The sequence below is a fragment of the Lithobates pipiens genome, unplaced genomic scaffold (assembly GCF_037356315.1).
Source record: "Lithobates pipiens isolate NorthernLeopardFrog02 unplaced genomic scaffold, aLitPip1_a1.2 Scaffold_30, whole genome shotgun sequence".
Classification (NCBI taxonomy): domain Eukaryota; kingdom Metazoa; phylum Chordata; class Amphibia; order Anura; family Ranidae; genus Lithobates; species Lithobates pipiens.
Window position 1 is genome coordinate 87062681 of NW_027507791.1, and position 288358 is coordinate 87351038.

Genomic DNA, 288358 nt, shown 5'->3' on the forward strand with positions numbered 1-288358 from the left:
TGAGCAGTGCCTGGTTTCCAAACATGACGCTTTCCATTCCCAAAGAGTTCAATCTTTAGTTCATCAGACCAGAGAATTTTCCTTCAGATGCCTTTTGCCATGCAGGCTGTCTTTGTGCCTTTTACCGAAGAGTGGCTTCTGTCTGGCCACAAAACCATACAGGCCTGATTTGGTGGAGTGCTGCAGAGATGGCTGTTCTTCTGGAAGGTTCTCCTCTCTCCACAGAGAAATGCTGGAGCTCTGTCATAGTGACCATCAGGTTCTTGGTCATCTCCCTGGCTAAGACCCTTCTCTCCCGATCATTCAGTTTGGCCAGGCATCTTGCTCCAGGAAGAGTTCTGGTGGATACAAACTTCTTCCATTTATGGATGATGGAGGCCACTGCGTTCATTGGGATCTTCAATGCTGCAGACATTTTTCTGTACCCTTCCCCAGATCTGTGCCTCGATACAATCCTGTCTCTGAGGTCTACAGACAATTCCTTGGCCTTCGGGCTTGGTTTGTGCTCTGACATGCACTGTTAACTGTGGGACCTTTATATAGACAGGTGTGTGCCTTTCCAAATCATGTCCAATCAACTGAATTTACCACAGGTGGACTCCAATCAAGTTGTAAAAACGTCTCAAGGATGATCAGTGAAAACAGGATTCACCTGAGCTCAATTTTGAGTGTCACGGCAAAGGCTGTGAATATTTGTGTATATGGGATTTTTTTATGTTAAATAAAATTGCAAAGATTTCAAACAAACTTCTTTCACGTTGTCATTATGGGGTATTGTTTGTAGAATTTTGAGAAAAATAATGAATTCAATCTATTTTGGAGTAAGGCTGTAACATAACAAAATGTGGAAAAAAATAAGTGCTATGAATACTTTCCAGATGCATTGTACCTGTCCAGGGATCCTGTGGTGTCCTCACCCAAGCTGATTCTTGGACTGGCTCTCGGGTGCCAGTGCTGCCATCTTGGGTAAGTGAAACCGGCAGTGAAGCCTTGCGGCTTGACAGCTGGTTCCCTGCTGCGCATGCATGAATCGTGCTGCACTTTCTCAATGGGCCGGCTATGGCGAGGGCTGAACTTCCAACTGAGTTCACAGCGGAAAACTCAGCAGGAAGTGGGAGCAGATACCTGCCAAAACCAGGTCCCTGCTCCCCCCACAAGGTGCCAAATGTGGCACCGGAAAGGGGGGGGGGGAGTAGGTAGACAAGCAAAGCTTTCCCTTTTGGGTGGAGCGCTGCTTTAAGGATTACATATTATTTATCTTGTTTCTGGTAGTTATTTTATTTGAATTTAACCACTTCAGCCAGGAAGGATTTGCCCCCTACCTGACCAAACCCTTTTTTGCGATACGGCACTGTGTCGCTTTAACTGACAATTGCACAGTCCTGCGATGTTGTACCCAAACAGCTTTCTTTTGGTGGTATTTGATCACCTCTGCGGTTTTTATTTTTTGCGCTATAAACACAAAAAAAAGGGTGAAAAAAAAAAAAATAAGCAATATTTTTTACTTTTTGCTATAATAAATATCCCCAAAAAATATATATAAAAAACACATTTCTTCCACAGTTTAGGCCAATACGTATTCTTCTACATATTTTTGGCAAAAAAAAATACAAAATTGCAATAAGCATATATTGATTGGCTTGCGCAATCAACCATCAATATAGGGGATAGATTTATGGAATTTTTATTAATTTTTTTTATTAGTAAAGGCGGCGATCTGCAATTTTTATCGCTACTGCAAAATTGGGGTGGACAGATCGGGCACTTTTGACACTATTTTGGGACCGTTGGCGTTTATACAGCGATCAGTTCTATAAAAATTCACTGATTACTGTGTAAATGTCACTGACAGGGAAAGGGTTAACCTTGTTCCTTCAGCATGTTCTAACTTTAGGGGGATGGGCTCACTAGAACATGACAGAGATCACTGCTCCTGATCACTGAGAGCAGTAATGTCATGTTGCTAGGCAGAACAGGGAAATGCCTTGTGTACATAGGCATCTCCCCGTTCTCCCTCTCTGTGCCACAATCGCGTGCCAATCGCTGACATCGAGGCTGCGGGCATGCTCCCGTGCCGCGGATGACGCAGTAACGTACGGGTACGTTGTTTTGCACACCTGTGCCACTTTGCTGACGTATATTGGCGTGAGCCGATGGCAAGTGGTTAAGCAGTGCAGCACTATTTTTTCACTATCCTGTTGAAGGTCTGCTGTCTCTGACACTGAATATTCACTGAATTTTATGTGTGGGCCCTTTGGTAATGTTGGGGGCTGAACTTGAGGCAACTCCTATAAAGAAAGTTGACCATCACTGTTTTAAGGGCTCATTCACATGTGTTACTAGGGGACAGTTTCAGCCACAGTTTTACTGCCCACTTCAACAAGGGATACTGTTATGGCGAAGATAAAGCAGCACATCACATTTGGCAGGCATTATTACTTCCTAGTGTGACTCATGAAAGTCTATAGGGGACCGTGCTAAAACTGTACATGATTGTGCATACCTCCCAACTTTTTAAGATAAGAATGAAGGAGACCTATCAGCAAAACTATGCAGGCATAGGACACACCCCTGGCCACGCCCCCTTAAAAGGAGAATTGTTAAAAAAAACAAGATTGATTTAACCCACACGTGCTTTTTTTTTTTACCACTACTATTCAGGGCCGTCTTTAGTATAGATTGGACCCTGGGCAAAAATTTTCTTGGGGCCCCCCCATGCAATTTCCCTCTCCACCTACTCTGAGACATACAATAAATAGCAGCTAGACTTAAAATCAGTTTTCTGTATCAGATCAGGCAGCAATTGAGATTGGTTGCCAGCAGTTACAGCATATCATTATTGCTTACTGACTAGTTGCTAGAGGTTACAGCACACATTACGGCTCACTGATTAGTTGCTAGAGGTTACAGCACATCACCTCCTCACAGCGGGGGAGCATGATATACATAGAAATGCCGCTGGCCGCAGCTATTTACTTAGTATTGTCGCCGCTATTTACATACGAATGCCAGTTATTTACATGTAAACATAGGATCTTCAGGTGAGTCATCTGCACACAATAGGGCAGAGCTGGGCAGTATTAGTAGCAGCACTTCACACTGAGATTTTGGGACACAGCACAGGAATAAAACTTCAAGGGACAAGGGAATTTAAACCTGGATAGTTGGTAAGTATGAGGCAGCTGTTTTGGGCCCCACAACAATGACAGGGCCCAGGGCAGCTGCCCCTTTTGCCCTGCCTTAAAGACGGCCCTGCTACTATTCCTTTATATTGGCTTTTGCAATTTACAAATGCAGCAATTTAGAAATCAGTTAAAAATGTTTAGTGCTGAAAAACACTTTTTGATAGTTAAAAAGGGCATTTTATATACCACTATATAGATCAGACATAAATGAGGGACAAATAAGGAGGAATGAGGGACAGAGGAACATTGCTCGAAGTCAGGGACAGTTGGGAGATATGATTGTGCCCCAGTGATGTAGCATTCACAGGGTTAAACTGGGCCTTCCCACAACCTGTCAAACACCCTCTGAAAAGGGAGCTGCTATGGTTGGTCGCATGTGTGAATGCTCTGTAACACAGGTAGGTGTGTGTGTGAGACCTAAGGCCTCCTTTCACACGGGTGTGTCTGTGAAGTGGAATCCGCTTGCTCAGCAAGGGATCTCTCCGCTGATCCCTGATGAGCAGGCGGATGACAGGTCCAGGTCCATGTCCGCTCCGCAGACATGGACACAGTCCCACTCTCCTCTATGGGGCAGTGGGATGTAAATGGACTGTCTGTCCGTTTCCATCTGATCCGATAGACTCCAATCTGAATAGGTCCACCATTCGTCTGTTTTTGGTGGACAGGATCGGATAGCGTCGAGTGTCAGTGGACATGTGTCTGCTAATATCTGCAGCTCCATAGAAGAGACTGAATAGTCTGATCAGGTCCTCCTGAAAAACTGATAGGCAGACCTGATTGGGATCGCCTGTGTGAAAGGGGCCTTAGACCCCATACACACTATTAGATTTTCTGCAGATTTTTGTCTTCAGATTTACCAAAACCCTGAAGTGCAAGGGCCTGCCTGATTGCATACAAATTGAAACTCCTAAGGTATGACCTCATGTTATATGGTTTATATGGCTGCATTCACAAAGCTGTTTAGCCATGTTGCAAATCCCAGTGGCTGGGACTGACAGTTGTGTATGGATAGGTGTGAGCCAGTGCCAGGCCCCTACCCTACAATGGCAGGCACTGGGTGGCTGCAGCTAATGTGACTGTTGGCATTGCCTGCAGTGATTGTATGTGCCTGGGTGAATACAGCCATACTATCAGGATCATCAGATGTATAGGTATAACGATAGGTGTACACAGCCTATTGCATTAAAGGTGTGCACCCCAAAGATCAAACACAAAATGTATGCATGTGTTCATGTGTATAAATACTGACAGTGTCATAAATTGGCATCAGTAAGTTATGTAGCACTGACCCCCGAAGGAGCTGCTGGTTTTTGTTGGACTTTCCATTACCTCACCTGTTCACTGTGTCCGTCTTAAAAAAAAAAATGAGAATATTAGCTCCGACACTTAGTCCTTTTTCTGGATGTTTAATAAAAACACACACTTTTGCAATAGAGGGGTAGAGGACAAGGGGAATTCAGGTACCTTTGTAGTTTTGCGGTTTAAAGTTTTTTTTTTTTTTCGTGATCCAGAGGACAAACCATTTCCACAAGCTGGATCTAGCAATCACCGGATAGGCCTCTCTCACTGACCTAGCAGCTGGTGAGATACTCGAACAAAGTCTCTGCCACAGACTTTAGTTTAGCGATCTTGTTATGCAATCCTCTGCCACAGGAAGGCACAATAAGCTTTTGGTTGCAAAATTAAAGCGTTTCCCCGCAGTACCTGATTCTTTCAGCCAACCCGGCGATACTGTGTGGTAGACAACCCAGTATGCATCCTCCAAATGAGTCTCCAGGCTTTTCCATGAGGCACCAGCCTTGTTGCTCGGTCCTCCTCAGAACAGTCCTCCCCTGGATCCTCCAGTTGCGTGGCTTCTCCCCGCAGGCAAGACAGCACAGGACCATATCTGGATCAGTAGGCCCCAGGACTTCTGGGCCCACTCTTCAGTGGCGAAGCCTCAGGCCAGCCAGCCCCGAGGCATTGATCAAAGCAGCACACACCTCAGACCAGGAGGGCCACGATGTCAGGAAAAACTAACCCCAGAAAATGGCGTTAGTACCCGTACCCAGAATGCACAGCGGGTAGACCACTCCCACCGGGCTGTTTCTGAGTAAAGGGGCACCCAATACATTCAGCCTGTTGTATTTCCAACACTTACCGGTGGTGAAAGCGACACCCATGGCCAAGTGGAAACTAACACAACCCAGATAAACTGGCACAGAAACCAGCACTTTAGCATAATTAGTCTGAGCCAAACTGCAGCTTCAGACAAACTTAAAGCGGGAGTCCGCCGGGAGTTCCGCCGTTTTTTTTTTTAAAAGCCAGCAGCTACAAATACTGCAGCTGCTGACTTTTAAAATAAGGACACTTACCCGCCCAGCGCGCCCGTGATGTCGGCACCCGAAGCCTCTCGGGTGCTGCCGCCGCCATCTTGGGTATGGGAATCAGGAAGTGGAGCCTTTCGGCTTCATTTCCCGGTTCCCTACTGTGCATGCGCGAGTCGCGCTGCGCAATAAGGATGGACCCGCTGCCTCTGGGATCTGTGTGTTTCCCAGCAGGCAGCGGGGGACTTTCGGAAAGGGGCGTAATCTACGCCCCTTTCCGCAGAGAGCTATCCCGGAAGTGGGTGCAGATACCTGTACTGTACAGGTACCTGCACCCCCCTCCCCCCTGAAAGGTGCCAATTGTGGCGCCGAAGGGGAGGGGGGATTCCAATGAGCGGAAGGTCCACTTTAAGGTGGACCTCCGCTTTAAATTTACAAAAATAATAGCACAGCTATTGAAAACACCAGTGTACAGTTATTTCTTCCAATTATTTTTTTTTATCAGAATAAAGGAGAATTTTATTTTATTAGGTGAACTATCAGAGGTCTACACAGGTGGAATGTGTGGCACATGAGGTGTGCCCAGGCCTTGGTGTAATACTAAGAGATCTATGCTCCTGCTGGTGTTGGTTTTCTTTTGTATGGATGCTTATAGTATTATCTCATACATGTCGTGTGTCATCCTGCCCATAGTCCCATAAGTGACAGTGGAATGAGTCCATTGTGGGGACCCAGCAGGCTCCTAGCACTGGGATGCTCTGCTGACGTCTGGGAAGGCACGTGACCGTCCTCCAGGCAGGGAGATCGGGAGCGCGCGCGCGGAGGATGAGTACACAAGCGCAAAGTGTAGAGATGTGTGCGGGGGCGCGCACAAGGAAACGTGCACGCTGGTCCCTGCTCGTATGCCTTCTGACAAGCCAGTCTGTAAATCACGCACGCGCAATGGCCTTGTGCCGCTTCTCCCAGGTAACCGCATTCGCCGTGAAGCGTTGGGCATTCGCTAGGAGTGCCGGGGCGGGGCATGGAGAAGGCGTGTCTGAACACCGCCCCCTTTTTTGTGTGGGTAACACAGGATGCTTTTGCCGACTCTAGTGTTTAGCCAATCCGAACATTAGTCTGGTACCGGTGGGAGGGGCCGGTCCTTGTGTATGGGCATGGCCATGTCTAGCATGCTAGGCTGTGGCTTGTGTTGGTAAGGTAGCCCGTGACGTCGCTGGTGCTGCAGTGATGGAGAGCGGGGGGAGCAGCCAGTGACCGGGGGAGGGAAGGAGGCAACCGGCGGCGGGGGAAGGTTCGTTTTGTTACCGGAATGGGTGCGCGTTATTGGACGGTGACTGGGGGATAGAGGTGACCTCCGCACAACCGTCCTGCGGTACGGCTTCTACCCTCCTGGCCGGTGGAGAATACACGGAATGTCACCCCGGGGAGCCTTCTAGTATTGGAGGTAAGGCTGCCCTAACGTGCCCTCTACACCCACTACAAGTCCCAGCATGCCTGGACACCCTGCAATACATAGCTGGAGAGCTACATCCTACCAGAGATCCCTTCCCAATGGCCAATCCCATACACTGCCCAATGCCTGCCCATCAACCACTCAATCCTATAGGCTTCCCTTAGAATGCCCAATCCTATAGGCTGCCCATAGACAGTGTGATTCCAAGGGCTGCCTGTTTGATACCAAAGGTTTCCTATCAACTGGCCTATTCCAAAGGGTTGCCTATAGGATAGCTGTTCATTGGCTACCGAATTCCAAAGGCCTCCCCTAGACTGGCCGATCCCAAGGGCTGCCCATAAACAGTCTGATCCAATGGGCTGCCTATCAAAACCCAAAGACTTCCCCCTAAAGTGATCCATCCCAAAGGCTGCCCGCTGGCTGGCTGGCCGATCCCAAAAGGTGCCCATCAAATCCCAAAGGCTTCTTCTAAATTGGTCCATTCCAAAGGCTGGCTGTTGGCTGGCCATTCCTATAGGCTGCCCATAGACATTGTGATCCCAAGGGCTGCCTGTTTGATATCAAAGGTTTCCCCTAAACTGATCTATCCCATAGGCTGCCTATCAACTGGCCTATTCCAAAGGGTTGTCTATAGGATAGCTGTTCATTGGCTGCCGGATTCTAGAGGCCTCCCCTAGACTGGCCGATCCCAATGGCTGCCCATAAATAATCTGTTCCCATGGGCTGCCTATCAAAACCCAAAGACGTCCCCTAAAATTTCTCCATCCCAAAGGCTGCCCGTTGGCTGGCTGATCCACCCCAAAGGCTGCCCGTTGGCTGGCTGATCCACCCCAAAGGCTGCCCATCAAATCCCAAAGGCTTCTTCTAAATTGGTCCATTCCAGAGGCTGGCTGTTGGCTGCCCAATCCCAAAGGCTTCCCTTAGACTAAACAATCCCAATGTCTGCCCATAAACCGGCCGATCCCAAAGGCTGCCTACAGGATGGTTGATTGATCTCTCATTGATAGCAATGCAAGGTGAAATGTTATTTTAGTTTATCCTTTTTTGTTTTCTTTTGGAGCAAATGATAATCACACATCACAAGAATTTTCCAATTTTGTGAAAAATCTCTACGTGTGCTAACCAGTACTTCTGATGCTTGACATATCTGATTCTTACCCAAATCTGCCACATCACTTGCATTTAAATATTGGCTGATTTGTGGTGTCTGTGGTCTATAGATACCTCAACATCTTCCTGTCCATATATCATAATTAATTTGGGTGTCTAAAATGTGCATCCGTGTGTGTGAGTGTGTGTATAGATAGATAGATGGCTCAGACATCCACAGATGTGCAAGATATATTCATAGTTCATTTTGTGATGAATTGAATGTATGTGATTTAGCTCCAGCAGAATGTGCAGTGAATGTGTACATAACATACACACACGTAGTAAGGAGGGGCCGTACAGTCTGCTATTTCTTTATTGTACTGAAGGTTTCCCCTCCTCCCCTGTCATTACTGAACATCACATCATGAAAAGACCCCCCCTATGGAACTGAGAATCCCCCATGGAAAAGCAGGTTTTGCTGTCATTCAGGAATAAAGCCCTGCTTCCTTAATTGCCTCGTCTGCACATAAATTTGGGAAAGTGAAGGCTCCTAGCAATCAATCGATTGTGTCGTTGTGTGAGCCTCTGCATTTTGTGATGTGATCACAGCCATGCTGTGTGATCGTATAATAGATCTTCTACATTCTGCTAGTGACAATGGCCTTTCTTATTCATAACTCTTCTCCAATATAGAACTAAAATAAATATATAACGCATTCATCTTTGCCAAGCAACCCCATGGACGACACTGGTAGAGAGTGTCTGTCGGATGAGCGGCAGCACTGACATTTCTTTTTCTAGATGATTACTGATCAATTAATGTAATTCATGTTGTAGCAGAACAATGGTGGATGACTAGTATGATGGCCGTACTAGCTCAGTGTGTGTACATCTATAAGATAGTTGTAGCATTGTATCTGACGTCTTTTGAGTGTGGGGTTTTTTTTTTTTTTTTTCAGCATGCGTCTTCCTTTTAGCATTGACGCTCCTGAAAACTAACAGATGTTGCGCAAATCCAGTTTTGATGCCATGTGCGTAAGAGATATTAAGAATGATTCATATTTCGTCCGATATGTGCGGATCTATTACAGGGTCTGCCATTGTATGATTGCGGCCTTTCCGAAGCTTTCCTTGTCACCAGTGCTGCAGAATTTCTAACACATTGCTAAGCAATCCCCTCCTCATTGCAGAGTGTAATTAACCCCTCGGTTTCTCTGTGTGCCTGATCAACATTAAATAATCACTTTGACCAGTGCTGTGATGATACAAGTGGCTTGATCTATACAAGATGAGCTAGGTTCTGTCATTGGCCAGGCTCTGCAGAGAGCAACAGTGGTTATTATTAAGCAGCTGATCACCTGGGTGTGTGCAAGAGATATAATGGACACTTTTACTACACAAGGATAGCGGAGCATCCCCTGTACACAAAGCTGTCACCTTCCTGGCACATGGATGGAAATCTTTCTTTGTACTTTACCATTCATTCAATCTGACCTTCAACTTGCTTCGCAAAACGTTCTCATGGTAAAGTAACTTGCGGTTGCTTGGAAAAAGTACATTAGGCATGCTATGTGTAACGTGTGTTCTGCCATCTGCAGGAAAGTGGTTTTTGACCTTCAGATGAAGCCTGGTACACACAATGAGAATATTGGATTAATGATCATCGTTTTTATTTTTATTTTTTTATTTTTTTGCATGCTAGTCTCAAATGGAAAACCAATAGGTTACTAAAAATACCAAAATTCTCATGCGACAGAATACAACTTCAGAAGTAATGTATTCTTTCATTTCTGAGCATGCGTGGTCTTGGCCACACAATTTATTTATTTTTTTCGCACTAACACCATACTAATTACAATTAAAAATCATTTTATTCTATAAGGCCTCTTTCACACTGACAGACCAATCGGGCCCGTCTGTCAGTTTTTCAGGTGCACCTGATCGGACCATCCATTGCTCTCTATGAAGTGGAGGATGTCAACAGACATGTCCGCTGACATCTGTCAACATCCGATACGTCTGCTAAAAACAGATGGATGGGGATCCATTCCCTATCCGTCTGATGGATCAGATGGCAATGAAATGGAAACAGACAGGGGGTCCATGTACATCCAAAAGCCCATAGAGAACAGTGGGCTGTGTCTGTGTCCTCTCTGCATCAGCGAAGCGGACATGGACCTGTAATCCACCTGCTCAGAGGAGAGATCCCCTGCTGAGTAGGTGGATATGCTGGCAGACTCTTCTAGTGTGAAAGGGGCCTTATTAGTGTATGAGAGAATTTTTCATGCTTGTTCCTTCAGATATTTTCATATGAACTGTCGTGATTGGTTCTCGAAAGCTGTGTACTAGCAAACAGATTATTGGATGGTCACTCCAAAAGTGGTATTTTTCATCCGATTTATTTTTCCTCATCGTTTGTATTAGGCATTACTGTGACAAAATAATTCTCCCCTCCTTCTTCTTTATTTTTTTATTTTTTTTGGCAAGTAATCAATAGAAATACTTTTTAACAACCAGGATTGCTTTTTATTCAACATATACAGCGCATCCAGGAAATTATTTACAGCGCTTTACTTTTTTTGCGTTTTTTGTTTTGTTACAGCCTTATTCCAAAATGAATTCATATCATTATTTCCCCAAAATTCTACAAACTATACCCCATAATGACAAAGTGAAAGACGTTTGTTTGAAATCTTTGCAAATTTATTAAAAATGGGGAAGAAAAAATCACGTGTATAGAAGTATTCACAGCCTTTGCCATGACACTCAAAATTGAGCTGAGGTGTATGCTGTTTCCACTGATCATCCTTCAGATGTTTCTATAACTTGTTTGGAGCCCACCTGTGGTAAATTCAGTTGATTAGACATGATTTGGAAAGGTACATACCTGTCTTATGTAAAGGTCCCACAGTTAACAGTGCATGTCAGAGCACAAACCAAGCTCTGAAGTCCAAAGAATTGTCTGTAGACCTCCACAACAGAATTCTATTGTGGCACAGATCTGGGGAAGGGTACAGAAACCTTTCTGCAGCATTGAAGGTCCCAATGAGCACAGTGGCCTCCATTATCCCTAAATGACCTGAAGTGACCACGCTCGCGAGCGGTGGGGGAGGTGGTCATGGCACCACTTTCTGGACTCAAGCTGCCTGAATCGTGGCGCCTCCCTCCCACTTACCATGCATACGTGCCGTTGGTGGGCTGTCCTGCAGTGCTGCTTATATGGGCGTCCTTCCGGGGGGATCCGACACTTGGGTCACTCCACCGACCGGATCTCATGCATTCTCTTGGAAATTGTCCTCTCCATTTAGCACTAGGTAACTCTGCACTTTATAAATAACATCCATTCCTTTAATTTATCACTTCATTTTGGACTTGAATTTGGCTGGAACTTTTTCACCTCTTTCTCATGGGGTTTTTTTTTTTTTTTCCCGCCATCACTTCCATTGATTAGTTTATAATTTTGGTTCCTTCACCTCTGCACAAATTCACTTCTTACCCCATACAGCCACTATCCACCATTTTCAATTTCATTCATCACTTTTTTTTCTCCCAGCAAACCTCATTTTGGTGGCTTACCCATCACCCACCTCTCCAGAGTGCTCTACAGTCTCGGGTCCACCCCGGATGATGCCTGTGTTGGCTGTCGTCGCTGGGCTGCCCACCTCAGCTCCCAGTCACAATGTCCCCGGATGGCTCACTGCTCTCGGCTCCATCATCGGCATACGGATTCCAGTGAGTACACGTGTATTTCAGGGTGCCTCATCCGTTTTTCATGTTGATATACGATAGACTAGCTTTATATTTTCACAATTACAATTGCACCGCACACCTACTCCTGATGAGTGTCACGAGCCATGAAACGCATCGAGCTACCAGACGCTGTGTTTTCATTTTAATTTTGCACCATCTATATATGGTTTATGTTAATCGCACAGGAGTACCGAGGCCATAGGTCATGCAGGCACTACCTTGCAACAACTGTATATCTCTATATGCTATTGGTGGGTTTTGTAACCTTATCATGTTACCAGTGTTATTACTACGTTCAACTGCTTTTTAAACTGACGTCAGCAATATGTATGTTACCTTTTGTGTATGATGTATTAATTTTATCTATCCACCAATCCATCAAATTGCAAACCAGGTGCTTCACTTAAAGTCCCACCCCTTTGTTGCTTGCTTCGTTGCGTGCTTGTCTTTTTTTTTTTTTTTTTCCTGTTATCATCCCTAAATGGAATACGTTTGGAACCACCAGGACTCTTTCTAGAGCGGGCTGCCTGGCCAAACTGAGCGATTAGGGAAGAATGGCCTTAGTCAGGGAGGTGATCAAGAACCGATGGTCACTCTGGCAGAGCTCCAATGTTTCTTTGTGGAGTGAGGAGAACCCTCCAGAAGAACAACCATTTCTGCAGCACTCCACCAGTCAGGCCTGTATGGTAGAGTGGCCAGACGGAAGCCACTCCCCAGTAAAAAGCACATGACAGCCCGCTTGGAGTTTGCCAAAAGACACCAGAAGGACTCTAACCATGAGAAACAAAATTCTCTGGTCTGCTGAAACAAAGTTTAAACTCTTTGGCCTGAATGACTAGCGTCATGTCTGGAGGAAACCAGGCACCGCTCTTCACCTGGCCAATACAATCCCTACATTGAAGCATGATGGTGGCAGCATCATGCTTTCGGGATGTTTTTCAGTGACAGGAACAGGGAGACTAGTCAGGATCGAGGTAAAGATGACTGCAGCAATGTACAGAGACATCCTTGATGAAAACCTGCTCCAGAGGACTCTGGACGTCAGACTGGGGCAAAGGTTCATCTTCCAGCAGGACAACGACACTAAGAACACATCCAAGATAACAAAGGAGTGGCAACAAGATATCTCTGTGAATGTCCTTGAGTGGCCCACGAGAGCCCAGATTTAAACCCGATGTAACATCTCTGGACGGAGAGACGGAAAATGCCTGTGCACCGACGCTCCCCATCCAACATGATGAAGCTTGAGAGGTCCTGCAAAGAAGATTGGGAGAGACTGCCCAAAAATAGGTCTACCAAGCTTGTAGACTTGATACACAAAAGACTTGAGACTGTAATTGGTGGCAAAGGTGCTTCAACAAAGTATTAAAGAGGAATAATAAAGTATAATGCATAAAGCATAATGGACTACTATGCGTCGCATAGTAGACCATTATGTGACGCTTACCTGCATGCCCGCGATGTCCCCGTCTTCCTCGCTAGCAGCGAGCGTCCATTCTTCACCCCTCTTCCTTCCGGGGCCGTGAACTGCAGCTCTGTGACTGGCCGGAGTCGCGTAATGTCACTCTCACGCATGCATGTGTGTAGGCAGGGCCGGTGCTACCACTAGGCGGATTAGGCAACCGCCTAGGGCGCACTGCCGCCTAGGGCGCCCGGCCGCTGGCTATTTTACTCCCGCACTGTCTGTCCTCCATAGAGCCATGTTAAGCAGCACCACCAACCCCCGCCCCCCCCTCCTCCCAGGTCTCCGCTCTACAGTACAGGGTTACGACACACTAATCCCTCCTCTCTGCTCTTCTATCATATGAGTAACGAGCGAATGTGTCACATGTCTGTCCAGCAACACCCAGGGCGCTCTCTGCTGTGTATCACAGTGTCACTGTCAGGCAGCAGCCCCCCTTCTCCTCTCCCTCTCCGCTCTCCCTCTGACACTATCAGGCAGTCTGTGACATGTCATGTGACTGTCCCACCGTGGAGCACACAGCAACACTGTCCATTTCCTGTGTGTGTCCAGGCCAGTAGCACAGCCCCCCTTGGCTCCCCCCCCCCCACACTCTCCTGGCCATCACTACTGGAGCGGAGTACATGATGGGAATTGGATATAGCATAGTGTGGCAGTGGCTCTCTGGGCTTGGGGACAGATGTAGCCTGGGCTGGCTGGAACTGGAAGAGGCATCAGGCACTGCACTGCACCGACACAGAACAGCAGCAGGCAGGTACACAGGCAGTACAGCAGAGTTGGTGCAACTGCAAGCGAGGAACAGGTGTTACTGGTGTGCTAAGTAAAAACTGTTGAGTTAATGAGATTGTATATGTGATGACAATGAAATGTAGTTTTAAAATGTGTGTGTATATGTATTATATTGACTGATCTGCCCCCCCCCCCCCCCCCCGGCTGCACTTGATGGTCGCTGGCGAGGCTGTATTTGATGGTCGCTGGCAAGGCTGCATTTGATGGTCGATGGCGAGGCTGTATTTGATGGTCACTGGCAAAGCTGCATTTTGGTCACTGGCAAAGTTGCATTTGATGGTCACTGGCGAGGCTGCATTTGATAGTCGCTGGCGAAGCTGCATTTGATGGTTGCTGGCGAGGCTGTATTTGATGGTCGCTGGCGAAGCTGCATTTGTGGGTCGCTGACGAAGCTGCATTTGATGGTCGCTGGCGAAGCTGCATTTGATGGTCGCTGGCGAGGCTGCATTCGATAGTCGCTGGCGAAGCTGTATTTGATGGTCACTGGCGAGGCTGCATTTGATGGTCGCTGGCGAGGCTGCATTTGATGGTCACTGGCGGAGCTGCATTTGATGGTCGCTGGCGAGGCTGTATTTGATGGTCGCTGGTGAGGCTGTATTTAATGGGTGCTGGCGAGGTTGCATTTGATGGGCGCTGGTGAGGCTGTATCTAATGGGCACTAGCGAGGCTGTATTTGATGGTCGCTGGTGAGGCTGTATCTAATGGGCACTGGCGAGGCTGTATTTGATGGTCGCTGGTGAGGCTGTATCTAATGGGCACTGGCGAGGCTGTATTTGATGGTCGCTGGTGAGGCTGTATCTAATGGGCACTGGCGAGGCTGTATTTGATGGTCACTGGCGAAGCTGTATTCAATGGTCGCTGGCGAGGCTGTATTTAATGGTCACTGGCAAGGCTGTATTTAATGGTCGCTGGCGAGGATGCATTTAATGGGCGTTGGCGAGGATGCATTTGATGGTCGCTGGCGAGGATGCATTTGATGGTCGCTGGCGAGGCTGCATTTGATGGTCGCTGGTGAGGCTGTGAGGGGGGCGGCAAAATTAGGTTTCGCCTAGGGTGTCAAAAATCCTTGCACCAGCCCTGTGTGTAGGTCTATGAGATATTTCAAGCACCTACAGGTAAGCCTTAATCTAGGCTTACCTGTAGGAGTGGTCCTGTGTTTGTTTTTTGTTTTTTTTTATAAATTTGCAAGGATTTCAAACGTCTTTCACTTTGTCATTATGGGGTATTGTTTGCAGAATTTTGAGAAATGTATTTAATCCATTTTGAAATAAAGCTTTAACAACAAAATTTGAAAAAAGTGAAGCGCTGTGAATACTTTCCGGATGCACTGTAAATTGTACAAAGACAATAGATATCCAGACAGGGATGCATAGCAAATGGGTAAGGCATACTAGAAATACTTTAGTGATATTTGAATATTATATGAAAATGTAGTCCTAGGTTAGCCAGGACACGTGTTCCTAGCCTATCGCATCTCTCTGTCCTTTTCTGACCTGCAGTAAGGAAATGAAGAAATGGGATGGCTTGCTCCTTTTCTATGCTCTGTTTTCACTAATCGGCCTCATTAGAACTGGCCGTGCATGGATATAATTGGCTTGGCATGGGCTTATCACTTCTAATTGACCAGTTGGTTTAGTCTATAGTTTGCTAGTTCTTAAATATATAAATGAACACTTTAAAGCCATGGCCGTTCTTGGTGAGAAGTCTACCATTCCGCGGCCACCCTTTGAGTTTGCACAGTTGCCAAGTAATTTGATGTCTCTATTACGTCGAAAACTAAGCGTCTGTTTTGTCAGGGAATCGATGATCTTTGTAGTTTGAGCTGTTATTGATCTGTATCTTCAGACATGCATTTGTTGGAAAATGCTTATCATAAAATTTACTGAGATTTGTTAAAATAAGGAATGGCTGACTTATTGAAATTTAATAGACTTAAAAGTGGTTGTTAACCCACTACAGTATAACCATTCAACCCCCTCTGTAAAATAACATTGTATCTGTGTTATATAAGAGATTCAGATTTCTACCTTGTATCAGAGTAACTCCTCAGCTGACAGCTATAGCCGAAGTGGTCGAGAAGTCCCGCTGATGTCAGCCGGAGAGGAGAGAGAGCCGAGCAGTCACACAAGTGCCAATAGACTCTCTGATATAAAGTAGAAATCGGCTTCTCTTTTATATAACACACTGGGACACACTTAGGAGAGGGCTGGAGAGTGGACAGAGCTGACAGATAGGGGGGGGGGGGGGGAGGACAGAGGAGAGCCGATGATGGAGGCGCATAAACTGACCGCAGTGTCAGGGCTCAGCAGCCATGATAAACTAGTCAGTCAGTTTTTTTTTTTTTTTTTTTTTTTACAAATGTTTTATTGAAAGTCAAACATAACATATCAGTACAGTCATGTGACAGAGACATCAGACAGAAAAAAGAGGGAAAAAAAAAGGGGTGTCTCAGTGGGGGGAGGGTACATAGGTGTTATAATATTCCACAAGGCAATAAAGGTAGCAAAAAGAAAAACAAAACAAAACAAAACAAAAGCAAAGGCCTAGTATAAACAAATAATCACAATGTAGATTCGATTGCGTCTCAAAATAGGCCATATGGAATGCAGCCTAGCTCAGGTATCATCAGGGATGTTGATGTAAAGACGCATACATGCCGGGCTTTGCTGCTAAGCAGACATACAGAAGAAGCAAAGAAGAAAGATAAAAATAAAAAGAAGATGAAATTTTCCTCCCTGAGATGTGTCACCACGACTTCGAAATATCTCATGTCGGTATAACCGTCAACCACATGTCGACTCCTCAAAATGGGAGCCACCAGAAAAGACAGATATAAAAAAGGAATAGATAGAGTACAGACCGTGGGTAAGAGTGCCCACAGAGAGGGAGTAGAGAAAAAGATAAAAAGCAAGAGGGGGGGGAAAGAAGAAGGGAAAGAAAAGGGAAGGGGTCCTCAGGGGCCGCGCCCACATGCTCTTAAATTGAAAGAAGTTGGTCATTAAACCTAGAGGGCCGAATGTAAGTTATCCATGGTTGCCACACTCTGAGAAATTTGGCATGGGTGTCAGAAGTAAATGACGTCAGCTTTTCATTAACCATTATGTCGTTCATGCGGTTTTTAACAGCTTCAAAGCTAAGTATTGGAGTTTTCCACGCTCTTGCAATAGTAATCTTAGTGGCGCTAAAGAGATGCTGGGCTAGCTGCCTCTCCCGGCGAAAAAGTTCTGGGATGGGTTTACATAAGAGGGCTTCGAAGGGGTCCCTTCTAAAATTAGAGTGGAGCATATTACGCAGTAGGGTATAAACCCTAATCCATAATCTGCAGACCTTAGGGCATGTCCACCAAATATGGGCCATTGTGCCTGCACTTGCACAGCCCCGAAAGCAATTGGGTGAGTAGGAGGGGATAAAGCGAGCTATCCTGGATGGCGTATAATACCACCGGTAAAAAACTTTGTATGCATTCTCGAGGATGGACACATTTCTGGAGCTTTTCATAAGGGACAATGTCATGGTCTGCCAGTCCTCTACATCCAACCTCTTACCCAGGTCCGTTTCCCATTGAAGATGGTATTTCCTAACGGGGGGTTTCTTAAAAGTGGTAATAAAGGAGTAAATCAAGGATATTGGTCCAGAGGAATGAGGTTGGGTCCTGCAAACACGTTCAAAGGGGGTCAATGCGTACGGAGTAGGAAGAGCTTTAAGAAGCTGTTGAATGAAATGCTTGAGTTGAAGGTAACTATAATGCTCTCTAAGGGGGATATCATGGGAAGATCTCAGGGACTCGAATGTAAGCATTCTCATTGGGGTGAGCAGAGAGTGGACATCCATAAAGCCATTATCCGCCCACCAGGAGAATTGCCAACTAGTCAGTCAGTTTATGGGGGGGGGGGGGGGGCAGAACTAGGTAGGATCAGCCAGGTTTTTCAGGTTATACATGGGGCCAAATTGCACAGTACAAGCACACTGCTGCTATTCATGTTTTAAGGAAACGGGATCTATTTTTTATTTATTTTTTTATGATTTGGGGGGTAGGGGGGTAAAAAAAATGCTTTAAAACAAAAATTACTTTAGATTTCTTTGTTCTTTACAATGCCATCCCTTTTAATATTCCAAGGAAGGAGAGACCTAAAGCTGTCAGGTTATCATTTAAGAATAACGTAAATTGCATTGACAATGCTTGGAAAAGAGGAACAAATAAACATTATAGCTCCTGAAATTCCTTTAAATGGGATCTACTGCAGTCAACATTTGTTAGTGGCATAACAAACAATGGTTGCTGGCAGGTAGCGGATGTTAGGAGATGTGAGTCAGATTTCTGCAGACATTGGAGCACGTTGTGTTTCTGACAGCAAGAGCATGTTACAAACACATCCAAGAAATTTCTACCCACATCAAAATTCTGTAGTATCGTATGGTTGTTGGCGGTAGGGCTGGCTGTATTAGCTGGAGTTTATTTTATTTTTTACAAACGGCAGAAAGAAGAGACCTAGTGTCGTGCCTTTGTTTTATCTGCAGTCTTTTTCTACCATTCTTTCTTGTTAGATGATTTGGTAGCAATTGCCCTTACATCCCTGAATTTTGACAATTTCTTTTATTGAAATGTCTAAGGGTCACTGCACACTGGCTAAAAAACATAAATAAAAAAATGCTGCTCCTAGAGGAGCTTAGAGTTTTGCCCGTAGAAGCAACTATCCTATGTGTTCATGCACATTAGTTCGTTTAGAGGCAGAAAAAAAAACCCTTCTGTTTTTTTGTGAATGCTAAATGCTCCTAAACACTTAAAATTAGCATCTTTCTGCCAAGAGCACTATAGCCGAATGACGGCTACAGTGCTAACAGCCAGTTCTAGGAGGCTGCGCTAATCTGGCTAAAATGTGAATCACAATTTTTTTTGCTTTGAAGATAGATCACGATTCTCGCAGCGTAACATCATCTTTCACATTAAAACAAAAAAAAATTGTACTAACTTTACTGTTTCATTTTTTATTATTTTTTATTTTTATTGAAGTGTATTTTTTCCCCAAAAAATGTATTTGAAATACCGCTGGGCAAATACAGTGTGACATAAAATATTGCAGCAATTGCCATTTTATTCCCTAGGGTCTCTGCTAAAATATAAATATATATTTTTTATAAGTGGTGAATATTTATATGTGTGTTAACATGTCACAATGATTCTTCTTGTATAATACTAGTAAGCAAATAACTGAGGTGAAATCAATTGCAACATTTTTGTAACGTGCGCCCTACCGTTGTACAGTGTCAACTGTTTTGGTTGCTTGTTAGAAAAAAAAAGGAAATTAGAATATGAAAATACTCTATATGTATGTGTGTGTGTGTGTGTGTGTGTGTGTGTGTGTGTGTGTGTGTTGACGGTGCCGCGCTCAGTGCGCCTGCACGCCGCTTTCTTTGGCGCATGCACCATAGACAGCGGTGCCTGTCTTTTGGAAAATATCTCCTAAACCATATAGGTTTAAGAGACATTTCTTGGACCTACAGGTAAGCCTTAATCTAGGCTTACCTGTAGGTCAAAGTGTGTTGTAAGGGTTTATAACCACTTTAAGTGGTTAAACTTCCTGCATTTACAAAGCTTGACAGACTGCCCAGATTATTTGTTTACACAAGAAGTTCTATCCTTTTGATCTAAGAAGTAAGCTTAGTTACAATGTTTCAAGTTCTAAACTTGGCAGACTGCCCAGAATGCTTTCTTTTGACAGTGAGTGAGCAGATAATCTCTCCACTTGTTTATATGAAAGAATCGCCTACTCTCAGCAGAATAGATGTCAGAGGGGGTGAATCGAGATTGCGATTTTGTAAGAATTAATCGTGCAGCTCTAGTGGATACCCAGAGGAATTTGCTGAGGCATGTTGAGCCCATTGATTTTTTTTTTTGTCACATGTGATTGAAAATTTACAACTTTTGTTGTCACTAAACTATATATTGCTCAAACATGCCATGGGTATATGTGGAGTTACACCCAAAAATACATTCTGCTGCTTCTCCTAGGTATGGGGATACCACATGTGTGGGACCTTTTTGGGAGCCTCGCCATGTACAGGATCCCTAAAAACCAATCGCCGCCTTCAGGGTTTCTAAGGGAGTAAATTTTTGATTTCACTACCTATCACAGTTTTGGAGGCCATGAAATGCCAAGATGGCACAAAACCCCAAGCTATTTGCTGAGAGGCATGTTGAGTCCATGGAATTGTCAGGGCTGGGCTCAGCCCTTCCTTCTCTGAGCTGGCCGCTCAGCTGTCGGCTAATTGCCAGCTCATGCATCTCCACAGTGAATCGCCTTTTGATGATGTCCTGCCTACTTAAGCCACTTAGCCCAGATTAACTCTACCTTCGCCTTGGTCACATCTCTTCGCCCCAGATTCCCACTCATCTGGTGGAGGAGCCGCCGCATTGCTGGGAGGAATTGTCTGCAGGACTGGTGAGATTTGAGGAATTGGTAAACCCAAGGTGTGTGCGATGGTGGAGGGGGGTATCTGGGGTGTGTGTTAGAGGAGAGGTATAGGGGGGGGGGTGTGATCAGAGTGGAGAGATATGGGTGTGTGATAAGACTGGGGTTATCTGGTGGTGTAATCAAGGTGGGGTGATCGGGGGGGGGGGTGTGTGTGTTGGGGAGAGGTATGTTTGTGGGGGGGGGGGTGTGATCAGAGTGGAGAGATATGGGTGTGTGATAAGACTGGGGTTATCTGGTGGTGTAATCAAGGTGGGGTAATCGGGGGGGGGGGGGGTGTGTGTGTTGGGGAGAGGTATGTTTGTGGGGGGGGGGGGTGATCTAAGTGGAGCAATATGGGGAGTGGAATCTGGGGGGAAGTTAGGGGAGAGGTGTGTGTATGTATGGGAGGGGTGCGATCAGAGTGGAGAGATATGGGGGGGGGGAGGTGATCAGAGTGGAGAGATATATGGGGGGGTCCGAGTGGAGAGATATTGGGGGAGGTGATCAGAGTGGAGAGATATATGGGGGGGTCTGAGTGGAGAGGGATGGGTGGGGAGGTGATCAGAGTGGAGAGGGATGGGGGGGGGTGAATCTGGGAGTTTGCTTATGGGGGAACCCAGCCATTGGAAGCTTTTGTTGGCCTCTCCTGCCAGCTGCGTGTGGCCAGTGAGGGGAATGGGGAATGCATAACCCCACCCCCTCATTACACACTGCCATTTAGTGTAAGTTCAGCTCAGCTCAATTTTCAATGGTGTGTGACGTCTGATAAGGGACACAGATGTGTAGGAGACTCTTATGGGGACACAGATGTGCGTAAATGCTCTGATGGGGACACAGATGTGATTATTTAAATTGTATTCATTAATTTTATAAATAACATATTTTTTCTGCCCGCGAATGTTTGTAAAATCTACAATGTGGCCCTCGGGCTAAAACGTTTGAAGACCCCTGATCATGTGTGATGCTAAGCATAACAGGAAAAGGCAAATTGCCAATCCTGAGTACTTGCATGAGATGGAATAACATGATGGATAGGGGGCCAGGGTCAAAGGGTTGTCTCTCCCGGGAGCTGGGGTAGTTTTGAGCTGCGTGATAGTAGGGCGCACACGCACAACATTCACAGGTTGCCAATCTTCATAATGCATCAGGGTGATGAGCATGAGTAGTGACTACCAAAGGATCTGTATAAATTTAATATATATGAAGGGGTTGATATTCAGGGGGCCAAAAACACCTCACTGCCTCACCCCTTCTATATGCACCACTATGAGGGCGTGGAAGGTGGGAGAGGCGTTGAGAGCATCTCTGCCGAGCACGAGGTCTCCTCACACCCCCCTGTAGCTGAATCCCAATCGATCACAGTTTATCACTATCCCGGATCCACAGGCCTGGGCCAGACATAAAATACTGACTCTGGAACACGTTATCACCAGTGGGGAGCTTGCTCCCTTTCATGTATTGTGTACAAAGTTTTTAATGTGCCTGTACAGGCTCATTTTAGGAATCTCCAGATCGCCCATGCTTTTAGATGTCAGTTCTTAGGTCAACCAGTCATGTTGGAATACTCAGAGCTTGACTCCACCCTTCGGGTGAGGGACTTGGAGAAACCCACTTCTCAGATTTACAGGTCCCTGTTGGTTGCTGCCGTCCCCGGAGTGTCCTCCCTCCGCAGGAAATGGATGGGGGACATAACGGAGTTAGATGACGATGACTGGAGGGAGATTTGGGTTTTCCCGTTCTCTCCTCTGGTCTCAGCCAGGGACAAACTAGTTCAGTATAAAATTATACATAGAGCTCACTACACACCTCACAGACTGCACCAGATGTCGCCGACACATTCTCCGGCGTGCTGGAGATGCTCGTATCAGCAAGGGGACTTCTTTCACATTTTCTGGGCTTGTCCAGCAATTGGACACTACTGGAAGGAAGTTCTCCAGGTGATAGCTAATATCACTAAGACTAGTATTCCTTATGATCCTAAATATTGTCTGCTGGGGCTGGTGGAACAGATGTTAATCCACAGAGCTAAGAAAATACTAATATCCTTATTACTATACTATGCACGTAAGGCCATCACGATGAACTGGAAACAATCATCTCCCCCCCCCTCTGTCAAGTTCTGGAAGGGTCTAGTGAATGCCAGTTTGCCCCTTTTATAGAGCCACCTACGAGGGCAGGGGTTGCCCACATAAATTTGAGAAGGTGTGGACCTGCTGGTTGGACAATAGCACTACCGCGACTGATGCAGTAACTAACCTTTAGACCATCATTACGGTTGAATTATGGTAATAGACTGACCCAGGTACTACATGTATTTCTATGATATACTATCCTGCACTTATGTCGTTGAGCACAGATCCTCCTGCTTTTATCCTCTCCCCACATTGGGGTTTAGATAAGTTAGTTTTGGTTGTTTTCGGTCTGCCTTGGTGAGGCCTGTTGGTGCTTCAGAGGAAGACCGAATATGTTGTGTTACCTGATGTGTTTTGCTGCGGTCGGTAGCCGCATCAGAGCGTTTACCCCTGTGTGGGTACTGTTGGCCCATGTGTGCGTGATTTTCTGTACTATTAAAAAACTCAATAAAACCGATTTTGCAAAAATAAATAAATAAATAAATTAATTAATATATATATGATATGGGCAGCACAGGGGTGTAGTGGTTAACACTTTCACCTAGCAGCAAAAAAATCCTGACCACGACCCCATCGCCCTGGAGTTTGCATGCTCTCCCTGTGCATGCGTGGGTTTCCTCTGGGTTCTCTGGTTTCCTCCCACACTCTAAAGACATGCTAGTAGGTTAATTGGATCCTGTCTAAAAAAACTTGCCCTAGTACAGTATATCTATGAATGTGTGTTAGGGACCTTAGGCTGTAAGCTCCTTGAGGGTAGGGACTGATGCGAATGTACAGTGTATATGTAAAGCGCTGCGTAAATTGACAACGCTATACAAGTACCTATAATAAATGAAATAAAATATCTGTGAGTTAGTGTTATTAGGGTGATGGGTTAAGGATGTGTACCCAATTGAAGAGATAAGGAAATGTGAAATAGTGAACCAGTACAGATAGAATTGGGATAGTTTACCAAAAACCATCTGTACTAGTTCACACTCTTCCACATTTCCTTATCTCTTCACTTGGGTACACATCCTTAACCCATCACCCTAATAACACTATCTAATTTGCAGATATATATATTCATTCATATGGACCCTTTGGTCACTACTCATGTTCATCGCCCTGATGCATTATGAAGATTGGCAACCTGTGGTTGTGTGTGAGCGCCCTGCTATCCCAGGAGCTGACTACCTCAGCTCCTGGGAGAGACCACCCTTTGGCCCTGGCCCCAATCCATCATACATCATGTTATTCTATCTCATGTAAGTACTCATGATTGGCAATTTTTCTTTTTCCTGTTCTGTTTAGTATCACACTAGATTAATTATACTCTCTTCCTTTCAGATAACTTTTAGCATCCGCCCCTGAGGAATTGTTTTTTTTTTTTTTTTTTCATGGAATGCGTCAGCATTCAGGATGTATCTACGTGCCTATCAATAGGAAGATACCCTGTAATATAGTTACAAAATGTTCAAAGATTTTTACATCTGTCGTCATATTGACGTGTACATATATGTATTTATATATTACAATATTTACCAATATTTATTCGTTATGATCATGTGCTTTAAAGCCGTTATGTACATATCTATTTATCCATCATGTTCATGCCATGTGCATGTGTATATGTATCTACATGATACTACTTTTCTACTTGTTTCATACCAATTTCATGAATAAATTATGTTTACAAACCATTTTACCTCCAATTCAATGGCCTCGTTTAAAGTCTCACAATTCCTTTTTTGTCTACTTGAACCAGAGATGGAGGCACTTAACTGTACTTCGTTCAAAGTCCCAAAATCCCAGTAGCAAATTGACCAGTGTATAAATTGCTTTGGTCCACAAGAGATCTGTGCAGATCTCTGAAAAAACGCTGGTAAAAGCTGAATTCCGGGTTGGCCAGTGAAGGTGGAAGGTACGGGTGCTGCAGAAGTGGTGGGCTAGCAATCTGCAAACACATCAGAAAGGGCATTATGGGCTCTATGGCCTGTGTTTGTACTCTTGGTGGCTGTGGGACACTACTTGTGCTAGCCACCACACCAGCTTGAACTGCACTTATGAGACTTTGCACATCACCAAGTGATACTGCAGTGCTGGTTTGCCTACGACCAGGATGTACTAGGCCATGGTGGTTGCCAGTTTACCAGAAGGTTGAGCGGCAATAGTACTGGTTCTCTGCTGCGTAGGAGAACCATGCGGTTGTTGGACATCAGCAACAGAAAAACAGGATTGGGTATGCCTGACCTTAGGAGGGACCACTACTCCATCAGAGCTATCTGTCAGGGTGCCGCTGCTCTCTACAGGTTTGTATAGTGAGCCTGAATGAGATTGTGATTCTGACAGTGAGGCTTCCCCTGCGCTCTCATCTGTCATGCTCAGCAACCTGTAGGCCTGTTCACTAGTGTACCTTTCCTTTTGACATTTTGGCCACTAAATTTACAGATGGTCTAGTGTGACTCACAGGTAAAAAAAAAAAAAAAACACCTGGTTGTCAGAGACTGCTTGAATCGCTACAAAAAAATTAACTGTTCGTGCTAGATAGGATCAGGCCTGACTCTGATAACGCTGCAGTTTTGCATGTTATGTTTTGTAACGTGATGGTGATCTATTCATACTGCACTTGGTGGGCTGGACAAAGGGGCTAAACGCTGGTGCTGGCAGGTGTCTGGGCTGATCTTGTTAACTCCGCATTTATTGGGAACCCTATACTACTAGGGACACCAGTATAGATCAGATCAAAGATATTGATCAGTGCAAACACTATGCTAGTAAGGGAGGTGTATGGTGTGTGCATGTCTGGGATTGGCGCTGACACTAACTGATGTCACCTGTAGTGATCAGAAAAGAGATCTGTACAATATTCTAACATCACAGTGAAAGGGATTAACTGGGGGGCGATCAGGGGGTTAAACCTTTATTGGGAAATATATGGCAGGTACCCTGACGTCATACAAGTCTAACGCTGCCACTAAAAGGACTACCATCACCCGTGACACTAAATACAGCGACGAGAAAATAGATTTGTACACTATGCTAGTGAAACTGTGACGGGTGAAAGGGTTTACTGGGGGGCAATCAAGGGGTTAAATTCTTAATGGGAAATATATGGGGGGGCACCCTAAAGCTACCTATGCCTGCCACTAACTGCCCTAACGCTGTTTAGTGTCACAAGTGACACCAAATGCAGTGATCAGTGAAAAATCTGAAAACTGCACTTGGTGACACTATGACAGGAGTGAAAAATGGTTAACGGTGGGGTGATCAAGGGGTTAAGTGTGCCTACGTGTCCTGGTGTTATTGTAGTGCTTGGTGTACTCACTATGGATATCTGCTCTCCGCTCGCTGGAACCGAAAGGGGCTCCATGAGGGGAGATGACATCACTTCAGAACTGATCAGCAGGTCCAGTACAGAAATCACTGGCCTTCACCTGTGGATCGATCGATTCTGTAGCGAATCCTATCGCTGCGGGGTGGCAGCTTGTGCAGCTGAGCCGCCTTGCCGCAGTATATCTGCAGAAGGAGGTTGGCAAGTGGTTAAGGCATTGATCCCAAGTAAATGGTGACAAAGTGAAGTCAGAAAGATTTGTAAGATATTAAAGCAATTTGTTTACCTCTTAGGCCGCGTACACACGGGCGGATTGTCTGCCCAACTAAGTTCGTCAGACAATCCGACAGACAGTCCGTTCAACTTTTGAATGAACGGACTTGACCACACACGATGAACAGACAGTCCGCCGAAAACTTGCGCGATGACGTGCACAGCACGTACGACGGGACTAGAAATACGACGTCCAATACACTGCAATGCAACCTTCGGCCGTGTAAATCCTTTCTGAGCATCCGCCATACTTAGTCCGTCCAACTTGCCTACACACGAGCGGACTGTGCGCTGAAACCAAGTTTGGACGGACAAAATTACGGAAATTCCGAAAGACTTAGTCCGTCAGACTGTCCGCTGAAAAAGTCCGCTGAAGCCCACACACGAGCGGATTGTCCGCTGAAACACGGTTCAGCGGACTAAGTTGGGCAGACAATCCGCCCGTGTGTACGCGGCCTTACAATAACAAACTTTTATTTATCACTTCCCACCTGTGGGCCATCCATGTGCGGCCTCAATGGGTAATAAACATTTTCCAGCCAATGATGTTTTTGTTGGAGCTCATTCACATGGGCAGACTCAACTTTGCTCAGCTAGGATTGATCCGCTGAGCAGGCGGGTGACGGGTCCATCTTCGCTCACTGTGCTGAGACAGATCTGTCAGAGCCCCGCTCTCCTTTATGGAAAGACTGGATGAAAACGGGCCACTTGAAAAACTGATGGGTAGACCTGAACTAAAAGCCTGTGTGAAAGGGGCCTAAAAGTGACCCTAGTGGCTAAATAGCCTAGTCTAATAAACCTCAGATGTCTCAGTAAAGAGAACTTGTCACTGCCCATGCTATCAAAAGGGACGCTGTTCATTCCTTTTAATAGCAATTAAAGTGATAACAATAAATAAATCAGAGACCGTGTATAAACAAAAAAAAAAACGTAACATGCTTCACCCTCCTGTGCTTATGCAAACTCATACGCAGGTCCCGCATACATATGTAAATGATGTTTGCACTACATGTGAAGTATTGCCATGAACATTATAACAAGAACAATTGTGTTTGGAAAAATCGTTGCGTAAATACTGTAACATAAAAAATGCAATAGCAACCATTTTATTCTCAAAAATAAAATATATAAATAAATAAATAAATATATATATATATATATATATATATATATATATATATATATATATATATATATATATATATATATATATATATATATATATATATATATATATATAATATTATAAAATGTTTGGGGGTTTTAAGTAATTTTCTAACAAAATGTGTATTTTAATTTCTTTTTTTCCCCCCCTACATGTACGAGAGAAATGTCAGAATTGGCCCAGTAGTCATTCAAACGTGTGTTGACATGGGCCCTCCACACAGTCATTCACAGGGAAGGCCAGTGTACTGCTGTTTCTCCTCCTCCAGCTCTCTGAGCTTGTTATCCAGCTGAGAACAGAGGGAATGTGATCACTGTTACAAGAAAGGGGGAAAACATGTATTTATCTTTGTTTTTTAATATATACATTAAGGCTTTACTTTTCATTTCCATTTTAAACTGAATGGGTTGTTTTTCAAGGTTCCCATATACTTTTAAGATTAAAAAAAAACAAAAAACCCCAAAGCCTTTACGAACTCTTTAAAGCGGAACTTAACTGTAGCTGAGCACCACAAACTGCAAACACTTTAATTCATTTTTAATATTTAGACCCCATTCACACTGAGGCAGTTTTAGGTGTTTTAGCGCTAGAAATAGCACCTGTAAGGCACCTGAAAACTGGCTCCTATTCATTACAATCGGTGCTTTCACACCTGGGCGATGTGCTTGCGGGATTTTCGGAAAAGTCCTGCCAACATCATCTTTGGGGCAGTTTGGGAGCGCTGTATACAAAGCTCCCAAAATGCCCCTGCTCATTGCAATGAATGGGGTTAAAAGTGACCCGCTAGCGCCCGAAATGCGCCACTAAAGAGGCCGCGGCCCCAGTGTGAAAGGAGTCTTAAAGCAAATGCATCCATTCATCCATATATTTTTTTTTTGTCTTAGAAATTACTTTGAAAAACACCCCTAGCATTTCTAGCTGTGGCCATCTTGAGTAAGGTCAGATGATTGATGTACCACTTACTGCACATGTGACAAATGTGTCCCCCAGGCCATTTCATGTGGCCCTCACACCTCTCCTGCAGCTGTGACACACTCCTCTTCTCCACCCCAACCTCGTCTCAGCAGCAGGGGGGGTATGACAGAACTCATCCTCCAGATCCTGCACGTCTTTGTTGAGCTGTGGTGAGGCATGTCTCTGTACCCTCTGTCTCAGCAATTGGCAGCAGAGAGGAAGACAGAACTCCTACAGATCCTGTACCTTTTATATCCAGCTGCAGCACCCCTTCATCTCTGCCCCCCGGGTCTTGGTATTCAACAGACTCCAGCCTTCCTCTGGTCCTCCTCCAAACCCTGCACTTTCTGCTTCACAGCTCCGCCCCTAGCTTCTTCCTGGCAACAGCACAAGGTGAGGGGGTGCATTGTGATGTGTGGGGTGCTCCGGACATAAAGTCTTAAAATTACAACCAGGCAACCATAATTTTGTTGTGGCATGCAATGAAATAGCGTTTGACACCCCTAGCTCAGGCACAAGGGTGAGCTAAGCTGCGAGAACCCCTCCTCAACCCAAATTAACCACTTGCCTACAGAGCACTTTCACCCCCTTCCTGCCCAGACCAATATTCAGCTTTCAGCGCTATCACATTTTGAATGACAATTAGTCATGCAACAGTGTACCCAAATGAAATTTGCATCCTTTTTTCACACAAATTAGAACTTTCTTTTGGTGGCATTTAATCACGAGTGGGTTTTATTTTTTGTGCTATAAATAAAAAATAAAAAAAGCCCTTTTTCTTTGTTTCTGCCATAAAATTTGGCAAATTTAGTAATATTTTTTTCATAATTTTGCCCAAAATTTATACAGCTGCATATCTTCGGTATAAATAACCCTAATTAGTGTATATTATTTGGTCTTTGTAAAAGTTAATCTGCAAGCTATGGTGCCAATCATTGAAAATTGATCACACCTGATGTACTGAAGACCTATCTCATTTCTTGAGACACTAACACGCCAGGAAAGTAAGCAAATGCCCACAAAATTACCCCATTTTGGAAAGCAGACACCCCAACGAATAATCTGAGGTATAATGAGTCTTTTAAACGGTTCATTTTTTTTTTTTTTTTTTCAGATGTTTTTGGAAAATGTGTGGGGGGAAAAAAATGAAAACGTCACTCCAAAATACATTCTGCTACTCCTCCTGAGTATGGCGATACCACATGTGTGAGACTTCTACACAGCCTGACCACCATCTTTGATGGTAGATGAGGGACGTGACAACTTCTTTGATGAATTTTAGTAAGTGGGCAGGGGTTTCTATGGATTTGGTGTGAATTATCTAGGCATTATAAATGGCCAAATTAATTAGATTGCTACTTTCTTGTACCAGAGACAGGACCTCCTTATTGATAAATAGAGCTGAAGCCTTTGGTCGTTGAAATCCACCCGCCCCCATGTACAGATTATAATCTTGTACACATGTTGGCTTTACAATGGGACCTCATCTTCTCTAAACTCCAACTGTCATCATGGATTGTGGACATCATTTACACATTCCTGGTATGCTTCACACTACAAGGCCAGCACTTCCTTGCATCTCAAAGTTGCTCTTTCTCCCCTTCTCAATTTCTTATTGACTATGGTTTGTGGGAAGCACTTCCTAGTCTTTCTGGGGGTTCCACAGGTCAGGGTTTCTGCAAGGTATAGGTTTTTGAAAAGACGCAGGCTGGTGTAGAAGTTATCCAGATATATATGGTAACCTTTCTGCAGCAGTGGGTATGCCAGATCCCATACAATTTTACCAGTTGTGCCCATGTAGGCCGGGCACTCAAGGGGCTGGATCTGGGAATCTCTTCCTTCGTGTATGCGGAATGCATACAGATATCTCGTGACTCTCACACAGTTTATAAAATTTCACTCAGTATTTGGCCCCTTTGCTAGGAATGTATTGCTTTATTCTTAGCCATCCTGAAAAGGGTACCAGGGACTCATCAACACATACATGCTGATCGGGGACATAGAGTTCTGCAAATCATTGGGAAAAGAAATTGAGTGGGAAAATTTTATATCATATATAGTAATTTGGATGATTGTGGGGAGGGCACTGGGTGTTGTCACTGAAATTAAGAAAGTGCATTATCATCTCGTATCAGGACCTGGACATTATGGAAGAATAAATGGGCATGTGGCGGATGGGGTTGGTGGACTAATAGGCATGTCCTTCATTATTTTATTTTTATTTTTTTGTAAGCCCCATGTTTATGGTGAGGCCCATAAACACTTTGAACTCATCCAGAGTCAAATCCTTCCACTCAAACGGACAGGCGTATGATCATTGGGGGTTGTTGGCAATATGCTGCTTGGCATATAAATTGGTGTGGTCCATGATGAATTGCAGCAAAATGTTGGGCAAAAATAATCAATCTTCAGTAAAATTTGGGGTATTGGCCTGCACACCTGGCTGTGTGGTGAAAGGGGGAATTCTTGCTGATCCTGAGTCGGAAGGCATCCATGTTGGATTGGCAAGACCAGCTGGAAGATGTGTGGCGGCCCTGGCTCATGGGGGACGTGGCATTCCAATGCTGGTAGTTGGGGGATTTGAAGTTCCTGTGCTGGCATTTGGGTGTGATGCTGCGGAAGTGCTGGTACTGGGCCTGGGCATTTCTTGGGGTCTATCGCTGGGGGCAGTGCTGGTGCTGGGCCTGGGAATGTGATCCTGGGGTATATTGCTGGTGGCTGTCTGGTTTCCAGAGTGCCATGCCTTTTTTTAGGAGGGATCCATTCTTCCTCTGATTTGCCGATCCACTACTATCTTAAAAAAAAAAGGAGAAGTAGAACTGCGCAATCCTTAATATTTAAATTAAGGTGTGAATAAACAATGAAGTGCATGTGTGCTCAATGTTGTGCAGAATATTAACATAAACCCCAACCTTGAAAATGCATTAGCAACATATACCCATACAGTGCAAGTAAAACTACATATAAAATAACATCAATTGCTATAAATGAGCACTAATAAGATCAGTACTGAAATCTCAATAATACTAGTGCTCCAAAGAAATATATGCGAAAAAAATATTAAATAAAATTAAAAATGAAAATTAGAAAACAAAAATAAAAATAAAAATAAAAAACTCGTTAGAAAGTCCAGGTGAGTGAGTTCAAAACAAACAAATGTCCACAGTGACTTGTCCAAACTCCAAAACAGGTGTAGTCGTGAGGCAAAGATTAAAGTGCACCACCACCGTGTAGATAACAAATGGCTCCTTACCAGATGCCCCAGTAAGGAGTGCGTATCTTAAAGGTCAAGACAAGGTATGCATCAGACTCAGATCTTCAAAGGATAAGAGACCACTGGTGCCGGACTCAAACGAATTTCAACCAAGAGGCAGATGTTCACCATAAGGAGGAAACAAACAGTCCAAATAGTGTAACACCGTTTATTAAAAAATGAACATAAGAAGGAGTGCACTTACAGAAGTAAATGGACATAGAGCATATCGTCAATGGAAAAGCGTCGGCCGATCGCAAACTCCAAACGATATCCTTATTCGGTTGCAACTTCCAATGAGGCAAAAAGCGTGTCACGCCACCCAACGCGTTTCGTGAAAAGATCACGTCGTCCTGGGGTATGGGTGACACGCCAAGATGCCCCAAATATATATACACACATATTGGCCCAAATCACCTCCTCCATCGGACCACTCAGCCGCACTTCCGGGTGTGGACCGGAAGTGACGTGTGCGGGTCAATTGTAAATGCTAAAAAGGGGGCCTAGATAGATCACAAAATAGACAATGGAAGTAATAACGGAGATACGACGTACGTCCTCCTCGTGGGGCCAGTATCCTGACAGCAAGTATGCTGTGGAGCGGTACAAACGAGCCTCGTTGTTCCCGAGGTCCAGCCAAGCCTCCATATCGCCGCCAATGGGATGCAAGGTCAGGGGTCGGAGCGGCGGAAGTGACGCGCAACAGCGTCATCACCCATCTCTCTATACTAAGCCGACAACCTGGTACCGCCCCTCCCATAGCGTGATTGGATAGAAGCACCACATCCCCGCCCCCCGCGGACATGTGAGCGCTTCAACATAGCCCGGCCTCGTTCCCATTGACCAGAAAAGGCAACTGTGCACGCATGCGCAATGCCTTGACAGAGCCTCGTCTCGCTATTTGGACAGAGCGGCAGCGGAACGACCGCATACAAACTCGCCCCGCCAGAACTAAGCCTCAATCTCCACTATGTATACACAACAGAGATGGGCATATAAAACTCCTCCCTCCACCGACAAAAGGCAAAGGGGAGTAAAGGGAAAGGGGAGCTGCCAACCACTACTATCGATCGGTTCAAATGCTGAATTTGATTTACAATCGCAATTGGCATTTGAATCTGATGAGAACTCCTGGCTGATCTCATCAGTCATGGAGAGGATCTGGAATGCCTCCTCACTTGTATAGAATCTTTTGGACATTTTTCTGTTGGGTTGTGCAAGGGGCACTGATGGGTGACAGTCACTGATGGCAGTCTCTGATGGTGACTGGTGCACTTTATGGGACTGATGGGTGACAGATGAGGGTAGACACAGGTGCACTTTGTGGGCACTGATGGGTGACGGGTACACTTCTATAAAAGCACTGATGTGGTGACTGTTGGTTGAAAGCTGTAATGGGGGGGCGCGATGTGACAGGCTCTCTGTGGTGTTGGTGATCATGTGGTAAACAGCTGCCAGCCATTGGCTGTTTACCCTTGTCGGTGACGAGCTGTGTTCCTGGGAACACATCGCCGCTGACATGACCACACTGCGTGCTCCCGTTTGTGCGCATGCCTGGTCTTAAGCGGGGAACACCCATTTGTGGTAGGCCGCGACGTAATCGCGGCCGATCACATGGTGAAGAGCCATGCCCAATGGCCGTTCACCCCTGTAGGTGACGCGCTGTGTCTCTGGGACACGCCGCAACACACAGTGAAGGGCTGTGAGATCGCGCACATTCACTGTGTGAATGGGTCGCCGTCATATGCTGGTGGGTGGGCGGTAACAGGTTAAGGGGGGGGGGGGATGCTCATCAAGACTCCTGAAATGTGACATTTTTGGCCAGGCCAGAAACCAGGAAGCAACTGAAGAAATGTTTTAAATAAAAATAAAACTAATAAATATAATATCCCTCCCTATCTGTTTACCAATGGTAGCAGCATAAGGATTGTTGATTGAGAGAGTGAAGTTCTGCATTAAGCCATTGTAAAGAAGTAAACATTGAACTTTTTTCCTTTTTTGCTTGCATTACTCAAGAGCATTTCTGCAAAATGCAGTAGTACTGTCTGTTCAGATTCCTTGTCTGAAGGCTGATAAAATCATATGTAGACATTTTAAAATGCTGTAGAAGTTGCAAAAAAATAAAAGCAGCCAATTTTATTAGCATGTTCAAAACTCCCATGTCCTGCAAGCTTGAGTAAAGAGCAAACACAAATTTGAAGTGGACATTCTTCCTAAGACTCCTACCAGGCCACAGTATATCTTTTTAATTTGTGTATTTCTTTCTGTTTACCTGTGCAGCTATTGGCCATAGCTGTGTTCTTTTGAAGAGCTGAACCCAGGCTTTGATTTTTGGTATTTAGTTATGTTCTCCTTTTTGGGAGCAGAAGGGCCTAGCTGTGTTACTTTCCAATTTCGTGCCGGAAATCTGTGATCAGACACTCAAAGGCTGCTGTGGTGCTGTCACTTTTCATGGGGCCTTTGACAGGTGGTGAGGAGGGGAGGGTGGCCCCATCTTCTTGAATGTGACAGTAGGTATAATTCCTGCCAAAAAGTAAAGCATTGCAGCTGGGGTGTGTACACAACCCTGTCTGGCTACCTTTTGCAGCTTAAAGGGGTTGTAAAGGTAAATGTTTTTTCACCTTAATGCATTCTATACATTAAGGTGAAAAAACACTTACCTCACCCCTCGAAAGTCCCGCGCTCGTCCCCCGAAGTCCTTTCCACCGTTCAGCCTGGCCGCTGATTGGCTGGAGTGGATGGATGGAAAGTAGCGCAGCCATTGGCTCGGGCTGCTGTCAATCACATCCACTGATGCGGAGCGCGGGGGGGGCGGGGCCGTGTGATACAGCGAGCGGCTATAACCGCCGGCTGTATCACGGGAGCGCGCCCGCAGATGCTTCTCACCATGCGAGGGAGCTCGTATGAATGTGAGAAGCACCTGCAGGAGGAAGCCGAGACAGCCACCGAGGGACCCCAGAAGAGCAGGTTCGGGGCCACTCTGTGCAAAACGATCTGCACAGTGGAGGTAAGTATAACATGTTTGTTATTTTATAAAAAAAAAAAAAATTCACTTTACAATCCCTTTTAAAAAAGAACTATAGTGTCATTCTGTCCAGTGCCACAATGTCCTAAGCTTCCCGCTGGTCGCTGATCTCGTGTTTACGTTATGTTTTTCCTTTTTAAAATGTTACTAAACCCACAATAGTAAAACCAGCCTGTATATGCAGTAAAGCATGCTTGTTGTACTCACTGTGGAACCTAAGGGGTTAATCCGCTGCATTGTGTAAAAAGGCTGTTTGAATCGGTCTTCTCTGAGCCTCTCCTCCTTCCACTGTCCCCCTGATGATAATTTCCTGATAAGTCTGTGGAGTCAGGCTGCACATGCTCAGTTTGTGTATTGCTAGAGAGGTTTTTTATTCTATTTATTTTTTATTTTGGATGAGTGCATGTGATCATAACAGGGCCAGACAGAGAATCAGAAGTCTTAGGCCGCGTACACACGGGCGGACTGTCTGGCCAACTAAGTCCGTCAGACAATCCGACAGACAGTCCGTCCTACTTTTGAATGAACGGACTTGACCACACACGATGAACAGACAGTCCGCTAAAAGCTTGCGCGATGACGTGTACAACACGTACGACGGGACTAGAAATACGACATCCAATACACTGCAATGCAACCTTCGGCCGTGTAAATCCTTTCTGAGCATGCGCCATACTTAGTCCGTCCAACTTGCCTACTCACGAGCGGACTGTCCGCTGAAACCAACGTTGGACGGACAATATTACGGAAATTCCGAAAGACTTAGTCCGCCAGACTGTCCGCTGAAAAAGTCCGCTGAAGCCCACACACGAGCGGACTGTCCGCTGAAACACGTTTCAGCGGACCAAGTCCGTCAGACAGTCCGCCCGTGTGTACGCGGCCTTACAGTCTCATAGGACAGTGAGAAAACTTCTCCTACAAGCTTTAACCAGTGCTTTGGCTGAACATTGATAGAAGTCACAAGACTGCTCTAACTGCTTATGAGAAAAGGTATTTAGCAGTTTAAATTTACTAAAATAATTGCATTTCCATGTTCTGCATACCGTGGGAGACCAGATATAGTAAATGCAAGGCCCTGGGCTTAGTAGCACTTTAAGTGATTCTTTAGCTAAAAAAAAAAAAGTTTATACTTCTGGTACTGCACAGAGCATCCCTGCAGCTTCTCTATTGTTCTGCCCTGTGAGACCAGGAAGAGAGCGCAGTTCTGCTGCAGACGGGCACAGGGCTGGATCGATAAAGGCCCCATTCGCACCTGAGCGATTTTTCAGCTTGTAAAATACTCTGCTCTGAAGCTCCAAAATGCACAACAAGAAAAATTCTATTCATTTCAATGGCCTCTGTTTATGAGCGTTCTGTCGCCTGAAGCAAAACGCCGAAAGCTCAAAGTACATGAGCTACTTTTTGCCAGTTTACAAGCATTTTTTGGTCCCATAGACTTCAATTGAAACTCCTGACTTGAGCAGTAAAACGCTCAAATATAAAAATTGAATCGTGAAAGGACCTCTGCGCTACTATAGGTAACGAGTGCTTGTATGAACAGAGATGCTGCAAAATCAAATGGTGATCACTAATCACATAAAATAGAAATAAAAATTGTGCAAACAATGCAGATAATGCACATAACCTCTTAGTGAATAAATATAGTCAAGCAAATGACATATAAAGTCTATAAAAATATATATAATAAAATAATATAAAGTGTTCGATGCAATTGAGTGGGGTCAACATTTGGAGTTGTGTTTATGGATCCAAGAGCCCGTACAGACGGCTAAGGCATCCATTCAAGGAATTTTTTAAATGCCCATGAAGTAAGAGCACTGTGAGCGCACCAGTGGAATTGCAATCAACGTCTGGCAGGGGGGAATCTCGTCGTCAAGAGCACACTCACTCACCTGGATGTTAATACACTTCTAAAACGCTTTAAAAAAAGCTTGTGAAAAGCTGCATAAAAGCTTAACTACGCCAGTAAAAAAAAAAAACTATCTCCATCATCTCTATCTAAAACTTGTTTTTAGCCATGTGCATCCTGCATTTTTGGCTTTATTCAGTGCACATCTAATATTGCTAAAATTATAAAGAATAACATCAACTTTTTTTTTTTTTTTCCCAATGTTTTAAGGCAGAATAAGAAAACAAGTGCAAAGATACAGTAAACAGCCAAAATAGAGGTATATTTATTGCATCCGAAATGATACATTTACTTAAATCCCCTAAATACATTCAATCAAAAGATGTGCAAAGTCTTATGTTTTTTTCTTTGCTGCAGCATGCTGGCAGGGGACAGTCCTTTCTACTCATGCTGTGGCCACTTGATAAACAAAATACAGTTTAAGAATTTGCACACTTCTTTTAGGATACACCTTGAACCTGTTTAGCTGATTTAAAACTGAATGTTCAGGTTGGCTTTAAACCAAGAATAAAAATCTGTGTTAAGTCCTTTCTGCCCAAGAACTCCTTCCCCTTTATTGTAGCAATTTTTTTTGTGTACGCATTATGTGGAAGTTGACAAGAATGGTGTCGGCTGCCTGGGATAATGTAATTGCAACACACATGCGTCATTAGCAGTCATCCAGTGGCTGAAGAGAGCAGACGCCTAAAGCGAGCGAGATGTCAGCGGCAATAGAGTGCATGGAGGAGAGCAAACTAGGAGGTAACTTTACCATAATGTACAATTGATTGTGCCTGTACCTTTTATGGCCAAAGCTTCCACTTCCCAGCAACTATTATTTATATTTTTTAAAGTTTGCATATTTCTATTTTTATGGGTAAGGTAACATTAAGCATATACAGGGCATCTGGAAAGTATGCACAGCGCTTCACTTTTTCCACATTTTGTTATGTTACAGCCTTATTCCAAAATGGATTACATGCATTCTTTTCCTCAAAATTCTACAAACAGTACCCCATAATGTCAACGTGAAAAGTTTTGTTTGAAATCTTTTCTACATTTATTAAAAATAAAATACAAACAAAAAACGCATGTACAAAAGTATTCACATCCTTTGCCATGGCACTCAAAATTGAGCTCAGTTGTATCCTGTTTCCACTGATCATCCTTTCGATGTTTCTGCAACATAGTTGGAGTCCACTTGTGGTAATTTTGGACATGACTTGGAAAGGAATACACCTATCTATATAAGGTCCCACCGTTACAAGTGCATGTCAGAGCACAAACCCAGCTATAAATTCAAAGGAATTGTCTGTAGACCTCTGAGACAGGATTGTATAAAGACAGATCTAGGGAAGGATACAAAAACATTTCTGCAGCATTGAAGGTCCCAATGAGCACAGTGGCCTTCATCGTCTGTAAATGGAATAAGTTTGGAACTACCATGACTCTTCCTAGAAAGGGCTGCCCGACCAGTGATCAGGGGAGATGGGCATTAATTGGGGAGGTGACTGAGAAACCCGATGGTCACTCTGACAGAGATCCAGCATTTGTGGAGAGAGGAAAACCTCCAGAAGAACAATCATTTCTGCAGCACTCCACCAATCATGCCTATATGGTAAAGTGGCCAGGTAGAAGGCACATGACGGCCCATCTGGAGTTTTGCCAAAGGGCACCTGAAGGACTCTTGGACCATGAGAAACTAAATTCTCTGGTCAGATGAAACAAAGATTGAGCTCTTTTGGCCTGAATTGTAAGTGTCATATATTGAGGAAAGCAGGCACTGCTCATTACCTGGCCAATTCCAATACTACAGTGAAAAGTGGTGGGGGGCAGCACCACGCTGTCGACTTTGTATCAGTTGCAGGAACTAGGAGACTAGTTTGATCAAGGGGGAAAAATGAATGCAGCAGACTGGGGCGATGGTTCATCTTCCAACAGGAAAATGACCCTAAGCACACAGCCAAGATAACAAAGGAGTGGCTACGGAACAACTCTGAATGTACTTGAGTGGCCCAGACTTGACCCAGATTGGACATCTCTGGAGAGAGATCTGAAAATGGCTGTGCAAGGATGCTCCCCATCCAACCTGATGGAGCTTGAGAGGTCCTGCAAAGAAGAATGGGAGAAACTGCCCAAAAGTAGGTGTGCCAAGATTGTAGCATCATACTCAGACTTGAGGCTGTAATTGGTGGCAAAGGTGCTTCAACAAAGTATTGCGCAAAGGCTGTTAATACTTATGTACATGTGATTTTAAAAAAAAATAAAAAATTTGCAAAGATCTCAAACGTCTTTCAGGTTGTCCTTTATGGGGTATTGTTTGTAAAATTTTGATGAAAAAATGAATTTAATCCATTTTGGAATAAGGCTGTAACATAACAAAATGTGTACGGTGAAGCTCTGTGAATACGTTCCAAATGCAATGTAAACAACATCCTAATGGATAAAGGGCTCGGTTTCTAGCATAATTTAATACGGTTATCAGGTGTGTATGCAGGAGAACGTCTGTGTGTACTGAATAACAGAACCCTTCAAGTCTCTATGAGAATTGAAGATTAGTCCTACTCCTAATGATTAACAGCAGCCTTGAAAAGAGAATGTTCTTGAGTTACAATTTTACTAAGATGAAATTCCTATTTTAAAGCGTTTGTTAACCCCAAAAAAAATAAAATATATTCCCTTAAAGCATGTTATACAACACAGTGCTTGTGCTGTGTCATTTGGCCCTCTGTATACCATAAAAAAACCTGGCTGATCCTGCCTAGCCTTACCCTCCCTGCAGCCTGCTCTCTGCAGCTCTCCCGTGTCTGTGTCTCCTCTGTCGTTGGCCAAAATGTATTCAGCCACATGTCTTATGTGGTAGCGACGGAAATGGTCACCAATACAGAGGCCAGGTTGGTCAGGATAGGAGGGACAATAATAGCGTCCGCATTTTCTACAGACACAACATCTTCTTTGGGATGATCTTTAGGCAGGGGTACCAGGGAGGACATCCGGAAAATGCCTCCCATGCAGCCGGCTCACTGCATTTAAATTGGGAAGTTGGACCACGGCACCTTCTGGAAACAGGCTGTGGTGATCTCTTCCTTGAATTTTAGGAAGGATCCAGTTCGTCCAGACACTTTTTTTGTATAACACATAAGCGTTGAACACGGCCAATTGGAATTGGTATACACTTTTTTTTTTTTTTTTTTTTTTTTTTGTACCAGCATCTGGCCTTATGGGCAATTGGGTACGGTGCCATCATCTGGCCATTGAAGTTAACCCCTCCCATTTTAAGGTTGTATTCGTGGACACAGAGGGGCTTCTTAACAACACCAGTCGCTTTAGGGATTTGGACTGTGGTGTCTGCGTGAATAGAAGACAGGTTGAAAATGTTCCGTTTGTCCTTCCATCTCACCGCAATTAGTTGGACCTCAAGCAGGCTCTCTCCCCCAGACTAAGTCAGGCATCTACAAGCTGTTGGGGGGGGGGAAAGAAAGCCCTGGTGATTAGATTGCATGGTGCCACATACGTCAATTCCTAATTGAAAGAGGTGACACGCTTTTTTAAATGGTACCCCTTTCAGAAGAAGGGTCATGCAATGCTGTACACAAATTAAAATTTGCTCCTTATGTAGTCTGGGCAGTCACGGGGCTCCACGCTTCTTTTTCCCTTTTGCACCAATTACATGATCAAACAAGTGACTAAAGTGGCACGCTCATGTAATAATTGTCCACGTAGAAGTGGTACCCCTTTCCGAATAAGGGTGACACCAAGTCCCACCCAATCTTACCAGCGCTTCCTATGTAGTTTGGGCAGTTCTTGGGCTCCACGTGACTTCCCTCATAAACTATATGTATAGCCTGTTATCCTGTCACAGAGTTTATACATTGTTACCCCATATCTGGCACGCTTGCTGGGGACAAACTGTTTGAACACAAGGCGGTCAGAAAACATAATCAGGGACTGGCGGCCATTTTCCGGAAGCCTGAACACGTTTTTCAGTGTTCTCTAGCAGCAGCTTGCATGTGTTCACAGCCATTTTCCCTCTGTTTCCTGTCTGTTTACTGGACGCTGGGCAGCCATTTTATTGAAGCCTGAGCACGTTTTTCAGATCTTGAAGCGGTCATTCTGACTGCTGCCACTGACACAGATTTTGTTTCCTCTGCACTTGGGAGCACTCGGGGACTACAGGCACTGCTTGTGAACAGCGCAGAACTCCTCAGGGTGGTGAGTCAGGCGGGTTAGAGCCCCTCAGTCAGCTGCAGCAAGGAGGGTGGGGCTGTCACTGTTCCAAGTCCCCTTTGGGTGGCAGACAGGGTAGGGTCAGCATGGCTTCAGAAACTGGTGTTTCTTACCCCTAAATCCAGGCAATTGCAACCGGGTCACCTGCGAACTGCGCAGTGCCCATGGACAGCCTGACGGTGGTCCTCAATTAGTTTGTTGCCAAGATGGAGGCGGTGCGTGGGAAGAAAGGCGCTAAGAAGTGGCCCCTGCCTCCCCCCCTGTCCTCTGGGAAGAGCAATGATGCAGACTCTGGTCCTGCTGAGGCTGGTGACCCCTGATCTGTCTTGTCAGATGATGCTTGTTGGAGCACTTATCACAGCTGTGCGTGATACCCTGAAGATTCAGGATCCAGCGGATCCCTCTGCTGATGTACCGGTCCCTTTTGGGTCCCGCAAGCCAGCACGTTCACCTAAGGTGTTCCCGTATCTGACTTATTTTGATAAGTTCATTTACAAGGAATGGGGTCGTCCGCAACGGACCTTTTGGTCCCCAAATACATGGAAGTGCGTTACCCTTTTGAGGAGAGCCTTCTCAAAAAGTGGTCGGCTCCTCCGGTCCTGGACCCCCCCAGTATCCAGGTTAAACAAAGTAACCACGATCCCGGTTGAGGGGACTCCTGCATTCAAGGATCCCATGGACAGGACGGCCGAGGCAGTGGCTCGTTCCTTGTTTTACAGTGGTGGGGTCATCCGTGCGACCAGTACTGGCATCCGCACTTGTCGCAGAGACTGACTGAGTGGGCAAAACGTTTTCACTTCGAATTGGGAGAGCAACAGGCCTCCCCTGTCTGCGTGGAACTAGCAGACCAAGTAGTGCAAGGCCTTAAGTATGTCTATGACGCGGCCCTGGATACTCTCCCTCTGCTATCCAGGGCCTCGGTGTCCGCTGTGGTGCTGAGGTGCCTAATTTGGCTGAAATGCTGGTCTGCTGAACAGGCATCCAAAAAAGCCCTGACTGATCTTCCCTTCCTTGGCGACCGGCTCTTTGGAGCCTCATTAGATGACATTATTAAAAATGCCACAGGTGGTAAGAGTACCTTACTCCCCCAGGCCAGGAAGGCTAAGGAGCCACGCCGTAGGCAAGGGCCTACTTTTTCCACTCATAAACGGCTTTTTCATCCGCCCGAAGCTTCGACAAAACGTCCTCAGCCTGACGGGATGCCCACGGCCGGTCAAAACGCCCCTGGAACCGCAAGCCTAACAAGCCTGCGAATAAAAATGCTACCGCATGAAGGTTTGCCCCTACCCATGTCTCGGGTGGGGGGCGCCTTCGGGAGTTTGCAGCCCAGTGGTCCTCCCAGTTATCCGACTAATGGGTCTGTGATCTGATTTCCACAGGCTACAAGATAGTTTCTCTCTTGGCCGCAAAACAGATTCTTTCCCTCCAGCATATCCGTATCCCCGGCTTGCGGGGTGATTTTACCGGTTCTGGAATCGGAACGCTTTCAGGGATTTTACTCAAATCTGTTTGTGGTTCCCAAGAAGGAAGGGTTACGTCCAATATTGGACCTAAAAGCCCGCAATCACTTTGTAAAAGTGCAGAGGTTCAGAATGGAATCGGTTCGATCAGTAGTCGCTGGACTCCATCAAGGGGACTCCCTGGCATCCTTGGACATCCAGGATGCGTACCTGCACATACCCATATGCCTCCGGCATTAAAAGTTCCTGCAGTTTGCAGTTGGGGAAGCCCACTACAAGTTTGTGGCTCTTCCTTTTGGTCTGGCTTCAGCCCCCCGAGTCTTTACCAAGGTATTGGCTCCAGTTTTGGCTTTGTTACGGCAACGTGGGATCAGATCGTGGGATACCTAGACGATCTCCTCCTGAGGGGTGTCTTCCGCCTCAGAATTAGAGGAGAATGTGGTGATCGCCATGCAGACCCTGCAAGAATTTGGATGGATTTTGAAACTAAAAAAGTCGGTGATCGTACCGACTCAGCATCTGGAGTACCTAGGTTTGCTTCTAAACTCCAGGGAAGTGAGTGTTTCTTCCTTCAGACAAATTGCAGACTCTCAGATCTGCGGTAAAACTGCTGATGAACCGCATGTGGTCGTCGCTCCGCTTTTGCATGCGAGTTCTAGGACTCATGGTAGCCTCCTTCGAGGCAGTACCTTATGCCCAGTTCCACACCAGAGCCCTGCAGCAGGAGATTTTGACAAAATGGGACAAATCTTAGTTGTCCCTGGATCGACAGATCCAGGTGAGCCAGTCAGTCAGACTCTCTCTGATCTGGTGGTTGAGGTCCCCGGTGATTCAGTCCGGAAAATCGTTCCTTCCTCTGAAATGGACGGTGATCACTACGGACGCCAGTCTATCCGGCTGGGGTGGAGTGATGGGGGTTCAGTCGGCCCAGGGCCTCTGGTCGACGGAAGAATCCAAGTTGCCGATCAATCTGCTCAAATTGAGAGCGATCAGGCTGTGCTTCTCCACATGGTCGATGAGACTGCAAGGGCGTCCGATCAGGATCCAGTCAGACAACGCCACGGCCGTGGCATATGTCAATCACCAAGGGGGAACAAGAAGCTCAGCCGCTGCGCGGGAGGTCGCTCACATACTTTGGTGGGCAGAGCGGCACCTACCGGCCATTTACATCCCGAGAGTGGAGAACTGGCAGGCGGACTATTTGAGTCGACAGATGCTGGACCCAGGAGAATGGGCATTGCATCCGGAGACATTCAGGTTACTGTGCCTGAGGTGGGGCAAACCAGACGTGAATCTGCTGGCCTCCCGTATCAATCGGAAGGTGCCAAGATTTGTGTCCAGGACAAGAGATCCATGGGCCGACGTGTCAGACGCGCTGGTGGCTCCGTGGGATCAGTACCAGCTGATCTACGCCTTTCCTCAACTGAAACTGTTACCACGTCTGCTTCGCAAAGTGGAAGCCGAGGGGATCCCAGTAATACTGGTTGCCCCAGATTGGCCTCCGTGTCCTTGGTACGCAGACCTGGTGTGTCTGGTGGCAGACTCTCCCTGGCGACTGCCGTTGCGAGAGGACCTTCTGTCTCAAGGTCCGATTCTCCATCCTGCTTTACCATCGCTGGCTTTAACGGCATGGCTATTGAGAGTCAGGTGTTGAGGAACCAGGGTCTGTCGGACTCGGTGATTCCAACTATGTTGAGCACGGAAATATTATTCTTGGAAGATATACCATGGTACCTGGAAGGTCTACATCTCCATGTGTGAGGAGAAAGGATGGCATCTGCGCTCCTTTTCCATATCCAGGATCCTGGATATTTCTTTTTCCAGTGACCCCTGGCATCGCACTCCTTAGTGAATACCTTCGTTCAGGGGGTACGACATGTAGTCCCTCCGGTGCGTCCACCGTTACCCTATGGGATTTGAACCTGGTGTTGTCAGCGCTTCAAAAACCGCCGTTTGAAAATATCAGGGAGATTCCCCTGTTGACCCTTTCCCATAAAGTGGTCTTCCTAGTGGCCATCACATCGGCCAGGAGGGTTTTGGAACTGGCGACCTTGTCCTGCAAGTCGCCCCATCTGGTCATCCACAAGGATAAGGTGGTGTTGCGTCCGCAACCGTCTTTTCTACCGAAAGTGGTCTCGGCTTTTTATATCCATGAGGACATTGTATTACCATCTCTGTGTCCTAAGCTGAAGCACCCTAAGGAGGTGGCCCTTCACGCTCTGGATGTGGTTCGGGCTCTGAAGGTGTATTTGTCTGCCACGGCTCCCTTTCGGAAGTCAGACTAGCTGTTTGTTTCGGTGGCTGGTCCAAAGAAAGGCATGGCGGTCTCGTCGGCCACCATTTCCAGGTGGATCAGGCAGATTGTAGTACAAGCCTACGCTTTTGAAGTGGCAGGTGCCCCCCTTTCCGGTCACGGCCCACTCTACAAGGGCAATCGAAACATCTTAGGCCTTCCGACACCAAGCGTCGGTTGCTCAGGTGTGTAAATCAGCGACCTGGTCGTCTGTCCACACGTTTACCAAGTTCTACAAGGTAGACGTCAGTGCATCTGCTGATGCCTGTTTTGGCCGCAAAGTTTTGCAGGCGGCCGTGTAGTTGCAATTGAATATGCAATATATATTTTTCCTGGGTTTTCAATTAAAAACACAGTACTGTTATGTTAATGCTCTGTTGCATTACTTCCGCAATTTGGTGCGGTCTTGGGTGCTCACTCCTGATGAGGATACCCTGTTTTTTTGTGGTGGTTTTCCACGCACTGTTGTGTGTTTGTTTTTTTTTTGTTTTTTTTGGTGGGTAAAGTTTCTCTAATTCCCACTTGCCAAGGTGGATGAAGTCTTGTGCTGTTTTCCCACCCCTCGTTTGGCACTGCTTGGGGATGTCCCATTTGTTACAGAGAGGAGCTGTCTCGGTCGGTGCATATAAGAGAAAATAGGATTTTTTGTACTCACCGTAAAATCCTTTTCTCTGTAATTCACTGACCGACACAACACCCGCCCCTCCTTTTTATCTTTTACGTTATACTGCTTGTTGACGTACTGATGACTGCATGGCAGGGTGGAGGGCTGTAGCCCAAGGGACCACCCTCCTGGGTGGAACTAAGAGTTGTGAGTGTTGTGTTACAACTATGCCTAGTATTCTCCTAGTGATAAGGCTAACAACCCATTTGCTACAGAGAGGAGCTGTGTCGGTCGGTGAATTACAGAGAAAAGGATTTTACGGCGAGTACAAAAAATCCTATTTTTGGAACCCAAATGCATTACCTTACATATCCCTATTGTGGGGTCACCAGTATGGTATTTGTATATTGAAATTATATCACCTCTCAAGCGTCTCTTCTCCAGCGACAATAAGTTCAGTGCTAGCAACCTTTCCTCATAACTAATTTCCGCCAGACCCTTTTATTAGCTTTGTTGCACTTCTTTGTACTCGCTCCATTTCCATTACATCCTTTCTGAGGACTGGTGCCTAGAACTGGACAGCATGCTCTAGGTGCAGCCGGACTAGAGTCTTGCAGAGCGGGAGAATTATCAATTTATCACTGGAGTTGATCCCCCCTTTTTAATGCATGCCGATATTCTGTTTGTTTTGTTAGCAGCAGCTTGGCATTGCATGCCATTGCTGGGCTTATCATCTACTAGGACCCACAGGTCCTTTTCCATCCTAGATTCCCCCAGAGGTTCTCCCCCCCCCCCCCCCCCCCAGTGTATAAATTGCATTCATGTTTTTGCCACTCAAATGCATTATTTAAAATTTTTCTACATTGAACCTCATTTGCTATGTAGTTACCCACCCCATTAATTAAGATATTTTTGCAATCGTTTATAGTTTCCACATCCTGCGGAGAAGTTCTTGCCCTGCTTAGCTTAGTATTGTCTGCAAATACAGAAATTGAGCTTTTTATTCCATCCTCCAGGTCATTTAGGAATAAATTTAAATAGGATTTTTCCCACTTTTTCCACCCCGGACCATTCCAAGTACTCCTCATTTATCACTACCCTCTGAACTTGCCCCTGTAGCCTGTTTTCAATGCATGTACTCTTTGGTCCATGCTGACAGAACTTAGTTTGTACAGTAAACTTTTTTTTTGCAAATATAAGTTTATTCAAGGTTTTCACATACATGGGGTAGATCCCCCAGGGAAAAAAAAGAATAAAAAGTGACAATAAAGACAATGAAGGTCACAGCCTCCATAATGTGCAGCATAGTAACAGGAAATGCGACTATCAACTACATAATACACCGTAAATATGGAATCGACCTCATCAGGAGTCCCCCCTCTGCCAAAGCCGGCAAGGGGGTCCACAAATATACCAAGTACAGTGAATAACTCAAGGTCTAGATCCAGAGGCCGAACTCGTGGCCACTGTAGATAGTCAGTAGGTCGCATACATAAGGAAACGGTTTGCAACGGTGCATAAACATAAGAAAAAGAAAAGAGGGGGGGAAGATGAGAAAAGCAGAAAAAGATGGGGGGGGATGATGTAGAGGAAAGAGATAATGAAAAGAGGGGGTGGAGAATTTAAGGAAAGGGAGGATGAGGGAAGGAGGGGCAAGGAAAAGATTAGGAAAGGGAAACGGAGGAAACTCGGAGTCCCCCGCCCGAATGCCTGTCAGTCCCCCCGACTCCCCTTAGTGCCCTAAAAGGGCTCTACCTTCTGTCGAGTACACAAACACATTCCAGAGTGACCACGTTTTCCGGTAAACTTCCTGCCTATCCTGAGCAGTCAGTATTAAATCTTCCATTTTGTTAATTTCTTCCACCCTCCTCAACCACATGGCCACGGAAGGGGGAGTTTGTTGTTTCCAGAGCAGAGGAATACAAGATTTGGCCGCGTTGGTGAGATGGCGCAAGATTGACCGCGCATATCTCCTAGGGGGCAAGTCCGATAAATGTAAGAGGAAAAAGGCTGGGTCATTTGGGATTTGCCATTCCGTGAACTTCTGGACAATATTGCGGACTGCAGTCCAAAAGTCCAAGAGCCTGGGACAGGACCAAAAAATATGTAGGAGCGTACCCCGGTCTTCCCCGCAACGCCAGCAATATGCCGGCGTGTCCGGGAAAACAAGGTGGAGGCGGCTAGGGGTCAGGTACCATCTTGTGAGGATTTTATAATTCAACTCCTGTGTTTTGGTGCATATTGAGGACTTCAGGGTAAACCGTAAAACCTGCGTAATCTGTGCGGGCGTGAAGGTGCAGCCCAGGTCCCTCTCCCATTTCGCAAGACTGGAGATCCGGTGCGTTGGCGGCGGCGTATTCAGGAGCCCATACATTTGAGAAAGAAGTCGGGGGATAGGTTCTGTGCCAGAGAAGTACTCTTCAAATACCATCAGCGATCTAGAGTGAGCCAAGGGGCTCGGGATGGACTGGAGGAAGTGATGCAGATGCGCGGCATCCCAAAAATCTAAACCGTAGGGACCCCTGCGGTCCATAAGGGCACCAATAGAAACCCAGCCGTCGCGTGTTACAAACTGAGACGCCTTAGTAAGGTCGGAGTCACGTAACCGACGAAACTGCGTCGACGGTAGGCCCGGCGGGAATCTAGGATTACCTAGAATCGGTGTCTGGGGGGACGACGTGGTCGTTAGGGAGCGTTGAAGCGCCGCCCTCTCACTCTGATACAAAGTGTTGCCTATAAGCGGATGGGTCTTCACTTCCCTCGGCAGAGCCGCCCTGCACCATAGGGCAGACCTCAGCGGGACCAGACACTGATGTTGTTCTATCTGGGCCCACAATTTAGTGGGAAGGTTGCGGGCCCAGTCAAGCACTCTACTCAGATGGGAGGCACTATAATACTGTCGAACGTCTGGTAACGCCACACCTCCGTGTCGCTTTGGAAGAGATAATTGGGAACGCGGTATGCGAGGCCGCTTCTGTGCCCAGACAAAGCGGGTAAATAGCGCCTGTACCTGTTTAAAATAAACAGGGGGGATCTTGATCGGCAGAGTCTGAAATAAATACAGAAATTTTGGCAAGATGCACATTTTAAGTAGATTACATCTGCCGAACCAAGAATGGGTCCCCTTCTGCCATGAGTCCAGAAGCAGCCGCGTCTTAGTCAGCAAAGGGGGAAAATTACATGCGTAAAGGTCTGCAAGGTCCGGAGGAATAGTAGTGCCTAGGTAGGTCAGGGCGGTCTGAGTCCACTTGAATGGAAAGCTGGATTGCAGGGCAGTGAGCAACCGTGGCGGAAGCAACATCCCCATGGCTTCCGATTTGTTAAAGTTAATTTTCAAGTTGGATAACTTCCCATATATCTCAAATTCTTTGAGTAGATTGGGTAAGGAAATACCTGGGTTAGTTAGCGTGAATAGCATATCGTCGGCGTAAGCCGATATTTTGTGTTGCACACCCCCCACGGCTACTCCCTGTATATCCGGGTTCAGTCGGACCGTGGCCAAAAAAGGCTCTAGAGTCAGTGCGAACAGGAGAGGAGACAGTGGGCAACCCTGTCGTGTCCCGTTATTGATTGATAAAGGATTCGACAGTGCCCCATTAACCTTCACTTGGGCCGTCGGCGTGGAATACACCCCAGAGATACGCGCAATCATCCTGTCGCCCAGCCCCACATGCCGGAGTACCGCAAACATAAATGGCCAGTTTACACGGTCAAAAGCCTTTTCAGCATCCGTGTTTAAAAGTACGCACGGCAATCCCGCCCTCCGCACCACATGAATCAGATTTAGCACCTTCGTGGTCCCGTCTCTGGCCTCACGGGACGGAATAAATCCAACCTGATCCAGATGAATCACTTGCTGGAGCTGGCCTGCCAACCTTGTAGCCAAAATCTTGGTGTAGATTTTGAGGTCTAAATTTAGGAGAGAAATCGGCCGATAACTGCCGCAGCATGCCGGGTCCTTTCCCTCCTTGTGAATCACCGAGATGTGAGCGGCTAACGAGTCCCTAGTAAACTCCCCGCCTTCCCCTATTGCGTTGAACAGAGCAAGCATGGGCTGCCCCAGCAGGTCTAACAGGCGTTTGTAGTATTGCAATGTATAGCCGTCAGGACCCGGGGCCTTCCCTGGCTTCATGGTCCCTATAGCTTTATGAATTTCCGCTAAAGTGATGGGGGACTCCAGATCCTCCCTCGCCGTCGGGGACAGGGAGGGCATTTGAGATTTTCCCAAGTAGTCAGCTAGGACGGTCGGGGGCATGGGGCACGTACGTAGGTTGTAAAGGTCTGAGTAAAAATTCCTAAATTCATCAGTGATTTGCATGGGTAGATGGGCTCTCCGACCTCCCGGCGCCCCGACATGAGGAACATACGTCAGAAGCCTACGTTCCCTGACCAGTCTTGCCAAAAGCTTCCCGCATTTGTCGCCGGATTCATAGGTCATCCTACGGCAAGATTGGATGGCAGCTTTAGCCCTAAAACGTAGTAGGTCTGTAATCTGCTTTCTGAGCATCAGGAGGTCAGTTTCAGAAGGTTGGGAGGGAGCGTGTTTGTGTCTGGCCTCTACGACGCGTAGCTGTCCCAGAAGCTGGTTCAGCTTTTCAGCGTGTTCCCGTTTGATCCGTGCCGTATCAGAACCCCCCGCACCACCGTTTTGTGGGCCTCCCACAGAACACCCGGGGGACAGTCTGGAAGGTCATTTTCCTGGAAATAACAGCGCAGCGTTTTGGCGACATCATCTAGGACTTCCGGGGTCTGTAGGAGACTTTCGTTAAGCCGCCAGAATCTATTCGTCAGGGAAGGAGCGTCAGTCAGCCTGTATGTAAGGAAAATCGGCGCATGATCCGACCAAGTCCTGTCTCCAATGGAAGAACATTCAACCGCGTGTAATTGGGAGTGGGGAATTAGAAAGTAGTCGATTTGGGTATAAAGCTTATGCATGGGAGAGTAAAACGTGTAGTCTCTCTCCCCCGAATGTTGTAGCCTCCAGATATCTATAAGTTGTGAGTCATGCAGTGTCCTCGCAATACGTTTAAGCTGAGCAATCGGCAAGGACGTCCGGCCGGACGACGTGTCTGCAGAGGGGATCAACGGGACGTTAAAATCTCCTCCGAGTATCAATTGCCCAACCTTAAATTCCTGCAGTTTTTCCATGGTCCTCTCCAGAAAAGTGGCTTGGAGTTCGTTAGGAGCGTATACAGCCGCTAGAGTCACCTGCACTTGACCGATAAGCCCCTTGAGGAACACAAATCTGCCCGAGGGATCCAACAAGGATCCCTGGCAGCGCCACGGAAGTCCACTAGAGAGGAGTATGGAAACCCCCTTGGATTTAGCGAGCGGGTTAGTGGAGTGGTATGTCCATTGGAAGTGTCTATTACGTAGGTATGGCAGTGCAGTTGGTTTAAAATGGGTCTCTTGTATAAAGGCAATATCAGCATGCAATCTTTTTAAATCAGCTAAAAGCATGCAGCGTTTTTCAGGCGTATTGAGGCCCTTCGCGTTGAGCGACAGGACCTTCACGCGGGGCATTGCCATATAGCAATCGGGGGGACCACCGAGTCAGAGAGAAGGGGGAGGGATAGGGCAGAGAAAGAGGGGGGGGTACACCGGGAAGGGTAGGCGGGGATGACAAAAGAGGGGGGAGGGAGGGTGTAGAAAGGGTCAGAGCGGGGGGAAAGAGGGGAGGGGGGGGGACAGGGTGGGGAAGAGGGGGAGGGGGAGAGGATCAGGGACACGGAATGCAGCGAGCAAGAACAGAAACAAAGAGAGGAGAGATAGGACCCAAGAGGTCAGAGACAGCAATAAATTAGAAGAGAGAGGGAATAGAAGAAGGAGGCGACAGAGCAGGGAAGAAATAAACAAAGATACAAAAAACAGTACCTCGGGAGTGGGCCTAGTGCCCTCTTCTCCCTAGAAAACAAGTAGAAGCATATAATGGCCCCGGGGGGGACTAACCGCGACCCCCAGAGCAATATGCCGGCCTATGGGTGGGGACGAGACTGACAGGAAACCAGAGATCCAGCTCCGCAGGCTCGTCCCCCGCCTCACAGAAGTCATAAATGCACTATGTGCAGCCGCACAAAACATTCAACATAGGTTTAAACAGTAGAGAATTAAAGAACTAAACCATAGGTTAACAGTTTAAGTAAACAGACCAAGCACGTACCAAGACAGCTGAACAACCAGCAGCCCCGATAGGGCTGGCAGCAGGTCGCAGCACACCCGGGCAGGGCAACCCGAAGCCCCCCCGGCCGCGTACAACCACCGCCCCCCCCCCCCCCAGGGCTCCTCGCCCACCCCCCCCAAACAACCAGCGCCGGCCCACGGGGCACTCGCACAGGAACGGTCCCCCCCACACCGCGGGAATATAGCGCAGGTCCCCCAGGAAACAGTGCAAATGATGTGTGTCAGGCAAACCTCATGTAATACGGGGAGTCAGAAATGGATTTGCGGACAGTTTACAGTATAAGATCACCGAAAACTGATATAATTAAGTGTCAAGATCCATTTACAATACAGTCCACATATTTAAACAAAGTTGCCCACATCTTCCACTACTATGCACATTAAACCAATGAGAATTTGTTTTTTGACTTTGCATCAGTTATGGGCAGTACCCAATAGACACTGAACTGGGGGATGGGTCCATGGATAGCCGGTTAAAAATGCAAGTAATTTACAGGCACTGAAGAACTTCAAACCTACCTCCGCAGCAAGCCATAAACACATCCTCACCAGCACATGATTTATACATTTAACCCTGTGCTTTAATAGGCTTTTTTTTTTTGCAATAAAACATGTTGTTATATCAGCTTACTGATCGTCTATTACACAGTAAGCCTGGCTTGGAGTGACTGGATGCAAAAGTTAGACACCAATGGACCTATGATCCCAATATGCACTTTAAAGAGTCAGATTATTTAAATGCAGTTATTTGCGGTATGCATGGGATACTAGTAAAACTTTCAACCCATCATGCTTTAGCAAATTCCATGGAAACAAAAATAATAAAAGCTGCAGCCCTTGTAGTACAGAAACCTAAAAGCCTCAGGAGAAAAGCCTGTGAGCGGCATGATACAACAGTTAGTAAGGTTGTCCCAGCCAGGATAGTAACGTAGTTGGAGCGTCAGTAAACATGAAAGGGGAATGTTGTGGGAACATTAACGGTGTAAGACCCGCAACACTGGCTGTATTCTGAGACTAATATTTACAACGCAATTAGACAGTGAAGCCTATGTAACCTCAGTGCAAATACAGTCAAATCTGAATATGACAGGTAAGTCTTTGGCTTTGAGTAAACTGTGCCATGTTGAGTCCAACTCAAGGTGCAGGATCTGAACAAAGGAAAATGGAAAGCCTGGGGTCAAGCAGGTAAAACACCAACCCTCCTCCCGCCCCATAAAAAACTCCGCAGCTAGGTCCCAGAAATAGTTAGTACAGCTCGTGAAACATGCAGCATAAATCCAGAGTCTACTAATGGCAGTGCTCCTCTGCTAGGAACCTGCAAGCTGCTGGGCATCACACCATGGGCGGCTTCAGAGGCATCGGGCATCCATGGAACCTGCTCTCCGATCCTAGAGAGGAGCCGGCATAAGGTGCACCATCCCCATGGGGTGTATGTATTGGGGAGGCTCCCCAAACGTCACCGGAATGTGGGGAGATCGACTCGCTGTCAGCACGGGGGCAACCGGGGGGGGGGCGGCAGCAGGCAAAGAAACACAAAATAAGAGATACCTCAGAGCTCACGGGGTCCCTCCCCGGAGTGCTCCCTGGGTCTGCGACGCTGTCGCTGTTGTCTGGGCGGCCGATCACCGCTGCTGCCACGATGTGAGTCCGGTCCTGGTCCCTGCGAGCGGGGCAGAGCTGCCAGCCAGTTCGGGACTGCAATAGGCTCCGCATCCAGGAACCGAAATGGGGCAGGTAGAGAGTCCATAGCTCGCAAAGTGAAGGCACGTTGGTCTTTGCGGAAGGTAACGGACAGCGGGTAGCCCCAACGATACGTTGCCCCACAGCGCCGCGCAAGATCCAGCAGGGGCTTCATGATGGCACGTCTCTGGAGGGTGGCACGGGAAATGTCCGGCAAAATCCGCACTTCCGCACCATCAAACTCCAAAGCATGGGCCTCCCAGGATTTCCGCAATACCTCCTCTTTGAGACCATAATGGTGCAGGCGGCATACTACATCTCGCGGCCTGGTGAGATCCGCAGACCTGGGCCCCAGCGCACGATGTATCCTGTCAAACTCCAGGCGGGAAGGGAGGTCCACTCCAGGGATGCTGCGAAAGATCGCAGCAACAGTGTCCGCAAGATCCTCAGATTCCGTCGCTTCAGGCAGCCCCCGCAGCCGCAGGTTGTTCCTGCGGCTGCGGTCCTCCATTTCCTCCAGGCGTAACTGCTGGGTGAGTAGCATGTCCATGGTCGCCGCCTGAGAGGCCTCCAGAGCTTCCACCCGATGATCCAAGGCCGAGAGGGAATGTTCCCCCCCCCCGCAACTCTAGCGGACAGGTCCCTCACCTCACCCCTGACAAGCGCTATTTCCTTGCGGTGAGTTTCTTCCACTCTGTCAATCAGGGCGGTGATGTCAGCTCTCGTAGGGAGAGCCTGTAAGAGTAGACGGAGGTCCGCATCCATCTGTGGAGCTGGTCGGGGGGTCTCCACAGCGTCCAGGGTATTCCGAGGCGCTTTAGGTGTCTCCATTTGTGGGGCGAGGAAGGAAGCCTGAGAAGCCTCTGAGTCTAAGTCCGGAGAGGAACAGGTCGCCCTATCAGTCTCCACGTGGGCGCACTCCGGCGCCATATTGGAATCGGAGGAGCGGTGTTGAGACAGGTGGAAAAGCCGCTCTATATCACTCGAATGCGCCGCCGGAGTCGGCGGTCGAGTAGGCCTGTTGGTTTTGTGTAAGTTCTTCTTCTTGGAAGCGGGCATAGTGCGGGTCAGCAGGAGGAATAGTCCGTAGAGGCGAGAGACGGCCGGGAGCTCAGGCAGTGCACGTCTCTATCCTTCCATGTTCAGGCCACGCCCCCCTACAGTAAACTTTCATGGGGGACTCAGGACTGTATCAAATTTCTTTGCAAAATGCAGATACACCACCTCTACGGGCCTTCCTTTATCTAGATGGCTGCTCACCTCCCCATAGAAGGTTAATAGATTGGTTTGGCAAGAACAATTCTTCATAAATCCATGCTGATTACTGCTAATGACACTATTTTTTAATGACTAAAATCTTGTATATAATCCTTTATCATCCCCGCCAAGAGCTTGCAACCATTGACATTGGGCTAACTGGACTGTAGTTCCCAGGGATATATCTTGGTCCTTTTTTAAATATTGATGCTACATTGGCTTTTCTCCAATCAGCTGGTACCATGTCAGCAGACTGTTCGTAAAAAATTAGCAACAATGGTCTGGCAATTACTTGACTGAGTTCCTTAACCACTTTCAGACCGGACCATTTTGCTGGTAAATGACCAGAGGTCTTTTTACAATTTGGCACTGCGCTGCTTTAACTGGTAATTGCGCGGTCATGCAATGTTGTACCCAAACAAAATTTGCGTCCTTTTCTTCCCACAAATAGAGCTTTCTTTTGATGGTATTTGATTGCCTATGCGATTTTTATTTTTTGCGATATAAATGGAAAAAGACCGCAAATTTTGAAAAAAAAAATGATATTTTCTACTTTTTGTTATTAGAAAAATCCAATAAATTCAATTTTAGTCATACATTTAGGCCAAAATGTATTCAGCCACATGTCTTTGGTAAAAAAAAAGTCAATAACTGTATATTTATTGGTTTGCGCAAAAGTTGTCACATCTACAAACTAAGGTACGTTTTCTGGAATTTACGCAGCTTTTAGTTTACGACTGCCTATCTCAGTTCTTGAGGTGCTAAAATGGCAGGGCAGTACAAAACCCCCCCAAATGACCCCATTTTGGAAAGTAGACCCCCTAAGGAAATTGATAAGTGGCATGTTGAGCCCATCGAATATTTTATTTTTTTGCCTCAAGCGATTGAATAATGACAAAAAAATAATTTTTTTTTTTTTTTTACACAAAGCTGTCACTAAATGATATATTGCTCACACATGCTATGGGCATATGTGAAATGACACCCCAAAATAAATTCTGCTGCTTCTCCTGAGTACGGGGATACCACACGTGTGGGATTTTTTGGGAGCCTAGCCGCGTACGGGGCCCCGAAAGCCAAGAACCGCCTTCAGGTTTTCTAAGGGCGTAAATATTTGACTTCACTCCTCACTACCTATTACAGTTTTGAAGGCCATAAAATGCCAAGATGGCACAAAACCCCCACAAATGACCCCATTTTAGAAAGTAGACACCCCAAGCTATTTGCTGAGAGGCATGTTGAGTCCATGGAATATTTTATATTTTGCCACAAGTTGCGGGAAAATTACAAACTTTTTTTTTTTTTTTTTTTCACAAAATTGTCACTAAATGATATATTGCTCATGCATGCCATGGGCATATGTGAAATAACACCCCAAAATAAATTCTGCTGCTTCTCCTGAGTACGGGGATACCACATATGTGGAACTTTTTGGGAGCCTAGCCGCGTACGGGGCCCCGAAAACCAAGCACCGCCTTCAGGCTTTCTAAGGGCGTTACAGTTTTGAAGGCCATAAAATGCCAAGATGGCACAAACCCCCCCCCAAATGACCCCATTTTGGAAAGTAGACACCCCTAAATTTAGGGGTACACTAGTGAGACTAGGTAATAAATGGCGGGTGCCCTGAAACTATAAAAAAATAACTAACCAACCAGCGTCACCTGTAACAGTTATATGGTGATCACTGGTGAAAGGGTTAACTAGGGGGCAATCAGGGGGCTTTATGCGGTAGTATATGGGGGTCCCAGGCGCTATAAAAAGTTGCGGCGAACCTAAATACCTACCTGCCTAACTAGCGTCACCTGTGACACTAATATAGCGATCAGAAAAATGATCGCTTATTAGGCTGGGTTCACACTGGAGCGATGCGGGAACGCCACGAATCCGCGGCGGGTTCCCGCATCGCATGCCTCCCGGCGGCAGTTCACACTGCCCTATGCGAACTGCTGGGAGTGTCAGTGAAATGTTAATGACACCCCCAGATCAGTTCGCATATCGCAGTGCGATCTGCAAACTCGGATCGCATGGTGTGAACACCCATGCGATCCGATTCTGCTGCGGACCAAAAAAAGGGTCCCGTGCGAGTTTGCGGCGGGTGCGACACGAATTCAGCCATACTATCTGTATGGCTGAACTCGAATCGCACAGAGATCGGATGTGATTTGCACTGCAGTGCGGGGCGAATCACATCCGTTCTCAAACCGCTGCAATGTGAACCCAGCCTTAGTGACACTGGCGACGGGGGGTGATCACGGGGTTAAACCTTTATTGGGGGGGTTAGGGGGGTACCTTGGAACTAAAGGGGGCTAACCCTAACTGCCCTAACAGTTATTACAGTCACAAATGACACCAATGCAAAAAAAAAAAAAAGCAATTGGTGTCACTGTGACTGGGGGGGCAGGGGTAATTGGGGGGGGGGGTGATCGGGGGGTAAAGGGGGGGTGTGAGTGTGCCTGGCATGTTCTACTGTATGTGTGGTGTGTTGGTGCAACTCACTGAACCTCTCTCCTCGGTGCCGGAACGAAAAATACCGACACGGAGGAGAGAATACATCACTTCCTCTCCTGTGTTTACATTACAGGAGAGGAAGTGATGTCACGAAGGATTTCCATTCGTCGAGAGCGATCGCGAGGGGGTGGCCATGAATGAATCCCCTCATCCCGGATCGCTCTCGAAGGAATTCCGACCGCCGCAGGCACCGGGGGGGGGGGGGGCCCGATCGGGCCCCCCACCCGCGGGCAGGCAGGGACTTATATATACGCCCATATGCCTGCCCGTGCCATTCTGCCGACGTATATCGTCGTGCGGCAGTCGGCAAGTGGTTAAGGACACTCGGGTGCAAGCCATCTGGTCCTGGTGACTTATTAATGTTTAAGTTTTTAATGTCTATTCCTAATTCTATCCTCTGTTAGCCGTGAGGGTGCTTCCTGTGACATGTCATGAGAATAAACCTTGCAGTCTTGTTTTCTGAACCACCCCCCGCCCCCCCCCCCCCCATTTCCCTCATGAAGACTGAGGAGAAGAATAAATTCTAAACCTTTGCCATCTTTCCAGCCTTTTTACCAAGATTCCCTTCATCATTCTTTATGGGGCCAATATGATCTGATCTCCCTCTTATGCCCCATACACACTATCAGATTTTCTGATGATGATTTTTTTTATTTATTTTTTTCCCTTCAAGTTTACCAAAACCATGTAGTGCAAGGGCCTATCTGATTGCATACCAATTGAAACTCCTAAGGTTTGACCTCATATTATATGGTTTTGGTAAATCTGAAGGAAAAACTCAGCAGAAAAACCGATTTGTGTGTGTATGGGGCTTTACTCTTTTTATATACTTTGGGGATTTTTTTTTTTTTTTTTTTTTTACTCTCCTCTATGTGCCTTTTGTGTTCTATCTTAGCCGCCCTGATTGCACCCTTACATTTCTTATTGGATACTTTGTAAAGTTGGAATGCTGATGATGGCACCTCAGCCTTGTACTTTTTGTAGGCCTTCTCCTTTGCTTTTATATGCATTTTTACATTGGCGTTAAGCCACCCAGGACTTTTTATTAGCTCTTTTAAATTTTTTTCCCATTGGGATGCACTGGCTAATACCCTTTAAAGGGATTGTAAAGTGAATTATAATTTTTTTTTTTTTTTTAATAACATGTTATACTTGCCTCCACTGTGCAATTCGTTTTGCACAGAGTGGCCCCAAACCTGCTCTTCTGGGGTCCCTCAGCGGCTGTCTCGGCTTCCTCCCACAGGTGCTTATCACGTTCATGCAAGCTCCCTCGCACGGTGAGAAGCATCTGCGGGTGTGCTCCCTTGATACAGATGGCGGCTATAGCCGCTCGCTGTATCACACGGCCCCGCCCCCCGGCGCTCCGCTTCAGTGGATGGGATTGACAGCAGCGCGAGGCAATGGCTGCGCTGATTTCCATCCAGCCAATCAGCGGCCAGGCTGAACGGTGGAAAGGACGTCGGGGGACGAGCGCAGGACTTTCGAGGGGTGAGGTAAGTAAAACGGGGGGGGGGGGGGGGCTGGGGGCGGGCTGGGGGCGCAGGCACTGTCAGATGTTTTTAATATGCCCTTTAAAACACACACCCAATTTATCCCATTTAATATCTTCTAGCAAGTAGCATTGGCTCTTTTGAAATTCAGTGTCTTTGTATTCACCTTATTTTTCCTATTAGTGTTATACTGAAACAAATTACCTGTGATCGCAGTTTCCTACCCCGTATTTCCACATCTGTGCTCAGGTCTGTATTGTATTCTTGTTGGTGCATTTACCACCTGACCCATGAAATTGTCCTGCAAGACATTTAGGAAATGGCAAGCTTTAGACGAATGTGCGGTTCCTTCCGCCCAGTCTGTCTTGATAATTAATTAAAATGCCCCATTATGATACTTCCCATCCTTGCAGCCATTCCAAACTGTGATAGGTCTGCCTCCCCCCTCCTTCCTCTGGTTAGGGGACCTATAGCATACTCCCAATATTACTTTCCCCCTGGTTTTCCTCCCTTTTTGTATCTCTCTACCCATAAGGATTTCACCTCCTCCCTTGCTTCTTTCGTTTTGTTGTCCCTCACATTCACCTGTGCATCATTTTTGATATACAGGCATAGCCCCCACCCCCCCCCCCCTCCCGCTTTTTTTTTTTTTTACCCTCCCTATCTCTGCAATGTAGGGAATACCCTTCAATAGTTACCAGCCAATCATGAGAGCTGTTGAACCAAGTCTCTGAAATTCCCACAAAAACAAAATCCTCCTAAATCTTGTTCGGCAGACTTCTGGCATTTGTGAACAAGCCATATAGTTTAGTCCGGATGCATACTATTGGGTGTTCTGAGGTTGCAAATAGGGCTTGTTAATGTACTTGCCTCAGGTTTAGGGGCTTTAGTCAACCTACCACTAATGCCCCCAATATTACCCTCCTGGAATTTTTTCCCACGCTGGCTATCTCTACCTCTGCCCCCCCCCCCCCCCGTCAAGTTTAAAAGCCCCTCTAACTTTTTGGCCATCTTCTCTCCCAGACAAGCTGCACCCTCCCCATTTAGGTGCTGGTAACTGACTGTGAAGTCAGCCCTGTTCTCCAGGAACCTGAACCCCCTCCTTTCTTCACCAGCTCCTCAGCTACTTGTTTACTTCCCTAATCTCCCGCTCGCTGCCTTTCTGGTGTGGCTCGAGGTACGGTAGTATTTCTGTGAAAACTACCTTGGAGGTCCTATTCCTCAATTTTAGGACACTCGATCTTCCTCTGACTTTGTCATTGGTGCCAACATCATGACAGCCGGGTCTTCCCCAGTCCCTCCCAGTAATCTGTCCACCAGAACGCCCAGTAGACAACTTACAGTTTGGTCCTTCAGGTCTTTGTGACAGATTATCCTCTCTGTTCTTTTGAGAATTGAGTCCCCCTACCACCAGAATCTCTTTCCTTTGCCTTCGTTTTACTCCCACCCTCACTGGAGGACTTATTCCCCTGGCAGCTAGGGGCGTCACTCTGTTCCAGCAATGCTGGTCCCTGACTGGTTTGACCAATGTCACACAATGGGGCATACTTATTGGGATGTTCCAACCCAGGATCAGCCTCCCTGACTCTCTCCCCTCTACCCTTCCTGACTGTCACCCATCTACTCTGCTCTGGTGCCTGCGCCTCTTTGTCTCCCCCCGCCTCTGTTCTGTGCCTACTGGGTATGATTCCAACTCTCCTTTTAGTATGGAGAGTCTTCTCAGTGGCTTCCCTAGATTCAGAATATGTATAATTTTGAAGTCAAATTTCAATATTTCAATTTGGCTTTAGTCTTAGCCTTTTGACTAAAATTCCATTTTAGTTTTAGTCGTATCTTAGTCTACTAAAATGTTTGTCTTTTTTAGTCGATGAAATTAACACTGCTCGGTACACTGTCTCTCTGGAGATTAGTAGGTGCAATGGCCACCTGACAGCTATTTATGGATATTTAATGGTAATCATTTTTCGGCCCGGCTCATGCCTATTATATGTCGGCACTTTGAAGAAGGATATCGTTATGGCAGCAGCTAGCTACCATAACTCCTGTATCCTCTTTAGTGAGTGGTCCGGTTCCAGATAAGTGTCCCTTTTTAGTGGATTCGCTGCATGATCACTTTTATCGGCGGCGGGAGAGGACCCTCTGCCACTCTCCGGTGCCCTCCGATGCTCACTGGAGCTGTTGGAGGCGATCGGGTCCTCTCCCTGGCTTGGTATGGAGACAAGTGAGGGGAAGATGGGCCCCCACCCGTCTCCATTTCATTGCAGGGCAGAAGTGATGTCAAAACGTCACTTCCACCCATAGCTCTTAAAGCAACATTTTTTTAAAAAAAATTTTATTTATTTGTTTTCATTTTAGTGTAAAATATGAGATCTGAGGTATTTTTGACCCCAGATCTCATATTTAAGAGGTCCTGCCATGTGTTTGTGTTTTTTTTTTTTTTTTTTTTTTGGGGTTTGTTTTTTTCCCTATTACAAGGGATGTTTACTATCCTTGTAATAGGACTAAGAGTGACCCACTTTTTTTGTTTTTTTTAAAGAACAGTGTCAAAATAAAAGGTAAAATAATAAAAAATGTAAAATAATTTTTAAATGCACCCCCATCCCGCCGAGCACGCGTGTAGAAGCAACCACATATGTTAGAAGTGCTCGCACATGAAAACGGTGTTCAAACCACACATGAGGTATCGCCGCGATTGGTATAGTGAGAGCAATAATTATAGCTCTAGAACTCCTCTGTAACTCAAAGTGCAACCTGTAGAGTTTTTTAAATGTCGCCTATGGAGATTTTTAAGGGTAAAGGTTTGTTGCTATTCCACGAGCGGGCACAATTTTGAAACGTGACATGTTGGGTATCAATTTACTCGGAGTAACATTTATCTTTCACAATATAAAAAAAAAAAAAATGGGATAACTTTACTGTTGTCTTATTTTTTTTAATTAAAAAAAGTGTATTTTTTCCAGAAAAAAGTGCACTTGTAAGACTGCTGTGCAAATATAATGTGACAAAGTATTCCAACACCCGGTATTTTATTCTCTAGGGTGTTAGAAAAAAAATATATAATGTTTTGGGGTTCTAAATTTTCTAGCACAAAAAAAATGTTAACTTGTAAACACCAAATCTCAGAGTCTCGGTCCTTAAATGGTTAATTTATACATAACCATCCACAACCTGCCATCTAAAGCCCTATTATAGTAGAAAAGCAGAGGGTCAGTCTACCAACAACTGGTATTTAGTGTTCGGTACCCTGTTTCCCCCGAAAATAAGACATAGCGTGATTGTCGGTGATGGCTGCAATATAAGCCTTACCCCCCCAAATAAGCCCTAGTTAAAGTCCTTGTAGGTCTTCTTTTCGGGGAAACGGGGTAGGGCTTATTTGGGGGTAGGGCTTATATTGCAGCCATCACCGACAATCACGCTAGGTCTTATTTTCAGGGAAACAGGGTAGTTGCTGGAAAGTTAAACCAACTGTCAGGTTCTGACATCTCTCAGTGATGTTACAGGTGATATCTCTGCGATTGGGCTCATAGGTACGAACACCTGCTCAAACCATTATGTTCCCACTCACCTTGCTGTATTGTTTATTTTATATTATGTTATATGAAACCGGACAGGTATACCCAATACTTCCAGGTGGACAGGAATAGGTTTGTGAATTATTGTAGAACTCACTGTTAGGGGTATCCTATAATGTGTAAGGCTGGTGGGCTTAGTCCACTAGTTACCATCTATAAGTAAAATATCAATTTTGGGTGGACTGGCCCTTTTTAATGGTGAGAAGAGAATTTTTTTTTGCTTTTTAATTGGATAAGTGGAACCAGTGTGTGACTCATATGTACCGTAGCTGCCAAATAACCTCTAATGACGTACCAGGAGTGCTAGTCAACTGTGACAACGCTATGAATAAACTTGAGCTAGCGGTAAAGGCTTGTATGTGACATTGATGTAGATGCAAGCGACCTTGGAAGGATGCTCTTTCTGTATGTAAGCAGTGTGGATGCCTCTGCAGCTTTGCTGATCTCAACCAGAGAAACTTCAGTCTTTGCAGCAAGATCATATTACTTTCCATCTGATATGATTTCTGCTACATAAATGCAAAGACTGGACATTTCACTAATGTACCATTTGGCTTGAGGTGGAAAATGTACACTCTCAATTGCTTTTCATAATTAGTCTGCCTACCTATTCCCTTGCACTGTCCATTTTTCTTCCAAAACGAGTGCCGACAGATGTGATGGGTTCCTTTTACGGGAATAGTTATCTAAATATATAAAGTTATACAATTTTAGAAATGTATAAATTTAGAAACCAGTACATTGATTATAATGTCAGCTGCAAAACATTGCATCTTGTGTGTGTATATATATGTCTGTTGTTTGCTCTTTAGTACAAAGTATACTGCTACATACATAGCCTTATATTTTATATATAAAATTTCTCTCTCTCCCTCTCTCCCTCTCTCCCTCTCTCCCTCTCTCCCTCTCTCCCTCTCTCCCTCTCTCCCTCTCTCCCTCTCTCCCTCTCTCCCTCTCTCCCTCTCTTTCCCTTGGTTATCACTTTTGCCTCATGGCAAGGTGATCCATCGGGCTGGAAAAGGCATTGTTCGTCACCAAACTGTTCTTGGATGGTTGGGAGATGTTGCCCTCAGAGAATGTTTTAGTACTATTCTTCATTTATGGCTGCGTTCTTAGGCAAAATTGTGAGTGTGCCCACACATGAATGGTCTTAGGATGCTTTACTGTTTGCATGACACAGGACTGATGGTAGAGAAAACCTTTTCTTCTCCAGACAATGTTTTTTCTGGATGCCCCAAACCATCGGAAATGGGATTTATGAGAGAAAACTACTTTACCCCATTCCTCACTAGTTCAATCACTGTGCCTTTTGCAGAATATCACTGTCTCTCATGTTTTTTTTCTTGGCGAGAAGTTGCTTCTTTGCTCCTCCTTCTTGACACCAGGCCATCCTCCAAAAGTCTTCACCTCAATGTGCATGCTCATGCGCTCACACCTGCCTGCCTCCATTCCTGAGCAAGCTCTGCACTGGTGATAACCTGATTCCACAGCTGAATGAACTGTAGGACACGGTACTGGTGCTTGCTGGACTTTCTTGGGCGCCCTGAAGCCTTCTGCACAAATGTAGTGGAAACTGTTGCCATTTTACTAGGTAAATGCATGTCTAGTGCTATTGACATGATATTTTCACCACATGTTGGTAACAAACCATGCGATCCATACATACAAAGAAACCAAAACAAAGAAGTTTGGAAATTAAGTTTGTGTCATAAAATGGAATAAAACAGGTTAAAAGTATTGAACACCTGAAGAAAGGGAGATGCACAAAGGCATGGAAAGCCAGGACACCAGCTGAAATCTATCAGTAATTGGAAAGCAATCCTGCCCTATGTCAGTGCAAATTAATAGCAGCTGGTTTAGTCTCAACTGATGGTCTATAAAAAGATGTCTCATCACCAAGGTGTCACACAAGAAATATTGTGATAGGTGAAAGCAAAGAACTCTCTCAAGATCTTCGAAACCCTATTGTTGCAAAACATACTGATGGCATTGGTTACAGAAGGATTTCCAAACTTCTGAATGTTTCAGTGAGCAGAGTTGTGGCCATAATCCGAAAGTGAAAAGAACATCTTTTCACCATAAACAGGCACGACTAGGTGCTCTTCGCAATTTTTCTGACAGAGGAGTGAAAAAAATTATCAGAAGAGTTGTCCAAGAGCCAAGGACCACTTGTGGAGAGCTTCAGAAATACCTGGAATTAGCAGGTACAACTATTTAAAAAAAACAATAAGTAATGCACTCAACTGCCATGGCCTGTATGCACACTCACCATGCAAGACTCCATTGCTGAAGAAAAAGCATGTTAAAGCTTGTTTAACTTTTGTTGAACTACATTTAGATGAGTCTCTGAAATATTGGGAGAATATAATCTGGTCAGATGAAACCAAAATTGAACTGTTTGGATGCCATAATACACACCATGTTTGGAGGTCAAATGGAAATGCACATCATACCAACAGTGATGTTTGAAGGTGGGAACATCGTGTGGGGCTGTTTTTCAGCATATGGTACTGGCAAACTTCATATTATTGAAGGAAGGATGAATGGAAAAATGAACCAAGATATTCTTGATAAAAATCGTCTGCCATCTACCAGGATAATGAAGATGAAATAAGGGTGGCCAGTTCTGCAATTCAATGATCCCAAATACAATGCCAAAGAAACTCTCAATTAATTTCAAAGAGAAAAAAAGCTGCTAGAATGGCCCAGCCAATCTCCTGACTTGACTCCAATAGAAAATCTATGGAAAGAACTAAAGATCATAGTTCATAGAAGAGGCCCATGGAATATTTTAAAGATTTAAAAATCGTGTGGAAGAATGGGACAACATGGCACCTGAGCTAGTTTCTCCATGCAGGAGGCGTCTTGAAGCGGTCATTCCCAACAAAGGATTTTGTACAAAGTATTAAATACATTTGCAGTTAGCGTGTTCAATACTTTTTCCCTGTGTCATTCCATTTTATTACACATAACTTAATTTCTGAACATATTTTGGTTTCTTTGTATGTATTGATTGCATGGGTTGTTACCCATGTGGTGAAAATTACATGTCAATTGCACATTTAGAAATCTATTTCCCTACCTTCTCCCAAAGCCAGGAGCCTGGCGGACAAGATGGGTGAACTAGAGATACTGTTGTACAAGGAGGATTTGCATTTTGTGCGACCTGGTTCAACAGCTCTCATGATTTACTGACCGGCAACCATTCAAGGGTATACCCTTTATCACAGGGATAGAGAGGTTAGAAAAAGAGGAAGGTGTGTGTGTGTGTGTGTGTGTGTGTGTGTGTGTGTGTGTGTGTGTGTGTATATATGTGTGTGTGTGTGTGTGTGTGTATGTATGTATGTATGTATGTATGTATATGTATGTGTGTGTGTGTGTGTATATATATATATATATATATAATTATTATTATATTCAAGGAATAATGTGAGAAATTACATCACTCAGGGAGCTAGGGAGGAGGTGGAATCCTTATGGGTAGCGCTCCAAAGGGATAAAGCTAAGGTGAAAATAATACTGGGAGTATGCTATAGACCCCCTAACCTGAGAGAGGAGTAGGAGACGGATTTCCTATCACAGGTTGGGTTGGCAGCAGGGATGGGGTATTTTAATTATCCAGATATGGACTGGTCGGAGGGAACCACACGTTCGTCTAAGGCTCGCCAGTTCCTAAATGTCTTACAGGACAATTTCATGGTTCAGATGGTAGACTCACCAACTAGAAACAAAGCGTTACTGGATCTACTGATTACTAACAATACAGACTTGCTCAAGGATGTGGAAATACGGGGCAATTTAGGAAACGGCGTTCACAGGTCAATTGACTTCAGTATAAATCGCACAAACAGGAAACATAAGGGGAATACAAAGACACTGAATTTCAAAAGGGCCAACTTCCCTAAACTACAAACCTTGTTAGAAGGCATGAATTGGGATAAAATCTTAGGAACAAAGAACATGGAGGAGAGATGGGTTTTCTTTAAGAGCATAATAAATGCATTAGCCAATGCATCTCTTTGGGTAATGAATTTAAAAGCGCGAACAAAAGTCCTGGATGGCTTAACTCCAATGTAAAAATGCATATAAAAGCAAAGGAGCAGGCCTTCAAAAAAAATACAAGGTTGAGGGATCATCATCAGCATTCAGACTTTATAAAGAATGCAACAAGAAATGTAAAGGTGCAATTAAGGCGGCTAAGAACATGAAAGACACATAGAGGAGGATAGCAAAAACAATCCAAAGTATGTAAACAGTAAAAAAAGGACAGACCATACTGGCCCCATAAAGAATGAGGAAGGACATTGGTTACAAAGAATGGGGAAATCGCAAAGGTATTGAATTTATTCTCCTCAGTCTTCACGAGGGAATCTGTGGGCTTCAGTAACCAAAACTTCTGACACATCAAAGGAAGCACCTCCATGGTTAACAGAGGACAGAATTAAAATTAGACTTGGGGAAACGTAGCATTAATAAATTACCGGGACCAGATGGCTTGCAGCCGAGTGTATTTAGGGAACTCAGTCAAGTAATTGCCAGACTATTGTTCCTAATTTTTACTGACAGTCTACTGACTGAAATGATACCAGCTCATTTAGAGAAAAGCCAGTGTAGCATCAATATTTAAAAAGGGCCCAAAATACATCCCTGAGAATTACAGACCAGTTAGCCTAACATCAATAGTATGTAGACTCTTGGAGGGGATGATGGGGGATGTATACAAGATTTTGGTAACGGTATCATTAGCAGTAATCAGTATGGATTTATGAAGAATCCTTCTTGCCAAACCAATCTATTAACTTTCTATGAGTAGGTGAGTTGCCATCTAGATAAAGGGAGGCCCGTAGATGTGGTGTATCTGGATTTTGCAAAAGCATTTGACGCAGTTCCCCATAAACATTTTCTGTGTAAAATGAGGTCTGTTGGCATGGACCATAGGCTGAGTACATGGATATAAAATTGGCTACAAGGGTAAGTTCAGAGGGTGGTGATAAATGGGGAGTACTCGGAATGGTCAAAGGTAGGTAGTGGGGTCCCCCAGGGTTTTGTGCTGGGACCAATCCTAATTACTGTGTTCATAAATGACCTAGAGAATGGGGTAAACAGTTCAATCTCTGTATTTGTGGACGATACTAAGCTAAGCAGGGCAATAACTTCTCCGCAGGATGTGGAAACCTTGCAAAAAGATCTGAACAAATTAATGGGGTGGGCAACTACATGACAAATGAGGTTTAATGTAAAATGATGCATTTGGGTGGCAAAAATATGAATGTAATCTGTACACTGGTGGGAGAACCTCTGGGGGAATCTAGGATGGAAAAGGACCTAGTAGATGGGCTCAGCAATGGCATGCAATGCCAAGCTGCTGCTAACAAAGCAAACAGAATATTGGTAAGCATTTAAAAAGGGATCAACTCTAGAGATAAAACGATAATTCTCCCGCTCTACAAGGCTCTGATCCGGCCGCACCTGGAGTATGCTGTCCAGTTCTGGGCACCAGTCTTCAGGAAGGATGTACTGGAAATGGAGCGAGTACAAAGAAGGGCAACAAAGCCTATAAAGGGTCTGGAGGATATTGGTTATGAAGAATTTGCGAGCACTGAACTTATTCTATCTAGAGAAGAGACGCTTGAGAGGAGATATGATTTCAATTTATAAATGCCATACTGGTGACCCCACAATAGGGATAAAACTTTTTTGTGGAAGGGACTTTAACAAGACACGTGGCCACTCATTCAAATTAGAAGAAATGGGTTCAACCTTAAATTACTTAGAGAATTCTTTACGGTAAGAGCCGCAAGGATGTGGAATTACCTTCCACAGTCGGTGGTCTCAGCGGGGGTCATCTGTTTCAAAAAATTATTAGATAAGTACCCTATTAGATCAGCACCCGAACGACCGCAACATACAGGGATATACAATGTAATACTAACATATAATCACACCCATAGGTTGGACTTGTCTTTTTTCAACCTCACTTATATGCAATATATAGAGAGAGAGAACACAATCTCACAAAAGTGAGTACACCCCTCACATTTTTGTAAACTTTTTATTCTAACTCTTCATGTGACAACACTGAAGAAATTACACTTCACTACAATGTATAGTAGTGAGTGTACAGCTTGTATAACTGTGTACATTTGCTTTCCCCTCAAAATAACTCCACAAACAGCCATTAATAGCAAAGTGTCATATCTTCAGTGTTGTCACTGTCGTGCGTGTGTTTGTGTGTGCGTACGCACGTGTGTATGTGTATTTTTTCATGTATAAGGCGCTACTTTTTCCTAAAATCATTAGACTGAACATCGAGGGGTGTCTTGTACACGGTCAGTCAGCCTGGGAGAGCCGCACAGATGCTTGGCTGCCCATAGCTTGTCAAACAGGCTTCCTTCAATCACAAGCCGTATGTTGCTTATGTCAGCTGGAAGTGGAGAGTGCGCAAATGCAACAGGAACCAGAGCATTCTGAGCCCAAGATGTCTGAAAATAAAAAAATTATTACAGGTAAGCGATTGTCTTACTCTGCAAAATTCAAACTGAATGTAGTCCGCTATGGAAAAGAGAATGAAAGTAGAGCTGCAGAGAGACAGATGATAGTATGATAGTGTATGATCTAGTGTATGATATGAGAAAACAGGAAAAACTCCATCTGTCTGGAACCAATAGAGATGAAGAGAACAGTGATGCAACAGAGGCTGAATAAAGTGATATGCTGCAAAATATACTGATATGTAAATGTTACCTGCGATAGTTACGAAATATAAATGTGCTGTTTCAAGTTTAAAACATTGATTTCTTAATTTTGGGTTAGAAAAGTGTGTGCGTTCGTGCGTGCGTGCGTGCGCCGTCTAATACCTGGGGGCGTCTTATAGACTGAAAAATACTGTAGCTGTATGGAAGATTCATGCGGAAGTTGCTTTGTATACTGCCATCAATCATTCTTTTGTAATGTGCTTGGTGCAGACCTTGTAGATATTTGCGGTATTCTTAGTATTAGTGGAGTAGTGACTGTGAGCATCATATCGGTTGTCGGTCCAAATGTTTCACCTGTAGTTATTGTGCCTCTGCATACTCCGTGTTTTTGCTTGGTGTGTGTGTGTTTGTTTTTGTTTTTTTGTTTTTTTTTCTCTTTTTGGTAAAATATACAAGATGGGGTTGCGTAGTAAATTGGGTAGCAAACAACATATCAAGCCATAAAATTGTGCATCCCTGTGAAATCGCAAGACTATGGTACCCAAAATTCTCCATAGACCTCTCATGCCATCAGATTACAGTTCACACTGGAGGCATTTTTTTTCAGGCGCTAAAGGGCTAACCATAGCACCTGAAAAATGCCTCCCCTGCAACGCCAGTGTGAAATAACGAGTGCTTTCACACTGGAGCGGTGCGCTTGCAGAACATTGGAGAAAGTCCTGCAAGCAGCATCTTTGGAGCTCCTCCGCCACCCCTGCTCATTGAAATGCAGGGGAACCGCTGCCTAAGCGCCTGCAAAGCGATTCGGTAGCAGTGCTTTTCAGCGCATTTAACCCTTTCTTTGGCCGCTATCAGGGGTTAAAAGCGACCCGCTAGTGGCTGAAAAACTATGTTAAAGCGCTGCTAAAGCTAGAAATCTCAATTCAAGGATCTGTAGTGTAGATTGTACTTGTTTTTGTTTTATTTTTTTATTTTTTTTCACGTATTGTTGCTTCAGCTTTCTGTTGTATAGCAACAAGGCACATTCCAATGGAGCAAAGTCCAGAATTGACAGATTGTAGTATGTGTCCAGTCTCTGTGAAATGGATTAGGACAATACCAGCCTGTCCATAGGTCACTGTATGCAAATCTGTTTACATGGTAATCGCTTTGTAGGTTTAATAACTGAAAATAGTAAAGTAAATTCTTTTGCAGAAGAGAGCTGTGAAAGATCAACAGGTATTTTCTGTACTTTGAAGAAAGTAAGCTACAATATATTCAATTATGGGGTTTAGATACGCTTTCACTTTATACATGCACTCCTCCTCCTCCCTTTTTTTTTTTCGTGAATACAATCCATAAGCTTTAAGGTTAACTCTACTTTCGTAGATGGGGGGGGGGGGGGAAGCAAATAAAATTAATATAGCCTATACAATTGCGACTCAACTCATATTTTTATTTGAATTTTATTAAAAATTACCTTTCCTTTTCAATCTGCAGCAAAATACAATATGGCTACCTGGAGGTGTTCTGTACCCAGACTGTGTACAGAACACTCCCCAGATATGTTATTTCCCATTTGTGTGATTGGCTCACTGATTTTCCCAGAAGTCTACAGTACAATACAAGTCAGATTTCAGACATCCCCTGCAACAAAACCCTTTTTGGTGAGATTCTCCCAATAGGAAATCACATCTAAAAGGGATGCAGTCCCTGCAATTTTCCTCATTAGTTTTGCAGGTGTAGCAGCTGGTTGATTAAGAAACCACTTCCATAAGGCTGGGTTCACACTGAAGCGATGCGGGAACGCCGCAAATCCGCGGCGTTTTCCTGCATCGCATGCCTCCCGCCGGCAGTTCACACTGCCCTATGCGGACTGCTGGGAGTGTCAGTGAAATGTTAATGACACCCCCAGATCAGTCCACATATCGCAGTGCAATCTGCAAACTCGGACAGGAATTGGATCGCATGGTGTGAACACCCATGCGATCCGATTCTGCTGCGGACCAAAAAAAGGGTCCCGTGCGAGTTTGCGGCGGGTGCGATGTGAATTCAGCCATACTATCTGTATGGCTGAACTCGCATCGCACAGAGATCGGATGTGATTTGCACTGCAGTGCGGTGCGAATCACATCCCTTTCTCGCTTCCGCAGCAGTGTGAACCCAGCCTTAGACTCACTTTTGCACATGGGCACAGACAAACACAGGAATTTCTTCAGAATAACAAAAGGTAGGAATCTGCAACAAAGTCTTCTGACCAAGGTTGTACCCCCCTCCAATAGACCATAAGATTTGTAAGTTATGTAACATGAGTCCTATCTGAACCAATAAAATCTAGCTTTTCTGATGTCTCCCATATTTGCTCCCAAGCTGTTTATACTTCAGGTAAATGAAGAAGCCTCAAAAGTGGACTCGAGATGGTGTTCTTTCACAAATGTTTTTGTGTTCATTTCAAATAGTGTTCTCTGTACTGAAAATGGAATTATATTGTCTGAGGCAAAATGGCATGCATCATGCTGGCAAATTGGAGAAAATGGGAGCCTGGTGAGACATTATCCATCTAAAGAACTATCAGTATTTCTTGATGTTGAACATGGTCTGCTATACAATTCAGCACAGGCATCAGCTGAATCCCATACGTATGTACAGTGCAGGCATACATCTACACGGCCTCCTGAGCTGGTAGACTTTTAAAGACTGTTTGGCTAGTGTACAGTACTTGGTAACCCTGTTGACAAACCCTTAATTTTGATTCTGTCACACCCCCTTCTCCAGACAAAGTCACTGAACGTGGAGTAATGGTAACTGAACGCTGTTAATAATATCCACAAATTGGACTTGTATCAGGGGAGGAACAGAGAAGCTGGAAATCAAAGTAATCGTTTTTTTTTTTAAATGCTGGTTGTCAGGGGCGTGCTGGGCCGGGGGGCAGGCCGCCTAAATTTTATTCAAAACGGCTACTGTCTGCTGACAACTCTTTTTGTGTGGAGGAAGTCGGCCGTGGCATCCGCCAATTGGCTGTTACCGGCTGCGCTGCCTTCTGGGAGTTGTAGTCCAGAGGCGGGGCACGCAGGGCATCAGGGGTGAATGACATACGGATGCTCTATCTTCTCTCTGTGGCCAGGAGGGGCGGGATGGAGTGGGGAGTGCTCTGCTGGTAGACACTGAGGTGACAGTGAAGGACACTGATAGGCTGAACAGGGGGCACTGATGGACTGCACAGATGGGCTGCATGGGTGGACACTGAGGTGGCACTGAAAGACACTGATAGGCTGAGCTGGTGTGCACTGATAGGCTGCACAAGTGAACACTGAGGCGGCACTGGCGGGCCCTGATGAGGTGGCACTGATGGGCTGCACTGGCGGGCCCTGATGAGGTGGCACTGATGGGCTGCACTGGCGGGCTCTGATGAGGTGGCACTGATGGGCTGCACTGGCGGGCCCTGATGAGGTGGCACTGGCGGGCCCTGATGAGGTGGCACTGATGGGCTGCACTGGCGGGCCCTGATGAGGTGGCACTGGTGGGACCTGATGAGGTGCCACTGATGGGCTGCACTGATGGACACTGATAGGCTGCATTTAATTGGCACTGGTAAGGATGCATTTCATTTTCAACTTCAACTCCTGAAGTGTTTGGACTGGAGGTAGGGCATGCCAGCCTGCCAGGGGAGGCATGTGACTGGCTTAGGCTGGGCGCTGGCTGCAACTTGAATTTTTAAGAGCGGAAAATGTGGGACTTTATATGAATCATGCAGCCAATGAGATAATATGGCAGAATATGTCTGGTGGATGATACATAAATCCAATATGTAGATATAGATAATACATAAATTTATAGAGTAAATAGGATTTATTCCATACAGATTAATAACATAGCATGGTAACATATAAGTTCATACTGTAGGCAAAGGTAAAAACCAAACTGATTGACATGTATCTACATGGTAAAAGTTATTTAAAATATTAATTGAATTGGTTAGCATAAGTAGAAATGATGAATCGGTACACTCCAATAAGCCTCGCATATGTGATATTAATAAGATGGTAAACTTGAATTTTAATAGGAAAACATCTAATAGCTCAAAGAGTTTTGCGGCTGAACGCCATTCATCGGGAGCGGAAGAAGGGCAGGAGTCTATAACAGTATTTGGAATTAAAAATTACAGTAATATAGGGGTAGATATAATAAATCCATCTAAGCAAGGAAGATGGAAGAGATGGAGATATATGTATATATCCAATCATACCTAGAGACCAGCAGTGGATCTAGGTGCAAGCATGGGAGGCCGGAAGGGTCACCAGCCATGGCAGCTGAGGTAGCATATCCCAAGGCAACTAGATGGAATTGGGCAGCTGAGACCAGCATTCCCCAGTAATGAGCTCCAGTGTGTAAAATATATCGGCAAAGCCATCTATAACAAATGTAAATAATGTAATATACAAATGTATACAATAGGATACTAATAAACATGTTGGAGTGGATATGTGGGTGCTGTGGCCAAGACAAATTGGATAGGTAGAAAGACTGTGCCAAAGAGTGAGAAAAGGATAGTATATTATTGTAATATAATATATACCATAAAGAGGGATAAACGTGGGTACAACCAAAACTTAAACCCAGGGTACAATGATGCAAAAAGAGAAAACAAGGTAGAAAAGAGAACGGGGAAGACCACAATAATACCTATATGGACAAAGTCCATATGAGGCACCGTGTCCATGGGAGGATAAAACAAGGGAAATGTCTGGTTAAGCTGAAAGGAGTATATAAACTCCAAACTGGCTGGAGGTATACCACCATCACACTGGCGTCCAATGGGGGAAAGCACCAAAAACCGAGCAGCAAACCACCATTCGACATCCGATGCCAACCCCCCTCGTGGAGGACACTGAGAAGGAATCACAGCGCCGACATATTCACACCACCAATAGGTGACGCAGCACGTATGACGCCAGAGGCGTGCCATCCACCCACACCCCCGCGTGTACCAGAGGGGAGGAGGGAAGGGGAGGACTCGCGGAGCGCATCACAGTTCCCGTGACTGCAAACAAGAGCAGCCAAACCTTGAATTTGTCATCGCTCCCCCAGTAGGCTGTGCAAGGACCTGCTGTTCTGCCATCTGCATTGCTGAGGCGAGAGACCCGGCCTGTAGGTCCTGCTGGGAGCTGGCCATGGCCTGTGGATCCTGCTGGCCTGTAGATCCTGCTAGGACTTGCCCTTGGCTGTGGGTCTTGCTGGCCTGTAGGTCCTGTGAGTCCTGCTGGCCATAGCATGTAGGTCCTGCTGGGAGCTGGCCGCAGATCTGTGGGTCCTGCTGGGCAGTGGGTCGATTAAATGGCCACTTGTCTGGACTTGCCCCCAGGCCTAAGGCTGCCAGCCCTCCCCTGCTGGTTGTTTTATTCCCTACCTGTGTGGAATGAACAGTTGGCAAAGCACTGTGCACTATCCCCATGCTCCAGTCCATTCTCCATTGCCACTGGCTGACAGTCCTCTTCCTGGTTGTATGACACCAAGGGGGAATTTACTAAAACTGGAGCAGTTGTGCATTGTTACCAATCGGCTTCCACCCTCAGTTTTTTTTTTTTTTTAGTTAATGAATGAAAAGTAGAAGCTACATAGTTGCCAATGCACAACTGCTTCAGACTTGGTATGTTCACCTCCTAGTGTCCCAAGTTATTGCGCTATCCATTCCATCATAACAATTTGTATGTACCGTGTAGTATAGACCAGGCACCACATGCAGGAATCCTATAGTTTATAAGGACTCATTTGCACTTGCATAATCCAATGCAGTGCGATAATGAAAGGTATGTTCTAAAATGCACACCTTGGTATTTTGTAACTTGATGCTCCAAAATGTGCATCATCCAAAATCCCATGGTTTTTAGTTGTCTATTCGAACAGGCTTGAAGCTTGTCGCTCAAATAATAAAAAAAAAGCTTCTTTTTAAGCTACAAGCTTCAATTGTTTGTTTTTGACCCCAATAGTCTTTAACCACTTGCCACCCAGGCCAATTCTGACACTTCTTTCCTACATGTAAACATAATTTTTTGCTAGAAAATTACTCAGAACCCCCAAACCTTATGTTTTTTTAAGCAAAGACCCCATGGAATAAAATGGTGGTCGTTGCAACTTTTTATCTCGCATGCTATTTACGCAGCAATTTTTCAAACTTGTTTTTTTTTTTTGGGAGAAAAGACAAGTTTCATGCATTAAAAAACAAAAAAAACAAAGTTAGCCCAATTTTTTTTTTTTTTTTGCATAATGTGAAAGATGTAAAACGATACCGAACATGTCATTTAAAAATGCGCACACTCGTGGAATGTTTCCAAAAGTCGATACTTAACAACCCCCACACAACGCTTAAAATTTTTTTTTTGTTCCCTGTTTAGAGTTAGAGGAGGTCTAGTGCTAGAATTATTGCTCTCTTGAATGTTTGCAGCAATGTGTGGTTTGAACACTGTTTTACATATGTGGGTGCGACCTACGTATGTGTTCGCTTTTATAAGTGAGCACGTGGGGATGGGTTGTGCTTTTTATAATTTTACATATATATTGACACTTTTTTTTTTATTTATTTTTTTTTTTTTTATGTAAACATCCCTTATAATAGGAATAAGGCAGGACGGGTCCTCCTTACAGCAAGATCTGGGGTCTATAAGTCCCCACATCTTGCCTCTAGGCTGGGAAGCATGAAATCCCCCCCCAAAAAAAATCTAGCCGAGGCAACGAAATGTTTTCAAATGCAGAGGCTGGGCATGACGTCGTAATGTTCCACCTAGGCCTCCGAAGGTCATAGAGACTGCCAGGGGCCATCTGGCCTACGGTAATCTCTATGGTGAACTGCTGGCGTATTCCTCCTCTGGCACGCTTATTGCACAAGCAAGCCGGCAGCAGCACCAGAGGGTGACGGGAGGGGTGCCCCCTTCCGCCGCCTGTAAAATAAGATATCAGAATGATGCCTGTAACTGCAGGAATCATTCAGATATCACCACTCAAAGTCTGCAATGTCCTATTACCGCTTGCAGGTATGAAGTGCTTTATGAAGGATTATAGCCAAAGCTCTTTTTGCTTACTGTATTTGCTGGCGTATAAGACTACCTTTTACACTTAAAAAAAATGCCCAAAAATCGGGGGTCGTCTTATACGCCGGGTATACAGGTATACAATGCTGCCCGATAGATGTCAGCCCCCAAATGTCTGCTAATACTGTATGTGGCTTCAGCTACAAACAGTATACGCCGTTGAGCCAATCCCTGCGAGTGATGTATTCTATTAATGAATACAGAGCCTGCTTGGATTGGAGTAACAACCTCTGCCAATCCGAGCAGGCTACATAGAGTAGCCTGCTCGGATTGGCTTTGAGAGAGAGAGGCAAGGGCTGATGATGCTACAGCCTCTGCCAATACAAGCAGGCGTTGTATTCATTAAAATAATACACCGCTCACCATACTTCCCTGGGTAAATCCATTCACTGATCTACTACTATACATCCTGCTATTTGCCTTTGAGGTCCCAGGCACCCAAGAGGGACAGGTAAATCTGGGACATATGATGGGGGGTTATTAAATGCATTTTGGTGGACAATTCCCATAGAATGTAACCCAAAAGTGGTATAGGTTTGGTTAGTGAAAAATTCTACTTTCCAGAGTTGTGGCATTCAATAGATCTCGGTTTGTGTTGTTATTGTTTGATTTACTTTATGACATAACACAGCATGGCTGATGAGTAGTTGGCATTCTTGCTTTGTATTTTTTAATCGTTCTAATGTTTTTTTTAAATGGTGTTGCCTCAGAAGGGGGGTAGTCTTATACCGCGAGTATTGCCCAAAACCTATGTTTTCACTTGAAAAATAGGGGGTCGTCTTATACGCCCAGTCGTCTTATACGCCGGCAAATACGGTAACTTCTCTTGTGGGTCACAGGAATGCATTTGACAGTTACTGAAAAAGCGTTAAAGGCTAGATTTTCTGATGTCTCCCACTGCACGCCAGTGATCCAGATTTAGTTGACAGTGGGCTTTCATCACAGAGCCAGAGATCCTGACATTAATGATGGGATCTGCCCAGATGCCAGACTGACAGCTGGATCAGCCTCCCCATGTGCTGCTGGGAGACTGAGCCAGCCGCTCCTCTACAGGCCATCGCTTTAGTGTGCGCTGGCGGGGCAGAGCAGAGAGCTGTGATGGACAATCGCTGCTCTGTGCTCAGAGCGGACCTGAGAACTGAGTGATCAGCGGCCTCTGTTCATTGAGTTCTTGGTGCGGAGCTGGCAGGGGGACAGCTGCAGCATCGAACTGGTGTTGGACCCACCTAGGTAAGTATGACCGTTTTTATTATTATGTTAGTTATTTATTTTAAATCCTGCACTTATATTATAATCATAGAGCCTGCAAAATGTGTTACCTTGCTCAAACTCACCTTTTGCGCCCCCCAACTAGCTTAACATTGACAAAAACCGCTTGCCGACCAGCTGCTATAATTTTACTGATTATATTCTGTTCTGAGAGGAGTGATTCCTATTGGCTAGGAACCACGGTCCGTCACTTCCTCTAGTCGGTCTCCTCCCCCTTCAATTAGAAACGCACACTAGAAGACACAATTAACCCCTTGATTACCCCCTAGTGTTAACCCCTGCACTGCCAGTGACATTTTTACAGTAATCCGTGCTTTTTTATAGCACTGATCGCTGTATAAATGTCAATGGTCCCAAAAATGTCCAACGTGTCAGCCATAATGTCGCAGTCCCGATTAAAAGATTGTGTTTGTTTTGTTTTTTTTCTTTCTTCAAAATTGTCGCTTTTTTGTTTTATAGTGCAAAAAATAACCGCAGAGGCGATCAAATACCACCAAAAGAAAGTTCTATTTGTGGGGAAAAAAAGGACATAAATTTTTGTTTGGGTGCAGCGTCACACAACCGTGCAATTGTCAGTTAAATCGACGCAGTGCCGAATCGCAAAAAAAGGCCCAGTCATTCAGAAGCCAAATCTTCCGGGGCTGAAGTGTATAAACAAGCCTTACATGCCCTCAAAAATGGCTGTACAAAAAAAAAAAACAGCAAAGCAACCAAAGGCGCTCACCTATAGATGCAGCCTTAATGATTGTGTTGTGTTTTTTCTTTTTTCTCCTCCCACCCCCCTTTGGTAAACTGTTAAATCTGTGTTTTTTCCTTCTCACTATGGCTGCTTTAGCAACCAACACACCTAAGATAATGCTGTGCGGTGCCCTCCAGTATGTACTGCACTGTCATGACCACAGTACACAAATGGTAATACTGGAGGCAGTACAATCCGGTATGCATTATATTTGTCAAGTGTCCTTTCTAACTTAATTCTCTGAGCCAGAGAAAATCTTGTTTTTATTACCACAAGCAATCATCATTCATATTTTTTATTTTATTTTTGCAAAAATAACTGTCTCTCTGTTTACAGCCACAGGGCTGCAAATCCAAATCACAGGTTGTTGACTATAAAAGACCTGTTACTAACATTCAAAAGTGTATTTATATACTTTTCCAGTTCTTGAGTTCAATTGCTGTAATATTCTGATCCTTAGGCAAAATATTCTGAAGCTGACTTTGTGTCAGTAATCACGTTAAATGTTGTGGTCGGCTTCTTCTCAGCTTAGAAGCGGACTTAAAATGTATCTAAACCAAAAACAAAAATGTAATATATTGCAGCTTGGCAATACTTAGATGTTGTGGCTACTTTGGTTTTCTTAAAGCTTTTTTTTTCCTTTTTATGTTCTCCTGGTGATCCAGCCAGTAAGTTTCTCAACTTCCTTTAACCAATTACAGACCACCCAGCATACATTTACTGCTGCAGGGAGGCTGCTCTGTGCAAGATCACGTACCTAGTATGTGATCTGACACTTCCAGGTGTGGGGTGCATGCGTGTGCCCCCCCGCCCCCCCCCCCCCAGCGCCATGCTCCCTTTAGTAATTCTACGTAGTGGGAGCTGATTGGCGAGTACGGCAGACTCTGCCGGCACCCGCCGATGCTTTGGTACACAAGAATAACAGCAGTCTGCTTATGTATACAAGGCAGATTGCCGTTCTGTGATTACAGAAGGCATGAATCCTGTGTTCCTGTAAAGCAAGAACACCGATTTCATGTCTTCCACAAGTAAAAGTACCTCCCTCACCCTTTGATCGCCCCTGATGTTAACCCCTTCCCAGCCAGTGCCATTAGTACATTGACAGTGCATATTTTTTAGCAGTGACTGTATTGGCATCACTGGTCCCCAAAAAAGTGTCAGTGTCTGATTTGTCCACTGCAGTATCGCAGTTGCTGATTGCCACCATTACTGCATGTAAAAAAAAAAAAAAAAAAATTCCATATTTTGTAAACATCATAACTTTTTTTGTGCAAACCAATTAATATACACTTGGGGGTCACATTCAGCTCAACAGGCAGACCGTTGTCGGTACAAAACAGGAGATTGCTGATTGTCTAGATAAGAAACAGTAGTCTAAGCCAGTGGTTCTCAACCCTGTCCTCAAGTACCCCCAACTAGCCATGGTTGGGAATTTTTCTCTAAAATATATAAATAAATAAATTGGCTGTCCAAAATACCAAGTCATTGACTCGGATTTAAAGCACATGTGCAAGATAAAGGAAAACCTGCAAACATGGCCTGTTGGGGGTACTTGAGGACAGGGTTGAGAACCACTGGTCCAAGCTAGACAATCTGCAAGATGCATATTATAAGGCCTGGTTCACACCTATTAATTTTTAGTGCATTTTCAGTTTTGCAGAAACACACTACAGTCCATTTAACATGGTTTTCTATGGATCATGTTCACATCTGTGCATTTTATGGAACGGACCAGGGACTTTTTTTCTAGTTTTTAGTTCCATAGACTTCAATGCACAAGTGTGAATCGGGCCTCAAGGTCTCTGACATACTAATCATTCCCCTCTACTATTGTTGTAGTGACAACCATGGTTTTTGGTTTTCCCCTCACTTTCTGGACTAGTGACAATGGTAACCTATTCTCCAAAACTAAGAAATAAAAGAATTGCAGCTAAGAGACGTTATGAATACTGCAAAAATCAGACTATTAGGCCCCTTTCACACTGACGTCCCGTTCAGGCCCGCCTGTCAGTTTTTCAGGCGGACCTGAACGGGTGCTCCATAGAGCTCTATGGAGCGTCGGATGTCAGCGGTGACATGTCCGCTGACATCCGACCCGCTCCGATCCGAAAAAGTGTAACGGAGGAAAAAGCTATTTTTCCATCCGTCATCGGATCGGGTGACGACGGGCACTGCGGTCCGTCGTCACCCGATCTCCCATAGGGGAGAGCGGCGCTGTGACAGGTCCGTCCCTGCGCAGTGTGCAGAGACAGACCTGTCATCTCCCTGCTCAGCGGATATCCACGGGGCGGATCAGAACTGATCCGCCCCGTGTGAAAGGACCCTTACTGTGTTTGTTTTTTATTTCTTTGCAAAGCTTTTCATATCCTTTACAGTTCTTTTTATATCATCCTTTAGTATCTTCTGTGTGTTGTCTGCTCTAATAATCATTAAGGCTTTGTGTACACTGCTGCTGGTAAACAGACGTTTAGGAGCAGTTGTGCGTTTTTTTTTTTGTTTTTGTTTTTCAGCTGCCCCTGAACTCTCCTCTGTGTTGTCTTATCAGTACATGTGCACAGGGTAATTTAGTCTTAGGCAGTTGAACTTAGAAGATTTTTTTGGAAAGCAAAAAAATGCGTTTGGGACGGATGTTAAGAGGCATTTCAAACTCCTGTAACAGTGTGTAAACGTGGTAACTTGCGCTTAACCGTGTTTCGTTTACAGCCATTTTTTAATTTTTGGCTATTTAAAAAAGCTTCTAAATGCAAACGTGGCATAAAACTCGTCAAAACTGACGTTTTTAAATGTCGGTTACTATCTGTCAAGTTAAATTGTTCAGGAGAGGTTGTAAAATGTTCTGTGTACATTAAGCCTAAGTTTTGTGCTTGGAATCGTAATGGTCTGTACATCACTGCAGCTGGTGCATCACTAATGTAATGTGCCCTTGTCTTCACAGCCTCTGGGTAAATGGAAGTCACCTCTGGGAGCCAGATGATCACTGGTGACGAGAGTTCTGCCTAGCAGCTCCAGCACCAAGTGCAATGAGCGGGGGAGTGGAGCAGCCGGATATCCTCAGCGTAGGAGTCCTGGTTAAGGAAAGATGGAAAGTGGTAAGTTGTGTGTTTGTTTGTTTGTTTTTTTTTGTTTTTTTTTTTATTATTTTTTTTTCTTAGTTATTGTGTTACCTTACATTTAATTTTTATTTTGCTTTTCCTTGTTTTCTCATATAAACCTGCTGTCATTGCAGATTAAAAAAAAATTACAAGGCTAATGCAAAAGCAGCTTGAAACAGCATCTTAAAGCAGAACTCTAGCAATTTATACTCTTTATACTTGCCCCTGCATGCTGTGTACTTTCTTTCTTTAACATTTTATCTAGAATTTTCTACCTTCAAAATAGAAAATGTGGTTTACAAACAGCAATTGACATTTAGCAGACCTCATGCTTGTCAAAATGGTATACACACAGCTTTACCTAAGTGTGAACTGTATAATAACGTAACTAGATGTTGTCTGTTACCTATGTTTGAAGTCCAGATCATACTGCTCAGACACTGGTTGGTCTTCCATACCTTTAGGCCTCATGCACACTGGACATTTTGAGTCCCCAATCAGCACAAACTTCCTAATACATTAATTTCAGAAACCAAACCCATGTTGTATAGTGATTGACCTTATCCTAATAAATTGTTTACTCCTCTCAAGCGTTTTGCCCAAGAATATCCCAATGATGGGGGAGGGGGGGAGTCCTCAAAGTGGTCTGTCCTGTAGGGGATCCAGCTATTTCCTTATGCCGCGTACACACGAGCGGATTGTATGGCGTACTTAGTCCGTCATACAATCCGACGGACAGTCCGTCGTACTTTCCACTGAACGGACTTGACCACACACGGATACACAAACAGTCCGTCGAAAGCTTGCGCGATGACGTGTACAGCACGTACGACGGGACTAGAAATAGGAAGTCCAAGACACAGCAAAGCACCCTTCCGCCGTGTAAATCCTTTCTGGGCATGCGCCATTCTTAGTCTGTCGAACTAGCATACTGACGACCGTATTGTCCGCTGAAACCAAAGTACGACGGACAGAATTTCGAAAAAACCGAAATACTTAGTACTCCGGACTGCACGCTGAAAAAGTCCGCTGAAGCCCACACACGAGCGGATTTTCCGCTGAAATGTGTTTCGACGGACTAATTACGCCATACAATCCGCCCGTGTGTACGCGGCATTAACAAGACTTAGACTGTCCTGTGGAGGTTATTCTGGTGTTCAAAGTCCCTGTGCATGAACAACTAGAGACACTTTGCAAGGACTTATTCTCCATCATGGGCCCTACAACTGGCAATGTTTGTTTGCCGGAACTTGTGCCTAGCTCAAGCATGTGTCTAGGGATCCTGGTTCATTTCTTCATGGATCCCTCAGCCTGCGGCCATGCTGTACTCTGTAGATGGCCTAGTGGATATTGTGCACCTCATGTCCAGAATAGGTCTCCTGTTTACATGCGGTGAACCCTTTGTCTCAAATGTTAGTCTGTGGAGCATCCGTGTAAAATTGCTTACTGTGCTTGGCTTTTGATGGGGAAACCTCACTTTTGGAGTGTCCCTAGATACTTACATCAATGACCTCACTGGAGAGAAGAGTACCCTTTTGCCCTGCAAGGCTAGGCTTCATCTTGGGATGCACTCTATTTCGGCAACTAAGGAAAGCTCTATTCGTTTCTCTTTAACTACAAAGCCAAGCCCAGCTCTGAGACTGTTTGACTTCAAACCTTGGTCTTAAATCCTTAAAACCTGTGTAAGTCCCTTTCCAATGAGAGGATGCCCCCATATTTCAGAGTGGGGGAAATGTTTGTTGGTGTTTGTGACCACCTGGTCCTAAGACATTTCTGACACTTGGGTCTAGAACAGGATTTCCTGGAGGAATCTAATGAGACTGCCCATATTAAAGATCCAACTCTTGAAAACTGTAATGGGCAGTGGCAGTCTCCGCTTAAACTTCATATAGAAAAAAGAGCCCAGGATCGACTTTATTTTTTATTTTTTTATAAATACCTTGCTTGGGCAGAAGGGAAAAAGTCAGGCAAACTTCTGGCTGCTATTGCCCTTGACAAATCCTTTGCAAGTGCTATAAAATCTATGACTGGATTGCTCATAACTACCCCTGAGGATGTATTGGTGGTTTTTAAGTACTTCTATGAGGAGCTCTATGGCTCCTGGGTAACCTTTACCAGCAAAGATTTATTTCAATTCTTGGATGGAATTAACCAGGGATAATGCAAATGTATTTTATTGGGATTTTATATGAAAGACCAACACAAAGTGGCACATAATTGTGAAGTTTAAGGAAAATGATAAATGGTTTTCAAATATTTTTTACAAATAAATATCTGAAAACTGTGGGCTGCATTTGTATCCATCTAGTGCAGTGGTTCTGAACCTGGGGGTCAAATGACAATTTTCCAGGGGTCACCAAATCCTGGACTGTTCCTGAAGCCCACTTCGCTCTCTCAGCCTTTTTGTGGCTGCCCTACAGGGCTGTTCCCGCAGCTGCCCGTTCAGTTCACAGCATGAGTGGGGGGCAGAGACTAGAGGTCAGCTGACTGGTGAGGAATGTGAAGTGGGAGGGGCTGGAGGAGACCCTATCTCCTGATTTCGGCATAGGTGTCACTGTTGCGAGACACCACAGAGCTGTAGACACAGTGAGTAACGCTACCTAAGATTAGAGTTGTCATTAAAAGTCTCCACTACCATTCTCAGATCAGCAGATGACCTTGATCAAGAGCACCTAAGTTGGCTGATCGGACTACCCCCCCCAGCACTGCCACTGATCCCCCCCCCCCCCCATATCATCAGCACTGCCACTCATACCATTCCCCCCCACCAAGGAGTAAGAGAAGGAATAAAAATAGAGAATACCTGGAAGGGAGAGGAAAAGAAAAAGGGAGAGAAAGAATAAGGGAAAGTACCAGAAAGATGGCTAGAGAGAGGGATGGGAAAAAAAAAGAAATTAGGATAGAAAGAGTTAAAAGGGAAAGAAATGAGAACAAAGAGCGTGGTAAATCCTAAAATGTACCATAAGGGGGTTTTAATACTGTACGAGTGGAAGGGACTCGGGGAGTGCTAAATGTCCATGGGTTAGGGGTGCAAATTACTCGTCTTGCCTTGGGTGCTGACAAGACACGCTATGAAAATAATTTTACTGTTGGGGGGGTCCCCACAGCTTGGGAAATTTTATCAAGGGGTTAGGGCCCCAGAAAGTTTAAGAACCACTGATCTAGTGTAACCAGTTGCCTTCAAAAGTCACCTAATTAGTATATAGAGTCCGTCTGTGTGTAATTTAATCTCCGTATAAATACAGCTGTTCTGTGAAGCCCTCAGTGGTTTGTTAGAGATCCTTAGTGAACAAACAGCATCATGAAGGCCAAGGAACACACCAGAAAGGTCAGGGATAAAGTTGTAGAGAAGTTTAATGACCTGAGCACTTGTACCCCCTTCCTAACCAGACCAAGTTTCAGCTTTCAGTGTTTTTACATTTTGAATGACAATTACTTGTCCTTTTTTCGCACAAATAGAGCTTTCTTTTGGTGGTATTTAATCACCACTGGGTTTAAATATGATTTTTTTACAACATCTGAGCGACTGGGGGGATCTGTTGACGCCAAGGCCCTGGGTATACTTTTTGGTGTCCCAACATCTAGCAGGATCCGAATATGGTGGCCTACATACATTTTCCTATAATAGGGCTGCTTCTATATTTTACTACAGCAACTCCTGCTAGTCTTGGATTCTACTATTCCCCCCCCCCCCCCTTTTAATCGATTTACTTATCCCACACTATGCTTGATATACAAGGTCTGGAAGTCTACTAAAACAATACTGGACATCTCGGGGTATACTAGATTCACGCTGTTGTGGTCAAAGAAAGCATTTTTTTAAATTTCCGAACTGGAAGGATTTTCCAGGTGGGGACGGGTAGGGACGGGTAGGGATTGCCACACCTGATGCAATTATACTCTGATGGTAGCAGAGTTTACTTTTAAAGGTGTTTTTTTCTTAATCTTCAACTAGGACATGCTGTGAAGATCCAAGTCCTGACACAAACTGTTTGTTTTTCTCTTGTTCCTATTGTGTATGGTATAGTCCAAGCAAATACCACTAAGGTCTTATTTCTTGGGCATATATGTGATTGCTTTCTGAATTTCTTTCTAAATTCCCTATTCCATGTAGGCAAAGATGAGATCAGATGTCAATGTGGATTTGGGAGACATATGAGACCAGATATTGCAGAGTGTACAGCTGGTTTCATTATCTCCGACGCATAGGGTGACTCGGATCTTTCATCCTGTATAGGGTTTACTGTACTCCGGAGCTGCTACGTAGGGTAGGCAGGAGAGAACATTCTGTGTTGGATATGCCCAATCTCCTGGCTCTTTTGGGCATCTGTTCTGGAGATGTCCAAAGATTCACCAGTACTGGCAGAGAGTGCTTTTGTTGAATTCTGTATATGACACTGTGCTAACTACAGATCCTGTCCTATGCCTACTAGGGTATGTAAATTCTAACAACTTGGATCATGACCAGGTAGTGGCTTTTCTTCTGGTTTCTTTTCTTTCCTTTTCTTTCTTTCTTTCCTTTTCTTTCTTTTCTTTTCTTTTCTTTTGCTTTCTTTCTTTCTTTGTATTTTGTAATAGGTAATTATGTGGCGCCCCTTCTCAAAGTGACATAATAATCAAACATAAATTGTGCATACATAACCTATGTTGGGAGAAGTTGGGTGACACTCGAGTCACTGAGTGCTGGATTGCGGCTGTACTTAATGTTTTAAAGGCAAATTTACCCTGCTTTTATGCAAGTGCATCTCTTTTAATAAATTGGGGATTTCAAGATATACTACACTATGGCTACCTACCTTGTGTTTATTTGAGTGTCTGAGAGCAAAGAAATAGACAGTGGGGCTCTTAAAGGTGTATCAGCCTGACAACATCACAGAGGAAGGTGCCGGTATTTGGTAAAGAGTTCTCAACCTATCCATGTCCTAAGGTGAGCACATTGGAGTGTAGGTGACAGGCACACACTTGCATAACAATGGAGATATTGTTAATGCTTTTGCACGTGAGGAAGGAGTTGTAGTGGATATCTCACGTTGGGACTCATTTTATGTAGATTCTTGTTACAGTTCTTTTTGTTTTGGATTTATGTCCCATCGTTGAATATTTAGTTTATAATATGTGTATATAGAGGGTCACACACACACACACACACTATATATTTATATATATGTATGTATTTGTGTGTGTATGTATTAGGGCTGCAACTAACAATTATTTTCATAAGACCCCTTTCACACTGGGGCATTTTTCAGGCGCTTTAGCATTAAAAAAAGCACCTGTAAAGCGCTTGAAAGAAGCTGCAACTGCAATCCCAATGTAAAAGCCCGAGTGCTTTCACACTGTAACGTTTTTCAGGCGCTTTAGCGTTAAAAAAAAAAAAGCTCCTGAAAGAAGCCGCAACTGCAGTCCCAATGTAAAAGCCCGAGTGCTTTGACACAGAGGCGCTGCGCTGGCAGGGCGAAAAAAAAAAAGTCCTGCAAGCAGCTTCTTTGCAGCGCTTTTGGAGCAGTGAATACACCGCTCCTAAAGCGCCCCTTCCCATTGAAATCAATGGGAAGCGCCTGAAAAGCGCTATTGGCAGCAGCATTTTGTGGGCGCTTTTAACCCTTTATTTGGCCACTAGCAGGGGTTAAAAGCGCCCAATAACGCTCGAAAAAGGCTGGTAAAGCGCTGCTAGTTTAAGCGGCGCTTTACGAGCGTTTTTCGGGCGCTGTTATTGTGAAAGGGCTCTTAATGCACTTGGGCTTTCACTTTGGGACTGCAGATAAGGCTTCTTTCAAGCGCTTTACAGGTGCTTTTTTAAACGCTAAAGCGCCTGAAAAACGCCCCAGTGTGAAAGGGGTCTAATCGATTAGTTGGCCGATTGTTTCGATTTAATCGGTTAATAACCTTTAAAAAAAAATGTGGTGTATAATTTAGTTAATATGTAACGTTTTAAAAAAAGGCAATTTATTCTTAAATATCTCCTATATATGGTAAAAATAAATAACCAACTATATGGTTAGGGAGCAAAATATCTAATCCACTCGGAGAATAACAGACAGAAGAGATATACTGTATATATTAGAGGGGATATATACTGTATATACTATTAGAGGAGACATACTGTATATACTATTGAAGATATACTGTATATACTATTAGAGGCTATATACACTATTAGATGAGAGATATACTGTATATACTATTACAGGGGATATATACTGCATATACTATTAGAGGAGATATACTGTATATACCATTAGAGGAGAGATGTAGTGTATATACTATTAGAGGATATATAGTGTATATACTATTAGAGGAAAGATATACTGTATATACTATTAGAGAATATATACTGCATATACCGTATATACTCGAGTATAAGCCGAGATTTTCAGCCTCTTTTTTGAGGCTGAAAGTGCCCCCCTCGGCTTATACTCGAGTCATCGCCGTCTGCCTGCCCGATCAGCGTGTCGAGCAGACAGACGGCGGACATTCTACTATTCAAAAGCCGCGCCTCCGTCTGTGATAGGCGGAACACTCAATTTCCCAGCAGTCAGTGGTCTGCCTATCACGGACATCCGCTCATCCTCATACTACGGACGAGGATGAGAGGATGTCCGTGATAGGCGGAACACAGACTGCTGGGAAATTGAGTGTTCCGCCTATCACAGACGGAGGCGCGGCTTTTGAACAGAGGAATGGCCGCCGAGGCGCCGACGAAGAGCGGTGATCCTGGCATGGCAGAAGGACGGAGGCACGGGACGACGGAGGCACGGGACGACGGAGGCACGGGACGACGGAGGCACGGGACGACGGAGGCACGGGACGACGGAGGCACGGGACGACGGAGGCACGGGACGACGGAGGCACGGGACACAGGTAGGCTGGACACACAGGGATGGATGGACACACACACAGGGATGGATGGATGGACACACACACAGGGATGGATGGATGGACACACACACAGGGATGGATGGACGGACACACACACAGGGATGGATGGACGGACACACACACAGGGATGGATGGACGGACACACACACAGGGATGGATGGACGGACACACACACAGGGATGGATGGACGGACACACACACAGGGATGGATGGACGGACACACACACAGGGATGGATGGACGGACACACACACAGGGATGGATGGACGGACACACACACAGGGATGGATGGACGGACACACACACAGGGATGGATGGACGGACACACACACAGGGATGGATGGACGGACACACACACAGGGATGGATGGATGGACGGACACACACACAGGGATGGATGGACGGACACACACACAGGGATGGATGGACGGACACACACACAGGGATGGATGGACGGACACACACACAGGGATGGATGGATGGACACACACACAGGGATGGATGGACACACACACAGGGATGGATGGACACACACACAGGGATGGATGGACACACACACAGGGATGGATGGACACACACACAGGGATGGACGGACACACACACAGGGATGGATGGACGGACACACAGGGATGGATGGACGGACACACACACAGGGATGGACGGACACACACACAGGGATGGACGGACACACACACACAGGGATGGACGGACACACACACACACAGGGATGGACGGACACACACACACACAGGGATGGACGGACACACACACACACAGGGATGGACGGACACACACACACAGGGATGGACGGACACACACACACAGGGATGGACGGACACACACACACAGGGATGGACGGACACACACACACAGGGATGGACGGACACACACACACAGGGATGGACGGACACACACACACAGGGATGGACGGACACACACACACAGGGATGGACGGACACACACACACAGGGATGGACGGACACACACACACTGGGATGGACGGACACACACACAGGGATGGATGGACACACAGGGATGGACAGGCATGTCTCACCCTCCGCTTATACACGAGTCAATAAGTTTCCCAGTTTTTTCGGGGTAAATTGGGGGCCTCGGCCTATACTCGAGTATATACGGTACTATTAGATGAGACATATACTATTAAATGGTCAATCTGGTAAATATCATCAGACTCATTAACTTTAACCCCATTTTGTTACTGGCCGATTAATCGATTACTATTTTCATAATCGATTAATTTCATAATCGATTAGTTGTCGATTAATCAATTAGTTTCAGCCCTAGTACGTATGTATTATGCACACTGCACGATTCTGGCTAAAATGAGAATCACAATTTTTATATTTTTTTGCTTAGAATAAAGATCATGATTCTCTACGCATAACATTATATTTTACATTATACAAAGAAATTGGGCTAACTTTACTGGTTTTTAATGATTTTTTTCTTCTTTTTATTTTTTATTCTTTGAAGTGTATTTTCCCAAAAAATATGCTTTTGAAAGACCACTGCGCAAATAGTGTGACATAAAATATATTGCAACAATCGCCATTTTATTTCCTAGGGTCTCTGTTAAAAAAAAATATATATATATAAGGTTTGGGGGTTCAGCGATGTGAAAGAGTGTCTAAACCGTCTACATTCTCCTTCCTGATTGGCTGAGACACAGCAGGGGCTCCATTGGCTCCCACTGCTGTCAAAGTCATCGTTGGGGGAGAGAGGGCGCGGGGGACAGGTTAGGGCTCCACATCTGAATGGACACAGGAAGCTGTGACTCGGCTTGGGTGCCCCCATAGCAAGCAGCTTGCTGTGGGGGCACTGAACAGGAGGGAGGACCCAAGAGCGCAGAAGGAGGACCCGAGAAGTGGAGAATCCGGGCTGCTCTGTGCAAATCCACTGCAACAGAGCAGGGAAGTATAACATGTTTGATATTTCTATAGGAGGAAAAACAAGCCTTTACAATCACTTTAAGGCTTGCACCTTGTACAGTATAGGATTTCATGTCATCTGTGCCCAGTCTTGCCATGAAAAGTTAATACAGCTCTGAGCAGTCCTCTTATCTGTTTTCAGTGAGATAAAAAATGGTCAGACAGAGAAATAGATGTCTGTTTCTCCCCCTTGCTGTGAGTGACAGTTGATTCCCTCTCTCACACTCGTGCATGAGATAGGTAATTCTGTGTACTTCAGATCCCCTCCTCCTTTCTTCTCCAGCTCTCACAGGATTGGCTGCTCCACACCAATCAAATCATGTGGTGACTTTCCTGGGTTTTGACTAGAGGTTGACCGATATATCGGCCGATATTTGCCGTTTTTTAATTAATCGGCATTGGCCAATTGAGCTGATAAAAAGGCCAATTTAGAACTACAGCCCGACTTGGAAATGACTTCTGTAATAGAAGTCAGTGTAAGTTGCCTGAGTCTTCATAGAAGCACTTGTCTCCTCTGGGCAGTCTGCCAAGAGAATAGAATCAATTAAGGTAAAAAAACATTTACCTTTACAACCCCTTTAACTGTGTGTAGAGTTCTCAGTTTAAGCATTTAAAGACTAAATCTTTTCTGACACTTGTTGCTTACAAGTAAAAGTCCTGTATTTTCTGCCAGAAAATCACTTAGACCCCCAAAAAATTATATATATTTTTTTAGCAGAGACCCTAGGGAATAAAATAGTGGTTGTTGCAATATTTTATGTCACACGGCATTTGTGCAGAGGTCTTTCAAATGCAATTTTTTGGCGGAAAAAAATACACTAAATGATTTAAAAAACAAAACAAAAAAAAACCTAAAACAGTAAAGTTAGCCAATTAATTTTTTTTGTCCAAAAGTTTGGACTACCTGTTTTTATTTTATAGGCTGCTTTCAGACTGGAGCGGGCAGGCGTTGATGGTAAAATGCTACTAGTTTTAGCAGTGCTTTACCATCATTTTAGCGGTGCTATTCGGCTGCTAGTGGGGCACATATAATACAGCTAGCGGCCGAAGAAGAGGTTAAATGCGCCCGCGAAGCACCGCTGCCAAATTGCATTGCATGCGCTGTGGCAGTGGTGTCCATTAATATCAATGGGCAGGAGTGGTGGAGGAGTGGTATAACACCACTCCAAACGTGCTGCTTGCAGGACTTTTTTTTTAACATCCTGCCAGCGCATCGCTCCAAAAAAAATGCCCCAGTGGGAAAGGTGTCGTTGGGTTTTATGAGATGAAAGGGGATAAAAAAAATAAAATAAAAAAAATCGGCCTAACATATCGGCCCCAAAAAATCGGCATCATATATCGGCCATCGGCCGCCATGATTTCTAAATATCGGCATCGGCCAGAGAAAAACCCATATCGGTCGTCCTCTAGTTTTGACTGGATGTTGGTGATCATGGGCATAATCCACAAGACCAACAGAAGTTCAGTGTAAGAAATATCGATGCCTGGCCAAGGGGAGTGTAGAGGGGGGTGGGGTGTCTAATGACAAAACAGCTCCACCCACCCAGCTCCAGACAACAGACCCACCCACAGAATCTGCAGTTTTTTGGGTCTCGTAACAGACAGAGGGGAGACATTTGACAGGTAAGGATTACATGCAGGAGGCACGTATATCCTTATAGATAACCCCTATGGCAGTAGTTTAGAAAGGATGAGAGTGGGTTTACATCCTTCATTTACACACCGAAGTTCATCCCTTTTGATCCAAGAAGGAAAAGCTACAATGTAATAGTTCTCTACTAGCGCTGACAATGTTGTGAAAAACGTTTTTATTTTTAAACGATTAATCGTGCAGCTCTAATATTTTTTTAGATTTTCACACTATAAGCAGAGGTAGCATGGAAGTACAGTATTATTACACTGTTTATTTGAATTTTATTTTATGTCTTCCTGTATTTTTTATTTATTTATTTTTTTTTGTTAACATTTTCAGAAATAAAATCTGAATTCAGATTTCCTGGGGCAACAAGCTTAAATTTCTTTCTATACCTTTGCCCGGTTTCATGTTGTCAAACCACCCTCCTTACAAACACTAGCGGACTTCCACGCCAGTCTTTTTCAGCCAGGGTGCCTTGAGGTTTCTTCAGGGGTGCCATGGCAAAATGCCTACAAATTAAACCAAAATTGTATACAAGCATGTGGGTGGATGAAACCTGACTTTTAGTTACACAAAGCTGCAGGTTTTCATTGTACCTCATTACAACCTTCTAGCTGCTAACCTCCCAATGACCAAGGACATCAGTTGATAAGGAGGGTGTCAGTTGCCTGCATATCATCCTTGTTTGACCCTCCCTTGCACCTCTCCAACAGCTTTGGGGTCTCAATAGCTAAGTGATGAAGAAAAGCTGAGGGAAAAGAGAAACTTTGGAGTACTAGTCGGTAGAGATGGTTTCTGGTGGGTTCAGGATCGTAGTCCCAACCCACCTGCCTGATCCCACCAGGAAGTTGACACTGCACACCACTAAATGTAGGCAGTGAGACATTTCCCGGTCTGCAGCTGCACAGATCAGGAAATGTCTCACTGCCTGTGATTGGGTGTTCTGATAGTATTGCATAATGCATCAATACACATAGAATAGTTTTTACATTATAGAATGGGGTGCCTCAAGACTGTCCATAATTGTGGAGGGTGCTTCGAGATTGTCCATAATGTTAAAGGGTGTCTTGACTGAAAAAAGGTTAGTAAACACTGTTCCACGCTGCCCTAATGCACCTCCTTTTCTCAAGGGTTCCTAACCTTGGCCCTGGTAGTAGAAAACATTCAGGATTTTTACGCAAACCTGCTCACCTTTTCAGAGGCAAACGGGCATTTGTCCAATACAAGATTGGCTCTCAATACTAGGGGTGCACCAAATGGAAATTTTGGTGCCAAAACTGATACCGAAAATTAAAGATGCATTAGGCCGAAAACCGATACCGAAAATGACCGTTTTAAAAAAAAATATTTATATTATTTTTATATATAATTGTGTTCAACTCTTTAATTAATATCAATTTAAATTAATATGAATTTGTTTGCCATTATTGGCACCTTTTTAATGCAAGAAAGGTCAAGAAAAATGCAGTCTCTAACAATCTCTTGTATCATGTTTTCAGTCTCTAATCATCTCTTGTATCATGTCTGCAATCTCTTACGTAAACATATTGCTAATAGTATTAGTAAAATTTCCATCCGATGCACCTCTAGCAGATATAATACAGAAGATTGTCAGAGACTACAGACCTGATACAAGAGATCAATGCAGCCTCACCAGTGTCCATCAAATGCAACCTGCCTGTGCCCAGCAGCCTCACCAGTGCCTGTCATACGCAGCCTTTCTGTGCTCAGTAGCCTTACCAGTGCCCGTCATATGCAGCCTGTCATATGTAGTCTGCCTGTGCCCAATAGCCTCACCAGTGTCCATCATATGCAGTATACCTGTGCCCAGCAGCCTCACCAGTGTCCATAATATGCAGCATGCCTGTGCCCATATCAAAGTGGCAATCTCCTTGTGTTACGGAGAAGGGTTTGAATTGCCCAGGCCGCAATAACAATGTCTCCCCTCCTGTGATCTGGTCACGCAGATTCAATGTCCCACCCTTGGATCAGTGTTCCGTCTATCACAGGAGGCAGAACATTGTTACTACGGCCTCCCAGACAGTTCATCGCCGTGACATGCTGAGATTGCAGCGAGGAGGGGGAGGAGGGAAGGGGCGGCACCTGGGGCTGACCCCACCCCCTTTCTATATCAGTTGTTTTTTTGCTATCTGCCTAATAGAAAAAACACAGTTTTCGGCTGATAATTTTCGGCGGGCGAAATTCAGTGTACCTCTACTCAATAGTTTTCTTTTAGTTGCAAAAATTTTACATGAAATCTACAAAGTCAACAGTTGTCTCCCAATCAACATTCTGGAACTGTTAGTAATTTTGCTATGTCTTCAATGCTAGAATTGCTGACTGCAAGGTCAAGCGATTCGTTTTTTGTGACACCTTGGGATCAGTTTAGCTTGATTGCCATTTCTACTGTGCAACTCCTTCTGCTCCATTAGATCGAGATTAAGTGCATTGCAACAAACCACCCAGGCGGACATGGTACTTGGGCTATGTTTGACTCCTGGCATACCATCTGTGAGCTGTTCCAGGTTATCCAGATCTTCTGTCTCAGACCCTGCTTCTTGGTTGCTGACTTTAATGCCAATGTAATTGTTGAAGCGCAGGTTCTAAAGGATATCGGTTGGTGTCTTTATGGTTCTCAAAGCTAGGAAATCTCTCTTCAGGTCTACCATCATAATTGGAAAGCAATTCAAGGTGCAAGGCATTAAAACTTGACTACAGGACGTATTCCGTGGGACAATTCTTCTTTTCTCCAGCCTGGTCTAGATCTGGCATCAATGGCCAGGTTATAGGTCAAATTTTGGCTCAGGTGATAACCTTTCAAGGGCCAATTGCTTCTAGTGCCTTAGTCTTTCAGGGCCCAGGGTCTCTATGGGATCTCAAACAGATGTGGTTCAAAGGGGGCTTTCTATCATGGATTTTCCTTTTTTTTTTTTTTTTTTTTGTCTTCCCTTGCTTTCATGGTGGGTTTCCGCATTGCCATTTTTTCTGAGCTGCCAACTTTCCTTGTGCTTAACAATGTTAAAGTTGTGTTGAGGCCAAAAGCCTCAGAACATTATTTTTGCATCTCTGTCCTGCTCCTGAACATCCCAAGGGTTATTAACTTTGGCTGTGGTATGCGCTCTTCACGTTTAACTGTCAGCTGCAGCTTTCTTGATCCTGCCAGAAATCTAGTGAGGTGATAACTTTGCCTCATGAAGATTTGGAGCCCACACACTAGGTCTAGAAGTTTTGAATCGTACATCATAAGTAGTAATTATAAGTCTGACTGTAATATTCCTTTGCATAAACTTTTGAGTTCTTGATGCTTGTGAAACAAATTTCTTCCAAGGAGGTGTTATGTAAGATCATTAGAGTGTGGTAAAAAAGAGCTCTTTACATGCTGTGTAGTAAGATCTATTCCTTCCAACTAGATGAGTGATGCAGCTGTTGTGGTTTGTAGCAGCTGTTACTGGGATCATATGCTTGTATAAATGCAAAGCTGTCACAAATCTGAGCAATTCAAACTAAGCGTGGGCTGAAAAGGTGTATTACCAGTTTATTGTCAAAAAATACACATTTTAACTGATATGTAGTGTATGTATATATATATATATATATATATATATATATATATATATATATATATATATATATATATATATATATATATATATATATATATATATATATATATATATATAATTTTTTTTTTATACCGCAGTGCACCACAACCATGCAGTATTGTTCAGTTGTGTTGAGCCATCTAGGAGTGTTGGGGTGCCATCTGAAATGCATGGAAATACAGTGGAAGTGCTGGGACTGTGTATTTGGTATAAAAGGTTAAAATAGTAGCTTTGTCAGGATCTGGATTGGGGGCAGGCTACATCTCCATGCCAGGGGACCTCCACTGCCCCTCTAGTTTTTAAATGAAGGAAATCAAGACTAAAGTACCACCCCAGAAATTTACTGAGCCAGATGCAGCTTTATTCCAAAATCAGATAAAAGAAATGATCAGAAAGCCAATGCATTTCAGGTGCTAAAACAATGTCCAGTTCAACATAGCTTATATTGGGTAAACTTTGGGATATTGGAATCTGCACTTGTTGATGTAAGGTACGTTCTGACCAGATTATTTTAGGCTGCTTATACCATCTGCAATAATATTCTGATCAAAAGGTGTCTTACATCCAAAACAAGTGCAGGTATCTGAAATGCATGGCACTGCAAGGTTTCACATTCTGTTCAAATATATTGTGGTACTGTAGTGGTACTGTAGTGGTACTGTAGTATTATGAATGGGCCCTGCCTGAAAACATGATTGGTAGATACAAATACATTGGCAACTGATCTGTAAATATGCATTTTCTTCTGAAAGCCGAGCTTGGCCTTCTGCCTGCCTTCCAAACTCCATAACAATTAAAAAAAAAATTTTTTATGAAAATGAGGCTTGATGATTTCATAGCTCAGTGCTGATTGGAGAACTCTTGATGGAGCCATGCCAGTACTGACTTACTCCTAATTTTACATAGCCCAAACCTGATAACTAGTTGCAGAGACACCGGGTATATAATCATGTGATGCAGATGGGGAATATCCACAGGTGGATGTAGTGTGAACTCTTCAGATGGTACTACATTGTAAATGGCAGGTTCACCCATGGGTATGTGCAGCTTCTGCTTGTTGCCTGCCTGGGTACTGCCTAGAGCTATGCTGCTATCTTAATGGTATGGACCGGTTTACTTCAAGGTGATCAAATGGCATAATGCAATTACAGGTGGTTCTGACATATGTTTACGGTGAATGAAGAACAGGAAGGCAATGTGATAATAATGGGCTTTGTTGTACTGTGTATTTGGGTAGGCTGTCTACATGCTAAATCCAAGCTCAGGGCCAAACATAATTCCTATTCATTACTCTGCTTGGCCTTTTTGCATGAACATTCTTATTACTTACCTGTGTTAAAAACTACCTCAATTTTAGTTTGCTTTTAACATTTTTGGAATGAAAAATCCACATTCACTATTTTAACCACTTCAACCCCGGAAGGATTTACACCCTTCCTGACCAGAGTACTTTTTACAATTTTGACACCACGCTGCTTTAACTAGTAATTGCGCGGTCATGCAACGCTGTACCTAAATGAAATTTGCTTCTTTTTTTCCCCCCCACAAATAGAAGTGTTTTTTTGTGGTATTTGATCACCTCTGCAGTTTTAATTATATTAATATATATATAAAATATTTGACTTTTTGCTCTAAAAAAATTCAATAAACTCAATTTTACTCACACATTTAGGCCAAAAAGCATTCAGCCACATGTCTCTGGTAAAAAAACAAAAACAAAAAAAAATCGGTAAGCGTATATTTATTGGTTTGTGCAAAAGTTTTTTTATAGCTGCTACAAACTAGGGTACATTTTCTGTAATTTACACAGCTTCTCATTTCTTGAGGTGCTAAAACGACAGGGCAGTACAAACCCCCTCCCCCCCCCCCAAATGACCCGATTTTGGAAAGACACCCCATAGAATTTGCTGAGAGGCTTCTTGAGCACATTGAATATTTAAAATTTTTTTGTCATAAGTGATTGTGTAATTTTTTTTTTTTTTTTTTCAAGGTTGTCACTGAAATTTATATATTGCTCAAACATGCCATGGGTATGTGTGAAATTACATCCCAAAATACATTCTGCTGCTTCTACTGAGTACAGGGATACCATGTGTGGAACTTTTTGGCAGTTTAGCCAGAGTACAAGACCCCGTAAACCAAGCACCGCCTTCAGGCTTTCTAATGGCGTAAATTCTTGATTGCACCACTCCTATCACAGTTTCAGAGGCCATGAAATGCCCAGATAGCACAGATGACCCCATTTTGGAAATTGGACACCCCAAGCTATTTGCTATTTTGCAAATCTTGTTTTTTGTCACAAAGTTTTGAAAAAAGAAAAACAAAATACATTTTCGTTTTCTTCATTTTACAAAAACAAATGAGAGCTGCAAAATACTCACCGTGCCTCTTAGCAAATAGCTTGTAACCACTACTAGAAAATTACTCTGAACCCCCAAACATTTAACCTATAGGGCCTTTGCTTTAAAAAAATAAATAATTATATATATATATATATATATATATATATATATATATATATATATATATATATATATATATATATATATATATATAATGTCATTAAATTGTATTGGCAAGGGCAGACCTCGCATATAAGCTGGGGGTCACATGCTTCGGGGGAGGAATGGGAAGAGTTTGGAGCAGAGAAGCAGCAGAAGTGTAACCAGCATGGAGCAGGCTTGAAGGCCTGAGGGTTCAGAGACCTCGGTGCTGGATAGTTCAACAACCACAGCAACAATGTAACTCCGGGAGAGTGGACTGGGCATCCCAGCCTGGGATTTATCCGGCCATGCAGAGCGAGAAGTAGCTGCAAACGGGATGCATTAGACTGGGATCGACCCTGTGGCAATCATGGACCGTCGATGGGAGAGAGCAAAGGGAGTGCAACCCAGCGGTGTTTATTTGTCTAGGACTTTCCTGAACTGATGCGGGAGGACTGCAGGAGTCAAAATAGGCAGGTGAGGCCTTGGGCTTCCAGCATGCATTTACCATGATGCTTTTCAGAGGGGCATTGGTCAGTTCACTATAGGAAAGGACTTTAAAGGAGTTGTAAAGGTTTGTTTTTTATTTTCTAAATAGGTTCCTTTAAGCTAGTGCATTGTTGGTTCACTTATCTTTTCCTTCGATTTCCCTTCTAAATGTTTTTTTTCTTTGTTTTCTTTGTCTGAATTTCTCACTTCCTGTTCCTCAGTAAGCTGTTCAGTAAGCTGTTCTGGCTGACTAAACACCCCTCGGATGATGGTGTGAAGTTTACTGAGGAGAAACAGGAAGTGAGATATTCAGACAAAGAAAAAAAACATTTAGAAGGGAAATCGAAGGAAAAGGTAAGTGAACCAACAATGCACTAGCTTAAAGGAACCTATGTAGAAAATAAAAAATGAACCTTTACAACCCCTTTAACTACTCTCAGGAACCAGAAAGAGAGGCAGCTCGTATTTCCCTAAGCAATCTCATAACATACTGCAACTAAGAAAATAAAGTTATTTTAAGAGTTCATGGACTGTCTGCTGTGAAATTTGTGCAGGGGTGGAAGAACGGATGCAGTTAACAGAAAGGTATGAACACACCCAGCAGCCCCCAAGGGAGTAGTGCGAAAAAAATAAATTAAATATATATATATATATATATATATATATATATATATATATATATATATATATATATAAATATATAATCTCTATCCCGGGCTCCTCTCGTACACATTCAGAAATCTCTGATCCATGATCCAGTTCGGGTCTTGGTCCTCTTCCCCAGGCTAATTTAAGCTCACTTGAGCAGACAGCCTTTCTCTGACTGGCATACAGACAAAGGTGGTCTGTGAAGAGAGAAAAGTTGGTAAAAGCTGTTTATGTAGAGACTGACAAGCGGTAGGCTTGTTCAGCCTGGTAGTGAGGGCCTGCAGACAGTATAGTTAGAGCCGAGACATGGCTAGGATTTGTGTTTTGCTATTTTGTCCTTTATTTTGTTTTCTGGAACACTGTACAGCACCTGCATTTGGACTTGTATGTAATACAAATAAACACAGCACTGTTTGTCACTTCATCACTGGATTTCGTATCTGTGCCTGAGAAACTGCTCATCCCAGGGAGCTTTGTACCTGCTACCTTTCCCCCAGGTTACATATGGTGGAGGTTGCGACCAGCTATAATAAGTTACTACTTAAAAGGCCAGTACCTAGAGTGACTAAAACATGGAGGAAATCCTAAAACAATTGATGATATCCAATGCTGCACAACAGCAAACAAACGCTGAACTACGGCAAGCCAATGCTGCACAGCAGAAAGCTAATGCTATCGCACAGGAGCAATCGCAGAGGCAGTTTGAACAGCTAGCCATTGATGCAAAAGCGGATAGGAAAACCGTGGATGAGGTTGTAGAGATGCTAGCACAGTGGTCACCTGCTAAAGTTGATGATGTTGGAGATGAGCCCTCAGTCATCCATGTGGGTCGCTTTCTTTCTAAGATGACTGCAGATGATCCAGAGGCCTTTCTGCTAACGTTTGAACGGACCGCTGAGAGGGAAGGTTGGCCTAAAACCCAGTGGGCAGAACTGGTTGCTCCCTTGCTTTCTGGAGAATTGCAGAAGGCCTACTATGATTTGGAATCGGCAGAAGCGGGGGACTATGAAAAGGTCAAACGGGAAATCCTGGCAGAACTTGGTGTCACTTTGGCAGTTTGAGCACAGCGGGTTCACAGCTGGTTCTTTCAAGGTGAGAAGCCCCCAAGATCGCAGCTGTTCAACCTAAATCAACTGCTCATCCCAGGGAGCTTTGTACCTGCTACCTGTCCCCCAGGTTACTATATATATATATATATATATATATATATATATATATATATATATATATATATATATATATATATATATATATATAATATAATATTTTATATATAGTGTATGTTGCATATCTGTGCAGATCCCCCCCCCCTTACATCAGGGTCCCAACAGCCATCCTCATTACAACAGGGTCCCCAGAGAGCCCCCCCTTTACATCAGGATCTCCAGAGGGTCCCCCCTTAAATCAGGGGGGCTGCAGTTCCTGGCATATGACACAAGACCGACGCTTGCGCTCGCCTTTATTTTTTATACTTATTTTGCTTTTTTATTCGATTTTTACACTGTTCCTTTCATTATTTTTATTATTATTTTTAATGTTATCGCAGGGAATGTAAATATCCCTTATGATAGCGATGGGTAGTAACAGGTAAAAAACAAAAAAAACATCGGTGTGATGAGATGCTTACCCAATTTCCCAATGGCGCTGTTTTAAATCCGGCAAAACTAAAGTCGTGAATAGCTCGTGGCTTCCGGTTTCTTAGGCCATAGAGATGATTGGAGCCATTCTGATCATTCTGCAGCTGACAGAGCCACCGGCTGCATTATCAGGTTCCTCAGTGGGGCAGGAGAGCCTGAGAAAAACAAGGGGGGGGGGGATGTTCCCTCCCACTGCTTATAATTAGCCGCTAGGATTGCTTTTACATGAAAGCTGACCGCTGGCTGACGAGAACGATACCAAGATGATATCTAAACTTGCAGGCATCATTCTGGTATAACCACATACTAGTATGCTGCTGGTCCTTGTTGGGCATATATATACATGCACCAGTTTTTGTTTAAATGTGGTGGTGAAATCTGCTCCTACAGTGCTGGAATCGCTGATTTACATATCGTGGGAGCAAACGCTGTTGCTGTTAAAATAAATAAATCGGTGCTGCAGCTGAATGGCGTACCTGAAAAGCAAACAATGGTTAACAATAAAACACAGTAAACGGTAAAGTATAAAATAATGAGAGAGAGAGAGAGAGAGAGAGAGAGAGAGAGAGAGAGAGAGAGAGAGAGAGAGAAATATAAGGCTATGTATGTAGAGAGATGAAAAGACAACTATATTTGCCTTTTTTTTTAATTATTATATCTACTTTTATTTCTAACTGTAATGGTTACAGGTTCAGGTCTCAAAATGCAATAGCATCTTAGGAGACCCTGTAAAAGTGTACCCTACACTAATACTCCACTAGTGTGGTGTTCAAAACATTCACTAATGCAAAGGCCAGGCTGGTCAGGACAAGAGGGACAATAATAGCTGGTGTCACACCTATATCTGCGCTTGCTACAGATACGACATTTTCTTTGGGATGATCTTTGGGTAGCGGTACCAGGGAGGACATATGGAAAATGCCTCTTATGCAGCCCGCTCACTGCATTTGCGTTGGGAAGGTGGGGCACAGCACCGTCTGGAATTTAAGAAAGGAGCCAGTTAACCCGATGCTTTGTATAGCACATAAGCGTTCAGCAGAGCCAATTGGAATAAGTATACAGACACTTTTTTGTACCAGCGTCTGGTCTTACGGACAAATAAGTATGGCACCATCAACTGGTCGTTTAGGTCCACCACTCCCATATTAAAGTTGTATTCGTGGACACAGAGGGGTTTCTCCACAACACCAGTCGCCATAGGAATTTGGACCGTCGTGTCTGTGTGAAGGGGGGACAGAACGAAAACATTCCGTGAATCCCTCCACTCCACAAATTATTACTTCTCAAGCAGGCTCTCTCCTCCAGCCTAAGACTGTTTTTTACAACCTGATGGGGTAAGCCCCGGCAATTAGATTGTACGGTGCCACATTTGCCAATTACATGATCAAACAAGTGACTAAAAAGTGGCACGCTCGTGTAATAATTGTCCACGTACAAGTGGTACCCCTTTCTGAATAAGGGTGACACCAAGTCCCATACAATCTTACCAGCGCTTCCTATGTAGTTTGGGCAGTTCCACGTGACTATCTTTTCCTTCATAAATCATGAAATTATATGTATAGCCTGTTACCGTGTCACAGAGCTTATAAATCTTGAACCCATATCTGGCATGCTTGCTGGGAAGATACTGTTTGAATGACAAGTGGCCAGAAAACTTCATCAGGGACTCATCAACGCAGACAACTTGATTGGGAGTAAACATGGCTGCAAAGTGTTGGTTTACAAGAGGGCCAAATTTTGTGGAGCCGATGGTATTCAGTGTCACCCCAAGGATGACAGAGTTCATTGTCGTTTGAAGTGCATAAATTGCAAGATCTGCTCGTATCTAGCCCTAATCATGGAGGCAGAGAACATATGGTGAATTGGTGTCAGTGGACCAACTCACTTTTCTTTAGCTATGCACATGAGAAGGGATAGGCCCAGGAAGGTCTTAAATTCAGAAACCGTAATTGGGGGGGATTAGCGGTGATGAATTGACCAGCATACAAATTGCTTTGGTCCACAATAGATCTATAAAGATCTTCATAGAAGATCAGCGAATAAAAATCAAGTGACGTAAAATCAATTGTTTCCGCCTGAATTCCGGGTTGGCCAGTGAATGGGGAAAGTACGGGTGCTGCAGAAGTAGTAGGCTCCCAATTCGGATTGGCAAATGCAGCAGTAAGGGCATTATGGGCTTGATGGGCTTGTGTTTGTCTTCTTGGTGGTTGTGGGACACTACTTGTGCTAGCCACCACACCAGCTTGAAGTGCACTTATGGGGTTCCCCACATCACCACGTGATACTGCAATGCTGGATGTACAACCAGGGTGTACTAGGCCGCTGGTGCTTGCCAGTTCACCAGAAGAATGAGCGGCCCTAGTACTTGGCTGTCTGCTCCATACGAGATTTCTGCAGTTCTTGAAACTCAACAGAAGAACGGAGTTGGGTATGCCTGACCTTGGCTCTGACGACGGAGTAGTGGTCCTGCTATCTGTCAGGGTGCCGCTGCTATCTACTGGCTCGTAATCTGATTTTGGCTGATGGGTGACTTCCTCTTCTGTCTGTCATGCTTAGAAACATGTAGGCCTCTTCACTAGTGTACCTTCAGTTGGACGTTGTGACCTCTAAAATTACTGGTACAACTAGTGAAACTCACAGGAAAAATTAGCACCTGATTGTCAGCGACTGCTTCAATCGCTACCAAAAAACTTTTAGCGTTAGGGCTCAGGTCTGCCTCTGCGAACGCTGCAGTTATTTATGGTAAGTATTTTGTAAGTGACAGTTATTGATACTGCACTTGGCTGGGCTCCGTCCTCTGTCCTGCTGACTGACACCATCCAAGTTTATATTTTTACAGTTACATTTGTTTTATTATATTTTTCTATGTTTTCCTAACTATTTAGTTAGGCCTTGTTGAGTGATTTCTTAAAAAAAAAAAAAAAAAAAAAAAAAAATGCGCTGAACCCTGGTGATCTTTTTCATGTTGTTCAGGTAGATCGTCATCTCGCAAAGGTTGCCTTTCCCTGTTTCAGGGTTTTTAAAATATTTTGAAAATCGGTCTACATTTTAACATACTGTACCTCCCCAATTTGAACTACCCTCTTAACGAAAGACAATAAATCTTTAGCCACTTGGGGTATATTTGCACACGGTAGAGGTGTTGGTGGGGCCCCAGGTCAACTTTTGCATCAGGGCCCACAAGCTTAAAACTACGCCTCTGAAGCAGTATATGGTATAACAAAGGGCATCCTAATAATAGTTATAAGACTGCTGTACAATGATTTATTACATGCAGAACACAATATGGTCAGCATGTGTCGGTGTATAGTTTCATGTCATTCACTTTGGGTGACTGCACCACTTTGACTAGTATAAATAATTTATATACACAGATGGCCGTTTTTATCTGTGTGTGTCTCCATATTCATTCACTTTCCAACATCCTCAAACCTTATGTATCTAATTATTTGTATATTCTGTAATGTATTTATAAAATTCATCTGAAAGCACCCATTAGGCTTGGTTCACATCTATGCATGTGCAATTCATCCATTTCTGTGTTGTTGTTGTTTTTTTGATGTGTTTTTAACATGGTGTTTTTTTACGTTGTTTTTGCAAAAGGCAAACTGTGTTTATGTTGCTATGAGGAAGTGTCTGTTGTCATACAGGAAAATGTGTCGGAGATCCTTAAGTGTGTGTGTGTGTATGTGTGTGTGTGTGTATATATATATATATATATATATATATGTATGTATATGTGTGTGTGTGTGTGTGTGTGTGTATATATATATATATATATATATATATAATATTGTGTGTGTTTTTGAAGCAATTACATTGAAGTTTGTGAAGTTGACAACAAACCATGCTGCGTGTAAAAAGGAAGAAAAAAAGGCCCTGCACCTTTCCAATAATCACACTACAGGACACTGCCTAGATGTGTACAAGACCTATAGGAAATTCTATTAAATGGATTGTAGTGCATTTCTGCAGATCTGCAAATGCTCTTAAAAAGCATAGATGTGAACCTAACCTTAGGCTAGATTCACACTTTTACAGGTGGTTGCAATTGTGGGTCAGCGTGTAAATCCCACCTGTTCCTGAACTCGCAGCCAAACCGCGCTACTCCTTTGCAAACGTATGGGGCTGCCATTCAATCTCAATGACACTCCCACGCATCTAAAAAACAAAAACAAAAAAAAAAAAAATTTTGGTTGCGGGAGAGTGCATGGTGCCAAAGCCCACAACCGCAACCACCAGTGTGGAGGTTTCCCTCTGGCTGCATTTAAAAAAAGGCACAGGAACCTTTTTTTCCTGCATGAAATGCAGGCACAGCAGCCCATTCAAATGAATGGACTGCTGTGCCTTAACAAACGACACTCGCAGAGCCACTTAGGTGTGAACCTAGCCAAATATATGATCTGCTATTTTGTTTTATTCTTGATTGTTCTCGGTCATAGAAAACTGTCTTTCTTGAAGACTGCAGCTGCAAAAAACAAGTCTGCAATGGAAGCTACATATTTCTATCTGGACAATTTCCCTTTGAAGCAACCTAGTTTACTTGGACCTTTATAAACTAGCATTTTGGAAATAAGTCATAGTGTAAAAGAATTCCTCCTTTGAGTAATAAGGGTGTATGGAACTTTTAATTGAAAATGGAATCAAATTACATGTCATACATTTGATTTTCAAACTGTGTAATCAAGGGCATTAAAGTGGACCTGAACTCAAAAAGTGAAGATTTGCTATGCTTTGCTCTAATATAGGGAATATGTAATAATGTTAATTGTCTAAACAATACCCCGAGTTTCTTGAGTTTCCAATTAAAAGTAGCAGTGCACTTTCTGGTATATGACCGTGCCTATTCACTCCTGTGTCTACAGCCTCATAGATGTATATCTGCAGTGTGAGACCTTGGGCACCACTTCCTCTGCTAGTCTTAGGAAATTTGGGCACAACGTACAGACCAAGACATAAGTTGGTAATGGGTGGTTACGGTAGGGGAGTTCAGCTACAGGATGACTGAAGGCAAAACTGGTAACTATTCCAGAGCACAGGCCATGAAAGGGAAAATATAATGGGTTACGTTGCATGATTGTTTAGTATTCCTGAATAAATGAACTAAGCCAATGTGCTTTAATAGTGCAGTTATCCTTTTTGGATAATGGTGTCTATTTGATATATATCTAAATCTTTCTGTTCTAAGTTACTGCTTGCTTTAAAATTTTTGTAGGACAAGTTTGATAAATTTTCCTTAATTACCCTCTTGCCAGCCCCCCAAGCAATACTGCTACTGAGCTTCACATCTGCTCCTTGCATCCATAGACCTGTAGAAAGCATATACTGTAACCACCCAAGTAAGCCACCCGGTACTAGTGAGACTTTAAAGGCGGACAGTGCTAAGTCAGATAAAATATATAGAAGCCAGCTCTCGAGAATCCACATCTCAATATTACAGGTAGTAAACCCAGGCCAAGTGATACAGCTTACATAATATCATTTTAGGGGTACCTGTCTTTTCACTGTAAAATGTCTTAAACAACTGCATTTTAAAGAATGGAATGCAAGTGTAACAGAAAAAAGTTAAAAAAATCCTTCTCGCGGCTTTGTATATCCTTGTTTGTGAAGTATGATTAGTGCTACCTATTAGAAGAATACATTAGAAGGTAATTTCTTCAAGGAAAATGCATGTTCTAATTATTATTATTATTATATATCATCCATGTCATCAATCTAGAAGTGCTTAGAAGAGATTTATCTGAAAGAAGAGCAAAGTAAGGCCCCTTTCACACTGAGGCGGGGGCGGCATCGGCGGTACAACGCCGCCAATTTCACAACGTTTTTTGGTTGCTAGCGGGGCACTTTTACCCCCCCCCCCACTATCGGTCGAGACAGGGTTAAACCCACCGCAAAGCGCTGCTGCAGCATATTATAGCAACGTTCTAGCCGTGCTGCCCCATTGATTTCAATGGGCAGGAGGGGGGGTATACACACCGTTCCAAAGATGCTGCTGGCAGGACTTTTTTTTTTTACCGTCCTGCCAGTGCAATGCTCCAGTGTGAAAGACCTCAGGGCTTTCACACTGGAAACACACCAGCAGCTCTTTCAGGGCGCTTTGCAGGTGCCATTTTTGCGCTGTAGCAACTGAAAAGCGCTCCAGTGTGAAAAGCGGTCTAATACCACCTCTTCTTGCTAAAACTAAACTAAAACTAAAATATTTTCTATGACAAAATTACCACTGGTACTGGAGTTTAGTCAACTAATATATGACAACTCTGATGACTAAAGTACAACTAAAACTAAAATGGCATTTTAGTCAAGACTATAACTAGAACTAAATCAAAAGTTTGTGTAAAAATTGATACTGCCCTGCTGGCCTTTTCTAAATTGGTAACACAATTCCATCCCCAGCCTATAATAATAGCACATTTAAAGTTTAAACATGTATTTCACTACCACATAAGTAGGGCCATCTACTAAGCTGCTAGAAGAAAAATAAATTAAGAAAAAGGCTTTTATGAAAGCGGAGGTCCACCCTAAAGTGGACCTTCCGCTCATCGGAACCCCCCCCCCCCCCCTCCGGCGCCACAATTGGCACCTTTCAGTGGGGAGGGGGGTGCAGATACCTGTACAGTACAGGTATCTGCACCCACTTCTGGGATAGCTCTCTGCGGAAAGGGGCGTATATTACGCCCCTTTCCGCAAGTGCCCGCCCCTTTCCGCAAGTGCCCCTCTGCCTGCTGGGAAAACACCCAGATCCCAGAGGCAGCGGGGACCGTCCTTATTGCGCAGCGCGGCTTGCGCATGCGCAGTAGGGAATCGGGAAATGAAGCCGAAAGGCTCCATTTCCTGATTCCCATACCCAAGATGGCAGCGGCAGCACCCGAGAGATGATCTACAGATCGGCTTCGGGTGCCGACATCGCGGGCGCGCTGGAAAGGCAAGTGTCACTATTTTAAAAGTCAGCAGCTGCAGTATTTGTAGCTGCTGGCTTTAATAAAAAAAAAAACGCGGAGTCCTGGCGGACTCCCGCTTGAATATTTATTGTTGATAATATATTCAGGTGATATGTGCAATGGCATTACAGGCAGTAGAGTTTCCCCCTTTTTTTTTTTTTTTTTTTTTGTAATTCTATTTTAAAATTGCACTTCTGTTTGTCTAAAAGCAATATAATATTGTTTTATGAAACTTGATTTTATTTATCAAGATGTTGTGTATCACAATGGCTAAATCTTTGTCTGCAGTGCATGTTCAAAACTTAATGCCATAAATAATGTTATGTTTTTATTCCAGGAGTATATAGTGTGTTTGAAAATTCTAGGGAAATGCTTAACCACTTCAGCCCCGGAAGGATTTACCCCCTTTCTGTCAGGGCTATTTTTTGTGATACGGCACTGCGTCGCTTTAACTGACAATTGCCGTGCTATGCCCAAACAAAATTGACAACCTTTTTTCCCCACAAATGGATCTTTCTTTTGGTGGTATTTAAACCCTCTGGTGTGTGTGTGTGTGTGTGTGTGTGTGTGTGTGTGTGTGTGTGTGTGTGTGTGTGTGTGTGTGTGTGTGTGTGTGTGTGTGTGTGTGTGTGTGTTTTGCACTATAATCAAAAAAAGTGACAATTTTGAAAAAAAAAACACTTTTTTTAATTTTTACTATAATAAATATCCCAAAATAATAAAAAATTCTTCCTCCGTTTAGACAGATATATATTCTTCTACATATTTTTGGTAAAAATGTTTTTATTTTTTTAAACATACAGTCACCATTCGGTGTCCCTGATCACCGCCACATATATGCACACACAGTATCTCACAAAAGTGAATACACCCCTCACATTTTTTGTAAATATTTTATTATATCTTTTTATTTGACTACACTGAAGAAATGACACTTTGCTACAATGTAAAGTAGTGAGTGTACAGCTTGTATAAGGCTTCATTCCCACGAGGCGGATCTCTCCGTTGATCTCCGCTGAGCCGGCGGATGACAGGTCCCTCTCTGCTCAATGAGCGGGGAGGGGCTTGTCTATCGCCGCTGGTTGCTATGGAGAGATGGGACATGTCACCGCTGACATCAGTCGATCCATAGACTTGCATGGAGCGCCCGTTCAGGTCCGCCGACAAAACTGACAAACGGACCAGAACAGTCTAACAGGGTGAAAGGGGTCTAACAGTGTAAATTTTCTGTCTCCTCAAAATAACTCAACACACAGCCGTTAATGTCTAAACCACTGGCAACAAAAAGTGAAAATGTCCAAATTGGGCCCAAAGTGTCAGTATTTTGTGTGGCCACCATTATTTTCCAACACTGCCTTAACCTTCTTGGGCATGGAGTTTACCAGAGCTTCACAGGTTGCTATTGGAGTCTTCTTCCACTCCTCCATGAGGACATCACGGGGCTGGTGGATGTTGGAGACCTTGCGTCCCTCCACCTCTCATTTGAGGATGCCCCACAGATGCTCAGTAGGGTTTAGGTCTGGAGAAATGCTTGGCCAGTCCATTACCTTTACCCTCAGCTTCTTTAGCAAGACAGTGGTCATCTTGGAGGTGTGTTTGGGTTTTTTATCATGTTGGAATACTACCCTGTGGCCCAGTCTCCAAAGGGAGGGGCTCATGCTCTGCTTCAGTATGTCACAGTACATTCTGGCATTCATGGTTCCCTCAAACTGTAGCTTCCCGGTGCCGGCAGCACTCATGACATGCCCACCACCATGCTTGACTGTAGGCAAGACACACTTGTCTTTGTACTCCTCACCTGGTTGCCGCTCCACATGCTTGACACCATCTGAACCAAATACATTTATTTTGTTTCCATCAGTCCACAAGGCATGGTTCCAGAAATCCATGTCCTTAGTCTGCTTATCTTCAGCAAACTGTCAGCTTTCTTGTGCATCATCTTTAGAAGAGGCTTTCTTCTAGGATGACCGCCATGCAGACAAATTTGATGCAGTGTGCGGCGTATGGTCTGAGCACTGACAGGCTGACCCAATTCTTTTTTTCAGATAGTTCTTTGCCATGAGGTGCCATGTTGAACTCCCAGTGACCATTATGAGAAAGTGAGACCAAATATAATACACATGCTCCTCATTCACACCTGAGCCCTTGTAACACCTAACGAGTCATATGACAACGGGGAGGGAAAATGACTAATTGGGCCCAATTTGGACATTTTCACTTAGGGGTGTACTCACTTTTGTTGCCAGTGGTTTAGACATTAATGGCTGTGTGTTGATTGATTTATTTTGAGGGGACAGCCAATTTACACTGTTATACAAGCTGTACACTCACTACTTTATATGGTAACAAAGTGTCATTTCTTCAGTGTTGTCACATGAAAGGTATAATAAAATATTAGAGAGAGAAAATTTTCTTTAAAAAAATAAAAATAAAAAGAAGTCCGCTCTCTGCTGATGTCACAAAAATCAGTCCAGGCACCACGTCGTCCTGACAATGGGAGTCTAAATCCGCCAGGTGCCTGGATTGACACCCGTCTCAGCTAGCTGCTGAGAGCCTGAGACAGCCGTCCTGCCCCCTCTACAGCCAAGCGCTTTAATGAGCAATGGAGGGAGAAGGGCAGAGAGAGCTGTGACTGACAGTCTGCAGCTCTCTGTCCTCTGCTCACTGAGCTCTGAAAACTTAGTGATCGGTGGTGTTCGATTGCTCGATTCTCAGTGTAGAGGCGCCAGGGAACAGATGCAGCATCAGACCGATCCATCTCTCCACCTAGGTAAGTAAAAATGAGGGACCATGTCTGGGTTAGGATTCTTCAGGCTCTTCCCCCCTTTTATCTCTTTCACCCTCATTTAGATTAACACAATTCTATATACTGCACAGGGTGTAGAATTTGTTTAAAATGGGTTTAACAACTGACTCGGCTTGCTCCAGATGTAGCAATCCGGGGTCACCCATACATGTATTATGGCGATGCCTGATACTCCAGAAATGTTGGGCAGAGGTTGTGGGTACACTTAATGGGATTTTAGATCTGAATCTCTCACTGGATCCTCTGTGCCCTCTGGGCTATCTTGATATCTCAGTCCTTAAACCACCAACATGGTTTACTGTGGTAAGAGTGCTCTTTTGTGGCACAAAATCAAATTGCCATTAGGTGGACCTCCCCTCACCCGCCGACTATATCTGATAGAAAATGGACTATTCATATCAAATATCCAATAAGAGACATGTTTTTTAGGAGGAATTTATCTGGAAACCGTGGCTTGACCACATGGATACTGGATTGAGTTAGGAGGTATGATTCTCAAAATGTGGACGTATGGGAGGAAGGGGAAGGAAAGGAAATGTTTTTTTTTTTGTTTTGAGTTTTGTCATGTTATATTTATGAGTTGATTTCACTCGTAATCTTTTCACTTTATGTTGGAAAAAAAATCTGATTAAAAATAAAAAAACATTATATATATATATATATATATATATAATTTCACTTTCACCTTTTGAGTATATATCTTTAAATTTTAAAATGTAATAGCAATCTGTTTTTTTTTAACTTACATTTTCTGGTCACAAAAGAACATGCAGTATTCATTTAGTAATTTGGTGGGTACAGGGTCATACAAATTTAAGTGATCTACATTTAGCTAAATGACCTGCTTCGATCTTAGGGAAGACACTAAATCATCAGCATTTCTCTGCACCTATTGATGTGTACAGTAAATGGGAAAGCATTTTTCAGCCTCTTGAGAATTAAACGCCAGATGGGATCACTGGTAGTAAAAGCTCGTTTTACAGTGTAAGTGTCACAAAAATATTATGGCTGGCTCCATTCTACATATAACGGAACAGGGTGTTCCTTGAATGCTAGAATCTTGAAGAGTAAAGTCGATTGAAATACCAAGATTTATTCAGATTGATTGCAGTTGCCTAGAATCCTTTTTAATTCAATTTTGCTCATCAGTCGAACAGGTACGGGGAAAATTGGTCTTTGGGTGCCGGAGGTGAAAATATATATATATATATATTTTTTGTTTTATTTATATATATATAATATATATATAATATATATATATATATATATATATATATATATATATATTATAAATTTTCTCATGAAAGTGAGTGTATTTTTGTAAATATTTTATTATATCTTTTCATATGAAAACACAGAAGAAATGACACTTTGCTACAATGTAAAGTAGTGAGTGTACAGCTTGTATAACAGTGTACATTTGCTGCCCCCTCAAAATAACTCAACACACAGCCATTAATGTCTAAACCGCTGGCAACAAAAGTACATCCCTGTTAAAATGTCCAGATTGGGCCCAAAGTGTCAATATTTTGTGTGGCCGCCATTATTTTCCAGTACTGCCTTTAACCCTCTTGGGCATGGAGCTCACCAAAGTGTCACAGGTTGCCACTGGAGTCCTCTTCCACTCCTCCCATGATGACATCACGGAGCTGGTGGATGTTAGATACCTTGTAGCCGTTCCTTCCATTTGAGCATGCCCCACAAATGCTCAATAGAGTTTAGGTATGGAGACATGCTTGGCTAGTTCATCACCTTTACCCTCAGTTTCTTTAGCAAGGCAGTGGTCCTCTTGGAGGGGAGTTTGGGGTCGTTATGTCGGAATAGTGCCCTGTGGCCCAGTCTTTGAAGGGAGGGGGTTCATGCTCGGCTTCAGTATGTCACAGTACATGTTGGCATTCACGGTTCCCTTAATGAACTGTAGCTCCCCAGTGTCAGAAGCACTCATGCAGCCCCAGACCATGACACTCCCACCACCATGCTTGACTGTATGCAAGACACGCTTGTCTTTGTACGCCTCACCTGGTTGCCGCCACACACACTTGGCACCATCTGAACCAAATACATTTATCTTGGTCTCATCAGATCACAGGACATTCCAGTAATCCATGTCCTTAGTCTGCTTGTCTTTAGCAAACTGTCTTTCTTGTGCACCATCTTTAGAAGAGACTTCCTTCTAGGATGACAGCCATGCAGACCAATTTGATTCAGCGTGCAGCATAATGTCTGTGCACTGACAGGCTAACCCCCCACCCCTTCAACCTCTGCAGCAATGCTGGCTGCGCTCATACGTCTTTTTCCCAAAGACAACTTCTGGATATGACGCTGAGCATGTGCACTCACTTCTTTGGTCAACCATGGCAAGACCTGTTCTAAGTGGATTGAACCTGTCCTGTTAAACCACTGTATGGTCTTGGCCACTGTGCTGCAGCTCAGTTTCAGGGTCTTAGCAATCTTCTTTATAGCCTAGGCCATCTTTATGTAGAGCAACAATTTTTTTTTTTTTTTTTTCAGATCCTCAGAGTTCTTTGCCATGAGGTGCCATGTTGAACTTCCAATGACCAGTATGAGAGAGTTAGAATGTTGACACCAAATTTAACACATCTGCTCCCCATTCACACCTGAGACCTTGTAACATTAATGGATCACATGACACCGGGGAGGGAAAATGGTTAATACTTAGGGGTGTACTCCTTTTTGTTGCCAGTGGTTTAGACATTAATGGCTGTGTTGAGTTATTTTAAGGGGACAGCAAATTTACACTGTTATACAAGCTATACACTCACTACTTTACATTGTAGCAAAGTGTCATATATTCAATGTCGTCACATGAAAAAATATAATAAAATATTTAGAAAAATGTGATGGTTATACTCACTTCTGTGAGATAGTGTGTGTGTATGTATGTATGTGTGTGTATGTATGTATGTATGTATGTATGTATATATATATATATATATATAAGTTTTTTTCAGTGAATAGGAATAACACAAAAACGTTTTTCACTCATGGTTGATGATGGTTTCACTCATGGTTTAAATTTATTATCAATCTACTGTGTTTTACACTTTTTTTTAAAATCACAATGGCAAAAGAAACTACCCAAATGACCCTTATCAAAAGTTTACAGTTCTTATCACCATGTATTGCCCCCTTTAACATCAATGACAGCTAGAAGTCTTTGCGGTATTTGTGGATGAGGCTCTTTATCTTCTCAGGTGGTAAAGGTGCCCATTCCTCTTTTCAAAAAGTCTCAATTCCTGTAAACTCTTGGGCTGTCTTGCATGAACTGCACGTTTTGAGCTCTCTCCAGAGTGGCTCAATGATATTGAGGTCAGGAGATGTCCACTTCAGAACCTTCATTTTATTCTGCTGTAGCCAATGATGGGTCGACTTGGCCTTGTGTTTTGGATCATTGTCCTGTTGGAATCTCCAAGTATGTCCCATAAGCAGCTTCCTGGCTGATGAATGCAAATGTTCCTCCAGTATTTTTTTGATGACCTACTGCATTCATCTTGCCAACAATTTTGACCAAATTTCATGTGCCCTTTGTAGCTCACACATCCCCAAAACCTCAGCGATCCACCTCCGTACCTTTCATCATATGCCTTGTTGACTCCTCTCCAAATGTAGCGTTTTTTATGGTTGTGGCCAAAATGCTACATTTTGGGCTCATCGCTCCAAATGACCTTGTGCCAGAAGGTTTGAGGCGTGTCTCTGTGCTGTTTGGCACATTGTAAGCGGGATACTTTGTGGTATTTGCGTAGTAATAGCTTTCTTCTGGCGACTGACCATGCAGCCCATCTTTCTTCAAGTGCCTCCTTATTGTGCATCTTGAAACGGTCACACCACATATTTTCAGAGTCCTGTATTTCATCTGACGTTTTTTGTGTTTTTTTTTTTTTTTTTTGCATCCCGAACAATTTGCAGTTTTGGCTAAAATTTTAGCTGGTCTACCTGACCGTGGTGCCATCCATACGCTGCACATAGAGGACTGCTTTGCTGTTTGTAACTTGTGGTTGGACTACAGCTTCCAGTTTTCCTTTTGGGCTTATTTCCTGGGAATGGGACAAGGCAACCCTGGGTGCAAGTCATATACATGCTAATTCAGCCTGACACACACATGAAGGTGGACTTGAAACATCCAGATAGCCATTGTTTGTTCCAATTAATGTCTCACATAGAAAAAAAAAAAACCCTTGCCATAGAATCCGTCTAACTGATCTGGAAGTAATTTGCAGGACATCCTGTACTTGGTTGACATCTCGATAGTATTTGAAGTACTCTTCAGACATACTTATATTTTTCTAAATGGCAGGCATTTTGATCCTCGAACTTACACCTCACTAGATTGCTATGTCATCAAGTTTGTTCAACCCTGATGAAGGTTCTGAATTATCAGCAACTGGAAACGCGTCGGGTGTGGGTGATATGGGACAAGCATTATTTTAATCATATTTTGTTCTGTATATATGTTTGTTTATTTATTAATATACCAGGAGGACATTGTTTAGCCCATTTGCACGTCCTGGTAATATTATGTACATTGTGTAATTTATGAATAAAAATTGTATATTATTGTGTCCATTTGTGTCCGGAGTTGATGGTCATTTAAAATCCCACCCACTCAGGGGGAAGCCTTTTTTTTTTGATAAGTATATAGGGATTGGCCCACTTCACCGTTATTTGACCCATTTTCAGTTCTTTTCTTGTTTACCTGACCGTGGTTTTGTTTCAATAGCACCCCTAATTTTTCACTTCTTCTTGATTAGAGTTTGAACACTGCTGATTGGCATTCTCAATTCCTTGGATATCTTTTTATATCCCTTTCCTGTTTTATACAGTTTGACTACCTTTTCCCACTGATCCTGTAAACCTAGGGGTGTGTGTGCCCCTCCAATGAACTATTTTACCATATATGTTCTGACTAGCACTTGTAAGCACACTGGAAAAGTTTATCTCATGTACATGACAGGCCCCAATGTAGACGTAACTTTAACTGACTGCCACAGCTTGCCCTCCACTTTTCACCCCACTATCATGTGTACACAGTTGTATCTACTATAGAGATTCATTGGGTGTCAGGGCCTGGACTTGAAACTTGGACCTCTGCTGTGTCTGGCAATGACTCTGCTTGCTGAGCCACTTTGAATGCTGGACAGTTCCCTGGATGATTCCTTGAATGATCCTACCTTGAATCTTGTTTGCCTTGAACATTAAACTCTCTGCATCTCCCATGAATCTCCTAGTTTAAGCCATGTCTCTGAACTTCCTGCTTGCCAGATTATTGTGCTCCCTCCCTCCCAATATTTATATTTTTTCTCTCTTGCTGCCATCCGATTCTTCACTACCATTCGTTACTGACCTTTTGGTTTGTTCATTAACTACGCTCCTGCTTTATCCCAACCTGCAACTGCTTGTTACTGATTTTTTTGGCTTGTTTTCTGAATACGTTTCTGCTTGATCCATACCTGATATATCTGCTACTGGACCTCTAGCCTGCTCCCCTCCTGGTCGGGGTGATCTGGTCTCACCTGGTACAAACCCACAACAAAACCCATCTCCATCAGGAGCTCTGCTTAGTACTTGCACCCCGCACCTCAGATGAGCCTATTTCATCAGCCAGGGTGACCTGCTTGTATACCTGTCCTGCTAGTTGGTGGGTGCTGCTCCACTGCTATAGCTACTGGCCTCTGAGCCTGACTCCAGACCGTGACATTTGGCTGTCTTCTGAGACTTAAGGATGGTCTCAGTCATCTCCAGTGTGGGTGTTGACTCATGCTCACAGTAATAAGGGATAGATAGGGACAAAGAAATCGTGAAGAAGTAAACAAAACTGCAATTCTGGGCAAGGACTGGGACTGTATTTTAAGTCCCTGTAGACAGCTTGATTAATTGCGAATGTCTGTGGCAGATACATGTTCATGCACAGGACCATGTTAAAAGTAGGAGTGCACCGAATTAAAATTTTGGTGCCAAAACCCAAAATGGAGGATGCTCTTTGCCGGAAACCGAAAATTACAGTTTTTAAAAGCTATATTTAATTTTATTTATAACTTGTATAGTATTCAACTTTTTAAATATCATCATGTTAAAGTTATATGAATTTATTGTTGGCCATTATTGGCACCTTTTGCTGCAAGAAAGGTCTGCAGTCTCTAACCATGTCATGTCAGTAATCTCTTAAACTTAAGCACACACTGCTATTAGCATTAGCAGAATTCTCACTCAGTACATCTCTAGCAGACATGATACAGGAGATAGTCAGAGACTGCAGACATGATACAAAAGATCAATGCAGCCTCGCCAGTGCCTGTCTGATGTGCTCTTGCCAGTGCCTGTCATGCAGCCTTGCCTGTACCAGGATCAGAGTGGTGATCTCCGTGTGTCACGGAGTTCGATTTGAATTGCCTGGGCTGCAGTAACAATGTCCCGCCTGAGTATTTTTCTCGTTTTTTATTGAGATTTTTTTGTAATTACACAGACTAGGTTTCTGACAAATACAGAAGTACCGCAACCATAACCCATAAATCATTACGTTTTAAGAAAACCTTGATCACACCTGGACCAGGTCATCTGCAGGAATGAACAATAACCAACGTCCTGGCCCAGGGGAAAGTTATTTCTTCTCTTCCATATACGTAGAACGTCAAGGACATGGCAAGACCAGACTATATTGTAAATTGACCTTGAGTCTAAATCACTGTTGGTAGAAAGTTGTCTATCGAGCATTAAAAAAAAAAAAAAAAAAAAAGACTCCCAAGGAGTTTGTTTCTGGGCCTTTGCATACCAGGCTGTGTATCTGGACAGATCAAACTATTGTAGAAACAACTGTTTTAGGTCGGTCTTCACATCTTGCAGGATTAAAATGCAACTAAACTCTGTCAGCAATAACTATTTTTAAAATTTTAGCTGCTACCTTTAATAAATGAATAGGAAGGTATTTTTTACTTTATTTACTTTTTTTTATTTGATTGCTTCTTGGTTTCTGGCCTAGGCCAAAATTATGTCCTTCATCCTAGGATTCTTCATGGGCAGGTTTTCTTTCATCGGGAGGAGGGGTTTTCTCGGCTAAGCACATCCTGCTGCCTGCATGCATGAGCTAAGGGCAGATAGATTCCAGGAAATGCTACATGAATTGTCTGTCCTTGGTCAAGATGGCTGAAGCTAGAAATACTTGTGGGGTGTTTCTCAGAGTGACTTTTTAACAAAACAAAGCATGGAGAAATGGATGGGCGCCATGGCGTCACCTGGTACGGTGAAACACGGATGGGATCGGAGTGGTGGATGGAGTCAGGATTGTATGGGGGGAATGGATGGAGATGGGATGCGGCGGAAAAGATAAAGCAGTGATGGGATCAGGGGTGTGTGGCTGCGATGGGATCTTTGATTTGGGGGGGATTAAAGGATATGTGCTTTGGGGGGGGGGGCGCGAACTTCAAATCTGCCCCCTCCTTCTAGCACAAGTCCTCTCCAACCCAAAACAAGCACCCCATAGCACATATCCTTTAACCCCCCCCCTTCCCCTCCCTCCCATAAAATCACTACTGGCAGCACAAAGGTTTCCTGCCCAGGCCCTCCAGAACCTGCCCCTTCCTAATTACCATGTAAGACTCCTGTTACAGACCACGTAGGGCAGGTTTCCCTCCTCTGCCTCCTCCCCCGCTCTTCTTTCTGGCTTGTCTACATGAATATCAAAGCAGAGGAGGAGGTGGCTATAGTGCAGCCTTCAGCCGGAGAGGGATGCGATTGTAGGAGGGACGATCCGGCCCAGGCACCCTGTCAGTGTATCTGCCTCACACCCCCCCCCCCCTCCCCCCACATCACGTGGAGCTAAGGGGATAGTTGAGAACCCCGGAAGGGAAAGAGGGAGCTGCAGCATTCAGTGTCAGTCCATGCCTGGTGTCACCCTCTGGCGGGTGTCGCCCAGTGTCGGTCGCATCCAACGCCCACCCCCCTCTCCATAGCAACGTCACTGGATGGGCGAGTTCAGTGCTTTATTGCAAACCTGTCATAATAATTGAAGTGTATGTAAATTCTAACCAAAGGGAATGCAGAGGATGTAAGGTGGGTAGCTTTGTAAGTGGTAGCAAAATGTGGACCTGTCGAGATGAAGTGATATGCAACACTGGCCATAGACAGAAATGTAATTGGTACAACAGGAACCGGATGAATTTCGATCCATCTGAGTAGGCTGGTTGTAGTGACGTCGATCCATCAACCAACTTCAGTACAACCAGCCTGTTTTTTTTTTTCCCCATGTGATATCTGCTGGCAGCGATCATTGGAGTCTGACAGCTAGGAAACCTCTCAGAATATAAAAGCACAGTGTAGAGATTCCCACATCAACACTGACTGTTGAAGGAAAGAAAACTGTATTGTAATTGTAATTTAAAAAGAGCCAGCTTCCCTAAACCACAAACCTTGCTAGAAGATATTAGGATAAAATCTTAGGATCAAAGAACATGGAGGAGAGATGGGTTTGCTTTAAGAGCATATTTAAATAAGGGCATTAGCCAATGCATCCCATTTGGGAAATAAATTTAACAGAGCGAACAAAGGCTGATTTTCAGCGGGTCCTCGGGGCCCTGCAACAAGCCGAACTGGGTCATAAGCGTACGGTGGTTTCAGAGGAGCTCCAACCCTTGACAGAATTACGCACGCTCTTTTCTAAACTCTTTGATCACCAAATTAGATGGCGGTTGCGATATGTGACACACAAGTACTACTAGTATGGTAACAAATGTGGGAGGCTGTTGGCTCGGGTTCTTAGGAAAAATCGAATGTCGTCACATGTTCATAATCTACACTCCTCCTCCAGTGAACCAGTCCAGCACACCTCAATAATTGCATCAATGTTTCATAACTATTATGCTGCCCTATATGATCTAGACTCACATGCCTCCCCAACAGACACCACACAGAAGCAAGCACGCATCGAGGCCTATCTTTCCTCCTCAGGCTTCCCTAACTTGTCCTCTGAGCAGCAGACAGATTTGGAGCTTCCTAGAACTCCCACAGATATGCTGACTATGGTGCGCTCTCTCCCTAACGGAAAGAGCCATGATGGCTACACAAAGGCCTACTACTTTGTATTTTACACAGCTGCAGGCCCCCATGTGTACGTTTTTTAACTCTCTTGTTACTACTGAGCACTTCCCGGTGGGGGCTCGCTAGCTTACATCTCAGTCCTACCGAAGGAGGGGAAGGATCATAGCCTCCCACAGAATTAACGTCCGTTTTCCTTATTGGACACGGACCTGAAGCTATTTGCGAAGATCCTAGCCAATCGTCTTAAACACCTCCTTCCTGGGATAGTCTACCCTCACGCTTCTTTAAGGAGCGTTGTAGCCTTTTCATTCGATTCGTATGGAGAGGTAAGAGACCACGACTAGCCATGGCGATGCTGCAGTGGTCTAAGCGAAACGGGGGTCTGGGCCTTCCTAACATCTCCCAATACTATCGGGTACTTGCGCTACAATGTATTCTCAACAGGAGGTTTCACACAAGCTCTAAACTGTGGGTGCAGATGGAAAAGGTCATTGTGGGTCGAAACTTGGCATACGCTCCCTGGGTTCCAAAGGAGGCCAGTGGCCTTTCGGAGTGGGTATCCCGGCTGACTGCCCACACCCTGAAGGCTTGGGATAGAATGAACAAGGCCTTTGCCCTTGCCCCCCCCCCCCCATTTTCGCCATTGGCCCTTGGTGGGGGCTTCCACTGGTTCCCCCAACCATCACCCCCAGGAGAGCAACTGTTCTCTCTTGGTACATGGGAAAAAGGTGGCAGCTACAGCTTAATGTGCTTTGTGCAGGGACACACTTTGGTTCCGCTTACTACGTTTATGGAGTGTTATGGCAGATTCCCTTTTTTAATTTTTGTAGACCCCTCCAGCTTGCTAACTTTGTCACGTTGCAGCATCATGAGTCACAGATTAGAACCACCCTTCATTTTTGAAAGCCTTTGGGCCAATGAAGAACCTCTGCTACACCTGATCTCTGCCCTTTACAAATTATTAGAAGCGGGCCAGACCTAGCCCTAAACCAGTTTACATTAGAGAGTGGGAAAGGGACCTCCGGTGTGAGTTTACTAATGAACAATTGGACCATCTGTATCACCTAACAAACTCAAGCTGAGTGGAGTCAAAGACTCAAGAGAATAATTATAAAATACTTTCATGGTGGTATCTTGTACTGCTGACCCTGGCCAGGATCTATCCATCGACCTCCGATTTGTGCTGGAGGGGTTGCGGACAGAGAGGAAGGCTTCTCCACATATGGTGGGATTGTCCCATACTGAAACCCTTTTGGGCTATGGTCAGTAAGCATATTTCTGATGGTATTGGGGTAGATATCCCTGACTTATCGAGACACTTCCTCCTTCACATCCCCCCCCCCCCCCCCCCCATACCTCTATCACGATATAAACATAGTGCTCTCCTCCACCTCTTCAATGCGGCTACACGCCCAATCTTCATTTATTGGAAATGTCCAAGCATACTGAGGGAGGTGGAATGGGTTGGGGATGTGGGGGAGAATTTGGAAGCGGAGGGGTGGCTGTCCACCTGCAGGGGTACCCAGAAAAGATCGGATTCCACTTGGGCACTTTGAAAGGACCACATTTCCGGGATGTTCCCAGTCTCACCCAGCTTAGACACGGCCTTGCTAGCATTGGCTGACCCCAAAGCTCCTTATTTCGGGTCATCTGCATCACAAGTTTAACAAATATGTAGTGGGTTCTGTTTTTTGATGGGGATACTGTTTGATACTAACAGGCCCTCCTGCCACTTCCCTTTTGAGGGAGAGGGAATGTCCACAGGGATCGATTATCCAGGACTAAGGAGAACCCTTATTGGTTTACTAGTCTAATGCCGCGTACACATGATCGAATTGTCCGCCGGACCGGATTACGCCAGACACTTCGATCGTGTGTGGGCTCCAGCGGACTTTTTCATCGTAAAGTCCGGCGTACTTAGAAAGTAGTTTTGACTCAAAATTTGTCCGCCGGACTTGGCTTTCAGCGGACAATCCGCTCGTCAGTGTGCTAGTCCGGCAGACTAAGACTAAGAATGACGCATGCTCTGAAGCAAGTACGAAGGAAGCTATTGGCTACTGACTATTGAACTTCCTTTTTCTAGTCCCGTCGTATGTGCTGTACGTCATCGCGTTAGAAATCGCCAGACTTTTGGATTGTCCATGTGTGGCCAAGTCCGTTCGTTAGAAAGTCCGGCGGATTGTTTACCGGATTGTTTGCCGGACAATTCGATCGTGTGTACGCGGCGTAAGATAGGATAGATACTGCTCACTGATTAACGATATTGTCTTTTCTAAAATGCGAAAGAGGATGACTAATTTCGATATTTCTCTGTTCTATTTACTACTTCTTTGCTTATTTTTGACCCCTTTTCTGTATAACACCTTAAATAAATATTATATATTTTAAAAAATTTAAGTGCTGGATGGCTTAACTCCTATGTAAAAATGCATATAAAAGCAAAGGAGAAGGCATTAAAAAAAATACAAGGCTGAGGTGTCGTCGGCATTCAGACTTTACAAAGAATGCAACAAGAAATATAAGGGTGCAATTAGGGCGGTTAAGATAGAACACAAAAGACACATGGTGAAGGAGAGCAAAAAATCCCAAGAAATTCTTTATGTATATAAACAGTAAAAATAAAAAGTACTGACCATATTGGCCCCATAAAAAATTAGGAAGGAAGCCTGGTTACAAAGGATAACGAGGACAGGGGTAAGAGCGTGAGGGTAGCTGCTGAGGCTAGCCACAGGAATGCTGGAGCCCCCAAAATTAATAGTGGACTAACTCGGTACTGATAAATAAGTACAATTCTAAATTCTAAGGTAAAAAAGTTTATTGCTTTTAAAAGGAAAGCAAGGGACATAAAAAGGTCACATTAAAAATAGTTGCATAAACAATTTACAAATACTCAGATATCCCCTAGAAGTATCTGTGAAGTATCTGCGGGGGGGGGGGGGGGGCAGGGGGATTGTGCAGAATTAGTCTACTTTGTGCATAATTCTGCACCAACCCCCTTGGTCTGCCACGGGGGGGGGGGGGGGGGGGTTGGTTTGGCTTTTTTTTTTTTTGAGCGGCCGAGTTTTGTATCTGGCAATCAACTTGTTGGGTAAGCAATTTTCCATTGTTTTTGCTGAATTGTATGTATTAATCTGATGTCATATATTTTATTATATGTTCCTGTGTTTCTTCATCTCTGTGTAAACACTTCACCAACAGTCCACTATTAATTTTGGGGGCTTGAGAATTCGTGTGGCTAGCCTCAGCAGCTATCCTCACACTCTTACCCCTGTCCTTGTTTTTCTATATCATTTTGGATGATGGTACTTTTCCTATGCCTAGTTGTAGGTGACCCCATTTGAGGCTATGCTCAATAAATTTATGGTTACAAAGGATGGGGAGATGGTGAAGGTATTGAATTTATTCTTTTCCGCAGTCTTCACAAGGGAATTGGGGGCGGTGGCTTCAGTAACCAAAACTGCAGTGTTTTATCCTCATGGCACATCACAGGAAGCACCCTCATGGCTAACAGAGGACAGAATTCGAAATGGACTTGGAAAGCTTAACATTAATAAGTAATAGGGGCCAGATGGCTTCCACCAGAGGGTCCTTAGGGAACTCAGTCAAGTAATTGCTAGACCATTGTTCCTAATTTTTGCTGACAGTCTACTGACTGGAATGGTACCAGCTGATTGGAGAAAAGCCAATGTAGCACCAATATTTAAAGGGCCAAAATACAGCATTGGGACTTACAGACCAGTTAGCCTAACATCAATAGTATGCAAGCTCTTGGAGGGGATAAGGGATTATAAATAAAATTTTAGTAATGAAACATTTTCATTGGCAGTAATCAGCATGGATTCATTCAGAATTGTTCTTGCCAAACCAATCTATTAACCTTGTATGAGGAGGTGAGCAGCCATCTAGTAGGGATGAGCCGAACACCCCACGGTTCAGTTTGCGGCAGAACATGCGAACAGACCGAAAGTTTGTGTGAACATTCAAACACCGTTTAAAGTCTATGGGACCCGAATGTGAAAAATCAAAAGTGCAAATTTTAATGGGTATTATGCATGTTATTGTCCTAAAGTGTTTGGAGGCCCGGGTCCTGCCCTAGGGGACATGTATCCATGCAAAAAAAAGTTTTGGCAGTTTTTTTTTTTTTTTTTTTTTTTTTTTGGGAGCAGTGATTTTAATAATTCATAAAGTGAAAAAATAAAAGTTAAATATTTCTTTAAATATCATACCTGGGGGGTGACTATAGTATGCCTGTAAAGTGGCACATGTTTCCCGTGTTTAGAACAGTCCCTGCACAAAATGAAATGTAATGCAATATGGATGAAAATTGAGAAAAACGGCACTGGTGCCCCTCCCCCCAGCCCATTACCAGGCCCCTTGGGTCTGAAGGGGAACCCCGCACCCAAATAAAAAAAAAAAGGCATGGGGCCCACAGCGGTCACTAGCTGTCATTTGTAGGTCGGATGAAATTATATATATATATATATATATATATATATATATATATATATATATATAATTACACTGCAGCTAACTGAATTGCCTGCCTGTTCAATCTAAATGAAATTACACTCTCTCTCGGTCAACACACTACACAGGGCTGACGTGCGGGTGGCCTTATATAGTGTGGGTGTTGGACTTAACCCCCTGAGCCATAATTGGCCAAAAGCACCACGACGGTGGTGATGGGTAGTACTCCGAATGGTCAGGGGTAGAAAGTGGGGTCCCCCTGGGTTCTGTGCTGGGACCAATTCTATCAATCTCTGTATTTGCGGACAATACTAAGCTAAGCAGGGCAATAACTTCTCCGCAGGATGTGGAAACCTGGCTAGAAGATCTGAACAAATTAATCGGGTGGAAAACTACATGGCAAATGAGATTTAATGTGGAAAAAATGTAAAATGCATTTGGGTGTCAAAAATATGAATGCAATCTACTCTCACCTGGGGGGAGAACCTCTGGGGGGAATCGAGGATGGAAAAGGACCTGGGGTCCCAGTAGATAGGCTCAGCGATGGCATGCAATTCTAAGCTGCTGCTGCTAACAATGCAAACAAAATATTGGCATGCTTTAAAAAGGGGATTAACTCCAGAGATAAAGCGATAATTCTCCCATGCTACAAGACTCTGGTCCGGCCTCACCTAGAGTATGCTGTTTAATGCTGTGCACCAGTCCTCAGGAAGGATGTACTGGAAATGGAGCGAGTACAGAGGAGGATAACAAGGCTAATAAAGGGACTGAAGGATATTAGTTATGAAGAATGGTTGTGAGCACTGAACCTATTCTCTCTGGAGAAGAGACGCTTGAAAAGGGATATGATTTCAATTTAGAATTGGTGGCACCACAATAGGGATAAAATTGTTCACGGAAGGCGTGGCCACTCATTAAAATTAGAAGGAAAGGGGTTTACCCTTAAACTGCGTAGAGGGTTCTTTACTGTAAGCCCTTGTACACACGATCGGAGATTCCGACAACCAAATCCGTCGGATTTTGTCCGAAACTGTTGCATACACACGCTCGGACGAAGTTGTCAGAAAATCCGATCGTTCAGAAAGTGATGACGTTATTTCGTTACGACGGGACTACGTTCAGGCTAGTAGCCAATAGCTTTGATGTAGGAATTTGATCTGAGCATGCGTAGCACTTTGTCCGATCGGAATTCTCTACACATGATTGGAGTATGTCCGATCGGAGCATTTTGTCGGAAAATATTTCCGGCAAGTTGGAAAATTTGGTCCGATGCAGACCACACACAGTCGGAATATCCGACAAAACGCTCAGAACGGGCACATTCCGTCGGAATCTCCGATCGTGTGTACAAGGGCTAAGAGTGGCAAGGATGTAGAATTACCTTTCACAGGTGGTTTCAGCAGTTAATAGTTTTGAAAAACTAGTAGATAAGCACCTGAACGACATACAGGGATATACAATGTAATACTGACATATAATCACACACATAGGTTGGACTTGATGGACTTGTGTCTTTTCTCTTTCGTTCATTGACGGACACAGCACCTTTTAATCTTGAACTTAGTGTTATATCGCCACCTTTTTAGGAGAGGACTAGGCAGAACACATAAAAACGGCAAAGCTGTACAGTATCGCAGAGGGGACGTTCCTATTGGCTATAACCCCTCGCTCTGCTACCAGCAGCTCAGTTTTTTTCTGCCTAGTCTAGAAGGACAAAGCTCCCTGTGGTGACCAATGGTCCTTGGAATTTTTTCTTTTTCTGCGGTTTTTTGATTCCTGCGATCTACAATCAACACCCAGGTTGGGTGACAGGCTGGATAATATAGATCCTGGTAGTCTCCCCAGCCTGGCCATCGAGCATGTGCAGACCTTAGCTGTGCGCTGGGTCAGCCACAACATCCCCTGTCTGGTCCAGGGGCGGCCGGTGAGCTATATGCTCCAGGGAACACACATGACCAGACTACTGCTGTCCGTGTCAGTGTTCCGTGGCCGACAGCCCCCCTGTACTGCTTGGGTGATGGGTCTGTCCTTGGAATGCGTCCAGTAGTCCCGACTGGAGGGGAAAGTATGGTTCCACCTGTTTCAGCAGGATGGAGCAGCTGGGCATTCCCTGGGAGTTTGACTAGAGGGTCTCTCCCTCTCCCTTTCTTCTCTCCCTATCCCTTTCCCTCCTAAGGGGCCGCTATGTGACTGGGCATAGGGGGTGCGGATAACGTACCTGGCCGGGGGTCCTCTGGGTGGTCTCAGGGTCCTGGCAGGGGGCTGCGCTGGGCGGTTGTTGGTTCGCTCACCTTTTCCCTATTTTAGTGCCTTTTTGGGGTGTCTGTATGTTGCATGTGGGGACTGGCCGCCGTGGGAACCGCGGCCATTTTCTTGTAGCCGCAGCCATTTTCTTGGAAACCGGCGGCCATTTTCTGAACGGTTTTGGCCACTTTTGCTGAGGAGGCCGGCGACCATTTTTAGTAGCCTCGGACCTGTTATACTCTAGCGCTAGGCACTGGTTAAACCTGGAACAGCGCCGGACACCTCGTGGCAGGCAGAGAGGAGAGCGGACGGCAGCAGCACAGTGCAGTACCTGGCTCAGTGTGGCGAGTCCTGCGGGGGGCCCCTCAGTCTGTGGCAGCTAGGAGGCTGGGCACTTTTTTTTTGTTGCTTGCCTTAGGTCCCTAAGGATGACAGGCGATAGTGGGCCAGCATGGCGTCAGAAGCTGGCGCTTCTTCCCCAGACATCCCTGTTAAAGCAATTGGTGCACCTGCGGTGCCTTTGGACGCTCTGTCGGTGGTCCTGGAGTCATTTGTTGCCACGGTGGAAGCGGTGTGTGGGCGCAAGGGGGGTAAAAAATGCCCCATCCCTCCCACCATCTTCTGGGGAAAGCTCTGATTCAGACTCTGGTCCCGCTGTGTGAGGTGGCTCCTGTTCTGACAATTCAGAGGATGTGGACCAGGTCCATTGAGGATGACTGTCAGCACAGGAAAAAGCGCTAGTAGGAGCACTTATCACAGCGGTGCGGGATACCCTAAAGATAGAGGATACGGCGGGGACATCTGCAGAGGTGTCGGCCCCTTTTGGGTACCACAAGCCGGCCTGCACTGCTAAGGTGTTTCCATATTCAACTTATTTTGATAAGTTTATTTACAAGGAGTGGGGAAGCCCTCAGCGGGCCTTTGCAGTGTGTTACCCCTTTGAGAAGAGTTTTTTGAAAAAATTGACCTCTCCGGTCGTTGAAACCCCCCCCCCCCCCCCGGTATCCAGGTTAAATAAGGTATTCACGATTCTGGTGTAAGCGTCCCCCTCTTTCAAGGACCCTGCCAACAGAAGGGCAGAGGCGTTTCCCCGGTCCATGTTTACGGTGGTGGGATCAGCATTGCAGCCATTGTTAGCCACAGCCTTGGTGTTACAAACGCTTACTGAATGAGCCAAGTTCTTGCACCGCGTTTTGAAGAAGGAACAGGTTTTTCCGGTCTGCGTGGAACTGGCAGACCAGTCAGTGCATGGCCTGAAGTATGTCTGTGATGCGGCCCTGGATACAGCCCCTTTGCGTTCTAGAGCCTCAGTATCAGCAGTAGTGCTGCGTTGCTTGATTTGGCTTAAATGCTGGTCTGCGGACCAGGTATCTAAGAAAGCGCTGGCGGATTTGCCTTTCCAAAGTGAGGGGCTATTTAGAGCATCGCTGGATGACATAAGAATGTTACTGGGGGAAAGAGTACTTGCTCCCACAGCCCAGAAAGGGTAAGGAGCCACACCATAGGCAGGGGCCCTCCTTTTTCCACTCGGAAGCGGATTTTTTTAATTCGCCCGGGACGGCAGGTAAGCGTTTCCAGTCCGACAAGGTGCTCGCTGAGGGACTAAAGCCTCCCTGGTTTCACAAGCTGAACAAGCCTAGACTCGACTCTCGGGTGGGGGGTCGCCTTTGAGAGTTTGCAGTACAGTGGACCTCCCTCCTTTCCAACTAGTGGGTCTGCGAACTGGTTTCGTCAGGCTACAAGATAGTTAGTTAGTTTCTTTCTTGTCCGCCAAACAGATTTTTTTCCCCCTCCAACCTGCATCTTCATCCGGCTTGTCGGGAGTCCCTGTTTGGGGCAGTACAGAACCTGCTGCGCAGGGTGATGGTACCTGTACCGACGTCGGAAAGGTTTCAGGGATTCTACTCCAATCTGTCTGTAGTCCCAAAGAAGGAAGGGGTCCTTCTGGTCCTAGATCTCAACGCCCTCAACTGCTTTGTGAAGGTACAAAGGTTCAGGATGGTTCGTTCCGTGGTTGCTGCACTCCACCAGGGGGATTTCTTGGCATGTTTGAACATCAAGGATGCATACTTGTATGTTCCCATATGCGTCGGGCATCAGAGGTTTCTATGATTTGGTGTGGGGATGAGCACTACCAATTTGTAGCTCTCCCCTTTGGCCTAGCGATGGCGCCAAGGGTTTCCACCAAGGTGCTAGCCCCAATTCTGGCTTTGCTAAGACAACGAGGGATCGCAATTGTGGGTTACCTGGACGATCTCCTCCTCCTGAGAGCAGCTACAGCCTCAGAATTAAGGGAGGATGTGAAGATCACTATACAGACTCTCTGGGAGTTCGGTTGGATGTTGAACCTCCAGAAGTCGGTGTTGGTGCCGACTCAGTGCCTGGAGTACCTGGGGTTGATTCTGGACTCCTCAGAGGCAAGAGTCTTTCTCTCTTCAGACAAGCTGAAGACTCTTCAATCGGCGGTGCAGTTGTTGGTGTCCCGCTGGTGGTCGTCGCTGCATTTCTGCATGCAAGTTCTGGGTCTCATGGTAGCCACTTTTGAGGCGGTACAAATGCTCAATTCCACACTCAAGTTTTGCAGAAAGAGAGATCCTGTCCAAATGGGACAAATCTCCGACATCCCTGGATTGTCAAATTTGGGTGAGCCAGCTAGTCGGCGATTCCCTTCTCTGGTGGCTAAGGTCTCCGGCCCTTCGGTCCGGGAAGTCGTTCCTTCCTCTTCATTGGACGGTGATCACAACGGGAGCCAGCCTGACTGGCTGGGGAGGGAATTTGGGGCGTACAGTCAGCCCAGGGTCACTGGATGCAGGAGGAATCCCGCCTGCCAATCAATGTGCTGGAGCTTCGGGCAATCAGGTGGTGCCTCTCTACATGGTCGCAGAGGCTACAGGGGCGTCCGTTCAGGATCCAGTCGGACAACGCCACAGCGGTGGCCTATGTCAACCATCAAGGAGGGACAAGGAGCTCGGCTGCAGCACTGGCGGTTGCTCACATCCTACAGTGGGCAGAGCGGCGCGTGACGGCTCTATCAGCTGTATACATTCCGAGCATAGAAAACAGGCAGACGGGACTACCTCAGTCGTCAGCTGCTGGACCAAGGGTAATGGTCGCTGCATCTAGAAGTATTTTGGCTCATTTGCCTGAGGTGGGGCACGCTAGATGTGGATTTCATGGCTCAATCATAAGGTACAGAGGTTTGTGGCCAGGAGACCTCCCAGGGGTCAAGAGATCCCTGGGCAGACGCGTTGGTGACTCTGTGAGGGCATTATCAGCTTTATTTATTCCTTCCCTCCCGCCCCCGCTCAGACTCCTAACTCATCTGCTATGCATAGTGGAGGCCGAGGGGATTCTGTTGAAACTGATTGCCCCAGATTGGCCTTGATGTCTTTGGTACACTGACAGCCAGAATGGTGGCGGATGTTCCTTGGCGGCTGCTGATGTGGGAGGACCTTCTGTTGCAAGGTCGGAAACTTCATCCTGCTTTACTGTTGCTGGTTTTAATAGCATGGCTGTTGAATGCCTGGTGCTAAGGGACCGAGTACTGTCAGCTTCGGTAATTTCCACTATGCTGAGGGCACGGAAGTTCTCCTCCTCAGAAGGTTTATGATCGTAAGTGGAAGGCCTACATCTCCATGTGTGAGTAGATGGGGTGGCGTCCACGTACATATTCAGTTTCCAGGATCCTGCTGTTTTTGCAGCGAGGAGTGGATCAGAAACTTTCATTAAGCACCATTAAGGGTCAGATATCGGCTTTGGCTGTCTCTTTTCAGCGACCTTTGGCGACTCATTCATTGGTGAGTACGTTAGTTCAGGGGGTTTGACATGTGGCCCCTCCGGTATGACTACCGCTGCCTCCATGGGATTTGAATTTGGTGCTCTCGTGCTTCAGAAACCGCCATTTGAAAACATTAGGGACATTCCCTTATTGACACTCTCTCGGAACATAGTCTTTCTAGTGGCTATTACATTCGCAAGATGGGTTTCTGAGTTGGCGGCCTTGTCATGCAAGTCTCCCTACTTGATCCTCCACAAGGTTAAGGTGCATCTGTAGGACCGCCCCCCCGGGCATTACTGTACAGCTTTTGCTGTTTTTATGTATTCTGCCTGGTCCTCTCCTAAAGGTGGAGATCTAACCCTGAGGTCAAGATTAAAGGCGCTGTGTCCATCAATGAACTTCAGATAAAAGGATTTTACGGTGAGTACAAAAATCCTATTTTTGTCAACCTTGCCTACTATGTAGGTATGCATCTAAGGGTGATAAGAATGGTAAATATAAACTTTACTTGATTTTTTTTTTTATTTATTTTTTTTAAATCAGTGGTGGAAAACCACTATTTTGTCAGGTTTTGCAAACAACCTACAACAGGGAACAGGCAGTGCAACAAATAATTTGGTAATATAGTCGCTTGCACTGAGACTCCAGGGGGAGGGGATTCTTTGGAATAAGGAGCAATGCATTTGCATGCCTTCATTGGAGTTGGTCTTTCATCATATGGTCTAGGAGGCAGAGTGGGCCGTGAAAGTGGTCTTGTGTCTTTAGGTATTGCCAATCGGAACTTGGATTGCTTTCCTTTTTATAAAATGTAACGAAAATGTAACGCAGCTTGCAGCTGTGCGTGGGAATAAAGTACAAAGGTGCGGTTTGCCTTTGCAGATATGTTAGTCTCACTTATATGTAGCCCCAATGGACTGAAGTCTTTCCAGCAGGGGTTTTAGTAGACATGGCAGTAGAGTGGTTGGCTGTAGAAGTAGAATAGTATTTTGAATGGATGTCCCGCTGAGTGGAGCCTCTGTCCGGGTAGAGGAACTGCAGTTGCGCTGGTGGATTCCAGAGCCACTGGGCTCATTTGCTCTTGGTGAGGATGCCCTCTTGCTGCCACATCACCCGAACTGTCATCCGAGTGTCCTCACTGAGAACGAGTGAGCCCAGGGGCTCTGGAATCCACCAGCACTGCTGCAGCACCTTTAACTGGATAGATGTTCCGCTCAGCGGGACTATTTTCTTGCCAGCATAGTTTTCTGATAGGCAATGTACAAGTTCTCTCCTAATGTGAGTGCTTTACTTTCAAAATCAATAGTTTTTACTTAACCACTACACTTAGATGGCGCTGCTCTTCTTCCTGTCATCTCTTTTGGTTTGTACTGCTCTCTGTCCTGCTCAGTGTCTGAGATACTTTGGCTATCTTATGCAAACTTTTGCATTGTGCGTGTATATATTCAGTTTCTAGTAAATTAACTCATTCTGATTTTCTGTTTTTTAGCTCCGGAAAATTGGTGGTGGGGGTTTTGGAGAAATCTACGATGCCCTGGATCTGTTAACGAGAGAGAATGTGGCACTCAAAGTGGAGTCTGCCCAGCAACCAAAACAGGTGCTAAAAATGGAAGTAGCAGTCCTCAAGAAACTACAAGGTAAGCAGTCAAGTATGCAGAATAATTTTGAATATCAACCAATCTGATTTACCTAAAAAAAAAATGTTATGTTGGACCTCGTTCACACGGCCGATTTACATCCATGTGCTGTGCAGGGCCGCATTTTGCTGGCATAAGGATGCATAGGTGTTGGGGGAATCCCCATGTTGGCAGTTCCCAGATGTCTTTTAGGACATACAGCTGCAAGGACACAGCTATTGTGTAGCAGTGTGGGCACCTGTGCAGGTGGGTATCCCCAAACTCATCATGTATGTGTTTAGTGCCATGCACCCACATGGATGTTGCATTGAGACACCGTGGCTGTGCGGCCCTGCACGGGACACTGAAGTAATCGGCTGTGTGAATGAGTTTTAAAGAGTCTATCTATTTTTCTATGTTTGTATATATTACTTTTACTAGTAAACCACTCGAAGTATTTCTTTGAAATATGTGTGATAGCACTTACACATGGTAGTTATCAAGCTGCAGGCTCCAGTATACTCTGCATTACTTCACCGAACTTCCACTCTAGAAGCACAACACTTGATCACCCTTGTCATGTCTACATGTGCCATCACATGCCATGCCCCATCCTCATAGACCCAGCTTCAAGAGTTGCAATCAATCTTTTACATAGCAGGAGGAGTAGGGGGTGAGGCTTGCATTGCTAGGCTTCATAGCTGTCTGTACGTGCGCATAAACTAGCATATAGCCTGTAGTCCCAGCTGAGAACTTGCTTTCAGAAGTGGCCCTGTGGGACTTTGTAAGGGAACATGGCCACCCTCAAGATAATATTTTATGGTCTATTCGTTTTTCAACTTTTTGCAAAAATTCTTTGCACGATAAGGGATTCTCTGAGCTCTGCGGGTTATTTCTCACAGCTGTCTGGTAGAGCTGCACGATTCTGGCTAAAATGAGAATCACATTTTTTTTTTTTTGCTTAGACGATAGATCACAATTCTCGTGGCATTTTCATTTTCGTTTTTTTTTTCTACTGCACTTTGTGAATGTTTTGTGGGACACGCACATGTCCGAGAAGGCAACGGGGCTGCACGCCGAAGAGAAGGAACTGAAGAAACAGTGTAGCGGAATAGGGAGAGGCAGATTAGGAAGACTGCCTAGCAACAGGGGTTTCTGCGAAGTAAAATTTTTTTTTTTTTTCACATTTTAAATAAAAATAAGAATATTAATGGAATTTTTTTATTTGAGGGCGGCCCTCTGCTTTAAGTGTCAGAAAAAGATTTAGACTTTAAGTGGTTAAACGTCCTGCATTTACAGGTTGTTGAAAACTTGGTACACTGCCCAGATTTTTTCTTTACAAACAGAAGTTTATCCTTTTGATCTAAGAAGGAAACTTGGTTACACTGTTTCATATTAAAAACTTGGCCGACTGCCCGAATGTTTTCTTTTAACAGCTGAGAGAGCAGATAAGTCTCTCCACTTGTTATATGAAAGAATTGGTCGTCGGGTTGAATCGCGATAGCGACTTTTCAACGATTAATTGTGCAGCTCTACTGTCTGGCCTACTGAAACTTTTGACTGAGCCATTTGATAAGAGATGCGTGATTCAGTATTGTGCAAATATTTTATCTTGAGCTTCAAATAGTATGTAAAACACCATATTTTATTTTTATTAATTTTTTATTTTTTTTACAGAAGACTAATGATCAGTCTCTAAAAGATGATTGTCTTAAAAAACAAAAAAACAAAAGGTCCAGCTGATTGCTATGAAAATATTGGCCTGCAGTGTTTTAATGGCTACAAATGGTATTTTTATTTCTGACCTTAATGAAGAAAATGTCTACAAAACCACTATACTTTCCTTTAAATCATTTTATGCTACCATGATGTCTGTTAAGGGGAGATGAATAAAATCACTTTGGTACACATTTTTGTTTGAACTGTTTTATGTCTTATAGATAACAACATATTGCAGTTCTGAAATTTAAAATAAAGGGGGAGATTGGACCTGTATGTTTGAAGAAAGTTTAAAAAAAGAGTTTAAAAATTATATAAATCGAAATGACATTACACCGCATATTAGGACATTATAACAGACTTGTCTGTCAAAGGAAGCCCTCCAGCGCTGCACTGTCAGTGCAGGGGTGCTTTAAGCTTCATCCTGTCTGTCTTCTGGGTTCACACCATTCAGCCATTTGAATGGCTGGGCCATGATGATGTCACTCTTGCACATGTGCTTGGGAGTTGAATCACAGTGGCACATAACAGGTGCCATAATGTACTCTAAGGTGCGCATGTGCTGCTGACCGGTAGGAGGAGAGGAAGCATTTTTGGCAGAAGAGACTGATAAGGGGTTGAATGAAAAAAACAAATGTGTACCCGGCTTCATACTCGGTGGTCATTATTGTCACTAAGCAGAGAGAGGCTGGCCTCTAAATTTCTTCTGAAGCTCTTCACTTTGTGACAGTACTGTAAAAAAAATATTAAAAATAAAAATAAAATCTAAAAATCTAAATCTAAAATGCTTAAATAAGGAATACACCTAAAACGAAAGAATAAATGACCCATTAGAAGGTTTACATGACTTGTTCCATACATGTTTGAACACCTAATAACCATTTCTTAATGAGAAAGGATTGGTATTGTTTGTGGTTTGTTCTTGGTGCTAGCAATAATTCTTAGAGGTCAGTTCCTCTAGGACATAGATTTTGACTTACTACACAGGCAGTAACCTTTTCTGTATGCAAGAGTGTCTCTATGTCCAGTGTGTGTCTGTCAACTTTCTTCTCTTAAAAGTCAACTGTCAGAAAAGAGATGTACAGTAGATCTGAAGTCCTTGGCTGCTTTTTACTGCCTGAAAAAGTGTATAGGCTAAGATAGTTAATACCTTATTTCCAGCTGTATGTGAGCTGGAATGACGCAAGCTTATTACCCCTGGGTCTACAGAGGGATGCCAGCAGGTTCAGCAGAAATCTAACTAGGAGAATTTCATAAAGAGAAGGATGCAGTATAAATAAAAGGTATCCAATACTGGCATACAGGCTGCTTTCATTTTGTATGCTGAGACTTTTATTTCTATGATTGTTACCTGTAAAGAAAAATGATGCTGGTGACAATTTAAGCCGCAAGGGATATATCTACCAGGGTTAAACCAGCCACCACCTGTGTCTGGACAAGAAAAAAAACATTGTCATCCATTGTGGCACTCAAATTCGGAAACTTTTAGGTTACACAGTACTGCCACCTAAAAAAAAGAATTAACACTGTCAAAATTGTGGCCAGCCCAGTACAATCCCTTCAACTCCCAGCATGCCTAATTTTTTACTCATTACCGTATTTTCCGGACTATAAGGCGCACCGGATTATAAGGCGCACTAGCAAATGGCTGCCTGCTAATGGGATATTTCCATATATAAGGCGCACCGGACTATAAGGCGCACTGGATTATAAGGCGCATTTAATGAAACAAAACTCTGAACTCAAAACTTTGGTAATCCCACGACACTGCACTGCTTGGATTGGGCATTACGGCCATCTTAGTCAGGAGGTGTGCGCATTCATTCGTTCATTTTCTACGGTCTACCCGCTGCCCCAAAAATGGCTCCTGTTAAGAGACATGCTTACGAAGCGGATTTCAAACTCATCGCTATCAGTCACGCAGTAGAACAACCTGAGAGAGGTTTACGGTACGTCGGTTTACGGTAAGAGACCGGATGGCTTTTTCCACAAATCTCCATCCCTATTGATCTGTGACTCCATGCGCGCCCATCTGACAGATACTGTCAAAGCCCAAGTGAAGAAAACTTATTCGGTGCTTGCCATCATTCCGGGTGCATTAACCAAAGAACTCCAGCGATGTCAACAGGTCATATATAAGGCGCACTGCATTATAAGGCGCACAGTCGATTTTGTGAGAAAATTTAGGGCTTTTAAGTGCGCCTTATAGTCCGAAAAATACGGTACTCTGCTTTGTTGAGAACACTAATCTTTTTTGCTAGCTACCTTTTTTTTTTTATTTTATTTTTTTCAGTCATTGAGTCCTGCTAGTCAAATCTTCACATATACTACATTTCATTGGTACAAAAGCAGCTCTGAATAGCCTTGCAGACTGTTTCCAAAGGCCATAAACCGTGCACAAACTCAACAATAAAAGCCGAAAACCGTGTGCACTGGATAATGTGGATAAAACCACTTTAGAATATATATTAAAACTGCAATTACAATGAAGTGATTTGATCAGGACATACAGTATCATCAGGACAAATTATCCCAGAGAATGCCATTTCATGTCAGAGATGCAGAAATTCTCTTAGTAGTCAGCATAAGGAGAGAATGTAAGCCAAGATGGATTCTTTGTGATAGGGAGAACCAAAAGTAGAGACTATACAAAGACATCCTAACCTGGTGCTGAAAGGGTGCCAAAAGAGTATGCTTGGTGGTAATGCTACCTTCACTAAAATGGGCATGTTTTAGGGCCATCTCCTTACGTCAGAGTTGCTGCTAAGCTGGTCTCTATACAGTACAGTGTGTTTGGTTTCTGTGGTAAGTTTTCCTCCAACTTGAGTGCTGTACCCAGACCCCACTGAACCAGCAGCTGAAGGGCTAGCCTGGAATATGATATTCAAGCCATCTATTGTGCTTTCAAAACCAGAGTTTGTGTGTGTGTGTGTGTTTGTATTATTTTTTATTTATTTTTTTATTATATAGGAAAGATTTTCTTTAATAGCAAAGGACGAAGGTCTAAACTTTGCTGAAAACACAATCCATCACTAACAAAACTGGCTTTTCTTGACCAAAATAACCACTATTTTCAGCAATTTAGCACTTTCACGCTTTTGATGAATACTGTTCACAATATCAATTGACAGTGAAAAGTATCATCCTTTTACTGAGCTCATTACTCTAAAATCGCCAAGGAATTTCTAGAGAGTTGGTGCTGAAGAATGGCTGTGGCTGCACTGGGAAATTAAACGCTGAAGATGAAACTGGTGCCAACCACAGAACAGTCATTTTGTTATTGAGGACATGGACTTGAATAATAAAGTTTGAAATTTTTTGATGTGTATTTGTGGAAATAAGGCAAGGGGAATATAATAAGTATATAGGACTAAAGCACACTGCAAATTGACAGAATGTCTGCCTTAAAGTAGACCTGTCAATCATTGTTTGCCATCGCCGACTTCTCCCTTGGTAAATGTTACCTGTCTGCCATAATTCTTCAGCTTTGATTTTTTTTCTGAGTTTGCCGAACCGGAATAAGTATACAGATAAGGAATTCCAACACAGCCATTTACAGCATCTATGTTCCAGGTGTGTGATAAAAGTAATAAACCCAGCCAAGAGACTAGCTTTTTCAGAAGGAAACTAGCAACCCCTTTACTTTTACTACGTACAAATTACCCAATTTAACAGGTTAGAGAAAAAAGGGGAGGGTGAGAGAAGGAGCAAAGGAACATCATGCTTAAACTATATCATATGAACACTAACATCAATGAATCGCCCCGTCCCATGACGCAAATGACTCAGACCCCCAAACATGGATAAGAAAATGAAGTAAAAATAAAAAACAGTAAAATTGAAAAATACCAAACAGAACAAAATAAACTAAACGTATTAAGGAGTCATTCCATGCTGGTTTTTCATTTAAGGTTCAGGAGTCCCTACAATTTCAGCCCCACCAACAGGTGGGGATCCCTGAGAGCCCGGTAAGACTTTACTTGTATAGTGCATCCAAGTGACCCATATAGTATAAAACTTATCATAGCGGTCTTTACATTTTGCCATCCATTCCTCCGCAGCCATGATGTTGTTCACTAAGGTAATCCATTCAGTACGTGTAGGGATTATACTGGTCTCACAGATACAGATGGGTATATCCTGGCAAGCTTAGAAGGAACTCTATAACACCGGATAAGTACCTTTTTAAAACTATATTCTTGCATTTTTGTGTCCACTGAGCTCGTATGTGTGAGACGGTAAAGGTAGTCCAACTGAGTTTCAGTAAAGACATATGCTGAAGGTCTTTCCCACTTCCTTATGTATCCAGGCTTCCCTCCACCCTCCAACGACTGTAGTAACTCGTACAGTACAGCTATAGTGTGTGGAATAGCAGAGGTAGACATACAGAGCTGTTCAAAGGGAGCTGCCATGGTAGGGGAATGGATATCTTGGGTTAGGCTACAAACAAAGTTTTGGAGCTGTCTATAGCGCCATTTGCCAATGGGGAAAAATCCATACTGTATTTTCAATGTGGCCAGCAGCAATAAACCCTGGTCTTGGAGAAATCTGCCACATTTTGACTATCCATCAGCTGACCAAGCCCTGAAAAAGGAGGGATGTTCCCCCAGAGTAAGCCAGGGGAAGCCCCCCAAGGGAGGTAGAGGGGAAATCAAAGGAGTGAGCTGTCCCTTCCCATTCAAAATGCCCCAAGTTGCCAGGACATGGATGGCTATAGAGGCAAGTGCGGAAAGTTGTCTGCAGTCCCAGGGAAACCATGGGGCTTGTGATAAATTGCGGCCTGCTAGAAATTTGTCAAGTGGGACCCAAAGTTTAGAAGTTACATTATGGTACCAATCCAAGATTGTGTTGTAGCTCTATAGCTTCATAGTATTTGTGAATAACTGGAAAACCCATACCCCCCTTGTTTTTTTTGTTTTTTTAGGTCTTTATATAGTGCGGAGAGCCAAACGAGGGCTTTTCCCATTCCAAATATATTGCAAAACAGGCTGTTCAGGGTTGAAAAGAAAAGTCTGGGCAATGAAACGGGCACCATTTGCAAGTAGAAAAGAATACAAGGCAACATGTTCATTTTTAAAACACTGACTCTGCCCATCCAGGAGATGGCAGTGCAGCCCCAACTCTTCAGGTCTGCTCTGATAGTAGAAAGCAATGGGGCATAATTACAGGTGTATAACTGGGAGTAGTGTGCAGGCAAATAAACTCCCAAATATTCTAGCAAAGTCTGGCACCAGGTAAAGGAAGAAGGCCTGCAGCTGTGTACGCAAACCCGAGGGCACATTCAGGGACTGGATCTCTGACTTATTATAATTGTATTTTTAAATTGGACAGCAGATTAAAGTCCTTAAAGTTTGGCCATGATATTCGGGAGAGAGATCAGGGGGTCTGAGACATAGAACAGGACATCATCAGTAGATAACTTGTGCTCTGTCGGCCCCACCAGAAAAAACCTTTAATGCCACTGTTAAGGCGGATTTTGTTAAGCAGTGGCTCGATGGTTAAAGCGAAAATGAGGGGGGACAAAGGGCACCACTGTCACATTCCCTTACGGATAAGGAATGAGCCTGATAGTAGCCCATTCACTTTCACCCTGGCTTCCGGGGAACAATAAAGGGAGGGTATTAGGGGTGCAATGGATCGTCACCGATCCGTGATCCAAACGGGTCACCCCGCTCGGATCGGCACATGCTGCGCTCCGCGGTCTCAGCCTTAGGAAAGGCCGCGGCTTCGGCCTAGCTCCGAAGCGGCGGCCATGTTTTTACACCCAGGCTGTTTACACTGTGATCGATCCAACGGAGCGATCGCTTGTAAACAAACCGGCATCATGTCATGACGCCAGTTCCTCTCTCCCCTCTCTGTACAGTGGAGGGGAGAGATCCAGAGATGGAAGCATCCATCCCTCCATACCCTGCAGTACCCAGCAATACTCTAGCAATACTCTGCGATGCCCCGCCTGCCAGTACTCTGCGATGCCCCGCCTGCCAGTACTCTGCGATGCCCCGCCTGCCAGTACTCTGCGATGCCCCGCCTGCCAGTACTCTGCGATGCCCCGCCTGCCAGTACTCTGCGATGCCCCGCCTGCCAGTACTCTAGCGATACTCTGTGATACCCTGCCAATACTCTGCGATGCCCCGCCTGCCAGTACTCTAGCGATACTCTGTGATACCCTGCCAATACTCTGCGATACCCAGCCATGCTCAGCCGTACCCAGCCATACTCAACCAATATTACAGTGGGGGAGATTATGGATATTACAGTGGGGACTATGTGGTGGTGGAGTTTTAACAGGTTTTTGCAAATTAAATTATTATTGGCTGATCCGAAAAATGATCCGATCCGTGACTTTGATCCGAGGAACAATCCAATCTGTGAGTTTTTTGATCCGTTGCACCCCTAGAGGATATCCACAACAGCATGTTGGAACCCAGACCAAGTCGCAGGTAAGTCCAATCCAGCCTGTCAAATGCCTTCTTTGCATCAGTGGAAAGCAAAAGACGGGGGCGCACAGCCTGTGGTTCAACCCAATGAATTAACTGGATCGCTCTATTAGAATAGTCCCTGGCTTCTCTTCCTATAATGAACCCTGTTTTGATCAAGGTGTATGACCGTTGGAAGTATCAGTTTGTTGGTTGGCCAAAAATGTTGCTAATATTTTAATATAATAATATTCAGAAGTGAAATTGGCCTATAATTCCTGGGGAGAGTGATCTTTTCCTTCCTTGGGAGCTGTAATGTGGGCCATCAGCGCCGCCTCGGTCATCGCAGTACATGATGCCAAAGCGTTGAAATAGGCACACATGGGGCTGGAAAGCAGTGATGGAAACTTCTTTTAATAGATATTCGTGAAGCCATCAGGGCCAGGGCTCTTCCTTTGGGAAGGTCTTTAAAAACCACCTCGATTTCTGAAAAGGAGACGGGGGGTATCCAGCTGTTGGCTAATCGACATAGTGAGCTGCGGGGACTGGGCCTCCTTTAAATATTGCATTATACCTTCCACCCTCTGAGGTTCTATGGAACTAGGTAGAGTGGTGGGGAGATGGTATAGCTGGGCATGGTAATCCCTAAAGGCATTAGCCATTTTTGAGGAATGAATCACAGATGAGCCAGCCGCAGTGGTGAGCTTATGTACATATCCCAAGTTGCGTTGACGTTTGCGAACTCTTGCAAGTAGTCTCCCACATTTGTTGCCAAATTCGTAGAACTTGTGGGAAACGTGGCGTAGTCACCGCCGAATCCTAAAGTTGAGCAAAGTAGCCAGTTCCCGCCTAAGAGATTGTACTCCCAGTGCCATCTCTGGGGTAACGCTGAATTTATGGGTTAGTTCAGCTGAGTGTATTTTTGACTAGGGTTTGCAGTTCCCCTTCCCTTACTTTTTTCAATCTAAAACCCTGGGAGATCAACTCCTCCCAAACCACTGCTTTATGTCCTTCCCATATAGAACCCATTCCTACTTCACCCGTCTTCTTCTCAATAAAGTATAAGATGGTGTCGGAAATCTGTTTCTGAGCCACTGCATCATCCAGTATACCCTCATCCAGGCACCAGTTCCATGTCCGCGCTTTCAAAGACCGGGGATGCAGGGAAATGGAAACCGGAGAATAATTTGATATAGTTATGGAGCCAATGGTTGTGCCAGATAGGGAGTCAGGGGAAAACTGGTCCATCACCAGAAAGTCTATACGAGTATAGACATTGAGTGGCCGAGAAACAGCTATAGTCTCTACCAGTTGAATGGATCAACCTCCAACAGTTGACCAAATGGTGCGCCTGCAGGAACTTTCTAAAGTGCTTCAGGAAATCAGGCGTCTAATTGTGGGTATCGAATTGTGGATCGGGGCTAACATTAAAATTGCTCCCTCCCCCCATATTAGCCGGCCTAGATAGAGACTCTAGGACAAAGTCCAGAAAAGTAAGCTGTTTACTGTTTGGGGCGTACACAGCTGAAAACGTGAACTTACGGTCAAAAATATTGACTTTAAGAAACACAAACCTACCATTGGGGTCCGCCAGATGGTCTAGCAGAACAAAGGGGCATTGTTTGTGAATAGCTATAGCAATCCCCCAGGTTTGGGTCGTGGGGAGCTGTTCAAGTACCATGATTTATACAGGTGTGTAGGAGACGGGGGACCAATTTAGTGCAAAAGCGTATTTCCTGTAAAAGGCGTATGTGTGCCCCCAGACGTTTTGTTTCAAGCCACAACTTACTGCGTTTGTTCCCCAGCATAGGGGCACAACTGGGCCCCCATCAGGAGAGACCCACAGCACACCAGACCAGGGGCCAGGGAGCACTGATTACACACCAAGCAGGAATAAGAGCCTAGAAAACAAACCAGTTATTGCATAAAATAAAAAAGACAACATAAAAAACACAAAGCCCGAAGGGCGCACCAAAGTGCAGTAACACCGCTAGTCGGGAACCACCACTCAGTCCTCAAGACAAGGAGACAGTGAAGGCCATCGAGCAGTGTTGAGTTCTAAAAATGGAACATAACTCCCAGGAGTTGACCTATTGGGAGTAGGTGGTAAGGCATGGCGAGCAAGGCCGAGGAGGGACTCTCTACTAACAGCCCTGCACCTTAACTTAGACCAGGTAATAGTACAGCAGCCAAAGGGAATGTGGGAACCCTCGGTGTGTGTGCAGAGGCAATCCAAGGGAATCCAGAAACTGGGGTAGGTCATCTTTATTCCGCAAGGTGAACCGCTAGCCATCTTTCGTAGCTGAAAGGCTGAATGGGGGAAACCCCATCTGTAAGTCGGCTGTGCATCCTGCAGAATTTCCAGTAGTGGTTTGAGGGCACGGAGTTGCATAAATGTGCGTCTGGAGATATCTAGGATAAAGGTTAACTTGGCACCATCGAAATCCACATGACAGATTCTTCTGACCTGAAACATGATGCGTTCCTTTAGTCAATGTGTATGCAATTTACAGATAATGTGTCTCTGCTTGTCAGGATCCTCAGATGGCCGGAGAGCCCTGTGGGTCCGGTCAATTTCTATGTAATCCGGGGCTTGGCGACCCAATATTTTATTTTATTTTCATGGTGGAGACCATGTCCCGCGGGCACGTGGATTCTGGCAGACCTCTGATGTGGATGTTAACCCTGCAACTCCTGTTTTCAAAGTCATCCATTTGATCTAGCAGGGAATTAAATCGGTGATCTTGCATTTTACTGCTCAGTCAGTGCCTGTATCTTCCCAGTGTGTCTCCAATGCCTCTACTCTGCCCCTATATGAGCTGTGTCAGCCTGCAAGGCTTCAGTGTCCTGGTGCAGGGCCTACTCTATCCTGTGAGCAAACGGCTCCAGATCAGCCTTAGTGGGGAGAGATAAGGTGTGTGAACGGAATTCTTTATCCCCTAAGGTGTCACTCACATCTGAGGGTCTGTCCTGGCTATCAGAGCAGGAGAGAGAGGAGGGGGGAGGAAGCGACAGCAGTGGCAGGTGTGGAGAGCCGATGGGGGAGGCTACACAGGCAGCGTGATCACCCGGCACCATCTTGGAAGTACCTGTTCCCCAGCGAGTCTCCTAAATGTAGTTGTCCAGCGATCCAGACCAGCTATGGGAGATTCCGCTGAGGCGGCGAAGACGGCTGGCGCTTCGGAGGCATGTTTTTATGTCAATTTCCCCCCTGGAAAGCTGCTGTATGGACGGTATGTTGAGTGGGTCATGCGGCGCTCAGGAGGAGCACGTCCTCACTCGTGCATCCCACGGTCATGCTCCCCAGAGTTTACTGGTTGGTAGCTGCAGAGCACTCTCTGGGAGTAGAGCGGTGACACAGCTACATGTGTGACCCTGTCTCTAAAACTCACTTTGTGTTGCCATGTAGGCCAAGAACCAGGAGCTACCTCATTACTAGGACCTTTTGGGCACAATTTTAAATTCTTGCTTTTATTGTTGATGGCGCTAATGCTTGGAATTGAGTGCAGACATCAGCTGGGTGGAGTGTTGCTCTTGTGCATTCTGTGATCTTTACTGATATTCAGCATTGAATTAGCACCTTCCTGTTGCTGCTCCTGATCACAAGTGAAATGTGGAATGCTACTCAGTTTGTCTCTGCTGCCCACCTACAGTGACTTGGTCACTTGTGGCTGCTCTTTGACCCCTCTCCTGCTACCAAGCAGTCCTATCCTGAGCTACAGTGCCTTGCAAAAGTATTTGCCTCCTTGGCTTTTTACCCATTTTGTTACATTACAGCCTTTGGTTTAATGTTTTTTTAATCTGAATTATACGTGATGGATCAGAACACAATAGTCTGTTGAAGTAAAATTTGAGAAATATATACATAAAAACAATTTTTCAGAAATATATTGATAATTGGTATGTGCATATGTATTCACCACCTTTGTCCTGAATCCCATAAAAAGCTCTGGTGCAACCAATTACCTTCAGAAGTCACGTAATTAGTGAAATGTCCACCTGTGTGCAATCTAAGTGTCACATGATCTGTTATAACATATGCACACCTTTTTTGAAAGGCATCAGAGGCTGCAACACCTATGCAAGAGGCACCACCAACCAAACGCTGCCATGAAGACCAAGGAACTCTCCAAACAAGTAAGGGATGATGTTGTTGAGAAGTACAAGTCAGGGTTAGGTTATAAAAAAAAAAAAAAATCCTAATCTTTGATCCCTAGGAGCACCATCAAATCTATCATCAAATGGAAAGAACATGGCACAACCGCAAACCTGTCAAGAGACGGCCGCACACCAAAACTCATGGACCAGGCAAGGAAGGCATTAATCAGAGAGGCAGCACAGAGACCTAAGGTAACCCTGGAGGAACTGCAGAGTTCCATAGCAGAGACTGAAGTATTTGTACATAGGACGACAATAAGCCGTACGCTCCATAGAGTTGAGCTTTATGGCAGAGTGGCCAGAAGAAAGCCATTACTTTAAGCAAAAAACAAAATGGCAAGTTTTGAGTTTGTGAAAAGGCATGTGGGAGATTCCCAAAATGTATGGAGGAAGGTTCTCTGGTCTGATGAGACTAAAATTTTACTTTTTGGCCATCAAAGAAACCACTTTGGCTCAAACCCAAAACATCACATCACCCAAAGAACACCATCCCATTTTCAGCAGTCGGGACTGGCAAAAACTGGTCACAGTTGAGGGAAAAATGGATGGTGCTAAATACAGGGATATTCTTGAGTAGGGATGAGCTCAGGCGTGTTTGCATGTCCACGTGCAGAGTCTACCAGGAAGTTAGCGCAGCACTGCGCTAACTTCCTGGCGGGCTCTGCACGTGGATCATGCGAACATGCCTGAGCTCGTCCTTCTTCTTGAGCAAAACCTGTACCACTGTGTGTGTGATTTGCGGCTAGGACGGAGGTTCACCTTTCTGCAGGACAATGACCCCAAACACGTTGCTAAAGCAACACTTGAGTGGTTTAAGGGGAAAAATGTAAATGTGTTGGAATGGCCTAGTCAAAGACCAGACCTCAATCTAATAGAAAATCTGTGGCCAGACTTTGAGATTGCTGTTCACAAGAGCAAACCATCCAACTTGAAGGAGCTGGAGCAGTTTTGCAAGGAGCAATGGGCAAAAATCCCAGTAGTAAGATGTTGCAAGCTCATAGAGACTTATCCAAAGTGATTTGGAGCTGTGATAGCCACAAAAGGTGGTTCTACAAAGTATTGACTTTTGGGGGGTGAATAGTTATGCACATTGACTTTTTCTGTTATTTTGTCCTATTTGTTTTCTTCACAATAAAAAAAAAAATCTTCAAAGTTGTGGGCATGTTTTTCAAATGAAATGATGAAAATCCTCAAACAATCCATGTTAATTCCAGGTTGTGAGGCAACAAAACACGAAAAATGACAAGGAGGGTGAATACTTTTGCAAGGCACTGTATGTGCTGGTCTTCCTTGTGGTGCAACATGCTTGGTTCTAGGTACATTGGGGACAGTCCTGCTGTACCAGGTGTCTCCAGCTCACACTCCAATGGTACTTATACCAGCTGCAGTATACCTTCTAAGGTGCCCTCTGCTGAGTTAATGCCACGCTCGGGCTTCCGTTGGGTTGAACTCCGGGAAACACAAAAATTCTCCCTTGCAGTGGGCTGCACTCTCACTGCTTATTTTGTTTATTTGAAAAAGCAGATTGACTTACCGAATCCTCTGCTAGACCGGTCCCAAGGCTATCTCCCTGGACTTTCAAGTCCCCCAAATCTTCAGCTTGAGGGGGTGTCCACTTTCCAGAGTAAGGAGATATCTGTATGCTTTTACAGCCACTTGGACAATCGCCATCTCCGGTGCTTGGGTGCTGGAGGGGATTTACATGGGATGCAAGCTTGAATTTCACTGTCTAAATTTAGGTCCAGAAATCCAACATGAAATCTGTCAAGTCTGTCAAAGCCCCCCTCCATCTAGGAGACGTTCGTCATCTTTGAAGAAAGGGATTCTACAACAAATACAAAAATCCTGGCTTGTTTAGTTCCCCATCTTCTCAAAGTAACTGGACAGATTCCAAGGTAGTCATTTCTTGAGAAAATAAAGTACTGCCGGTGTTCTGTCAAAAAGTGTCCGGCCATCGAATAGTGTCCGCCCCGTGCAACGCGTGCGCAGTACGGAGGAGAAGGACACAATTCCGAAAGTCTCCAAAGAAGCATGGCGCCTGCGCATGGAGTCCAGGTTGAAGCCCCACCATCCAAGTGGACATAAGGTTGCTCATAGTAACAGGGCCCCTCTCGGGCTCGCTTCGCTCTCCACGCTTCCGGCACGGCCTCGCTTCGCTTGGCCTTTTTTTTATTCTAACTCTATGTCCACTTGGATGGTGGGGCTTGAACCTGGACTCAATGCGTGGGCGCCATTCATCTTCGGAGGTATTCGGCTTTTCCTTGTCCTCAGTACTGCGCAAGCGCAGTACATGGGGGACACTATTTGATACATCACTTGCTCCTAAATTCAAATTCAATTCCTTCCCTGAAGTGGAGCTATTGAAAGGGATGTGACTGGGGCTTTCACTGGAAGGCACTTGTGACATAGATGCAAATTTGTTTCACAGGAGCTGCTCCACTCTGCAGGACTGAAGTGAAAATGGCAAGTAGCTTCATACATTTATAAACTGCAAGGGTAGGTGTCGTTCATTTTTTTTTTTTTTTACTTTTTTTTTTTTATGTTTTATTGAAAATAAGTCATTACACAGATCAAGCTATGAAGGCCGGGATAACCGTTCAGCAATACACTAACAAAAGCTAAAGGAACTCTACTTGTGGCTTTCCCAGGCTTTGTTTAATAAAACTACATACAGTTCACAAAGATCACCATAGGGCTAACATCTGGTCCGAGGGACAATGTCTGCATTACTAGATTGCATATCAATATATCAAATACTTTTTAATATGATAAAATCTACTTTACAAAGAAACAATGCAAATTGTTTTACTGACTTTAATTTTAGGCAGACATTTTCTAAAGTAACTCTCAGACCCAGTAGTGATGCAGGGGTCCACAGGGATAACCACATTGCCCAGTGTCTGGCAACAATGCCTGTAGGATTTAGCACATTGGCTGCTGGAAGGATGAGTATTAAGCTGCATGTTTTACAGGGGGTTTCTGGTTTTGTTTTTTAACCTATGCTGACTGTATCAGTTTAAGTCTATGTGGTGGTGGTAGCCGACCGTTATTCTTAATGCCATCTAAATTAATATTTTTGGTAGGTAAATTGCGCTTTTGAGCCATCAAGTGTGCTATTTATTTTTAGAAAAAATGACCTTTTGTTATCCACTAATGTACTGCTGGTATTTCTTCAACACAAAGATTACACCATCAAACTGTTTAGGAACCCTGCTGCTATTCTTAAGTCATTATTGATCTGTTCTCAGTGATCCTGCCTGTTTCTGGTGTTTAATTGGATCCTCTGCCTTAATCTCAGGCCTCTGATCATGTGCAAAATAAAACAATGGTAGCTGTGCACTGAGTAAGAAGAACAACTATGTGAAGTAACCTACCTGGTGAATGTGTTGGAGTAAGAAATGCAGTCAGTAAAAGTATGAGGAGATAATTTGCTTGAATTTAAAAATGCTTTTGGCAAACCATGCCGGGTTAAATGTATCCTCATATTGGAACTTCCAGTTTCCGCTTGAATTCATTCAGCAATGTTCATTGCAGTCTTGGGATTATGGCAGAGTTTAACAAGGCCTTTTGAAGCGTCCATGTGATGCAGGGTAAAGGTGGTGTCAGCATGGTTAAAAGCCCACATGCCTACAGTCATCGAACCATTCATTTTTACTTACATTTGATTGGATGATATCAATACAACATCCCCATCCCCAAAGCACAGTGAAAATTCCCTTTAAAAGTTAAGAGCAATAGAAGCAAATCCACCAATGACAAACCATAGAACACCTTGTACTGAAAAATTTTAAACATTTCAATCATTAAGAAATATACACATGTGCAAATAAACACACGTGTACTAATTACTACATTTGTAAGCCATGAAACTTGTGCACAAATTACAGTGTAAAAATTCCACTGCAAGTGAACCTCTTATAATTTCACTTGCACTGTCATTTGTAATTTTCTTGGTAAATTGCAACAGTTCATGCCTTGACACGATGTGCATTCACATCCCAGTAACCTAAGTGCTTCCACCACTGTGTGTCACCATTTACAGAAGCCTTATACCCAATAGTATTGACCATTTGGTTTATAAATGGTCAAACATGCTCAGGTTGAATAATCATCCAACAGCATCTTGGTCTGGGCTGCATGGAGCAGCTCCACCCTTGGATATCACCAACAAAAGAAGCCATACAGGTCCATAGTGAAGTATGTAAAACACTTACTTTATTTAAAATCTATGAATTGCATTCATAAAAGGACAGAAGACTTGTAAGCACCTCAATCGTCTATTCCTGTTTTGTCAGAGGACTGGCTGGATGCCGTTCATCATGCAAGTTCTATATATACTACCCTCTATTTCTGCTGCAAAGTGTGGGGCGTGGCTACGATGTGAGGTCATCATGCATACACACTGGCTGAGGTCCGATGTGTTTGATCAGTCTGCTGTCATGGGAGTAGACGTTTGCGATGTTTACAATAATACTGTCCTTTTTATGAATGCAACTTGTGGAATATAAATAAAGTAAGAGTTTTTTTTACATATTTCACTATGGACCTGTTTTCTTCCTTTTGGTGGTAGCATCCTGAAGGGGAGATGCTCCATTCAGCCCTGACCAGGAGACTTTTGAATTATTATTCAACCTTAGCATGTTTGACAATTTATAACCTAATGGTCCATACTATTTGGTAAGAGGCTTCTATGAATAGTGACACATGGTGGTGAAAGCACTTTGGTAGTTGGGTTATAAATGAATATTATGTCAACACATGAACTGTTGCTGTTTACATGCATTTATTGAGACTTTTCACTTGCACTGTAATATTTACTGTAATTTGTGCACAAGTTTCATGGTTTACAAACGCAGTAATTGTTGTTGCACATGTTTTTATTTGCACTTGTGTATATTTCTATTTCTCTATCGTTCATTAACGGACACAGCACCTTTTAATCTTGACCTTGGGGTTATATCGCCACCTTCAGGAGAGGACTAGGCAGAACATGTTAAAACAGCAAAACTCCACAGTACTGCCCGGGGGGCAGTCCTACTGGCTATAACCCCTCTCTGCTTCCAGCAGCTCAGTTTCTTTCTGCCTAGTGTAGAAGGACCTGGCTCCCTGTGGGGAACAGTGGTCCTCTGGATTTTAATTCAATTTTCTGCTTTTGATTCCTGTGATCTACAATCAACAGCCGGGCTGGATGACAGGCTGGATAATATAGATCCTGATCATCGAGCGTGTGCAGACTTTAGGTATGCGCTTGGTCGGCCACGACATGCCCCGTCTGGTCCAGGGGTGGCCGGTGAGCTAGATGCTCCAGGGCACACATGACCAGGCTACTGCTGTCCGGTGCCAGTGTCCCTGCAGGAGGGGTAAATATGGTTCCATATGTCTCGGCAGGATGGAGCAGCTGGGCATTCCCTGGGAGGTAGACTAGGGGGTCTCTCACTCTCCCTTCTTCTCTCTCTGTCCCTTCCCCTCCTTCCCATGCTGTGGGCCGCTGTGTGACTGGGCATAGGGGGTGAGGTGCACGTTTCTTACTGGGGTCCTCTGGGGGGGTCTCTGAGTCCTGGCAGGTGGCTGCGTTGGGGGGTTGGTGGTCCGCTTGTTTTCTCTCAGTTTTTAGGCCGTTTTCTGCATCTGTGTGTTGCCATGTGGGGTCTGGCCGCCGTGTGACCATTTTCTTGTACCCCGGCAGCCATTTTCCGGGCGATCTCACTCGTTTTTCTGCTGAAGTATTTTCTAGTAGCCTCAGTTTTATTTCACTCTAGCGCTGGGTGGCTGTTTCAGTTTGGAACAGTGCTAAACTGACACACAACACCTCGTGGCTGGCACAGGGGAGAGGGGACGGTGCAAGGGGGGGGCAAATAAAGCCCCCTGCCCCCACCGTCTTCTGGGGAAAGCTCTGATTCAGACTCGGGGCTCTGCTGTGACAGGTGGCCCCTGTTCTGACACGTCAGAGGATGCGGACCAGGACCGATTGGACAGGGAGGATGATTCCATGTCCGGGTCAGCGCAGGAAAAAGCGCCAGTAGGAGCACTTATCACAGCGGTGCGGGATAACCTAAAGATGGAGAATACGGCAGGGCCATCTGCAGAGGTGTCGGTCCCTTTTGGGTCCCACAAGCCAGCCCACACTGCTAAGGTATTTCCCTGCCTAACTTATTTTGATAAGTTTATTTACAAGGCGTGGGGAAGCCCGCAGCGGTCCTTTTCAGTCCCGAGATGGATGGTGGTGCGTTACCCCTTTGAGGAGAGTTTCCTGAAAAAATGGACATCTCCTCTGGTCGTTGACCCCCCCCCCCCCCCGTATCCAGGTTAAATAAGGTAACCACGATTCCGGTGGAAGGAACTCCTGCCTTCATAGACCCGGCTGACAGAAGGGCCGAAATGGTTGCCCGGGCCATGTTTACAGTCGTGGGGTCAGCATTGCAGCCAGTGCCGTGCCCTGGTGTCAAATACGCTTACCGAATGGGCTACGTTATTGCACTGCGAGTTGGAGAAGCAACAGGTTTCCCCGGTCTGCACGGAACTGGCAGACCAGTTGTTGCAGGGCCTGAAATATGTCTGCGATGTGGCCCGAGATGCGGCCCCTTTGTTTTCTAGTGCCTCAGTGTCAGCTGTGGTGCTACGTCTCCTGATTTGGCTTAAATGCTGGTTGGTGGACCAGGTATCTAAGAAAGCACTGACAGATTTGCCCTTCCAGGAGGAGAGGCTATTTGGAGCCTCGCTGGATGACATTATTAAGAATGTTACTGGGGGGGGAGAGTACTTTTCTCCCACAGTCCAGAAAAGGGAAGGAGCCAGGCCGTAGGCAGGGGCCCTCCTTTTCCGCTCAGAAGCTGATTTTTCGTCTGCCCTGGTTTTACAAGCCAAACAAGCCTTCGAGCAAATCTGTTGCCGCATGAAGGTTTGCTCTCCCGGATCTTGGGTGGGGGGTCGCCTTCGGGAGTTTGTAGCCTGGTGGATCTCGCTTCTTTCCGACCAGTGGGTCTGCGACCTGGTTTCATCAGGCTACAAGATTGTTTGTTTGTTTCTTTCTTGTCCGTCAAACAGATTTTTTTTCCCCTCCCAACCTTTCTTCCGGCTCGTTGGGAGGACCTGCTGCTGCGCGGGGTTATAGTACCTGTACCAATGTCAGAAAGGTTTCAGGGATTCTACTTCAATCTGTTTGTAGTCCCAAAGAAGGCGGGGGCCGTCGGGTCCTGGATCTCAAGGCCCTCAACGGCTTTGTGAAAGTACAAAGGTTCAGGATGGAATTGGTTCGCTGGGCGACCTCCTCCTGAGAGCAGCTTCCGCCTCAGATTTAAGAAAGGATGTGACAATCCCCATACAGACTGTCCGGGAGTTTGGTTGGGTGTTGAACCTCCAGAAGTTGGTGTTTGTGCCGACTCAACGCCTGGAGTACCTGGGCTTGATTCTGGACTCCTCAGAGGCAAGAGTCTTTCTCTCTTCAGACGAGCTGCAGACTCTTCAAGCTGCGGTGAAGTTGTTGGTGTCCCGCAGGTGGTCGTCGCGTTTTTGCATGCAAGTTCTGGGTCTCATAAAAGCCACTTTCAAGGCGGTACCGTATGCTCAATTCCACACTCGAGTCTTGCAGAAAGAGAGATCCTGTCCAAATGGGACAAATCTCCGATATCCCTAGATTGTCAAATTCGGGTGAGCCAGCTAGTCAGAGATTCCCTTCTCTGGTGGCTGAGGTCTCCAGCCCTTCAGTCCGGGAAGTCATTCCTTCCTCTCCATTGGTGATCACAACGGACGCCAGCCTGACCTGCTGGGGGGGGGGGGGGAGATTGGGGAGTACAGTAGGCCCAGGGTCGCTGGATGCAGGAAGAATCCTGCCTGCCGATCAATGTGCTGGAGCTTTAGGCTATCAGGCGGTGCCTCTCCGCATGGTCACAGAGGCTGCAGGGGCATCCGGTCAGGATCCAGTCAGACAACACCACTCCAGTGGCGTATGTCAACCATCAAGGAGCTCGGCTACAGCACTGGAGGTTGCTCATATCCTGCAGTTGGCAGAGCGGCGCATGCAGGCACTGTCGGCCGCGTACATTCTGGACGTAAAAAACTGGCAGGCGGACTACCCAAGTCATTTGATGCTGGACCAGGGGGTTATGGTCACTGCATCGGGATGTATTTTGGCTCATGCTAAGGTGGGGCACACCAGGTGTGGATCTCTTGGCCTCTCTGCTCAATTGGAAGGTACAGAGGTTTGTGGCCAGGACAACAGACCCCTGGGTGAACGCGTCCATTGCGTTGGTGGCTCTATTGGGGGATTATCGGCTGATTTATGCCTCCCCAGCCCCCCCCCCGCTCAAACTTCTACCCAGTCTGCTACGCAGAGTGGAGGCCGAGGGGATTCTGGTGATTCTGATTGCCCCAGAGTGCCCTCAACGTCCTTTGTACGCTGACATAGAATGGTGGGGGATGTTCCTTGGCCGCTGCTGATGCGGGAGGACCTTCTGTTGCAAGGTCCAATACTTCATCCTGCTTTACCATCGCTGGTTTTAATGGCATGGCTGTTAAAAGCCAGGTGCTAAGGGACTGAGAAAGATACACAAAAGGAGAGGCACCTCTGGGTGTAGATTTAAAAACTGTTTTAATCACATCAAGTTAAAAAAACTCACATTCCAAAGGTTAAAAATGTGCGATGGATAAAACAGTCCAGGGGGTGGGAGTCATCAGATCAGTCTGCACATCCTGCTGGCTGAGACACTGGAAGCTGTCAAACCCAAGAAACTGCTGTGGATAGAGCAGGTGGAAGAACACAGGCGGAGGATGATGACATCACTGGCATGCAGCGACCGGTTTCGTGAGCGTGCGGGCTGAGATAGTGAGTCAGCTGCGCTCCTTCATCAAGCTAAGGGGAGAAGAAAGTAAGGACCGATAAAGAGCAGAGGGGGCCTGGCTAGAGTGGGAGAAGTGCTGGGGGGGCATGGCTAGAACCGAAGTCTTCCGTTCTAGCCACGCCCCCCAGCGCTGCTGGGGAGCGTGGCTAGAGCCAGAAGAGCAGGTTCGGGCCCACTCTGTGCAAAACGAGCTACACAGTGGAGGCAAGTATATGTATGATTTTATTTTTTATTTTATTTTTTTATTATTCACCTTACAATCACTTTAATGTTTCAGCTCTCCAAATCGGGGACATTACAATTTTGCTGTACAAATATTAAGATGTATAAAGAAAAATTTTTCACAAAATGTAATCTGACCAAATGATATAACTTAAATAATTGAAATGTTCTATTTTAACCTGCGTCTTATAATTGTATATGTACATTTCAAAATAACTTTCTTTTCGTGTTCTAGTCCAATATTTTACTGTCAATGGTACATGGATTTAAAGAGTTTATTTAAGTAGAATGTATGTAGACTTTTCTTGGATAGGAATATAGCAATATTCTGTGTAGGACAGGCGGAAATCATCGCACTGTGCTTGGATGAGCATAAAATTGTAAAATGTTGCAAGCTCATGTGACTATGCACTTTTTTGCCTCCCCCCGAGACCACTTATTCCTTTATCTATGCTATCAATCTATCTCTTACCATTTGCAGGCTTCGTACAAAGGACTTTGAAAGGTTTTGAGGAAAGAGGATGACATCTAGTTTGGGTTTATTGATCCAAATGGCTCTATATGCACATGTATTTAGCTTTGTGCCAAGCCCTTTTAGGTGAATGAGGACTGCAGAGTCTGCAGGCAGTGATCCTGCTGTCCTTGTTGACTTGTTACTTACTCCATTCACCTCCTCCCAGCTGAAATGATCGTCCAAATGTTTGCCAAGTATGGCACATGCGTTGGATGTCTCAGGCATGTGTCATGAGAAGGTTGTATGGTTCAGGAAAGCATTACGTAGAGGATGCGTGAATGCATTGCGCACATAGTGGTAGGCTTTAGGAGTGGATATCACACAGACCAGTTTAAAACCAAAAATGAGCGCACTAGAAGGAGGGGCAGAAGAGCAGCTACAGCTTGCAGCAGGAGAGTGTGGGCTGGAGAAGAGGGCTTCAGGATGAGGCTCTACCATGGGACTTGTGTGGCGGTGTAAATCCCCCTGCACCCTTCTCTAATCTCACTGAGATGGTGCAGGGCAGGGAGGATTCTATGACAGCCCTCAGGAGAGGTCTGCCATAGCTTACAATACAGAAGCCAGGTTTCTGTGTTTACAAGTGACAGCAGTGAGCAGTAAGTACAGTTTTTAGTGCTGGAGGTGGCAATACAGAGTAGGCTGTGTTCCAACTGAGAAATAGCGGTTTTCAATCCATGTTTAAGATATGTTCATTGTAGGAATAGATGCATAGATCAAGAACGTAGGTCAGATTAGGGATATTTCCCTTCACTCCCTGTTCTGTAGACAAAACAGGAAATGAGAGAAAGTCTCCTCTTAGACAAGTTTCCCCGTTGGAAGATTTACCCTCTATTCCTGGCGGAAACTCAAAATTTTTGATTCTATAATACTTTTTGTCCTGGTGACAGTGGTGACCAAATAGAGAAAGTGAATGTTCCTATTGTGGACACAGCAATACAAACCTGAAAGGAAACTCCATTCAATCCAAACCAAAATTTAAAAAAAAATTGGCTTTGGACATATTTTAAAGCAGAGCTCCACCCAAAAGGGAAGATCTGTTTGTTTGAAGACAACCTCTGCTTAACTTGGGATGTCATTTTTAGAGGGGGGGGGGGTGTAGTGGGTACCTAGTGTGTGTTTTTTTTTTTTTATATTTAAAGATTTTTGTTAAATTATCAAATGTGTTACAAGAATAGTACAGTTACATTTCGCTTCAATAATGTCACAGAAAAACATATATTGGACTAAATACAGAAGCTGTACTTTACAAGTATCTTCTTTAACTTTCAACAAACTGAGAACTCTTGGGATATATAGTAATTTTTTTTATAATCCTTGTTTACCCCAAAAAGGAAACTTGCTGTAAACAAGGGAATGATGCTTAACATAATCGAAAGGAGGAGAGGAAAGAGTGGATGGAAATTACTGTAAAAATTACAAAACCTTGGAGGAATTTGTGATACAAAAACAAGTTTAATAGTTTTTAGCATCTTTCAGATAATTAGAAGTTCTAGGATGGGAGATCCACGCCTGGCAGACTTTTATAAATTTAGCTGTTGTGTAATTTTTGTCCGCTAACATTAGCTCATAGTGAGTTTTGAGAATTCAGTCTCACAATAACATCAGACAGATTAGACGCTAGAGTGGATTGCCATTGTTTAGTTATGGTGAGTCTCACGGCTATTAAGGTATTGGCAACAATAGTTCTGAAATTTAGCGGGTATAGGTCTAAATTGAATCCTAATAAGGCCATTGCTGGTGTGAGTTTCCTGTTAGCCCTTGTACACACGGTCGGAGATTCCAACAACCAAATCTGTTGGATTTTGTCCGATGGATTTTGTCCGAAACTGTTGCATACACACGGTCGGACAAAGTTGTCGGAAAATCCGACGTGATTACGTTATTTTGTTACGACGGGACTACGTTCACGCTAGTAGCCAATAGTTTTGGTGTAGGAATTCTCTACACCTGATCGGAGTATGTCCGATCAGAGGATTTTGTCAGAAAATTTTACCAACAAGTTGGAAAACTTGGTCCGTCGGATACTCCGACGGAAACAGTCCGATGTAGACCACACACAGTCGGAATATCCGACAAAACGATCCGATCGGACACATTCCGTCGGAATCTCCGACCGTGTGTACAAGGGCTAAGGGATGCTATAAAGGAGCAAATTGTCTTCCAGAAACTAGATGGAGCTTTACAACCCCATAATGTGTGTATTAAATTGCCAGTAAGAGTATTTCATCTCCAGCATATTGAATATGGGAATATCTTGGAAAGTCTGTATGGAGTCAAGTCCCAGCGATTTTAATATTTCTATTTTTCCCCAGTGTTCAATGCAGGATGTTGCTGAGCTGTTAATCATTATGGCTTTCCGCCATGATTCCCATGGGAAAGTTTGACTTTTTTTTTTTTCCTCCCATTCAATCATTTTAGTCGTTTTTGGTTTTGAGGAAAGGAGGAGAGGAGTTTATAAAAAAAAAGGAGATGCTTCCTCTATTTCTGACTTTGTGAGAAGTAAAAACTTCCCAGAGCTTGCTAGGAATCTCCATATTCCTTTTGGATTTAAAGTTTTTGAGGTGAGTTTTAGTATTATTAGAAACACGGGTTATATGAACATCAGGCAGGTTAAGAAAAAAGTTGATTCCCTGTTTAGTCCAAGGCGCTACATTAAGATGTGCTTTGCAATATTCAATAACTCTTAATGGTATTGGAATATAGGCTGGGTCACTTACTGGTTGTAGTTTAGATGAAACTAACTTCCAGGCTGTTAAAGTAGCTTTAAGTGTTAGGTAATTGGGTATATTCACCTTAGGAAGCTGTGGTTAAAGAGAAAATGTATTATTACCTCTAGATATTTCATGTTCAGTGTTCAACCCTAATATATCATTAGAATGTACAAACCAATAGTTCATCTGATCTAATAATGAAGCGTAATAATAAAGACGAACATCCGGGAGATTCATACCCCCTTTTAGATTTCACCATAGTCCTAATCATTAAAGCAGTGCTGTTTTTTTTGCTTAGTTTGGATTTCATTTGTGTGAAAAATTTTGCAGAACTTGAGCATGCCGTTTTTATAACCAAAAATGTAAACTTCACACTCAATCACGAAAAGTATTTTTTATAAAGTAAATGCTGTAAACTACTTTTAGTAGTACGAAATTAACATCTTGCACTCTCACGACTCTCATGGCTCAGATCATCCCCATTTCCTGCAACTCCACACCTCAGATCCCTGTCCCCCCTGCAAATCTGATTTTACCACTGTACCCCCCTGCTCATCTGCCCCACCACTGTAACCCCCTGCACAACTGCCCAACCACTGTAACCCGCTTTCTCATCTGCCCCACCAATGTACCTCCTGCACATCTATCTCACCTCTGTACCCCCTGCCCCACCTCTGTTGCCCCTTCTCTCCTGCCCCACCACTGTAACCCCCTGTTAACCTGGCCCAACACTGAACCCCCCTGCTATTCTGTCCCACTGCTTAACCTCCTTCTCAGCTCTTCCACCACTGTACCTCCCTGCTCATTTTCCCCACTGCTGTACCCTCCTGCTCATCTGCTCCACCGCTGTATCCTCTTCTCATCTATGATATGCAAAGTGGTGAAAGGAAGCAGAGATGAGACACCTGTCATGCCACACTCATCCTGCTGATCAACCTCACGCATCCAGCCCACGTGCTTGTATGTGATGTCATACAAGCATCTGGAATAGATGCGCAATGATCAGCTCAGGTTAGGGGTGTTTTCTGAAAGCAGTGGGCCTGTGTGCAGGATCATAAGTTGGGCCCCTGCAGATGAAAATAATCGTGGTGCTCTGTGCCACAGGAAAAGTTGGGTGCAATTTTCATTGCGCTGAATACTGGCTCTGGCTTAAAAGGGACACAGAGTGCAGGGGTTGAGTAGTAAGTGACGCAAAGGTTCAGGAATAATTTCATCGAAGTTCCCTGAAGCTCAACTATAATTCCACAAACTGTCACCTGATTGTGGTTTTCTCAATCGCAGTTAAATCCCTTCTTTCTGAGATTGGTAGTGGCAACCAAGCGAGTCATCTTCCTCCAGATGGCGGACGGGCAAAAGCAGTACTTTGGCTTTAGCAGTGGCAAATGACAGTCCTCCTCCTGGAAACGGGGACCCCCCCCCCCTCTAGCAGAACTGCACCCAATCTCTTCCCCATCACAAAAGCTGACAATCGCAGCTACAGCAAAGTTAGAGAACCAAACAATGTTTCCCATCTTTTACTATGTGTGGGGGTACAGTGCCTCCCCCTCAGTGCAGGTGCAAAAAAAGTCTCTTTACTTTTGGAAAAGAACACTTGACTTCATAATTAAGAAATGGTTATTTGTATGTGCCAACACAGCCCAGTATAAAGAAGGGCCTAAATTTAGATGTTGGTTCATGTTAGTCTTAAAATCAATTTCTGTATCCCTATGGATCCTGGATCCAACTTAATCCTATGCCCAGGCTGTACACAGGGACTTCATTACAAGTCAAGACTGAGTGTAAAGCCCTTAGTGCTCTAAGGAGCCTAAGTAGGCAGTTGGGGCTCTGGCACTTGACCATTGAGTGATGAGGAACAGGTTTAAAGTGATACTAAAGTTGTGTTTTTTTTCTTATTTTAAACACAAAAAAAAAGTTATACTTGCCTGCACTGTGCAGTGGTTTTGCACAGAGCAGTCCAGATCCTCCTCATCTAGGGTTGCTCCCCAGCGCGCTTGGCCCCTCCCTCCTGCTAATATTTTTTTTTTTTTGAAAATGCTGGTGTGTGCATGATGCAGAGGAACAAAAGCAGTGTTTATTTAATATATGTGTGTGTGTGTATATGTATGTATGTATGTATATATATATATATATATATATATATATATATATATATATATATATATATATAAATTAATGTGTATTAAATATTGTCAGATGCCAGAAGTGAGTAAACATTTTCATTTGTCATTTCTGTAGTTCCCGGGTTTTAAAACTATGATCTACTTTTTCAAGAGACTGTATTTTTTATTTAAAAATTCATGTGTATAAGTTTGTATTCAGTCATGCAGCTCTGACTAATATTGCTCTGTTAATTAACATGATTTGTGTGTTCCTTTAGGTAAAGATCATGTGTGTCGCTTCATAGGATGTGGGAGGAACGATCGATTTAACTATGTAGTCATGCAATTACAGGTATGACACAGCACATTTGTAAAAAATTTCTAATTGATATTTTTTGTGTTTATTGTTCATTGATCAATTGAAATTTCCGAATAGTGTTAAAACTCTTTAACCCACTTAACAAGAAACTACAATTAGTCACCATTGCCACCAGCCAAAAGTGGAAAACTTAGTTCATGAATATGACAACCAAATGTAATATGTAACAATAATTCTATAAGTGTGCCCTTCCTTTTTGCACTTGAAGGTAATATTTATTGGAGTCTATTGTAAAGTACGACTTCTCTTATAACCAACCATATTACAAATTTGGGGGGCCTAAAATTGATGCACACATTTGCAATTTTACTGTGTGGAGTGTGATAAACAAGATGTTGAAGGATGACTGTGTATGATGTTTGGATTGACCTTCTTATTAGTTTATGTAGTTGCATTCATCCAGTGGCTTGTGGTTTTCAAACTGTCAGGAACCCTGAAACAGACAGAGACAGAAAATGCAGTAAAAAGCACACCTTTTAATAAAATGGTAAAAAATTGTAAACTTAGTCAAAACATAGCCATGGTTCGGTAACCAAGTTGGGTAGTCAGAACAAGCCAGAGATCAGCATAGTCAGAGGCAGCAGACCGGATCAGGAACCAGAAGGGACGTCAGCCAGGCAAGTCTTAAAGTGGAGGGCCACCCTGAAAACAAAAAAATATTAAAAATTACAAAAAAATCAAAAAAAAAAAAAAAAATTTAAAATTTTTTTTTTTTTACTTACCAGAAATGCCTGTTGCTAGGCACATAATCCTAATCTTCCTCTTCCTCCTCCGCAGAGATCTTCTGTCTTCTCTCCTCGTCGCGGCGTCTTCTGGGTAATGGGTCGTACTGTGTTCTGGGAACTGTGTGTTCCAGAACACAGCGCGTCCCATTCAGAAAGTGCTGCGGGACTCGCGCATGCGCAGTAGGAAACGGGCAGTGAAGCCATAAGGCTCCACTGCCTGTTTCCCTTAGAGGGAATGGCGGCGCCGGGACCCGAGAGCCGAGGGACGGGTCGGCCTCGGGCGGCCGACATCGCGGGCGCCCTGGACAGGTAAGTGTGTTTATTAAGTCAGCAGCTGCAGTGTTTGCAGCTGCTGACTTTTTTTTTTTTAAACGGCCCTCCTCTTTAAACAGGAAGACAGCAGAGTGTCTCTAGATATGTTGACCAAGGCAAAGGCATTAAAGAAATGAACTAGGCAGTTTAAATGGCCAGAAGCGGCTGGCTGTGGGCTTGACTGACAAGCAGGAGAGGATCAACAGGTGAGCCACTGTGGAACGATGAGTACTGGCAATTAACCAACAGCTCACAGAAGGAAGGGCTGCTCAGCCTTGACAATACCCCCTCCACGACCCCTCCTTCTTGGAGGACCACCAGGTTTGAGGAGAAATGTCTATGGAAAGCACGGAGGAGGACAGGAGCATGTACGTCCAAGGATGGGACCCAAGAGCGTTCCTCCGGACTGTACCCTTTCCAATGAACCAGGTACTGTATGCGCCCACGGAACCTATGGGAGTCAATGATCGATTGTATCTCAACCTGCCCTGGCCAAGGATGTAGTACAGAGGTGGTGAAGCAGTTGCACACCAAAGGTTTTAATAAGGAGACATGAAAAACATTTGAAATACGCAAGTTAGAAGGAAAGTCTAATGCATAAGCCACTGGGTTGATCCTACGGAGAATACAGAAAGGTCCAATAAATTGTGATGCCAGTTTCAGTGAGGGAACACTGAGTCAGAGGTCATGAGATGACAGCCAGGCCCTCTCCCCAACCTGGTAAGAGGATGCGGTTACGCGTCGGCGGTCAGCATGGAGTCTGTATCTTTCCCTGGCACGTTGCAAGGACTCTTGCAAGTGCAATGAAGATCGCGAATATACTCTAACACAGGAATTCTTTGAGGAACAAATGAGTCAGGCAACATGGATGGTTGGAAACCATAATTCGCCATAAACGGAGACAATCTGGAAGCAGTATTGACGGCACTATTGTGAGCAAACTCCGCCCACAGTGGGAGGTCTGACCAGTTTATGGTGGTAAGAAACAGCAGAGTAGAAACTGCTCCAAGGCTTGGTTGGCTCGTATTGTGGCCCCATTGGACTGCTCATGTTACACAGAGGAGAAGGAAAGCTGAATTCCTAACTGTGCACAAAAGGCTCGCACAAACCTGGAGACAAACTGAGTACCCCGGTCAGAGATGATGACCTTGGGTAGTCCATGTAACCAAAAAGATCTACTGAGAAAAAATGGATGCCAGTTCTTTGGATGTGGGCAACTTCTTTAATGGAATAAAATGTGACATTTTCGAGAACCGGTCAATCACCATAAGAATAACTAACTGTGTTGCCCTGGGAGTTGGGTAACTCAACAATAAAATCCAGACAGGTGGGACCAAGGCCTCTCTCCATTTGTTATGGGTTGTAGGAGGCCCACTGGAAGGTGTCGTGGTGTCTTGCTCTGTGCACACACACGGAACAAGTGGCTACAAAGGCGGTTACATCAATGGGGAGAATAGGCCACCAGAATTGTTGAGAAATGGCCCAATTTAGTTGATTCTTCCCTGGGTGGCCAGCCGCCTTGGGAGAATGTTAAGTCTGCTGGAACAAGGCAGTGCAGAAATTCTCAGGGACAAAGCAGCGATAACCAGATTTCTTGGCCGGAGACTGGATCTGAGTGGCACGAATTATTTGACCTAAAGGTGAGGCTGGTGCGCACAGTAGCCAGAATGCTACCGGCAACTGACTCGATCATAGAAGTGGAGGAAAACTGTTGCGACAATGAGTCAGCCCTTTCATTCTTAGTACCAGGTAAGAACGGGACTATGTAATTGAAGCTTGACAGAAAAAGAGCCCACCACGCTCTTCTGGGAGATAAACGTTTAGCCTCAGACAAGAATGTAAGATTCTTATGGTCAGTCAAAATAAGGAGATGCCTCCATTCATTATACAAACAGACTTGGTGGGAACACCCTTAAAATGCGTTTACATTCAAGATGGTGCTGCTATAAGACCACAAACAGAACAAAATAGATTAAAGCACACACATATCAGTTGGTTCTACACTAGTAATAGAATGAAAGCTTGTGCGTCTCAACCATGGAAGGCAAACTCCTCTTAATGGGAGAACTGAAAGAACTTCTCCTATAACGCTGGTGGACGCTAATAATGGGGGGGGGGGGGGTGCTCTGGCCCAAGGAACCTGGTCAGGGTCCATACAATATACAGACTGGGGGGGGCACACCCTAAAAAGGCATTTACATTCAAGATGGTGCTGCTATAAGACCGCAGACAAAACAAAATGGATTATAGCGCACACATAAAAATTTACATTTAAATCCTGCAAGGCTATTTAAAAACACCTGAACATATTCAAAAATATGGGGATTTGGTCACACTATATGGTCATATAGTGCTAAGCCCACTTACAGCGTCAAAGTACCCCATTATCAGTGGGTCCTACACTAGTACACTCCATCCTTGGTAGCTAACAATTCTCTGTCCCTAATCTCATAATTGCATTCTGCAGGAGACAGTTTCTTAGTAGCCACAAGGATGCATAGCGCTCTGAGGTAGGGTGTTGAGACAGAAGGTTACCCACTCCAGTCTCCGATGTATCAACCTCAAGAAAGAAGGGTAGCGTAGGCTCAGGATGTGCCAGCACAGGAGCTGAAACAAAGGCTTTAATGGAATCTGGAGACCAATTCTGTGGGTTACCATCCTTTCTTGTCATTACAGTCAGGGGTTTGACCAGAGAAGAGAGAGAAAACGTAATGGACATAGACCTACGAGTCAAGGCCACTGTAGAAATGTAGATGATGATTAATCAACAGAATCGGCTAAGCAATCTTAATCGGATGCGATTGAGATCCCTATAATCGATACAAGGTCTCAGTTCACCACTCTACGTTCTCACTAAGAAGAAGCCAGCACCAGCAGGAGGCGAGGATTTTCTGATGAACCCTTGAGAACCCATTGCGTCAGTCCTCCATAGCTTTATCCTCTGAGACAAAGGGTAAATACGGCCACGTGGAGGCATAGCACCAGGTTGAAGGTCAATTGCACAATCATATGATCGGTGTGGGGACAAACTACCGGCTTGACCCTTGTCAAAGACCTCGCTAACGTAGCGGTACTCCTCTGGCAAGGAGGAGAGGGAAGAGGTGCACCAGACCTTAGCCACTTTCTGAAAACATGTCTTACTGCATAGTGGCGACCAGGAAAGAACATCAGTACAAAGCCAATCAAAAGAGGGGTTGTGCCTCTGTAACCAAGGATAACCAATAACCACTGGATAATGAGGATAGGTAATTACTTGAAATTGGATTATCTCATGGTGAATAGTCCCTACAGCCATGGTCAACGGAGCAGTCTCATGAGTTACATGGGCCGGCTGTAGAGGTCTCCCATCAATAGCCTCAATGGCAAGTGGAGTGGCACGAAGCTGCAGCAAAATTGAATGCTTGGACACAAAGGCACTGTCTGTGAACGGGCCTGCAACCCCACAGTTGATTAGAGCCTGTGTTTCGATGAGCGACTCAGACCACGAAAGGGTAACCGAAGCTGGAGGCTTATCCTTCAAGGTAACTTGGGACATAATGCCACCTAAGGTCTGTCCCCTATAGGATCTCAGGTGCAAGCATTTCCTGGATGGTTAGGACAGGACTTCAAGAAGTGACCTGCCTGGCCACAATAAAGGAACAATCTTTCCCTCCTCCTAAAGGCCCTCTAATCCGCAGAGAGATGTGTGAAGCCAAACTGCATGGCTTCTACTTCACTGGCAGACTCGATACCAGGAGGCATGGGAGGTAAGGGTAGGACTGCAAAGATTGAAGCCAAATGTACAGGAGGCTTCCGCAAGCACTCCTTAAAGGAAGGTCTCTCTCTAAGTTGGCAGTCAATGAGAATGGCAAACGTGATTAACTTCTCCAGATCTGTAGGTTTCTCTCAAGCTGCATCTTTGATGTTATCTATGAGATCATGAGAAAAAGCCACGAGGGCCTCATTGTTCCAAGCAACCTCAGAGTATGGAATTCAGTGGTGTGATCGGCAACAGTTCTCATACTCTGATGGACAAGAGGCTCTTGGCAGCTAAAGTGAAGCGTGCGGGAACGTCGTATAACCTTTTTAAAGGAAGCCATAAACTGGCTAACTCAGAACAATGGGTTTTTGCTTCTCCCATAGAGGGTTGCCAAGGCTCTATCAGAAAGCAAAGAAATAATGAAGCCTACTTTGTTTCTGTCCATGAGGAACACGTGGGGCAGCATCTCAAAGTATATCCCAACCTGATTGAGAAACCCTCTGCATTGAACTGGATTGCCCCCAAATCGCTGGGGAAGCAGAGCGGCACCAGACATACCTCTTACAGAGGTAGTATTCAAAGCGGGTGTTTGCACAGAGACTGGAGCAGCAGCAGGGATGGCCTGCAACACAGGTTGTACCGGAGCAGCCACAGTGGGAAGATCCAAGTGAGCGGTGCGAATCAGGAGCATCTGTTACGCTATGGCAAACTGATCCATGCAGTGATCCTGCTCATTCAACCTGGAAAAAATATTACCACTAGGTGGATTGCCTGCATTTTCTGAATTCATGACCTTCGCCTACTGTCAGGAACCATGAAACAGATGGAGACAGAAAATGCAGTAAAAATCACACCTTCTAACCCCCCTGACGGTATTCCCGAGTCTGGCTTGGGGTGGAATTTTTATGCCAAAAGCGGTAACCCCGAGCCAGACTCGGGACAGCATCGCTGGATCCAGGAGGATGCTTACTTACCTTCTCCCTCGGATCCAGCGATGTCCCCGCGCTGTACGAGTGAGCCGTGTCTCTCTCGATCTATCACGGAGCTGATCTCCGTGCCCTGCGAGCGTTGCGACGCATGAGGACGGAGATCGCCGCCAAATTCAAAAAGTGAAACCCACAGTGTACATACAGTATAATGTAATCTTATAGATTACATTGCTGTATGTAATAATTTCACATCCCTTTTTTCCCTAGTGGTCTGCCCAGTGCCCTGCATGCAGTTTTATATAATAAAAACTGTTCTTTATGCCTGGAAACTGGAGATTGTCCATAGCAACCAAAACTGTCACTTTACATCAAAAATGATTATAGACCAGCTAGAAAACAGCGATAATAAATTGTAATCACTTGCAGAATTGAGGGATAGTGATTTGTGGGGAGATCCATCATCATATACTGAAAAGTAATGACAGTGACAATTCTGCAACTGAGCAAATTTCAGTGTTTTTGATTTGATTACATTATTGAATAATTTTTATTATTGTTATATTATTATTTGGTACAATTATTTATAATTCTTTATTATATTATAATTTATGATTTAATTTTTCAAACTTTATCATACCCGGGATGTCTGCTAGGCTCTGGTTTGGACAGATTTAAGTGAGTTATTGCTAAGAATTACAGGACTACAATATAAAATGCCAAATTTTCATGCAAAATAATGGCACCGCTTTTAGCACCTAAAATCCGAAATAATCGCAACGCCAGGGAGGTTAAATAAATGATAAAAATGGTGCAACTGGTAAACGTAGTCAAAACATAGCCAGGGTTTGGTAGTCAAATCGGGTAGTCAGAACACGCTAGGAAATCGGGAAGCCAGAGAACAGCCTAGGCAGCAGACAGGTTCAGGAACCAGAAGGGACATCAGCCAGACAAGTCTTCAACAGGAGCACAGCAGAGAGTCTATCTAGATATGTTGACCAAGGCAAAAGCATTGAAGAAATGAACCAGGCAGTTTAGCCAGAAGGGGCTGGCTGTGGGATTGCTTGACGAGCAGGAGATGATCAACAGGTGAGCCACTGTGGAACGAGTACTGGCAATTAACCGACAGCTGAGCACAGCCCTGACACAAACGTGATTTACATTCAGAACTGTTTCTTTTCAATGACTAATTGCATTGATCTGATTGTGCCCAAATTAGGCCTCATTCACACATGTGTTTTAGGGGCCGACTACAGTTTCCGAACAGCGGTGGGTAGGAATCCCTATACAAATAAACGAGAGCCTAACAGCACCCACAGTCATTTGCATGTATTTGGACTTGCAGAGATTACCTTCAGATGGGCCCTTTACACATGCTTGCATCCAGGGATGATCATCCACAGGCAATCATTGCATGTCTGTTCACATACGAATGTAGGCAGACACTGTCAGTCTGTCATGACTTTGCATGGGGCAGCTGTTTGCAGAAAACCTGCTGGGTCTTCTGCAGGAAATCTTGTCCAGTCTCTAAATGCACAAGTGAATAAGGCCTTAAACAGCAGGTGAGTTGTTTAATTTGTGGCAAAAACACAATACTTGTTAACATTGGTTTCTATTTTCAGCTTAGCTGTGTTCGTCTGCAGTTTAATTTCAATTTATGGTTTTGAAAATCTTGAATGCTTTAAACAAAATGAAAGTATTCTTATACTTGTTATTAATAGCTTATGATTGGTTAGCTAATGAACCGAGAATGTAGATTCCAGACAATGTCTACAAGACAGGGTGCCATTTTATTTCTAGAGGAGGCATACCTGTATAGCCCTGTACTAAAGAAACCTATATTACAGCTGCCACTTATTCCTTGTGACCCTTGTATGGAGTCTTTGTCCCCTCTCCCATCCAACAAACATATATGGTCTTTTTTATTAAGGCTTATTTTTTCTGTTTCTGAAGGCACTAACCAAGAAATGCATCAATACAGCTGTCAAACACATCCATATGTGGATGCAATGAAAGCAAAGATTCTGATATTGTATTAATAAAAATAATATATTTTTATGAAAACTATATTATTTGACATATATTTCACACCTAAAAAGTCCCACGGACAGTGAACGTATGGATCTTAACCACTTCAGCCCCGGAAGGTTTTACTCCCTTCCCAACCAAAGCACTTTTTACAATTTGGCACTGCACTGCTTTAACTGGTAATTGCACGGTCATGCAATGCTGTACCCAAACAAAATTTGCGTCTTTTTTTTTTTTTTTTTTTTAGAGCTTTCTTTTAGTGGTATTTGATCTCCTCTGTGGTTTTTATTTTTTGAGATATAAACAAAAAAAGGCCGAAGGTTTATAAAAAAAATATTTTCTACTTAAAAATGCTTACCTGTAGGTACCATGAATTTCTCCTAAAATTTAACAACTTAGGAGGTATTCGCTGTATCCACAAAATCAGCAGAAAATCTGATAGTGTGTATGGGGCTTCAGAACGACCGACAACCCTTTTCAGGAAGTGAAAGACAGCTTAGTAAATTCAGATAAAGGGAGATAACGTTGTCTGTGAAGAACAGAAGCTGACTGTCTGGCTTTGATGAAAACTTTCTAAGCTAAACAATCAGCTAGCCAGAAAATGAATAATATCAAAGATAAAGATATTTAACATACTATTAATAGGAAAAATATATACCTTTCGACAGGAGTTACCCTTTAACTGTGTACAAGCGTACCTGGGAAAGTTGATGCAGTTTTAAAGTCACAGGGACACACTAAAGTGATTTGATTTAGGGTTTTCTGTTTATATATGCACTTTGTAGTTGTTGATTCCTAAATAAAAATAATTTATTACATGTTTTTGAAGGCATACGCACTGTATAGCATTTTTTCATAAAAGCCTAAAACATTTGCACAGTACTGAATGTGTATCATATGTATAGTTTTATTTACAAATCTAAATATGTAATCATTTTTTTCTTAAAATAAGAGTTTAGACCAGTTCAGACTTTATAGGCAGGGTGCCTTCTGGGTTCTTCAGGGGTGCCTTGCCACGATGCCTAAAAATTGCCCAAAAATTGTGTACAAACCAGCAGGTGGAACAAACACTATTCTTTGTTGCACAAAGCCACATGTTTTCATTGTGCAACATTACAACCTTGGGCACTGTGCAGGCTTGCCGCCAGCATCCCAACAACCACTGATGTCATTAGTTAAAAAGGACATTGGGCACCTGCACAGCATCCTTGTTTGACCTCCCTGCCCCTCTCTGTCAGCAATGGGGTCACATTTGCTGCATGGGGGAGAGAAAATGAGGAGGAAGAAATGCTGTGTGTATTTGCTTTAAAAGAATAAATCTCCTCTAATGTTGGCTGCCTCAAGTGTGAGGATGGTGATGCGATGTAAAACTAAGGCCGCGTACACACGGGCGGATTGTCTGTCCAACTTAGTCCGCTGAACCGTGTTTCAGCGGACAATCCGCTCGTGTGTGGGCTTCAGCGGACTTTTTCAGCGGACTGTCTGACGAACAAAGTCTTACGGAATTTCCGAAATTTTGTCCGTTCAAACTTGGTTTTGTCCGTCCAAACTTGGTTTCAGCGGACAGTCCGCTCGTGTGTAGGCAAGTTGGATGGACTAAGTATGGCGCATGCTCAGAAAGGATTTACACGGCCGAAGGTTGCATTGCAGTGTATAGGACGTCGTTTTTCTAGTCCCGTCGTACGTGCTGTACATGTCATCGCGCACGCTTTCAGAGGACTGTCTGCTCATCGTGTGTGGTCAAGTCCGTTCATGCAAATTTTGAACGGACTGTCTGTCGGATTGTCTGACGAACTTAGTTGGCCAGACAATCCGCCCGTGTGTACGCGGCCTAATAGTTAAGATTTCTACATTTGAGAATGGGGTGCCTTGAGACTACAGAATTTTTAAAGAGTGCCTTGACTGAAAAAAGGTTGAGGCACTGGACCAGTTTATTAACTCAAAGGGCCTGCTCCTGTCTTAAATCCAGTGCTTACGATTTTTTTTATCATAACACTGCAGACTATATATATATATATATATATATATATATATATATATATATATATATGTATATGTGTATATATATATTCTATAGAGAGAGCAGTATGTGGCAACATAAGACATGGAAATGGTTGCTAAAAATTTCTGGGGATGAAATTCCCATGACCAATGCAACCATACCAATTTTTGCAAACCAAAATCATATCTACTGGGTGCACCCCATATCTCATGCTTGTGTGCTTCCTGTGCTATTGGCCACTTCTGAGCACTGCTATTTAGGAAGAAGGTGACCTGTGCACCTGATTTCTACCATTTTTAGTTGTTTTCTTCAATTAAAATCTTGATTGCACCATTGCTTTATTACTGGTGCTTTTTTCCCCACAGACCAATATTCTTTCTGAAAGTATAGTGTCTCACTATTCTTGTACGTTTACAAGCCATTCTTTGCTTTTGTTTCTCCTACTGATTTTTGTAATCTTTAAATTGTAATTTGTAATCAAGTTTTTGCTCTTGGTGCTGCTTATATTGCTTCGATTCTACTATTAATACTCAATACTAGCAGTTGTATGTCCTCGTGTGTTGTTTAATGGTTCTGCTCTCTATCTTCAGGGTCGGAATCTGGCAGATCTCCGCCGCAGCCAGTCCCGGGGCACTTTTTCGGTCAGCACCATGCTACGACTTGGAAGACAAATTTTGGAGGCAATTGAGAGCATTCATTCTGTAGGGTTCCTTCACAGAGACATCAAACCGGTTAGTACATAAAAAATCTGTACACTTAGATGTCCTTACAGTGGATCCCCCTCTGTAGAATGTCAGATTGGCTTTTTGTTTCTCCACTTTTGTGTCATACCTATACAAACAAAAGAAATAAACATGAGAATGCCTAAAAATTTGTAAATGCAACAATTTTCTGGGCGAAGTGGTGCATTTTCTGACAGAAATGCAGGGGTACCAATATTTTTAGCCATGACTTTATTTTATTTAAAGCCATTTTATACCCAAAAACAAAAATGTATTAAATTGAAACTCTCCAATTCTTGTGATGGCTGCATTTCCATTCGTCTTATAGGGCATCATCCGAGAGAGAGGCTTCTCTTCCCTGAAACAGGAAACACATTAGTCCACCATTATAAATTTGTTAGCCTTACTGCATGCCTCTGTTTTGTGTTTCTTCTGGACCCATAGAAGCTGAAAAACGTTTATTATTTTTCAAGTCTCTATGCTTTTTGTGGGAGACTCCCTGTCCAGCATCCCATTCAGCCAAACGGGCCTTGGGAGGGCGAGCAGGGGCAGCAACTTGAGCAAATCGTTCTGTCTGAGGTTTCACCCCTACAGAGGGGCTTGCAACCATCCCCCTAAGTTGAAACAGTTGACACTGACATTTTCCCCCAGATGCCATTCTTTCCAATGGCGGAGGCCGCTTTTCTGCCCACTGCCAGCCCACCTGACCGCTGTACTGAACGAACGGCGGCCACTACACCCACCATTCTCTCCTGCTTGTCTGCCCGCCACACTACCGCAAACGGAGGCTGCTGCAACCTGCAGTTTTTCCTGGCGTCTCTAAGAATAGCCTTCTAAGAAAACAATAGTGGTTCACTTCCGGTGACGTCATTTCTGTGCGGGGCTGCAATTTAAAAAAAAAATAAAGAGAAAAATTACAGAAATAGGTGGAAGTCTTCCTCCCTAATGGAAAGCCAGGAAGGAGGACACCAGAGGAAGCAGCATGTAGAGGTATGTCCACAGGGGATCAGCTGGAGGTGGGGCCAGAGCTCACGCAGGAAGCAGTTAAAAAGGTCCCTCTAAGCAGAGGATCCTGGTGGCTGACCACATCGAACGCTTCTCCACCCTGCCCTGCAGATCCTGCAAGCCAGCTCCAAGGTAAGCCCAGAGTACTCTGGAGTCACCTCTTTCTTCACCTTACTACAAACTTGTCTATTTACATGCAGTTTGGTAAACCGCCTACCTCACGGGCCCTTTGTGCTTGATTACAGGCAAAGACCTCAGAGGAAAGAAAAACGGGAACAAAGCATTCACTTCTTGTGGCCACTGTTTTCCTCCTGACTGGAAAAAATCTTCGTGCTAAAAATGCAGAGACAAGATGGTAGCCAAAGAATCACAAAGGTTACCTTTAAAGACCTGCTTAGCTCTTTCAAAAAAGAAATAAAGAGCACCATGGCACCACTGCGCTCAGCAATTGAGAAATTAGACACCGGCAAGCGCTAGTCAAACCAGTACCCCATCTACCAGCATGACAAGCGTGCCTTCCAGTAGCAGGGAACAGGTAGAGTAGCAAGAGGATGATTCTGATGAATCTGAGGAAGGCCTATGCTCAGATGCTGAAGAAGAAGATCTGGCATCAGAGGGCAACTTGTTCCTCTCAGTAGATACGGATAGTCTTAAAGCTATAGGCGTCATGCTGGGCATCAAAGAGAAAAAAGCCGTAGAGCTTTACCCTACATGACAAAATGTATAAAGGACTGTAGCCCAAGAAACCTAGAACATTTCCAGTACACCAAAAAGTCTATCTTTTCAGTCAGAAATATCCTACCTTAAGGAACATTCATGGCCACAATAGACCTACAGGATGCTTACCTACATGGCCCCCATAAAGGAAGATTCCTGAGGTTCGCAATTCAGGGACCGACAGCCACCCTACTCCTGCAATATATGGCTCTCCCTTTTGGCATCTCTTCTGCACCCAGGATCTTCTCAAAGATAATGGCAGAAGCTCTAAAAGGCTTAAGACAAGACATTGGCGTAATACCATACCTAAAGGACTTACTGTTCTTTGTGGATTCAGCGGAGACCCTAGAAACCAATCTGGGCACACGTATGTCCTATCTACAAAACCTGGGGTGGATAGTAAATACAGAAAAATCGCAGCTGACCATCCCAAGCCAGAGAATAGTGTACTTGGGCTATGTACTGGACTCCAGACTAACCAAAATCGGGAAAAATTTAAAAAAAAAAAATCATACAGGCAATAGCCTCACTGATGACGAACAACTCTATCAGGATCAGACAAGGAATGGCAGTGCTAGGGACTGATGATGTCTTCAATCCCAGCTATCACCTGGGTGCAGATTCACACAAAACCTATACAGAATTATGTGGTAGAAAGGGGCTCTCAGTGGGTCAAGTGGGTCAAAAGATTCTGGTGAGGTGGTCCCATCCCTAATATACTTCAGAAAGAAAAAAAGGTCCCCCTATTGGAGTGGGATTTTTAACATGACCACCAACACCATACAACAGTTAAAACATGCAAGTTCTTTATTAACAATTAAAGAACAAATACAAAATCAAGCCAGAGAGACCCCGCCACTGATGGTGTCTTATGGCATATCTACAAATACACACATACATGGATAAATGTAAAAAGCCAACCAATGAATAAAAAATACTCTTTTCTTATGACCCACACCCGACGCATTTCTAGTTGCTGGTATCATAGAATTTTCATCAGGGGTGAAGATAAAAATTTAGATGGCATAATGGTATTTCTACAACATAAAGAAAACAAATCTTAAAATCTAAAACCCACATATTAACCACATATGATACATGCACATGATGGGGAGCATGGAAAAAAAAAAGGTTATTTGTTCTGGAATATGCTCATACTTAAATAAGCCTATAGCGACAATGATAGCCCACCTGGAATAGTTCATCAGAATTGGATATGCTTGAAAAGCTACATAGGGTGTATGTCGCTCATATGCATGGGTGTGTCCCAAACCCATGTCAGACTGCGTAGGTGATAAGGTATGGGTCGGCGTTCTCCTAGTGATACTAGAAACGTGTCGGGTGTGGGTCATAAGAAAAGAGTATTTTTTAGTCATTGGTTGGCTTTTTACATTTATCCATGTATGTGTGTATTTGTAGATATGCCATAAGAGACACCATCAGTAGCGGGGTCTCTCTGGCTTGATTTTGTATTTGTTCTGTAATTGTTAATAAAGAACTTGCATGTTTTAACTGTTGTATGGTGTTGGTGGTCATGTTAAAAATCCCACTCCAATAGGGGGACCTATACAGAATTATATTCTGCCTCAGTGGGATGGCAACCACTCATCCCTAGACACATCCATTTCTGTTCTGAACTCAGTCAAACACTCCAGTTGTGGCTCAATCCGCTCACGATACATTGATGGGCTCGATACAACCCTGTCAGGATTACCACAGATGGCAGTACCCTAGGTTGTGGAGCACACATGGAGGAGCTCTGCACACAGGGGAAATGAACTCCAAATGCTCTCAAGCCTTCTCAAACATGAGGGAGCTAAAAGCTGTGGTAGAGGCACTAAAAGCCTTCCAACCAGTGATACAGGGGAGAGACATAAGGGTTCATTCAGGCAACGCCACAACGGTGGCATGCTTATACAGGCAAGGGGGGACAATCCTAAAGCTTGATGAGCCTGAAAGGAAACAACTCTGTTGTGGGCAGAAACAAACATAAGATCAATATCAGGCATCCACCTGAAAGGAACGGATAATACTCTGGCAGACTTTCTGAGCCGTAAGACTATAAAACCGACAGAGTGTTTGCTAAACCAAGCAACCTTCTCACAGATCACGCAAACATGGGGAGTACCCAAGGTAGATCTGTTCGCCTCCAAGGCAAACATAAAATTACCAATGTTGTTTTCACTGGATCCCACAGATGGCAACAGTGGAGTAGATGCATTCAGCCAAAGCTGGAATCGTCAGTTGTGTTATGCATTCCCTCCAACTGCCATAATACCAAGAGTGATTTAAAAAATCAAGGCAGAGAAAACAACGGTGATACTCATAGCGCCGTACTGGCCCCAAAGAGCATGGTTCAGCCACTTGAAGAACCTCAGCGTCCAGCCACAGCTGACACTGCCGGATCTTCCAGATCTCTTATCACAGGCACCAGTCAACCATCCGAACCACAGACTCCTGAAGCTTTCAGCTTGGTTACTGAAAGGGTAAGACTACAAAACAAAAGGTTGTCAGAGTGATCAACACCCTCCTAGACCGCAGAAAACTCATGACTAGAGCAATCTTCGAGAAAGTAAGGAAAAAGTTTGTCTACTGGAATAAAAACAAACCGATCCCTGGCAGAGAGATAATCCAGATGATTCTGGATTTCCTACAGGAAGGAGACAAGAACATCTCTGAGCACGCTTAAAGTACAAGTGGCAGCACTCTCCTCCTTTATGGATGCCACACTAGCAGAGGATCTGCTGATGAAGTGATTAGTAATGTCACTAAACAGAGTTAGACAAAAAACTCCAATATGGGATGTACACAGTGCTCAGAGGGTTTCTCTCTCCCCCATTCAAACTGTTGGAAGACAGCTCAGACAAAAATCTTACTCTAAAAACTGCACTTCTAGTGGCCCTAGTATTGGCCAGAAGAGTGAGCAAAATCCAAGCACTTTCCATGATGGAACCATACTGCCTGATACAGACAAAATAATCCTCTCGCCAGACCTGGCTTTTCTACCAAAAGTCTCTTCAGCATTCCATAGGCCCCAAAATGTAATCATCCCATTGCTTCCAAAATCTATGGACAACAAGAAAAGAGACACTAACAATGAGATAGATGTAAGAAATACACACATAGCATACCTCAAGAGAATGAAGGATTGGCGAAGAACTACCTCCTATTCGTCCTCTATGCAGGAGCCAGTAAAAGAAAACGGGCATTGAAAGACATGATCAGCAGATGGATTGGAATTGCCATTCAGACGGCCTATGAGGCACAAAACCTCACCAAGTGGAATCAGAGCACATTCAATCAGAGCCTGGGCAACCTCGGGCTCAGAGAAAGCAGGGGCAACTTCGGAGCAGATCTGCAGGGCAGCGACATGGTCGAGCTTCAGTACTTTGCAAGGCACTACCTGTATAGACCAGCTGTCTGGCCAAGACCAATTGGTCTTTGGAGGCATTTGGTCGCAATTTGCTTCAGTCTTTATCCCCGCCCTAGTAAGTATTGCTTGATATACATCCTCTTGGATGCTGCCCTGGAAGATGATTCGAGAAAACAGAGTTAAGTACCTGGTAACTCTTTTGCTAAGAAGTTTTCCACGGCAGCACTAGTTCCCACCCTAAAGCGATAATGCCAGGTATGCTTTGGTGCTTTAATATAACTGAGGCATACAGTTTAAGGCTAACAAATTTATAATGGTGGACTTGTGTGTTTCCTGTTTCAGGGAGGAGGATCCTCTCTCAAATGCTGCCCTGAAAGACTTCTTAGAAAGAGTTACCAGGTACCTAACTTTCTTTTTTTTTCCTTTTATTTTCACCTTGTGATCCAGTCAGTAAGTCTGTTCTTTTCAACTTCTTTTAACGGACCAAGCTATCCAGACCAATTAGCAGTTAGAGGGATAAGACAATCCATTCAATGCTGACAGGGGTGCTTACAATGATTAGCTGTTAATTTATGTAAAACCTTTATCCCAAAAAGGGAAAAAAACTGCTGTAACTGCTTCAAAGTGTTAGGTGGAGTTCAGCTTCAATTTGTTAATGTATATATTTACTATGGGGGGGGGGGGGGGTGTAGTACCATAAGGGCTTATAGGCTGCAATATATTCTATTTGTATTCTTGGGTTTACTTTTATTATTTTCTTAATAGACTTTGTTTGCAGCAACATACTGTTTTTTTAAACTAGATTTTTATTAGATTTAACAAAGTAGGTAAATTAAGAATCTGCTCTGAAATGGCATATTAAATACAGTACATATTTGAGATTTAAAAGTAATCTGCCATGATCAAAATATAGTAGTGGCCATTGCTGATTTGTTCAGAAGGTGCATGCTCCAGAGAGGTCATCATTGTACTTTTAATCACTTTTAGGTGAGTTAATGACCAGGATCAGGCATGTGCATATGAAGTGCCAGACATCCAATTCATGCATGCTCATTCCATATTGGTCACCCATAGTACAGTTAGGTTTGTATGTGATTGGGGGCAGTAAAGAACTTTAAGTATGGTCACTTTGATACATGTGAGAGATGGCAGATAGCCTGTAACAGATGTGATTGGGAATATCTCTATATAACGGGTGAGTAGAAAGGTTTCCCAAATAGCCTCATTACCGATAAGGGGACTGGTTTTGGCTTGACAAGCTGAAGACCTAAACGGGTAGGAATTGTTCCCTGTATGCATCTTAAAGCGGAGGTCCACCCTAAAGTGGTCCTTCCGCTCATTGGAACCCCCCCCTCCGGCGCCACAATTGGCACCTTTCAGGGGGGAGGGGGGGGGTGCAGGTACCTGTACAGTACAGGTATCTGCACCCACTTCCGGCGTAGATTCTGCAGAATCTACGCCCCTTTCCGAAGGTCCCCCGCTGCCTGCTGGGAAACACACGGATCCCAGAGACAGCGGGGACCATCCTTATTGCGCAGCGCGACTCGCGCAAGTGCAGTAGGGAACTGGGAAATGAAGCCGAAAAGGCTCCACTTCCTGATTCCCATACCCAAGATGGCGGCGGCAGCACCCGAGAGACGATTGAGAGATCGGCTTCGGGTGCCGACATCGCGGGCACGCTGGGCGGGTAAGTGTCATTATTTTAAAAGTTTGTAGCTGCAGGCTTTTTAAAAAAAAAAAACGGCGGACTCCCGCTTTAAGATTTATTTTTTTACTAGAGTGTACCTGTAATGTTGTGAGCTGATGAAGGTATTTCGTTCTGGTCTTATATTGTATAACTTTCTTCCCATATGTTCTTTTACAGTCAAATTTTGCAATGGGTCGTTTTCCCAGCACCTGTCGGAAATGTTTTATGCTGGATTTTGGGCTGGCGCGGCAATTTACAAACTCCTGTGGAGATGTACGGCCGGTATGTATATCTTTAAAGCAGAACTTCCCTTTCAACATTAAACCATAGAGTATATATAAATAGTTCAAATCCTGAAATCAAAAGTCCACTTATTATATATAGCAGCGCATAAACATGCACGTCTGTTCAGAAGACCTTCATTAAGTGCTCATGAAATAATGGTGATTGGATACAATTCAGTTTGTGAAAGGGGAGAGATACAAACAGCTTCCACCTCACGATCCACCTTTTTGTGCTCCAAAGCGAGAGCCCCCTTTGGGGATACACTCACCAAAATTCTAAAAAGTTTGAGCCTTCATAGTATCAAAACAAATTACTTCTTAGCCGCTAGATGTCTCAATAGTGGGAGGTCCGATGTTTTTCATATAAAAGGAAAAAACGTGCCAACATAGCGTGATATTGCTTCAACCTTTTTATTAAAACCACCCATACAAATAAAATATGCGTACCAAACAAATAAGAACAATCGCTTAGAATTTAAATGTGTACTGTGCCTTTTTCCTTATTTCGATATACCTCAGCAACCACGGACGTCCGCTCTATAGACTAGTTCACTTCCTGGTGCCTTGGTTATTAGTGAAACTCGGTACGTGGAACGCACACTTCACTACCGGTGTGTATTACCTTCTGAAGAGTTTCGTCACTTTTGACTTCTTCCGAGGGCGTAATACACACCACCGGAAGGATGCCTATATGCGTCACGAGGCCCAATGACCGCACGCCACGGCTAGAATGACAGGGACACGATCCAATCGGAATCGCGTCCCTATCTTCACCACCGCGAATGTAAACAATCACGGACCCAGTGTATCTAATTATAAAGCCATCCACAAGCCTATCCAGGATGTACGAATATAAAACTTCATATAATAACCCTATATGATCCTAGGTTAAATAGAACATTACATCTAAACATCTATAATTATGCATATAGCCTATTCTTACAGGCAAGATTACAGAACGCCGGGCTCACCACTATTTATGCGTGAGCGATTCATTTAAAATCAATACAAAAGCATATGTAATATACTAAACACATAGGGTCTCAGCACCTATTCATGTTAAAAAAACTAAAATTAAATCACGAAGGTGTATTATACCCCATTTCTTCCCAATATATCAGACTAGTGTGATATATATAATAAGTGGACTCTTGATTTCAGGATTTGAACTATTATAACTATATATTCTCTATGATTTTGTTATAAATAAGCAGCAGCTATTATTATTACTAGTAGTTTCTATTCACTTAAAGTATATTTCATCTTAAAGCGCTGAGCAGTGCGCAATTGTGGTTAGGGGCATAGAATTTTCAGCACGCAGGCTTTGAATATATTGGGTCACTTTCAACTTTCAACATTAATTATTTTTTAATATCATAGTTACTTGTTGAACCGCTTCCCGACCGCCTCACTAAGCTATACTGCGGCAGAAGGGCACATACAGGCAGATTAAAGTATCTGTACGTTGCCCTTTAAGAGGTGACTTACGGGCGCCCACAATCGTCTCATGGAGAGAAAGAAGAACGGGGAAATGCTAATGTAATAAGTATTTCCCCCTTCTGCCTAATGACACTGACACTAATCACAGCTCCCTGTGATCGAGAGTGGTGATCAGTGTCGTGTCACACACAGCCCCTGCCCCCCACAGTTAGAATCATAATGTCGCAGTCACAATAAAAATCACTGAAAAAAAAAAAAAAAAAAAGCCATAAAACGATCCCCTATTTTGTAGACGCTATAACTTTTGTGCAAACCAATCAATAAACGCTTATTGCGGTTTTTTTTTTTTTTTCTTTATAGTGCAAAAAATAAAGGCAGAGGTGATCAAATACCAAAAGAAAGCTCTCTTTTTGGGGAAAAAAGGATGCCAATTTTGTTTGGGAGCCATGTCGTGGTTAAAGCGACGCAGTGCCGAATCGCAAAATGTGCTCTGGTCTTTGGCCAGCCAAATGGTCTGGGGGCTTAAGTGGTTAAAACCTTTTTTTTTTTCAGTTGCTTTTTGGTTTCCAGGCCTAGACAAGTTGTCATACATCTTAAGTCTTTGGGAGAAGAGGAAGGGTTTTTTCAACTAAACACACCCTTCTGCCTGCATGCCTATGCTAAGGGCAGATAGATTCCAGGAAGTATGAATCATCTGCCCTTAATCAAGATGGCCACAGCCAGAATTGCCTGGGGCTAGGGGGTGTTTTTCAGAGTGATTTTTTAGGAAAAGAAAAACATGGAGACTTGGATGAGTTTGCTTTAAATTTTACAAATGTGTGTTTTTGGTTTGTAGTGCACAGATGCAGTGATTTTTTTTGCTTTGTTAATACAATGCACAGGACTTTGATGTGCAGAATATACCTGTTTGGCAATGCCACGCTAAAGGATGCAACAGTACTACATACAGGTCTTGGTGGATCTCTTAATTTATTTTTTAAGTCGGCCACTAAAAATCTTGTAGCTGCTGACTTTTAATAACACACACTTACCAGTCCAAGGACCCAGCGTTTTCTTGGTCTTTGAGGGTCTTCAGGTCCTTGGTGCTGCCACCTTGCTTGTGAGAATCCGGCGATGACTTCCTGTGTCTTCACAGCTGGCTTCCCACTGTACATGCATGGGTGCTGCTGTGTTTTGACAATCAAAGCAGAAGTGGGAGCAGGGACCTGTCAAAACTAGCAACCCACGTCGAAGTGAAAAAAAAAATTCCCCAAAAGTGGTAGAGGAGGAGCAGGAAAAGCGGAACTTTTATCACCTTTTTTTTTTTTTTTTAAATAGATGAAGTTCCACTGTAATACTTGTTTCACTTGTGTTTTGTTTTTATTTATATTTTATCGATATCCCCTATTCTAAGACCCCATTCACACCTGAGCGTTTTGTAGCTTGAAGCCTGAAGTTACAAAACGCTAGAGGGGAAAAAATCTATTATTCTCAATGGAGATGGTTCACATCTCCACTACATGTTGCCTGAAGCCAAATGCCTGAAGCTCAAACAAGTTCCGGACCCTTTTTTGTCGCTCGAATTGAGCCGATTTGGGTGTTTTCCTTTTAACATTGGTAACCTTTTGCCCGGCACAAGATCGCGGTAAAAAACGCCACACAATTGCGGTAAATTCACATGATTTTCTGCTTGAAAACGCTACGCTCAGGTGTGAATGCAGCCTAAAAAAGCTGAGACAGGGTCAATGGGTACAATGGTGTAGCATCCCCTCTTCTTTTAACACCATGTAAATGTCTGTCAACTGGAAGGACCAGTTGATGGCGTTTTGGAAGTAGAATGTTGTCTCATTCTTGCTTGCTATAGGATTCTAACTGCTCAACAGTCCTGGGTCTTATTTTGATTTAAAGGTGTGCCAAATATTTTCAATTGGTGAAAAGTCTGGACTGCAGGCAGGCCAGTTAAGCACCCAGACTCTTCTACTATGAAGCCATGCTGTTGTCATAGATACAGCATGTGGTTTAGCATTGCTGAAAATTGCAAGGCCAAATCTGTAAAAGATGTTGTCTGGATGGGAACATATGCTGCTCTAACATCTGGATATATCTTTCAGCATTGATGGTGCCTTACCAGATTTGGAAGCTGCCCATTCCAAGCAAACTAATGTACCCCCCCCCCCCACACACACACACACACACACACACACACACACACACACACACACACCATTAGAGATGCAGGCTTTTCAGCTCAGTGCTGATAACAAGTTGGAAGGTCCCTCTCCTCTTTAGTCCAGAGGACACGCAGCACCCATGATTGTAAGGAAAATAATGTCAAATTTTGATTTGTCTGACCACAGAACAGTTTTACACTTTGCAACGGGCCATTTTAATTGAACTTTGGCCCATAAAAGAGAGTAGGGAGTATTTCTGGATCATGTTCAGTTGTGGCTTCTTTGTATGATTTGAGCTTTACCTTGCATTTTTGGATGGTGCAGCAAACAGTGTTCACAGACAGTGATGTCTGAAATTCTCCTGATTCCATGCAGTCATGTCCATCACAGAATCATGCCTGTTTTTAATGCAGTGCCATCTGATGGCCTGAAGATCATGGGCATCTGATATTGCATTTCAACCTTGCACACAGAGATTTCCCCAGATTCTCTCAATCTTATGCACTGTAGATGAGGATATCTACAATGCAATTTTTACATTGAGGAACATTTTTCTGAAATTGTTTGACAATTTTTAGACACAGCTTTTCACAGATTGATGAACCTCTGCCCATCTTTACTTTTGAGACACTCTCTAAGGGCTAGTTTACACATACTTCAAAACATGGCTTCAGACACGCTTTGTTAAAGCTTTCTGAAAGCTAGTCAAAGCTCCTGTCACTAAAATGGTTAGCTTCCAGTCTTGTTTTTTTTTTTTTTTTTTTTTTTTTTTTTTTGCAAAATCTTTTTTATTAAATTTTTCATTGGCATACAAACTACCCACATGGGGGCCAAACATTACCCACACAGGGGCGAATTTCCTGATGTGGCAACGGGCCGCAACAGGGCACATCATATAACAAACAGTCCACCTCTGAGGCAGCAACAGACTGCAACAGGACAGAGCAACACAAACTTAACCTTATCTATCTATACCCCAATGTGGGAAGAGGTTGGCTCAGGAGATTCTGTGCTCAAAGTTATAGTGACAGGATAATGTGAGATGAGAGCATTTGGGTCAATCTATCAGCATACTAAAATCACAATGTTAAACTAAGGGTCATTTACTGCATCAGTTGCCGTAGTGTCATCGTCTAACCAGCAGGTCCACACCTTTTCAATTTTTTTCAGGCAACCCCTGCCCGAGTAGGTGACTTTATAAAGGGGCAAACTAGCGTTCACCAGGTTTTTCCAGGACTGAAGAGAGGGGGGGATAGATTTTTTCCAGTTCATGGTGATGGCCTTGCGTGCATAATACAGTAACAGGGATGTAAGTATTTTCCTAGCTCTGAGAATTGGCATTTTCTCCACCAGCCCAGCAGACAAACTTTAGGATAATAAGGGATACTAGTCTTAGTAGTCTTAACTATCACCTGGAGAACCTCCTTCCAATAATACACAATTGCTGGGCAAGTCCAGAAAATGTGAAAGAAGCCTCCTGGCTGATAGGAGCAGCACCAGCACGCCGGAGCTTACAGTCTTGTTTACACCTTGCTTTTGCTTGGTGCTTCGATGAGGCTTCGATGGGGCTTCAAGCGAGCTTTGCCATAGATTTCTAGGCTTTGAGGATGCTTTGAAGCCCCACTAAAGCGACATGGGGTATAATTTTTTAACCAGTTGAGACCCGCGCTATAGCCAAATGACGGCTACAGCACGGATCTCCTTTGCCGGGACTACGTCTATTGACGACGTCCCGTGCACGAGCGGCCTGCGCGCCCCCTGAGGGGCGCGCGCGGCGCGCTCTGTGATCGGCGAGGCTATGAGACTCGCCTGATCACCGATCCGAGCAAGGGGTCGATCCCGACCCCTTATCACGTGATCAGCTGTCAGCCAATGACAGCTGATCATGTGATATAACGGAGCCGGTAATCGGCTATTATTCCTCCTCGCGCTGACAGCGTGAGGAGAAAAAAAAAGAGCCGATCACCGGCGGCCCTGCCAGTGCCCACCTGCCCGCTGCTTTGCCACATGAATAAAAAATGTGTCCCCCCCTGTCAGTGCCACCCAGCAGTGCCCATAGTGCCACCCAGCAGTGCCGACAGTGCCACCCAGCAGTGCCACCCAGCAGTGCCCACAGTGCCACCCAGCAGTGCCCACAATCTGCCTCAACAAAGGTGCTGCACCCCAGTGCCACATATCCGTGCCCAGCAGTGCCGCCCATCAGTGCCCAGCAGTGCCACCTATCAGAGCCACCTATCAGTGCCCATCAGTCCCATCTATCAGTGGTACGTATCAGTGCCCCTTAGTGCCACCCATCCGTGCCATCTTATCTGTGCCCATCTTTGCCTATCACTGCCGCCTTATCTGTGCCCATCTGTGCCTATCAGTGCCCACCAGTGCAGCCTATCAGTGCCCACCAATGCAGCCTATCAGTGCCCACCAGTGCAGCAGTGCCGCCTCATCAGCGCACTTCAATGAAGGAGAAAAATGACCTGTTTGCAAAATTTTATAACAAACTATTAAGCATGATTATTTTTTTTATTTTTTTGCATCTTTTTTTGTTTGTTTAGCAAAAAATAAAACTCCCAGCTGTAATTAAATACCACCAAAAGAAAGCTCTATTTGTGGGAAAAAAATGATAAAAATTTAATTTGGGTACAGTGTTTTATGACTGCGCAATTGTCATTCAAAGTGCATCAGCGCTGAAAGCTGAAAATTGGTCTGGGACTGAGGGGGGTTTAAGTGCCCAGTAAGCAAGTGGTTAAGCATAAGCAAGGTGTAAACAGGACTGTAAGCTAACTATTATATTTAGTGACAGGAGCTTTGACTAGCGTTCAGAGCGCTTTAACAAAGCCTGTCCGAAGCCTTGTTTGAAGAAAGTGTAAACTAGCCGTTAATGTGTGTTGAAGCCGAAGCAAGTGTAAATGAGCCCTTCGATGCACTTTTTTTTTTTTTTTTTATACCCAGTCATGTTACTGACCTGTTGCCAATTTAATTTAATTTTGTTGAAAAATGTTCTTCCAGCTCTTCCTTATAAGTACAGCTTACTTTGCCAGCTGTTTTGTTTCCATCAATTCATCAATTTTAAAATTACCTTTTTTTTTTTCTTCTTAAAATGGTTAATTTTCTCGGTTTAAACACTTGATATGTTTTCTATTGTGACTAAAATATGGCATTTATGAGATTTGCAAACCTTGCATTCTGTTTTTTGTAGATTTTACACAGTCACAATATTTTTGTAATTGGGGTTGTACAATTCATTTTTTTAAATTGAATTCCATTGCACTTACACTGCAACACATCAGATAATTTGGCTATGGCTCAGATTCAAGGGGTTTCCGTATAGTTACTTCATTAATAGTACTGTACAACATGTCAGTAAAGCCATGCATAATTGTCCATTCCACGTAGACCTTTTGTCATGGTTATGCAGTAATCTTTCTCTGTCAGCTTACCTCTCCTCATGTGTTCAAACTAAGAGGCCAGCCACTCTCACCTGGCTGTTTTTATAACCTCTCTAAGCATGGCTCCACCCCAGGCCCTATCAGGGAACGCTATATTAACATGTGCACCACAAGCCAGCAGTGCTGATCAACCATTGTGTGTGTTTGGCTTCCTGTTTGCCGTGTGCTCTACATGTCTCTGTTACCGACCTTGGTATGGTCTCAACTATGCCTGTGTGCTTGTGACCTTGACCTATTGGTGTGTCCCCCACTATCCCTGTTTGCCTGTGACCCTGAGCCTTTGGTGTGTCCTCTGTTATTCCTGTCTGCTAGTCGCCCTGGCCTCTGCCTTATCCCTAACTATCCTTATTGTTCCAGCCTGCTGCTTCCTCTGTCTCCTGTAGTCTACCGTGAGCGTGAGCTGTGTGGTCCCGGGGGCCGCAACCTGGAGCCAGACTGCAGCGCAGTCCATCCTCCCCACTAGAGGCTCTGGTGAACACCTGCTGGCTCTTGGACCTGGCACCCTGGAGAATCTATGCTCTATCTCCCACTGGGTTCTGTGTTAGTGATCCTGTAGACCTGCTTCCTGAACCTCCCAGGGTTAAATCCGCAGCAGTCAGTCCTAGGGTCCACTACCTTAGCGGTGCACTCCTGACGCCTACAGAGTGCATCTGTCACATGGTCTCAGGTGACCTGACACCTTTAATGCCCTTACAGCTTTGTTCTTGGACTTTCCTCCATTGAATTGGTATATAAAGGTCATCGTAATAAATATTGATGCCCTGTTTTATTTTGGTACTTTAAGAATAATTGGTAGGGAATTATGCCTAAATTAGCCTCTTACAATGCTAGCCAAATGAGATGCCTGTTACTGCAGGACTGTCTTTAATACTAACATTTCTTTTTTGGATTCACCTGACATATTTCAGGCAACACTGGTCACATAATTGTGTCTCCTTGTTTGCAGGGAAAGAGGGGGATTTGATTTGTTGCGTAACAGATTTGCATCAGCTGCTGGCAGAGCCTTAACTTGATTTGCATTCAGGCACCTGGCTTTCTGCAGCATGGCCACCAACGATGTGGAAATTAAATTGTGAAGGAATTCAGTAAACGGAAGGAGAGCTCTATTTTTCTTCAACTAGTTTATATTAAATTCAATAAAACGGAGCTCCAGGCAAACACAGATGAAATACAATACATAAGAGTTTTTTTTACCTTATAAATAATTTTTACTTCTGTCCCACCAGTACTGAGATTTATCCAGCCATGTCCCATAGCATGCCTAGATGTCCGCTCCAACCTCCTGAATGGATAGTGAAAGAGCAGCATCAAAACTTTAAAGACCATGGGAGAGATTTACTAAAGCTGGGTCACTCGGAATCTGGTGCGCCTGTGCATGGTAACCAATCCGCTTCTAATTTCAGCTTGATCAATCAAGCTTTGGCAATAAACCCTGGAAGCTGATTGGTTTCTATTTAGAGCTGCACCAGATTTTTCACTCTCCAGTTTGAGCAAATTAACCCCCACTGTATATGTTTACTCTAATCTCTCATCCTTGTTAATACATTTGTATGTAGCATATCTGATTGGCCCCCAGTGCTTCTGTACAGAGAATTGTAAGAGGCTGACAACAGGTCAAATTCAGGTACTCACACTGGATGCATTAACAATCCATTCAATTATTGGTCAATCAACGCATAGCTACATTAACTTGCTATGTGCCTTCTATATTTATGCTTGAGGTTTAGCTTTAAATTGGCTTCCTAGTTTAATCCTGATGAAGGTGTTTCAGAATTATAACTTTAATGTTTGGTTGTGAGGCAACATGGGACTGATATATAAATTAGCCAGAAACAAGTAGTTATAAGCAGAATTATCTATATGTCCTCTATCATCATTTCTAGCGAAGGGTAAAAAATCATCAGGAACAGTTGGATCTTATGATTCATTTCTGGTCACTTTTCATTATGTGTTCTATTCACGGCTCACATAAACTTTCTCGGGTCATTCAGATCTTTATCCTGCTGCGTAAAACCTGGCAATTACTTTTTGGTGCAATCAGATAGTCCTTTGTGTGAATCCGTTAAGGAAATTGCCTTATATTACCTGAGAACTGATGGCTTTAGGCACCTATTAGCACGGACAGTGAATGACAAGTTTGGATATCGAAGAAAACCAGTCGGGTTGTCCAGTAATATGGGCAGAACAGGCAACTGTAGAGGGTGTATGGGGTTGTTAAAACAAAAAAATATATAAAAAAAATAAAAAATTCAGTGCTAAAGTCGGCCATAGATGTTGGTTTTCTTTTCCCTGCAACAATGGGTTGCAGGAAAGAAAATGGTTTGATTTGACTCGGACTCTGCCTTCCCTGATCTCCGCATTCAGCAAACACCGGCAGCTGACTCCAGGCCTCCTATGGTCCTCCTCTAGACTCTGTACTTTCTGCTTCCCAACTTTGCCCCGTTACTAAAAATAATTTTTAAAATAAATAGTTGTACGCATACAGTAAATATTTGCTTTCCATTATTATTCCTAGACTTCTGCTCTCAGGGGTAGTTATTACTAAAACCAGTGATAATCAAATGCAGAGGCAATTATTTAATATTATAAAGCGTAGATACATTTATATAATCTTGCAGGTACAACCGCCCCGTTGAGGGCAACCATAATGATGATGCAATAAAATTGAGTTGAACACCATCTTTGCACTTTTTTAGGGGCTGCTTGTTGCTTCCCTTTCATCAAAACGCACATTATATAGAGTTTTTAATTGTAATGCACCCAACACACACTGCAAATATACTATATTGTAAAAAGTATTGGGACAACTGCCTTTACACAAGCTTTAATGGCATCCCAGTCTTACTCCGTAGGGTGTAATATTCAACTCTTCTGCAAAGGCTGTCCACAAGGTTTAGGAGTGTGTCTATGGGAATGTTTGACCATTCTTCCAGAAGCGCATTTGTGAGGTCAGGCACTTATGTGGATGAGAAGGCCGTGCTCCTAGTCTCTGCTCCAATTTATCCCAAAGGTGTTCTATCGGGTTGAGGTCAGAACTCTGCACTGGCCAGTCAAGTTCATCCACCCCAAACTCACTCATCTATGTCTTTATGGACCTTTTGTTTGTGCACTGGCCCAAATCATTTGGTTGAGGGGTGATTATAGTGTGATGATGTTTATCAAGGGTTGGGCTTGGCCCCTTAGCTCCAGTGAAGGGAACTCTTAAGGCATCAGCATACCATGACATTTTGGACAATTTCATGTAACCAACTTTGTGGGAACAGTTTGGGGATGGGCCCTTCCTGTTCCAACGAAAATTCTTGTATGACAGAATTCAACTTCAGAAGTGATGTATGTGTTGAATTCTTTTGTATGTGTTCTTTCATTTCTGAGCATGCATACGGTAGTCTTGCTCTTATGATTTTTTTTTTGGACGAAAACTGTACTACTTAAATGAAAATCGGACATTGTGTTCACATTCGCCAAAATTTTAGAGCCTGCACATCCAGTTTTTGTCTGCCGAAAATTTGGAATCGGCTGTTGAAAGCACCATACTAACGATCAGAAAATTGGCAGATCATTCATCGAAAGCAAGTTTACTTCCAATTTTCTGATCGTGTGTATGGGGCTATCGTTGAACATGTTGAACATGTTGAAGTTAGAAGCTGGTTACTATGCACAACTGCACCAGAGATTCTGTGTGCTAGTAAGTCTTCCCCTATGTCAGGGTTGTCCAAACTTTTTTCAAAGAGGGCCAGATTTGATGAAGTGAACATGCGTGAGGGCCGACCATTTTGCCTGACATTATTTGAACCTTTAAAATTCGGTCTAAGTGTGTTCGTTCAAGCACTAATACACTGCCCAACAAGAATTCTCTTGCCTTTGTGGCTGTGTGTGGGGAAGAGATGAGCTCGGGCGTGTTATTTCGATATACCGTATTTATTGGCGAATAGCACGCACCTTCACTTTAAGAGAAGTTTCAGGAAAACCTTTTTAATTTTAAATAAGGAACTGTGAAGCAAAATAATGGTCAGTGCCCATCAATGCAGCCTAATCGGTGCCCATTTGCAGACCCACCATTGCCATGAATGTAGCCCCACCATTGCCAGGAACGCAGCACCATTGCCAGGAACGCAGCACCATTGGCAGCATAGCTTCTAGGCAACAAAGGATTTATGTTAATGTGCCAAAAACTAAGTGCTATAGATTCTCAAGGTTTCCTAGTTGTGATAGAAACCATACACTACCCTTATAACCGTGGTCTTGAACTGCAGAATTGTATAGGAGGAATGCTGTAAGCAAAATAGGCATTACTGTGAGGCAAATGAAAGGGACAACCAACTTGTTACATGGAATCGCAACAGCTAAATATAGAGTGGGCTACCTTAGGTGACACCCAAACAGGGCCCACTGGCAATGTAAGTAGTTAGGGACCCCCACGCAGCTTGAAAGAAGAATAGGAAAGTGGGAACTAAAAGACTTTTTAAAGTTTCTCCTATAGATAATAAAATTTACGTAGTAGTTTTTCGCCGTTGCACAATTTGACATTTACCCGGCGTAACATCACTTTTTATATTTTACCAAGCAATTGGATATTATATTGTGTTTTTGTGCTCTGAAATTCAAAAAAGTGTATTTTTTCAAAACTGCGTTTGAAAAACCGCTGCACAAATACCGTGTGACATAGAAAACTGCTTTAAAAAAAATTATGTTTGGGGGTTTTAAGAACTTTTTCTAGCAAAAAAATACAGATTTTTACGTGTAAACAAGAAATGTCAGAAAAGGCCCAGTCTTCAAGTGGTTAAAGGGTTTGTTCATGTTTACCAAAAAAAAAACAAAAAAAAAAACGACCTTTTCAGTTAAAAAACGCCTATAGATATACCGTATATACTCGAGTATAGGCCGACCCGAATATAAGCCGAGGCCCCCAATTTACCCCAAAAAAACTGGGAAACTTATTGACTCGTGTATAAGCCGAGGGTGAGACATGCCTGTCCATCCCTGTGTGTCCGTCCATCCCTGTGTGTGTGTGTCCGTCCATCCCTGTGTGTGTGTCTGTCCATCCATCCCTGTGTGTGTGTCCATCCATCCATCCCTGTGTGTGTCCATCCATCCCTGTGTGTGTGTCCATCCATCCCTGTGTGTGTGTCCGTGCAGCCTTGTGTGTCCAGCCTACCTGTGTCCCGAGCCTCCGTCCCGAGCCTCCGTCCCGTGCCTCTGTCGTCCCGTGCCTCCGTGCCTCCTCAGTCCCGTGCCTCTGTCGTCCCGTGCCTCCGTGCCTCCTCCGTCCCGTGCCTCCTCCGTCCCGTGCCTCCTCCGTCCCGTGCCTCCTCCGTCCCGTGCCTCCTCCGTCCCGTGCCTCCTCCGTCCCGTGCCTCCTCCGTCCCGTGCCTCCGTCGTCCCGTGCCGAGCCTCCGTCCTTCTGCCATGCTTCGTCGGCGTCTCGGCGGCCATTCCTCTGTTCAAAAGCCGCGCCTCCGTCTGTGATGGGCGGAACACTCAATTTCCCAGCAGTCTGTGGTCCGCCTATCACGGACATCCTCTCATCCTCGTCCGTAGTATGAGGATGAGCGGATGTCCGTGATAGGCGGACCACTGACTGCTGGGAAATGGAGTGTTCCACCTATCACAGACGGAGGCGCGGCTTTTGAATACTAGAATGTCCGCCGTCTGTCTGCTCGACACGCTGATCGGGCAGGCAGACGGCGATGACTCGAGTATAAGCCGAGGGGGGCACTTTCAGCCTCAAAAAAAGAGGCTGAAAATCTCGGCTTATACTCGAGTATATACGGTAAGCAAACTATGCAAACTTTGGCTAAAGCTAAATATTGCATTTTGCTCTAGGTGTAGGCCATTTACATACCTCCCGAAGCCTGACTGAAAAACTCTGATATGGCATCGTCCCATGCTGCCTTACTACGACATTGCTAAGACACTTCCAGACAATTCAAACCCCCATACATACGCTTTCTTGTGGGGGTTTGGGAGCTCAAGCCAGTGATGGGGATGAGCAGAAACTGCTGAGATTGTCTTCGCAACAATGCCATCTCTGATGCCATACCCGCATAGGAAGTTGTGTTTTATTTTTTTTTATTTTTATTTTTTGGTAAAAGATGAAATAACCATTTAAAACATAAGCGAAGCACCATGAAACCTTGTGTTTGTTACTTCTATATACTGTAAAACGAAGATGATCAGTGCGGGAGAAAGTGAACAATCTGTAAGAGTAATGTGATAACATTGCAGCTGTTTTTCAGAAGCTCCTCTAGTAATGCTTGCCTCGGGCACTTACCTTAACATAGAATAGTTCTTCTCTTAATATTGGTGCTTAATTTGATGTATCTATTTTTTTATTGATTTTATTTTCTCCCGTAGCCTCGGACTGTAGCTGGGTTCCGTGGAACGGTTAGGTATGCTTCTGTCAATGCACACAGGAACCGGGTAAGTGGTTTCAATTAATTTTATACTGATTTTAAAAAAAAATTATAAAATTATGGCAACTCCATAATAATGTAACGCAATAAACCATTAACAAATCTCTAGGAATACATGTGAGCATTAAATATAGCAAGAAGAAGGTAGGTAAAGTAACTACAGAGCACATGAGACCATCCATCTTTAAGGTTGGGTAACCAGGTTAGACAAACGTAGGATCGTATGTAGACCTGCTGTCAGTAGTGCTTACATGAAAACACAAAGACTTCCAACAAAATCCTAGAGTTTTTTTTTTTTTTTGCAGTTTGTGATATTTCTTAATATTAGTATGTTGTTTTTGTTTGGTAGGATTGGTGTCCTCTGTGCTTGAGAACCAAAGAGAGACTAAAATCCTGTGAAATTTGTCATCTAGAAATCCTGACCCTCTTTACAAGCTTTTGGTTCTTTATTAGCAGAACCGATAAGGCAAACCTCCTTGGGAATGAAGGTTAAATTGAGCCAAATCGGCAAGGTGCGTTGGGGTGCAATTAAAGAGGAAGTAAACCCTGATGAGTTTACTTCCTCTTTCATTCCCTGCAAAGGCAAAGCATAATGGACTACTATGCATCGCATAGTAGCCCATTATGTGTCACTTACCTGACACAGGAGCCAGCGAAGTCGCCGCTGTCCCCTGTAGTCCGCCGCATCCATCTTGCTGGTGGCGTCTCGCAGCTCCGCCGCTGTCATTCAGCGGAGCCGCGATGACGTCACTCCCGCGCATGCGCACGGGAGCCGACACGCGCGGCAGATCCATTGTTGGAAATGCCGCGCTCAGTGCGCCTGCGCGTCGCTGTCTACGGCGCATGCGCCGTAGACAGCGGTGCCTGTCTTCAGGCAAATATCTCCTAAACTGTATAGGTTTAGGAGATATTTCTTGGACCTACAGGTAAGCCTTAATCTAGGCTTACCTGTAGGTCAAAGTGGTTTGTAAGGGTTTACAACCACTTTAAGTATAAGTGGCACCACTGCATGCCTGCAAAAGCGATGCACTTGTAGCTTACATAAGGCTATGGACTCTCCATGTAATCAGACTGATTGGCCTAGCGAAGGCTTGCATTCTTCCTATAACCAAAAGTAACTCATACAATTGATATAAAAAGTCTACACACCCCTGTTAAAATGCCAGGTTTCTGTAATCTAAAAAAATTAGACGAAGATAAATAATTTCAGAAATGTTTCTACCTTTTTAATGTGACCTATAAACTGTACAACTCAGTTGAAAAATAAACTTAAATCTCTTGAGGTGGTAAAAATAAAAAGATGTGGTTGCATAAGTGTGCACACCCTCTTATAACTGGGGATGTTGCTGTGTTCAGAATTAAGCAATAACATTCAAACTCATGTTAAGTAGGAGTCAGTGAAAACCTGCCATCATTTTAAAGTGCCTCTAATTAACCCCAAATAAAGTTCAGCTGTTCTAGTAGGTCTTTCCTGACATTTTCCTAGTCTCATCCTACAGCAAAAGCCATGGTCCGCAAAGAGCTTCCAAAGCCTCAGAGGGATCACATTGTTAAAAGGTATCAGTCAGGAGAGGGGTACCAAAGAATTTCCAAGGCATTAGATATACCATGAAACACAGTGAAGATAGTCATCATCAAGTGGAAAAAATATGGCACAACAGTGACTTTACCAAGAACTGAACGTTCCTCCAAAATTGATTAAAAGAAGAGAAGAAAACTGGTCAGGGAGGCTGCCAAGAGGCCTACAGCAACAATAAAGGAGCTGCAGGAATATCTGGCAAGTACTGGCTGTGTGGTACATTTGACAGCAATCTCCCATATTCCTTATATGTCTGGGCTGTGGGGTAGAGTGGTAAGACGGAAGCCTTTTCTTACGAAGAAAAACATTCAAGCCCGGCTAAATTTTGCAAAAAACACATCTGAAGCCTCCCAAAAGCACGTAGGCAAATGTGTTATGGTCTGATGAAACCAAGGTTGAACTTTTTGGCCATAATTCCAAAGATATGTTTGGTGCAAAAACATTGCACAACACCAAAAGAACACCATACCCACAGCGAAGCATGGCGATGGCAACATCATGCTTTGGGAGCGTTTTTCTTCAGCTGGAACAGGGCCCCTAGTCAAGGTACAGGGAATTATAAACGGTTCCAAATACCAGTCAATATTGGCACAAAACCTTCAGACTTCTGCTAGAAAGCTGACCATAGGAGGAACTTCTTCTTTCGGCATGACAACGACCCAAAGAATACATCCAGATCAACAAAGGAATGGCTTCACCACAAGAAGATTAACGTTTTGAAAAGGCCCAGCCAGAGCCCAGACCTGAATCCGATTGAAAAACTGTGGGGTTATCTGAAGAGGGCTCTGCACAGGAGATGCCCTTGCAATCTGACAGATTTGGAGTGTTTTTGCAAAGAAGAGTGGACAAAAATTCAAGTCAAGATGTGCCATGCTGATAGACCTGTACCCAAAAAGAATGAGTGCTTAAAATCCAAAGGTGCTTCAACAAGGTATTAGTTTAAGGGTGTGCACACTTATGCAACCATATTATTTTCATATTTTTGTTTTTACTTTCCTCCTAAAAAATTTCAGTTTGTTCAATTGATTTGTACAGTTTATAGGTCACGTTAAAGGTGGAAAAAGTTCTGAAATGATTATCTTTGTCTCATTTTTTTACATCACAGAAGCCTGACATTTTAACAGGGGTGTGTGGACTTTTTATATCCACTGTATAGCTTTTGACTATCAGCTCTGAACTGAGCAGCGAGGAAGGGAAGAAAAGGTAAGTAAATATCAGGAGTATGTGGAAAATTGGGGGGGAAAAAAAGAACTTTTCTTTATCCTGTGCTTCAAATACACATTACAGCTACAAGTTTAGTTGTACACCTTTTTACATTGTTGAATGCAGGCAAAATGCATGACCACATTTCATGAACAATGCAAAGTAGACCTGCGTGGTAAATCATTGGGCGTTTTACCTGCTATGTGAAATGCAAATCATTTGATGAGACTCCTGAAACACAATGCAGTGATTTAGAAAAAGAGTAAAAAAAAAAAAGTGTGTGTACGTATATATGTATGTGTGTGTGTGTATATATATATATATGTGTGTGTGTGTGTGTGTATGTATGTATGTATGTATGTATGTGTATATATATATATATATATATATAAATAATATGTAATTTCTGGACAAAACAAATACTATATTTAGTTGTTATGGCTATAGACCTAAAAGTCCTCACCATAAAGAATTTTACTCTTGTATTATATGAGCTGAGTCTGCACTGATTTTCAGTATTTCCAGATCTCATGTTGCATTGTACAGATGTATGATTATTTTTTTCTATTCAGAATTATAGTAATCATTATTATAAAGATGCTTGAATGTATTTACAAAAGAAAATGGCTCCATTTATTCTTCACTTATGTTCTGTCACTGTAGGAGATGGGCCGGCATGACGATCTGTGGTCCCTTTTCTACATGCTGGTTGAGTTTGTTGTTGGTCAGCTTCCCTGGAGGAAAATTAAAGATAAGGTAAATGTGCTTGATTTCCACATTTATTTTAAAGTTATGTAAAAGTACGTACATTTATCTATAGATATATATAGATATATATAGATATATATAGATAGATAGATATATCTATCTCTCTATATGTGTGTGTTGAACTACTGCACTCTTCAGGTTTTTGCTTATTGTCCGAGCATCTCTTTTTCGAAAAATGTTTCCTATAAAGAATTACTGGAATTAAATAATTTACTCTTTCCACTGGTAAAATAATTAGTCAAAGTTCCCTGTATGGAAAGACTGGGGTGTAAAGGGGATCCATTGGAATGCAAAATTCACATGAGAAGGCTCGCTAAGAAGCTGTGATTTTCCTGTAATTTTTACAATTGCAAGTTCAATTTTAATGTCCCCTCTGAGAACCGGAGTAATTCACCTTTTTTCTGTGGCCTTGTATACGTGCATTTTGCTTCATAACGGTCCAAGGGTACCTTTACAAATTGCACAATAGTTTGTCTTCTAACAATAATCCAGGGCCTCTAACCAATGCTGCATCTTTCCCCTGCTGGCTCTAAGGCTGAGAACCGAGCGATAAAACACGCTCAGGTGCTTATTGGAATGTTGGGCTGTGGAGGGGGTGCGAGCAGCTGGCTCGCTGTGAGGCTGAGCTGGGTGCCAGTCCAGGTATATGGGTGGATCCCAACCATATGGTTGCCATCTTTCCCCAGCCTGGGCTGACACAGTGACGTCAGCCGATAGTGGACTTCATCCTGATATCTGCTGAAAACAAGTCACAGGGGTGCAGAACGAACTACACTCCTGTGATCCATAGAAGTACAGCCAAAGGAGGTTTGGCTGCACTTCTCCTTTTTTATTTATTTATTTATTTTTTTCAATTTCAGAGGTATCTTTTTATATTTTTTTATTTTTTGAGCTAGGTAGATAACATTTGTAATGCAATATGTTTTTCTTATATGTGTGTCCTTGTATCCCATAACCATGTAATTTGTTTTCATAGGAACAAGTAGGCTCCATAAAAGAACGCTATGAGCATCGCCTTATGTTGAAGCACCTTCCCCCAGAGTTTTATGTGTTCCTAGAGCACATCAGCGGTTTGGATTACTTCACCAAACCAGATTATCAGGTAACACTGCATGCATCCAGTTATACTGAGATGATACGGAATAAGAACAGTAGCCAATGTCATGCAAGAAACACATGTACTGACTGATATGTCCCAAGCAAAGCTTCATATTCTGTCCTAAATGTTTTGTCTGAGCTTCCTTTTTTTCAGATATTGTTCTCAGCAAATAAGCATTTGTGGTAGGTGAAGGTCAATGTCGAGACAGAATCTGACCAGTAATTGATACATTCACATACACCTTCACAGTTATGTGCACACGACACTTTCCTCTTTTTTCCTTTTCCTACTGCCACACACACAACATGGATTAGCTTGTCACTACTTGCAGTTTGTCAACTGACTGGTGATACAAGATGACCACACACACACACACACACACACCCAGATCCAAGTCTGGCAGATTTTGTAGCTTATAGCTGGACTTTAATCTGTGCACAATCCTCAGCCACACATAGCAATTTATTACAAATTTAACAGTGAACCTATATGGAGCATACAGATACAGGTAACATAATGCACCAATCTTAGGAGAGATTGGTGCAATCTGGAGTAGGAGTTTGAATGTGTGGTCATGCTTAATGTACCCAAGTTGATCAATCGTGGTACAACCAGCCTGTTGGATATTTCTTGTGATTATTGCTAGGGACTGTTACAGCCTGTTTCTGTAATGATACTGAACCAATAGAATATCTGTGATATCCTACCACTTTATATCTAATGTTAAACCGATACTTACCGATTGTCGTCTTTGTCTTTCGGCAGCTTCTTTTATCAGTCTTTGATAACAGCATGAAATCCTATGGAGTTGTAGAAAGTGACCCTTTTGACTGGGAGAAGAGTGGCTTGGATGGTTCCCTAACTACCACAACAACATCAACCACCCCTCAGCTTCACACTCGCCTAACCCCTGCTGCTATTGGGTATGGATCAAGACATGCTAGGCTGTGACTTAGGCCGAGTTCACACTGGCATTTAAAGCAGGCGTTTGAGAGGTGTTAAAAAGTCCCATCAAAAGCCCATTCACAAGATACAATAGACAGCACATAGTGCTGTACACAGTCAGGAAGCATTTGAAGACTTTCAGCGCCTCCCATTCAAGTCTATGGTAACGCCTCGCAAATGCTCTGGCAGGCAGTTGCAGAGCAGTTGCGGGGCGTTAAGATTCGTTCATGTACTGTAATGGAATAGGCATTTTGTGAAACAGTTTTAACGCTTGTCAAACACTTTAAAACTGCCCATAGGGCATTTTGGGAGCATTTTGAACTCCTCATAATGCTTATAAAATGCCTAATGCCCATACTAAAGCTCATTGACGCCTGTCTGACACCCATACAAACGCTATAGGAGCATTTGTTAAACGTTAGAAATGTAGTCATGTGTGAACAAGGCCTTAGACTGAGGCCAAAATAAAAAATTTATTTAGCTAATTTGCACTTTTTTTAATTCACTCTGGTTCTAAAGGCAAAGTGCTTTTTACCTTAATAACACTCTCTTCAGTAAGGTAAAAATCTTCCACTAGCTGCTCTTCCCCCCCCCCCCCCCCCCCACTGCTAAACATTTACCTGACCCCTCCAATGATCCAACACCATTCCCGTCGGCAGCCTCGCTCTTCTCTCTTCCTGGATTTACAGACTACACTGAGTGCAGCAGAACCCAAAGGGTCAGTCAAATCCTTTGAGAAGGGAGTGAGGGAGGCGTGGCTGGGCCCCACAGTGTGTGTCTGTGGGCGAGGGAGGTGTGGCTGGGCCCCACAGTGTGTGTCTGTGGACACACCCAGCCCAGCCAGGGTGCATGCCTGCATGGGTGCTACAAAGCACATGGCTTTTGCTATGGGGGATCTCGCAGGGAGGAGAGGACAGTGCCAGCGGGGGACCGAAAAAGAAGTAAGAGACCAGCTATGTGCAATATTGTTGCACAGATCAAGTATACCCCCCCCCCCCCCCCAAGTCATCTTCCAGGACTGCTTACATGAGTGGCTCCTCCCACCAGGAAACACATGATTCAAGTTTTCTTTAAAAACCCCTACATGCTCCAAAGCACTCAGTTTCATGTGTTTTCTCTGGCCAGATAGGACACATACCGGTTTGTTTTTTAGCTATCAGGCCAGCATGCAGGGTGCAGGGGCCTCCTGAGTATGGTTACCTTTTTTACAGGGCAGGGGGTTTGAAGGTATGACCTCTACTCGGGATCACCAGAACCTCTTATGGGTTCTGTTATTTTACTATGATTGGTTGCTGAGGGATCTTCCAGCAAGCTGTCCCAAGCAACCCTCTTGGGTAGAGGGGATTGCTGCCTGCTGGTTATCAGTAACCAGAGGGTTACTCCCTGAGGAGTGTAGCCATGTCTTTTGCATACCTGTTGGGCTGAAACTTTGGAGTGCACTTCAAAATGGCGACCCTGGTGCAGGGAGCACATGGGACTGACTCTGGTATCCTCATGGCCTTGTGATGATGTCACTACCGGCAGATTTTAATAAGCAACTTTGGCTTTAGAATCTTTCTAAAACAGAACTAAGCCTATCATTTTAATGGTTTCTCAAAACTGTTACATTCAAGGCATACGATGATTGATAGCTGTACACACTGACTGAATGTTGACCGGTTCCTGCTAAACCGGCTACTTTTCGCCCCCTGTGTGTGTACCCAGCATTACAGTCTGGCTGGAGATTAATGACCAGGTATTTTGACTCTATCTTTGTACACTCCTTGTTCACCGCACAATAGTTTGTTGTGATAATTGGCACTCCATAAACTATTATATTTAGATGACAGCACCAGAATTAAGTTTCTTTGTATGTCTGCTTTCTTTAGCAGCTCTGACACCTGATAAAACCAAAAGAAAATTAAAAAAATTCAAGAATTTTTTTTCCTGACAGTGGGATTACTTGTTCCTGCTCTTTTTGTATTTCTTTGCCATTTAGCATTGCTCTAGGGCTCTGCCACATATTCCAAAATAAAAATATTTTACACATGTAGGATAAGACCTCTTCCTGGATTCTGCCATTTTCACCCTCTAATAAATTTCCTGATCAAACCATATTAATTTATACTCCTCAGCATGCCCTGAGCTTATGCAACCTTCCCCAGATGCTTTCAGCAATCTGCAGATGTACCGAGCATGGCAATAGAGAATGACTGTGTCCACCATTGGCCTGACTCCTGGCCATTACTCTGGCAAGACTTAGTGCCCAAAACTGAAGAGAGTACAAGTGAATAGCACCTGTGGGCAGGCAAACCTATGTTTGTGTGTCAATAGTGTGTGTGTGTGTGTGTGTGTATATATATATATATATATATATATATATATATATATATATATATATATATATATATATATATATATATATATATATATATATATATATATAATTTTTTTTTTTTTTTTACATTTAGTTAGACAGAATCGCGTGTGTGATGTTAGTTGTGTTGTAATAAATGATTACAACATTACTACATAATTGGGTGGCATTTTTAACTTGTAATTATTAGTGATTATTCTGTCTGCATTACACTTTATTCTAATCCTTTTAATTACTAGCAGCTGCATAGCTTAAATACAAACCTATTTTTTTGCCCATGAATTGCAAAGCAACAAAATTACTTTAATGCTGACACCAGCTGCATCTTATACCTGGCTTCCCTGTGTTGGCCATGTCAGGAGCCCCCAAAAAATTGAGTGAACATTTGACTTAATCCCTTCCTTTTGTATAAGGCTGGGTTCACATTTATGCGAATTGGATGCTGGTTTACCCTGTTAACATCTCTGGAGCGACTATGGAGAGCATTGCACAGGGGTCCTGTGCATCTTTGGCTTAGTTTCAGGTCCAAATTCAGGGAAAAATTCAGGCCTGATGCGTCCCTAAAACAGAACAGGGACACACTGGACCCCTGCTGTGAGCCGAATCCATATTAGGTGTGAACCCAGCCTTACAGTGCTGGGGCCTGGTGACTGTCCAGTCAAAAATCTAGTGCTGTCTTACAGATGTGGAGAGAGTACCCTTTGCTCTGTGTAAACTATAAGTCGTCATACACAGCCGAAAAGGGTATTCTGTATTTTCTCCATACCATAAGTATTGGAGCGCCTGCCCTTACATGCGCATAAACTTGAATGGCATCCCAGTCTTAGGCCCGTAGGGTTCAATATTGAGATGGCCCACCCTTTTGCAGCTATAACAGCTTCAACTCTTCTGGGAAGGCTGTCCACAAGGTTTAGGAGTATGTCTATGGGAATGTTTGACCATTCTTCCAGGATTGCATTTGTGAGGTCAGGCACTGATGTGGATGAGAAGGCCTGGATCACAGTCTCCGCACTAATTCATTCCAAAGGTGTTCTATCGGATTGAGGTCAGGACTCTGTGCAGGCCAGTCAATTCCTCCACCCCTTAACAAACTTCGCTCCTCATGTTGTCTTCCTATGTCATGAACTTCAGCACTAAACTAATAATCCCGTTTATCTATCAGGATTGCAAATGCCACACCCATACCTGGAGACCTGCTGCGTGAGAACACAGATGAAGTGTTTCAAGATGAACAACTCAGCGATGGTGAGAATGGAATTCCAATGATGGTCTCCCCTGAAAGGATCCCTGGATCACCCAGTCATCAGCGCCCGCAAGAGAAAGATGTTTGGGAAGAAATGGATGCCAACAGGAATAAGATTAAAATGGGACTATGCAAGGTACTTCCACTTTAACAGATGGTCCAGTTATGAACTTCTTTTAGGGGTAGCACGCCTATTTTAAACTGGGGCTTAAATTTACATTGTGCTTTGGAAAACAAAACATTTTTAAAGCGGAGGTTCACACAAAAATTGAACCTCCGCTTTTCGGAAACCCTCCCCCCTCCGGTGTCACATTTGGCACCTTTCATGGGGGAGGGGGATACAGATACCTGTCTAAGACAGGTATTTGCACCCACTTCTGAACATAGACTCCCATGGGAGTCTATGCATCTTCCTGTCCCACCACGCTGTCTGCTGGGACACACACAGGTCCCAGAGACAGCGCGGACCATTCTCATTGCGCTGCGCGACTCGCGCATGAGCAGTAGGGAACTGGGTAGTGAAGCCGCAAGGCTTCATTTACTGATTCCCATACCGAAGATGGCAACGGCAGCATCCGAGGACCAAGGGATGGTTCGGCCTTGGGTGCCGACATCGCTGGACCCTGGGACAGGTGAATGTCCTTATTTTAAAAGTCAGTAGCTGCAGTATTTGTAGCTAATGACTTTTTAAAAAAATGTTTTGCGGGACTCCCTCTTTAAAGCTCCACTTGAGATAAGCAGATATCATCTAAATACACAAGGGGCATGTGTTATTTGTGTCTTTCTTCCAGATCTGTGCAGTAATCCAGTGTAGATCCTTGCCTCTGCAGGAGCTTCCTGTAATAAGATTGGTCGCTGCTCTTCTCTCGCCTTGTGCAGCAGTTTTTTGCAGGCAGCCTGTAGAGCAGAGATATGCAATTAGTGGACCTCCAACTGTTGCAAAGCTACAAGTCCCATCATGCCTCTGCCTCTGGGTATCATGCTTGTGGTTGTCAGTCTTGCTATGCCTCGTGGGACTTGTAGTTCTGCAACAGCTGGAGGTCCACTAATTGCATATCCCTGCTGTAGAGGGTGGAGTTTCCGTGACCACTCCCACAGCTCGACTCTTAGTACAGGCTATCTACAGCATAGTGGTGATGTTACTGCTAATTTTACAAGATCTTGTCTGGGTTTGCAAAGGCATAAAATGGATTTATATGCTGCATGGATGTTAAGAAATGTCTTTGTTATTTGTGCCTGCTTTAATAAAGTAAATTAAGTTCACAGAAATGTTTGTAAACTTTTAATCTTACATTGATAATTGTGTGATCATCTCACACTAAAATGTATAAAATCTTTGATATTGTGTGCATAATTCCTCAGGCACACGGCCAAATAGGGGGCCATTTATTGTGCAGAGCCTGCATAATTACTTTCTTGGGCCTTGCTGCTGGCATGTACAACTGGCCATTGAGATAGAAGATGCCACTGTACGTTGTGCATCAGGGTGGCGTAAAGCATGGGCGTTTGCTCCGAACACACCCTATCTATGTTCAAAGTATACTTCTAGGTGGGGTGGGTAAAAAGATGACCTGGGGTGAGAGGAAGTTGGTTGAATGATGCTGGCCATCAGGCTGAGGACAACTAAAAACTAAAAAAAAACCTGAAAAATCTCTAAGCTAAAGCGGACTATTGCAGAAAAAGCTGCTTTTTTTTTTTTTTTTTTTTTTTTTTACTCTTGGGCTGTTACCTTTTTAGCATGCTGTTTTTGCCTGGAGTTCTTCTTTAACTTTCTAAGGCCTTGTTCACACCCTGTGTGCGTTTGGGGACCCACACCTGCATGCCCACATGTCATATAGTGACACAGCGGCTGTGTGGGATGCTGGCATGAGGATTCATGCAGCACCTGTGCATCCCCGTGCCAGTAAAAGATGGTCCTGCACAGGAGATGAAGCTAATCGCCCCATGTGACCAGGGCCTAAAGCTAAACAATTATAAATGCACTTCTTCCCCTAATAGGTACATTAGTAGGGTTTTTAAATAATATACATTTTTGCAAGAAATATATATATATATATTTTATTTCTAGGCTGCCACAGAGGAGGAACATAGTAATGGCCAGGCAAATGGTTTACATAATGCTCCAAGTCTCGGCTCTCCTGTGCGTGTACGATCTGAAACCACACCGCTCGATCGAGATGTCCCCCTCCTGCGCAAACTGCGCAACATTCACAGCTTTGAACTGGAGAAGAGAATGACTTTGGAATCAAAACCTGATGCTGACAAGTTCTTGGAGAACTGGTAGGAAAACTTCTCTAGTTTTGGCTTGCCCTCACAGTGTGGGTGGGCAAAGTAATTTGAACTTAATGTAAATGCTACAGTTCACAATTGTCTACCTAAAAATGCAGCTTACACCAATTGAATGAGTTACTAATATGTTAATGTAAAATGTAAATGGTAATGATGGGGTAAAAGTAAATGTTTTAAAATGTAATGTAGAGCTGGATAGTACAATCTAGAATCAAATGTGCATTTTTACTTAGGAAATGCATTTCAGTTGGCGAATTGCCCAAAAAAAAGAGAGAAGTGTAACATAGGTAGAACCCCTGTTGGGCTTTGTAGGTTCTATTTAATGCCAATTTACATTTTATGATGAGTTCTTGCACCATGATATGTGCTGAAATTGTGTACATTTTGTATTTGGTTCAATTTGATTCATACGTAAACCTTTATTTACAACCATGTTTTTTTCAGTAGTTAGGGAGACAGTCACATTCCCATGCAGTGAAAAGTGACAATGTCATCTGATAGCCCACACTCAGCCTTCCAGCAAAATATATTCACTGATCTATGCTTTTCTCATGGGCTCCCTGAGGCAGGAGTCCGCACTGGGTGAGCTCCCCTCTCGGTTGCTGTTGTAGATTGCCACATGACATGGACTACATCTGCATCCATCAGGGTAAAGTTTGGGCTTGGTAAATGGTTGTTCAGCCCTAGCACTGTCCATGGAAGAAGGCACATGTTCCCTTATTCTCCAAAGCCCTGCTCCAGTAGAGCAACAGAGCAAGTGCTCTGAGTGGCAACAAAGCATGGATTGGTGACGGAGACGTGCCAAGTAAAGCTTCTTAGGTCACCAGATTACTGTCAAAAGTGAGTGGAGTGGACTGCTGAACCAGTGCTCCAGATTTATTGTTAAATTTTTGACTGCAATATACCTGGATTTTCAACCAAATTATTCGTTTTCTACTTTTAGCTTAGTTGTCTCCTGAATTTGATAGAGGTTGTCCTTTAACAAAAGCCACCATAGTAGCTTGGTTAACTGTGCATTACTGTGTTTTGGCTGATTGCCACAGCTGACTGGCTTAGATGTTCAAGGGTAAGAATTCATATTTATGTTGTGAAGACAACTTAGCTGTTTCCTTTTTAAATGTATTTTTGTTCTTTTGAAAGTGCTGAAAAAGTTCAGAAGGAGGCACATTCAAAAGAGGGACCAGTTGCTGATGGCTCTTCTCCTTCACCTTCTCAACCACGAAAGACACTTGTTGCTCCTGCCCCTACGCATGCAGACCACGTCTGGCATTATGATGATGAGTATGTGCCAGAGGTTTCAAAGCCTGGATCGGCGAGCTCCCCGGAAAACTTGGATGGAGTTGTTAGCAATGGGTTTGTAGCTGTGAATCTGAGCTCCTGCCGGCAGGAGGTTGACTCCAAAGAGTGGGTCATTGTGGACAAAGAGCGTGATTTGAAGGATTATGGCTCAAATGGAAATCGTGGCCAGAGAGTGACAGGAAGCCCATCAGAAGAAGAACCAGAGGTGCTTCAGGTGCTGGAAGAATCTCCACAAGATGGTTCTCCAAAACCACGCTCTTGGACAGACAGTAAAGGTCATAATAAACCAGATTCAAGGGTTGGACTTGATATCGTGGTTTCTTCAGGAGTGTGTATGGACAAACTGGATGTCATGTCAGGTTCTGCTGGCCAACTCCTTCCAGCGACACCTACAAGTCCTATGGAGGCTCAGGCAGAAGGAGCAATCACTCCGGTAAGAAACTGTTAATTTAAAAATAAACCAGTTGGAGAATAAACCTTTTTTTTCCCCCAATAATTATTTTTTTGTTTGTTTAGCATTCAGACTTTGTGTTTTTAGTAATGTCCTAGGAATGCTTGTTATATTGCCTTAGAGGGAACCTAAAGACAGTCACACATTTTGATTTAAAATATGATCAGATTTTGATTATGATTTTTTTTAATATACAGAAAGTCGATTTTATTGCTGTATACTGACAGGGCAGACTGCATTAAGTTAACAGTATTGAATTATAACAAAAATGGACCACCTATTTGTGAAACTTCTAGAAGCACAGATGCTTTCTTATATTTTACACGACTTTTAAGATAGTGATTCATTTAATTTGAACCCAGAAGGCGTTGTGAAGTTGTAAATAGAAACTGTGAATCCAATTAAAGGCGTTTAGTAGCTTCTATTTATAATATTTAATGCCATAAACTTTAGTTTGTTTTTGATAGAGTGGGGAAGAATTAGGATTCATGCCAGGTTTTATTGTAGTTGGATACAGTACTTCATTGGAGATATTCCTTCACTTCCTGTCTGGTAAAAAGTAGAGTTTTATCGATACTAGTATCGGTGCCAATATCAAGCTTTTGCACGAGTATTGGTACTCGTGCAAATGCTCCGATTGTTGATCCCCCCCATAGCCTTTCAATAAAGCAGCTGACAGACACTTCTCCCCCTCTACCTCCCGCAGCTGTCAGCTGCTTTATTGAAAGGCTATAAGTGGGATCGGTGCTTGTAACTCCCCCCACTGCCGCACCGATTGTTCCCCCGTGTCCTCCCTCCCTACCTCTGTGTCCTCCTCTGGGTCCCTCTCTGTGCCCTGTGGGTCCTCCTCCAGTCCCCCTCTGTGCCCTGTGGGTCCTCCTCCAGTCCCCCTCTGTGCTCCATGGGTCCTCCTCTGGCCCCCTCCTGCCCAGATCTGTCGGGATGGAGAGTAGAGAAAGGACATATGTCATCTACCAGCTTCTTCCTTTTTGGAATGCACGGGGATCACTGACTATGTCCATGAGCATTGTAAACTATGTTTACTATGCCTCGGTGTATGAATGAACAGGAGCCGCTGTCTTCTGTCCATTGATCTTTAATGCAGCTGAGGCTGCAGAAAAAGGGCATGGGGAATCTGTGCCCTCAGTCCCTTTCTGTGTCTCAAAGGGGAGATGTCAGGGGTCTGTTTAGACCCCTGATATCTCACCAAAGCCCCTCCCCCCCCCCCCCAACAGGGCTGATAAATAAAAAAAAAGAGAATAATAAAGGTTGAATTGTAAAAATAATTAAAAAAACACTGACACGGTCCACTCCCCCCTCCCCCAAAAAAAGAAATCATCGTACAAAATAAAATGAATTGTAAAGAAATAATAAAAAAACAATATTGTAAAAAATAAAATTGTAAAAAAATAAAACTACCAACAGTCCACGCCTTATCAGTGCTGCATATTATTGCCACTGTCACGTGACATTGAAAAAAAGTATTGGTTATTACTTAAAGTCTTAAAGTGGTATCGGTTCAACCCTGGTAAAAAAAAGGTTGTCCTAGGACAGGACATGAGAGGGAAAGAGAAACAAACATAAGTAAGAAATCTTTAAGTTTGTTTTCCTGGTATAGATTTTCCCTTGCGTACCATCTGGTAAAAGGTTGTCCCCAGAACAAAAGGTGATTGGAATTCTCTGTAATGGAGCCCTAGGTTGCAATAAAGCCTAACGAGATCCCCATTCCCCATTCTTCCCATAAACTTGTAAAGAAAATGGAATGAATAGGTGATAATTGGTCAGATTAATATTTTTGAATGATTGCAGAGGATTGAAGTTACTTTGTGTCCTGATGATCACAGGCATAATATTTGTTTTTGCTCATGCTTAATAATGCTTGGATTTCATGCATTTATCTTATTCAGTGGAGCTCCTGTGAGGAAATGTAGACAAAGCCCTACATCCATGACTTGAGCTACAGGTCATTGCATTTGCAAGCATTATTTATTTGTTTTGTTTTTTCCTCCCCCTCATGACATAGTCACAGCTTGGTGCTTCCCACATCCCGTTTTCCTCTACCTCAAGACCTCCTAGCAGTCCCATACGCTTCACAAGCCCAATAACATCTCAGTTGGGTCGCACAGAATCTCCACCCAAGAGAGAGGTTGGCATCCCCAAGAGTCAGTCAGCCGAGAGCTACTCTTCCTCCTCCCGTTCTGCTGGCCGCAGGAAGCTTCCCGTCACTCCCCATAGTGGCACAAAGTACCCCTCTGTAATTCGAATATCAAAATCCCAGGTGAATTACTTATGTCCATAAGTCAGTCGTCTTGTGTATCTCCATCTTGGTGGTTTGTGTCCTCACTATTAACTGTAAAACATGTTTGTCCCCAAATTATATCCTAAAGCTCCACATGGAGGAGAGAAAATATTTTATTTGAAACTAATATCTATTTTCCCATTTTGCAATTTTTCAGAATTGAAATAGATTTTACTGTGTTGTAGAACCACATACCACAGCACACTACCTAGGCTGTAAGCCAAGTGGCCTAAGAATACTAGTGATATAGGTCATATGCTTTTTAACATATAGTGTCCTACCAACCATCAACACAGTTGAATGTGAGGACCAATCACAATCTAGTTATTGTAAATACAGGCAAGTACAGCACTGTGATTGGTTAGCAGCCCTACACCTGATAGATCCACTGCTTTAGCCACAGGCCACCTACAGATTTAGGCTTTGTCAGAATTACTCTTATGATTCAAATTCCAGTATCAAATCCATACATGGAGATCCATCCATGATGATTTGCTTGGAAAGCAAAGTCTACAATCACAATGATTGCTTAGTTGGATTGTTGGATAGCATGTACACGCAGTGGTGGAATTCGGAAGTAATCTAGGATTTATTCAGATGCAGTAATCTGCAATCGCCCATTCTTTTCTTTTTAAGATTACTACTCCTAATTTCTTTTAGAGCAGAAAGTTTTCTTTCTAGAAGCCTGTTATGAAAGACCCATTCACTACCAAAAAACAGCTTTGTAACAGGCACAGAATCTAGCTGCATGAGAAAATCTTCCCTTTGTCCGCCTTCAAAGCTTTCATGTTATGTGTTCAGTGCTGCGAATTGCATGCTTCACCTCCTATAGCTTGCTGTTCCATCTGGTGCTTATAGCGGTAGGTAAAGGTTTTTGAGAAATTTTTGTTTCCTATTCATTGTGGTTTAGGGTTGTGATCATAATACATTGGTGCCATGTTTGTTACTGCTAAAAATGGTGTGGTGTGATTACAGCTTCTTTCACGGGCAATGTGTTTATGAAATATGTGTAGTCTTGAAAAGTACAACACCTAATTGATGCTGCATTTACATCTGTGTGGATTGGATGCATTTTGAACCGTATCCGATTCTAATGATGTGAAATAACATTGATTTCCACTGAAGCTGTTCACATATATGTGGTGCATCTGCAATACGAATTTAAAAAGTGTCCTGTGTGTTTTCTGGGCACTGCGGTGCGGTTCAGGTGCAAATTCCAGCTTTCAGTGCTATGGAAACACTTTTGAGTCGCACATGTGTTCAGGTTTCAGTTCAAATTGCTAGGACAGGAATTGACACCCCTTATCTACTAAAAATTGGCAAGCACAGAATTCACAGCTGTTCAAAAAAAAAAAAAAGTCCTGAGCCAAATTTGCATCCAAAATGCACCTGAACCACTGAACAAATGCTTTTTTGTTTGCAATGAAAACGGACATACAATTCGCAAAGGACACGTGTGAACCCAGCCTTACTTAGTATTGATAGTGCTATACCTAGAACTGAGAGTTTCAGATACTTACAGATTAAACCTTTTTTCTCACACTCCCTGCCAACCACCCTATCCTCCTACTTCAAAGAATTATGCATTACCTCTCCCAACGTGTAAGGTGAAACCCGTTTCACCTTATTTATACTTTATACAGTGGGGAAAATTATTTTTGCAGATTTTGTAAGTTTGCCCACTTACAAAGAAATGAAGGGTCTATAATTTTTATCATAAGGTACAGAAAAATCCAGAAAAAACACGTGTTGCAGTTCGGAGTAAAATAAGTATTTGATCCCCATGCAATACATGACATAGTACTTTGTGGAGAAACCCTTGTTGGCAAGCACAGAGGTAAGACGTTTCTTGTAGTTGGTGACCAGGTTTGCACACATCTCAGGAGGGATTTTGGTCCACTCTTCTTTACAGATAGTCTCTAAATCCGTTTTTTGGCTGTCGCTTGGCAAAGTTTTAGCTCTCTCTATACATTTCCTATAGGATTAAAGTCTGGAGACTTGCTAGGCCACTCCATGACCTTAATGTGCTTCTTCTTGAGCCATTCCTTTGTTGTCTTGACGGAATGTTTTGAGTCATTGTCATGCTGAAATACTCATTCATGACCCATCTTCAGTGTTCTGGCTGAGAGAAGGTTATCATCCAAGATTTTATTGTATATGCACTTGGCACTTTTTCCTTAGCTTGTTATAGTTTGGGTCACATCCCTGGATCACATTCCAGGGTTTATATATACAGTTAGCCCCGCATCTTTTCTGTTTTATTGCAATTAGTCTTATTGCTGTTGTTGGCAGCTGCTTGCTATGATTAGCACAACTTGACTTGCCATGTTTGGAGGAAGAAAAATACTGACTATGACCCCAAGAACACCATCCCTACAGTCAAGCATGGAGGTGGAAACATGATGCTTTGGGGCTGTTTCTCCGCTAAATGTACAGGCTGACATTGCCGCATTGAGGGGCCATGTATTGTAAAATCTTGGATGAGAACCACCTTCCCTCAGCCAAAACACTGAAGATGGGTTGTGGATGTGTCTTCCAGTGTGACAATGACCCAAAACATACCACCAAGGCAACAAAGAAGTAGCTCAGCAAGAAGCACATTAAGGACATGGAGTGGCCTAGTCAGTACTGTATCCAGACCTATAGAAAATGTATGGAGGGCGCTAAAACTTAAAATTATTTTACTCACTGAACTGCAACTTAATGTATAGCATTTGTTTAATGTCATTTTTAAATCTGCAGGCAATCAATTATTTTTTCCACTGTATAAAACTCTACGAACCTAGCTTTCCAACCTCAGAAAACTGCCCCATGCAGGCCTTAGAAGTAAATTGATTTGATACCCAACATGTCTCGCTTCAAAATTGCATCCGTTCGTGGAATGGCGACAAACTTTTCCCCTAAAAATCTCCATAGGCGATGTTTAAATATTCTACAGGTTGCATGTTTTGAATTACAGATGAGGTCTAGGACTAGAATTATTCCTCTCGCATGAACGATCGCAGCAATGCCTCACATGTGTGGTTTGAACACTGTTTTCATATGCGGGTGCTACTCATGTATTCATTCGCTTCTGCGCATGTGAGCATTTTTATTATTTATTTTACTTTTTATTTTTACACTGTTCTTTAAGAAAAAAAAGTGTCACTTTTTTATTCCTATTACATGGAATGTAAACATCCCTTGTAATAGAAAAAAAAGCATGACAGGACTTCTTAAATATGAGATCTGGGGTAAAAAAATACTTCAGATCTCATATTTATACTAAAAAAAAAAGAAAAAAAAAGTCCCTTTTAAGAGCTTCCGCTCTGCAATGACATGGAGCTGGATGGAGGCCATCTTCCCCTCACTCAGCTCCATACCACATAGGGAGAAGGATCCGATCACCTCTGCCTCTGTAGGCGGCTCTGGTAAGTGGCGAAGGGCACAGGAATGCGGCAGGAGGGGGGCCCTCTCCCTCCACGATTAAAAGTGATCTCGCGGAGAATCCGCTGCAGAGTCCATTTTTATGTGAAAAAATTCCCCCACCACTCCCGCACTTTCCAGCGCTCCTCTAGCACTTTGCAGGGTGTAAGGAGGAACCCCCGAGGCAGAGCATGTTACTACTGCCTGTGGGGCTGGGATCTGTCCTGCTCCAATCACAGGAGATGGAGAGGAAAGCCGGCGGGGATCGGAGCAGTAGACTTCCCTCCAGCACAAGCAGCAGTGATCATGCCCGGATCTAGGTGGGTACTGGGGAAGGTTTGGCTCAAGCCTTCCACCCCCCGTGCTTTTTGCCGGCAGCCTCCCATCCCCACATAGTACACATCTTGAGCACAGCACTAAGAGCTGCTCCTCCCATCCCATTCCCTTACAGCTACAATGTGCACAGTATATAGCTAGCTACTGCACCTACATTGCCATTGCTACCATAGGATTTCACATGCAACTAGTAGCTAGCTATACACTGTGCAGATTGTAGCTGTAAGGGAATCATTAGGGAGCAGGAGCTCTGCCTGTGTTCAGGCGGTGCACATGCAGGGATGGGAGACAGAACTCTGCCTAGTACACTGCCAGCAGTGACCCCTGTAGTGTGCCCTCCTTACCCCCTGTACTGTACCTTCCTAACTCCATTACTGTGCCCTTCTGCCCTACCCCCCCCTTACTGTGCTGTAACCACCTGTACTGGGCCCTCTTAACCCCCCCTCCCCCCCTTACTGTGCCCTCCTAACCCCCCCTCCCCCCCTTACTGTGCCCTCCTAACTCCCTTACTGTCCCCCTCTGCCCTACCCTCTCTACTGTGCTCTTCTGCCCTACCCCCCCCCCCCCCCACTGTGCCCTCCTGTGACCCTCTTACTGTATCTTCCTAATCCCCTGAATTGTGCCCTCCTAACCCCTTGTACTGTGCCCTTCTCCCCCCCCCCCCCATGCTGTGCCCTCCTACCTGCCCTGTGTTGTGCCCCCCGTGTTGTGTCCTGCTGCCCTCCCTGTGTTGCGTCCGTCAGCTGTCACCTCTGCCCCCATGTCTCCCAATGACCCTCCCATCGCCATCCTCTTCCCTCCAGTGATCACTTGTATCAGTGCATCCCTAGAAAAAATACATTTAGTTACACTTTAAGGTGGTTGTAAACCCACCCAAAAAAAAACTACAAGACAAAGGCATAATGAGCTAGTATGCATAGCATACTAGCCCATTATGAAATACTTACCTTGGATCAAAGCCCCTGCACCGGTTTGGGCAGACTGCTCTGACCGGCAACACGTCTACCAGAGTTATTTCCGTGTATCGTGGGCTCCGGCGCTGTGATTGGCTGGAGCCACGATGACGTCACTCCCGCACTTGTGCATGGGAGCCACCGGTAACAGCAAAGCAGCTGAAGAAACTGCATGCTCGGTCCGTTTTTTCAGTGCGCATTTGCAGATGACGTCAGCACATGCTAATACAGTGGATAGTTCCTAAACCATGCAGGTTTAAGAGATATCCAAGGTATCTACAGGTAAGCCTTCTTATAGGCTTAACTGTAGTCAAAAGTGGTCTGTAACACAACCACTTTAAAGCAGTGTCCTTGCCATACCATTGAAAAGTAAGTGAGCCTTATGAATTGTGGTTTGATAGAGGCCAGTCAGCCTCTTCCTTTCTATTTTGCTTTTAAACACCCCTGCCTCTAAACTTCTCTAAAAAGCCTATGTGTGCATGGACACACAGGCTAACATGCAGGGGTGTTTGGAGACAGAAAGAAAAACCCAGATGCCCTTAGCCCTTGTACACACGGTTGGAGAATCCGTCGGAATGTGTCCTATCGGACCGTGTTGTCGGATAATCCGACTGTGTGTGGTATGTATCGGACTGATTCCGTCGGAATATCAGTCGGACCCAATTTTCCAACTTGTTGGAAATATTTCCCGACCAACTGGGCCGATGGGACATACTCCGATCATGTGTAGAGAATTTTGATCGTACCAAGTGCCATGTATGCTCAGATCAAATTCCTACATCAAAGCTATTGGCTACTAGCCTGAATGTAGTCCCATTGTAACGAAATTACGTCATCACGTTCTGAAAGATCTGATTTTTCGACAACTTTGTCCGACCGTGTGTATGCAACAGTTTCGGACAAAATCCGACAGATTTGGTTGTCGAAATCTCCGACCGTGTGTACAGGGGCTTAGGAGGAGCTGAAAAAATGTCCAGTGTGCATAAGGCCTGAAAGAGACACTGTTATCGGAGAAATAAAGGAAAAAAAAAAGCTACCTTTTCCCATTGACACAAGCCTAAAGTCTGTCAACACAAGCCCTTAAAGAGGGAGTCCGGCTAAATTTTTTTTTTTTTTTTTTTAAAGTCAGCAGCTACAAATACTGCAGCTGCTGACTTTTAATAAATGGGCACTTACCTTTCCTGGAGTCCAGCGATGCCGGCAGCCAAGGTTGAGCAATCGCTCGGCTCCTGCCGCCACCATTCTCGGTGAGGGAATCGGGAAGTGAAGTGTTGCGGCTTCACTTCCCGGTTCCCTACTGCGTATGCGCGAGTCGCTCAGTGCAATGGGAATGGTCCGCGCTGTCTCTGGGACCCATGTGTGTCCCAGCAGACAGTGCGCCGGGACAGGAAGAGGCATAGACTCCCGTGGGAATCTATGCCCGGAAGTGGATGCAAATACCCAGGTATCTGCACCCCTCCCCGCTGAAAGGTGCCAAATGTGACACCAGAGGGGGGAGGGTTCCGAAAAAGCGGAGGTTAAATTTTTCAGTGAACCTCCGCTTTAAAGAGACACTGTCATTAACGCCATCCGTCATTTCGATGTGTGTTGGATGCTTGTATCTCTTTGTTGTCGCTCCCTGTTATTTTCCTGATGACAATGTCTCTTTATGAGCCTGTGTTGCTTCTAAAATTATTCAGAATTCATTGACAGGTGCATTTGACCTGTAGTTGATTTGTTCTTGACCTACTTCAAGCTGGTTTTGTATTCTTATACATTTTTATGGGGAGTGATGCCTTCTGATGCAAACAAAAGCTGTACTCTCCACAGAGACCCTAAAACTGACTCACATTCAGATGTTTGCATTAGAGCCCTTTCACACTGGGGCGGACGAGTGTCGTCAGTAAAGCGGTGCTATTTTCCTGCTAGCGGGGTGGTTTTAACCCCCGCTAGCGGCCAAAAAAGGGTTAAAACCGCCAGCAAAGTGCCGCTCCCCCGTTATTTTCAATGGGCAGGGGCGCTTTAGGCGCAGTGCATACACCACTCTTACAGAACTGCAAATATGCGGCTTGCAGGACTTTTTTTTTAACGTCCTGGAAGCGCACCGATCCAATGTGAATGCCCTCAGGCTTTAACACTGGAGAGACAGGAGAGGCTCTTTACAGGCACTATGTAAGGCGCTATTTTTAGCACTGTAGCGCCTGTAAAGCACCTCAGTGTGAAAGGGGTCTGAAAGCTGTATTACCATTATTCCTGCATATGTTTGCAACATGTGTAAAGGCCTAGGCACTTGATCACATGACCCCTTCTTTTAGCAGATGTCGCATGACCAAGTGCCTAGCTCTTTACACAGGTGGTCGGCACTGAATGGAACCTTGCTTTCTTCTGCAAAGATAAATATATCTGCTCACCAAGAACTCCTGACAGCCGCTCTAACCTTTTCCCCATTCTATTCAAAACTAGGGAAAAATGTTTTGCATAGAGTCCTGCTTTGTTTGCATGTAAGACTGCTTTACTAAGTAAAGCAAAATTGTGCATACTTATGTGTAAAGTGACCAGAGAGAAGTAGCAAAAAAATTTTTTTATTTAAAGTAGAAGTCCATGCAAAATCTAAAATCCCTATATCTATAGACACCAGGGATCTAACCATAACCTCTCTATCCCCGTAAAAAAAAAGTTGAGTATACATACCTTTTTGGAAGCCAATCTGACCCACTCCGACCTGATTTCCAGCCCTTGAAGCTCTGCAGAGGACAACGGCTGTGAAATGATTGGGAAGTGATGTCACCCATAGAGTTATGGGGCTCCCGCTGTCCTCCGTCTCTTCTGCACCTGCCTACACAGAGAAGCTGTGGCTGACAGCTCAGCATGGGATCCGGTCGGAGCGGGTGAGATTGGCTTCCAAAAAGGTATGTATACTTGTTTTTTCTTTACAGGTATAGAGAGGTTAGTGTTCGATCCCTGGTGTCTATAGATGCAGGGATTTTGCATGGACTTCTACTTTAAATCCTTTTACAGCATCTGGGAGGGTGGTGGCTAGCTGTAATTTTCTTTTAGGATATTAAAGTTGGTTTATAATGCCTGGAGACTTATTTTATCCACCCCTTTTGGATGTCTTTAGTGATGTGCCGCTTTCACACAGGTTGTTGAATCCATTCCCCGTGCAGGGCCATTTTTACCAGCACAGGGATACACAGGTGTTGCATCCATCCCTGTGCTGGCAGTCCCATAGCTGTCAATTGGGGCACAGTGGCTGCATGGACACAACTTCTGTTTCCACTGTGACATCCATGCGGGGTTGGGTGCATGCCTCTGAGCGCACCCCATGTGCATTCAGGGCCGTGCACCCGAACAAATGTCACGTTTGGAGCAGGCGCTCGAACACTGTAATTTAGAAAGTGTTATTAAAAAAAGTGTAGCGCTTCTGCAATTTGTTGGTTTGGTTTTTACAGTAATCCAAATAATACCAGGGTCTATGCTAGCGTCTAATCAAGGGTCATTCTCTTATTCCCTTACCCATTTATAACATATTATATTATATACAGAGAGGTTTAAAAAAGAACCTTGCAATTTCTTTATTGAGGTTTTGAATCTGTAGGAGGTTGTTAGCAGTAGTATGGAAATCAGCAATGACTTTTAAGCTGTTATAATGTAGGTTATCTTTGCAGAGAGTGGATTATTAAATAAGGAAGACCGTATCGTTTTACAAATTTCTTCTAACAATCACTTGTGTTAACGTGCTTTGTGTGTCCATATTTGAATTTTCTTCCTGTAGATGACCATTCCTCGGCCTTCGGTTACATCTACACAATCGGCTTCAGAAAGCTTTCCATGTGGACCTCATATAGAGAAGCGAGATCGAGACACCCATGTCTTGGAGATGTTTTCACCACAAGAAAATCCCTTAGGATATGTTGCATCAGAAGACCCTGCTACTACTCTAGCGAACAAAATAAACCTGGCACTAGATTTAGAGACAACAAACCAGGAAAACGCATGTGTCAAATCCCTAGACTCAGGCCATAAAGACTTAGTTAATAAGAGTGACCAAATAAGTGATAAGAAAGGTTTAGAGACTCCAGTACAGTCTCCGTCAAATTCTCTACTTGGTTTCCTTGAAGGTAAGCGGGAGCAAAACAAAGGCTTCCATCCACATGGACTTTCCCCTGAGCAGTGCAAATCCCCTGAGGGCGCTGTGTCTGATGTTAATCAACTTAATGAGGCTAGGACTTTCCAGCCAGTGCCAAATGGACATACAAATTATCAAGCTGCGAAACCTGAAGTAGTTTCAGATCTGCAAATGGTTGACTTTATGGTAGGAGGGGACTTTCTGGAGGTTCAGCAAAATGGTTTTCATGAAGAACAGAATAATATTGCTGCTAATGGCTTCCTTGACCACAAGACAAGCTTGTCCATGTTACTTGAACAAGAGAGGGATAAAGATCAAACAAATCTAAAAAATGGAGAGCAACTTGACCTAAGTGACAGCTCTCCACAATTTGGAAAGGATCACACAAAGACCTCCCTTCCCACCAGACATAGCCGAATTCCTGTACTGGTTCAGGAGGTTGACTCTGCTTCAGAATCTTCTTCTCCAATCTCTGCTAAAGAAAAGCTTCTTCTGAAAAAAGCTCATCAGACAGACCTTGTTCGACTCTTAATGGAAAAACGACAGAAGTCATTACTTGGTGACTTCTCAAGTGCCTCTGACAAGTCACTGGAAGAGAAAACCTCACCACCAGCTATAGGTTTACCCGAAAAAGATGTTTTCTTTATTCCTAGAACAGTCTCGGACTCTAATGTCAGGCAGTCGGATGATAGCAGTGTTGCATCTCACAATCTTCAATCAAGAAAGAGCAAAATTCCTCGCCCTGTATCCTGGACTAGCAATGATCAGATCAGCAGTGCTCCTCTAACTCCATTCCTGCCCAGACCACCACCTGGAAAGCCACCCACGCGGCCTGGAGTGGAGGCACGGTAAGGAAGCGATTATGTTTTTCAGTTTATGATGATGTTGAATGTTAGAATTTACAAAATAGCCAATTTCATAATTTTTACATTAAAAGGGCTAGTCTGTCGAAAACCTATGTTTCAGATGATAGATATAAAAAACATAACTGTTTAATGTGCCCTTGGACATTCAAGTGGAAAATTCCGTGCTCTTGAATCCAGTTCTTCACAGCTCCATTGGACATTTTTTTTTTTATGTACTTTACAATATGTAGTATAACTAAAAGTGATGGAACATTTCAGTGTAGGTAGTTTTGGTGCCAGGATTGATATTGGAGTACCAAAGAAATATACTTTTGCAGCTAGTGATTCAGTCATGTACCATGTTGAACATTTCATGCATCTCTGAGCAGGTAAAAAGTGTAAGTGTTGGCTTTTAGAGTGACAAGGTTTTGCCATTTGTTTGGGTTTGTGGTTCTCCTTTTTGAGAATTGCCACTGATAATAAAGCACAAAAGAAGACAAGGTGATTCACAATGTGCTTCTGTTTTCTATGCATCAAATCTCTCTAAACCCCCAGCAGTTGACAGGAGTGCTGTGGGAGGGAAGTGATACAAGCTGCTGGCGGGGTCCTCTTTAATGTGAGCTTGTTGCTTGGTCCTGTTTGGGGAAAGCACAGGTGCACTGTACAGGGCCAAAATCATTATGCGGACAACTTGTAAATGCACTGAGATTAAAAATATTGGTCTTCCATCATCTTTTATAATGGAGCAACATAAACTGCATACATTGGTAGTAATTTTATATTTCTAAAGAAGTGCCCATAATTTTTTGGTTTGTGTTTGTCTTCTTGCAGGATTCGCCGATACAAGGTTTTGGGAAGTGGAAACTCTGACTCGGACCTGCTCTCAAGACTTGCTCAGATAATTCAAAAAGGATCTCAGAAGCCCCGTAGTTCCTCCCAGTCTAAAAGCCCTGGTTCACCTCACAGTCCCAAAACACCTCCGAAGAGCCCTGTCATTCCCAGACGCAGCCCAAGTGGTTCCCCACGCAGTTCATCTTTACCAAGAACCAACAGTTCTTCCTCTTCAAGGATTGGACGACCCTACCACCATGAGCCCAAAAGCTCAAATTCTTATGTAGGCCGAAGCAAATCACCGCCCAGCCTATCTGGCTCTTCTTCTTCAAGAAGATCCTGTCAACAAGACCATTGCTGTAGTAAACAAAATAAGAACCTGTCCAAGGGATCAGGTAGTGGTCATCATTCAACAAGCAGCAAAACCAGCCGGGGAAAGCCCTCTGTGCGAGAGAGCAAAGTTTCCAATAAACTGAGCAGATAGTAAGCAGGCCTGGCCTCATCTGCAGCAGTAATTTATCCTTTTGTAATGCATGTTGTGTATGTCATTGTATATTTTAAAATCCAAATCAGTGTTGGTCTTTATGTTAAGAGAATTGACTTGAATGTTCTGAATCATGTTTTTTGTCATGGGAGGTGATAAGAGACTGAAGACAATCTGTTTGGGTCTTGCCAAACGGGAAGATGGATGGGGCTGTTGTGATTCAGTGCTAGAGCCACTGCACTGCCTGTTCAGAGTAGAAATTTTTTTGTGGATCATTCATAAACCGTAAATTAATTCTAATATTCCAAATGTTGACAGATGGCATTACATTGAATGTTATGACCAATATCACTAATGCATAACCAACACTTGATTTATTTTAAATATGGTACTTTCAAGCTGTGACTTTCAAGCAGTTGTTCAACTAAGTCTTGTCTTCATAGATAGTTTAACAATAACTGGATTGCCACAGATCATTTAGCACCAGTTCATAGATTAAATAGCTTTGCATGTTCATTTTTCTTCCCCAATGTGGAAGCTATATGAAGAACACTTTCTATAGTTATCCATAGGCCATCCAGTATTTTACATGATCTCTGCTTTAATGGGAACTCCTGGAGTTCACCAGAAAAGCAGCTTTTCAATGTCCCAGTAAAGTGTTAGACCCAGTTTTAATAAAATGCTGCAGAATTATTTTATACACCTATAGCTCAATTGAAATGTTTTTAAAATTGCTTCCCTTTTAGAAAACAAAAATAACTACTGCATTGGTTACAGAATATAGTAGTTTATGTGCACTTCATTATAAAATTTAGCCCAAAAGGTGAATATGTAGTTTTTCAGTTGCAAGATATAAATCTTGCACACATAATTCCTACCCCATTTAAAAGTTGGCTCCACCCAAAACAATTTTAGTCTTGTGAGCACCCTTGAAAAGAATGACCTTATGGTTTCTTATATCTCTGCTGAATTCTTCTGAAACAGTTTGCAGCTCCTTCCACATGAATAAACATATTGCAGGTAGACTTCGTGATTACCCAGTATGACACTATTATTTGGCTTAATGGTTGAGGCAGTTGGGCCATAGTGGAAGCTCTGTTGCTGACATCTCACAACGATTCCCCCAAGAGATGTAAGATGACATCATGGGATTTAGTCAGCTAATAACCACACAGAACTAAAATCTGAAGCTGGGAATCTGATTTAAGAAAGTGCGAAATTGCAACTTCCACTCTTTCTCATCAGAAGATAGTCAGGTTTTTCTTCAGTTCCTTGTTTACTGACTTTGAACAAGTATGTTTAAGACTTCTGACTTGCCTGATCTTCAGTAAGGCAGATCAACAATTGTGGCCCTATATTAATCCTAGAACAGGTTTCTTTTTAAAGCTTAATTCTGGGTAAGTTTGCTTGCTACTCATATTGCGGGCCCCCCCCCAGCACTTCAAGGGTTATTTTTTTTTCTTTTTGTTCAGGGAAACATTGGTTTCATAGTGTGTTAATGTTCCCTTAACAAAAATGAGATTTTAACGTTTGCGATTTTGGGTATTTTTAAAAAATGTACCTGAGGTATTTAAGCAGTTTGCATTTTCAAAATTCACGACCCCAACATTTATAGCATTATGTTTTTCTCTTGATTGTAGATCAATGCAGAGTAATTTAACAAAAATATATTTTTAAATTTTTTTAATGATTTGAATAAGCATTACTGCCATCGATGCCCAGTCTTGTTTATATACGTACAGCTATCACCCCCATTGACTGCCAATTAAAAAGGATCATCTCCCACGACCTGATAGTACTGTTTGCAAAAATGTTAATTCTACCAACTTAGTAAGTAAAGGGGGTTTGACCAAAGGATGATCATTGTGTGGTAGTCCTTGTCTGCACATAAATATTAGAGTATTCGTTTCTATGCTGGAAATAGGAAGATTCATATATGTAATCACCATAAAAGCACTAGTAGTAGATGTTTTCTCAAGATTTTTCCTTAAAGTAAACTGGTCATAACTTAGACAATTCAAGCTGAGCATATTGTGCAAAAATGCACAAGCGGAGGTTTTACTTTGGTGAAAACCGCATGGCAAACAGTAGTAGTACCCGAGTTCTAAACAATTAAAGTGTCACTAAACCCACATCATAAAAAAAACTATCAATAAATGGTGTATTATATGCTGTTTAGTAACTATGAAGTTCTTTTTTGTATTCTGCAAAAAAAACCTGGTTGATCCTGCTGCTCTCTATCCTCGCCCTTTGTACATGTCTCCAATTCAGATAGGGATTTTGCAGCTGTGGTGGCAACTCTGCACACGCTCAGTTTTTATAGAGATTCAATGCTGAGCTTTTCCTTCCTATCACATCTGGGCAGCCCATGTGACTATAGAGTTGCACGTGGGTGTATACATAGTGGTAAATGACAGCCCATTCCCTCCTTTACCATGCCCACTAACCAGCGAAATACAATCGGGGTGGAATATTACATGTACATTAATGGTGGCTTCACCTCCCTCTTATTCTAAGACACAGGCTGGACAGGTGTGACACAGCCTGTAACTGGCAAAAATCTGCCCACACCATGTTTCTACAAAATAATAAAGAATTGATTTTAAATATATTTTAGTATGCAAATTTAAAACAGTTTATTGATAATTTATTTTGAATCTGTATTCCAAAGTAATTTTTTTTGTTTTGTTTTTTCACTTATTTTGAAACGTGACCAGCAGCAGAGGACTAGAAGCTCCTCCTGCTTATGTTTCTCTGCAGACAGGCTGGCAAAGTGCTGGGTCATGTGACAGCTGTATATCCATTAGGAAAAAAGGTACTTTTATTTTTATTTTTTTGTATTAAAATATTTACAGTGTCATCATCCATATCCAGAAATGGAAAGGACAATGTATATTAAACAATGTGTGTTTAGTATCACTTTAAATATCCACTTTTTTTTTATGGAAGTGGACCATGCTTTACCTCTCAAGCTTCCCTATTGGTCGGTGAGGCGGCAAATCACATTTAAAGAGGGATTCTACCAAAAAAAAAATATTAAAAGCCAGCAGCTATAAATATTACAGCTGCTGACTTTTAATAAATGGACACTCACCTGTCCCGGGTTCTATCGATGCCGGTAGCCGAGGCCGATCGATCTCTCGGCTGCTGCCGCCACCATTCTAGGTGAGGGAATCAGGAAGTGAAGCGAATCGGCTTCACTTCCCGGTTCCCTACTGCGCATGCGCGAGTCGCGCAGCGCAATAGGAAATCTCTGCGCTGTCACTGGGACCCGTGTGTGTCCCAGCAGACAGCGCGGCAGGGCAGGAAATGGCGCAGACTCCCACGGGAGTCTATGCCCGGAAGTGGGTGTAAATACCTGTCTTTGACAGGTATCTCCACCCCCCTCCCCCCCTGAAAGGTGTCAATTGTGACACCAGAGGGGGGGAGGGATCCGATCAGTGGAGGTTCCACTTTAGGGTGGAATCCCGCTTTAAAGACTAATGGGGAGGCAGCAGGGGCAGAGTCTAGCTCAAAAGTGAACATAACTGAACATAACTGAACATAAGTGAATAACTTCAGCTACCTGTTGCTAAGGATCTACTAAATCATTTTGACGTGAGATTTTCATTTTGTTATCCCCTTTTTATCTCTTCATTGTATGCTCAGTCTGAATTTCTCAAGTTTGTATCAGATCTAGTAAAAACTGATGCGAAATGTGTACCTTTGCATACAAACTGGGGGTGTGCATTTTTCATGCTCTACCTATAAAAACAATGTTGTAAATGGCCAGTAGAGTAGTAGTAGGTAATAAACAGAAGGGTCTATGCAGTAGAAGGTTACCAATCATTAATATTGGGATTTCTAAATCAAAATAGGTCCGATTACAGCTATTTAGTTACAAGAGCATATTCCACATGGGATTAAAATGTTTGTGGGTTAGAAGATAAAGTAAAAAACTTTTGTATCAAAGCAGTATCACCTGGGTGAAGTGACTTTGGATCATGCCGCCTTCTTTTATGTTCATAGGTGTCAAAGTGAGGCCCACTGATTTTTAATTCAAATGTGAACATTTTTAGTTTTTTTTATGTTTTTTTTTTTTTTTTCTTGGTTTAATACATTTTGTCATTCCCTGTGAAATTAGTGATTTTCTTGTGCATGACTCTTGATAGTTGATGTAGACTTCAATGCAAGTAAAACATTAGGCAACTACTACATTCAGGTATTTTTGGCACTTTTCAGTACATCTTGATGTAAATTGGCCCCTCTTAAATATATTTCTCATGTCTGTGCATTTTTCATGCGCTGGAAAAAAGAAGCAAAGTAACTGGTAACACTGCTAGTTTAGTGAGCCATCACTGCTAGTGTATGAGAGACCTTGGAGTCATCACAATCTAGTTTTATGGTAACTTAGCAGTTGATAAAATACCATTCCCAGGCTGGTCATGCACTAGTAGAAGTTTGAAAATTCTAACACTAAAGGTACATTGAAATCATACATATTGTAATGTGCATATGCTAGGCACAAAACAAATTTGTTAAATAAGTCTGGGATTCAGTCCAAATAGATGGTATGAATGAAAATTTTAGAAGCTATTGAACTAAATGCGTTAAAGTGATCGTAAAGGCAGAAGTTTTTTTTATCGTAATGCATTAGCCCCCCAATACTTACCTAAGGACCCTCTAGATCCAGGATTGTCTCGGCTGCCCGGGACTCTATATTATTATTATTTATTATTTTTTTTAAATTCTAAATTACAAACTCTGAAATGAAATTCTGTAGGTGTATGGCCAGTTTCTCTTGCCTACTTGCCAATGAATACTTAAGCTAGTGTATAGGATTGTGAACATGTACCTCCAGAGCACAGATATGCTTAGGGAATTTGAAAAAGGGTGAACTCTTCTGTGCTAAGGGGCGGATGCTTTGAATGTATGTTTGTGTATATCTTTCCACAGAGCAAGCAAGGCATTGTATATATGTATTGATATGCAGTGAATTGCATGTAGCTCTGCCATTAAAAAAGGATGTATTTATTCCATGCATTGCAAAAATCCTTGTGGCTTTTTGCTGCCAGAAAATAGCAACCTTAGGATACATAAGGGATTTTTTTGGCAAACTTTCTTGTCCATGTATAACCCTAAGCTTTTAACCTCTGCTGTGCTGGAGGAACATTGCGATCATATTAAGCACTGTGGGGGTATAAGGGATATTAATATAGCTGAAAATGTGTGCGTCTTTTTATATGGTTACCCTGTCCTGAACAAGCTGCAGCCCTATACCCTCAACCCTTTACTTTGTATTATATTGTACAGTAACTTCTGTCCCTATAACTGCATGCCCTAATAGTAAATTATATCATATATAAATATTTATAAATATATATAAAATATATATATATATATATACATGGAAGGATGTATCATGTGCTCATTCTACATTCGTAGATTGCTTTTATTTTGTGTGCCTGAAAATGTTTCAACCTTTCATATACGCATACGTGCGAGTATTTTGCGAGCATGGCAATTTTTTTATTTTATTTTTTTCTCTCTTAATACTGCCTCATGAATAAATCCATTCTCAGCACTGCACGTATGAAGGGTTGGCAATATTTTCTTTAACCACTTTGGCTTCTATGTATATTTTTGTACATTATTTATTTAACTGTATTATAGATTATTTAAATGTTTCCTGAATATAATGCGCTATGTTACAGTGTATCACATAAAGTTGGTTTGTGTAGAGAATATTTTTATTTAACAAGTTTCTTCATTTCATTAATGCCTCCCCACTTTTAGAAGGTGCCTATGTACAGAACAGTTTCTGATGCCCATGCAAGAACCACAAAAAAAAAAAACATCATCAAATGATCTGGATTAAAGGATATCTCGTTTTTTGTTTTATTATGGTGACAGAGTTTCACACAGTGGCATTACTTCAAAAAGATCAGCCACCTTTCTCTAGCAACTGGAAAAAGGGGGCATAAACTCCAAAATGTAGCGGCTTTGTCAGACTCTGTAACCTTTCAGGTGTAATGCCTGGTTCACACTAGTGCAATTTCAAATGTAACCTCGGGTCACACAGAATTGCATAACAATAGAGATTTCAGTGGTGCCCGTTCACATCAATACAACGCAATTGTGCTGCAACTTTGGGGAAGGTACAGGTGCTACTTTGGTGCAATGCAGTGTGATTTTGGCTCCATAGACCTCATTGAAAACACATCAAAAATGCATGTATTATATTTTCAAAAAAGAAAAAATGCATATACATGCATTTTAGTGCATTTTTGGCAAGGTTTTGTATAGTATGCTTCTACTCCAAATAAATGCATCCGCATGGAAAAATGCATCACAATCGCACTACAAAATCACACTGAAAATAGGATCAAGTCACAGCTGCACTAGTGTGAACCTAGCCTAAAGGTTGCATTAAAAATTGCAACCTATGTTGAGGGATTTTGTCTCTTAACTTTGGCCATATTGGAGACTTGAGTATCCTTGAGCCAGTGTGAACTCGACTTATTGTTCATCATGCCCTGGCATGGACGATAATGTCATATACCTTCCAACAGGGTCCAATAACACCTGCCGTATGCTATAGTGAACCATACATTTACAATATCTACACTGCGCCCATTGTATGTAGCAAAGTTATAAACAGTGGAAGAATAGACAAATGCTTAAAAACATGGACAAAATTATAAATCCAATCCCATGTGAGTATAAATCATCCTAGTCTGTAAAGCTCGCCAGAGAGCCGATGATCTCAAATACCAGATTTGAAATTATTTATTGCAAGTATAAGAAAAGCTTTCAAGTAAATCTTCCTTGAGAAGTTCCAAGCTGACTTTGCAGACCTCTTTTGAAAATGGTAGTTGAATCAGGAAACGTTTCCTTTTAAAAGTGGTAGTATGCACTATTTGCTCGCGTTTCTCCACTGTGCCTATGCTGTCCGAATGTGGACTTAGGGCTCATTCATGCTGTGTGTTGAGCTAATGCAAAATTAACAGACACTACCTTGTGTAGTGGCACTGCATTGGCCACCATTGCAGTAGTGCATTGGGCTGCCATTCTAAATGAATGTCACTGCACCGCAGCTTGTTCATTATGATACTATGCAGAAAAGTACGTATTTTTAAAGCACAAGTTCAAATTGACCTGTAAGAAAGATGGAGTTTTCCATTGTAAAGAACCTCCATAACCGTAATTGTGCAATGAGCAATACAGAGGAACTTATAGTGACCGGCAGAAATGTTCCAGGCTCCAGAGATCCCCAAAGAACAACCAGTGGGCTGCGTAGTATAGAAATAGGGGTATATGTGTTTTAGCGACTCTCTGCTTACTTTTACTGAACAAGGGGTATTGGATTTGTCATCTTGTGTTTTTATTTTTATGCAGAATGAATTGATTTATATTATATGGGAACAATTAATGGAATGCAGATCTTGTTACCTTGAGCTTCTTTATATTGAAGACTGGAGAACAAATCCGCACTACAGCTGCTGTTGAAGTTTTTTTTTTTTTTTTTTTCCATTGTTTATTTTCTATTGATTCTTTTTACTCAGCTATATTATGTTGGCAACAAGTAAAAGCTTTATCGCCTTACAGCGCATTTTAATACAGTATAGATATCAAGAGAAGCTGAGATATCTTTCATTCTATAAACACAAGCGATAACTGTTTTGAACTTTTAGACACCTTTCACACTAGAGGAGTTTTTCAGGCACTTTAATGGCAAAAATTGCACCTGTAAAGCACCTGAAAAATGCCTCATCTGCAATCCTAGTGTGAAAGCCAGAGTGCTTTCACAATGGGGCGCTGCACTGGCAGGATGTAAAAAAAAAAAAGTCCTAAAAGCAGCTTCTTTGAGGCGCTTTAGGAGCGGTGTATATACCGCTCCTAAAGCACCCCTGCTCATTGAAATCAGTAGCTTTTAACCCTTTATTCAGCCACTAGCAGGGGTTAAAAGCGTCTCTAATAACGACGTTAAAGCACCGCTAAAACTAGAGGCGCTTTACCGCCGACGCCCCCGAGCTGTCAGTGTGAAAGGTCTCTTAAGGCGGCATTCACACCGGAGCATTTCAACGTTTTGCGTTTTTTTTTCCACAATTTTGTACAGGTCACCAATGTGAAAAGCAGAAAAACACCTGTAATCTGCCCCAAAGAAGCTTGTGTTCTTTTTTGAGCTTAGGGTGTTTTTCTTTAGGCCACAGCCAACTCAGATGTGAACAGATGCCATTGAAATTAAAAGTATTTTGCTTGTTAGATGTTTTACGAGCTGAAAAAGCTCAGGTGTAAATGCAGCCTAAGTCCTTACTATATATCCCATCTTGGCTGATATATAGAATACAGTGCACCCCATGCAGCTTATAAATATATTAAGAGTTAAAAAGACAAAGGAACTTGTACTTTCATGCAGGTCACAGACATATGCTGCTTTCTTAAATCCTGGCTGGTTGCTTTTTGACTAGTCAGGAGCTGAGAGTGCAATATAATAACTGTCAGCATTTACATAGAATGGCACCTTTTAGCACTTCAAACTCCTTGTTATAACAGATGCTGCTAGCACAAGCAATGCTGTGCAGCGTATGTACATACAAATCACTCTGACCTGTCGCATAACCCGTGTAAACCGCTGCAAAGATGCACTGTGAGAGGGTCAAGTAAGATGCTTGCTAAAGCGTCCAACCAATCCCACCCTGACAACACGCAATATCTTAGCTTTTGTTTTTCAAGGAAATACTGTCATGTGTTTTCCCTTAACGCCTGTCAAGGCCATTTATGAGGACTTTTCGCTTTGATCGAATTTACTTTATGGAGGAACCAGCAGAGGGAAGATCCCCTGAATGGCTTTATAATGACTGTGATGGTTTGAAATCTGCCAAAACTAAAATATGTTTTGTGAAGTCTGAACCCAAGTATGGTGCACATGTGTTCTGTTTCTAGAGTATCAGATGCTAAGTTCACCAAATGAAATGAAAAATATCAACCGTGTATTACTAATTTCTCTACCTGGTTTTATTATAAAAATGTAGATACAATGTATAATTTAGGTCTTAAATTTCATGAACTTATTTTTATTTATTTTTTTTTGTTTATTTGAAGTGGGACTGTATGAAAATGTTACCTTAAAGCAAGTGTAAACCCATACTATCAAAAGTTGTTATCCTGTAGAATAGGCAGTTCCCGTGTAAAAAAATAAAATAATAAAAAATAAAAACCTTGGCTGTTTTCATGGTCATATGACCACTTAGCTGCTTTGTGCATGCCGTCTGGAGTAGAGGAAGGCAGTGAACTTGCTTGTTCCTCAAGTGCAACTCCCACCTCCTCCTATTACTTGAATAGGCATCCAGGCACATCATGCATGGCAGCCTGAAGCCATACAGTGGGAGTGCACAAAGCAAGGTGACAACACCACCACTGCATTGTAAGACGGTGGGTGGGTGTTGTCATCCTTGAAAAGGAAGTGCGAGAAATCAATAGCTTAAAAAAAAATCACACAGCAATAAAGCTTAAGTGCTTATGCAGCACTATACTAAGCTAGTTTTTGGCTTTACATACACTCTAAAGCTATGTTAACTGTCTTCCTTGAGATGGAAAAATATAGAATATACAAAAGGCAAAAAAGAAAATTGAGCTCCTAGTTCTGTTTACATGGACAGATTCTTCAAGGGACACTGTCACCAGCTGGAAAAGGGTATCAAATCCTGTAAAAGTAGAGAAATACTGTTCTGTCAGACTGCAAGGTAAATCTTCATGTCGGCAGCAAGCTACCAGGGCCGCTGCTACCCAACACTTGGCTTGTATCTGATAGCATGTCCCCCGCAGTGCGCTGTGGTTCCTCCCACCAACTCCAACATCATTATAGTGTCCAGTAGTGACATAGCGGTTAACAGGAGGAACCACGTGTGTCTAATTCATGGGTCTTCAAACTATGGCCGTCCAGTTGTTCAGGAACTACAATTCCCATCATGCCTAGTCATGTTTGTGAATGTCAGAGTTTTACAATGCCTCATGGGATGTGTAGTTTTGCAACAGCTGGAGGGCCGTAGTTTGAGGATCCCTGATCTAATTCAAATGCCTGGGTCATGTAACAAGAGGGAGACTTTTTACATTGCTTTAAGTTACCATTTGCGTATACGTCCACTTTTAGACAGACTGTATCCAATTGTATTTATTGTTTTTCTCTTAATATTTTTAGGGTACCTTTTAACCCCTTTTCCACAAACAGAGCCAGCAGCAATTGAAAATATGCTGTTCAGTCATCCAGAAATGGAAAAATGTTAATGCACTTTGTGTTTTATTTTTTTTATATACCTTTTTTTTTTTTTTTTTTTTATTATTTAAAGTAACAAAAAAAGTAGTTGGCAAACTGTGATAGATTAGTGTTTTTGTACTAGCTGCTTTATTGTATTGATTTTGCTCATTAGCTGTCTTGTGGCAATGTAAACTTGTAATGCATCTCCTTGCTCACAAACATTGCTTTGAAAGCCTTGTGATGCATTATAAGTGGAGAAAGTAAAGAGGTGGAAATCCCACTATCGACCATATTTATATTCTATAATAAAAGTGTCCAATGTGTCTTCTCTTAATCCCAGATAAGATTTCTTTGGAGTTTGTAAACAATTTGTTTACATTCAGGCACTTGGAAGAAACTGTGCCATTAATTCAGGTACATGCTTTGTTTTTCAGAACATGTAAAGATGAAATAAAAAAAAAAAAAAAAAAACATAAATGGTGTTTGTGTATATGTGTGAATTCATGGAGATCTTGCTTGAAAGCCTGGCCTTTTACAATATTCGCATTCTGCTTCAGCCTCTTCCACTAAATTAAGTGTTTCTGTATATAGCCTCTTATGATCTGGAATCAAGAGACCTACCCACTGCATGCTGGTAAATACAGGTGGGCTTTCATTTACACCTCACTTTATAAACCACTTCAGCTTCATGACCTGCCCATTTTTTTTCCTATGCGGCACTGCGCTACTTTAACCGATGCTTACACGATCATGCAACGCTGTAACCAAACAAAATTTATGTAGTTTTCTTTTTCCACACAAATAGAGCTTTCTTTTTGTGGTACTTGATCACCTCTGGGTCTTTTATTTTTTATATATACGACAAAAACTAACCATTTTGAAAATAATAATAAATAAATTATATATAATCTGGCCCCTGGATTAGCCATTTAAATCGGGGTTTGGGATTGTTTCAATCAAGGATTAAAGAGGAGCTATATTTTTTATTTTTTTACTCTTTTAGATGTACGCATGAAAGAGGTCAACTTATTGTAAAAGATCGTATGTAATTTATGTTTAAAATCCTTTTTTTTCATAATTGAGTGTGTGTGTGTGTGTGTATGTATATATATGTGTGTGTATGTATGTGTGTGTGTGTGTGTGTGTGTGTGTATATATATATATATATATATATATATATATATATACACACACACAATTATGAAATGTATTTACAGTACAAAAAAGATTTTAAATGATATATATATATATATATATATATGTGATAATGCGCAGCTGGCCTGCACTGTCACAGTAAATGTACAGTGTGTGGTCGGCAGGTGGTTTAAACATGTTAGAAATTCAGGTGATGTTCGAAAGGGAAAGATGTGAAACATGGGAAGTGATCTGTGTGCAGTCTGAGCCTACTGAATTCCCAGAATACACACATCCACTGCAAATTCAAGATGTATCTGGATTATACAGTAGCGGTAGCAACCCATTATATTAAGTTGAACTATAATGCTATTTATACACTTTATTCACAGATCGTTCTTTTAAAGACCATTAAAGATTGTCATTTTATTACAGATAAAAAAAATAAAAATACTTTGCACCAGGGCCCGAAACAGGGGGCACCATCTTCAGAGGGGTGCCACCCACCCTGGGAGACAAGTTGAGTGATGACTGTCGGCAGCTGATACTAGCTGGGATAGGGCTATGGCGATTGGATTGGCCTGGACTAATTCTCTCACTGTCTGTGCCACTAACCTGAGCTGCTCCCAGCACCTGCATTCAGACAGCCACCACAGCACCGCCGCTGATCGCAGAGCAAGGGGAGCCGCCGCTGATCGCAGAGCAAGGGGAGCCGCCCCTGATAATACCTTACTTCCTCTGTGCAAAACTGCTCTATTAGCGATGCTTTCCTCTCGTTGCACTGTCCCCCTCCTGTCACACTGCCCCCAATTATGTCCCAATGCCTCCTTCCCGTCACACTGTCGCTGCCCCCTGCCCCTTTCCCGTCACACTGCCCATACCCCTGGAGCCTTTATCAGAACTGGGGGTTATAAAGGCCGATCAGATCAGGGAGAGTGGGCTTTATCAAAATGGGAAATGGGGGGGGGGGGGTCTATGAAAATGACGAATAAGCAATTTATTGAAGAACCAAACCACAACCAAAGGACATATAGGTGATTTATATAAAACCTTTATAGGTGATTTATATAAAACAAAGAATTGTTGATATTTTTGCAGATAAAGAAAAACTGAAAAATCACATGGTCCTAAGTATTCAGACCCTTTGCTCAGTATTTAGTAGAAGCACCCTTTTGATCTAATACAGCCATGAGTCTTTTTGGGAAAGATGCAACAAGTTTTTCACACCTGGATTTGGGGAGCCTCTGCCATTCCTCCTTGTAGATCCTCTCCAGTTCTGTCAGGTTGGGTGGTAAACGTTGGTGGACGGCCATTTTTCGGTCTCCAGAGATGCTCAATTGAGTTTAAGTCAGGGCTCTGGCTGGGCCATCCAAGAACAGTCATGGAGTTGTTGTGAAGCCACTCCTTTGTTATTTTCGCTGTGTGCTTAGGGTCATTGTCTTGTTGGAATGTAAACCTTTGGTCCAGTCTGAGGTCCTGAGCACTCTGGAGAAGGTTTTCGTCCAGGATATCCCTGTACTTGGCCGCATTTATCTTTCCCTTAATTGCAACCAGTCGTCCTGTCCCTGCAGCTGAAAAATACCCCAACAGCATGATGCTGCCACCACCATACTGTTGGGACTGTACTGGACAGGTGATGAGCAGTGCCTGGTTTTCTCCACACATACCGCTTAGAATTAAGGCCAAAAAGTTCTATCTTGGTCTCAACAGACCAGAGATTCTAATTTCTCACCATCTTGGAGTCCTTCATGTGTTTTTTTTATTTTATTTTTATTTTTTTAGCAAACTCCATGCAGACTTTTGAGGAGAGGCTTCCATCGGGCCACTCTGCCATAAAGTCCAGACTGGAGGAGGGCTGCAGTGATGGTTGACTTTCTACAACTTTCTCCCATCTCCTGACTGCATCGCTGGAGCTCAGCCACAGTGATCTTTGGGTTCTTCTTTACCTCTCTCACCAAGGCTCTTCTTCCCCAATAGCTCAATTTGGCCAGACGGCCAGCTCTAGGAAGGGTTCTGATCATCCCAAACATCTTCCATTTAAATATTATGGAGGCCACTGTGCTCTTAGGAACCTTAAGTGCAGCAGCAATTTTTTTGGTAACCTTGGCCAGATCTGTGCCTTGCCACAATTCTGTCTCTGAGCTCTTCAGGCAGTTCCTTTGACCTCATGATTCTCATTTTGCTCTGACATGCACTGTGAGCTGTAAGGTCTTATATATAGACAGGTGTGTGGCTTTCCTAATCAAGTCCAATCAGTAGACATGTGCATTCGTTTTCGTCCGAACGCATTTTCGTCCGAATTTCAGCTATTTTCGTTTTGACAAACGATAACGAAAGCACAAAATCCGAAAAACGAAAATCCGACATAAATAAATGCTTTATTTTCGTTAGTTTTCGTTGTTACAACAGTTCGATATAGAATAGGAGATTGGGTCCTGCCCCAGGGGACATGTATCAATGCAAAAAAAAGTTTTAAAAACGGCCGTTTTTTCGGGAGCAGTGATTTTAATAATGATTAAAGTGAAACAATAAAAGTGTAATATTCCTTTAAATTTCGTAGGGGGGGGGTTGTCTATAGTATGCCTGTGAAGGGGCGCATGTTTCCCGTGCTTAGAATTGTCCCTGCACAAAGTGTCATTTATGCAGGAAAAAAAGTCCTTTAAAATCACTCGCAGCTATAATGAATTGTTGGCTCCGTAATACAGAGAACACTCATTGAAAGTCATTGATAAAAAAATAAATAAATAAATAAATAAAAAAGCGTGGGGGTCCCCCAAATTCAATTACCAGGCCCTTCAGGTCTGGTATGGATATTAAGGGGAACCCTGCCTCAAATTTAAGAAAAAAATTGACGTGGGGTTCCCCCTAAATATCCATTACCAGACCTGATATTAAGGGGAACCCCGCGTCAAATTTAAAAAAAAAATTGACGTGGGGTTCCCCCTAAAAATCCATACCAGACCCTTTATCCGAGCACGCAACCTGGCAGGCCGCAGGAAAAGAGGGGGGGGGGCGAGAGAGCGGCTCCCCCTCCCTCCTGAACCGTACCAGGCCACATGCCCTCAACATTGGGAGGATGCTTTGGGGGTCTGTGACCCCTCAAAGCACCTTGTCCCCATGTTGATGAGGACAAGGGCCTCATCCCCACAACCCTGGCCGGTGGTTGTGGAGGTCTGCGGGCGGGGGGCTTATCAGAATCTGGAACCCCACTTTAACAAGGGGACCCCCAGATCCCGCCCCCCCCTGTTTGAAATGGTAAGGGGGTACAAAAGTACCCCTACCATTTCACAAAGAAAGTGTAAAAAATGGTTAAATAAAACAAACACACTTTTGAAAAATTCCTTTATTAAAAATAAAAAAATAAAAAAAAGATTCCAGCGGCGGTAATCCACTCTTGCTATCCAGCGACGGACGGTCATCTCTCCAGCGATGTCTCATCTCATCCAGCGCAGCGATCTATCCTTCTTCTGTCTCCTCCACGGAGACACTACAGGCATTCCGGCGGCTGACGTTTCTTATATACGGAGGGCGGGGCCACCCGTCACCTGACCCCGCCCCCCTCTGACGCAAGGGGAAACCCGGGGTTCCCCGTGACGTATGGGTGACCCCGCCCCCCCTCTGTAACGGAAACCTGCCTGTGTTACATCAGAGGGGTGCGGGTCACCCCTACGTCACAGGGAACCCCGGGTTTCCCCTTGCGTCAGAGGGGGGTGGGGTCAGGTGACGGGTGGCCCCGCCCTCCGTATATAAGAAACGTCAGCCGCCGGAATGCCTGTAGTGTCTCCGTGGAGGAGACAGAAGAAGGATGGATCGCTGCGCTGGATGAGATGAGACATCGCTGGAGAGATGACCGTCCGTCGCTGGATAGCAAGAGTGGATTACCGCTGCTGGAATCTTTTTTTTATTTTTAATAAAGGAATTTTTCAAAAGTGTGTTTGTTTTATTTAACCATTTTTTACACTTTCTTTGTGAAATGGTAGGGGTACTTTTGTACCCCCTTACCATTTCAAACAGGGGGGGGCCGGGATCTGGGGGTCCCCTTGTTAAAGGGGGCTTCCAGATTCTGATAAGCCCCCCGCCCGCAGACCTCCACAACCACCGGCCAGGGTTGTGGGGATGAGGCCCTTGTCCTCATCAACATGGGGACAAGGTGCTTTGAGGGGTCACAGACCCCCAAAGCATCCTCCCAATGTTGAGGGCATGTGGCCTGGTACGGTTCAGGAGGGAGGGGGGGCCGCTCTCTCGCCCCCCCCTCTTTTCCTGCGGCCTGCCAGGTTGCGTGCTCGGATAAAGGGTCTGGTCTGGATTTTTAGGGGGAACCCCACGTCAATTTTTTTTTTTAATTTGACGCGGGGTTCCCCTTAATATCCATACCAGACCTGAAGGGCCTGGTAATTGAATTTGGGGGACCCCCACGCTTTTTTTTTAATTTATTTTTTTATTTTTTTATCAATGACTTTCAATGAGTGTTCTCTGTATTACGGAGCCGACAATTCATTATAGCTGCGAGTGATTTTAACCAGTTGCCGACCGCCGCACGACGATGTACGTCGACAGCATGGCACGGGCAGGCATATTGGCGTACATGTACGTCCCTGCCTTGCCCCGGGTCGGGGGCCCGATCGGGCCCCCGCCCGGTGCCTGCGGCGGTCGGTATTCGTTCGGGACCGATCCGGGATGAGGGGGCGGCCATTCATTCATGGCCACCCCCTCGCGATCGCTCCCAACGAATAGAAAGTCTTCGTGACATCACTTCCTCTCCTGTAATGTAAACACAGGAGAGGAAATGATGTAATCTCTCCTCGTGTCGGTCTTTTTCGTTCCAGGAACGGAGGAGAGAGGATCGGTGAGTTGCACCAACACACTACACTAACAGTAGAACACGCCAGGCACACTTTTCACCCCCCTGATCACCCCCCAATCACCCCTGCCCCCCCCAGTCACAGTGACACCAAGTGCATTTTTATTTTATTTATTTTTTTTTATTTTTTTTTTTTGCATTGGTGTCATTTGTGACTGTAATAACTGTTAGGGCAGTTAGGGTTAGCCCCCTTTAGCTCTAGGGTGCCCCCCTAACCCCCCCAATAAAGGTTTAACCCCGTGATCACCCCCCGTCGCCAGTGTCACTAATAAGCGATTTTTTTCTGATCGCTGTATCAGTGTCACAGGTGACGCTAGTTAGGCAGGTAAGTATTTGGGTTCGCCGCAGCTTTTTATAGCGTCAGGGACCCCCATATACTACCGCATAGCCCCCTGATTGCCCCCCAGTTAACCCTTTCACCAGTGATCACCATATAACTGTTACAGGTGACGCTGGTTGGTTAGTTATTTTTTTTTTGTTTCAGGGCACCCGCCATTTATTACCTAATAAAGGTTTAACCCCCTGATCACCCGGCGGGTGATATAAGTTTGAGGGTCAGATAAGGCCTGCGTCGCCCCAGCGTCAGGTTAGTGCCAGTACCGCTAACACCCACGCGCAAAGCATACACCTCCCTTAGTAATATAGTATCTGATCAGATCTATATTAGCATTGCCTGCATTTTAGGTTTCCCAAAACGCATTGTTAGCGGGATCAGCCCAGATACCCGCTAGCACCTGCGTTTAGCCCCTCCGCCAAGCCCAGCCCAGCCCACCCAAGTGCAGTATCGATCGATCGATCACCGTCACTTACAAAACACAACACACATAACTGCAGCGTTCGCAGAGTCAGGCTTGATCCCTGCGATCGCTAACAGTTTTTTTTGTAGCGTTTTGAAACAGTCGCTGACAGGCTAGGTGCTTTTTTACCTGCGAGTCTCACTAGTGTACCCCTAAATTTAGAGCCCAAAATGGCAAAGCGAAGGTACACTAGTGAAGAGGCCTACACGTTTCTGAGCATGACAGATAGTGAAGAGGACGTCACTCATCTGTCAGATTCAGGCTCAGAATACGATCCTGTAGAGGACAGCGGCTCCATGACAGATAGCTCTGACGACGGAGATGAGGCCTCTGTTAGGGACAGGTGTGCCCGATCCCGAATGTATTCTGTTGTTGAGGTGCATAAACCGCAGGCCACTCGTATGGAGCAGAGACGTACTAGAGCCGCTCATCCTTCTGGTGAACTGGCAAGCACCAGCGGCCTAGTACACCCTGGACCTACATCCAGCACTGCAGTAACACGTGGTGACGTGGCGAGTCCCATAAGTGCAGTTCAAGCTGGCGAGGTGGCAAGCACAAGTAGTGTCCCGCTGCCACCAAGAAGACAAAGACAGGCCCGTCGTACCCATAGTGCCCTTCCTGCAGAATTCGCCAATCCTATTTGGGTGCCCACCACTTCTGCAGAACCCGTACTTCCCCCATTCACTGGCCAACCTGGCATTAAGGTGGAAACAGTTGATTTTACGACACTTGACTTTTACTCACTGTTTTTCACCGAAGATCTCTTTAGATCTATTGTGGACCAAACCAATTTGTACGCTGCTCAACACATCGCCACTATTCCCCAGTCCGCCCTTGCCAAACAATGGAAACCAGTTACGGTTTCCGAATTTAAAATCTTTCTGGGCCTCTCCCTCAACATGGGCATAACCAAAAAGAGTGAGTTGCGGTCATATTGGTCCACTGACCCAATTCACCATATGCGCGTGTTCTCTGCTTCCATGTCCAGGGCACGATACGAGATGATTTTGCGGTTCATGCACTTCAGCGACAATGAACTCTGTCGTCCTCGTGGAGACCCTGAGTACGATCGGCTCTACAAAATTCGGCCCCTCATAAACCACTTCAACCAACGTTTTGCAGACTTGTTTACTCCCGATCAAGTTGTCTGCGTTGATGAGTCCCTGATTAAGTTTTCTGGTCGCTTGTCATTCAAACAATACGTCCCCAACAAGCGTTCCAGATACGGGGTCAAGATGTATAAGCTCTGTGACAGGGCCACAGGCTATACACGTAGTTTCATGGTTTATGAGGGAAGAGATAGTCACGTAGAGCCGGAGAACTGCCCTGACTACATAGGAAGCGCTGGCAAGATAGTGTGGGACATGGTGTCACCCTTATTCGGAAAGGGGTACCACTTGTACGTGGACAATTATTACACAAGCGTGCCACTGTTTAGTCACTTGTTTGATCAGCAGATTGGAGCATGTGGCACCGTGCGACCTAATCGCCGGGGCTTTCCCCAGCGGCTTGTAGAGTCCCGTCTTAGGCTGGGGGAGAGAGCCTGCTTGCGCAGTAATAATTTGCTCGCTATGAAGTGGAGGGATAATAAGAATGTTTTCGTTCTTACCTCCCTTCATGCAGACACGACGGTCCAAATTCCTACGGCGACTGGTATTGTGGAGAAACCCCTCTGTGTCCACAAATATAACCTTAACATGGGAGGGGTGGACCTCAATGACCAGTTGTTGGCGCCGTATCTAGTTGCCCGTAAGTCCAGACGCTGGTACAAAAAAGTGTCTGTTTATTTATTCCAATTGGCTATACTGAATGCTTATGTACTACACAAAGCTTCAGGACGGACTGGATCCTTCCTCAAATTCCAGGAGGATATCGTCAGAGCCCTTCTGTATCCAGACGGTGCTCCACCTCACCTTCCCCTACCAGATGCAGTAAGCCGGCTGCATGAGAGGCATTATTCTTATGTCATCCCGAGTACCCCTACCCAACGAGCCCCCCAAAGAAAATGTCGTGTCTGCAGAAAGCGCGGATTTAGGCGTGACACCCGTTCTTATTGTCCCCGCTGTCCTGACCAGCCTGGTCTTTGTCAGGGTGAGTGTTTTGAACGCTACCATTCACTAGTTGAGTATTAGCGTAGGGTACAGCATTGCACAGGCTAGGCACACGTTCACAGGGTCTCCCAAGATGCCATTGCATTTTGAGAGACCCAAACCGCTGGAACCGTTACAACAGAAAAAGTGTTAAAAAAAAAAAAAAAGTGTTAAAAAAAAAAAAAAGTAAAAAAAAAAAAAACAAAAAAAATATAAAATAAAAAAAACAAAAATAGTTGTCGTTTTATTGTTCTCTCTCTCTCTATTCTCTCTCTATTGTTCTGCTCCTTTGTACTGTATTCTATTCTGCAATGTTTTATTGTTAACCATTTTTTGTTTTCAGGTACGCCATTCAGCTGTAGCGTGGATTTATTTATCTTGACAGCAACAGCGTTTGCTCCCACGATATGTAAAGCCACGACTCCAGCGCTGTTGGAGGTGATTTCACCACCACAGTTAAAAAAGAGCATATATGCCGAAGCATGGGGGCATAAGGGGTGGAGGAGCGATTTTGCTCCTAATGCCGCGTACATACAGTCAAAATTCCGACGGAGGGCTTGCCCGTGGAAAAGTTTGAATGTATGTACGCGGCATAACTTTTTTGCGGGAGGATGCCCCCATGCTTCGGCATATATATATTTTAGGCACAGATTGTGTTAAATGTGTTATTTTTTGCGATTTTTTTTTGTATTTGCTTTGCAGGTATGGTAAGTCCTACTGTTATACTGTAATGTTACTTTGTTTTATTGTTAACCATCATTTGCTTAGCAGGTACGCCATTCTGCTGCAGAGCGGATTTATTTATCTTGACAGCAACAGCGTTTGCTCCCATGATACATAAAGCCGCGACTCCAGCACTGTCGGGGGTGATTTCACCACCACAGTTAAAAAAGAGCATATATGCCGAAGCATGGGGGCATAAGGGGTGGAGGAGCGATCTGCTCCTACCTTTTGCGGGAGGATGCCCCCATGCTTCGGCATATATAAATGGTGCATGTATGCCCACCATTAGAAAGTGGGTGGATGAAGGGTGGTATCTAATGGTGGGCATACCCACCGATCAATATTTTTTTTTCGTTCAGCCCACAGGCTGCATGAAAAAAAAATTACAATATATGCCCAACCAGTTCCAGCAACATACTGGTATGTTGCGGGACTTTGAGTGCTTATACCAGAATGATGCCTGCAGGTTTAGGTATCATCTTGGTATCATTCTTTTCAGCCAGCGGTCGGCTTTTATGTAAAAGCAATCCTAGCGGCTAATTAGCCTCTAGACTACTTTTACAAGCAGTGGGAGGGAATGTCCCCCCCCCCCCGCACCATCTTCCATGGTTTTCTCAGGCTCTCCTGTCCCAACAGGAAACCTGAGAATGCAGCCGGTGGTTCCGCCAGCTGACCATAGAGCTGATCAGAGATCAGAATGGCTCCAATCATCTCTATGGCCTAAGACACCGGAAGCTACGAACATTTCATGACTTCGATTTTGCGGGATGTAAACAGCGCCATTGGGAAATTGGGAAAGCATTTTATCACACCGATCTTGGTGTGGTCAGATGCTTTGAGGACAGAGGAGAGATCTAGGGTCTGATAGACCCTAATTTTTTTAAAAAAGAGTACCTGTCACTACCTATTGCAATCATAGGGGATATTTACATTCCCTGAGATAACAATAAAAATCATAAAAAAATATATATAAATGAAAGGAACAGTTTAAAAAAAAATAAAAAAAGCAAAATAAATAATAAAAAAAAATAAAATAAAAAAAAACACCCCTGTCCCCCCCTGCTAAGGCGCAACGCGGAACGCAAGCGTTGGTCTGGTGGCATATGTAAACAGCAATTGCACCATGCATGTGAGGTATCACCACGAAGGTCAGATCGAGGGTACTAATTTTAGCAGTAGACCTCCTCCGTAAATCTAAAGTGGTCACCTGTAAAGGCATTTAAAGGCTTTTAAAAATGTACGTAGTTTGTCGCTGCTGCACGTTTCTGCGCAATTTTAAAGCATGTCATGTTTGGTATCCATGTACTCGGCCTAAGATCATATTTTTTATTTCATCAAACATTTGGGCAATATAGTGATTTTTAGTGCATTAAAATAAAAAAAAGTGTGTTTTTTCCCCAAAAAATGCGTTTGAAAAATCGCTGCGCAAATACCGTGTGAAAAAAAAAATGAAACACCCACCATTTTAATCGGTAGGGCTTTTGCTTTAAAAAAACACTTCATGTTTGGGGGTTCAAAGTAATTTTCTTGCAAAAAAAAATATTTTTTCATGTAAACAAAAAGTGTCAGAAAGGGCTTTTTCTTCAAGTGGTTAGAAGAGTGGGTGATGTGTGACATAAGCTTCTAAATGTTGTGCATAAAATGCCAGGACAGTTCAAAACCTCCCCAAATGACCCCATTTTAGAAAGTAGACACCCCAAGCTATTTGCTGAGAGGCAGGTCGAGTCCATGGAATATTTTATATTTTGACAAAAGTTGTGGAAAAAATACATTATTATTATTTTTTTTATTTTTTTTGCACAAAGTTGTCAGTAAATGATATATTGCTCAAACATGCCATGGTTATATGTAAAATTACACCCCAAAATACATTCTGTTGCTTCTCCTGAGTACGGGGATACCACAAGTGTGAGACCTTTTGGGAGCCTAGCCGCGTACGGTACCCCAAAATCCAAGCACCACCTTCAGGATTTCTAAGGGTGTAAATTTTAGATTTCATTCCTCACTGCCTATCACAGTTTCGGAGGCCATGGAATGCCCAGATAGCACAAAATCCCCCCAAGTGACCCCATTTTGGAAAGGAGACACCCCAAGCTATTTGCCGAGAGGTATGGTTAGTATTTTGCAGACCTTTGTCACAAAGTTTTGAAAATTGAAAAAAAGAAAAAAAATATACATTATTTTTTTTTTTCTTCATTTTCAAAAACAAATGAGAGCTGCAAAATACTCACCATGCCTCTCGGCAAATAGCTTGGGGTGTCTACTTTCCAAAATGGGGTCATTTTGGGGGGTTTTGTGCTATTTTGGCATTTTATGGCCTTCAAAACTGTGATAGGTAGTGAGGTGTAAAATCAAAAATTTACACCCTTAGAAATCCTGAAGGCGGTTCTTGGTTTTCGGGGCCCCGTACGCGACTAGGCTCCCAAAAAGTCCCACACATGTGGTATCCCCGTACTCAGGAGAAGCAGCAGAATTTATTTTGGGGTATCATTTCACATATGTCCCTGGCATGTGTGAGCAATATATCATTTAGTGACAACTTTGTGAAAAAAAAATAAAAAAAAATAAAAGTTTGTAATTTTCCCGCAACTTGTGGCAAAATATAAAATATTCCATGGACTCAACATGCCTCTCAGCAAATAGCTTGGGGTGTCTACTTTCTAAAATGGGGTCATTTGTGGGGGTTTTGTGCCATCTTGGCATTTTATGGCCTTCAAAACTGTAATAGGTAGTGAGGCGTGAAATCAAAAATGTACGCCCTTAGAAAGCCTGAAGGCGGTTCTTGGCTTTCGGGGCCCCGTACGCAGCTAGGCTCCCCAAAAATCCCACACATGTGGTATCCCCGTACTCAGGAGAAGCAGCAGAATTTATTTTGGGGTGTCATTTTACATATGCCCATGGCATGCGTGAGCAATATATCATTTAGTGACAACTTTGTGAAAAAAAAAATAAAATAAAAAAAGTTTGTAATTTTCCCGCAACTTGCGGCAAAATATAAAATATTCCATGGACTCAACATGCCTCTCAGCAAATAGCTTGGGGTGTCTACTTTCTAAAATGGGGTCATTTGTGGGGGTTTTGTGCCATCTTGGCATTTTATGGCCTTCAAAACTGTAATAGGTAGTGAGGCGTGAAATCAAAGATTTACGCCCTTAGAAAGCCTGAAGGCGGTTCTTGGCTTTTGGGGCCCCGTACGCAGCTAGGCTCCCAAAAAGTCCCACATATGTGGTATCCCCGTACTCAGGAGAAGCAGCAGAATTTATTTTGGGGTGTCATTTCACATATGCCCATGGCATGCGTGAGCAATATATCATTTAGTGACAACTTTGTGAAAAAAAAAAAAAAAAAAAAAAGTTTGTAATTTTCCCGCAACTTGCGGCAAAATATAAAATATTCCATGGACTCAACATGCCTCTCAGCAAATAGCTTGGGGTGTCTACTTTCTAAAATGGGGTCATTTGTGGGGGTTTTGTGCCATCTTGGCATTTTATGGCCTTCAAAACTGTAATAGGTAGTGAGGCGTGAAATCAAAGATTTACGCCCTTAGAAAGCCTGAAGGCGGTTCTTGGCTTTTGGGGCCCCGTACGCAGCTAGGCTCCCAAAAAGTCCCACATATGTGGTATCCCCGTACTCAGGAGAAGCAGCAGAATTTATTTTGGGGTGTCATTTCACATATGCCCATGGCATGCGTGAGCAATATATCATTTAGTGACAACTTTGTGAAAAAAAAAAAAAAAAAAAAAGTTTGTAATTTTCCCGCAACTTGCGGCAAAATATAAAATATTCCATGGACTCAACATGCCTCTCACCAAATAGCTTGGGGTGTCTACTTTCTAAAATGGGGTCATTTGTGGGGGTTTTGTGCCATCTTGGCATTTTATGGCCTTCAAAACTGTAATAGGTAGTGAGGCGTGAAATTAAAAATTTACGCCCTTAGAAAGCCTGAAGGCGGTGCTTGGTTTTCGGGGCCCCGTACGCGGCTAGGCTCCCAAAAAGTCCCACATATGTGGTATCCCCGTACTCAGGAGAAGCAGCAGAATTTATTTTGGGGTGTCATTTCACATATGCCCATGGCATGTGTGAGCAATATATCATTTAGTGACAACTTTGTGAAAAATTTATAAAGTTTGTCATTTTCCCGCAACTTGTGGCAAAATATAAATTATTCCATGGACTCAACATGCCTCTCAGCAAATAGCTTGGGGTGTCTACTTTCTAAAATGGGGTCATTTGTGGGGGTTTTGTGCCATCTTGGCATTTTATGGCCTTCAAAACTGTGATAGGTAGTGAGGAGTAAAATGACATATGTATGCCCTTAGAAATCCTGAAGGCGGTGCTTGGCTTTCGGGGCCCCGTACGCGGCTAGGCTTCCAAAAAGTCGACCACATGTGGTATCCCCGTACTCAGGAGAAGCAGCAGAATGTATTTTGGGGTAAAATTCCACATATAACCATGGCATGTGTGAGCAATATATCATTTAGTGACAACTTTGTGTAAAAAAAAAAAAAAAATTTTTTTTTTGTCATTATTCAATCGCTTGCGGCAAAAAAATAAAATATTCAATGGGCTCAACATGCCTCTTATCAATTTCCTTAGGGTGTCTACTTTCCAAAATGGGGTCATTTGGGGGGGTTTTGTACTGCCCTGCCATTTTAGCACCTCAAGAAATGAGATAGGCAGTCATAAACTAAAAGCTGCGTAAATTCCAGAAAATGTACCTTAGTTTGTAGATGTGACAACTTTTGCGCAAACCAATAAATATACAGTTATTGACTTTTTTTTTACCAAAGACATGTGGCTGAATACATTTTGGCCTAAATGTATGACTAAAATTGAGTTTATTGGATTTTTCTAATAACAAAAAGTAGAAAATATCATTTTTTTTCAAAGTTTGCGGTCTTTTTACGTTTATATCGCAAAAAATAAAAATCGCAGAGGCAATCAAATACCATCAAAAGAAAGCTCTATTTGTGGGAAGAAAAGGACGCAAATTTTGTTTGGGTACAACATTGCATGACCGCGCAATTACCAGTTAAAGCAGCGCAGTGCCAAAGTGTAAAAAGACCTCTGGTCATTTACCAGCAAAATGGTCCGGTCTGAAAGTGGTTAAAGGACTTTTTTTCCTGCATAAATGACACTTTGTGCAGGGACAATTCTAAGCACGGGAAACATGCGCCCCTTCACAGGCATACTATAGACAACCCCCCCCTACGAAATTTAAAGGAATATTACACTTTTATTGTTTCACTTTAATCATTATTAAAATCACTGCTCCCGAAAAAACGGCCGTTTTTAAAACTTTTTTTTGCATTGATACATGTCCCCTGGGGCAGGACCCGGGTCCCCAAACACTTTTTAGGACAGTAACTTGCAAATTAGCCTTTAAAATTAGCACTTTAGATTTTGAACGTTGGAGTCCCATAGACTTTAATAGGGTTCTAAAGTATGCTATATACAGTGGTGTGAAAAAGTGTTTGCCCCCTTCCTCATTTCCTGTTCCTTTGCATGTTTGTCACACTTAAGTGTTTCGGAACATCAAACCAATTTAAACAATAGTCAAGGACAACACAAGTAAACACAAAATGCAATTTGTAAATGAAGGTGTTTATTATTAAAGGTGAAAAAAAAATCCAAACCATCATGGCCCTGTGTGAAAAAGTGATTGCCCCCTAAACCTAATAAATGGTTGGGCCACCCTTAGCAGCAACAACTGCAACCAAGCGTTTGCGATAACGTGCAATGAGGCTTTTACAGCGTCCTGGAGGAATTTTGGCCCACTCATCTTTGCAGAATTGTCCTAATTCAGTTACATTAGAGGGTTTTCGAGCATGAACGGCCTTTTTAAGGTCATACCACAACATCTCAATAGGATTCAGGTCAGGACTTTGGCTAGGCCACTCCAAAGTCTTCATTTTGTTTTTCTTCAGCCATTCGGTGGTGGACTTGCTGGTGTGTTTAGGATCATTGTCCTGCTGCAGAACCCAAGTTCGTTTCAGCTTGAGTACACGAACAGATGGTCGGACATTCTCCTTCAGGATCTCTTGGTAGACAGCAGAATTCATAGTTCCTTTTATCACGGCAAGTCTTCCAGGTCCTGAAGCAGCAAAACAGCCCCAGACCATCACACTACCACCACCATATTTTACTGTTGGTATAATGTTCTTTTTATGAAATGCAGTGTTCCTTCTACGCCAGATATACTTGGACACACACCTTCCAAAGAGTTCCACTTTTGTCTCATCGGTCCACAGAATGTTGTCCCAAAAGTCTTGGGGATCATCAAGATGTGTTGTGGAGAAATTGAGACGAGCTTTCATGTTCTTTTTGCTCAGCAGTGGTTTTCTCCTTGGAACTCTGCCATGCAGGCCATTTTTGCCCAGTCTTTTCCTGATGGTGGAGGCATGAACGCTGACCTTAACTGAGGCAAGTGAGGCCTGCAGTTCCTTGGACGTTGTTGTGGGGTCTTTTGTGACCTCTTGGATGAGTCGTCGCTGAGCTCTTGGGGTAATTTTGGGTGGCCGGCCACTCCTGGGAAGGTTCACCACTGTTCCATGTCTTCGCCATTTGTGGATCATGGCTCTCACTGTGGTTCGCTGGATTCCCAAAGCTTTGGAAATGGCTTTATAACCCTTTCCAGACTGATAGATCTCAATTACTTTCTTTCTCAATTGTTCCTGAATTTCTTTGGGTCTCGGCATGATGTGTAGCTTTTAAGGATCTTCTGGTGGACCTTACTGTGTCAAGCAGCTCCTATTTAAGTGATGCCTTGATTGTGAACAGGTGTGGAAATAATCAGGCCTGGGTGTGGCTAGAGAAATTGAACTCAGGTGTGGACAACCACAGTTATAGTATGTTTTAACAAGGGGGGCAATCACTTTTTCACACAGGGCCATGATGGTTTGGATTTTTTTTCACCTTTAATAATAAACGCCTTCATTTACAAATTGCATTTTGTGTTTACTTGTGTTGTCCTTGACTATTGTTTAACCACTTGCTTACTGGGCACTTAAACCCCCCTCAGTCCCAGACCAATTTTCAGCTTTCAGCACTGATGCACTTTGAATGACAATTGCGCGGGCATACAACACTGTACCCAAATGAAATTTTTATCATTTTTTTCCCACAAATAGAGCTTTCTTTTGGTGGTATTTAGTTACAGCTCGGAGTTTTATTTTTTGCTAAACAAACAAAAAAAGATGCAAAAAAAAAAAAAAAAAAATCAGGTTTTAATAGTTTGTTATAAATTTTTGCAAACGGGTCATTTTTCTCCTTCATTGAAGTGCGCTGATTAGGCGGCACTGATGGCTGCATTGGTGGGCACTGATGGCTGCATTGGTGGGCACTGATAGGCTGCACTGGTGGGCACTGATAGGCATAGTTAAGGCGGCACTAATAGGCACAGATAAGGCGGCACTGATGGGCAAAGATGGGCACAGATAAGATGGCATGGATGGGTGGCACGGATAAGTGGCACGGATGGGCGGCACGGATGGGCACTGATAGGTACCACTGACTGATGGGCACTGATAGGTGGCTCTGATAGGTGGCACTGCTGGGCACTGATGGGCGGCACTGGGGTGCAGCACCTTTGAGGCACATTGTGGGCACTGTTGGCACTGCTGGATGGCACTGTGGGCACTATGGGCACTGCTGGGTGGCACTGATGGGGGGCACTTACTTTTATTCAGGATGGCACTGCGGTGGGCAGGTGGGCACTGGCAGGGGGCAGGCGGTCAGCTGTATTGCTGGCCGTGATCGGGACTGATGTCCCGATCACGGCCGCCGGTGATCGGCTTTTTTTTTCTCTCCTCGCGCTGTCAGCGCGAGGAGGAATAATAGCCGATTACCGGCTCCGTTCTATCACATGATCAGCTGTCATTGGCTGACAGCTGATCACGTGATAAGGGGTCGGGATCGACCCCTTACACGGATCGGTGATCAGGCGAGTCTCACGGACTGGCCGATCACAGAGCGCGCCGCGCGCGCCCCTCAGGGCGCGCGCAGGCCGCTCGTACCCGGGACGACGTCAATAGACGTAGTCCCGGAAAAGTAGATCCGCGCTAATGCCGTCATTTGGCAATAGCGCGGATCCCAAGTGGTTAAATTGGTTTGATGTCCCGAAACACTTAAGTGTGACAAACATGCAAAGGAACAGGAAATGAGGAAGGGGGCAAACACTTTTTCACACCACTGTAGTTAGCTCCGTCAAATCTTCTTTATACATTGACAGACACCATAAGCCTTCCAAGACGGATTCGAACGTAATTCATGTGGATTTTCGGACGAATGCAATTTTTGAACGAAAACGAAATAAATAAAAACGACTTTCGGGAGTAACTAAATAAGTTAAGTTTTCGGACGAAAACGAAATTCCGAAACGAAATATTTTACTCTGCACATGTCTACCAATCAGTATAATCAAACACAGCTGGACTCAAATGAAAGTGTAGAACCATCTCAAGGATGATCAGAAGAAATGGACAGCACCTGAGTTAAATATGAGTGTCACAGCAAAGGGTCTGAATACTTAGGACCATGTGATATTTCAGTTTTTCTTTTTTAATAAATCTGCAAAAATGTCAACAATGCTGTGTTTTCCTGTCAATATGGGGTGCTGTGTGTACAAAATGGACTTAAATGATTTTAGCAAATGGCTGCAATATAACAGTGAAAAATGTAAGAGGGTCTGAATGCTTTCCGCCCCCACTGTATAACAAAGGTAACCATTGTAGATGGAAGGGGCATTGCTAGGTCTACAAAAGATCTGGATCTATGCCAGCAAAGTAAAGAAAGTCATATGCATGGGTGGGCCTACACATGTATAAAATAAATATATATATAAAATGTGTGTGTATATATACATATACACACACTATCTCACAAACATGAGTATACCGCTGACATTTTTGTTAATATTTTATGCTATCTTTTCATGTGACAACACTGAAGAAATGACTCTGCTACAATGTAAAGTAGTCAGTGTACAGCTTGTATAACAGTGTAAATTTGCTGTCCCCCTCTAAACAACTCAACACACAATCATTAATCTCTAAACCGCTGGCAACAATAATGAGTACACCTAAGTGAAAATGTCCAAATTGGGCCCAGAGTGTCAATATTTTGTGTGACCACCATTCTTTTCCAGCACAGCCTTAACCCTCTTGGGCATGGAGTTGACCAGAGCTTCACAGGTTGCCACTGGAGTCCTCTTCCGCTCCTCCATGACGGCATGATGCAGCTGGTGGATGTTAGAGATCTTGGTCGCATTGGTTTTCTTTTTAGGCTTTCCATCCCCTATTTGCACCTGGTGATCCGGCCAGTAAGTCTGTTTTTTTTTTTCCAAAAGAACACACTGTCCTGAAGATGTAGCAGTTAAGGGGTTGAGACAAACCATTTACCACTGACAGGATGCTTACAATGATCATCTTTTATTTATGTACAACATTCATCCTAAAAGCAGTGCTAGATGCAAATAAATCAATCCTATCTACTGCTTCAAATCATATGCTCTATATCCATACACCTATTATTCAGTATATCATCAACTGCAATAATACATAACATATGCCACATGAATAAAATAAAACAACTTGTGTGTAACGTTAATATGAAAATCAGAACACAATAACAAAACTCCAAACGTCAACACAGAAAATCAAAAACTTGAAGGCAATGCACTGCAAACAATTTAGAGTGTCCATAAATGACATCTAATATCCTTGTTCAATGTGTGAATTCCTAAATATACAGTGCATCCGTAAAGTATTCACAGCGCTTCACTTTTTCCACATTTTGTTATGTTACAGCCTTATTCCAAAATGGATTAAATACATTATTTTCCTCAAAATGTTCAAAACAATACCCCATAATGACAACGTAAAAGAAGTTTGAAATCTTTACAAATTTATTAAAAAACAAAGTATTCACAGACTTTACCATGACACTCAAAATTGAGCTCAGATGCATCCTGTTTCCACTGATCATTATTGCGATGGTTCTACAACTTGATTGGAGTCCAGCTATGGTAAATTCATTGATTGGCCATGATTTGGAAAAGGCACACACTTGTCTATATAAGACCCCACAGTTAACAGTGCATGTCAGAGCACAAACCAAGCCATGAAGTCCAAGAAATTGTCTGTAGACCTCCGAGACAAATTTTCTGCAGCATTGAATTTCCCAATGCGCACAGTGGCCTCCATCATCTGTAAATGGAAGACGTTTGGAACCACCAGGAGTCTTCCTAGAGCAGGCTGCCCAGCCAAACTGTGTGATTGGGGGAGAAGGGCCCTAGTCAGGGAGGTGACCAAGAACCCTATGGTCACTGACAGAGCTCCAACATTTCACTTTGGAAAGAGGAGAACCTTCTAGAAGAACATTCATCTCTGAAGCACTCCATCAGGCCTGTATGATAGAGTGGGCAGACAGAAGCCACTCCTCAGTAAAAGGCAAATGACAGCCCACCTGGAGTTTGCCAAAAGGCACCTGAAGGACTCTCAGATCATGAGAAACAAAATTCTCTGGTCTGATGAAACAAAGATGGAACTCTTTGGCCTGAATAGCAAGCATTATGTCTGGAGGAAATCAGGCACTGCTCATCACCTGACCAACACCATCCCCAGTGAAGCATGGTGGTGGCAGCATCATGCTGTGGAAATGTTTTTCAGCAGCAGAAACTGGGAGACTAGTCAGGATTGAGGGAACGATGAATGTGGCAATGTACAGAAACAACCTTGATGAAAACCTGCTCCAGAGGACTGTGGACCTCAGATTTGAAAAAAAGGTTCATCTTCCAACAGGACAACGACTTGCCAAGATAACAGAGGAGTGGCTATGGGACAACTCTGTGAATGACCTTCAGTGGCCCAGCCAGCGCCCAGACTTGAACCCGATTGAACATCTTTGGAGAGATCTAAAAATGGCTGTGCACTGACGCTCCCCATCCAACCTCATGGAGCTCCTCAGAGAGGTCCTGCAAAGAAGAATGGGAGAAACTGCCCAAAAATATGTGTGCCAAGCTTGTTGCATGATACTCAAAAAGACTTGAGGCTGTAATTGGTGCCAAAGATGCTTCAGAAAAGTATTGAGCAAAGGCTGTGAATACTTATGTACATGGGATTTTTTTTCATCTTTTTATTTTTAATTATTGTTTGTAGATTTTTTAGGAAAGTAATAAACTTAATCCATTTTGGAATAAGGCTGTAACATAAAAAAAATGTGGAAAAAGTGAAGCGCTGTGAATACTTTCCAGGATGCACTGTAGAGTTGTGCCAAAACCTTTGAGACCTCCACCTTCCAGCCATAAATTTATTCTAATATCCTTGTACAATATGTGAAGTCATCAATATATACTGTAACCCCAAAAAGTACAGCGCTATTCTTCAATAAATTAGTGATAAATGAAAATATATATGAAAAAAGAAATTTATATCGTGAATGAAGCAGCAACTTATTATGTGAGATACCCACAAACCAAATCCTAGTTAATTTTCAAAAAAGCTGCGCTGAGAATGATCCAAAAATTATTTGTGAAAAATAAAGTGATAAAAAAACAATATTATACCAACTCTAATTAAAGAATGTGTATATTCAAAAAATAATTCGAAAAAGAATAAAATATTAATTATATTAATTTTCCATATCACCATCTACACAAAAAAGAGTTCATTTCATATAGAAAAAAATAATAGATCCTCTTTGATTGTAGTTCCCACCGTGAAACACACCACACCGGTAAAGGGAAAAGGGTGTCCTCAAAGATGCAGAAAACAGAACTCCACCACCAATATCACTGCCGCTTACCAGCTAGACTGGTCCCATCACAGAGACCAGATATGGCCACACATAAGAAAACACTCCTTCTGCACATGGACCACCAGGAGGATACAGCTCTGTTCAGGCGTTTGGACTGATCATACGGCTACACCACTCATTGCCCGGTACATACAAAAACAAGAAGGGTCGCCATAGTGTAATAAATTCTTAGGTTTAATAAATAAATAAAAGATTGCACTTACATCCAATTAGGAAAATAGGTCGCTGTATAACAAGTAACAATATTGCCGGCCGGCTTCGTGAACGCTGCCCGTTGCTTCCGGGTTCAGCGTGGAACGCGATGACGTCAATACGCCACTCCTCCCTACGCCGTTTCGTCACGAAACGGCGTAGGGAGGAGTGGCGTATTGACGTTACTTGTTACTTGTTATACAGCGACCTATTTTCCTAATTGGATGTAAGTGCAATCTTTTATTTATTTATTAAACCTAAGAATTTATTACACTATGGCGACCCTTCTTGTTTTTGTATGTACCGGGCAATGAGTGGTGTAGCCGTATGATCAGTCCAAACGCCTGAACAGAGCTGTATCCTCCTGGTGGTCCATGTGCAGAAGGAGTGTTTTCTTATGTGTGGCCATATCTGGTCTCTGTGATGGGACCAGTCTAGCTGGTAAGCGGCAGTGATATTGGTGGTGGAGTTCTGTTTTCTGCATCTTTGAGGACACCCTTTTCCCTTTACCGGTGTGGTGTGTTTCACGGTGGGAACTACAATCAAAGAGGATCTATTATTTTTTTCTATATGAAATGAACTCTTTTTTGTGTAGATGGTGATATGGAAAATTAATATAATTAATATTTTATTCTTTTTCGAATTATTTTTTGAATATACACATTCTTTAATTAGAGTTGGTATAATATTGTTTTTTTATCACTTTATTTTTCACAAATAATTTTTGGATCATTCTCAGCGCAGCTTTTTTGAAAATTATCAATATATACTGGTGCCAAAACAATTGTGATCTCCACCCTCCCCAGTGGGCACACGCTCACCATCTTACAGTAGGTATAGAAAAGAATCACCCCCTCAGCCTGAAATGAAGACAGACACAGTTTTTGTTTTATCCAGATGTATTTACTAGTGCAACTTATAACATCCAAGTGGTAGATATAACCAACATGTAAGAAAAAATTCAAAAACAGAATCTCTGCATTGGAAAAATGATCACTGCCTTGTGTCAGTATTTTGTTGAACCACATTTTGTTTTAATTACCGCCTTTAGTCTGTTGGGATATGTCTCTACTAACGCCGGCCATACACAGTACGAATTTCTAAAGCGTTTTCTTTCAAAAATGGTATCTAAGAATTTTCGTAAGAATTTCACCATTAGTGGGCTGCAGCAACAGCCGATTTTCATGCGGAAATCAAATTTGAGGAATCGGACATGTTGGAAATTTTTTGAAAAACTATTTTCTAATCAATGATGGGAGAATCGTGCGAGAAATGTAATAAGTAAAGAACATTTACGGAGAGGAAAGAAGATTCCCGGCCAAGAAAATTATTTTCTGCAGCAACATGAGGTGAAATTGAAGGCTTGGTCGGCCGAATTTCAAAAATCAATGATGGCATCATCGGATCACAAAAAAAAAAAAAAAAATTCTAATTTTGAAAAGAAAATTTGTTTGAAATTCGACCGTGTATGGCCTGCTTTACTTTGCACTGCTCTGACTTTGGACTTGATAAAACACAGGAAAATTTAGCATTTTTTCATTTGGAAATCAAGGTCCCAGTGTCTGGAGTGAAGAGGCACAGAATCCAAGTTGCATGAGGTCCAGTGTGAGGTTCCCACAGTCGATGATTTGGGGAGCCATGTCATCTGCTTGTAGGGGCAGCCCGTGCATTAAGGGCACGCGGGCGTCACCCCTTCTATCCTCACCACCCCCCTGTACGGTAAGGGCTAGATTCATGCATTGCAGGAATCTATCCATGGCCACCACTGCCACCCCCTATTCAGGCGTCCGCCCCCTTTTAGGATGCCGGGTGCTTGAATTACAGCGACGGAGGTGTTTTTTTAAGCACCTGATTAGAGCCATAGGCTTTTGCATTGAACTGTACTGTAATTGTGTTGTCCCCCCTATACATTGTAAAGCACTGCGTAAACTGTTGGCCCTATATAAATCATGCATAATAATAAGCTTAAAACTAACTAACTAACTTAACTTGGAGCGCAGAGCATTGCGCTCGGAGACCACCCAGATGAGTTAGAAAAGGGGGGCTGGTGGTAGCTTGCCCCCCCCCCCCTGCCCTAAACAAAAAAATACCTGCTGCCACTGTCTGCTTGTGTTGGTCCATTGTGCTTTAGCAAGTCCAAAGTCAACGCAGCCCTCTATCAGGAAATTCTAAAGACCTTCATGCTGCCCTCTTCTGACCAGCTTTATGGAGATGCTGATTTCATTTTCCTGGAGGACTTGGCACCTGCCCACACTGCCAAAAGTACCAATACCTGGTTTAATGATCATGGTATCGCTGTTCTTGATTGGCCAACAAACTTGCCTGACCTAAACCCCATGGAGAATCTGTGAGGTATTGTCCAGAGGAAGATGAGAGACACCAGGTCCAACAATGTAGATGAGCTGAAGGCCGCTATCAAAGCAACCTGGGCTTCCATAACACCTCAGCAGTCCCAAAGGCTGATCACCTCCATGCCATTGATGCAGAAATTCACACAAAAGGAGCCCTGACCAAGTATTGAGCGCATACTATACTGTACATACTTTTCAGTAAGCCAACATTTCTGTATTAAAAATCCTTTTTTATTGGTCTTATGTAATTTTCTAATTTTCTGAGATACTGAACCTTGGGTTTTCACTAGCTGTAAGCCAAAATCATCAACATTAAAAGAAAGAAATGCTTGAAATATATCACTCTGTGTGTAGCACCTCTATATAAGATATGAGTTTCACTTTTTGAAGTGAATTACTAAAATAAATAAACTTTTTGATGATATTCTAATTTAATGTATAGCCAGTCTTAAAGTTGTAGTAAACCAACAAAACAAAACAAAAAATGGGCTCCTGCATGTTTATTACATAATGGCCCCTGTAGAGCAGAGTTATGAAACAGCTTTGCTCTTGTCCCTGTCCGGTCATCATTTTCAATGGACGGGATCCAGCCGCTGTCATTCTGCTACTGCTCCCCGCTCCCCCCTCCTCTCTACAGGGCGCTTGGTTCGTTCCACATCTTGGCTCGGGGCGGGGGGCGAGACGGTCTGCTGGCGGCTCGGGGGACCCCAAGATAAGGGCAACATTGATCTAAAAGTTCCCCCTTATATCAATGCTCTCACTCCCCTCTTACATCAGTGTCCCCCCTTAACATGGTGTATGGTGACCAGAGACCCCCCCCCACATCAGAGTTTCCCTTTACACCACAGTCCACAGAGTTCTCCTTTAAATTAAAGACTGCAGAGGGGAACTCTGCAGACCGTGATGTAAAGGGGGACTCTGCAGACTGAGATGTAAAGAGGGACTCTGCAGACTGAAATGTAAAGAGGGACTCTGCAGACTGAAATGTAAAGGGGAACTCTGCAGACTGAGATGTAAAGGGGGACCCTGCAGACTGAGATGTAAAGGAGGACCCTGCAGACTGAGATGTAAAGGGGAACTCTGCAGACTGAGATGTAAAGGGGGACCCTGCAGACTGAGATGTAAAGGAGGACCCTGCAGACTGAGATGTAAAGGAGGACCCTGCAGACTGAGATGTAAAGGAGGACCCTGCAGACTGAGATGTAAAGGGGGACCCTGCAGACTGAGATGTAAAGGGGAACTCTGCAGACTGAGATGTAAAGGGGGACCCTGCAGACTGAGATGTAAAGGAGGACCCTGCAGACTGAGATGTAAAGGAGGACCCTGCAGACTGAGATGTAAAGGGGGACCCTGCAGACTGAGATGTAAAGGGGAACTCTGCAGACTGAGATGTAAAGGGGGACCCTGCAGACTGAGATGTAAAGGAGGACCCTGCAGACTGAGATGTAAAGGAGGACCCTGCAGACTGAGATGTAAAGGGGGACCCTGCAGACTGAGATGTTAAAGGAAACTCTGCAGACTGTTATGTAAAGGGTGAACCAACAGACTGTGCTGTAAAGGGGAACTCTGCAGACTGTGATGTAAAGGGTGACCCAGCAGTCTGTGATGTAAAGGGGAACTCTGCAGACTGTGATGTAAAGGGTGACCCAGCAGTCTGTGATGTAAAGGGGAACTCTGCAGGCTGAGATGTAAAGGGGAACTCTGCAGACTGTGATGTAAAGAGGGACTCTGCAGACTGAGATGTAAAGGGGAACGCTGCAGACTGAGATGTAAAGGGGAACTCTGCAGACTGAGATGTAAAGGGTGACCCAGCAGACCGAGATGTAAAGGGGGACTCTTCAGACTGTGATGTAAATGGGCAGGGCAAAGGGGGCGGAGTCAATGGGGGTAGCAAAATGAGGTGTGGCCTAAGGTGTCAAAAATCTTTACAGCAGCCCAGGCGGAGGTGATGGTGTCTGTCTCATATACATTCACAGCGGAGCGTTGGTTGGGGTGCTCAGTGTTCCACACCATACTGTATGTCCTGAATACAGAGAGTCACTGCGCATGCGCAGACCATGTCGTGCTATTGGCAATATAAATATCTTCTCATCGGCGAACTTTGGCATTATTCCTCATACAGGTGAGCCTAGGTGTATGCACAGGTTCAACAACACAGTTTTACAAGGCTTTAAGCCCATGAGGGGCTCTGATCATATCCAATGTACAGCAGATGGTCATACATGGGAGAGATCAGTATTCCAGTCACGTGTTCACCCCCTGATCATGTCCTCCCTATGTGTGTACAATCACCCCCCCCCCCCCCCCCCCCCCCCGACGGCGGAACACCGTGTATGTGGATCCCATCTTCTAGTTTAGTACAGCCGCGGCCCCCGAATGTTCTGGCGGCCCGGGGGCCGTTCTCCTACAATACCGCCTCACACAGCGACACCAATATGCAGGACCAACCAGCGAACGCCCCCCAGTCCTAGGCCACGCCCATTCTCACAGAATGGCACTATCGAAACCGCGCCCACTATCTCTCCTCGCCGTCTGACCCCGCCTCTTCTCGTCGCTGTACCGCCCAGTTGGTGACGTCGGGCGGGCTCCGCGGTTGGCGCGCAGGTCACAGCATGGCGGCGGTGTTGGAGTTGTTACTGCAGGAGAGGGTGACGGTGGACGCGGCGCTGCGCTGGCTGACTGGCACCAAGCAGGTACAGCGCCCACAGCAGGCCGAACCCCGCCAGCACTGTGCTAGGGAAGAGCGGTGTCATGCTTTGTATTGTTGTCATGAGGCGCCCAGACCATACGGACTGACCACACTGTACACCGACTGTATATACACAGCTGTGAGGGGCAAGGGCATACCAACAGCGGGAGCAGGCCGCCTCTGGTTGATGGAGAGAGACGTGTGATACATAGTGCACCCCCCCTACTGTATCCTGACCTGTCCAGAGACCCCCCTCTACCGTATTCTGATCTGTCCAGAGACCCCCCTCTACTGTATTCTGATCTGTCCAGAGACCCCCCCCCCCTACTGTATTCTGATCTGTCCAGAGACCCCCCCCCACTGTATCCTGATCTGTCCAGAGACCCCCCCTACTGTATCCTGACCTGTCCAGAGACCCCCCCTCTGCTGTATCCTGACCTGTCCAGAGATCCCCCCCTACTGTATCCTGACCTGTCCAGAGATCCCCCCTACTGTATCCTGACCTGTCCAGAGATCCCCCCTACTGTATCCTGACCTGTCCGGAGATCCCCCCCTACGGTACCCTGACCTGTCCAGAGATCCCCCCTACTGTATCCTGACCTGTCCAGAGATCCCCCCTACTGTATCCTGACCTGTCCAGAGATCCCCCCCTACTGTATCCTGACCTGTCCAGAGATCCCCCCTACTGTATCCTGACCTGTCCAGAGATCCCCCCTACTGTATCCTGACCTGTCCAGAGATCCCCCCTACTGTATCCTGACCTGTCCAGAGATCCCCCCTACTGTATCCTGACCTGTCCAGAGATCCCCCCTACTGTATCCTGACCTGTCCAGAGATCCCCCCTACTGTATCCTGACCTGTCCAGAGATCCCCCCTACTGTATCCTGACCTGTCCAGAGATCCCCCCTACTGTATCCTGACCTGTCCAGAGATCCCCCCTACTGTATCCTGACCTGTCCAGAGACCCCCCTCTGCTGTATCCTGATCTGCCCAGAAACACCCCCATACTGTATCCTGACCTGTCCAGAGATCCCCCCTCTACTGTATCCTGATCTGTCCAGAGACCCCCCCCCACTGTATCCTGATCTGTCCAGAGACCCCCCTACTGTATCCTGACCTGTCCAGAGACCCCCCCTCTGCTGTATCCTGACCTGTCCAGAGATCCCCCCCTACTGTATCCTGACCTGTCCAGAGATCCCCCCTACTGTATCCTGACCTGTCCAGAGATCCCCCCTACTGTATCCTGACCTGTCCGGAGATCCCCCCCTACGGTACCCTGACCTGTCCAGAGATCCCCCCTACTGTATCCTGACCTGTCCAGAGATCCCCCCTACTGTATCCTGACCTGTCCAGAGATCCCCCCCTACTGTATCCTGACCTGTCCAGAGATCCCCCCTACTGTATCCTGACCTGTCCAGAGATCCCCCCTACTGTATCCTGACCTGTCCAGAGATCCCCCCTACTGTATCCTGACCTGTCCAGAGATCCCCCCTACTGTATCCTGACCTGTCCAGAGATCCCCCCTACTGTATCCTGACCTGTCCAGAGATCCCCCCTACTGTATCCTGACCTGTCCAGAGATCCCCCCTACTGTATCCTGACCTGTCCAGAGATCCCCCCTACTGTATCCTGACCTGTCCAGAGATCCCCCCTACTGTATCCTGACCTGTCCAGAGATCCCCCCCCCCTACTGTATCCTGACCTGTCCAGAGATCCCCCCTACTGTATCCTGACCCGTCCAGAGACCCCCCTCTGCTGTATCCTGACCCGTCCAGAGATCCCCCCTCTACTGTATCCTGACCCGTCCAGAGATCCCCCCCTCTACTGTATCCTGACCCGTCCAGAGATCCCCCTCTACTGTATCCTGGCCCGTCCGGAGATCCCCCTCTACTGTATCCTGACCCGTCCGGAGATCCCCCCCTCTACTGTATCCTGACCCGTCCGGAGATCCCCCTCTGCTGTATCCTGATCTGTCCAGAGATCCCCCTCTGCTGTATCCTGACCCGTCCAGAGATCCCCCTCTACTGTATCCTGACCCGTCCAGAGATCCCCCTCTACTGTATCCTGACCCGTCCGGAGACACTCACCCCCCCCCCCCCGTATCCTAACCTGTCCAGAGACCCCCCCCTACTTTATCCTGACCCATCCAGAGACACCCCCTCTACTGTATCCTGACCTGTCTGGAGACACCCCCCCCCCCCCCCCCCCCCCGCTGTATCCTGACCTGTCCAGAGACCCCCCCCTACTTTATCCTGACCCATCCAGAGACACCCCCTCTACTGTATCCTGACCTGTCCGGAGACACCCCCCCCCCCCCGCTGTATCCTGACCTGTCCAGAGACCCCCCCCCCCTACTTTATCCTGACCCATCCAGAGACACCCCCTCTACTGTATCCTGACCTGTCTGGGACTCCCTTCCTACTGTATGCTGACCTGTCCAGAGACACCCCCCTTCCTATACTGTATATGGGGGAGTGACAGCGGGGCTGGCTTCTCATTGATCCTGGTGGACGTCGTATGACGTCCTCCCGGATCACACCTCCCACGAGTCCACACAGTGGTGCACTCTGTCACCAACTGCGTCCATTGGACACAGCCAATGACTGATCACTGGACCATCCTACTGCCAGTACCATGTGACTACTACTCATTGCTATATGCAAACATAATGTGTAAAAAAAAAAAAAAAATACTGATCACTTCCCCAGAGGAATACAATGCTACTATGGTAACATTATATTGTTTTGGTCAAAGTGTGGTAAAAAAAAAAATATATATATATATATATATATATATATATCTATTTCTCAGAAAATTGAATTTTTTTTTTTGTATGTACCCTTGATTTCTGCCACACCAGTTATATGATGATGCTGTACTGCACTGGTGACCAGTATGTAAAAAGAAAAACTCACCATACCGTTTGGACTGCCTGCATTTCAAAATGGGTCATTTGGGGGATATTTCTACTATCCTGACATTTTTGGGCCTCAAGAAATGAGACAGGTCATCAGTACATCAGGACTGATCAATCTTCAGATACAGTTAGGTTCATATTAGAGCTGCACGATTTTGGTTAAAATGAGAATCACAATTTTTTTGTTTGGAATAAAGATCATGATTCTTGCAGCGTAAGGTTATCTCCACATTATACAAAAAAATATAAAAAAACGTTAATATTGCAACAACTGCCATTTTATTCTCCAGGGTCTCTGCTAAAAAAAATATATATATATATATATATATATATATATATATATATATATATATATATATATATATATATATATATATATATATATATATATATATATATATAAAGTTTGGGGGTTCTAAGTAATTTTCTAGCAAAAAATACAGATTTTTAACTTGTAAGCAACAAGTATTGGCAAAGGGTTTAGTCTTTAAGTGGTTAAACAGCCCTCATCTACAGACAGAAGTTCATTCCTTTGATCAAAAAAAAAAAAAACCCGAAATGTTACAATGTTTCTTTTTATCTCCACCTAAGCATGTTGTGATAAACTTGGCAGGCTGCCTGTTTGTTTTTGTTTTTTTGACAGCTGTTGGCTTGAGCAGAGAACTCTGCACTGAATCAAGAAAATGCTGTGTTCAGATCGCGAAGGGGTAGAACCGCAATCTCAATTCTTTAACGATTAATCCTGCAGCTCTAGACCATATATATTTGGACACAAGCACAATTTTCTTACTTTTGGCTCTGTATGCCACCAGAATAAAATGAAGCAATTCAAATGAATTTGAAATGTAGACTTTCAACTTTAATTCAAGGGTTGAACATAAATATCAAGTTCAAATTTAGGAACTGCAACCATTTTTATACACCGCCCCCCATTTTTAGGGGCTCAAATGTAATTGGAAAAATAATTATAAATAAAACGTTAATTTATTATATTTTCTTGAGAATCCTTTACTGGCAATGACTGCCTGAAGTCTGGAACCCATGGACATTACCAAACACTGGGTTTCCTCCTTTCTGATGCTTTGCCAGGCTCTAAATGCAGCTCTCTTCAGTTGTTCTTTCTTTGTGGGACTTTCTGTCTTTTAGTTTTGCCTTCAGCAAGTGAAATTCATGCTCAATTGGGATAAGATCAGGTGATTGACTTGGCCATTCCAGAATGTTCATCATCTTTTCCTTCCAAAGCTCCTGGGATGCTTTTGCAGTGTGTTTTGGATCCTTGTCCATCTGTACTGTGAAGCACCGTCCAATCAACTTTGCTGAATCTGGGCTGATCGTATATCTCTAAACACTGCAGAATTAATCGGTTGCTTCTGTCTTCTTTCACATCATCAATATACACTAATGACCCAGTGCCACTGGAGCCATGCATGCCCATGCCATCGCACTGCCTCCGCCATGTTCTACAGATGATATTGTGTGCTTTGGATTATGAGCTGTTCCAAGCCTTCTCCACACTTTTTTCTTCCCGTCATTCTGGTACAGATTAATCTTAGTTTCATCCATCCAGAGGGGCTGGCATAGACTTATTTTATTTCCTTAAACACTTTAATTGATGAAATAACGAAGGCGTAACCCACACCTGGCAATGAAAGGGCTTTTGCTTCAATTGTCCAATTACTTTTGGTCCCTTGAAAAATGGCTGCTATTGAGCTGTAATTCCTAAACCCTTCCTCCGATTTGGATGTGTATACTCCAAAATTAAACCAGAGTGTGCACTTTCAGCCCATATCCATTATATAACTATAGCTTCAATATGTTTTGGTAAATACCTGAAAACAATTGCGCCTGTGTCCAAATATATATGGACCTAGCTGTATATACCATAGTCTGTGGACTCTATAACTTTCCTACAGACTAAATAATATGCACTGATTTGGATTATTTTCACCAAAGAAATGTAGCAGACTACATTTTGGCCTAAATTTCTGAAAGATTTATTTGCAAAATGTTATAACAGAAACAGAATTTTTTTAATTTTTTTTGAAGAACACCGGCATAGAGGAAGCCTCTGCTCTCCCCAAAAAAATAAAATGCTACACCTGAAGTTTGAAAAAAAATCACCTTGGCAAACTGCAGCTCTATTAGGAAAATGTTTTGTGGATTGATCAAACAAAAGTTGAATTGTTTAGGAAGAATACTTGGCACTATGTATGTTGCAAAAAAAAAAAAAAAAAAACACGGTTTACCAACATCAAAACATCATCCCAGCGGTGAACATTGTGATTTGGGCTTGCTTTGCTGCCTCAGGGCCTGGACCACTTCACTGCTGCAACAGCAGGTTCAGTTACCTATTAGCGCTGTTAAAAAAGGCAGATGATCTCTTCAGTGCAACTTGCAAATTACTTCTGTAATAGAAGTCAATGCAAGTTGCCTGAAGACATCAGTGAAGACTTGTTTCCTCTCTGGGCAGTCTGCCAAGTAAAGAGATACAATGTTTACACTTTTGAATGAATTCAACTCTGTGTGGAGTTCTCAGTTTAACCATTTAAAGACTAAATCTTTTCTGACACTTGATCCTTACAAATAAAAATACTGTATTTTCTGCTAGAAAATCACTTGGAACCCCCAAAAATTATATATATATTTTTTAGCAGAGATCCTAGTGAATAAAATAGCGGTTGTTGCAATATTTTATGTCACACGGTATTTGTGTAGTGGTCTTTCAAACACAATTTATAAAAAAAAAACTAAAAAAACTAAAACAGTTAGCCTATTTTTTTTCATCCAAAAGTTTTGATTACCTGTTTTTGTGTAATATAAAAAAAAAAAATATATATATATATATATATATATATATATATATATATATATATATATATATATATATATATATATATATATATATATATATATAATTTTTTTTATCTGAATCATACATACAAGTGAACTGATTGGATGTTTGTTTTGTTTAATAAATGTTTAAATGTAAGACATTTTCTGTATTACTTAAAGCTGCTTTCACACTGGAGTGGGCAGACGTTGACGGTAAAGCGCTGCCAGTTTTAGCGGCGCTATTCGGATGCTAGCGGGGCACTTGTAATCCAGCTAGCGGTGGAGGAAGGGGTTAAATGTGCCTGTGAAGCATCACTGCCAAATCGCATTGCAGGAGCTTCGGCAGCGGTGCCCATTCATATCAATGGGCAGGAGTGGTGGAGGAGCAGTATACATCATTCCAAAGATGCTGCTTGCAGGACTTTTTTTTAACGTCCTGCCAGCGCTCAGGCTTCCACTCAGACTGCAGGGGAGCCGTTTTGCAGGCACTTTACAGGTGCTATTTTTAGCCCAAAAGCGCCTGAAAAACACCGCAGTGTGAAAGGTGTCTGTTCGATTTTATGAGATGAAGGGGGAAAAAAAAAATCGGCCTAACTTATCAGCCCTAAAAAATCGGCATCATATATCGGCCATCGACCGCAGCGATTTCTTAATATCGGCATCGGCCAGAGATAAACCAATATCGGTCGACCTCTATCGCAGAGTATGGCTGGGTATGGAGGGATGGGTGTCACAGAGCAGCACTGTGGGCACTACAGATGCAGCCCACAGCGCTGCTGACACCGATCTCTCCCCTCCACTGTACATATCAGAGCAATCGCAGTGTAAATGGCCTGGGTGTAGAAAGATGGCCGCCGCTTCAGAGCTAGGCCGAAGCCACTGCCTTTTCTAAGGCCGAGACCACGGAGTGCGGCACGTGCCAACCGAGCGGGGTAACCTGTTCGGATCACGGATCTGTGTCCAGTCTATGCCATGCAGAGCAGACACATACACAGCCTGCTGTTTTCTATGAGGTGGTCGGATGGAAACGGATCCCCATCCGTCTGTTTTTAGCAGATCATGTGTCAGCGGACAACAGAGAGCAGTGGATGACAGACAGACTTTATCGGTCAATCTGTATGAAAGGGGCCTTAACTTGGGGTTCCACCCTAAAGTGGAACTTCCGCTCATCGGAACCCTCTCCCTCTCCCGTTTCACATTTGGCACCTTTCAGGGGGGAGGGGGGGTGCAGATACCTGTCTAAGACAGGCATATGCACCCACTTCTGGACATAGACTCCCACGGGAGTCTATGCCATTTCCTGTCCCGCCGCACTGTCTGCTGGGACACACCCGGGTCTGAGAGACATTCCTAGTGCGCTGCGCGACTCACGCATGAGCAGTAGGGAACCGGGAAGTGAAGCCGCAACGCTTTACTTCCTGACTCCCTCACCTAGAATGGCGGCGACAGCAACCGAGACCCGAGCGATTGATTGGTATCGGCTGCTGACATCGCTGGACCCCGGGACAGGTGAGTGTCTATTAAAGTCAGCAGCTGTAGTATTTATAGCTGCTGGCTTTTAATATTTTTTTTTGTAGGTGGAATCCCTCTTTAAGCACATTGGGGTTTATTTACTAATGGAAAATCAACCCCATTGTGTTTATCTGTTGTGACTTAGAAGAGGATCAGATCACATTTTATGGCAAGTATACTGCAGGCAACTAGGTAATTCCAAGGGATTCATGTACATTTTTGCCACTATATAGTAGAACTGCACAATAAATCGTTATCTCGATTCAACCCCCCTGATGATTTCTTTTGCAGAGTTTGCCAATTCTTTCATATAAACAAGTGAGGAGACATATCTGCTCACTCAGCTGTCAAAAGAAAACATCTGGGTAGTCTGCCAAGTTTTTAAAATTAAACATTGTAACTAAGGCCCCTTTCACACTGACGATCCGTTCAGGCCCGCCTGTCAGTTTTTCAGGCTGACCTGAACGGATGCTCCATAGACCTCTATGGAGCGTCGGATGTCAGCGGTGACATGTCCGCTGACTTCCGACCTGCTCCGATCCGAAAAAGTGTGACGGAGGAAAAAGCTATTTTTCCATCTGTCATCGGATCGGGTGACGATGGACACTGCGGCCCGTCGTCATCCGATCTCCCATGGGGAGATCGGCGCTGTCACAGGTCTGTCCCTGCGCAGTGTGCAGAGATGGACCTGTCATCTCCCTGCTCAGCGGGGATCAACGGAGTGATCCCCGCTGAGCAAACGGATTAGAGGTCGACCGATATGGGTTTTTCTCTGGCCGATGCTGATATTTAGAAATCATGGCGGCCGATAGCCGATATATGATGCCGATTTTTTTGGGCCGATATGTTAGGCAGATTTTTTTTATTTTTTTCCTTTTTTATTATTATTAATTTTTTTAATCCCCCTTGATCTAACACACCTTTCCCACTGGGGCGTTTTTCAGGCGCTTTTGGGCTAAAAATAGCACCTGTAAAGTGCCTGCAAAATTACTCCCCTGCAGTCTGTGTGAAAGACAGAGTGCTTTCACACTGAGGCGATGCGCTGGCAGGATCTTAAAAAAAAAAAGTCCTGCAAGCAGCACGTTTGGAGTGGTGTATACCGCTCCTCCACCACTCCTGCCCATTGATATGAATGGGCACCACTGCCGAAGCGCATGCAATGCGATTTGGCAGCAGTGCTTCATGGGCGCATTTAACCTTTTCCTTGGCCGCTAGCTGGGTTATATGTGCCCCACTAGCAGCCAAATAGCACCGCTAAAATTATGGTAAAGAGCCGCTAAAACTTGCGTTTTACCATCAACGCCTGCCCGCTCCAATGTGAAAGCAGCCTTCATAAGTGATACAGAAAATGTCTTACATTTAAACATTTATTAAACAAAACAAACCTCCAATCAGTTTACTTGTATGTATGATTTAGATAAAAAAAAAAAAACTATATATTAAATAAAAACAGGTAGTCAAAACTTTTGGACGAAAAAAAAAAATGGGCTAACTTTACTGTTTTTATTTTATTTTTATTTTTTAAATAGTGTATTTTTTTCCCAAAAAAATGCATTTGAAAGACCTCTGTGCAAATGCCGTGTGACATAAAATATTACAACAACCACTATTTTATTCCCTAGGATCTCTGCTAAAAAAATATATATAATTTTTGGGGGGGTCTAAGTGATTTTCTGGCAGAAAATACAGGATTTTTACTTGTAAGCAACAAGTGTCGGAAAAGATTTAGTCTTTAAATGGTTAAACTGAGAACTTCTACACACAGATGACTTCATTCATTCAAGTGTAAACATTGTATCTTTCTGTTCTTTTCTTGGCAGCCTGCCCAGAGAGGAGGAAGACGTTTCTATGGCAACTTACACTGACTTCTATTACAGAAGTAATTTCTAAGTCCTGCTGTAGTTCTAAATCGGCTTTTTATCAGCACAATCGGCCGATGCCGATTATTTAAAAAACTGCAAATATCGGCCGATATATCGGTCGACCTCTAAAACGGATATCCACGGGGCGGATCAGCACTGATCCGCCCCATGTGAAAGGACCCTTACTCTTCCTTCTTAGATCAAAGGGAAACTTCTGTGTGTAAAGAAAAAATCCAGGCAGTCTACCAAGTTTTTAAACAAGTGTAAATGCAGGAAGTTTAACCACTTAAAGTCTAAATCTTTTTCTGACACTTGTTTAAGTTAAAATCAATATTTTTTGCTAGAAAATTATTTGAAACCCCCAAACAGTATATATATTTTAGCAGAGACCTTAGGGAATAAAATGTCAATTACTGCAATATGTTATGTCACACTGTATTTGCCCAGCGGTCTTTTAAATGCAATTTTTTGGGGAAAAAATACACTTCAATGAAAAATAAACCAAAACAGTAGTTAGCCCAATTTTTTGTTTTTGTTTTAATGTGAAAGAGGTTACGCTGCGAGAATACTGCGGCGGACATAGTCACGCCGTACACGGCACACATGCCTGCTACCCCTGCCTCTTAAAGGGGGCATACAGGTATGCCCATGTGTCCACAGCTGCCATTGTGCCACCTTATATCGGCGTGCAGCTGTCGGCAAGTGGTTAAAATAAAAACTCTCCTAGCAGCGGCTTTTGAGAGGGTTTTTTTTTTTCTGCTTTTCGAAGCAAATAGTGTTATCCTATGTGTTCATGCACACAATTTTATTGGGAGCGATTGCCACCAGCAGAAAAAAATGCTGACAGCTCCTAAATGCTGCTAAGCACCAGGCAGTTTCCATTTTTATTTCCCTTTGTGGGCGGCCCGTTGGTGTCCTTAACCGGCAGTGTATAGCGGGTTTCCCCGCTGAGAGCTGAATGTAAACAAAACAATTGCTGGTAATAAAAATTGAGAAAAAAAGAGTGCAGATCCTGGAGCTAAAGGCCTGGAGTTAAAGTGATTAAAAGGGGGGGGGGACCTTAAGTTTATTTAATTTTTTTTTGTTTTTTGATTGTTAATGTTTGTTTGCTTAGGAGAGTCCTGTTGATTTCAAACTTGCTCCACTTCACTTTTTGCGGAAAGACTTTGTTCCCTATCTGCTCAACTTTCTTCGAGAACAGACCAGCGAGGTTTTAAGTAATGGACCATCAACTCCAGCAAAAACCCCAAATTCTAAGACTGTCCCCAAACCAGTTGGCTCCAGTAGCCAAAGGACTATCCTGGAGAAGAGATCAAGCCAGCTTTCAGGTCATCGAGGGAGTAGAGTCCAGCTGTTTGCACAAACTCCCAATAGCTCCGGTGCTTCGGAACATTGTTTTGCTTCTCCAAATTCAACCAACAGTGACTCCTCTTTTATGAACAGATCCAACCTAACAAATTCTTCAAGTAGGGCTTTTACGCAAACTAGTCCAAATTCAAGCTGCAGTCCTGTTGCTCCTCACAATGAAAAACGTTCAGCGCAGAAAGCGGTTCTTGGTAATTTCTTGGTTTTGACGCCAGAAGGACAGACTGCTCGCCGTGGTCGGAAAAAGAACAATTCATCTGGCCGCCATGTGCCTAAAGACCAAAGTAGAAGATCGATTGAAAATGAATTGCAAGGAGAAAAAAATACATGGAGTGCAAACGGAAAGCAAGTGTCTATAAATACTAGTAGTCCTCCAGCATCTCATCTAAATATAAACAACTTGGAAGAGTTTCCACCTATGGGTGCATCTTGTGAATCTGCGAGGTAAATTGTTTTCCCATTTACATTTTAACTGCATATTTAGTAGAGATAAACATATTGTGCTCCCATGTCTTTTCTTCCACAGTCAATAGAAAAAAAGTAATTTTACCATTGACAAACAGGTCATACATGGTAGGGTCTTGAATTTTGTGCTTAAAGCCCTATTAAACTTTGTTTAAATCAGTAATGGTACCTGTTTTTGTGCTCTTAGTTCTCACTCGCCCAATACCTAGCTGCCAGAGCATGAATTCAAGTATAGAGCCTTAGACCCCTTTTACACCAGGGCGTTTTGCAGGCACTATAGCGTTAGAAATAGTGCCTGCAATCCGCCCTAAAAAAGCTGCACCATTGTGTGTAGTGTGAAAGCCCGAGGGCTTTCACACTACAGCTGTGCGCTGGCAGGACGTCAGGGAAAAGTCCTGCCATCAGCTTCTTTGGAGAGGTGTGTTTACCGCTCCTCCACCGCTGCTCCCCATTGAAATCAATGGGGCAGCGTTGTAATACCGCCGGCAAAACACCGCTATTGCGGCGTATTGCTGGCGGTTTTAACCCTTTCTCGGCCGCTATCGGGAGGTAAAAGCATCCCGCTAGCTGCCGAAATGTGCTGCAAATCCAGCGGGAAAACACTGCTTAAAATAGCAGCTTTTTACCGCCGACGCTATGGGCGGTGTGGTGTGAAAGGGGTCTTATAAAAATATTCCCCCCCTTGGTGTATTTACTGTTTTGTTGCATTAACAACTTTGAATTAAAATGGATTTTTGGGACTTTGTAACAGTCGAATTACACAATATGCCTACTTATAGTGCGTTTTTTATTGTTACACAAAGCTTAAATTTTGTGTGCATAAGTAATCATTCCCCTTAGCTATAAACTCCCTAGATAAGATGTGGTCAAACCAGTTTGGTTCTGAAGTCCTTTGAGGAGTGTTCAAGTGAAACCAGAACTTTTAATTTTACAGGTATAAAAAGGGATGCTAGTAGTAAGGACACACTTTCCACTTAGTACTACACGCAGTAGTAAGTGGCAAGTGTGACCTTTGACTGATAGGTGGCCCACACGTCGCGGGCCAATTCCAGAGACTGTTAATCAAGATGGCAGACAACAGTGTTAGTGCGTGCATGGAAAAGCGTGTAGTGATGAAATGTCTTGTGAGCTAAGGCGTAAAGCCCACGGATATCTACAGAAGATTTCAAGCCCAGTACAGTCATTAGACGCTCAGCCGCAGTAAGACCATTGAATGGTGTAAACGTTTCAAAGTTTCCCGTACATCCTTTAGTGGTGATCCCAGCCCACAGAAGTCATGCCTTTGATATTTCAGCAAGTGAAACGCCTGATCCTGAACAATCGACGCATAACCTGTTGTAAAATTGTGAATCTCAGTGGGAGCAGTGAACACAATCCTCCTAGGCTGTCCTAGGATGGTTCAGGGGTACTGACTAATCTTTCTATGCCGAAGCTTTCCAGGGATCAGTGTATAAATGTGGCAGGGGAGTATGTTGAATAATAAATGCAGTTTCCACTCCTTTAAATTTGTTCTTTTATTGTATAAGGCCGGGTTCACACCGCTGCGAATCCGCGGCGTTTTCCCGCATCGCATGACTCCCGCCGGCAGTTCACACTGCCCTATGCGGACGGCTGGGAGTGTCAATGATATGTTAATGACACCCCCAGATCCGTCCGCATATCGCAGTGCGATCTGCCGACTCGCACAGGAATCGGATCGCATGGTGTGAACCCCCATGCGATCCGATTCTGTTGCGGACCCAAAAAAGGGTCCCGTGCGAGTTTGCTGCGGGAGCAATGCAAATTCAGCCATACTATCTGTATGGCTGAACTCGCATCGCTACGGAGATCGGATGTGATTTGCGGTGCGAATCACATCCGGATCTCCCCCCGCAGCAGTGTGAACCCAGCCTCAACTCCAAAGTCCTGGTTTGACTTGAAAGCTGCTCGTATAATTAGATGATTACATAAGGTCCACCTGTGTGCAGTTTCACATGTCATCATTATAAATACAATACACCTGTTCTGATAGGCCCCCAAGTCTGCATGCAACACCATAAAGCCCCATACACACTATCAGATTATCTGCTGAGTTTTTCCTTCAGATTTACCAAAACCATATAATATGAGGACAAACCTTAGGAGTTTCAATGTGTATGCAATCAGGCTGGCCCTTCTACTACATGGATTTGGTAAATCTGAAGGAAAAACTCAGCAGATAATCTGATAGTGTGTATGGGGCTTTAGCCAAGGTGCTCTCCAAACAGGTCAGACACAAAGTTGTAAAAATGTATAGATTAGGGTTGAAAAAATTTAATAAAAAAATCACAAGCTTTGAGCTCCATCAAATCCATGATACCAAAATGGAAATATGGCCCTACTACAGACCTGCCAAAAAAAGGCCCCCCACCAAACTTTAAAGCGCTTGTATTGCCCGCTTGGTGATTTTTACCTACAGGTAAGCCTATAATGAGGCTTACCCATAGGTAAAATACATTTTTCCTAAACCTGTACAGTTTAGGAAATATTTACTCTGCATGCAGCCGCTGACGTCAGCTGCGCATGCGCTATGAGGGTGCGGCGTATCCTGCCAGAACTTCAGAGATCCTTGTCGTAATGGAGTGCTTCCGCCCACATGTGCGGGAGTGATGTCATCATGATTTCAGGTTGTAATGCAAGAAAACAAAAATCACCAAGGCAGTGGATATTTTTGAAAGGCTCTTTAATCCCTTTGGTCTTCATATGAATAAAACAGAGTAAATACAAAGTAATACTGTTACTTTGTATTTTATTCTGAATTGTAGGTGAACAGTATTTCCTATTTGCAAATTCTGCTCAAATGCTTCCTGTTTGACAGCAGCTTCTCCTGTTTCTGCTATCTACAAGTCCCAGCTATCATTTTCCATGATGTCAATAATGTTAGGTAGCAATTAGGTACCTCTCTAGTCGGCTCATCGGTTGGCGAAGCGATGCTTGCATGATGGATAATGAAGTGGCTGCTGCCTGTAACGCTGTGAACTAGTGCAGACAACCATCACATCTACATAGCTGTGTACAGGAGCAGCCGTATTTTACAGATTTTGTAGATGTGATTATCTGCTGGTTAGCTGTCAATTGCATGCGTTGCACATTAGAGCAAAGTGTCAGGTACTGCTTGGGTATATGTTCATGGAAGTTCAAGCGTCAGTAAAGAAGAACTCGAGGGGAAAAAATGTTTTCTCCCATGCAGTGAGGCTGTGTCTGTACTGCATGGGTTAACTCCTCCGGAAAACTCCTCCCCCACATCCAGCAGTGGACTGTTCCTACCATTTTCAGGCCCAGAGCTTGTCTATGGGCATGACGACATTAGGAACAGTCCATGCATAAGATCATTGGGTGGATGAACGGTAGGGATCAGAAGATCTGTGGATTATATAAGTATATCTCTGCTTTCCTCGTGTCTAGGGAAAATCGAGCAGTTTACCCATACAGTGTGGGCACAGCCCCACTGCATGGGAATTTTTTTCCCCCTCCAGGATTCTTTTATAAGCTTACAGCCCTAGCAAATGCAGTGGACATAAGGGTTACTGAGCCAGCCTGCTGTAAGCAGTTCTGGTCTATAGTTCTGGTCTATCATAACCATTACACCTGTTACAGTAAGTAGTTAAACTAAAAGTTCACTTGGGTTTTAAATGAGTATTTCTGAATCCTTTTTAACTTTTGTTTCCCTCAGCAAATCAAAACCATCGCGAAGGATCAATCCGACTCCTCTTAATGATAATTCCAAATCTAGGATATGTTTTACCTCCACTCCAGTCAGCACTTCTAACATAGACCGCAGCCACCCAAGTATGGAGGTGTTTACCAGTGTTCAGGAAGGAGTATGCACTCCTGATGCCAGCAGTTTACGGGAAGAGAGGGCGATACTGCGCAAAGAAAGGTAAAATTGGTTTGGTCAGTTGAGGAATATTTTGGTTTGGAAGTAGGTGTTTTTTTTCTGTGTCCTTAATCACTTCACACTTGCAATATTCCTTGTGGATCAGAGCAATTTCTGCTATGGGCCTGTTTATTTGGCAATTATGTTGATATTGGGGAGAAACTCCAGGAACTGCGTCACTTTTAAAGATCACGATTCTCACGGTGTAACATCGTCTTTCACATTATACAAAAAAATTGGGCTAACTTTACTGTTAAAGTGATTGTAAAGCTTCAAATATATATATATATATATATATATATATATATATATATATATATATATTAGAGGTCGACCGATATGGGTTTTTCTCTGGCCGATGCCGATATTTAGAAATCATGGCGGCCGATAGCTGATATATGATGCCGATTTTTTTGGGCCGATACGTTAGGCCGATTTTATTTTATTTATTATTTTTTTCCTTTTTTATTTATTATTTTTTTTTTAATCCCCCTTGATCTTACACACCTTTCCCACTGGGGCGTTTTTCAGGCGCTTTTGGGCTAAAAATAGCGCCTGTAAAGTGCCTGCAAAACGGCTCCCCTGCAGTCTGTGTGAAAGACAGAGTGCTTTCACACTGAGGCGATGCGCTGGCAGGATCTTAAAAAAAAGTCCTGCAAGCAGCACGTTTGGAGTGGTGTATACCGCTCCTCCACCACTCCTGCCCATTGATATGAATGGGCACCACTGCCAAAGCGCATGCAATGCGATTTGGCAGCAGTGCTTCATGGGCACATTTAACCTCTTCCTTGGCCACTAGCTGGGTTATATGTGCCCCACTAGCAGCCAAATAGCACCGCTAAAATGATGGTAAAGAGACGCTAAAACTTGCGTTTTACCATCAACGCCTGCCCGCTCCAGTGTGAAAGCAGCCTTCATAAGTGATACAGAAAATTTCTTACATTTAAACATTTATTAAACAAAACAAACCTCCAATCAGTTTACTTGTATGTATGATCTAGATAAAAAAAAAAAAAAAAAAAAAACCTATGTATTAAATAAAAACAGGTAGTCAAAACTTTTGGACGAAAAAAAAAAAATGGGCTACCTTTACTGTTTTTATTTTATTTTTAAATAGTGTATTTTTTTCCCAAAAAAATGCATTTGAAAGACCTCTGTGCAAATGCCGTGTGACATAAAATATTGCAACAACCGCTATTTTATTCCCTAGGATCTCTGCTAAAAAAATATATATAATTTTTGGGGGGGTCTAAGTGATTTTCTGGCAGAAAATACAGGATTTTTACTTGTAAGCAACAAGTGTCAGAAAAGATTTAGTCTTTAAATGGTTAAACTGAGAACTTCTACACACAGAGATTATTTCATTCATTCAGTGTAAACATTGTATCATTTAGTTCTTTTCTTGGCAGCCTGCCCAGAGAGGAGGAAAGACGTTGCTATGACGACTCAGACAACTTACACTGACTTCTTACAGAAGTCATTTCAAAGTCCCGCTGTAGTTCTAAATCGGCTTTTTATCGGCAGAATCGGCCGATGCCGATTATTTAAAAACGGCAAATATCGGCCGATATATCGGTCGACCTCTAATATATATATATATATATATATATATATATATATATATATATATATATATATATATATATATATATATATATATATATATATATATATATATATATATATATATATATATATATATATATATATATATATATATATATATATATATATATATATATATATATATATATATATATTTTTTTTTTTTTTTTTTTTTTTTTTTTTTTTTTTTTTTTTTTAAATAACCATTCACACTTGCCTCCACTGTGCAGATCGTTTAGCACAGAGTGGATCCGAACACTGACTTCTGGGGTCCCTTGGCTCTCACGGCTCCTCCCCGCGTCAGATAACCCCCTACGAAAAGAGCTCTCCCGGAGGGGTTACCTTGCGGGCGCGCTCCCGAGTCCAGCATTCGGTGTCCGTAGCTAACAACCGCCGTTTTATTCTCTATGTTCTCTTCAAAAAATATAAATATATATATATAATGTCTGGGGGTTTCTCTAGCAATAAATACAGATTTTAACTTGTAAGCAACAAGCGTCAGAAAAAGGTTTAGTCTTTAAAGCGGAATTCTAGCCGGTTATGTGCTTATTAAAAGTCAGCAGTTACAAAAAGTGTAGGTGCAGACTTTTAATAAACACACACTCACCTATCTGTCCCTTCGGTCCAGTGATGCGGCCATCTGAAGCCTCAATTCTCTCCCTCTCCTCTCTGCCAGCATTGCACGTGTGGGCACCCAGCTGTGACAGAGTCCTGAATGCCAGGGACATCTCTTGGGACCTGTGGCATGTCCCAGAAGATTGATGGGAAGGAGGGGGGGGGGAGTGTGTGTGTGTGTGTGTGTGTGTATATTAGTGTCACTGGTTCCTGTCAAGTGTCTATCCGCCGCAATATCGCAGTCCTGCTATAAGTCTCTGATTACTAGTATTTCAAAAAGTTTGGAGATGCTATGTTTACATAAACTCATCAATATACACTTATTGGGATTTTTTTTTTTTTTAACCAAATATACATATAGGCCTAATATGGCACAATAAGCAGGTACAGTAAACTGTTTTTTTTCCTTTTTATAATAAAGGTTTTACATAAATTAAAAGCTGCCCATTTTAAGCACCCCTGCCAGTGGCAAATGGTTGGTCACATCCCTGTAACTGATGCATTCTGCTGGAGAGCTTGTTTGTTTGAAAAACAGACTTACCGTATATACTCGAGTATAGGCCGACCCGAATATAAGCCGAGGCCCCCAATTTACCCCCAAAAAAACTGGCAAACTTATTGACTCGTGTATAAGCCGAGGGTGAGACATGCCTGTCCATCCCTGTGTGTGTGTCCGTCCATCCCTGTGTGTCCGTCCATCCCTGTGTGTCCGTCCATCCCTGTGTGTCCGTCCATCCCTGTGTGTCCGTCCATCCCTGTGTGTCCGTCCATCCATCCCTGTGTGTCCGTCCATCCATCCCTGTGTGTGTGTGTGTCCATCCATCCATCCATCCCTGTGTGTGTGTGTCTCCATCCATCCATCCCTGTGTGTGTGTGTCTCCATCCATCCATCCATCCCTGTGTGTGTGTGTCTCCATCCATCCATCCATCCCTGTGTGTGTCTCCATCCATGTGTGTGTGTGTGTGTGTGTGTGTGTGTGTGTGTGTGTGTCCAGCCTACCTTTGTCCCGAGCCTCCGTCCCGTGCCTTGCCTCCTTGCCTCCGTCCCGTGCCTTGCCGCCTTGCATCCGTCCCGTGTCGTGCCTTGCCTTGCCTTGCCTTGCCTTGCCTTGCCCCCGTCCCGTCCCGTCCCGTGCCGTGCCGTCCCGTGCCCTCTTCGTCGGCGGCCATTGTAAAGTTCAAAAGCTGCGCCGCCGCCTTCGCCTGTGATAGGCGGAACACTGAATTTCCCAGCAGCCTGTGTTCCGCCTATCACAGACGTCGTATCATCCTCGTCCGTAGTACGAGGATGATACGATGTCCGTGATAGGCGGAACACAGGCTGCTGGGAAATTCAGTGTTCCGCCTATCACAGGCGAAGGCGGCGCCGGAGGCGCGGCTTTTGAATAGAATGGCCGCTGTCTGTCTGCTCGACACGCTGATCGAGCGGGCAGACAGCGATGACTCGAGTATAAGCCGAGGGGGGCACTTTCAGCCTCAAAAAAGAGGCTGAAAATCTCGGCTTATACTCGAGTATATACGGTACTGGCCAGATCACCAGATGAAAAAAGAAACCTATAGTAAGTTGAAAATTGTTATTGTGCAGACGAAAACAAAAACTATAAATGACCAAAACACTGCTGGCAATAACAGAACAAACTGTGTGAAAGCATTAAATTACCACACTAAGTGAATAGTAATGTGGTTCATACACATTAAATAACAAACCTCAGTCCAAAAAATGGTTTCAAATATGGGTAAGTGGTAAATGCAGAAGTCTTTGAAAATGTGTCCAAAAAGATAATAAACAACCATTCACCCGAGTGCACCTTTCACCATAATTGAAGAAAGATGTACGCTTACCAGATCCCTAGACTCCTTCACTATATGAGTCTAGATGAGCATGGAATTACAAATCATGGAAAATCCATCATTTGAAAGAGGTGAGAATAGGGTCATGGCAGACTGTGTTGGTTCCTAATCGCTCTCATGGATGTCCCATAAAGAAGAGAAGATTATCCACAGTGTAAAATGGTATGATGGTTTATTGAATTAAGCGTTTCTAAAAACGTACACAGATTCAGCATATAGGTAAAAAGATTCTTGGGCTGGGATCCGCTGGTCGAGTGAATCCAGTTATGTGCCATACTGAATCTCATGTGCTGCAGCACCGTGCTGAACCCTGCCTTAGTGCCGTATATGCACTTCCGGTGCAAACTGTCACAAACTAGAAAAAGATGCACCACAAAAAGATCTTTGTGTAAAGGCAAAGCTGCATAGAGATTAAACATTTGCAAATGGCTTAATAAATTCCCTATTACCCGCAGTCATCCTTGCTTTTCACAAAAAGAGATTCACAGGCAAGGAAATTGCTGCCACTAAGGTTGCACCCAAATCAACCATTTATCGGCTCACCAAGAACTTCAAGGACAGAAGTTCAATTGTTTCTGAAGAAGGCTTCATGGTGCCCAAGAAAGTTCAGGAAGTGCCAGGACTGTCTCCTACAGTTGATTCAGCTACGGGAGATCGGTCTACCACTAGTGCAAAGCTTCCTAACGAAAGACACCGGGCAGGTGTGAGTGCATATGCATGCGCAGTGAGGTGAAGACCTTTGGAGGATGGCTTGGTGTCAAGAAGGGCAGCAAAGAAGCCACTTCTCTCCTGGAAAATCCTGTGGGAGATCCAAGAAACACCTGAAAAACAAAGCTTTACAATCACTTTAATAGCTGGTCAAACCTCCTTTGGCAGCAATAACTTCAAGAAAGTGCTTTCAGTAGTTCTGGATCAGACTGCACAGCATTCACAATTAATTGTTGACCATTGCTAAGGGAGCACTTGCTCGTTGCAGAGCCAGCCCATCCCCCTGCTCCCTCGCCACTGGCTTTGATTGACAGCAGCCAATGAGGAGGGAGAGAGCCTTGGATCTTGTTATGGCTGAAACAACTAATTGATTAATCGACAACTAATTGATTATGAAATTAATCGATTACTATTTTCATAATCGATTAATCGTCTAGTAACATAATAGGGTTAAAAAAACTAAAATTAGCCCTTTTACACTTACTGTTCTACAGTAAAAAAAAGAAACCCCTTACAGTAGTGATTATCTGCTTTTTTCTACTATAAAGGGCTAATTTTAGTTTTTTTTTTAACCCCATTATGTTACTAAACGTCTTAAAGAGGAAGTAAACCCTGATGAGTTTACTTCCTCTTTTTTTTCCCTGCAAAGGTAAAGCATAATGGACTACTATGCATCGCATAGTAGCTCATTATGTGTCACTTACCTGACACAGGAGCCAGCAAAGTCGCCGCTGTCCCCTGTAGTCCGCCGCATCCATCTTGTTGGTGGGGTCTCGCAGCTCCGCCGCTGTCATTCGGCGAAGCCGCGATGACGTCACTCCCGCGCATGCGCACGGGAGTCGACAAATGCGGCAGCTCCATTCTTGGAACTGCTGCACTCAGTGCGCCTGCGCGCCGCTGTCTACGGCGCATGCGCCATAGACAGCGGTGCCCGTTTTTGGGCAAATATCTCCTAAACCATATAGGTTTAGGAGATATTGCTTGGACCTACAGGTAAGCCTTAATCTAGGCTTACCTGTAGGTCAAAGTGGTTTGTAAGGGTTTACAACCACTTTAAACCTGGTTCGCAACTATGTGTTTATTGGTGCTTTTTGCAGAAATGCACTACAGTTCATTTACATGGTTTCCTATGGGACACGTTCACATCTGAAAGGGTCAGGGACTTTTAACGCGAAATGCTTCTTTATTGGTTCAATACACTTCAATGGAGAAGCAGCAGAAAAGCATGTATTGCGTTTTTGAAGCAATTTGTGTTTAACGTGCGCAAAAATCAAAACTTACAGCAAAAAGCACGGCAGAAACAGATCAAAAGCAAACTGCATAGGTTTGTGGCCAGCAGGAGCCTTCTGCTGGCCACACAGATCAATTTTCAGGCGAGAATATTCATATGAAAAATCTTTGTACATTCGCTGAAAGAATTTTTTTGAAATTTTCACTTGTTTTTAACATTCTGTTTTTAAAATGAATGTAATTTCTGACTGAAAACCACATACATTGTCTGAAAATTCTTTTGACTAAGAAGTTTTCTATTTCCAAATTTTCCCATCACTGTGGTTGAAAACGTACGGCAATTTAACCCACTTTTTTTGTGTTAAAGGTTATTAACCGATTTTAATCGAAACAATAATCGGCCAACTAATCGATTATGAAAATAATCATTAGTTGCAGCCCTAGTTCTTGTGCCTATCACTGGATTAAGATCAGGCTTAGGTATGCATTTAGAGAGGAGTTGCACACAGAAGAATTTTTAAAACCTTCTGCCTTTACAACCACTTTAATGTCAGGGGTTAACTTTTCCTCCAGCACTGTGAATGTTTTTAATAAGTAAAGACACAAGAAAGTAGAATTATTTGTTGTGTTATGGCAAATGACTTCAGAAACAGTTAATTCCACAGGGGTTTACATACTTTTTCTTGCTACTGTATATAAAATCTCTGGGAATAGAATCCTTGTGCAATCATGATGCAGAGTCTGATTTTCTTTTTAGGTCCAAATTACTGCAGCAGACTTCATCTCCATTGGCCTTAGACCCCATAACTCCCACCAAACAGAGCTACAACCGAAACTCCAGTGTTTCATCGGATCTGCTGATGTATGCTGACCCTGGCAAGGTGTCCTGTCAGAAACGACTAGAAATCCTTGCTAAACTGTATTCATCTTGTATTACAGGTAGTTATTTTCTTGCATTTTATTTCTGACTGTTATTTAAAGCTGTTGTGGAGCCACCCCGAAAGATATAGTCTTTTTATGTTGGCTTATGTTGTAAAATGTTAATGGATAGGAATTCCAAGGATTTGGATTCAACCACTTGCCGACCGCCCCATAGCAGATTTACTGTGAGTCTGCACTTCTGGGTTTTGGACTTAAGTGTCTCGCTCACGGTGTTACTTTACACAACGGGTCCAGTGTACCTGTTGTCCGTCAACACCTGCTGATTGATCGGTACACTGGCTGTATGCCAGTCTGCCTAGGTAAACGAGGCAGATTGTCATTCTTTCAGTACAGAAGACATGAATCCTGTGTTTCTGTAAAGCAGAAACACCGATCCATGTCTTTCACTAGTAAAAGCACCTCCCCCACTACACTGAAACATTTGCTAGGCACACAGTTAACCCTTTGATCGCCCCTGATAACCCTCTTCCCTGCTAGTGTCAGTACAGTGACAGTGCATGTTTTTTAGCATTAATCACTGTAATAATATTACTTATTCCCCCCCAAAAAAACGGGTCAGGTGTCTGATTTGCCCGCCTTAACCACTTAAGGACCGAGCCTCTTTCTGGGATTTATTGTTTTCAAGTTAAAAACAGTTTTTTGTTTTTTTTGCTAGAAAATTACTTAGAATTACTTTTTTTTCTAACGTCCTAGCGAATAAAATGGCGGTCATTGCAATACTTTCTGTCACACCATAATTGAGCAGCAGTCTTAGGCCGCGTACACACGGGCGGACTGTTCGCCCAACTTTGTCCGCTGAACAGTGTTTGGGCGGACAGTCCGCTCGTGTGTGGGTTTTCAGCGGACAGTTTCAGCGGACAGTTTGACGAACAAGGTTTTTCGGAAATTCCGTAAAACTGTCCGCTGAAACCTTGTTTGAGCGAACAGTCCGCCCGTGTGTAGGCTTGTTCGACAAACTAAGTTCCGCGCATGCTCAGAAAGGCTTAACACGCCGAAAGTTATAATGCAGTGTATAGGACGTCGTATTTTTCGTCCCGTCGTACGTGCCGTTCACGTCATCGCGCACGGTTTCAGCAAACTGTTCGTTCGTCGTGTGTGGCCATGTCCGTCCATGCTAATTTTGAGCGGACTGTTTGCCGAAACTGTTTGACGGACAAAGTTGGGCGAACAGTCCCCGCGTGTGTACGCGGCCTTACAAGCACTTTTTTTTAATTAAAAAATAAGACAACAGTAAAGTTAGCCCAATTTATTTTATATTGGGAAAGTTAATGTTATGACTAGTAAATTGATACCTAACATGTCATGTTTCAAAATTGCGCCCGCTCGTGGTATGGCGACAAACTTTTACCCTTAAAAATCTCCATAGGCAAGGTTTCAAAAATTCTACAGGTTTTGAGTTACAGATGAGGTCTAAGGCTGGAATTATTGCTCTCACTCTACCGATCGCAGCGTTACCTCACATTTGTGGTTTGAACACAGTTTTCATATTTTAATTTTTTTTTCTTATTTTACCTTTTTATTTTGACACTGTTAAAAAAAGTCACTTTTATTCCTATTACAAGGAATGTAAGCAATACCTTTTAATAGAAAAAAAGCATGACAGGACCTCTTAAATATGAGATCTGGGGTCAAAAATACCTCAGGTCTCATATTTAGACTAAATAAAAAAAAAAAAATGTAAAAAGAAAATTTCCCTTTAAGAGCTGTGGGTGGAAGTGGCGTTTTGACATCGCTTCCACGCAGCAATTTTATGGAGACTAGTGGGGGCCATTTTCCCCTCACTCGTCTCCATACTGAGCCAGCAAGAGGATGCGATTGCCTCCGCCGCTGCCGATGGCTCTGGTAAGCGGCGGAGGGCACCGGATTGCAGCGGGGGGCCCTCTCCTGTTACTGCTAAACGTGATCTCATGGCAAATCCTCCGCAGAGGCCACTTTTATTTTGTAGCGGCCCACCCGCTGAAAAGGAGGATACCGGGTTTATGGCAGCTAGCTACTGCCATAACGACGATATCCTCCTCCAAACAGCCGGTGTAAAACTGCGACGGGTGGTCCGTAAGTGGTTAATATCGCAATTGTCAGTTAAAGTAACACAGTGCTGTATCACAAAAAAACTGGCCTGTTCAGGAAGGGGAGCAAACCTTCCGGATGGGAAGTGGTTAAAATCATTTTTTTTTTTTTTTTTTTTACTATTTTTAGTAACTGTTTATTGGAGATGAATATAAGCAAATACAAACTCTGCAGCATATTGTTCACATAGTAATCCACAGGGAGGACATGTGTATAGACCACCGTAGACCTGTAGAAACACTGGTGAAAGGACTCAAAAGGTGTTCTAAGCATAAGAACAGCCTAATAAAATCCTATTGATTTACTCCTGATTAACAAATGTGTAGAAGATCTGACGGGCAGAAAATACTATAAGCTAGCATTCACCAAACTGCAGAGGGTTGGAAAGGTAAGGGGCGCAGGTAAAGGTGGATAAAGAACCGAACGCGTAGGGTAAAGGTAGACTAGATTTTATCAAGATTTTTAGGACAATTTTTCTCAAATCGCTTTTCAGGACAACCCTGGAGAGAGCGTAGCTCCACCTTCTTCTCAGGAAACACATGCCGACTTTAAAAACCCCTCTTCCACCATGCTGAATTGTGTTTGTTATTGTGTTTCCTCCATGGTGGAAGCATGTGCCTGGAACCAGGGAGCTGTGCTCTCTCCAGGGTTGAGGAGTGCAGGCTTGCCGTTTGTTTTTAGATGTCCTGTGACCAGCCAGCAGCCCCTGGGGGGGGGGGGGATCCCGGTGTCCCAGGCTCTCCATCTCAGGGGAGTTAGAACCCTCAGGAGGCGCGCGTCTTTGTGCCCGGATACTGCTTTGTGTTGCTCCGGAGGTGGCTCGGGTTAGCGGGCGGGGGTCGCTGCAGGTCAGCGTCATGTCCCTGCATTCGGAGCCGGGTCCCGGCCAGCGAGAGCATAGTTTACGGCAGGGGTTGACAAATTTGCTTGGAATCTAGGAGCCAGCTAAAAAAGTTAGGAGCCAGGTCCGTGACGGCGATCTGGACCTGTCCCTGGCCTGACATGGAGACGAGTGAGGGGAAGATAGCGCCCCCAGCCCCCCACCTGTCTCCAAGTCATTGCCCATAGCTCTTAGAGGGACATTTTTAAATTGCATTTTAGTGTAAATATGAGATGTGAGGTCTCTCTGACCCCAGATCTCATATATAAGAGGACCTGTCATGCTTTTTTCTATTACAAGGGATTTTTACATTCCTTGTAATAGGAATAAAAGTGACACACATTTTTTTTTTTTTTTTAAAAGAACAGTGAAAAAAATAAAAATAAAAGTTAAAATAAGAAAAAAAAATTGTTTTAAATGCGCCCTGTCTCGCCAAGCTTGCGTGCAGAAGCGAAACGCATATATGAAAGCGGTGTTCAAACCACACATGTGAGGTATCGCTGCGATCGGTAGAGTAAGAGCAATATTTCTAGCCCCAGACCTCCTCTGTAACTCAAAACGTGCAACCTGAAGAATTTTTTTAAACGTCGCCTATGGAGATTTTAAAGGGTAAAAGTTTGTCGCCATTCCATGAGCGGGCGCAATTTTGAAGCATGACATGTTGGGTATCGATTTACTCGGCGTAACATTATCTTTCACAATATAAAAAAAAAAAAAATTGGGCTAACTTTACTGTTGTCTTTTTTTTTTTTTATTAAATAAAAAAATTTTCCCCAAAAAAAGTGCGCTTGTAAGTCCGCTGTGCAAATATGGTGTGACAGACAGTATTGCAACGACCACCATTTTACTCTCTAGGGTGTTGGAATAAATAATAAAAAAAAAAAAATATATATATATATATATATATATATATATATATATATATATATATATATATATAATATAATATATTTTTGTTTAGGGGTTCTAAGTAAAGGGATGGAGAAAGACTGGCCCATTAGCATTGTTGGTTGTAATTCCAACGGCCACCACAAGAGGGCGCCAGATTCCAGAAGGAACCATAGGATCACAGAAGGCCTCAAAGCCGGGGGCTCAATTACCGGCCGCCTGCGGCGCGGCCCGACGCGATCGCGCGGGGGGGGGGGTCCACGGAGACGGGATACCCCCAGCTATGCTGCCCCAGGCGCAAGGTCGCTGATTCTAGTCGCCAATGCGACCGGGCTTTGTCGAGCACTGGTTTACGGAGACGCAGACTTCCTGAAGGGGCGTGGCTCTGCTGGTTCCGAGCGACTGGAACGCAGGGACTAGGGTGCGGATCAGGTGACTGGCGCTTCCGTTTCCAGGCAGCGCTGATGACGCGGCGGCTGGGAAATTCAAAGACCTGCAAGTTTTTCATTCAGATTGCTGTTTTCCCTCTACAACATGGATGAGTGCAAAACAGCCATGGCAGAGACTGGCGCCCCTAGCACCGGTCAAGCCCAGGTAAGAGGGGGTACAGTGTTGCCTTTTTTCTTTACTTTATGGGCTTTGTGGTTGGTGGTGTTCCTCCCTGACGGGAGCCTGTGGCTGCAGGGTCAGAGGTTACATCGCTCGGACCCTGCAGCATGGACTGGGTGTCTCACTAGCTTTTTGGGTGTTTTCTGTCTCTGCACTGGCTTGTTGGTGGTTTTACCAGTTTGGGACACTAGGTTTAGTTTAAACTGTAATGTCGTTACAGGAAAAAGCGTTAGGGAAATCTAAACCAAGCCAGAGGATATGTCCTTTTAAGAACCCCCTTAGAGACTCATGGCAGAAGGCCATGTGCAGAGCTTGTATCAAAGAGCTGGTGGAGGAGGAGATGCCCCAACAATACAAGGACCTGTTCTCCTCTGTTAAGGAACTCACAAACTCGTTGAGTTCCAACAGGTCTATTTTGATACAGAACCCAACAGTTCAGGTTGAGCTACAGAATCCACCACCTAGTCCAAAGGCATCCTTGTCTAGACCAGTGGAGACTAAGGACTCAGGTGACGAAGGGGGAAGTACTCTTCTCTCCCTCAGAGATTCAGAGGAAGAGGAAGATGATAGCAGAACCTCTCGGTACAAGCTATCACTAGAGGAGGTAGATGACATATTAAGAGCAATCTACACTACTCTTGAAATCCAGGAAGAAAAAGTACAACTGTCGATTCACGTCAAAATGTACCAGGGTATGAGCAAAGCAAAACACAGGGTGTTCCCAGTCTATAGGGTCCTTTCGGAGTCAGTCAAAAAAGAATCAAAGGATCCCTTTTCTCCCCAAGTCCCTCAGGAGGAGGTTCCCTTTTGAGAACAAGGACTCTAAAGTGTGGAATAAGAAACCTCGGGTAGATGCGGCTTTCTTGCAGGTTTCTAGATGCACGGATTTGGCCTTTGAGGATATGGGGGTTTTGAAGGACCCGATGGATAAAAAGGCAGACCCCATCCTTAAAAAAGCTTGGGATGCAGCGTCAATCAGTCTTAAACCTGCTATGGCTTCTAAGGTGGTGGCAAGGAACCTGGAGTGTTGGGTGGAAAAGCTGAAAAACCATGTAGAAGCAGGCACATCTCGTAAAGATCTTAGAGTCTTTTCCCCTACTTTTAAATGCCATCAAGTACATGGCCGATGCTTCAGCTGAGTCTGTTAAATTTGCAGCAAGGTCATCAGCTCTGGTGAATTCAGCCAGGCGGGCGGTCGGGCTGAAAACCTCGGGGGACACGGCTTCTAAGATTAAGCTGTGCAGCTTGCCCCTTTCAGGTGATTTTCTTTTTGGACCTGACCTGAAAACGGTTTTAGACAGGACAGCCGACAAGAAAAAGGCTTTTCCTGCCAAAAAGAAGCAGACGGTTAAGTAAAATTACTCTTCAATAGTCCCACAAGAGTGAGGACCAGGACCGTAATAGCCAGTGGGGCTCCCAGAGGGTTAAGGGTGGGGGAGGAGTTCTCTTCAGATCTCCCCCAGACTATCCCTCTAAAAGTAAGTGACAATCTCATCCCAGTGGGGGAGGAGATTGTCAGCTTTTCACCTGCAGTGGGACGCGACCTCTCCAAGTCTGTTCATGGAAAAGCATTATTACTCAGGGTTACAGGCTGGAATTTTCAGAGCCACCCCCGAGCAGCTTTTATGTGACAGCCCTAGCAAGAAATTGGGAAAAAGCTTCAGCAATGATGAGCTTACTACAGGATCTGATTCAGCAAGAAGTGATCATCCAGGTCCCAAAAATTAGGAGGGCAGGGGCTTCTATTCCCATATTTTCCTGATGAAGAAGCCTTCAGGGAAGTACCGTCTGATCTTGAACTTGGAAATCTTGAACAGATCGATGTGGTACAAACACTTCAGGCTGGATACGATTTTTTCAATTACAAAATTGCTGACCCCAGGTTGTTTCATGGCATCCCTGGATTCGAGAGATGCTTATCTTCATGTGCCGATAAATCAGGCTTCTCAACAGTTTATACGCCTGCCGGTGGATCTGGGGAACTCAGTATGGCACTTCCAATTCAGGGCTCTGCCATTCGGACTTTCATCCTCCTTTACAAAGATTATGGCGGAAGCTCTGGAACCTCTGAAGTTTAAGGGGATTTCAGTCGTCCCTTACTTGGACGACCTTTTTGTTTTCGCGGCCTCCAGGTCCTAGTAAATCTCCAGGAGTCCCAGTCTCACCTCAAAAGTCTGGGGTGGCTCCTGAATGGCAAAATCAAATCTGGTACCCTCACAGGAGATTAAGTTTTTGGGTTATACCATAAACTCGGTGCTCCAGAAAGTTTTTCTGCAGCAAGAAAAGAGAGAGAAGATCCAATCAGCAGTGAAACAAGTTCAGAGCAACATGTCCGTGTCGGTCAGGTCAGCTATGGCAGTGTTAGGTCTCCTTACAGCATTGATCCCTGCCATTCAATGGGCCAGGTTGCACTCCAGACTAAGGATGAGCTCAGGCGTGTTTGCATGGTCCACGTGCAGAGCCCGCCAGAAAGTCGGCGCAGCACTGCGCTAATCACAAGCAGTGAGACATTCCCCCGATGCACGGCTGCAGAGATCGGGCAATGTCTCACTGCCTGTGATTAGCGCAGTGCTGCGCCGACTTCCTGGCAGGCTCTGCACGTGGACCATGCAAACACGCCTGAGCTCATCACTACTTCCAGACCCCTTTAGTTAAATGTTCTGCACAGTTGGTCCTACCAGGAACCACTAGAGAAGCAGATAAAAATGTCCTCAAAAGTTAAAAAGGGCCTCTGGTGGTGGAAAAATCCAGCCAATCTAACAAAAGGCCTTTCTTGGGTCTTTCCCATGGACAAGCGGCTAACAACGGACACAAGTGCCTGGGGTTGGGGAGCCCACTTGGACGGTCAGACTTCTGAAGGAGTCTGGTCCAAAGCAGAAGCCTAAAGATCTTCAAACTGGCGGGAATTGAAGGCAATTTTTCTGGGTCTTTTAGCCTATCAACAGGTATTGAAGGGCCATCATGTTCAGGTGCTGTTAGACAACATGACTGCAGTAGCCTACATAATGAAACGGGGGGGGGGGGTGGGGACCAGGAGCAAAGGGCTCCTAGAGTTGGCCAGTCTTTTACTGTCCTGGGCGGAACAGAATGTGGCTTCATTATCAGCAGTCCACCTGAAGGGTTCGCAGAATCTGTTGGCAGATCTTCTATGCAGACGAAAGCTGGTGGAAGCGGAGTGGAGTCTGAATCAAGAAGTTTTCCTGTTGATTTCCAAAGCTTGGGGACAACCGCAAATTGACCTGTTTGCCAAACAACAAAATTCAAAAGTAGGCAGATTCTTTTTTTCTCCACCGAGTGGATCAAGCGTTTGCCCACCCTTGGCATTACCAACTGAGCTACGCCCCCCCCCCCCCCCCTTTTCCTCTGATACCTCTGCTCTGGTCATAAGAAAGTTCACACTGTGTCACGCTAGTCACTCCTGTGCAGTGGGTAGGTGGCACACTCTTCCCTCTTGGCATAGCCCCATGGGGGAAATGGGGAGAAAGCAGGCTGCAGCTCCAGACCATGTTCTACCAAAGTAGCTGGAATGGGTGGTCCAGCAAGCAGTTCCGTGTAGGTCCCTGAGCTTAATGGCAGTGGTGTCCCTTCCCTCTTGGTTTAGAGACTCATGAGTGCAATAGTGAGGAGAAATTATTAGAACTTTTGGAAGCTTACCTCTCCACAGGGAGAGAGAGTAATAGGAGCTGGTGCACAGCCTTACCAATGTGTCTCGCTGGGTCTTCAGGCAAAAGAGTGGCTCCCGCTCTGGAAAGCTGCTGTGGTCCTCATCCTTCCCAGTTGAGCTCTCGGTTTAGGGCAAGTATACAGGTGGAAGCTGGTTGTAGGAGAGTTTTCTTAAACGGAAATTGAAGCCAGTAATGGTTGAAGAACTAATGTGGAGGTAACATTTTAAGAAGGAAAAAAAAAACTCCCAGGAGAAACAGATGCAGCATCTGGCCCTGCTGCAGGCAGTCTGTCAAACTCTATGGCAGGCTGTGGATTGTTTGGGGCCCTGTTAATTCAGGGCAAAGATCCAGAATGCAGGTCCTTTGTGTTCCTGACCTTCATACCTCAATGCATAGGGCTCATTCAGTCCCGTCTAGCCGCAGCCTGCCATATACTTTGAAAGACTGGTTGCAGTGGGGTTGGATGTACCTGTCCCTCCTGAGCATACTGAAATGTCGTGATGCCAGGATAATGCCAAAAATGTGTTGATAAAATATTGACAAGTTCCATTTTATTTGCAGAAAACCTTGTGCCAAATATATTTCTGGAGTTCTTTTTTGTCCTTCAACTGCTAATCTCCCGGGGACCAGCCATCGCTGAAGATAGGAACTCTGACCTTGAGATTACCAGACCATTTAAAGGTGATTGGAAACTATGTTTCAGTAATGCATGCAGAACTTAAAGTATAACTGAAGACAAAACTTTTTTGATGTTAGAAACGTGGAGAGGGATTAAAACACCCATTGGGTTTTTATTGCAGTGTACCCGTTGGGGAAATTTACCCTCTTTTTGTCCCGGTAAGTAAAAGTAAATCCCCAAACTTTGGATGGTCATCTGAACAGGAATAGAGAGGAAATCTTCCAAAGGGGACACTATTTCTGATGACCCTAAGATGAAAGAAGGATTTCCTATCACTTCCTGGTTTGGCTGTGGGACAAAGTGAGGGGAAATCTCCCCAGTACGTTTCCAAAAGTAGTGCATGCACTACTTTTAGTGTAATATGATTTCAGAATGAATGGGCTGAAATCGCATTGCACAGAACTGCATGTCAATCACACATGACGCACAGCACCATCCTGTGCGATTCCCATGCAGTTCCAAGTGTGACTGGGCCCTTACTCTATACAAAGGGGAAAAAAGTTTTGCTTTCACACTCTAAAGTCATGTAGCATCATCTTTATGATATTAGTGCAGTGGTTTATGAAACACAACATTGCATTAAAGTTAATTTTGGCGCACACAAATACATCATCCAATTTTTGGTAAGTTATACAAGTTAAGGTTGTGCATAATAAATGCATAATTTTCGTGTCAAGGTTTAAATTGCTTGTGCTGGTGAAACAGCGACAAACTTTTGATACACTATATTTTCCATAGGTGATGCTTTAACCACACTATAGCTGAATGATGGCTACAGCGCAGCCGGCCAATTCAGGGACTGTGCCATGAAGTCCTCCCGTGATTTCGCCCACTGCGGCGTGCAGGTGGCACACTCTGTGATTGCAGTGTCCTCTGGACACTGCTGATCACAGATTGAGGTAAAGAGCCAATCGGCTCTTTCCCACATAATCTGCGGTGTCCAATCACAGCTGATCATGATGTAAACAGAAGCTGGTTATCGGCATTCCTTTCCTCATGCTGATACTATGAGGAGAGGAGAAGAGAGTGGATAACTGGCTTGTGTAAAGGGGACATTTCCACTGAAGATCAGGGCAATGATTATCAGTGCAGTCCCAACCGTGCCTACCAGTACTGACAATCTGTGCCACCTACAATTGCCCATCAGTACTACCTCATCAGCGCACATCAGTGAAAAAGAAAAATTGCATCATGTGTGGAAGGAAAGAAAATTCACTCCCGCAGCACTATTGTATTCTGCTGGTGGGGAGCCTTCCCTGCCTGCAGAACACAGTGATTAGTGTTGCCGATATAGCTGGTGACACTAATCATTTTGGAAAAAAACCTGACAGGCTGGTTGTACACAAGTCGATCGATTGACTTGTGTACAACCAGGGTGCCCATACATGGATCAAAATGTGTCCGGTCTCTGCTGAACCAGCTGAATTTCAATCCATGTATGGCCGGCTTTACTTCGTTTACTTATATCAGACCCTTTGGTTGATTATCAAGTTTTTAGTTTTTTTTTGTTGTTTTTTTTTATATAGCCAGCTCACATCATCTTATGTTCGTTTTCTCAACTTTTTTTGTAGATGATATATTTCAGAGATATTCTTGCAAGCACTAAATGTTTGAGGTTTTCAACAGTATTTAGTTGTACATACTTGGAGTGCCATCCCAAAACCTAGAAAGTAGAAAGCAATACATCTGAATGCATAGTTGAAAATATGTGTATTTACTATTTTACCCACCAATTTGTAATTTGTACCACAAATCTGCCACACTGCCTGACCAGGAAGATCACTTTATTACTTGATTCTGCCCTTTTGTTATTACTACCACTTCTTAGATCACTTTATTGCTGATTGTACAGAAGTGATGATGCTCAGCCATTACCCAGTGAGAAGACTGGAGTTCTATATGTGACATAGCAGTTCGCATTGGTGAACCAAAAATGAAAGCATAACTTAGGGCAAAACTTATTTTTTTTTACGTTTTGGATGGAGTGGATAGGGATTAGAACACCTGTCAGGTTATGCAGCACAGTGCATTATTTCACCACCACTCCTGTGACATCTAAACCTTTCTGCAGAGCCTCTGCAGCAATAAGTGGGCTGCTCACTGCAGTCTGCAAGCAGTGTTAACTACAGAGCTTAGATTCATTTCTCTGTAAAAATGAACAAAACTCTAAAGTGGCACAGGTTTTTTAATTTTTGCTTTTGACTATTAGATGACTTTTGTGTTTATTGTAGATGTTTCCATTCTGTAGCACAGAGTTTGTCTTTTAGCTGAATTGTTTTGACGATGAACTGACATGTACAGTGGATATAAAGTCTACACACCTCTGGTAAAATGTCAGGTTTCTGTGATGTAAAAAAAGAGACAAAGATAAATAATTTCAGAACTTTTTCCACCTTTAATGTGACCTATAAACTGTACAACTCCATTGAACAACAAACTTAAATCTTTATAGGACGAATGAAGTAAAAATAAAAAACGAAAATGATACGGTTGCATAAGTGTTCACACCCTTAACCACTTGCCGACCAGCCGCCACAGTTATATTGCGGCAAGGTGGCTCTGCTGCGCAAATCGCCATACCGCTATGGCGATTCGTTGATCCAGGTTGCGTCCTTCAACTAAGCCTCCAGGCTCCTTCAGAGACACCAGCCTTGCGCCAGTCTTCTCCTGAAAGAGTACTCCCCTGGGGTTCTTCAGTTGCTGGGCCTCTCCCTTCAGATGAGATGGCACCGGACCACCCTTGGATCAGTATGCCCCGAAATTAGCTTAGGCCTGTTCCTGCAGTTGCGTCGCCTCGGGCCAGCCGGCCCGAGACTCAGAATGCATAGTTCCACACCCCAGGCCAGGAGGGCCATGGGGCTGGGTCAGGAGGACCACCAAAACCAAAAAGAGTTTTATAGCAGAGAATAAAAAATATTGTTTTTCAAAATTGCCGGTATTTTTTTTTTATTGCGCAAAAAAATAAAAACCGCAGAGGTGATCAAATACCACCAAAAGAAAACTCTATTTGTGGGGGGAAAAATGGACAAAAATTGTGTTTGGGTACAATGTTGCACGACCGCGCAATTGTCAGCTAAATTAACACAGTGCCGTATCGCAAAAATTGGCCTGGTCATTAAGGGGGTAAAACCTCCCGGGGCTGAAGTAGTTAAACTAATACTTTCTTGAAGCACCTTTTGACTTTATTACAGCATACCCCTTTTTGGGTATAAGTCTATCAGCATGACACATCCTGACTTGGCAATATTTGCCTACTCTTCTTTGCAAAAGCACTCCAAATCTGTCATTACGAGGGCATCTCCTGTGCGCAGCCCTCTTCAGATCACACCACAGATTTTCAATAGGATTTAGGTCTGGGCTCTGGCTGGGCCAGTCGAAAACTTTAATTCTCTTCTGGTGAAGCCATTTTATGGATGTTTTTCTTAAGAAAGGACTTCTGTCTTTCCACTCTACCCCATAGCCTAAACATGATGAATATGGGAGATTGTTGTCACATGTACCACACAGCCAGTACTTTCCGGATATTCCTGCAGCTCCTTTAATGTTGCTGTAGGCCTCTTGGCAGCCTCCTTGACCAGTTTTCTTCTAGTCTGTTCATCAATTTTGGAACGGCGTCCAGTTCTTGGTAATGTCACTGTTGTGCCATATTTTCTCCACTTGATGATGACTATCTTCACTGTGTTCCATGGTATATCCAATGCCTTGAAATATCTTTTGTACCTTCTCCTGACTATGCCTTTTGACAATGAGATCACTCTAAAGCTTTGGAAGCTCTCTGCAGACCATGGCTTTTTCTGTAGGATGCAACTAAGAAAATGTCAGAAAAGACCTACTAGAACAGCTGAACTTTTATTTGGGTTTAATCAGAAGCACTTTAAATGATGGCAGGTGTGTACTGACTCCAATTTAAGATGAGTTTGAATGTAATTACTTAATTCTGAACACTGCTACATTATAAGAGGGTGTGCACACTTATGCAACCACATTATTTAAATTTTATTTTTACTTCCCTCCACCTAAAAGTTTTCAGTTTGTTTTTCAATTGAGTTTATAGGTCATTCAAGGTGGAAAAAATCCACATCTTTGTCTTTTTTTTTTTTTTTTTACATCACAGAAACCTGACATTTGAACAGGGTTATGTAGACTTTTTATATCCACTGTAAATATAGGGGGCTGCTGAATTGCACAATGATTCACATCTGTTTGGTTAAGCCAGGTACATCTAAATGCTTGGAGTTGTTTAAAACCATACATTTCATTCCAAAATTCCTTTCCTCCTCTATGAAATACAGATATTGAGCTAGATTTAATTTAAATGTTCACTTTTTTTTCTTTTGTGATAGGCAGAAAAAGTAGTGGGGCATTTTCTACCTTATTGCAGAAAGGCATTAGGGTAAAAAAAAAGTTTGACTTTTTCAAACATGTATTTAGTGTTCATTTAAATACATTTGTCAGTATTCACTGAAATACAGTGATGTGTGGTGCCTTCTCCTAATAAATATGCTTTACTTTTCAGATGCCGTGGAGTCCCAGCACTTTCAGAGTGTACACAATTGTGTGTTTTTTGCTGTTTTGGTCCTTGATTTTCAGTATACGTGAGTTTATAGTTTATAGTTATGTTAATAGGCCATTTAAGTGCTTGCTTCAGGTGTGTTTCTGTTTACAATATCATGCCATGGGCACTATTACTCCGGCACATTCAAGGTATGGGGGAGCATGTGACCTGCTCCTCCATGAGTGTCCATGCATGAGCACTGTTGTATGACAGGAGTGGGGGGGTGGGAGGGAGAGAAACGTCTGTGGTGCCATGGGTCACCCGGCACCGGCTCAGAAAGAGGAAAGCTACGAGGCAGTGGCTGTCGCTTCAATTTTGAATTTACATAAAACAAAATAACTGAACCCATAACCTCTGTATTAAACGTAGAATGGGTTACTGTTTTAGAGGGGCTTTGACAGCAGACAGAGCTGAGTAAGGACAGTAAAGTCTGGGGGAAAGCTAAAGAATAATGAAAACCATATTAAACAGGAAGATAAATGGTGGGCCGCAAGATGGGAGCACCACACGGGGCGTTTGTCCAGGATGCCACCTATCGTGTGCTTGGGGACACTACAGTAACCACCATGGAATACCTTCTACTGAATAATTATTGTTCCTCGCGCATCAGACATCACCCACGTGCAGTATAAGAAAAATGAACAACAATAATAAGATGGGGGGGGGGGGGGTAGTGAAGTAGTGAACGCTTTTGTAACCATTGTAGTTCTCAAGACCACTCATACTGGCAGGCACCATTATGTGGACAAATACATTCAGAGATCACTACTCAAAGATCAGGAGGGCGTACCAAATTTGGGGTTGGCCAATTTCAGTGAGGCAACATCTAGGCTGGCTGGAACATAGTCTGAATTTAGAGCTGCATGATTAATCGTTAAGAACCAAGATCTCTATCCCCCCCCCCCGGGCCGAAGACTCTAGAACAGGGCTAACCAACCACCAGCACTTGACTCCCTCCCCATCAGCAGAGCAGCGCA

At 43.9% G+C, this 288358-nt stretch overlaps 2 protein-coding genes across 3 annotated transcripts in view; both read left to right on the forward strand.

Annotated features, from left to right (window-relative positions):
- Window positions 1-6681: 6681 nt before the first annotated feature.
- Window positions 6682-225678, forward strand: TTBK2 (tau tubulin kinase 2). 2 transcript variants are annotated; one of them, XM_077464563.1, is made up of 16 exons: window positions 6682-6935; window positions 80466-80619; window positions 130711-130858; window positions 157792-157865; window positions 168215-168355; window positions 175306-175410; window positions 188800-188865; window positions 192304-192396; window positions 193385-193510; window positions 194273-194430; window positions 197971-198187; window positions 200120-200331; window positions 201481-202072; window positions 204114-204368; window positions 212838-214039; window positions 214868-225678. In XM_077464563.1, exons 2-16 carry the CDS (start codon window positions 80551-80553, stop codon window positions 215349-215351), a joined length of 3942 nt encoding a protein of 1313 aa, XP_077320689.1. In that variant the 5' UTR covers window positions 6682-6935; window positions 80466-80550; the 3' UTR covers window positions 215352-225678. The 2 variants fall into 2 exon arrangements, with proteins under 2 accessions (XP_077320689.1, XP_077320690.1); XM_077464564.1 differs by lacking the exon at window positions 204114-204368.
- Window positions 225679-252118: 26440 nt separating this feature from the next.
- Window positions 252119-288358, forward strand: part of CDAN1 (codanin 1) — a 100031-nt gene continuing 63791 nt past the window's right edge. The window contains exons 1-6 of the mRNA XM_077464566.1: window positions 252119-252243; window positions 262477-263171; window positions 266884-267090; window positions 273854-274035; window positions 282709-282828; window positions 287343-287421. Coding sequence (XP_077320692.1) covers window positions 252163-252243; window positions 262477-263171; window positions 266884-267090; window positions 273854-274035; window positions 282709-282828; window positions 287343-287421 — 1364 coding nt within the window. The 5' untranslated portion in view covers window positions 252119-252162. The remainder of the gene's footprint in view (window positions 252244-262476; window positions 263172-266883; window positions 267091-273853; window positions 274036-282708; window positions 282829-287342; window positions 287422-288358) is intronic.

Coding starts and splice junctions, on each gene's coding strand:
- TTBK2 (XM_077464563.1), top strand. CDS start 80,551: ATGAGCGGGGGAGTGGAGCAGCCGGATATCCTCAGCGTAGGAGTCCTG. Junction 168,356..175,305: donor TTCACAGAGACATCAAACCG/GTTAGTACATAA, acceptor GTTCTTTTACAG/TCAAATTTTGCAATGGGTCG. Junction 193,511..194,272: donor TCACCAAACCAGATTATCAG/GTAACACTGCAT, acceptor GTCTTTCGGCAG/CTTCTTTTATCAGTCTTTGA.